The sequence below is a fragment of the Lemur catta genome, chromosome 1 (assembly GCF_020740605.2).
Source record: "Lemur catta isolate mLemCat1 chromosome 1, mLemCat1.pri, whole genome shotgun sequence".
In the NCBI taxonomy this organism is placed as follows: domain Eukaryota; kingdom Metazoa; phylum Chordata; class Mammalia; order Primates; family Lemuridae; genus Lemur; species Lemur catta.
In genome coordinates, this window is record NC_059128.1 from 70,375,442 (window position 1) to 70,663,799 (window position 288,358).

The 288,358-nt window shown below is 37.0% G+C and overlaps 2 protein-coding genes, 1 long non-coding RNA gene and 2 other non-coding genes across 9 annotated transcripts; all 5 read right to left on the reverse strand.

Annotated features, from left to right (window-relative positions):
* Positions 1 to 534: 534 nt before the first annotated feature.
* On the reverse strand, positions 535 to 641 carry LOC123631162. The gene has a single exon (XR_006733031.1). It is a non-coding gene; the product is annotated as a U6 spliceosomal RNA (small nuclear RNA).
* Positions 642 to 39,309: 38,668 nt separating this feature from the next.
* Positions 39,310 to 137,972, reverse strand: AQR (aquarius intron-binding spliceosomal factor). 2 transcript variants are annotated; one of them, XM_045527812.1, is made up of 36 exons: positions 137,674 to 137,873; positions 133,085 to 133,141; positions 130,224 to 130,264; positions 125,239 to 125,274; positions 121,508 to 121,628; positions 119,377 to 119,517; positions 117,240 to 117,308; positions 116,071 to 116,171; positions 114,917 to 114,993; positions 111,899 to 111,963; positions 110,618 to 110,734; positions 109,150 to 109,263; positions 107,321 to 107,424; positions 101,458 to 101,560; positions 98,597 to 98,717; positions 93,867 to 94,008; positions 88,709 to 88,887; positions 85,307 to 85,474; positions 82,458 to 82,627; positions 78,875 to 79,116; positions 76,859 to 77,005; positions 75,877 to 75,946; positions 73,405 to 73,515; positions 72,597 to 72,706; positions 69,708 to 69,843; positions 67,783 to 67,828; positions 67,619 to 67,695; positions 65,774 to 65,911; positions 60,744 to 60,815; positions 59,502 to 59,689; positions 58,460 to 58,631; positions 55,346 to 55,516; positions 51,092 to 51,177; positions 46,075 to 46,249; positions 42,859 to 42,972; positions 39,310 to 39,825 (listed from the first exon to the last, which is right to left on the reverse strand). In XM_045527812.1, exons 1-36 carry the CDS (start codon positions 137,746 to 137,748, stop codon positions 39,484 to 39,486), a joined length of 4,398 nt encoding a protein of 1,465 aa, XP_045383768.1. In that variant the 5' UTR covers positions 137,749 to 137,873; the 3' UTR covers positions 39,310 to 39,483. The 2 variants fall into 2 exon arrangements, with proteins under 2 accessions (XP_045383768.1, XP_045383762.1); XM_045527806.1 differs by having other exon boundaries at positions 67,619 to 67,828; positions 137,674 to 137,972.
* LOC123630875 lies at positions 59,085 to 59,213 on the reverse strand. Its single transcript, XR_006732815.1, has one exon. It is a non-coding gene; the product is annotated as a small nucleolar RNA SNORA30/SNORA37 family (small nucleolar RNA).
* An 8,187-nt stretch (positions 137,973 to 146,159) lies between the features above and the next one.
* On the reverse strand, positions 146,160 to 152,510 carry ZNF770 (zinc finger protein 770). Its single transcript, XM_045527826.1, has 2 exons — positions 152,424 to 152,510; positions 146,160 to 148,500 (listed from the first exon to the last, which is right to left on the reverse strand). The coding sequence occupies exon 2, from the start codon at positions 148,442 to 148,444 to the stop codon at positions 146,348 to 146,350; it is 2,097 nt and encodes a 698-aa protein (XP_045383782.1). The 5' UTR covers positions 148,445 to 148,500; positions 152,424 to 152,510; the 3' UTR covers positions 146,160 to 146,347.
* Positions 152,511 to 223,105: 70,595 nt separating this feature from the next.
* On the reverse strand, positions 223,106 to 286,697 carry LOC123621852. Of its 4 annotated transcripts, XR_006729286.1 has the most exons (7): positions 286,602 to 286,697; positions 264,585 to 265,178; positions 261,447 to 261,552; positions 234,426 to 234,556; positions 232,128 to 232,236; positions 229,936 to 230,118; positions 223,106 to 223,191 (listed from the first exon to the last, which is right to left on the reverse strand). It is a non-coding gene; the product is annotated as an uncharacterized LOC123621852 (long non-coding RNA). The 4 variants fall into 4 exon arrangements; XR_006729288.1 differs by lacking the exon at positions 223,106 to 223,191 and having other exon boundaries at positions 229,884 to 230,034; XR_006729287.1 differs by lacking the exon at positions 223,106 to 223,191 and having other exon boundaries at positions 229,884 to 230,068.
* Positions 286,698 to 288,358: the final 1,661 nt, after the last annotated feature.

The window sequence follows — 288,358 nt, forward strand, 5'->3', positions numbered from 1 at the left end:
AAACACTGGACAGAAAAGTACAAAGAAAACAACATGTCTGGGTCAGTTTGTAAAGCTGTATGTTACAATCTCCCTAAAATAAAACTAAATGAGACATAAAATTCATAAGGCCTTGGTTTCAATATCTACTTATAGCTGCTGGGCTGAGAAAAGACAAACAGCCTCCTATTCTGGTAGTTTGCAAGAATGTCCACTTGTTCTTCAAAGAGAGACACATGCAATGCAAGGGATTTGCATTAAAAGCATTTCTTGGTCCTACTGTTATAATCTAAATTATCTCTAGTCAACAGCTGGAACCAAAGAATGTCAAACTGGGAGCAGACTCTGCTCTTGGGATTATACCATCCATATATAACTCACTTATATATTTTAGAGGGCAAATTCTAGTTTCCAACTCAGCTGTTGACTGGTTCAAACTTGCAGTCTAAAAACCAGTCTATCACAAACATAAAACTAAACCACATAAATATATTGCTGAAGGCTTTGTCTTTATGTGAGGAGTCTAAAAGCAGTAGTTTTCTTTTTTTTTTTTAATTTTAAATTTTTTGATTCACGAATTTGTGTGTCATCCTTGCACAGGGGCCATGTTAATCTTCTCTGCATCAGTCCAATTTTAGTATATGTGCTGCCGAAGCCAGCACAGCAGTTGTTTTGGAAAAAAAAAATCTTTACACCTATCTTATTATCAATATTTCCAAACTCTATTTAGTTAGGACTACAAATAACCAATTCATCTTACCCTCACAGCCTCTAATTTAATTTCATAAATTAATAATAATAATAATAATAAAGGCTTTGCCTAAAGCCAGTGTTTTGTGTTAATCAAAAAACAGAGATTGTACTTCTAAAATAAAAACAACTGAAAAGCCTTCTCAAGCCATTACTTGAGTGTGAATGTTGGCACCGCACAAATAAGTAGGCCTAGGGCTTATTGTATTTCAGAGAGAAGTGCCAGCCTTTGAGGACTGAGAAAAGAATCAGACATTAAATTATGACATGGCATTGAAAAATGATCAGAATGACCTAGAAAATGACCCAAAGGATGGAACAGAGTAAAATACTACATCATCAAAGAAATACCTGCAATGATTGGATAGACCCTAAGGTGAGAACCTTCTTTTCAGATGAACAAGAAGAGTGCTATCTGTTCAGGTAACCCTTTTGCAAATTCTATTTAAATATGCAATTTTCAAAGGACAGATTCTGGTCACTGTTTAATATTAGAGCACAACATTTATAGCTGACACAGAAGACTCACATCGGGCTCATGGCCCAGCCAGTGTGTGGCCGTCTTTCTGTGTTCCCTGTCCAATAACAAGAGAGTCCAGAGCCCCTGTCCTGAGGGTGCAGAGGGAGAGCCCTGGAACTTTAAACCAAGCTGATCTCTTAGACTGACATAATTGGTCATTTCTAGTGTCCACTCAAGGATCACATCACCAAGCTGTGGGCTCAAGGGATGTATGGGGATGAGAAGAAAGGGATGAGGAGAGGGAGATGGTGATGGGGGAGAGACCTCCAACTCTCTCCGCTCTTCCCACTCATTCCTATCTGAATGGAAAACCGAAAATGCTAAATCAGAAGAACAGACAGATGCTGGCACAAGGGGCTGAGGCTTCGCTTTCATATCTTGCAGTAGAAAACTATACACTGTGCTCATTTTTTCCAAGTCAGGGGTATGGGCCTCGAAAATGGTAACAGAAAAGGCAAAACTGATCCCATGAGGAGGAAAGCTTTATGCATTAGAAAAGCTTCAGTGTTCTAGTTCCTTCTGGAAATGTACACACCTCAGGCCTAAATATCAAACTCTAAAATATTATTCCATCATTTGTATCTTTATGCAGTGAGATTTTTCTTGGACCCATCTGGAAACTAACCCTTATTTTGACTAAATGTGAAAGGTTAAATCTTAAATTTTCCTACTTTCTCACCTAGAACATGTTTGTATGAATCTGAGAGGATCAGTCATGAGTGAAACGTTTATTGCTTCTATGTCCTGTATTTCATCACAATGTCACAAGGACAGATCAAGTACATCTTTAAAAAACATCTGATTCGGTCACAATCACACAGACAGGGTTTAAAAAAACCTTAAGGCTGGTATTGGGCAGCAGCTAAGAATGAACAGATGTTCTTTGTTCTCTCAGATGTTTGTAGGTATAGGAGGTCAAGGTAACATTTCATAATCACCACACACACTGAGACTGTGAAATGAATATACCTTTACAAAGAAAGGTGGTATGTTAGGAACATATAATACTCCATTGTTAGAGCATGTGTCATTTCCAATGAAGTATCTTTTACCCTCATGGTCTCTCTGAACATGATTCTCCATATCAACCAAGAAGACATCCAGTTCTCAGTGACTGATTTTGAACAATGGGCTTTCAAATAACTTCTTTGGGAGTGTCAAGGCTTGCTTTCACTTACGTAGATACTCAAACACATCCCAAGTCTCTCATTTTGCAAACAACTTAGTCAACTATTTCAGATGAATAAACTCTTTGATTTGAAAGAATCATTCTTTCTAACTAAATAGAACTAAAATAATGGTGCGTATTGTGCAAATGTAGATATGAACAAGAGGAAAAATCCAACTTTGTGGCTAAATGGTGTTCCCTTGAAATCAAGATGTGGTTTATTCGATCTCTTCACTCAGTCATTATTTATTGAATACCTTCTCTGGGCAAGACATTCATTGCACCAGGTACAGTGGGGATTATTAGAATGAATGAGACAGCATATGTACACCAAGAGATTGTTTTCCCTATATTAGATAGTACACAGACTCAACCATCCACCACAAAAATCTGTGCTAAGTATCATAGAAGAGGAATTAAACAGAGGCTAAGAGGTTGGAAAAAGGGAGCAAATCCTTCTCATTGGGCAACAGGGCAGGGTTTCATGGTCTGGAATTTGAGCTGAGCCCACAGGAATAATTGATTCATAGGTTTCCTCCCACCCCCAACACTCACCAATCTGGCATAATTTTGCAAATGATTTAGAGAAGGAGACAAGACTGCTAAAGGCCCAAGAGGCTTCAAGGAGAAGAAAATACTGGGTTCATTCAATGTTTGGTTATAAAAAGAAAGAAAATACTGGGAGAAATAATTAGTTAATAAACTTTAGCATACTGTGCTATATTTGTGAAATTATTTTCTATCCAAATCATGTGTTTATGAGGAAAACCAAAACAGATATGTTGTTCCTTCTTAGAATAATTACAGTTTGTTCAGCAGATACTCACTGAGTACCCGCAGTGCACTACAGGCTGAACTTCTGTACTTGAAGATGACATCAAGGTTCCACGTGAAGTGGGAAATAAACACACTACCGAAGGTGCCACTGAAACAGTCTTTTCAAATGAAAAGTGTGTTGAATGTGTGTGTGCACCTGTGTGTATGTGTGTTAAAGAGTAGCCACACCTTATTCTTCATGAATTGAAAGCTGGAGCAGACCCCGAGAGAGAGGTCTTCCCCATGTGCCCTAAGTCATTTGCCATGACTGACTTTGAGAATCTTTAGGGAATGAATGATTGCAAGTTCATCTGTATATAGAAATCTTTGACTGTTAAAGGCTGTTTCTAAAATCCAACCAAACACACCAAAACTCTTAACAGTGGGGAGAGTACTGAAGGTCAAGGGAGGAAGGGATTATTACAACTTCCATTTTATACTTATACATTATTTGAATATTATTCCAGAAGCATATATTAATTTTATAAATTTAAGAAAGGAAGAAAAAAAATCTAATTTAACATCCTCTTGCTGAAAGGCAAGCATGTTTTTGTCTTGTTTACCCAGTGGAGATTTCTACATAATAACCTCCACATCCTTGAAGAAAGACACTGCATCTCTGAGTGCAGCTTAAAATCTTTTTCACCAGCACTGCTATTTTAAAAACTAATTGGTTTATAATCTAATTCTGTTCCAGGTTTTCCAGGCAATGAAATCTCTTTAGCCAAATTGGTTAGGAATTGGGTTTCCAGTTAAGTTGAAAACTACCATTGTTCAGAGAGTTAAGCTCATTAGATACACCCACACAAAACTACAGGGAAGATCATTTCATTTTCTTTGATACTTCTGAAGTTATTTCCAGAATATTCTCATTTTGAAAACTAATTTTTGTCACATACTATAATATAATGTGTATGACAGATGTATAATATTGGGTGAACTAAAATTATAACATCCTGAAAATGAATGTTTTGTTAATATCAACATAACTATTATCTATTTGTTTCTCTTAAAAATCAAGTATAGATAATACTTCTATTTCTGGTCAAGGTGGAACACTCCAGGTGCTCTCTCTTACAGCTGTGGACCTAATACAGCAAACATAGGAATACTCAAAGGAAGGAAGAGGAAGATGGACTGCCTAGGGATTTAGGGCTGGACAAACAACATGGTGGTGAGTTCTGTGGGTTTTCTTATTGCCTCTCTTGTACCCCACAGAGTGCTGCAGATGCCTCCAGCCAAAACCTGCCAACAGGCACAGACAAAACAAGCTCTAAGAACAGTCTGTTCCTCCTAGTCAAAGGACCAAGAAAAGGGAGCCCTCGCAATGGAAAGTGTTTTCGGTTACGCCTGTCCTAATCTTGCCAAACGCCAGTGGGAAAATTGCATTCCCATCTCCATAGTTTCAGTGGAGCAGAATGGGAGCTGATCTTCTCCCTCATCTTCTGTCCCCATGGAATCAGGTGCTGGTGCTTCAATTCCCCTGCCCAGTGGTGTTGGTGGGACTGATCAGGGAGCTGATCTTCCATTTCCTGCCTGGCAGAAGCAGGCAGTGCTTCTACTCTCCCACCAGGGCAGTGCCAGCATGGGTCCAACAGCAAACTGAACCTTCAACCCTGCACACCTTCCTGCCTCCCACCAGCCCCCGCATCAGCAAGACTGAGTTAGGCTGTGCAAGGCAGCACTAGTCAGCACTCCACCTGTGGTGTCAGTAGGCCCCAGTGGGGAGCTGAGCCCTCACACCCACCCAGCAGCAATGAGACTGAACGAGGATGCACAAGACATGGCTGGTCAGCACTCTGCTCCCCCGACCTTCCATCACCCAAAATCAACCAGGCAAAATGAGGGGAATGAGATGTGCATTCCAGTTGTCCCTTGACTTCTCTCTATCTGCTCCCCTGGTTTCAGCAGGCCCCAGTGGAGAGTGGAGTTTTCACCCCCATTTGCAGGCAATGAGACAGTAGTGTCAGTGCCTCAATTTCACTGGGAAGATGTCAGTGGGGCCCAGGGAGGTGCAGAACTTCCGCCCACCCACTGCAATGAGGCAGTGTGGGTCAACACTCCACCTTGGCCAGGGTGGCACCAGAAGCTAAACATACACACCCACCTAGCCTTCAACTTCTCAACAGGGGGACTGCCTGCTAATAAAAGAAGATTAAACATGATCCAGAGTATCAAAATATAATATCAAAACTTTCAGGATACAATTCAAAATCACAACATGGATGAGAAAAGACAATTGAGATACAAACATCAAGATGAATCAGATGTTGGCATTATCTGACAACAATTTTAAAGCAACCATCATAAAAATACTTCAACAAAACAGTTACAAATTCTATTGAAACAAATGAAAAAATAGAAAATCTCAGCTAAGAAATGGAGGTTATAAAAAAGAACCAAATGGAAATTATAGATATAAAAAATGCAATAAGCTAAATGAAAAACATACTGGATAGGCTCAATCGTACAGCAAAGATAACAGAGTATATAATCAGTGAACCCAAAGACAGATCAATAGAATTTACTCAAAAGAAAAAAATAGACTGAAAAAATAAAATAAACAGTCTCAGGGACACATGGGGAAATAAAAGAACTAACATTTGTATCTTTGGATCCTCAGGAGAGGGAAAGTGGGACTGAAAAAGTATTCAAAGAAATAATGGCTGAAATTTTCCCACATTTGGTGAAAGATATAAACTTACAGATTTTGGAAGTTTAAAGAATACCAAATACAATAAATCCAAAGAAATCCATGCTAAGGCACATCATTATTAAAATTCTGAAAACTAAAGACAAAAGTCTTGAGGGGAGACAGAGAGAAGTGATACAATGCTTACAGGGGAACACCAGTGAGAATGAGAGCAGGTTCTCATCTGAAACCCTGGAGGCCAGAGTAAAGTGGTATGACATTTTTCAAGTCCTGAAAGCATAGAACTGTTAACCTGAAATTCTGTATCCGGCAAAAATGTCTGTCAGGAATGAAGGAGAAATAAAGTCATTCTTAGATGAAAAAAAGCTAAGAAAAGTTGTTGCTAACAGACCTATCATTAAAAGAATGGCTAAAGGAAATAACAGAAGAAAGCTTGGGACTTCAAAAAGAAAGAACATTAGAACTGGTAAAAATAGGAGCAAATATAATTGACTTTCTCATGAGTTTTTTACATCACATATAGGTGAAACAAAAACTGTAACATGATGTGATGTGGTCCTAATCTTGATAGAGGAAATACTTAAGACGATCATATTTAAGGAACAGGGAGGGTAAAGGGACCTAAATAGAAGATTTCTATACATCAATAGATGTGGTAACATGTTGTTACCCATAGACTGTGATAAGTTATGAATGTATATTATAATACCTAGAGCAAACACAAAAAAACTACACAAAGCAACATACTGATGATTCCATTTGTATTATATGCTTGAAATGACAAAATTATAGAGCTGAAGAACAGATTAGTGGTTTCCCGGGTTTAAGGAAGGAAAGTAGTTGTGGCTATAAAAGGGTGGTGTGAGCAATCCTTATATAGGAACTGTACTGTATTCTAGTGACCATATGCATCTATGCATGTGACAAAATTGCCTAGCACCAACCACTCGCACAGACACAGAAATGAGGACATGTAAAACTGGTGATATCTGAATATAGTTGATGCATTATATCAACTATACAATCAAAATACAAACTATGCATTGTATCAACGATATTCAGGCACAAGAGTTATACCAGATGTTACACTGGGGGAAATTGGATGAAGGGTATATGAAGGGTGTATGGGATCTCTGGATTATTTTTCACAACAGCATGGGAATCTACAATTATCTCAAAATATAAAAAGTTTTGAAAATCAAGTATAAATTGTATTAAAAAATCCAGTAATTTCAGTTTTCCTATCAATTTGATTCTGAATGAATGAGTTCCCATGTTTTGGTGGCCACAGTTAACGAAATTTAAATAGCTGTACCAAAATATATCCTGTTCTCTATATTTAGAGCCAGCATACTGGCTGGCCCAGTAACACGTGTGGCATGTGGAGTCAGGTGCCACTGAGGCTGAGGAGGTTACAGTATACACAGGCCTGTCTGATGAATCAGGTGCTGATGTCGGTAGGCAAACTGCTGGGGGATGGAAGAGCCCCAGAAGGAGAATTTACACCTATTTCAAGTGGGACACAGCACAGTGAACAGACTCAGTGACAGGACCTGAAGATTGGAGGGAAGTGATTCTTCTGATTAATAGTATTTAAAACGCCCTGATTGAGCTACTGTGGGAGTGATAGTGAACACCTTGAAACAAAAGGCCTATTTTGGAAACAGAGCTGTCCCAGTAAATTCTTGGGGCCTGAGGGCTTCTACTGGGGGCCTTCAGAGAAAGAGTAGAACTCAGAGCCTGGGGGGTTAAATTTCCCCGCTCTGGTCCAGAGCTGCAGCTGAGCCGTGAACCATGCAGCACCAGGCAATGGCATCTGTAGGGCCTGGATGCTGGCAGCTGGGAGCAAGTGGCAAAGGCTGTGCCTGTGATGGCCAGAGTGCACTGGACATGGCAGTGGAAGCCAGAGTGGAAGACCACGCTTTACCCTGATCGTCTGTCAGATGCCCCCTGGGGACTCCTGGAGATGTGTAAGAGGCAGGAGTGTGTGAGAGACGAGGAAGGGACCAATGCTACTCAGTTTCACCGAGAGGGGTTACCAGGCAAAAAAAATCTAGGCCAGTTAGTCTGAATCTTGCACACATTGGAGTCACCTGGGATCTGATTCCTGGGTCTTGGCTCCATAGATTCTGATTTAATTAGTTGGGGTGCACCTGAGCATTTGGGGAAGTTTTAAAAGTTTCTCGGGTAATTCTAACGTTCGGTCAAAGTTGAGAACCCTTGATCTAAGCCTGTCTCAAACTTTGACTTACATCAGAATCACTTGGGTATCTTGGTAAACAGCAAATTGCTGGGCCCCACCCCTAGAGTTTCCGATTCAGTAGGTCTGAGGGAGGTGTGAGAATTCACATTTCCGTGAAGCTCCCAGATGATGCTGATGCTGAAGGTCTGTGGAACACACATACTCTGAGCCATACTGACCTAGGGTCAATGCTTACTAAGATGGCATTTGTACCACCTGGTGGTGTGGGCACTGAGGACGTTTGGATAGTGGGAATAGTATACAGTGGGAACCAATGGCTAGACTCATAAAGGCCCGAGTCTCATGCTGCCTCTGCCGCGTACCAAGTACGTGATCTTGAAAAATTTACTCAAACCTTCTAGGCTTAATTTCCTAGTGAGTAAAGCAAGAAAAATTACGGCCTCTACAGATAAGGTTGTTGCAATACTTAATATTTTAAAAGTACTTTTATCACAGGTAATCACATTACATACATTATAATAATTTAATCCCCAGTCACCCCTGTGAAGTATTATTTCTCCTGTTTTTCATATGAGGAAGCTGCAGTTCAGAGAAGGTAAATTCCTTGTCCCAAGTCACGCAGCTAGTTAGGATAGGCTAAGAATTTGAACCCAGGCAATCCGACTCCAAAACCCATATACTTAACCATTATACTATACTAGTGCAATAAACATTAGCTATTTGGGGTAGTAATCACATTAAGAATGAAATGTAATGGGCCGGGCACCACCACCTGTAATCCTAGCACTCTGTCAGGCCGAGGTGGGAGGATTGCTTGAGCTTAGGAGTTGGAGACCAGCCTGAGCAAGAGCAAGACCCCATCTCTACTAAAAATAGAAAAATTAGCCAGATGTCATGGCATGCACCTGTAGTCCCAGCTATTCAGGAGGCTGAGGCAGGAGGATTGCTTGACCGCAAGAGTGGTAGGTTGCTGTGAGCTAGGCTGACGCCACAGCACTCTACTCAGGGCAACAGAGACTCTCTCAAAAAAAAAAAAAAAAAAAAAAAAAAAAAAAAAAAAAAAAGAATAAAATGCAATGGAATTCTGCTGAAAACTTCAGATCAATTTCTTGTTTTTGTGAAACACAAATATAACACAGTAGACATTGGGAATTGCTAGAATTAAATCTAACCTCAACTCTATAAACCAGTGTTTCTCAAAGTACACCTTGAGATTACCCTCAAAGTAATCATCTGGAAATTCCCTACCTCAAACCTAAGGAACCACAATCTCTTGAGGGCAGGGCTACAGAATCTGAAATTCTAAACAAGCTCTTAAAGGGAGCTTGGTTCTGAGCTGTGGTCTGAGTCACCTGCCTGTAAATTGAATGTATTTTGTAATTATCCTTCTCCTATTTCTTAGGCTGATCTAGTGTTTCTCTTAATGTTATTTTTTATGAATTTATAATACACTATTTTTTTTTTATTTCAGCTCTTCATGGGGTACAAAAGCTCAGGTTATATACATTGAATAATACACTATTTTGAGTAGATCAAGTAGAATAGTCTATAGTTTTAAAAAATAAAATTTACAATAAAAATAAAATGAAATTTGAGCTTTCATAAGTATGCAAATAAAATAATATCTGAGATATCTGGCTTAAAATCTAAACCATTACAATATGTGGTAGCTCAAGAACCCAACCTGACAAATGAAATAAGCAAAGCATTTCATTTTAGAGAAGAAAATTAAATTATAGCTATATCTTTGACCTTCCTGTTGTACTTCCTCAATTTAAACAGATGCGTAACTAAGACTTTTTAATATAAAATTTATTGAAATCCATACCTATTTGAGGAATTCCTCTGATTCAGTGTTGTCAATGAGCACTTAAATGTGAATGACATGAATTTCTCCTCTGGCTATGATGGAGTAGCATGTTATCATCCAGAACAACTAGAAAAGTTGGATAAAACATTTTTAAAACATTTCTGTGAAAGCCACAGAAGAATTATCAAGGCAGGGAGAACTTCAGGGGCCAAGATATCTGAGAGGGGAAGCAAAGAGTGGAGCCCAATATTTGCTGCTGTTTTATCCCTTAAGGCATTTGGCAATTTGTAGAAGAGAGGTGGGATTAACTAGAGCAGAAGCTGGGAAGAAAGTGGCAGCCAAAAGCTAAGAAACTGGGCAGAAGTCGAAGCAGTCTCAGGTGGCTGGGGTTGGGGAGACAGACTTGGAGTTGACGGGTTGCCAAGGAAGAGCAGCCCTACTAAACAGGCCAGGCCTTCAGCTGCAGCCCATAAAGGGTTGCACTTTAGGCATAAAGGCAGGCTGATGGTAAACAGACTTTGAGTCAGCTCAATCCCAGGCTAGCTTGATGAACTGCCTATTGTATTATCCTGGATGGAGCTGGAGCTCGTTCTTCTAAGTATCACAAGAATGGAAAAACAAATACCACGTGTACTCAACATTACATTAGTACTGATTGATCAACACTAATGTGCACATATGGGAAGTAACATTCATAGGGTGTTGGGCAGGTGGGAGAGAAGGAAGCGGTCGGTAAATCCACACCTGACAGACTGGACATGGTGAGCACTGTCTGGGGTATGGGCATGCTTGTCGGGTGGTTCAAAGGCAATTTATGTAATCAAAGCATTTGTACCCCTGTAATACTCTGAAATTAAAAAAAAAATCAACTATTAGTAAAAAAGAATGATGATTTCCAGGGCCTAGGGGTAGGGAGGAATGGGGGGGTATTGTTTAATGGGCACAGAGTGTCAGTTTTAGAAGATGAAAAGAGTTATGGAGCTACATGGTGGTGATAGTTGCACAGCATTGTGGATGTATTTAGTTACACTGACTGTATACTTAAAAAGGGTTAGGATGGTAAATTTTACATTATATGTATTTTACAACAGTAAAAAAAAATTAACTGTTAATATAAAAAAAGGCTAACGACAGTATAAATTAATAAAACCATTTTGGAAAACAAAAAAAAAGTAAAATAAAATGATTTGCGTTATCCTGTCTGTCAAAATAAAAGTACATATCCTCTGGAGGAAGATAACATCATATGGAACTTTAAATTATCACTATAGTTTTTTATACATAATGTCTGGCAAATAAAAAAGTACTTGGCAAGATCAAGTGATTGAAAAACCACAAGGAAAAAATAGACAATGGAAAGAGACCATCAGGAGATCCAGATACTGAAGGTATGGGTTTTATTTTTTAAAGACTGAAAAATATGTGCAAGATAAATAAGTGGCAAATAGAGAATTTTATCAAAGAATTAGAATCTATTAAAAAGAATCACATGAAATTCTAGAACTAAAAATATAACAGAAATGAATAACTGAGTAGATGAATTTAAATGCATATTGACACAGTTGAAGAGAGGATTGTGGAGCTTTAAGGTAGTCAGCAGAATAGATCCAGACTGAAGCATATAGAGCAAAAGAATGAGAAATACAGCAAAAAGCTGAAAGACAAACCAAACATGTGCAAATGTTTAGTAGACACGTAATCAGAGTTCAAAAAGGAAAAGAGAAGGAGAATGTGGCAAAAGCAATATTTGAATAGATAATAGTTGAGACTTCTACAGAAGTGAAGAAAGATATTAATTCACATTCAAAACACCTACAAACTTTGAATAAGTGTAAAGCAAATCAGACTAGGCACATTGTATAAAACTGCTGAAAATGAAACAAAAAGAAAATCATATAAGCAAAGAGAAAGACATATTATCATCAAATAGGTGGAAATAAGAACTGACTTCTTAACAAAGTCGAAACCAAAAAGAAACAATTCATATTAGACTATGATAAGTCAAGAATAAAAATTATATTATCTAAGATAACCATTAAAAGATTAGTAAAATTTTTAAAAAATTAAAATACATAGACGCATAAAGGGCCAAGAATAGCTAAGATAACCTTAAAGAGCAACAAAACTGAAAGACTTATACTACTGAATATCAAGATTTATTATAAGCTATAATAATTAAGAGAGTGTTGTATTGGTGCAAAGTTAGACAAATAGAGAGTCCAGAAAATGACCCAGACATACATATATACTTGATTTTGCCAAATGTCAACCCCAAACATTGGGGAAATGATGACCTTTTTGATAAATTGTGCTGAGTCAATTGGCTAACCATATATGAAGAACAAATATTATCTCCATCTTGCATCATCTACAAAAATCAATTCTAAGTGAATCATAGATTTAAATGAGCAAGTTTGAATAATCATGTTCCTGGAATATAAGGTAGAATGATATATTGATTACTTTGAGATAAGCAAAGATTTCTTAAACAGAAAACACTAACCACAAAGAAAAATAATGATAAATTGGACAACAACTTTGCTTCCACAAAGTTTCTATTAAGAGAATGAAAAGATAAACAAGGCTGTGGAAGAAAATATTTGCGATACCTTCATCCAACAAAGGGCTCAGATTCAGGTTAGATAGGGAATTCTATAAATCAATGGGAAAAAGACAGGCCAATATAAAAATGGGCAAAAAATTTGAATAGCCACTACACAAACAGCATTATCCATGCAGCCAGCATACATACAAAAAGGCATTCAATCTCAACAGTAAGAGGGAGATGCAAATAAAATTACAATGAGCTGCCATTATAGTCCTAGTAGAATGGCTAAAATTTGTTTAGGTTCTCTCTCTCTCTCTTTCTCTCTCTCTCTCTTCCCACTCATACAGTTAGACCTCTTCCAAGAATATCATCTCTAATCTTTCTTGCCAAATCATGTTTCTCCTTCTCTTCTAATCTCTTTAGGCATTCCTTTTCAATAATAAAAAAATCCCTCTAGCACAATGCCATTTGATTCCCAGCACAAGAATAAACTCCTTCCTGGGCCATCACCCCCTAGCCAATCCCTGCTCTCCCCAGCTCCCATCTTCCAAATACACGCAGGCTGCTGGTTTCATGTATATTGGAGCTCATAAACACAAGAGTGTCAGCCAGGTGTCTTTAATAACTTCTTCATGCTTATCTTCTCTCTCCTTTTGAAACTTAGGCTTCCAAAGGCCAGGAATCGTAATGTTTATCTCCTTTACAGCCTATAAATGAGTTATAATTTTGATTGATTAAAGCTAAGAAAAATGATATGGTTTTTAAGAATTTTATTTTTATCTGTTTTTAACAGGGAAGGTTTATTTTATATTTTGATTATTGAGAGTGTTTGAATGAGGGGAAAAAAACTAAAATGAAGAGTTCAGTCGCCATTGCCATTGCTTATTTTCAATTTACTTCTTTGACAGTCTTGAAAAACAACCAAAGGGCTGTAAATCATCTGAGCAATGCACTGAGAACGAATTCTTATCCTGTGACAAATCATATCCAGATTCTGTTGAGTTACGCTGAAAAACAAATTAAGATATGTGTAAGTTAAGGGAAGGAGAGGAGATACACAGCTTCTACAATGGGCTTCAGGCGACTGCATATCACCTTGTGCCAATGCAACGGAAAACGACTTAACTTTGGCCAAAGGTGGGGAGAGTCGTGAGAGTATCAGAGACCTATGCTGGACTTGTCACTTTACCCTTCCTGCATAGTCAGGGCCAGATTTCTACCCTGTGCTAATTTATGGATTTTCTCTAGCAGAAAGTAGGATGTGAATCTCACCTCCAATGTGAATTTGAGATGTTTGATTTAGAGAATACATGGAAACAGAAATAAAAAGCAACCAACTCGCAACCAAAGTTCTTTCCATTAAAGTGTCAGCAAATCTTCAAAGCTGATGTCTCCTATTTCATATAAATGAAAATCAGATGACATGAGGCCAGGAAAATAATCACCATGTTTATAATTAGAAGTTCTTCCAGAGATCTGGTCACGTCTCCGTGTGATACGATGCAGTCTGAGCACTGCGTGAGGCACCTGGAGGCGAAAAGTCCTTTCTTCATGGAAAAAGACCCACACATGTAAGCAAAGTGTCCACATGATCTGGGCACCCTTCTACCAGCTGCGCTGCCCGGGGTGTCCTGGAACGGCAGGGAGGATCTCTGGGAATATTTGTCCTACTCCCTTTTCCCGGCTCTTAAAACTGTATCCCTTTCTGTTCTGCTAATTAGAGGCTCATTTAAAATTATCAAGATATTTACTTTTTCCCTTCATCCCAGTAAGGGTAAGCCTTTGTATTGTAAATACGCATTATTGTTTGTTATTTAAATTAGGTTTTATGCAATTTAATAATCTAAAAGCAAAGATTTTGATTGGAACCAGTATCAGTTGTTGGCCTGAGCTGGTGGGCATGACGAAAGCAGGGCCACAGGTGCCATTGCTGCTGCCACAATGTCTAGTTTTGGAACAACAAAGAGAGAGCAGAATGCTAACTGGCATAGAGGAGGCATACTTAGAAGACTGCTAAGGAACTTGACAGTGGAGAAAAGATTTGTGAGGAGGAAAAGTGTGTACTATTTTATCAAGTGCCTTTCTGCAGGAAACTGTTGACTGTCATAAGTCTCCATAGCTAGAATCCTGCAGTGGATAGACCATACCCCCAATATGTATTTGAAAAATGTATAGGACATAATCCCCCAAGAACTTTGGCCAGACAATCAGTGTTGCATGGAGAAAAAGGGTATGACAAGGCTGGAGTAATCAGGGAAGTCTTCCTGGAGGAGGTAGTATTTGGCCTTGAGGTCCTGGTAGAGTTGACCTGGAGGACAGGAAAGGGAATGGTGTCCCAAACGAGAGGCATCGAAAAGGCAAAGCCACAGGGTGGGAAAGTTCAAAATGTTTTCAATGAAAACTTAGAAAAGTGGCCTGGCTGAAGCAGAAAACTTGAGGGATATAGCTTATTATAATAAATGCATATAACAGCTTAATTTAAAGGGGGAGTGGTGGTGGGGAGAGAAAGAAGTGCTTTCCAATGACACACTTATCAAAAACTTGTTTTTTACCCAAAAGTAATGATAATATCAGAAGTACAAGGGTAAATCTAAGATATCAGAAAAGGCTGGTTTGGGTACAAATGTAGTAATAAGAAACACAATATCTGTGTGACTTACAAAAAGCTGCCATCCTAGGTGAAACCAGCACCCACCTTCTCCAGGCTTGTACCTCAGCAGCTGAGAACTGAGCAACGGTTGCCCAGTTATGTCCATATGTTTTTCTAGTCAGCCCATCATTAAATTCTCCACATTTTTAATACCTTTTCCATTCTTTTTGAACCTTCAGTGCACTTTCACTCCTGAGACAGGCCATGAAAAGGAGTTTTAGAAATGAGATTAGTGAATGAATCCTAGTCACTCCTGGGAGTTTGGAATGAGATATCTCTCATAGCATCTCTTCTAAGACTTCATTTGTCCCTTCCTTCCCTGAATTTTTTTCTACGCTTTATACACACTAACTTCTCCCCTCTGACTTGGCTAGTCTCCTCCAGTTGTGGGATGGTAAAGTGGATATCTGAAAAAATTAAGCCTTGATTTGTAGTGTTTGCTGATTTCTGTGGCATAAATGGCCCATTTCAAGCTACCACCAGCTTGAAATATTGAATCCACAAGTTTGGGAGTAGGCTCAAGCTCTCTGGGTTACCTACAATGCATCGCGCTATCATCTGATTTCTCAGACAACTGTTCCCCTGGGTCTCCCCTCTGGCCTTAACAGGAATTTTTTGTTTGATAATAGGGTCACAGCAACCAGGATCAGCTGGCTGAAGTATCCTTAAATCACTCATGTTAGGCCTGTACGATGCTAAACGTATTATGCTGTGGTTCCATGTGTTGGGGCTCACCTTCCATCTCTCGTGAAGTTCAGTATTCTAGCAGGACAATAATGTTAGGGAAGCACAACAAGACACACTAAAGAGCATCTTCCCACCTCAACACACTTCTAGTTCCTTAGCATTCTGGGCATATTTCTTGTGCACTCTTGACAAGAGGCAAGAACTCTTATTGCTGGTGCACTCTCCATTAGTGCCTAATAAATGTCAACGTGTGTAAAATTACCTGGGATCTGGATAAACTGCACATCCTAATTTAGGAGTGGGGTCAGGATGCTGAGGGTTAGCGTTTTTGACAAACTCCGAGATGATATGCATGCTGCTGGTCCGGGAGCTACACAAGCAGGATCTTCAAAACATTCCTCCTGCCAGCACCTTCTTTCTTTCCCACCAACCCACCTCTATTTCAACTCATACCCACTTTCCTGACTAACACCCCCGGGCTCAAGGTCCTCAATCCAGTTTTAGCAATGCCCTCAGCATTTGTGCATTTTTAATTGGGTCTATTTATATGGTGCCACTTTTTCAGTTGTGTTCTCATGCACATAATAGCTACTTACATCCTCCCTGGAGTCTTCAAGAACAGAAGTCGTGACTTTTCTCCCTTTTTCCCTTGCTATGAGCCAGGTATGGAGCTCTACATAGGTTACCTCAGGGACACAACATTCATAACTGTCAGCCAGGGCCTTCTGGGGTCTCATTTTCCTTGTTCTGTTCAAAGTCTTTCTGTAACTGAACTGAGCCTCCTTTATGCTACAAACTTCTTCCTCTATAGTGTGCACCATTGAAAAAGCCAGCAACTTTGGGTCATATAGACTGAACTCCATCTCAGCTTCAGTTTGTGAGGCAGAATAGTGTTAAAAAAACAAAACAAAACAGAATTTGGGTTCCTTGGGAAGGTCCTGCATGAGTTCAAATCCCACTTTCTCCTCTTCTTAGCTGTGCATGTTCAGGTTGGTTATTTTGTCTCTCCAAATCCTTGTAGAAAGGAGATAGTGGTGCCAAACTCAACATAATGTTTTGGAAATTCAAACACAATGTTGTGCATTTCAGTAATTCATTCTTATTTACTGCTGAGTAATATCCTCTTGTATAAATGAAATATTCATCCAGTGAATAGACATTTGGATTGCTTCTAGTTTGGGGCTATTATAAATAAAAGTGCTATACACATTCTTGCACAAGTCTTTTTGTTTTCATTTCTCTTGGGTAAAAGTTGAATTGCTGGGTAATAGAGTAGGTATATGTTTAACTCTTTAAGTGGTCTTGTAATAATCAGTGGGCTCACTACTTGAAATTTAACATCCCATTTTTCCTTCTATTTAGCATTACAGTAAAAAAGCTCCCATGTTTATGTATAAAGCAGTAAGGTCTGAAGTTATGTCATTTTAGCATATGGTCTTATTTTTGATATGCTAATTTTGGTAGATGTATTTTGGGCAGTTAGTGCTAAAAATTGAAATAAAAGCCACCACCTACATTCTACTACAGTTATATTTTCAACTTAGAGTTAGTGTTTTCAAATTGCCTGCACTTCGTTTTAATCAACTTTTATATTCTATTGTCCTATTGTCACTTACTGAGTCAAACGTATGAACTTGGTATCAAAAAAATGTGTGGGTCATGATCTCAGCATCTAAATAATCAGTCCTTTCTAATTAGAAAGCAAATGAATCTTGACACAAGAGGCCAAATTAGGTCTTCCAAATGCATCTCTCGGCATGTATGCATTTCCAAATTTTCAGCTATATCTGCACTTAAATGTAATGGCCAGAAGTATGAAGAGAAGATTTTAGGAAACACATCTCAGATCATATCTGCACCAGGAAAATTACCAGCATTGCAGACTGGTTTCCTTCATTGAAAGATTGAAACTGTTCTCTTCTTTTGACAGATAAATACACTTCACTAAATCAATATTTGCAATTATTAAATAAGTATTTGGATATCAACTATGTGCAAGATGCTGTGTATGGTACTTTAAAACAGGCTGAAAAAAAGACAGAAGAATTATTCTTCAAGTTTCCCAAGTTTTAAAACACATTTCCTCATTTCAACCTGACAATGTTTCTCTTAGGAACATTCAATCTATGAATCTTGGAATGCCATAAAAATGATTACATTTTTGTTTGTTTAGTGCAACTTTTTTGACACCAACTCAGCTGTATTCAAGGTATTTTTTTTTAATTAAAATAAATATTTCTCAAATTTGGGTTTTTTTTTTCTGGTCTTAGGATATCTGATAAGCATGTTTGAAGTAGTCCCCAGAAAATACAACCTGACAAACAGAAAATGTTGATTTTGTAAATAACTCCCCACTTGATAGTAGGTATGAACATGTGAGTGTCTGATGAAATGCACACCAAGATGCCACGCTTGCCCCCAAAAGTCCCAACTCTCTCTCTGTGAACATAGTACTTCCATGATTTGGAGGTTATCAATTGTGAAATACACCATTGAGTCAATAATAGATATTTGGAGAAAAAGAAGCCATTCTATAAAATATATGCAGTTATAAACGTTAAAAATAAAGAGAAAAATACATCTTAGAATCCAGGAAATATAAGTTTCTCATAAAATACATATACATGTATAATATTTTTTCTCATAAACTTAACTATATATATATATGTCAATGTATCTCCCTCACATCCCCTTCTCACACACACACACACACACACACACACACACACACACACAGACACACACACAGAAAATACACACACGTCATCTATGTGGGAAAACCTCAATCACAGTAAATATATTTCAGTCTCACATCTTGATTAACATAGGCCATCCGTGGAAGCACACTTCTCACATAAATGATGCAAGTTTCACAGTTTGGGTGCCATTTTCCCTTCTTTAAATATTTCAGTGCAAATGAGAGTTTCAGTGTGATGATATCATGGGAAGTTTAAATTTACTTCAGGAAATTCCCAGAGTAAATGAAGAACTTCTAAACACCACATTTGCACAAGATAGCTATGTGTAAATAGCAGTGGTGATCTTTGGTTTTCACTGTGCTGTGATTTTCATTGCCTTTAAATCATATCACAAATGAAACTAGATCCTTTTTATGTTGACTTACATAATTTTAATTATTTAGGACCAATCACTTTCTAAAACTCAATAAAGTAAACAGGTGAGACATGACATTTTGAGGAAAGTTAAACATGGCTCCTAACCACAGGAGAAAAATACAAGGCAGAAGATAAAAGATAAACAAGAATAGAAGATGACATAGCCATCTGTCAGCCTCCCATAGGATATGTTGGTTTTCATGACAGCATTTCCTGCTTTCTTTTTCAATGTTACCAGGCAGCATATTAGCAACATTCAGGTATAGGATTAAGAGAAACACAACTAATAATAGTTAACTGTCTTTAGGTATCCCTGATGTGTAGCCTGACTTGTCTACTAACAGATTTTGGATGATAGCTTTAAAGCATAGGTTTTTACCCAAGACAGGCGTCTCAAAGCTACTGAGGACTTTTTACATGTATGCATGTGTATATTTTCCAAGTGCAAGGCAAAGGGTGCCATAGACAAAATCATTAGAGAAGGTAGAGACTTCTGGTTCCAGCAGATAGTGTTCCAGGATAATCTTAAACTATCCCAGGACAAACTATTTAATAGAAATGCGAGATCAAATAAAGCAGTATATGCTTTTTTTAAAAAAATAAGTTTATGGAAGTCTCTGTAAGAAAAGGAAATCCACAGACACAAGAAATGAAGAGGGACTGAAAACTTGAGAGGTAAAAATGTGCTCTGATGAAGCAGCTATTCTAGAAAATACTTATCCTTAGCAATAACCGAAGGGCTTGAGTAATTTGTCTCCTTTTATGTTGACTTAAAATTCTATAAATTTTACCTTAGAATTACAAATCTGATGTGCACAGATTCTTAAGTATCTAACTTGATGAGTTTTGAAAACATATATACCCATGTAACCACGACCCCCAGTCATGACAAGGAACATCTACATCATCCCAGAAATTTCCCTCAGACCCCCTTCCAGTCAATCTCTACACTCACGAGCTATTTTTATTCCAGTTCCTATCTCTATATATTCCTATCATCATCTTCCTGAATTTTATACAAATGGAATTACAATGCACGTATTCTTTTGTATATTGCTTCCTTCATTCAACATAATGTTTTGGAAATTCAGACACGATGTTGTGTGTTTCAGTAATTCATTCTTATTTATTGCTGAGTAATATCCTCTTGTATAAATGAAATATTCATCCAGTGAATAGACATTTGGATTGCTTCTAGTTTGGGGCTATTATAAATAAAAGTACTATGCACATTTTTGCACAAGTCTTTTTGTTTTCATTTCTCTTGGGTAAAAGTAGAATTGCTGGGTAATAGAGTAGGTACATGTTTACCTCTTTAAGAAAGAACCAAAATCTTTTCCAAAGTTATTAGAATAATCTACAATCTCATCAGCAATGCATGAAGATTGTAGCTGATCCACAGCTTTGCCAATATTTGATGTTATTATATAACATATATATAATTTTAGCTATTTTGGGGGGTATAAAATTGTCTAATTTTTAATTACATTTTCTTCATGACTTATAATGCTAAGAACCTTTTTATGAATTCAATTGACTATTGTATATCTTCCTTTGGGAGGTGTGTATTCAAGGTGATTTTGCCCATTTTAAAAATTGGGATGTCCTTCTGTTATTGATTTGTGAGAATTCATTATACATTTCAGAAGTAAGCCCTTTGACAAACATAAGTATTACAAATGTTTACTCCATTCTTGGTTTGGCTTTTTATTTTATTAATGGTATCTTTTAGTAAGCAGAAGTTTTCAATTTGATGAAAGATAATTTATCATTTTTTTTCCATTTCATGCTTTTTATGTCTTGCCTAAGAAATCTTTGGTTATCTTAAGGTCACTATAATATTCTCCTTTATTTTCTTCTGAAAGCTTTATAGTTTTGGATTTTATGTTTAGATTTATAATTCATGTCAAATTAATTTTTGTGTAAGATGTGAGGTGGAGAATCAAGGTTTATGGATTTATCCAGTTTTTCCATTTGCTGAAAAGACTTACTTGCCTTTCTTCATTGAATCACCTTGGTCCTATTGTCAAGAATCACTTGGCCATTTATATGTGGGTCGATTCTAGACTCTATTCTGTTATATTAATATATTTTTCTGCCATTTTGTCAATACTACACTGTCTTGATTACTATAGTTTTGAAGAAAGTCTTGAAATCAGATAGTATAAGTCATCCAACTTTGTTTATTTCAAAATTATTTTGGGTATTCTAGGTTCTTTGAATCTCCATTTAGGTTTTAGACCACTTTGTCAATTTCTCAAAAAGAAAAAGTCTGATTGGATTTTGTTTGGAATTACATTGAATTATTGAATATATTGATAAATTTGAGGAGAACTGACATCTCAACAATATTAAGTCTTTCAATCCATATGCATGGTACAAATATGGTATATCACTTAATTTATTTAGGTATTTGTTCATTTCTCTCAGCAATGTTTTGTAGTATCACCCACCTTTTATCACATTTATACTTACATTTTTATATTTTTTGATGCTGTTATAAGTATAAAAATTTCACATAATTATTTTCTGCTAGTATATAGAAATAAATTTTAATTTTGTATATTGAAATTTTACCCTAAACACTTGCTAAGTTAATAATTTATTAGTTTGCATAGTCTTTTGTAGATTCTTTAGGATTTTCTGTGTAAATAATCATGTCATCTTCAAACAAAGACAGTGTGAACATTCTTGCCTTTTTCTCAATCTTAGGGGTAAAGCATTCAATATTTTATAATTATGCATGATGGTAGCTGTAATTTCTTTTGTAGATGCCCATTATTAGATTGAGAAAGTTCTTTTTTATTCCTAGTTTGCCGAGAGTTTTTACCATGAATAAATGCTGAAATTCATCAAATATTTTTCTGTATCTGTTGAGATAATGACATTTTGTTCTCCTTTTTTTTCTGTTAATATGGGGAACTACATTGATTATAATTACTTTATTTTTTGAATATTAAGCAAACCTTGCATTCCTGGTTTAAACCTCATTTAGTCATGGCCTATCCCAGAGTTTCAGTATGGGAAACACTACCAAGGGGCATGGAAAATCCAGGCCACTAATATGATCAATCATACCATAGGATTCATGAGAATTTTTGTGTCCTTTAAAAAGGATCTATGTGTTACACAGGGTAGAGAACACTGTTGTGCATGAGAGTTATACAGGAACAATATACACTGGTAGAAATAGGCCTTGTTAAGGTGGAATTCTGTAAGGGGATAAAAGAGGAAAGGGGATGGCTGTTTCCTGTGTTTTATCCACTCTGGGCACCAGAATCTTTAACAATGGGGTCTGTCTCAGTCCATTCAGGCAGCTATAACAAAATACTGTAAACTGGGTAATTTATAAATAATAGAAATTTATTTCTCACAGTTCTGGAGGCTGGGAAGTCCAAGATCAAGGCACCAGGATATTCAGCATCTGGTGAAGGCTCATATATAGATTTATAGATGGTGCCCTTGCTACATCCTTGGCAGAAGGGGCTAGGGCACTCCCTTCAACCTAATTTATAAGGGTACTAATCTCATTCATGAGAGCAGAGCCCTTATGATGTAATCAGCTCCCAAAGGCCCCATGTGTAAATACTGTAAACTAAAAATAAAATCTTACACACACCCCCACCAACTGAATGGACCCCTTTTTGGCCAAGGGGACCCCAGAAAAACCTTAAAACTGAGTTCTTGGCCAGGCCACCTTATACCCCCTCCTTTTGGGTGTTGAGACATAACAACTGACCAGCATTAATGTTAAAATAGAGATAAGACTGACAAAACAGACTCTTTATGGCAAAAAGAGACCAAATTATAAACAAGGCATAAGGCCATGCAATGCTAGGCTTAAGTCACACCTGCAAGCCACCAACCTTGCTAAACAGGTCATTTTGATCCACTCATCTCATCTCAACTTAAACATTCCTTTCTTCTGACTTCAAGTTTTTATACAAAGCTTTATTCCTTTAACCAACTGCAAATAAATAATTTCTAAATCCATCTATGACTTGTAAGCTCCCACTTCAAGGTATCTTGCCTTTTTGGATCTAACCAATGTATATCATCCATTTATTGCTGTATGTCTTTGCCTGTAACTCCTACTTCCCTGAAACGTATAAAACCAAACTGTAATCCAAACACTTTAGGACCACTTACTCAAGGCTTCTTGGGTTTCTGTTTTCCTGGGCTATGGGTCACTTGTATTGGCTTAGAATAACCTCTTTAAATTATTTTACAGAGTTTGGTTTTTTCTGCTAACAATACTATTGCATTGAGGATTAAGTTTCATGATATGAATTTTGGGGTAACACCAACATTCAAACCATAGCAGGGCAGGAAGATCCTGATGTCTACCTATAACTAAACCTAAATGGGTTGCATAACTCTGACAAACTTTAATGATAATGATGAAGAGATTTTCTGAGAATGTCAATCCACTGTACTTTAAAGGAAATATAGATGATTCAGGTCTTAGTTTTATGTTCTGCTTCTTTAAAAAGATATTGGTAACCCTTCACCATGGTGGATGGTGAATAGCCTATGTATTGGTTCCATCTTCATGGTGCAAATCATTACTGTCATGCAGGCCTGGATCTATGTGACTTTTTCCTCAAGGATCAAGGTTTAGTTTTACAGCATGCATTTATTTAAAGACTGCCTTCAAACACTGTATTTTTACTTGTTAACCTGAATACTCCTGTAGCTTTATCTTTCTAACATGGGCATGCTAGCTCTTCTCTTTCTTTGTAGCTGGGGATGAGGTAGCCTTCATTCTGTTTTCCTAGAAAAGATATGGAAAGGCCTTAATATCTTCTTAATGTTAAGAAGCTTTTGTGCCTTGATGCTTCCTCCAGTCAACAATAGCACAGAACTTCTATTTAATTAATTTACTTCCCAAACTCTTTGGATTACGTTGCAAGCATTATGGCCATGAGAAGGACCCTAAGTTGGTTTCCTCTTACCCTTTCTAGAGATGATGGTGATGACAGCAGTCTAGAAACGTTATTATATTTATTTGGCTCTCCAGATATGGTAATGAATGAATGAATTTTTTAAAATGCCTGAGAGAAGCTAAGATATCCAAGTGTAAATTTCCCATCTTTCACACTTTGTTACGCACATTGTTGCATTCCTGTGAGTTAGAGTCTGGATGTCGACCCTGAGCAGCATAGAGAGCCGCAGGGCGGCCAGGAGCCTTCAGATGTGCCCCCCACACAGGAACACGGTTGGTAAACTGCCCCAGCCGAGTTGTTAAGTGGGGCCATGCTCGCTGCCTAGGCTTGAAAAGAAAGGCAGATGCTAACATCCTGGGAAGCTTGGCCACCACACGAGCAGGTGACCTTAGCTCATGAGCTTTCTAACACCTCCTCTCTATTGGTAAACGTCTGTCAATATACGCACCATTTTTCTCCCAGCAGTCAAATTTTAGATGTTTTAGTTAGTCCATAATGGCGAAGTTCTTCTTTGTTCAAAGCGCCAAGCAGGACTTAGTCACAGCAGCCCAGGGCTGGAATGGCCCTTAAAGGTCTGGTCAGATCAAGGCTGCTGGGATTCAGACTTCGTGGCTTATGACTTCTCAAGTTAAAATGCCATTGGACACCTTCTCTATAATAGCAGATGAACATTTCATTTGGGCCTAGAGGAGAGTGGGAAGAAAACGGGGTGAGAATTGATTCCCTGCCCTGTTCAGGAATGAAGGTGTCCAGGCTTGAGTGGAGGAGAAAACAGGCCCGTGCAGACAAGGGGACTGGAACGGATCTAAGGAGGGCCGGGAGAGGCTCAAAACTGCAATGCCGGGAGGTTGCGGCAAGCGTTGATGAGAAGCAGAAAGGGACCCGTGCCAGGGTCTGGCCTTGAGTCAGAAGCAGGAGAGGCCTTTGAGCAGCCACAACCCAGCAAGCAGCACCTTAACGGGAGGCAGGAGGCAGCTACTGTGCAGATGCCTGCCCCAGCCTCCCTCTTGGCCCGAGGCAATCACAGCTGAGCGGTGGTGAGTCAGCACCAGGCAGTCATTCATCCTTTTTTGAAGCCAAGTATCTAGTCATTTCTGAAAAAATTAAAAATACAAAGAGATCAAGGAGGGACTGGTGTGTTTTTTCCCCTTCAGAACTGATCTGAATGAACCCACTATCTGTTGTACTAATGAAGCAGCCACATCTTACGGGCACCGAGGGTTTGGGGGATGAAGGCTACTTGAATAAATTGTATCCATCAGTGATGCTGCTGCCAATGGTGCCAAAGGATAGATGTAGTTTGCTCAGCAGTGACCTGTGAGGATGTGTCAGTGCACCACTGTCCACTAAAAACACATTTCCAAAAGCCAGGTGATGCTGTCACTCATTTAAGAGGCCAGAGTGAGCCAGCTCACCCACCACATGTATTTCAGTAATAAACAAAAATAAATTCTGTGTCAACAATTGTCTCAGCAGGCCCTCTCCACACCACCAGAGGCTCTGTCTTGTTCCCTGGTGGCACAGAATTGCACACACCAGCCACCCCCCTCCCCTTTCCCCAAACCCAGAGCCCACCCTTCTGGGCAGCACCTCTCTGCACGAACCTCCAGTCACTGTACAGGCCCTGTACTCAGATACCCCAGTTCAAATCCTGGTCCCACCTCTTATTGGCTGTGTAAAGCTTGGACATGTTGCTTAATCTCTTTAAGCTTCAATTTCCTCTTTTGCATAACAGGAAATATAGTACCATGGGGTTCCTGTGAGTATCAAATGTAACCATCTGTGTGAAACACATAGCACAGTATCTGATGCATAAGTGCTCAGTAAATATCATCACCCTCACCCTCACCATCACCTTTAGCGTCATTATGAGCAGCCACAGCAGAGCAGTGGCATCTCGGGTCTTTCCCCACTGAGGCTACACCTGCTCTATGTCTTCCTCCCTCGGGGTGCTTTTCTCCAGCACTGAGCTGCTAACCAAAGGTGTGCCGAAATCAGAGGATTTGCACAGTGCCAGGACTGAGAAGGAACATTCTTGACCAGATCTTTAGAACATTTCAAACCATGTGAAGTAGGTGAAAGGATGGTACACATTTATTATGCTCTTGTTCTGTTCAATGGAAGGGTGTGATACATGGAGAAGGCATCCTAAAAATTTCTGTCCAAATAAATGGCTCCTGGAACTTTTCTTTTTAGAAAACAAATTCATATACCTCTTCTTCATATCAGGTGGTTTTTAACCAACTACAAACAGGAAAGCTGCTCTGGAAGCCAGTCTAGCACGGGAGACAAAAACATCCACAAGCCACGAACTGTAGCATCATGTGGTAATGCTACCGTTCAGATGATGATAGTTACAATGGCAATGATAGCTACTATTTATTGAGTTCTTACTATGTGTCTGGCATTATGCTAGTCAATTCCCTTATCTCAATATATTTAACCTTTATAACAACTCTTCAAAGAAGCTACTATACCCCAGTTATCCAGATGAGGAAACTATAGCAATATGGTTAAAGATCACCTGGTTAGCAAGTGGCGGAGCTAGTTTAGCTACTTTAGCTACTTTTTATTTAGGTCTGTCTGACTCTAAAACTACTAATCCACACTTGGTAGCTGGGAGGCTTTGAGAGGTGGCTGTGGGACAGCACAGCTGAGGAGTGACTGGTTTCATAAGGAAAGGAGGTGGAGGAAGTGTCACAGAGGACAAGAACTTGACCTAGAGTGAGGAGTTTGCCAGGCCAGCAAGAAAGAGCTTTTTAGCAAAAGAAGCCATGGGAACAACCATACAGAAATGCGCTGTATCTGGGGACCAGTGATAGACTGGCACAGTGTGGCAGCAGCACAGAGCATGTGGAATGGGGCCCCTGTCATCCAGCTCCATTCATCTGGGTTGATGCATTTCATTCGTGGCCACTGTGGATGCTGCCTTGCCCCACTGGGTACGACACTTCCACTCTATTCTTGCCCTCCTCAACTCCTGATGCCGTGCCGCCTGACGCTGAATCCTGCCCTGCCTGGACCAACCCAGCTTCCTTTCCTGGTCATCATTGGTCCCTCCAATCAGTCTGCTTCCTACAGCTCAGGACGATTGTCTTGTCTAATCTAGCCTGAAACTGAGGACATTTCCTATGTGCTATCAGAGTTTCCCTATCCTAGAAAGGGGCTTGGACTTGAGCCTCTAGACTGAGGGTTCTTAATTAGGAATACATGGATGGGCTCCATAGAACCATAAACCATAGAATTCTAGCAAAATAGTGTAACTGAATGTTTAAAGGAAAATGAACCTTTCATTAAGTTCTCAAAGGAAACCTTTCCCAGAAGATTAAAAACTATAGAAATGCTGCACTGTTCAATACTGCATGTAGTCACTAGCTATACATAACTATTTAAATTATCTGAAATTAAATAAAATTTAAAATTCAATTTCTCAGTCTCACTAGCCATATTTCAAATGCACGTGAGGACACAGGACCACAGATTGTAGAACACTTCCAGCATTGCAGAACGTTTGACAGGCAGGTGCTCGCATAGGTAATGGGGGACCACGGAGCATGCCGAGAGGGGAATGACATGATCAGATGTGTGACATGAAAGGCTAACCCTAGCAGCAAAGTGGAGGGCAGATTTGGGGAGGGAAAAGCCATGAGTCAGGGAGACCAGCTGGGAGGAACCGACTGCAGTAGCAGTGGAAGCAGAGAAGACGTCGCAATTTTGAGAAGTGTTTCAGAGCACTTGGGGAAGGATTGCACCAGGGAACAGAGGCAGAAAAAGAAGTCAAAGGCAACTCTAAGCTTTCAAATTTGAACAGTGGAACATGCCAAAACCAGCTCCTCTCTGCTCCTCTCCTGCTGCCCCCTTTCTTTCGCCTCCAACGCCCTCATGCTGCTGTTCCCTCTCCTGGAATACTCTTCCTCTAGTATCCCCATGTCTTTCTCCCTTGCCAGTGTGAGTGACCGACCAGGAGATGGGGAGCCATGAGCGTGACAGAAGCAGGTGTGAGGGTGAGGAAGACAACGGATCTTTCTGCATGGGCTAAGTTTGAGGGGGTCCAATAAAATGCCGTTTAAGGATCAGCCGATCAAAGATCAGCAACGCGGATGCACTGAAGAAGGGCAGACTGTCTGCAACAGGCCTGGCCCCGAGCAGCCTTGCGAACTCCTCCAGCACTTCTTTCTTTTCAGCTCTTCTCTCAGGACAAGTCCTGATAAACTTGTTAATGCTACTAGTAAGTCCTAAAACACTAACATGTGCAATATGTTAGCCAAGCCAAGTGATTATCATTTTAATGTGGAAAAGGGTCCTAAGACATAAGACTGAATCTCTACTGGTGGATTTTTACGTATCAATGACAAATCTGTCAAGAACACACTTCCCCACTCCTTCCACCCTCAACGATACCTCATAGCTGCCTTTCTGATCTCCTTAGGAGCTGACTACAGCAATTTTTGAAAAGCATTCAGTAAAGAGTAGACAGAAAAATTCCTTGTGACTAACTCCCATTACTCAGAAAATGTAAGTGGATCAAACATCCCATCCCCTCACCCTCCGAGTATGTTGGTAATCACAACGTTACTGTATAATGTGAAAATTTCCAAATAGAACTAAACTCAGGTCTATAAATATACGTGATTAAGGCTTCAAATATAGCACTGCTTTATTTTCATGGGGGCTATTTCTGTGCGGTGATTGCCTGGCTGATCTGCAATTTCAGAATACAAATGGCTTTTCTTCATAACTAATGGGAAACTTGGCAGGGTGCTGCACACCCAGGCCCTCGCTGTGACAAAGTCTGTTAAACAGTGGTAAGTGCTCTTCTTCTGAATTATATAAGCAGCTGACAAGAGGCAACAGTACAACTCCACATCCTGCTAAGATGAAATAGTGTCTGTTTGGTTTCTCTTCTGGTGCTAGAGGGATACTGACTCTTCTTGCAATAAATAATAAAATGATCATGAGCATGTATCCCAAATTAGACACACTATGGTACAAATTAGGAATATATACATTCCAATGGAGAGTTCGTTGACCTTGAATTCACAACTAAAAAAGTTTTAAATAAGAATAATGTAAGTAAATTCATAACCACGGTGACTGAACCAAAGAGGAACTGCCTGAAACAAAACTTATGGCTTTAGAAGCAAAACACTGAAGAGTTTATCACCTCCATTTAATAGAGAGAAAAGTAGATTTATGATCTTACGGTACTCTCAGGATCATAAAGCAACTTCCCTAATGTCATTACAGACAATAAAAGCCAACTGTGAGCCAGGCCTTTCTAGGTCAATACAACAAAAGCGTTACATTTTGAAGCAGTTTAGAGAATGATAGATTTTAGAGTCAAAGTTCAAATCCCAGTTCTCTCACTTATTAATGTAGTGCCTTTGGACAAATAAGGCTTAGAGAAGTTTTCTCTTTGCCTTCAAGTCTGTCTTCGGTGTCTCTCGTTGACTTCTGAGCCACCTTCTCCCGGCTCTGTGGCTCCTCTCTCCGGAGGATTAGGATGCTCTTTCCTGCCAGCCACGTGCAAGGACACAGTCAAGCAAGTGTAGAAGTCAGTCAGCTGGTGTTAGAACACAAGTCCACACCAAGGCTCCAAACCTCTGGGAGAGAATCGGATCCAGAATAGTTGCTCATCAAGATAGAGGATTAGGGATGCGGAAACAAAGCTAGACACTAAAAATTCAAACCCAAGTCAGAGGCAGAGTTAGAATGAAGCTAGTGATGGTCAAGTGTCAAGACTCCTCTCTTACATGGCCCCTTCCAAGACCTTATACCTGTATCATATTTGTAATTTTACATTCTTTTTCTTAAGTATGGCCCCCCTTAAAATCATGCAAGCTTCAGGCCCACCAGAATCTGCAGCTGCCCTTGAGCTCTGAGCCCGAATGGCAGTGGGGTGGCCTGGAGCTGCAGACACACACAGGGCTGGCTGGGGGCGTCTTATTCTCACTGCCTCCTAATGAACCTCAGGATTGCTCAGAGATCAGGGATAAGGTCATGCCTGCAGATGCACTCTAGAGGCTCCCGTGGTAAACAAAGAAGAGCCAAGTGGTATCAAGAATGCCGTGCTTTTTCACCCACTTTCTGTTTGGCTTTTAAGTCTCTTGTCTTGCACAATCTAATCAGTAAATAACTTGAGGAAAACTGATGCCGATGTTGGGCTCACATTTTTACACCTCTCTTCTCTCTGGCATCTTGATTCCACAAGTCCTAATTTTTTATACATATATATTATATATATGAGATATATACACACACATACATTTAAATACTGCAGAATATACAATACCTTTTCAAATGCATTTGGAACATGTATTGTAAAAGTCATGATAAATTTCAAAGGATTATCATCATGCAGAGTAGATTTTCTGACCACAGTAGGATGAAGCTAGACATTAATAACAAGAAAAAGAAGAAAAATGCCCAACTGCATAGAAATTAAGTAATCCACTTCTTAAAAAGTGAAGTGTTTTTTGTTAAGGTGAAACTCATATAACATAAAAATGAACTACTTTAAAGTGAGCAATAACATAAAATTTAAAAATTTTCACTTTTAAATGAATAATTCAGTGGCATTTAGTGCTTTCACAATGTTGTACAACTACCACCTCCATCAAGTTACAAAACATTTTCAGTGAAAATTAAAAAAAAAAAAGATTAAAAAAGAAATCACAATGGAAATGAGAAAACATTTTAAACTGAATGTTATGAAAATATGATATGGAATGTGTGGGATATAGCTAAAGCTGTGCTATGAGGATGTTATATATTACTTTTGCCAACATAAATATGAAAATTCAGCTGAAATGGACAAATTCCTGAGAAAACACAACTTACCAAAACCAACACAACAAGAAATAGAGTAGTCCTACTATACTATTAAATAAATTGAACCTGAAATTAAAAGTTTTCCCACAAAGAAATCTCCAACCTTAGATTGCTTAAAGAAGTAATAATATCAATTTTACAAAAACTCTTCCAGTGAATAGAAAAAGAAAAAGCACTTCTCAATTCACTTTATGAGGTTGGTATAATCTTGATTTACAACTTGACAAGAATAGTAATAATAATAATTATTATAGACCCATCTCCCTCACAAACATAGATGTAAGAATCTTAAACAAAATATTAGCAAACTTAACATTGCACTTATAAAAAAAAGATTAGGAATGTAAGGTCAATTTAGTACTTGAAAAAAACAATCAATGTGAGGTCTTCTGCTTCTGCTCATGAAGTAGTAACTCATCGTCCCACTGTAATCAGCTAGATCTGGACGACACATATGGAGGAATTATTTTCAGACACTGAACAACAGACAACATAGGTATGTCATCCTTGAGAGGAAGAAAATGAGCAAGGTGAGTCCTAGTGATTGATTGCCCTGGTTTTTGCCCACAGACAGTTTCCAAACAGCAGCACAGTTTGCTGTTTGTGTATGGAGAACCGAAGTAGAAGCCCAGCACTCTCACTGAGTTGAGGAGACAGAAGCTTAGGGAGGCTGGGTTGGCTAGAATTTGTGGGGCAGAGTAACTGAAAGAAGGCAGTTACACAAAGGAAGAGTTCCAGGAATCTGAAGAGGGGTCCCCTCAAATCTTGTCTGAATAGTAATCTGCACACACATGGGGTGAAACTTCATAGGTCAAGCAAAGGACAACTGCCCGGGATCTACACTAAACAATTCCCAGAGCTCGCACAAAAATAGAAAATGTTCAAATTTTTACCAGCCCAGGTAGAAATACTTCACTGAAAACCTGGGGCATCTGATAGGGACTGCAGAAAGGTCACAGCTTAGCGATAGAGCTAAGCTAACCCTAGAGTAAAGGTACTCTACACACGCATAACAAAGCTTAAAAACAAACATCAAAAAGGTAGATCTAATCCACAAGTAACTGTCTCCCAAAACAAACCTCAACACTCTTTCAAGGAAGGCAACAAAATCCAAACATTCAATAATAGAGCATTTGTAACATTCAACATTCAATAAAAAATTACTAGGCATGGGAAGAGTAGCATCTTCTGGCCCCAGTAAGAAAAATAATCGATAGAAAAGTAAATAAATGTAATTCACACATTAACAAATAAAGGAGAAAAGTATATGCTCATCCTGATGGACATGGAAAAAGCATTTGCTAGAATTCAGCATACATTTGTGACTAAAAACAAACACTTAGCAAACCAGGAATGGGAAAATCTCTTAAATAAATCTGATACACAGTATGCACAAAAACCTACAGCAACTCTATACTTAATAGTGAAATATTGAAAGTTTTGCCCTTAAAATTGGGAAGAAACAAACTTGTTCTGACTACCTCTATTCAACATTTTCTGTAGGTCTTCTACAGGTCAATAAGGGAGAAGGAAACAAAATGAAAGACACATAGGTAGAAAAGGAAATAAAAAGTATAAAGACTAAAGAGGGAAGAAAACTTTCATGATTCACAGATGAGATAATTATGTATGTTGAGAATCCAAAAGAATCCATAGTCCATTCATAATAAGTAAGTGAATTCAACAAGATCACTACATACCAGTGCAACATACATACATATATTGCATTTCTATACACTAATAACAATTAGTAATGTAATTTTTAAAAGTATCATTTACAATAGCATAAATACATCAAATACCCAGGAATAAATTTAACAAAAGATGACCACGACTTTTACACAGAAAACTACAAAACATTATTGACATTAAAGACGATCTAAGCACATGGAAAGAATCACCATATTCCTGGATTGTAAAGATGCCAATTTCCCCCCAAATGACCTATAAATTCAATGTAACCCCAGTAAAAATCCTAGCAGGTTCTTTTGTGGAGTTGACAAGATGATTCTAAAATTTATGCAACAACTAAGAACGGTCAATAACCTTGAAAAAGAATATAGCTAAAGGATATACACAACCAGGTATCAAGATTTATTATAAAGTTACAGTACTTAAAACAGTGAGATGTTGGTATAAGGAAAAATATATACCAATAAAACAAAAAAGATTTCAGAATGGACCCACACATATCTGAGCACTTGGTTTATGACACAGAGGATACTACAGTGTAGTGTAGTGCACTGTAGGATGGTCTTTTGAATAAACAGTACTCAGTTAATCTACTGACCCCTACCTCACATCATATAGAGAAATTTATTTGAGAAGGCAGACACGAAAACTACATTATGTATGATTGCAATTATATAAAGATCAAAAAGAAACAAAACTGTGACAGGAGACAGGACGATCATGCAGTAATAATGATGGGTAGCAGGCCCGACAGGGAATTTCTGGGGAGCTGGCAATGTTCTATGTCTTGATTTGGGTGAGGATTACGTGATTGTGTTTGCTTTATGAAAGGTTACTGAATTGTTCACCTGTGTCTTGTCTACTTTTCTGTATGTGTAGTATACTTCAATAAAATTTTACTTAAACATAAAAAGATAGTCTATACATGGCTAGCATCAGAACCAAGGGGAATTTGCCTGTTAAAAAATACAGATTTTTAGGCTCTACCCCTCTACCCTTCACCTCAATTGCTGAAAGTGATGTGCAGAATCTATATTTTTGTCCCTAAAAATACTTTCCCTTATGTGCACTATCATTTGAAAACCACTATATTGAAAAGGAAAGGAAAGTTCCTAGAATTTTACTCTCATAGTCATTTTTAAATAAGTTGCTTTTGGCCACCTAATTTGAACACGGCATTTTAAAGTCAATATTTTATTCTTCTTTTCCTGGAAATCATCCAAAAAGCTATAGGAAGAACAGGAAATGAAAACACAAACATCATTTGCAGCAAACCCAGAAAACAGCTAACATCTCTAGACTCCAAAATAGGTGAAAAGAATTGTGCAAAGCTGAGATCAGGCACAAGTGAACAAGAGCATTGCAGAGGAAAACAGGTATGGGGCTGCCGGGGTGGGGGGCGGACATTAGGAAGACAAAAATCACAGGAGGAGGATTCGTGGCATCAGATGTCAGAAAGAGTCTGCAAATAAACACTTTTCCAAACTGTGGGATACGCCCGCAGTGCAAAAGCTACATCTCCTGTTAGCAATAGTTGGATCAGAGAAGCCCCCTCTAGGCAGTTTGCTTCCAAGCAGAGAGACCGTGGAATGACTGAATGGAGACGCACAGCTCCCAAGGGAGTTACAGGTTCAGGAAGCTGTGGCCGCAGAGGAGTCTTCCCAGTGCCTCCCGAAGGAGAACTTCGTACAGTGACCCTCCAGGATCTAGTCAGGACAATCCAACCTCCTTCAATGCTCAGTAATTAAAAAAAAAAAAAAAATTCATACTTAATCTATGAATCTAAACAAAGATAGTACTAGAACAAAAAAGTTTGGTGGGGTTGGGGGAAGGGAGACACCAAAACATAATAACAGAGGAGAAAAAAAGTAGGTGGGAGGCAGAGTAAGTAACCTCATTTCCTCATTTGCAGTGACTAGGAGTTAAAGAATATCATTTAAAGCTGGTAAATCATGCAACAGAATTTCAAGCATATTTATCAATACAAAGATAAACACTGAAAAACATAATATAATTGGCTAAAATTGAGAGTTGGAAAAGAAGAGGAGGGAAGAGAAAGAGAAAGAGGAATATACCAACTGAATCATTATCTATACTGTACTAGGGAACTAATGGATACGGTCTAAAGAAATAGAACACTAAGGTAATGGCTATGAAGATAACTACTAAAACAAAATTAAAAACCTTCCTAAATAGCAAAAATGCACACACCTATACACATATGCAAATACATAATATAGTGTAAAGACTTTTTTCAAAGGTATTAAAAAAGAAAACAAAATAATCAGTCAGGACTAAGAATGAACTCAACCGTCAATAAATATAAAGGAGCTAAATCCAAATATGTTTTTTTAAAGACTTTCCAACCTGATCATAAAGCAAAGCCAATTCTTTCTTGCATATAAGAAATATATCTAAACCAAAATGATTATCATAAAAACAAAAATAAAAGGATGGGCAAAAATAAATACAAATCATGTTAAACATATGGAAAGATTCTCAACCTCACTGTGACAAGAGAAACTCAAGTTAAAGCAACATTAAAATGCCATTTCTCACTAACAGTGACAAACATTCCAAAGTTTTATAATATAGTACTTGGCAAGGCTACTCTGGGCAAACAGCTAGTCTCATACTTTGCTGGTGGGAGCGTAGACTGATACACCTTTCTGAAGGATAATAAGGCAATATCTATCAAAATTACAAATGCACTTACCCTTTGGCCCAGCAATTCCACTTGTGGGATTTTATCTTTGAAATATACTCATACAGTGTAAAATGATTTTAGTACAAGGTTATTCTTCATGGTAGTTTGTTATTACAAAAATATCAGAAATAATTAAGTGCCCATTATTGGGAAATGGTTACAGTATGATACATAAAATACACCCCCCATTCATTCGTAATGTTATGTAGTTGTAAAAATTATGAAGAAGCCCTTTGTGTGTTGTCAGGAAAAATTCTTAAAGTTACATTAAGTGAAAAGATGTTAAAAAACAATTCTGCATGTTATGATGCCATTTATATAAAAATAGAAAAAACACAAATTTCTATTTGTTGTAATGTACAGAAAATATTTTTAGAAGAATATGCAAGAAAGCCTATTAGCTATGCTAAATAATTCTTTTTTTTTTATTTAAACTTTTTTAAGACAAAAATGTAAAGAACTGAGAAAACAAGACACATTGGAAATATGAACTCTTCTTTCATTGCATGGTAAGAAATGAGAAGCAAAGCTTAGTGTGAAATTCTGGAGCCTAAAATTAAAATGTAAACAGAGAATGCTCAGTGACCTTTTCTTAGGAGGCTCACATGAAGGAATGTCATGGCATGTTGACCAAACTTTTATCCATTTGCATTTTCGGAATGTTGCTATTAATACCACATGACACTCAATAAATTACACTACAATATGACATTTTGTACAGATCACTTTACCTCTAGTTTCTTCTTCAGCTATGTTACTTCAGCCTCTGGTTACATACAAAAGTTTCATTATTCTTAAACATCTATTAACATGATTGCTTAATAATTAGAAAAGCTAACTGTCAAGCATTTTTCACAGGAAGCAAGGCACTGATCTTCTGGCTCGTGCAAAAGGGTCAATGTTTTTTTTAAAAAAATCTTTTTTATCTTGTTTTAATTGAAGAAACATCTCTAAAAATATCATTTGAGTGAATGCAAGATAAAAAGAAAATAGTGCACTCAAGGCACAAAGCTAAGTAAATGCAAGAATGTAGATGATTTGGGGGTGGTACAGTAGAGAATTCAGAACTGATCAAAGTTACCAGCTCCATATTTCAGAAGCATGATGGGACCTGGTATCTTTCCTCTGGTTGTACTGTTCTGCCAGGATTTTAATTTCAGCAGAGACCACTCTCAATGTTACAATGTACTGATGCAGAGGTCCCCAATCAGTAGACTTGATCCTTGATAGGTCCCCAAAGGTCAACTGCCACCCAGTGTCCCCTTCTTGATCATCCTCTATGCTCCCTGGATAGGGGCACAGCTAAAACCTCAAAGCCTTAGTTGGCAGTATCATACACTGTCACAAAGCTTTGAAGAAAAACAGACGGTGACTCGCATTTATCAAGGCTAGGTGCTAGATATTCTCCTGAGTACTATCCCATAAAACAAACACCTACCCCCAAATTCAAAGAGATCTTTTCCCTGCTTTATAAATTGATAAAGAAAACTGGGGCTTAGAGAGATTATAAAATTTGTCTAAGGTCAAGCCAAATGCTGATAAGCAAATTGGGTAAAATTTGAGTTGGGTTAGATGAGTCTGAGTCTGTTTGACAATATCATGCTGTTTCCTGATCATAAAAAATTTCATTTTTTATTGGAGCACAAATGGCCCATTTATGCTGTTTCTCTCAACATCTAATAAAACATCTCAACTTTTATCATTATACCAACTTCAGGAGTCCTGATGTTTAGATCTTCTCATTCATTTGAGAATAAATGGAGCTATTTATTCTCAACTGCTGGTAATGAACTTTCTTAACTCAGCATTTTGAAGGGGGAAAAAAAAAACCTCTAAATACTTGAATTGCTTCATTTCATGCTCATTTTCTTGGCATGCATCTTTTTGGTTTCCTTTTAAAAATAGATTTCAAAATCATAACATATTCAGATACGAAAAACAGGATGGAGAGCAATGGGAACACTAATCTGAAATAGTCACATGGCTAGTACCTGTGTCTGGAGTAATCCCAAATTAAATAGAAAACTCCTGAATTTGTGAAGCAATCTCTCATGTATGCTTGATGGGAAAAATAAACAAAATACTGCCCTAGGATTGGACTTGGGTTCTACCTTACTCTCCCACAATTGCCACTCCGGTTAAGTCTCAATTATTCTGTTCCCTCATTATTTAAATAAGAGTAGACCTTACATTTCTTTAAAAATTCCATGATTCCATGCAACTCACTGGCCTTTCCAATGAATAAACAATTTAAAATAATGCTAATCCCTCTACCATCATCCCTTTTTTAATTCCTTTGACAACGGCAAAAAACTTACCCGTCTTCTACTTAAATTTACTTTTTAGTGTGATAGAAAATCAAGCAGCAAAGAAAAAAGTATAATCACCCAGCTAGACAAGAGTGATGTATAGTGTTTGGAAAATAGTTTACTTAATGAGAAAGCAGCTTAACAGTTTGCATACTTTGGCTGCAGGTATCATAATTCATTATCCTCTAAGGGCAGAGAGAAGAATCAATCTTTTCCAGGAAAAGACGGTAATACAGTAAAGCTTCTTTCCTTTGCTTAGCCTGATACCATATATTCACAAATGAAAATAATTCTATGAGTGCTATTCCCCATATAGATGCCCACGGCACCTGCTTTCTAAATCTTTTACCAGAGAAATTATGTAACAGACTACCTGGCTTGATCCTTACTCTGCTAACAAATAGACCTGGGTCTCCTAGCATTGTTTCCTTGACATTTCACTCCCCTCGTCGTGTCACTTTCATTTCCCCCTCCTCACCTAACGTTTACACAAGTGTCTGATACAGTAAGACAAGTAAGATGAGAGTCTGAACCACAGCCTAATAGACTTGAGCAAGCACTAGTCACTCAAAAATACAGATGACTTGACTTCCTGGCTTCAATTTCCTTATGAATTAATCATTCCTTCAAAATGTCACGACCATAAAGATTTCAGCGATAGCGTGAAGTTCTTGCTTATTTCTTCAAAGATTTCTTGGACACGGTCAAGCCCACCGGTAGATGCATTAGAGGGGATGATTTGGGGCATTGCTCCCCGTTAGCCACTCTAAAGGACGATCAAAATGGGGGAGAGAGAATTAGTGGGCCATTATTCCCTCCCCACATACACACATACCCATCTCTTTTTTTCAGCTCTGGGCACCATGCCCAGGGACCTTATAAACACAGGTCCCTTGTCAGAAAACATTAGTCACACTCAGTGTTAATTCTACCATTACAGCCTCATTCATGTGAGGACAGCACAGTAATCTCAGCGCAGTGCTCCTCAAACTACAAAGTGCATATGAATCACCCGGGGACTTTGCTGCCATGCAGATTTAAGATTTAATATGTCTGCAGTACATCCCAAACCTCCGCACTTCTAACAAACTTCCATACGACATTGATGTTGCTGGCTCACCAACCACACTTGAGTAGCAAGGTCCTAGTACCTCTGTCCTTTCATATTTGGAGCACACTTCCCCTGACGGTCTCATTGTGATTGGTTATCTACCAAGAAAACTAAACAGGGCAGAAGACTCAGACCCTCTGCAGTGGAAAAATTCTACCCTGTACACAGGAGTTGAGTTCACTGACTCTCATTGCCCAGCTGAATCCTGCTTCCTGCCCAGATCAACTTGTCAGATTCTTCCCATTTAGCTGAATGACAAATCCTGGCTCAGCCTCACCAGCCTTGTCTGATGCCACTCTGCCAACAACCAAAACACCACTGGTGTGGAGAACCTGTTAAAATACAGATTCCAGGGCCTTAACCCCAAGATTCTCATTCATTAGGTCTGAGGTGGGCCCCAAGTACAAACAGACATCCTAGGTGATTTTAATACATTCTGAGATTTTGGAAAGGAAACACATGTAACCTTTTTGACAGATTGGAGAAATCTAGATCTTATGGCTATTAATGTCTTTACATCAAGAAAGACGCAAATAAAAGTAAGAAAAGAAGGAAACAGAACTCGAGCATCTGACAGTATGATAGAAGAAATAATCTCCTCTTCAATTTAGACACTTGCTTAAGGGCATTTGTGGTTAATTCCAGTGTATTCTGTCTTCTTTAGAGAAAAGAACTAAAAATGTGAAGTATATTTTGTGTATTCTACAGAAAACTATGTTACTATAGGCAAGATTACAGATACATGCATTCCGTGATCAAATATCCGAGGAACCGGTATTTGTCCTTCAGACTAAACAAAGGAAACTGGAGTTGTTCATACACATACAATTTTTTTTAATATATCCAAGACACTGAAATCAGTTAACAAAAATAAGGATTGAACATTAATTAGTGCCATTAAAATAGCAGAAGCAAATATAAAATACAAAACATAACTTTACTTAGACTTTATGAACGCCATGTCCTCCCTAAGAGGCTACAGTTTGACTACTTGGTCTCCACTGGGGCAGATGTGGCACCTTGAGGTGTGTTAGCCTCTGCTGGTGCACTTACAGGTCCTGCCACAGTAGTGGTGATCTCAGGTAGAGCAGGGATGGTGTCTGGATTGGAACTGGCTCCTGTCTCACTGGTGATCATCTCAGTATGACTGGGGGTGGTGTCAGACTGAAAGTCTAGCGTTTCCTGACTGGAGCTGGAGCTGGCATCTGTTGGACTGGGTATGATGTCAGCTTGAACAGTCATGGCCTCTTCTTCTGTTTCCAATTCTGTTTCTTGATTTGGAACTTCTTCACCTTCTTCTACCATAGCAGGTGGTAGTTGTAATAAAGTCTAATAAAAAAAAAAAGAGATAACACCAATATGAACTCAAATGAAAAACACTGTGGCTTACAGGCCAGGCACGGCGGCTCATGCCTGTAATCCTAGCACTCTGGGAGGCCGAGGCGGAAGGATCGCGCGAGCTCAGGAGTTTGAGACCAGCCTGAGCAAGAGCGAGACCCTGTCTCTACTAAAAATAGAAAATTAGCTGGACAACTAAAAATATATACAAAAAATTAGCCGGGCATGGTGGCGCATGCCTGTAGTCCCAGCCACGTTGGAGGCTGAGGCAGAAGGATTGCTTTAAGCCCTAGAGTTTGAGGTTGCTGTGAGCTAGGCTGCTGCCACAGCATTCTAGCTTGGGCAACAGAGTGAGACTATGTCTCCAAACACTGCGGCTTATAAAGCTAAGCTCTCACATTAACATCATCTTCTTAAAAGATACTATTCATTCTAGGGTGCTCCAAAACACTGCTGGCCATTTTACAGATAACACCTCTGATGCCAATAGCCTACGTTCTGCTAACACCTACATAGATGTCACATATTAATAATCAAAAATCTGCTGCAACAATTCTGTGAAAATAAGTGGCTGATTAGGACTGACTACAACAACAGCTCAAGAAAGGGCCAACTTCAGTCAAGGAGCCCTGGGACGGGTAGAGAGGAAGCAAGCCTCAGGCAAGGCCATGGCAGGAAAGGAGCAGCAGGGCACAGGCTTCTGTCCCATTCAACCAGAAAACTGGAGCAGCTCTGTGTGCTTAGCCTTCCCTCTACTCCATGGCAGTCTAGGGGCTTTTCTCCTCAGGGATTCTGTTTATCTTGCTGGAAATTTAAAAAATTTTTAAAGTACCATTCACAACAGCAGCAAAAAATATAAAACACTTAGCAAAAAAGCTAACAAAATATGTGTAAGGTTTGCATGTTGAAAACTACAAAACACTGATGAGAGACTTCAATGAAGATCTAAATAAATGGAGGGAGATATTCATAAAAGGGAAGATAATACTGTTAAGATGTTAATCTTCCCAAATGGATCCTAAATAATCCTACTCCTCAAAACATCCTTTTAAAAATTGCAGCATGCTTTCTGGGGTAGAAACTGACCAGCTGATTCTGAAATGTCTATAGAAAAGCAAAGGAACTAGAATAGCTAAAACAATTTTGAAAAAGAAGAACAAAGCTAAAGGACTTACATTATCTAATTTCAAGACTTACATAAAGCTACTGTAATCACGGAGGTGTGATAATGGCAAAGAAATAGATACACAGAAAATGGAACAGAATAGAGAGCCCAGAAATAGACTCATGTATGTGGTCAACTGATTTCTTGACTCAGATGACAAGCAATCCAACAGAGAAAGAGCAGTCTACTCAGGAAATGGTACTGAAACAACTGGATATCTGCATACAAATAAATAAAACTCACCTCTTGTACCATATCAAAAAACTAACTCAAAATGTATCACACCTCTAACTATCAAACCTAAAACTATACAACTTCTAGGAAAAAAAATCTTTGTAACTGAGTTAGGCTAGGTATTTTTAGGACACAAAATATATAAATCACAAAAGAACAATTTGATACACTGAACTTCATCAAAATTTAAAACTTCTGCTGTCTGAAAGACACTTAAAAAATGGGGGAGAAAGTCACAGAATAAAAGAAAATATTTGTAAAACATATACCTGATTAAGGACTTGTAACAAGAATAAATAAAAACCTCTTAAAACTCAGTAAAACATGACTCAATTAAAAAAATGAAAAAGAGACCTGGGCAGACACATCCCCCCAAAAGATATGCAGATGGCAAATAACCACATGAAAAGATGTTCATCATTAGTCATTAGGGAAATGAAAATTAAAACCACATTGAAACCACTATATACCCATTAGAACAGCCAAAATATGGGCTGGGCGTGGTGGCTCACACCTGTAATCATCACTCTGGGAGACTGAGGCGGGAGGATTGCTTGAGCTCAAGAGTTCAAGACCAGCCTGATAAGAGTGAGATCCCATCTCTACTAAAAATAGAAAAATTAGCCGGGCATGGTGGCACGCACCTATAGTCTCAGCTATTCAGAAGGCTGAGGCAGGAGGATTTCTTGAGCCCAGGAGTTTGAGGTTGCTATGAGCTAGGCTGACACCACGGCACTCTACTCAGGGAAACAGAGTAAGACTCTGTCTCAGAAAACAACAACAACAAAAAGGAGCAGCCAAAAAAAAAAAAAAAAGACCTATTATATCAAGTGTGCGTGAAGATGTGGAGCCAACTAGGACTCTCACACTGCTCAAGTGGTACAATCACTTTGAAAAACAGGTTGGTAGTTTCTTAAAAAGTTAAACACATCCTTAACATACTATCCTACTTTTCTACTCCTGGGTATTTACCCAAGACAAAGTGTAAACACTTGTATGAGAATGCTCATAGCAACTTTATTTGTAATAGTCAAAACTGGAAACAACCCAATGTCCACCAACATGTGAATGGGTGAACCATGGTAGATCCATACAATGGACTACCACTCAGCAATAAAAAAGAGAGAACACAACAACATGAATGAATCTCAAAATAATGATGCTGAGTAAGAGCCTGGAAAAAAAAGAACATATTGCATCATCATTTCACTTATATAAATGTCTAGAAAATGAAGACCAATCTACAGTGAAAGAAAGCAGATCCCTGGTTGCCTGGGGAAGGTGAAAAGGGAACTACTGAAAGGCAAGGAGGGATTACCAGGGGCATGGGAAAAACTCTCTGGGATAACAGATGTGCTGTTTATCTTGACCGTGGTGATAGCTTCCCAGGTGTATACCTATGTCAGAACATATCAAATCGTATACTTTAAACATGTGAACTTTATTGTATGTTAAAGTCTATCTGTGTGAAGATGCTTAAAAAATATGAATGTTGCATAAATAATATCCACCTAACTTTAGTTAAATTGGTTTCCCATAAGGAATCAGGTACAATACAGATTTATTCTGCAAAAGAGATTATTTCAATAGCAAGGAAAATAACGGCCAATTTTAAGAAAACTCACCTGATGATAATGATGTGTAGTCTGTATTAAATGCATATACATGTTGTATACAAAGTTTGCCATCTGGGGCATATTCTTTATTATCTGTACTTCATGAGATGGTCTCTCTCCATTCTAAATGAAGGCAAAAAGAAAGTTAAGTATTTAGTGAAAAAATCCTAGAAGCTAACATTTCAATATAAGCCTATTAGATGCAAGTGTAAGAGTCTAATAAGGACTTCATGAAGAGTAGTAAGTCCACTGAAATTGAGAAAAGCTAGGCCGGGCACGGTGGCTCACACCTGTAATCCTAGCACTCTGGGAGGCCGAGGTGGGCAGATCCTTTGAGCTCAGGAGTTCGAGACCAGCCTGAGCAAGAGTGAGACCCTGTCTCTACTAAAAAGACAGAAAGAAATTAGCTGGACAACTAAAAATACATATAAAAAAAATTAGCCAAGCATGGTGGCACATGCCTGTAGTCCCAGCTACTCGGGAGGCTGAGGAAGGAGGATTGCTTGAGCCCAGGAGTTTGAGGTTGCTGTGAGCTAGGCTGACGCCACAGCACTCTAGCCCGGGCAACAGAGCGAGACTCTGTCTCAAAAAAAAAAATAATAATAAAAAATAAAAAAAAAAAAGAAAAGCTGGAATCTAGGACAACTAAGAGTTACAAGCTTTTAATACAATTTTGGGCTAGTAAGTAAAATATGGGTTTTAGTCTACTAACTAATGTGGAATTAATAAGAGATAAGTTAATCATTTAAATAGAAAAATCAACATGGTTCAAAGTAGTGGTTTCCAATACTGCATATGCTCCAAAGACAATTTACAAGATAATTCAGAAAGAAAATATTAAAACTATTCTTCCTATTTATGTGTTTTATGTATTTCTAAAGAATAAAAAGTTAACATTTATTATTATTTAATACATATACTATTAGTCATGGGGATGAATATTCAAACATTCTTTTTAAAAGTGTGGTGTCTACCAGAATCATCTGAGGGAGATTGTTAAATTGCAGATAAACGTGGCTCTAGTCCCCAGAGATTTAGACTCAGTAGGTCCGGGGTAGAATGAGGTGATTCTTGTGAGTAGTTTCTAACAACAATCTAAGAAACAGTGCTCTATTAGTGTAGGTAAAGTAGTAAAGTAAATGAAAATACAAAATTTATACTTCCTCCTAAACCACCTCAGAATAGAGATTAACAACTTTCCTATTTCTAGTCATTAATAAAATGTTTATAAAGTTTTACCCTCTCCTAATGTAGGAACAATTTAGGAAACCATAAAGGTAAAAAACATACACCAAGAAAAAGGATTCTACCCAAAAGTGACAAATTACTAAAAGCACACAAAGTTAGAAATATTTAGTACATTAAATAGCATTTCTCAGAATTAAGCAGGATGGCAGTATTGCACATAAGCAAGTATTCTTTTGATTAGTGGTCACTTTCTGCAATGGCCACAACTTCTGTGTGCAAAGATTGCCATGCTGTTCTTATGACTAGGAAATGCTGCCTTCAAAACATGGAAGAGTCATTGTTTGTTTGCTTATTTTCCTGGTAGCTTTGCTGGGAGCTGCCTTTCCTGAGAAGCAGCCCTCCCTGCCCCTCACACTGTCCCTTGAGCAGAAGATTAGGAGATGCTCTCAGTTCCCCTGGGGCTTAAACCCATGAGTGTTGTATAAAGCACCATTTTCCAAGCCTTCTGTTCAGCGGTATTGCCTGACCCAGGTTTCTCCAGGTGTGTCCCTGCCCTTACGTAGGAAGCACCTGGGGAACTTATTAACCATGGAGACAACTAGGCTCTGTCCCAGACCTCTCGTCAGGAATCTGCCTGTCTAATAATCAGCCCACAAAAGATTGAGAAGCTCAGATCTATAGGATTGGGCCCAGACTCCAGAGTCCGGCAACTAAGGCTTTATGTGACCCCACTCCATCATCTCTCCACCCCTTTCCTCCTATTCCTCCATAGCAGCATTTTCTAAAACAATAAAATTTAAAAAAATGCAGTTTAGGCCAGGTGCGGTGGCTCATGCCTGTAATCCTAGCACTCTGGGAGGCCGAGGTGGGTGGATCGCTCGAGGTCAGGAGTTTGAGACCAGCCTGAGCAAGAGCGAGACCCCATCTCTACTAAAAATAGAAAGAAATTATCTGGCCAACTAAAATATATATAGAAAAAAATTAGCCGGGCATGGTGGCGCATGCCTGTAGTCCCAGCTACTCGGGAGGCTGAGGCAGTAGGATCCCTTAAGTCCAGGAGTTTGAGGTTGCTGTGAGCTAGGCTGACGCCACGGCACTCACTCTAGCCTGGGCAACAAAGCGAGACTCTGTCTCAAAAAAAAAAAAAAAAAAAAGCAGTTTCTAAAAAGTACTTAAAATTATAAAACAAACACATTGAATTTAATCTTTTTTTATAGAGGGGTTAGGGGAAGAAGTATACTGTGAACATTTAAGAAAATTTTATTTAAAATCCAATGGACTTCTAGGACATTTCATTAAATGAAAAAAGCAAAGCCCAAAAGTGTATAGTATGCTAACCTTCATGTAAGAAAGGAAATAATTCTCTGCTCCTTTGTGTAAAAGGAATATAAGGATAAACTAGAAATTAAAGAGACTAGTTACCTATGGAAGGAGGGTGGTAAGAAAAGGGAAGAAAAAAGGGAGGATAAGAGGGAGGAGCCCTTCTTTCAGTCTTTTTGTTAAGTGTATATGCTCTCCCCTCCCCTATTTCCCCAAAACATTAAGCCTCTTAGAACTCTACTATTTTTCACTCTGTTATCAAATAAATAGTTAAGTTCTCCTTATAGAGCTAAAGAGAGGCAGTATAGTAATAATAATAACATGGACTCTGGAGTCAGGCTGCCTGGGTTTTCAAATTTTGGATCCTCTACCTACAAGATACATGGACCAAACTACTTAACTACTCTGACCCTCAGTTTCTCCATTTGTAAAATGAAGTTATAAGAAAACCTAAAAAACAAGGCTGTTACAGAGATAAAATGAGATGACACATGTAAAGAGCTAACTGCCTGATACATGGTAAGTACTCAATAAATGTTAACTGATATTATTTTTATATAGAAAATCTACTTCAGTTCCTTAGTGTAAGGAGCACTTTAAACCAGTGACTGGATTATCTAAATGATAACGTTCCTAGCTAATGTGGTCACCTAAAAGAGAATCCCAATATCCCACTCTGCAAAATGCTGTTCTATACGATGAGGAAAGAAGTCCTACCTTTCGAGTGGTCGGGAAAGGCTCTGTTGGAATTATATGCAAATGAAGTGGGCGGGCTGTGAGCTGACTGAAGGCTGGAGTTAGTTCAAAACAGTTTTGGAAGAGGGATACTCTGGCAAAGATATAAAGTCCAAGTCTGGCTCTAGACATGGCCACCACTAAGCGACGGACATCCCTTTGGGAAACAAAATAATTAGCATACTTTAAGATTAATCACATATTGATGCAGATTTTTACTTTTTTTTACATAGTCCACTAAATAGTTCTCTTCAGCCATGGCAAAAAAAAGTTAAGCTTCTTAAAAACTTAATAGAGTACACATAAAGCTAATCAATGTTATGTGACTAATAAACCAGGTAAAAGTTGATGCATTTATTACTAACCTCTTGTTGGTTTTTATTTGTAGGTGTGGGGGAGATCACAAAATAACCAATATACTGATTTGAAAAGGCTGAAGTAACTACATTGGTATTATGGTACAGTCACCAATTTACTGTCCCACTGCCACTGAGTCAGGCTGAACCAGCTCTTCATCCACTTCACCTACCAAACTCCCAGGCTCCATTAAGGTTAAATTTTACTTACTAGGTAACTCTGACCACATAGTTTTATACTTGCTTATAATAATAAGTACATATGGAAATATATGATATGATAAAAATGATATAAAAATATCATAATGATATAAAATAACAATACAGGTTGAGCAACTCTAATCTGAAAATCCAAAATGTGAAATGCTCCAAAATCTGAAACTTTTTGGACACCAACATGATGACACAAGTGGAAAATTCTACACCTGACCTCATGTGATGGGTCACAGTGAAAATGCAGGCATACAACACGGTTTACTCAGTTTTCCCAAGGGAAAAATACAATTATCTTCAGGCTATGTTTATAAGGTATGTATGAAACATAAATGAATTTTGTGTTTAGATTTGGGTCCCATCCCCAAGAAATCTCATTATGTATTATACATGCAAATATTCCAAAACCTGAAAAAAACTGGAAATCCAAAACACTTCTGGTTTCAAGCATTTCGAATAAGAGATATTCAACCTGTAATATCAAGTCTTATTCATGTATTATTCTAGTACTTAGATTCAGTGTCTGGCCTACAGTACTCAATGTTCAGATGAACAGTAATAAAAATGGTTAAATTCAATGACTCAAATATACATGTAGCTGGCTATATGATGAAAGATATCAGTTTTCTTTAATCTATTTTTTAAAAAGAATATAAGTTTTTTTTTAAAAAAGGTTTGAATCAAATAAATTTATAAAAGATGACTATACATTAAGTCTAATTTCACCTCACTATCAGAATGTGTTTTAGTGATAAAGATCATTTTGGCTTCAAATACAAAAGATGGTTTGCTTTCTTGAGATGCTTTTAGATGGCTATTTCAATTTTTTAGAGAAGACTTTCATGAAGAATAATAAAGTTTAATAAATCACCCCTAATCCCTGAAAGAAAATGTTGAAGACTGTTACAGAAATCTAATGTTACAGAGACCATATAATAACCAGAGAGAAAACCAGGAATTAGAATGTTTACCTAAGTTTTTTCTTTGTGTCTATGTAATGCAAGTTATTTTGGGAATACCTCTAATTCAGCCTCATTTTCTATGGTGTTTTATGGTCTTAACAAGTGTCTAGTTTCCCTTATCAGGAGGTACTGTGTAACACCAACACATAATTTATCAGTTATGTTCTTGTGTGATTGAAAGTCAAATTGTTTATTATGTTTTCCATATTTCCTTAGAACCCCAAGGATTCACAGTATAGGCTGGTGGTTCCAAAACTGGTAACTGAGTATACACTGCTAGAGATACTTAGCATGAGTTCTCACACAGGTATTATAAAGGAAATTATGGTTAAAACTTAATGTCAGGGAAAACAAAAAGCCGGTGGTGGTGGAGGGAAGTGTTGTTTCCATGGTAATCACTGTATTATGTTCAGTTCTCCCCCTCCCATCCGGAAGGCGGTATCTTTAGAGAGAGCACAGATACAGTGCTATTACAGTGACCACTGTATTGACCCCTCTGAGAAAACTTTTCCCTCCAGCCTTCAGTGCTGTAGTGCAGGACAGTGGCTTTTATACTTGTGATCTCCATCATACACAGGAGATTTGAACTAAAATCTTCTGCAGATTCAAATGTAGGTACCATAAACTTTACTGAATTCATTTATCAATTCCAGGAGTCAGGTGATCACACAGTACTAATATTCTTTGGGGGTAGGAGGGTTGGGGGTGGGTAAACTCACAACTAATGGATGCGGTGAGCGTTGTAGAGAGGGAAAGGGCACGTCTGAAATCATGGGTGGGATATGGCAAAGTCATAACATGTAACCAAAATATTTACACCCCCATAATTTCCTGAAATAAAACAACAACAACAACAACAACAAAACAAATGTAGGTACCTTCCAAGGATATATTTAATGTCCCCCCCACTGGACTCTAAAACTCTACCAGGGCAAAGATCATAACTGTTAGATTTATTACCACATATCAAGAACCTAGCACACTGTCACATAATAGATGGATCTGAAAATATTTGTTAAATGAATGAGCAAACACTATGATCATAATAAACTACCAGGCAAAAAAAGCAAAGGGTGGGAGGCAGGGTTCCTTGGAACTATATATTGAAAGTAGGGCAATGGGGACTACCATATTCTTTCTTAGTCTCCAGAAGATGGTTCAACAGAAAGAGTATTGTTAAACAACAAAGCCAACACTGTAATAGAACCCCTACATGGAAACAACAGGAAAGCTGCAGCCTCATTACTTCACTCTGAACAGGTCACAGGCACTTCTATTGGTACCTAAGCTGTGCAAATCAACTGGGGACAAAAAGAATGAATGCTAGAAAAGGGACTAGAAATGTCTCACTACTTTGGCTTCTGATCAGTTCTACACTGTCCTAAAACAGGTCTCTGGAACTGAAGCTGGCTCCTACCCAATCACCCAATTAGCCTACCCAGGATGAAAAAGGTATGAGTAAAAGGAATATGGCAGGCACCTGGAAGACAGCGTAACAGTTCCTTAAAAAGTTAAATATAGAGTTACCATATGACCCAGAAATTCCTCTCCTAGATCTGTACCCAAGAGAAAGGAAAATAAGTGTTCACATAAAAACTTGTATATACATGTTCAGAGTAGCATTATTCATAACAGTCATAAAGTGGAAAATCCAACATCCAACAATTGATGAATGGATAAATAGAATATATCTGCACAATGGAATATTATTCAGCAATAAAAAGGACTGAAGTACTGATACATCTTACATCAACATACCTTGAACACATTATGCTAAGTGAAAGAGGACAAAAGATCACATATCGTATGATTCCATTTATATTAAGTGTCAAGATTTAGCAAATCTACAGAAATAGCAAGTAGATGAATGGTTGCCAAGGGCTTGTGGGTGAGGGGAGGGGAATGATTGCTAATAAGTACAGGGTTTCTTGCTGGGGCGATGAAAATGTTCTAAAGTTGATTGTGGAGATAGTTATATAACTCTGTGAATATACTAAAAACTACTGAATTATACACTTAAAATAGGTGAACTGCATGGTATGTCAACTATATTTCAATACAGCTATTAATGAAAAATGAAATATGACAGGAAGTAGGTTTCCTTGGTCTCCTGAAACACAAATGTTTTCCTACTTATTATCCCCTCTATGCACTAATACCAACGCCACCACTCACTCCCCACCCCAATGAAGAAGTTGGACTTTCTAAAGGAACTTTTGGCCAATATAAAAAAGTTTATTTGGATAAAGGTATTTTTGCTCAGAAAATTTTGATATGCAAGATAACACCAAAATCAAGTTTTCTCTTAATCTTTCATTTATAAACATTTTACCATCAAAATGTTTTTTTTTTTTTTTAGGTTTCCAAAAATATTAGGCAAAGAACAGCACAGAACTAAAGTCACTGGAATTTGAAAAAGACACAGTAAAGTACCACAGGGTAAGAAAAAAGGCACAGTGGAGAGGAAGCAGTATCATATATTCTTACTGTAAGTTTTTGACACTTTAATTATGTAAACCATAATGATAGCCCATTCAGATGCCAGTTATAAATCTCAACAAGGAAAAGGAACTTGAACTTTTTAGAAAAGTTAAGTCTCCAAATTTTTGCTTGACACTTAAATAAACAAGTAAAAATAAACTATTTTAGGATGCTACTGTCTTGAATAAATTTCTTAAAACATTACATTTTTGCTTACTCTTAAAAAGTTATCAGTCTAATGGAATCTGATCACTGGGTAAAGCTCCAAATAGATCTTGACTTAATGACAACATTATGAGAGCCTGGAGAATTTTCTTTTTATATGCACCCAATAAAATAATAAAATAAACCCTCCTTATAGTTTTGCTAGTAAGTCATTTGAGATGAAGGTTTATATAAAAATAAATGGCTGCTTTGTATTAAGAAGATATTATTCCCATAAATCCCTAGCACATAAATACATCACAATAAATGATAAAAATAGATTACTGTTTGTTTTGACAATTCTTAATCCTAGGAAAACAAATGGCTTCTTTATCCTCTAACACTTAAGCTAAAAGATGTGTGTAGGAAAAAGAGTCAGAAATCTTATGCAATGAAATTTATTCTGAAGAGACTTTTTACCACTTTACCTCCTTTAATTTCTGATATCAAGTTTCCAACAAATATAAAATGGATTAAGATTTTATAATAAAATGCTCTGAATGTTACTGAAGAGTTAAAATGTTAAAATTACTAAAACATTTAAAAGCAAAAAAATTCTGTGGCAGTGGCAACAGTTAACTGTATAAGGAATCTGATAATGCTACATTCCAACAAAAACCACCACAAGTTGTCTTAACAATTAATTATAATTTATTTTTCTTATAATTTCAATTTTAATTATAATTTAAACTTAAAAGTATTTAGAACTACTTAGCCACAGAAGTTCAAAACTGAAATAGACAGTAAAGTTCAATAATATTATGAAAGTTTTTTCCTACATACCTTAGGTGGCCCACTGCCCTGGTTCGTACTAGAGAAAGAAGAATATAATCATTCTGTTGGCCTTGGAATCTATCAACAGTTGTCACCTAGGAAGAAAAAATGGGAATTGTGGTATATTTTCAAAAACACAATGAAAAGACTTTAGAGATCCTACAACTAATGTGCTAGCAGCAAACATCTTACCCTTAAAATAATCAATCCCAAAAGAAATACAATCATGGGATTGGAATTCCCAGAACAAGTTAATGAATACTATTAAATAAACCACAGTAACCAGATTAAGCTGTGTTTATATTATTCACACTTACAGCATTTGTTTTTACCTTTGCTGATAACTAAATAATTGTTTTTGGAATTAATAGTCTTCCCCCTCCCACCCCCCACTAGACTGCCAAACTCTGTGAAACCAGGGACTATGTCAAGCTTATTAACCAGTATCCCAGTTTGATGTCCAGCAATATAACTTAGTTTACTCATTTATTATTTAACATATCACTAGTATTTATCCACAGTATTCCTCTGTCAAATGAAAAAAAAATCTTCACAGTACTTTTTGTTCAATTTGAAAATATATGTACAAATAAGAAAGTTCAGAAAGGCTTCAGTCATTAATACTGGACTCAGGCATTTAGCTTTCTTTTTTTCTTTAATTTATTTTTTGTAGAGACAGGGTCTTGCTATGTTTCCCAGGCTAATCTCAAACTCCTGGCCTAAAGTGGTCTCCTGCCTCAGTCTCCCAAAGTGCTGGGATTACAGGCCTGAGCCATCATGCCCAGCTCCATTTATCTTTTTTCCATCAATTCAAGAAAAAATTTATTGCTTACCCTGCACAAACCATAATTTATGGTTCCTCTAGCTTTAGGAAATTTGCAACACACTTCTTTTTAAGTCAACTTCACAGAGGTATAATTTATATACAATAAAATGTGTTCATTTTAAGTATACAATTTCATGAATTTTGACAATATATATTCTGATTTAACTACCACCACAATAAAAATTTCCATCACCTCAGGCCCCACTGTAGTAAATCTGTACTCTCCAGACCCAGACAACCACTGATCTACTTTCTGTCACTATAGATTATTTTTTTACCAGTTCTAGAATTCCACAAAAATAAAATTGTAAAGTCTGCACTCTTTTGTGTCTGGTTTCTTTCACTTAGCATTATGTTTCTGAGATTTATACATGTGCTCTGTACACTAGAAGTTCATACCTTTTTACTTTGAGTATTTTTCCACTGAATGCATATACCACAATTTGTTAATCCATTTAGTTGTTCATGGACACTGGGGATGTTTCTAGTTTGGGGCTATTTTAAATAAAGCTGCAATGAATATTCAGGCACTAATATTTTTGTGGACATATGTTGTCACTGCTCTTGAACAAATACCTAGGAGTGAAATTGCTGAGCTGTATGGTAAGTGCTTAACTTTATAAGAAACTGTCCCAAAACAACACATGTTGGCGTGGATGCGGAGAGACAGGAACACTCATACACTGCTGGTGGGAATGCAAACTAGTGCAACCCCTATGGAAAGCAATATGGAGATACCTTAAACAGATTCAAGTAGACCTACCATTTGATCCAGCAATCCCATTATCGGGCATATACCCAGAAGAACAAAAGTCATTCTTTAACAAAGACACCTGTACCCGAATGTTTATAGCAGCACAATTCACAATCGCAAAGATGTGGAAACAACCCAAGTGCCCATCAATCCACGAATGGATTAGTAAACTGTGGTATATGTATACCATGGAGTACTACTCAGCTATAAGAAATAACGATGATAGGACATCTCTTTGGTTCTCCTGGAGAGAGCTGGAACCCATTATATTAAGTGAAGTATCCAAAGAATGGAAAAACAAGCATCACATGTACTCACCAGAAAATTGGTTTCCCTGATCATCACCTAAATGTACATCAGGGAAGGATACCAATTGGATATCAGACTGGGATGGGGGGTGGGGGGAGGGGATGGGTGTATGCCTACATGACAAGTGCGTTGCACACCCTCTGGGGAATGGTCATGCTTGAAGGTGCAGACCCGGGGAGGTGAGGGGGGGAGGGGATGGAGGTATGACTATATGATGAGTGCCAGGCGCACTGTCTGGAGAATGAGAACGGACGCGCTTGGGACTCTGACTCGGGGGGATGGGCGGGACATGGACAATGTATATGACCTGAACTTATGTACCCCCATGATGAGCTGAAATAAAAAAAAAAAAAAGAAAAGAAACTGTCAAACTGTCTTCCAAATTGCTATACCACTTTCCCCATTTGCCAGCGATGTTCCAGTTCCAGAGTTCCAGTGGCCCCACATCCTTGCCAACACGTATTATGTCAATCTTTGCCATTTTACCCATTCTTTCAGGGGTGTGTAGTGGTATATCACTGTAGTTTTAATTTATATATGTTTCCCTGACAAATAACAATGATAAGCATTTTTTAATGTCTTATTGGCCACTTGTAGATCTTGTGTGAAGTGTCTGTTCAATCTTTTGCCCATTTTGTATTGGGTTGTTTTATTTAATAATGACTTTTATAGGAGTTCATATATTCTAGATATAACTCCTTTGTTGTTACATGTGGGTGTTATACCTGGAAGTTCTATTGCCATTCTGACTACGTGGAGAACTTGTATGAGAACTTGGCCCACATACTGATACCAGCAGGGCAGAACGATGAAATAAACCCTGCCCCTTTGTATCACTGAGCCACCCTGTAATCCAACCTTGAAACTATCATCCACCTCCCTGTTATGAGAGATATTAACTTTCCTTATTATTTAAGTTTTTCTGTTACTTATAAATAAAAGGATTCAGATACTGAGGTCCTTCTGCTAAACTTTCTATGTTTCAAAGTGACTAGTTTCTCATTTTTACTCCCTATATTCCTTATGGCGTATTCTGCAGCGTCTATTCTTCCCTGTACTGTTCCTATGATTTTGTTTTATTTTCTTCTAACTCACTTTTTATATCTTTCTGAGTTCTTGCATTTCTCTGCTCTGTAGCTTTTCCTCATAGAAATGGCTACTTCATTAACTATTTTTAAATTTATAGCAAAATGTATATTTGAAATTTTCATTTGTTCTAAGCCAACATACTTTCTGAAGCATGTATCTTGTCTATATTTTGATGTTCTTTTCCTCATTTTTTCCTATAAATTGAAGCTGTGCTAGTTTCCTTTTTACTATTCATCACTGAATAAGTAAGTTTCTTAGATTAGCTGTAAGCAAAAGGTTGAGCTGGGGTAAGCAAGGCTATTCTCTAACGGCTAGATGGTTTTCACAACAAATGCCCTCTTCTTTTCTGCTACTGTTGAGATAGTCTACTTTTTGCAAATATAGCTCACCACTAGGCTCCTCTGAACCAATCTGGGAGCAGTGAGGCTTTTGCTCACCCCAATTCTTGCATCCATTGTAGAATAACAGGGATGTGGCTCTTGTACTCAGGGTTTGCCTCTCATCTTCAGAAAGTGTTTTTGCTGGCACTTTCAAGACTGGTCCCCTAAATTCTCTTTATCCCATATTTTCTTCCTGATCTTAGTTACCTGATCTGTATCATCTCACTAAAAATGGAGTTTGTCCCCTCTTTCTCACATTTTCCTCTGTTACTTTTAGATGATTTACAAAAAAAGGTCATAGAGCTTTTACACAGCCATGTTCACAACTAAAGTCCTAAATTTATCATTAGTAATATTATATTTGTTTCATTATTTTCTAATTTTATTCAACTCTTTATTAATAGAATCAAGTATCATTTTAATTTGATATGTACCATTTTTTATTACATAAAAAATATTTTTTTAAAATCCTCTAAGGTCTGAATACACTTTACAATCTTTCCTTGTCACCAAGACAGCCTCCTATCAGTATAATAAAAAGCAGTCCAAATTATACTTGTTTGGTATAAACATATTTCTACTGTAACAGTACATAATTATTATATAATTTTTTATCTATTATTTTAGCAACAAAAAGTTTCAGAAACTTTCATTTCTGATTACTATCAAAAAAATCTTTAATGTAGTAGTTGAGATATGAGATAGAAATTCACAGAAAACCAGTAAAATTAGCAGATAGGATTGCCAGAGAATTATTTATAGTTCCTCTTATTTCATTTTCTCAAATATCTTAAAAGGAGATACTAAAGACACAGTGGAACAATATAAATATCTCACAATAAATACAAACCTTTCCATCTTGCCAAAATGATGAATAACAGAACATACTACATTCACAAAATTACCTTATTTGGCCTTCCAATCAATGGATTGTTCCCACATCGTCTATTGATGATGTCACGAATAAGATGCTTTTGGCCATTATATGTTGTCAGAATACTGATCCTATCAGCTGGGTAACCAAGTAAACACATGTACATAAAAAGTGCTACTACATATTCTGCCTCTCCAAGATTCTGTAATGCAAACATAATCAGGTTGAACACTTATTTCCTTTTGTGTCAATTTTACAGAGAAAAATAGCTTATCTAGTATAATTTGTTCACTTAGCACACCACAAGAAGTATAGAGTTAATAACCTGGATAAGTGAACACTATTCACAAAACAGAGGTAACCTTATCTTAGGTTAATACTGATGAATAAAAACTTTAACATTTGTAGTATATTTACAATACATGAACAATCATAAAATAAAAGTTATCAACTTAAAGGCTTAATAATCCTGGGGCCATAACAATCACAATATAGATCAATATTCTACATGGTGTACTGCAACTCTAGTTATGAAAAAAGTTAACATAATGGAACAACATAACTGTCTAAGAAGCCTGTACAAAATCCAGTCTAACTGCACACAACTGGTAGTATTGTAGTTGATGCTCAATTTTTGCACAATGCTTTTCCTTCTTCCTCATGTTTCTTAATTTTTTTGTGTTTTGTTTTTGTTCTCTTACTGATAATTGCCACCTCTACTAGACCACATTAGGTGGGAAGAGGACGTGGACTCAAGTCAGTCTGGCTTACTGCTAAGTTAGAGACTGGCAAAAGACTGGTGGGAAGGAGCTTAAGACTAAGGCATAATTGAACATAAAAGTGAGGAATCATTGGCCTAGGCCCGGTAGGAAAAAGAATATCACAACGAAAGTGAGGAATCATATACAAAGATAAATTCAAAGTGCTAGATGAAAGAAAAAAGTAAAGTGAGACTATAAATAAAACACAAAAATCAAAAAACAAAAAATATGAAGCTGGATTGCATGCAAACGCAATAGAAAAATTACTGGAAGACCTTATGATGTATCATTTATATTCTGGTTCTCTGTGATACACAGCCTGAGTTAACTCTTTCATTTAAATTTTCTAGTTCTTCAGAAGATTGGAGGGAAAAGAAGCCTCATGACTATGTAAATCTTTTCATTTTCTATACTGGTAGCAAACTATATTTATCTAAGCATCAACTCTAATATAGATAAAAGAATGAACTGGAAATTGTGGAAATGGCCATAATAAAAACTAGGGCTAAAATTCAGTTTTCAACAGGTATATTTTTGGCAAGACTGATACAATAAACCCTCAACAAATAAAACCCATTTCTCTATTCCTGTAAAAAATGAATATTCCCCAATTTGGCACATTGGCCAAAGGTCACACATAAAGCATTAACAATAAAACAATGTGAGTTATATTGTCACAAACACTTTAGAACTCATTCCAAATAAGTCAAGTCCCCTTGAAATTAGTGACCTTTATTCATTCATTCATCCATCCATCCATCCATCCATCCTCCCCCTCTCAGACACTAAATCTTTACATGTTATCACTTAAATGTACAGTACTCTTATTTTGGGGGATGTTTTCAACTCTTCAGAAATATATTTAAAAGTGGCACATCATCATCTGAAAATTCATTTCTTGAAATATTGAAAACTTATCCAGAGTTAGGCTTAATGATAAGAAAACAGATAACCAATCTGCATAATAATGTTTCAGATCAGTACTATGGTACAGCTCAGGTAGTGAAATTACTCAAAAGAGAAATCCCAGAAACCATAATGTAATGAAAACATCAGTAGAATACTGATAGAATACTTAAGTCACTTTCTAAAGTGGCTATTAGGAAATACATCACTTATTCAAATTAGGTGCTAATAATTTTAAAGTTATAATTTAAAGGTCACATCTGTTCTCAGGCAATGAGTACAGCTACAAACAGAGTAACTTGATTTAATATAACCAAATACTTGGAAGGAAAATAAGATCTTCAGGATCTACACATATACATTGAAGCCAGTGATACAGGATGTTTTTTCATGAATAATTCCAGATTTCTAATTTAGTTAATAAAATATATTAGACATTTTGCTGTAAAGAAAAGGGGAAAAATTTTTAAATAACCCTAAATGCTACCACTCAAAGAATGCTATCTTTTGATGTTTGTGCTGCCAGATCTTTTTATATAGATTATCTGTACATATTTCTATATTCATGTTTTGCTGTTCCCTGTTAAAAATAAAATGAGACCCTACAGATATACTTTGCCACCTACTTTTTTAAATTTAATATAGCATAAACATTTTTCCTGTTAGGAAACACTTATAATGTTATCCTTCTTAGTAGCTATTCAGTATTTCTCTTATATGGAATAGCTAATAATATAATTGATCCCTACTGATAGATATTTAGGTTGTTTCTCATTTTAAAAATAATTTGCAGTCATGAACATTTAAGCATATATGTTTTTGCAAACTCGCCCAATTTTATTTTTTTAAGATAAAATCCTAGAAGTGAGAACACTGCTTTTGATACATACTAACAATTTGCCCCCTAGATTATTTTCCTACTAACATTGTATGAATACAGAATTTCCCCAAACCTACCATAACACTAAGTATTTTCAAAGAGGTGAAAATATGATCCAGTAATTTATACTTGTTATAAATCTTTTTGTGTGTGTGAACTGCATATTCTTATCCTTATTGCATTTTTGTGTTGGGGTATTGATTTTTCTAAAAAGTAATTTATAGGAGTTCTACATATATATATTCAGAATTGAACTTATTGTTTGTTAAGTATTGAAAATAAATTTTCTCTCAAATCAATCAATATTTTTCTTTATGATTTCTACTTTGGTAACAAATTTAGGAAGACCTTTCTCATCTCAACACTATATATTCATCAATATTTTCTTCTAGTAGTTTCTAGTATGTTTACAGTAAGTTCCTTTTCTTTAGTGTATGTATCTTCAATCCATCTGAAATTGATTTTTGTGTGTGTGTTGTGTATAAGTTGGGGTTCTAACTTTCCTTTTTTTCAAGGCTTAGAGAAATGGTTCAATATCATTAATTTAGGTATTACTTCAGTCAGACAAATGCAAAATAAACTTTATGTTTTCTCTTACCTGATAAAAGTAAGGATTAGGTTCAGACTCTCCTACTCCCTGAAAATCTTCAACATTGATGAGCTGGAAGTCATACAGCAAGCCAGCATTTGCTGTACTAAACTCTGGCAAGAGCTGCACGTGGGGCAAGTTTCCTAGATTCTTGTATCGCCAGTTGTAGAGATTGCACAAACTTTCCAAAGACAAATCCCCCCCAAACAGGAAATATTAGTGATGTGAAATCCTTTTTAATATACATCAGGAGGTTTCTAAGGAACTGTGCCTCCTTTTAACTTTCATGTTACTCATTTTTGTTCACATTTTAAGCCATAATGCTTTTTCAACCTTACCCTCCCTACTTCAATTAACCAACAGTCAGAAGACCGAGACATTATAAAAATGATAGCTCTACTATGCTTTCCGAGTAAATGCTATCTTTAATTCCTTAAATTAAAAAATTATTAGAAGACTGTAAATTGAAAACAATTTAGGAGTAACTATGAGATGGGGCCCGTACCCTATATTCTTTTTTTTTTTTTAATCTTTTCTTTTTTCTGTATGGCAAAAGATAACAAGGGAGAAAGAGAAACTAAGGTTAGAGTAACAGGAGAAAGGCAGAAAGTTGAGTAAGATGTCACAGAATGGTCTCTGTACCACTGAGTGACAGTTGCCACTGGTACAGTCCCAGGGCAAGGATGCAATCAAGGGTTTTCTCTCAGTACCAGCTACCAAATCCTGGCCCCGCTACCTTGGGGAGGATCTGTGAAAGTACCAGTATATTAACTATATCTTTTGGGGACATGAAGAAAGGGGAAAGGACAATGAAGAGAAGTCTTTTGATTATAAGTCACTTAAATTAACCTCAATGACTAAAATGAAGGAAATTATTTATTTGGTCAATTTATATCTCATGCAGAAAGCAATAAAGGTACTTTCAGATTTATAGATGGCAAGTTCCAGGACAGCAGGGAATGCTAAAGTCTACATATAAGATGTTTAAAAATACTTTGATCATGGAACTAATGTTCTTAAATAGGAGTGATTTTCTTTCTGTCTCCTTTACCTTGCTCTCGCTCTCCCTTGAGCATCAAGATCCACAGTAGGAACTCCAACACGGACAAAGCGAGTGAAGAGAGACTGCTCCATGTTTGAGTACTTCTGAAAGGCCATGTTCTTAATGACTGGAGGTAACTGGTGATGATCACCAATCATAATCCATCGTTTCAGTCGGCTAAATCCATCCTGAGGATTCTAGAAATGAAAAGTGAGGAAATGGCAAAATACTGTAATCAATATATTATACTGTTAGTCTCTAACTTACTATACAAAAGACTCACTCTTCATCAAATGGCCTCCTTAACTTACAGATTCTCAATCTTTACCACTTCCACACAGAAGAGTCTGCCAAATTTATAAAACAACTCATGCATCAAGCATGGATTTCACTGCTCTTGGTTGATAGTGGATGAGGGAGGGTGAAGGGATTGGGAAGTCGAGCATGGAATTACTCTACTCTAACAGGTAGAGTAATCCAAAGACATCTGGAAGGCTGAGGTCAGCATTAGGCAAACAGTACACAGAAGGAAACAGAAGCCCAAGAAGAGAAATAGAAAAATGCAAAGTAAACACCTTGTTTCACAATTATGCTGAGGACCAGTTCTGAACCCAAGGCAGTAAAAATTGTACCTTCTTTAATTTCCTACACTACTCTTGAATTTCCTATTCTATGTGACTCCTTGTTCCTTAAACTATATCTTGATAAAACACATTCCAAGTTGCAAATAATTTGGTTTATAAAAACAACTTTTGGAACTCAATTTATCTGTATATTAGAGCAGTCTTTATTCTTAAATTGGGAATTCCATTTTGTTTTTAATGCTTCAATAGTAAAGAATATTGTACAGTAAGAAACATTCTTAAATATCACCATTTAGCTAAAAACTTAGGCATAAAGAAAAGCAATGTACTCAGTGAACATAAAAAACAATTCTAGAAACAATTATAACAAAAGAAATGAAGAAACAGCTTATCTTTCCTCCAAACTGCATAACAATGTCATTTTATTGGTTAAAATGACTAAGTCTTTTCAAAACTACTTTATGGAAATAAACTATGAAGTTTTAAATAGTACTCCTAGAAACAATAAGTGAATAGATGAAAGGAAGTTTACAGGCTTAAAACAGAATACCAAACATAATGAAGTTAAGGAAAATATATAACTGTGGCAAATAGCAACCCCAAACGGTATAGCTTTCCCCCCAAATTCTTAAAACTCTATTTTTTTGTCTAGATTTTAATTTCTTACCTGTAGAAGAAGAGGTATAAAAGTTTCTATCTCCAGAATCTGAGCAGCCTCTTCCATTAAAATGTTGTCATACTGAGAAAAAGCAGGTTTTCAAAAACACAGCTTAAAAGCCAAACGACTACCACTACAACCACAACAACCATCCCCCAAACCCCCAAATAATTTCATATAAAAATAACAACATACAAATTGTTCAAACAGGAAGTTCATGATCTCATTTATCATTAAATGGATCTCCTATTCAAGTCTTTAATCCTCAGGAAAGCCCTCTGAATATACTACTCTACATTGAGGTGATCTCATGTATCATTTCTTGGATTGTAATAACGATTTAGTTCTTTAAATTAAGTAACAGCAACAATCAATTTATAATTATACATGAGGTCATTCCCATTGGTACTTTTACACTGGGTAGTATTTGGGGGTAATTTTTTTTCCTTATGGATCCTACCCATCACATCAGTCCACTTCTGTCTCACCCCTGGGCGTTCAATCCATCACCAAAACATGTCAAGTTTACCTTCAAAACTCTCTCAAGTCTACTCACTTTTCTCTATTTCTACCAGCACTACCACTTACCCCTCTAAAAGTCCAAGCCACCACTAAGACTACTGCCAGCAGTCTCCCTAGTAGTTCCTCCTTTTCCTGTCTTGATAACTCTAAGCCACAGATACAACAGTCATAGGGATCATGTCACCTGCTGGTTTCAAACCCTTCACTGGTATCCCATTGTCTTAGGGGAAAAAAAATCCCTTAACATGGCCTGTAGGGATGTTATTAACAAGGGTTTATATTCCAATTTGGTCCCTGACTTTCCTACTTTATCTGTCACTTTTTTCCTTTTGTAATTCTATCTTCATAATTACTTAATGCCTGTACCCTGTCCCCAGCCCAGTAACGTTAGGTACTACACAATGAAAAATGAAGTCTTTCTCAAACATAAAGGAATTTCATTCTTTCCTTGATAATTACTGCTCTTCTATCTGCCCAGTTCTCTTCTAGATCTGTTTTCAACATGCTTTATCCTTTCTTTTCACTTCTAATTCTGATTGCTACTTAGTATAATATTCTATTTCTTGTTTTATTGGTACAGTATCTTTTTCATGAATCTCACCAAGTGCACATTAAAGTTCCTTTGTTTTTTGTTTTTAAAGTTTTCTCCCCTTATTTTATTTTCTAGAGAAGCAGAGGGTAGGAGGAGCATATTTACTTTAAATGTTTAACTCTCCTCTTTTAAACTAATTGTTTATATATCCTGTAATTTCTCCCATCCAAGTACTAATCAGGCCCAACCCTGCTTAGCTTCTGAGATCAGACAAAATCGGGCACGTTGAGGGCGGTATGGCCGTAGACTATATCCTATAATTTCTATGCTACCTGTGTTTACCAAAAGATGCTTGTCCAGGACTGGTAGCTGGGCTGGATTCCACGGGACATTAACTACACTGTTTGGTATTGAAACTATCTGAAGGTTAGGCATGTGGTTGGGTCTCTGCTCTAGCTCTATATGATGTTCAATTTCTCTCTTACAATGATTAGGTCATTTTAGTGGGAGCTAAAGAGAAGGAGGAGTTCAAAGAGCCATATTTTCTAAGAAGTCCCTATATGGACTCAGGATAATGGATACTACATGCAAAACACAGTAGGAGCAGCTCAAAAGAAGACAGCTTAAAGGGTATGCTTTCTGAAAAACAACTCTGAAAATCCAATGCAATTTAACTTATAAAAATGCATTTATAGATTTTGCTTTTTAAAAAGGAGATTTTAATTCCAAAGCAAAATTATCAGCACTTTAGCTAGTTCTTCCAAGTACTGCATTGCTAGATCATTCATTCTTTTAACCCTTACTAATCCCTACTAAGATGCTAAATGCTGAGTTGGCACTTGATGCTTCATGCTAGGGACCAGGCTAGGAGCTGGTTCACTGTAAACTTTTAGAGATTCCTAAATTCTGTACCCTCTGTTACCACACCTCTATGATTCTTTAGTGGAATATAGCTACTGGGATAAGGTCAAGGTGGTTTAAGAGGAAGAGCACAACAGACTTTGGATTTTTAGAAAACAATGTTTTAATCCTAGTTCTATAACTGACTATCTGTGATTCTATCATCTCTCTTGAGTCATACTTTCTCAGCTATGAAATGGAGATGATATCGTATATGAAAATCTAGTTGCAAAGAAAAGAAATAAATTATTATAAAGAGCCTAGGGTACACAGGACTTGGTACACAGGTGATATCAACAAAGGATACCTATTAATGTTGTTTGGATTATTATTCTAATACATTTCTTTCTATAATTTCTACAACTCAAAATGGGCTTAAGATGATTAAAATCATATTTTCAATCCTGGAAAACAGATATGCAAATCAGAACTAATATTTAACTTTGTGTTAGAAATAAACTGGAATTTAACAACACAGAAATTCAAACAAAAGTGACAGACTTCTGCTAAAAGGTGATGAACTGAACACATAATGATTGCTACTACCTCTGGGAACGCCCTAAAATAACACTGGACATGATATAGGATTGGTTTAAAAAAGCAGTAAGACTTCCCCACTTCAGGGAACCAAATAAATGAATGTTCCTCTTCTCTCACTCCCCATAGAGGACAGAGTGTCTGGAGAGGATTTGGGGACTTGGAAGAAACAGGCAGAGTTAAGATGGTGGGATCAGAAGGGAGTACCTTACAGAAAATGGCAATTATGTCTATATACATGGGAGCCAGGAAATAAGAGTCAAAACAGATCTCACTTCCTCCTCTGCTTCCCCAAGACATACCACTGTGAAATTTCAGAACTCTAGGGACAAAGAGAGGATTGTAAAACTTCCCGAAAGAAGAAAAAAGTGAAATAAAACATAAAAAATCAGAATGGCTTTGGGCTTCTCAATAGCCACACTGGAAGCTAGAGAAAAGCGGAACAATTCCTCAAAATTCTGAAGGAAAATTATTTCCAATCCAGAAATCTATACTTAGCCATGCTGATCAAATGTGAGGGTTAACCAAAGATGTTCTTTAGACATGGAAAGTCTTAAATATATTACTTCCTATCCATCCTTTCACATGAAAGACACTGGAAGAGGTGCTCCACTAAAGTAAAGAAGAGAAAGACATGCGATGCAGGAAACAGAATCTGACTTATGAAAAAGGCAAAGGCTCAGAATGGATGCAATCTGAACTGAAATATTTAATAGGTCAGGAGAATCCAGGAGAGAGGTATCCAAGAACATGTATGTGATGTCTTCAAATGTACCAAGAAGAGATTTCAAACTAAGGAGAGTTTTGGCTTGAACTGGTGGTAAAACAGAAAACTAAGCAAACAAAAACAACAATAAAAATATGACAGTAATTCCACAGAAAACAAAAAATTATACATGAAAGGAAAAGTAACCACTGTATACATCCCTGCTTGAATGTGAAAGTGCTTACATGCTAATAATAATGTAAACAACCAATACTGATGCAATCCAAAATTATGATATAACTACATTGGGAGTATTAAGGAAGGCAAAGTATACACATGCAGGTGCATGTGCATGTGCATGTGTGTTTGTGTGCGTCCTTGAAAATGGCAGAGTCATTGCCTAAAAGACAATGCCTAAAATGGAAATTTAACATTCGTTACTGGTATAGAGGAAAAGGACAGAAGAAATACTAGAAAAGTTGAAGGACTGGATAACTGGGGAAGATCAGGGGAATAGAGACTGTCCTTTTGTATGTTAAGTAGATCTAGAAGGTTTTTAAAACTCTTAAGTTTGATAAAAATAAAACTTTAAAATCAAAAATACAAAAAAACCTATCAGCACTCATGCTAACTACCTTGGTATATAGCATGATTTCAGTATAGAAAATTATTAATGAAAATTTGATAAGCCTCAAGCAATATTTTTTAGAATACATGTGAAAAGCTACATAAAAGCAAAAATGCTAATTATGACTGTATTTCCCCTTGTTATTAGACTGATATAATTTAGTATCGAATTCAAAGTATGTTTTATATGTTAGTCCCAAGAACAAAATATTTAGGTGAAAAATTCTCACAATAATTTGCAAAAGGGTAAGTTCACACCACTTGGGTAAATTCACACTACCTTTTAATAAATTATCATACTTATCTTACCTTGCAGCTGAGGAACCTTTCATCCAAGATAACAACAATTCTATCACCTTGAATTTATTTAGCACCTTTCTGTGAGCTCATAACATTTTCAAATTATCAGTTACTTTCAACAACAAATGAAACTGCTAATTTTGAATTCAAGCCAGTACACAAACCTCATTTTAAACAACAGATAAACCAGTTGCAGAGGAGTTAAGTAATTTGTATTAAAATCAGAGTTTAGGTAAGTATCAATAGCAAAGTCACAAATGGTTTGCAAATTCAAACTTACTGCTCAATAATTACATTCCACTGCAAATGAGTCAAAGGCTAAGGGGCTATCATGCTTTCCCTCTGTATTTATCATATGATGAAGTCATTTTAATATCTCATTTTACAGTCTAAATAATAGTATTCCATAGCCTCATATGGAAGGCTTTTCATTTACTGAATGAACGAATAACTGGGACTGGTTGTATGACTAATATATAAACAATGCAAGCATACAGACGTCTGATAGGTGAAAACCATTGTGAAATGCTATTTTTATAGCTTTTAGTTCTGTTTGGGTATTTTTAAATATGTGATACTTAGTATACATAAAACCTTAATAAGTATGAGAATTTGGTCAGACAACTAAATTTATGATGGTAATAATGTTACTTAACGGACGTGTTACCAATAACTAGATTTAGAAAGATTAGATTTAGAGTTCACTAATCACATAAACATGTGATATTACCAACCACTTTTAAGAGAGATATTTTTAAATGATTATAAATGAGAGCTTCAATAAGAAGTGAGTCAATCTCCAAGGGAAACGGCCTAAGTAATCTTAAAAAAAAAAAAAAAAAAAGTAAGGAAGGGAAACAAAAAACTAACAGCCGAATACATAATGCATTAAGGAACTAAAATATAAATCTTTACCTTGAAACCTAACTTGACCAAATCATGTCGTTTTAAGGCAGCATGAGTACAGGTCATGGCAATAATTTTGGCTTCTTTCACCAAAAGGTATTTAGATCTGTCCAGTCCACTGCGAAGCAGTTCAGAGGCTCTGAATTCCTATAGGAATAAGGAGCAGTGAAAAATTATTTTATGAAAACAAACATAGTTTATGCATATAACCATACAATCCAGTTAATCAGACTTAATTCCTAAGAAATTAATAAATATATATCATAAACTAAGCCTAATGAATCATAATTCTATTCATTATTGTTCAAATAATAGTTGATATAAAGTTACAATTTAGACTGGATTTTACATAAGGTAAAATACTTACAATATAAACAAAGATATGAATAAAATCTCAATCACCACTATACCTGTATTACTCAAGGTTTCTCCGGGAAAGCAGAAACTGTTAAGTATTCATATCAAAGGGAACTGAAGAAAGGAACTGGTTACACAGGTGATAGAGGAGCTAAAAAGCCAACCAGGGAATGGTGAAGTAACCCAGAGATTAGTGAGGTAGGCAGTCACTACTGTTCTAGGCTAGAAGGATAAATGGAGGGAGTGGTGCTTTAGAGCCGAGGGACACAAAACAAGCTGGAACCACAACTGGCCAGTCCAGCAGATACTGGAGTCATGGAAGAGATGAAACCCAAGGCAGAGGGAACTGGTGGAGAAATACCCTGCATTCTCCCCTTCAACTTCTCCCAAATCCGTCATTGGCTAAACTCAGCCAGAAGTCAGCTGACATAGGAGGCTGGGAAATTAAACCTGCAAGCATCAGCCTGAACGTCAACCATGGCAGAGGATCCTCCACAGAGCAGAATAGGGGATGGGCGATAGATGGATGTGAGGGGCAAATAGGCCCAAGCAGAGTATCCAGTATCAAGTTTTATCAAATCCAAACATTATCCATACTTACTTTAAACCTTTTTAACATTTTTATTTTGTTTTTTAAATAACTAAACCAGTAGAGATACAAGTAAGGTATTTTGTATATCCTTCTCCCCACCCCCTCCCAAGGCAGCTACTATTATAAATTAAGTAAATTTTTATCCTTTTACTTTGTGTTTTTTACTATATATAATTATAAACATAATACTGTTTTGCAGGTTTTAGAATTTTGTTATTGTCAGACTTTATATTTATTATTCTGTACCTACCATCCACCCAGATACTGTTCTAGGAAGTGGGGATATAATCATATCTAAAAGATACAAAGACAAAAGAGACAAAGTCCCTGTGCTTTTTAACTGGAGTAATCTTAAACCTTCTTACTGAGGAATCTGCACTGAATGTGATCCTTTTATAGGACTGCTGTAGTTTTTCAATTATGTTTGCTATAAGATAGCAGACAAAAACTAGGAGACATCTCAGGGGGCCCCTGGGTTCCAGACACAGTCTCTATTTCCCTTATGTAGCTATGACTCTTATTTGACTTTAATAATCAGTATCAATCATCCTGGCTAGCGCAGCAACCTCACCTTTTGCTTACTGATCAATAGGCATGAGGAACTTAGAATGGCCATGTGGCAGTCTCAAAGTCCAATGCAAAGACCCATTTTTGAATTTCCTGGTGGAAACATTCCTTTCTTAAATACTAAGACCTTTACATCAGAAAAGCCAGAAAGATCCAATTCATACCTTAATTTATACTTATTTCTTGAATTAAAACTATTAATATAAATGTTTTCAGTAATCTTACTTAAAAGTAACAATCTAATTTAAAATTTGAAAATTCCATAATTACTTCTAAAAAAACCACAAACTAAACTAAAAACCATTAAAAAAAGGTTCAAAACACTTGAGAATCTTTACCTCAAGCTGAGTAAAGATTTTCTTAATATGCCTGAAACATCCTTCAGCAATTTCCATGTCTTCTTCATAAGATCTGCCTTTAAAAATGGGTTGAGGGGCATTTGCAAAGTATTCATGGAAAGGGAAGAAAGTGGAGACTTCCGTAACATCTGGCAATGTACTACCTTTATTTTTCACTTTGCTGATATACTCTTCCCAACGAGACATTACCTGTAGGAAAAAGGACTCAAGGTTAACTTTGCCAGCTAATCATTATGTTTGAAATGGTAAAATAAAAAAGAAATCTAATAAAAATAAGATTTGGTAGGTGAAAAAAAAAAAAGGAAAAGAAATCTTTTTTTGGGTCAAAGATTGCTTTGACCAAAATATAACTACTCCTCATCCAAGTCACTGACAAATTGTTCTTTAATAAAAATAACTTTGTGATCAAAGAAAAATGGCTCTTTAATAACAGATGTAGAAACTGGAAATAATCTCAAAGTCATTCCAAGAGACTCTGCCTCAGATATTTGAGATTTTCCATGCATATTCAAGATAGTTTATTAACAATGCTTTCTTTAAAAAGCAAAGAAAAGAAAGCTCTCCGGACAAAGAAATTTCTCATATTTTTTCATTATTTCAGTTTCTCTCTATATGGTAAGTTCAGCTTTAGCAGCTTTTTAATCAATTTGGCCCCTGTCAACCCTTCTCCCAGACCTTTATAATTTTTCCAATTCTCTTTAGAACATTTATAAAGAACTTCTAGTTAAGTAATATTTGAAAGCGCACCCTATGACTTTTGTGATATAGCTCAAAAATGTCTTTGTACGATGCTGGCTATGCCTCTACCAGCTAGTTCTTACTTACCATCAATTTCTGTAATTCTCTCAAATCTTTTCTATTATAATCTCAGTGTTTCCCAAAGAATAGTCCTTAGGCAGGGTATCTGAGGAACTACATTTTTGTCAACTCCTTGATCCCTCCCTATCGAACAGGGATGGATCAGGGAACAGGGCTGGGGAATTTGACCTTGTGAAAAACTTTCCCAATGTGATTCTTATATTTATTGTTGAAAAATGCTGATCTACACTGTGAAGACTCCAGTTAATTTTTCCCAAATTTATTATGTAAGCCTACACAATTTATAGATTATTTCTCCTACTTTTAGAAGTAGTTTTCATGAAGAGCCAAGTGATTTTTGTGTCGAATATGCATTTTAAACATGATGTTTACTCCATTATTCACAGTTCTAAACAGTCTGAATCTAATGTAGAACTACATTGTAAAATGATGCATGTCTTCCCTGCTTTACAAGAAACCATAATATCTGCTCATTTTGAATGGACTCACCTGGTTTGTGTATCCATTTATAAAGAGCATAAGCCCATTCTTTCACATACATTTAAAAATTTCAATCTTATGATTTATATCTAAAATACATAACTGGCATTAGAACAAAGTCATACAAAAATCTTTATTTTTTGATTATATCTTCATCCATATAAAATTATTAATAATCCAACTTACTATTAAAGTTTGTTTTTATTCACTTTATTTCATCTTTTATTTCTCATTGGTTTTCACACCTAAAAAAATTAACCCTAACAAAAGTGAAAGCACTCCTTTAAATTGAAGTCAAAAGAATTTTTAACTTAAAGTCCCACTGTGAAATTAGTTCTAAGACATGTTATTTCTGCAAATTTGAAAGAAGAATGTTTTCCTTCATTATTTAATTAATGTACATAATAAAAGTTAATTACTGTATTTTGTTACCACTGGGTGGCTAGAATATTTACTTACATTTCTATAGTACTCATAAAAAGAGAGACTGGAAACTTTGTCAACAGAAAGAACAGAAAAAATTTAAAAAGTAGCAACATTGGCCTATCACTGAATGAGTCATCAAGCAAAGTTATTTAGCAAAGAAAACTAAAGATAACAGAAAATACAAACTCTTAACAGTTATAAATATAGCTTTGGCAATACCACTTATTTTAATCTACTCAACAAAAAAAATAAGCTTTCAAGAAGAATCACAAGAACCCAACCAAGTTTCCAGCTGGGAATGATATTATAATAAAGTATGATTTAACAGCCTTTAATATCTTACCTGGTATAAGAAGAAATAGCCTGCAGTTTCACAAGTATATGAGGCATCTCCTGGAACCCCTAGACTCTTTTGCAATCGTTTGACTTCTTCTAAAAGTTCTATTCTTCGAGCCAGGACATAATTAACTCTTCCATACCTAGAAATTTCAATTAGACAAAAAGGCAAAACTGTGTAATGAAGAGACTTTGAAGGAAACTATCAGGAAAATTCAAGAAAATCATAATAGAAAATATAAATGTCCAAAGAGGAAAAAAAAAAAACAGTAGAAAACACAGTTTATATTTCACTGGAAGTCATAGTTCTTGGGTTACTTTACACCAAAGCTATTTGAAGTGTACCCTATGGACCAGTGCTAATCTGCAAATGTGTTACTGGTCTGTGAGGAGAGAAAACCAACTATGTCAGTGAACACACCATTTAATTCGGCTATCATTTTTTTTATTACAAGACTTTCATGAAGAAGGACATAGTACAGTGAATTCTGATGCTAGTTCATCTCATCACAGACCAAGAACATATAGCTTACAGATTGGCTGATTTATATAGCACTATTTTACACTACTGGCACCCAAACCTAGCCGGTTCATAAATATATGCTCAATGAGTAAGAAAATTGAAGTGTGGAGAATGCCTTGTCCAAAAATACATAGTTAGTTAGGAAAGAAAGTGGTAGAACCAGAATGAGATGCCAAAGTCTATACACACTCTTTCCACAATAACAAAGTGCATCTTATAACCCTTTAAAGCTTAAAACAAGACTAAACTGGTTTAATCACTGTTGTTCACATGCTTAAAGATTTGACAAGGCAGTAAATCTTGCTCCTAGATGTTTCATGCTTCAGAGATCCACCTTTGAGGCAGCAAGAAATGATCAAGAGTAAAAAAGAAACATAAGACACAGTGTGTTTTGAAGAATTTTTCAACTTGGATATAAACATTGTAGCAGGTAACATTTTTCATCTTGTTTATCTATAATCTAAAATTTTATCTACAATGAACACTTGCTGATGAGAAAAAAATTAAGAGTGCTTAAAAAGACTTTGCAATAAAATGCCAAAATTTTTGTGACATAACGCTAAATTTAAAAAGCAATGTACACTACAATAGAACTCTATGTACCATCTGTTAGTACATTATACTTAAAAAATAAAGTTTATTATTTTTAAAAAGGAATATATAAAACTACAAATAATAGCCTGATTAAAGAAAAAGACTAACAAAAAGTTTGGGAGTAGTGGAATTATGGATGATCCCTCCCTCTCTATGATTTCACTAGGTGCTGAAATTTTTTCTTTACAGGGAGTTATGTTACTTTTATTGTGAAACAATAGTCGTCATTTTTCTTTTTAATTATGACAGAGGGAAATGAAAGAATATGCCCATCGAATGAATATACACATACTAATAATACCAAAGGCTTGGCTTGTGTATCAGAAAGCAAAAAGTTTTTTTTTTTTTTTTCCCAGAAATTTGGTGGTACATGAAATCATTTTAAAAATTCTACTTCTGGCCTGGGTGTGGTGACTCATGCCTATAACCCTAGCACTTTGGGAGGCTGAGGCAGGAGGATTGCTTGATCCCAGGAGTTCAAGAAGACCAGCCTGGGCAATATAGTGAGACCTCATTTCTACAAAAAATAAAAAAAATTAGGCAAGTGTGGTGGTGCATGCCTATAGTCCTAGCTACATGGGAGGCTGAGGCAGGAGGATAGCTTGAGCCTAGGAGTTCAAGGTTGTAGTGGGCTATGATTATGCCACCGCCCTCCAGTGTAGGTAACAGAGCAAGACTCTATCTCTAAAACAAAAAAAAATTCTACTTGTGTTCTATTATAATATTCTTTAAATACTATAAATTCTACTGTAATATAATTTTAATTACAGTATTAAGTATTCCATTATCACATTTATAATCACTGAATTCCAAATTATTAGATTTTAGAATTTACCCCATCTTTGTAAGGTAGATTTAACATGAGGAAATATATGAAGAATTCAGAAGAATCACTGGCTGATCTAAAATTAAGAATCTAGAGCCCCAAATAACTATGGCATGTTGTACTTCGCCCTCTGCAGCATAATGACTTTTTTAGAAGCTAAGTGCTTGGTGAGCTCTATAATACAATAACTCAAAATAGATGCAACATAATAATTTAAAACTCGTTTAATGTCTATGATCAATTTAGTCAAAAGTCATGTTTAATAGCCAAAGGCTGCATTAAATATGTCTAGCTGCTAATTATGCTTATTGTCTGAAATTAGGCTTTAAAAATGGATTTAAATATAAATAAAATGATTATAAAGCAACTTTGAAAAAAAAATTAAAATACTAATGGCCAAAGAAATTTGATTTGTAAAATTTTGGTCAATTAACAATATGTAATATGAAACATAAAGTCCAGCTAAACTGGCAATAAGGATCAGGAATTACAATTCCAAAGCTTATACTATCATTAATTATTAATTTGCATTTCACTAAATAAACCTCTTAATTGGTACCCAAAATATATGTAAATTAAATGTCTGGATGAAATGTGAAAAAAGAATCATTTAAAGTCATACAGCTCTGAATTGGCCACATTAAAAATAACCTCAATAAATAGAAGGCAAATGGCAATCTGCAATTTTTAAAAAATGAACAAGATAATTCTCTTCATTGAAATAACTGAATACTTGAGGAAAAAATGGCATAATCACACAGAATTGAAACTGAGGGAGATCATGACCAGAATTTTAGGTCAATATATAGTCTAGTTACGTTACACTAGAACCTTTCAGAATTAAGTTTGGATACTCACTGCCCTCTTTCCCTGATGTTTCTTTAATAAAGAAAGGAAGAAAAAGTTAAAAATTCTTTTGTATGCTGTTTCAAAACTCACCCCCATCTGCTCACCTGCTGAAATCTTTCTCTGTCTCCAGCTCTTCTTCTCCATGACCAAGACGCAATAGGTGGCGTTCATCAATGTCTAAAGCCATAATTTTCTCAAACAACTGGTTCAGGGCCTGAAGAATACAGCAAAAAGGAAGATGGTGAGTTTCAAAGAATCAGCAGGCACCTTTATACATAACAAAAACTAACATTTAGAAGGATAGAAAAGATGAGCATCGTCCAGATAAGAACTGAACTTGAAACACGGAAGGAAACAGGTCTCATGTCAGTCACTTAGAATTTTGAAAAAATAGTATTTTTATTGTTTTCTGATAATGACATTTTATGTATACTTGACCAAATGAATAACTGAAAACCATAAAAACCACCTACCCATTAAATCTGTTTCTAATTAATGAAAAGAGAAACATATTGGCTCAGATGCTATTTCCCCCCAAGTGGTAAGAATTCCTAAAACAATCAGCAACCACACTGAGTTTCATCTCACTGAATAGCATTTCCATGGGTTGCAGAGAACTGCAAAAGTTTCTGCAGTTGAAGAAGGACAGTAAAGAAGGCAGAGAATGTGTAGGTAAATTACATTAACAGGACCAGAGGGTGGAAAGGTAAAGTGCATTATTCAAATCTTAGGCTAAAAAGTCTAATGTTCTCTATATAACAATGAACAGAGCACTCATTTATCACAAACTATTTTGATGAAAGCAATTTAGAAGTCATTCCTTTCTACCTATGAAATATTCATATTTACTATTCCCTTAAATCTTCATAGTTGTTATCATACATGCACACAAATACACACACAGCCATTTACCTGATTGGAATGAGTAACAATTAGAGTCCTCTGCTCTGGGAAATTGTGGTAGATGTTGGATATGATTTGGACTGCCACATCAGTTTTTCCTGTACCAGGTGGGCCCACAACCTAAAAAGAAGATGAACACATAGCAAACTACTAAGTTATCACATTGTCAAAAAGTAGAAAGTCTACAACTGAAAAATAAAATAACAAATTAAAAAAATTCACTGGATGGGCTCAATAAGAGAATGGACAGCATAGAGGAAGAATCAGTGAACTTGAAGACAGATCAGTAATTTCCCAACCCTAACAACAGGAAAAAAGACTGAAAAAAGTAAACAGAGACTCACGAATTTATGGGACAACTCTAAAAGGTCTAACATTGACATCACTAAATTCCAAGAAGGAGATGAAAAGAGTACAGGATAGATAAAAATATTTGAAAAATAATGGCTGAAAATTTCCCCAATATGGCAAAAGACATAAATCTTCAGATCTGAGCTCACTGAAACCCAAATAGAATAATCACAAAAAAATCTAAGCCCAGATACACCACAATTAAATGGCTGAAAACTAAAAACAAAGAAAAAAATCTTGACAGCAATCAGAGAAAAATAACATATTACATGTACTGAAAGGATATTTCAAGTGACTGCAGACTTCTCATCAGAAAACATGGAAGTTGAAGGAAGCAGAATAACATTTTAAAAGTGCTGAAAGGAAAAAAAAAAAACAAAACTATTAACTCAGAATTCTATGTCCAGGGAAAATATCTTCCAAGAATGAAGGTGAATTCGAGCTATTCTCATATAAGGGAAAGCAAAGATAACTCATTGCTAGCAGAACTGGTCTAAAAAGTGATTTAAAAAAAAAAAAGTTCTTCAGACAGAAAGGAAATGGTACCAGAGGAAACTTGGAACATTTAGAATGAAAGATATATGGAAAATATAAAGGACTATCCTCTTCCTCTTGTGTTCTTTAAAATATACTGACAGTTGAAAGTAAAAATTTTAACATCACCTGATGGTATCTTCAATGTACTTTGGTATGATGTATAAGACAACTACAACATAAAAGGGGAATGTAAAGGGATCTCTATGGGAGTAAGTACCCTCTGTTCAATTTGAAGTGACAAAATATTGAGTCTAAGTAGGCTGTGAAAAGTTAAGTATGTATATTGCAAATCCCTAGAACAATGACTAAGAAAACACTAAAAGCTATTCAAATAACCCAACAAAAGGCAGAAAAGAGGAAACAGAAGAATATACAAAAAGGGAACAAACAGGAAAGAAATAAAAAGTGGTGGGCCTATATCCAAACATATCAATATTTATGTTAAATATAAATGGTCTAAACACTGGAAAACAGACTGTCAGAATGGATAAAACAATATCCCCCAAATATATGTTGTTTATAAGAAACTCACTTCAAATATAATGATAGGTAGAAATAAAATGATGGAAAAAGAAATACTCAAATACTAATCAAAAGAAAGCTGCAGTGGCTATACTAATATCAGGCAAAGTAGACTTCAGAGCAAAAAAAAAAAAAACTGCCAATGACGGAGAGGCATTACATAATAATAAAAGTGTCAATGCACCAAGACAATACAAGAATCCTAAAGGTACAAGCACCCATCTACAAAGCTTTAAAATATATTAAGTGGGGGGGGTACAGTTCAGTGGTAGAGCATCTGACTGCAAAATACATTAAGCAAAAACTGACAGAAGGAGAAACAGACAAATTCATAAGTGTAGTTGAAGACTTCAATAGTTTTCCTTCAGTAATCAACAGAAATGATAGAAATCAGCAAGGACAAAGAAGAACTGAATAATAGCAGCAACCAAATGGATCTAATTGATATTTACAGGGCATTCCACCCGACAGTAACAGAATACACACTCTTTTAAGTGCACACGAAATATTCACCAGGATAGATCATATCCTGGGCCATAAAACAAATCTCAACAAATTAAAAAAGCAAAAAACAAAAAATTGAAATCATACAAAGTACATTCTCTGACCATAATGGACTTAGACCAGAAATCAGTAACTGGAAGGTAACAGGAAAATCTTCAATTACTTAGAAATTAAACACACTTCTAAATCAGCTGTCAGCAGACTTTTTCTGCAAAGAGCCAGAGAGTAAACATTTTAGGCTTTACAGGCTACACAATCTCTGTTACAAATACTTATCTCTGCTGTGGGTAGCACAAAATTAGCCACAGGAAACACAAAATAAAGCTTTTAAAAATTAGGAAAATAAAAACAAAACTACAAAAACAAATGGGCATGGCCATGTCCTAATAAAACTTTATGAATTTTGAAATGAGCAGCAAGATCTCCATATGCATAAGATGCTACAATTACCTATAAGTACTTAAATTCAGCTGGGTTTTTGTGCTTCAAATAGAACACACTCTAAAATCTGTTGCTTACTTCTAGTCTTAATCCCTGTAAGAACATGTGTAACAGTAATTCTCTTACCATAGTCAGCCCAGGCTGCATTCCAGCACGGATAGCCTCTATCTGTGTATGAGTGAACTGAATCGTATTACTGCAAATAAAAGGGTAAAAAAAAAGGTGGCTAAAAATACAGTTAATGAGATTTAGTATAAATTTAGACAACACAGACCAGAGGTCTAAACATCTGCCCTATATTTGGCCCTGTTATCTCAATCTTTTTTTCTTTTTTTTTTTGGTGGGGGCTGCTAGAGTGCCGAGGCGTCAGCCTAGCTCACAGCAACCTCAAACTCCTGGGCTCAAGCAATCCTCCTGCTTCAGCCTCCCGAGTAACTGGGACTACTACAGGCATGTGCCACCACGCCTAGCTAATTTTTTCAGTTGCCCAGCTAGTTTTTTCTATTTTTAGTAGAGACGGGGTCTCACTCTTGCTCAGGCTGGTCTCGAGCTCCTGACCTCAAGTGATCCTCCCACCTCAGCTTCCCAGAGTGCTAGATTACAGGTGTGAGCCACTATGTCCAGCCTCAATCTCTATTGAATGACTCTCTTCACTTCTGCCTGCCACACTGACAAGTAAAACTGAAAGAATCTTGTGGAAAGACTACAGTTATTTTTCAATACACTTAGCGAGTCCATCCCAGACCTTATTTGGAGTGCCAGAGTTCTACTTCCCAATCGAACACCAAATATAATGCCACTTTATTAGTTATGGCACACATGCATGAGGGCTACTGCTATGCATAACATGGAGTCATGAAGGAAGAACTCTATGCTTAAATTAAGCTAGCACTCTAAAATTTATTTCTCATAGCACCTAAAAATATTTCTTTTTGAAATACCATGAGTATAGAATGGCCTAAAATGTGACAGAATAGAAGGAAAGAGGGTTCAGAAAACAGAAGTTTCTTGGGGTTTTAAAAGCATCCAAAAATCTAAAAACATTACTAACCCATTTGAAATGGCAACTATTATTTATTATTATAATTAGAATAGGTAGTGAAATTACCGTTTGGGTTGATTATAAGGATAAGGACCCCTATTAGGAATAACATGAGGTTCAACAATTAAAGTTTTTGCCTCGTCAGTGCCTTCATCTTCTCCATCTGCATCTTTCCTTTTCTTCCCTTTTCCACTTCTTACTGGAAAGGTTATCCTACAAGAACAAAACTTTTGTTAATTTTCACACAAGGATTTACTGAGTAACTATCTTGTGCATGATACTGAATTCAGGATAACCAGATGAATAAGAAATTATTTCTAGCCTAAAGGAACTCCCTATCTGCACATAAACTCTGAAAAAAGCAAATTTACAAGCACTAAAATGTGTGTTAAGGGTGTTCGGATTGGAAAAAGTCATTCAATTAAGGGAGAATTTAAAGAAACATTAAATACTTCTGTCACATGCATTGTAAAGTGCTTTATTCATTGTCCTTCATCTAATCAGAAATGACTTCATGAGACAAGTGCCATCTGAGTCTTGAAGGAGTCAGACATTCAAAGATGGGAAGAGAAGACATTACCAGAAAAAAGAAGCAATAGCAGAGGCCAAGTACAAGCAGCCTAATTTTGCTTGAGTGTAGGGTACAACAGACACCTTGTTATGACGCCTATGGAATATCAAGCTTTTAAGGCAGAGGTTCTTAGTCTGGAGTTAGGAGGTGACTCCTCACAGATACCTGAAGGAAACCAATGAACTCCCTAAAATTAAACAAAACATTAATTCTCTATGTGTACTTTTTCTAGTCTTCCTTCACATTCTGAAAGGATATATAATACCAAAAATTGCTAAGAATCAAGGAGGCTAAGAGGCCAGCCTTTATACTGGTAAGCAACAGGAGCAATCAGCTTTTTAGCTAGGGAGTAAGTGGCTCAAACAGTAGGGTATGTAATGGACTCAAGTGAGGAAAGGAGGCGAGGAAAGGCACTGTCATAATAAGGACTGTTGAGGGCCTAGAGAGGTAGCAATAGGAATGGCACATGAAAAACTATGCTTAAGGCAGAATCTATGAGACATGGGAGCAAAAAGATTCAAAAATAATACTGAGATTTCAAGATGGGGGAATTAGAAAAATGATTTTGCCATAATAGTATTAGGAAAATATGGAAGAAGACTGAGTTTAAATGTTATAAAGGATATGTTTTTGGTTTTTTTTTTTTGAGACAGAGTCTTGTTCTGTTCCCTGGGCTAGAGTGCTGTGGCGTCAGCCTAGTTCACAGCAACCTCAAACTCCTGGGCTCAAGCAATCCTTCTGCCTCAGCCTCCCAAGTAGCTGGGACCATAGGCACGTACCACCATGCCCTGCTAATTTTTTTCTATTTTTAGTAGAGACGGGGTCTTGCTTTTGCTCAGGCTGATCTCAAACTCCTGAGCTCAAGCAATCCTCCCGCCTCGGCCTCCCAGAGTGCTAAGATTACAGGCGTGAGCCACTGCACCCAGCCTTGTGTCTTCTAATTTCTAGCAAAAAAAGTAAGCCCTGGGCTATCATCCATAGGTATACTGATGGTTTTACCTCTAATCCATATGAAGGAATTCAGGAAACAGCACTCAATTGCTTCAGCTACTTTGTTCTATTTCCACTCAAATTTTAAAAGCCGAGTTCATTTAACAATAAATGTAATTATACTGTGAGTATTTAAAATTTGTGAAAGCAAGCATGGTTAAAAGAAAAAAAAATTTGTTCCTTAAAACAAAAGAAAGTTCAATATCACATTGCTGTATTACTTAGGAAATATGCCAGACTATGCATATGTATTTCTTCAGTCAAATTCTATAAATATATTTATATAGTTCTCTTCAGATAATACGCATTTACTGATCCCTTAGAAGGTATGCAGCTACTTTTATTGTGGTCTTAGATTCAAAAATAATAAACTTATCCTAGTGATTATATGGCAAAGATAGGGAGTACCAAAATAAAATCCATATATAATACTCAAAACTCACTTTGGCTAACAGTCCTGATGGCCTAACCTTGTTGGACTACAGAATGTTTGAATGGAGTAAACTCAGTTCTGACTTTACCTGAAAGGGGGTATCTGTAGAGCTGGGTCATCCACAGTTACTTTAACATTATGACCAGGAAAGCTCGATTTTAAATGCTCAATAGAGAGAAACGTATCATTGAAATCAAGGGTAGCAATCTGATTGGGCATTTTTGAATAATGTGCACTGCTTGGGTCCCCATAACCTAAAATGATATCATGCAGCCAGTCAGGTACCACACAGTCAGTATTCATCAGGTTCCGAATAGTCTCCAGCACAGCCTGTTAGTGAAAGGACAGAAAAGCATTGTGTCAATAAGACATCTCAAACATTTGCACTTCACTGGAACGCAAAGCTGGCTGCACTAATCCAGAATTCCTGAGTGTTTCAGGGCAAGAAGCTATTTTCTGCTGACAGGTGCTTGGCTAGACTGAATCAACAGCTATATTTTCAGCTGATACCATACACTGAGTTAAACAAAAGACAAACTTAGTAAGAACAGTTTATCCTTTAAGAGTTCATTTAGACAGAATGACATTTACCACCTGACTCCTATTGAGTAGGATGAAAATCAGACTCTCATCAACAGCAATAAAATATTATAGAACAAACCCTTAAAGAAAATGCTTCCTCTTAGAAATTCCTGGAGTTTTGCCCTCTTTATGTTCCATAGTTCTTCAATGCTAAAAATCACACACAACCAGAAGCACATTAACGTATACCTCGACTATGAAACATATCACAATTTAGGAATAATAAAGTTAGTATTGTGAGAAAAAATTTAAAAAGTGAACAAAATGATAAAAATGAAGGAAATATCAAATAAAATTTCAGAATGAAAGAATCAGGACTACAATAAAAGGTCATTATACTAGTTAACACATACACAGTCAAAAGTAATTACCAAAAGCCAAGGCAAATTCTTAGACTTTCCACAAGTCATTTCAACAAAGTGATCTATCCTTCACAGAAATTAAGAGGCTAGGCTATTAATTTCAAAGAATAAAATAAAATAACCAACCATTTTTTAATCATGAAATAATAGGATACTATGTTAATTATATTCTTAATCACATTGACTTGTTTTATATTCTTGTACTTATCATTGCCTGAAATTCTCTTGTTCAGGTACTTGGTTACTTATTTATCATTTGTTTAGTCCCCACTAAAATTTCCACAAGAACAGGTATCTAGAACAGTTTAAATAAGGAATGTGTGAATGGACGGGTAGATAAATGAGTATGTTCACTTAACAATGATGAATAAGATGAAGGCTCCACCCTTTAAGGAAATTATAATTCTAGTAGGAAGATAAAATAAGTCCCTAACTATGATACAAAGCAGCAGAATGTGGCAAACAGTGAAGAATATTACAGAATACAATGGGAACACAGTTCTCAGTAGATGAGATGAATGCTGGGGAGACTTTTATCTTTAGGAAAGGTTTCATGGAGGAAAGTAGCATTTTAATTTGGCTCCAGTAAAGGATTTATAAAGGAGCTTTGATTTATTTCATCATGAATGGAAAGTCACAGAAATGTTTTGAGAAGCAGAGTAAAATGATCAATGTTATAAATTAGGAGGAAACATACAAAAAGCAGCTGGCTGACTGTGAGGAGCATAGGGTAGAGAAAGAGGAGGCTATTGCAACTGTCCAAGCAAAAAATAAAGTATCCAGATTAAGACGGGCTATACAAACTAGACAAGAGAGAAGGCAATACAAGAGGACTGCTGCCCAGTACATAATGAAACACCAATGATACCAAAAGAGCATTCTTCCTTTCCCAAACATAGGCAAGTTAATCATTCCCTCCCTTTCCTGGATCAGAGCCTCACTGCCTCCTTTGAACTTCCGTGACACTTTTACCTGCATCCTTATGGTTTTTGGCACCTTCTAATCAGTTCATGGTAGTCATTTGTTTCTATTTCTAATTTCTCTTATTAGTAGTCTAAGCTCCCTAAAGGTATAAACTGTGACTGATTAATCTTTAGACACGCCATCTTAGCAAAAATCAGCCACACAGTAGGCACTAAATAAAATGGTCAAATAAATGAACATAAGAAAGGAATTTTTTTTTAGTTTTTAGTGAAGTGACTGAGATTTATTGGCTGAAAACTGACCAAATGTGAGATAGTCTTAGGCATTGTAAAACTTGGAAACTCTCAGACTTCTCCATCCTTCATCCCCTCAGTAAATATTTATTAAGGCCATATTATATACCAGGCACAGTTCTAAATGCTAGGGATACAATGACAGACAAAACAAAGACCCTGTCCTCATAGACTTGCATTCCAATAAGGAATTCAGATAAATAACAAATAAATAATCATATAAATAGCTAGCTAGATAAAGATAGAAAGACACTAGGGTAGAGAACGATGAGGGAAGATGCTATTTTAGGTAAAGTTGCCAGGGAAAACTTCTGATACGAGATGACGTTTAAAAAGAGTTGCCCATGTCAGGTGAGGGAATGAACCATTTAAATACCTGGAGTATTTAAATACCATGTCTAAGCAGAAGGAACACCATGTGCAATGTTTTGGCTTATTAAAGAATAGCAAAAAGGTCAGTGTGGCTGGCATAGAGAAAATAACTGGCTTAGAAAATGATGTTGGAGAAGTAGCCAGACAACAGATAATGCCACGGCCTCTTAGATTATGGTAAGAACTTTCTAATGTGATGGGAAACCATTAAAGAATGTTGAAGGTATTTGGAGATAGTGTAAGGGGAGGAGTAGACAAGAATGTGAGGTGCCTTGGACATGGCATCTGTGGAAGTGGTGAGCTAATTAGACTTATTGATGCACTGGATGTAAAGTGTGAGACAAAAAGAAATCAAGGGTACCTCCTTTGTTTTGTGTTCAACAACAGGGGGAGATGAAGAACAAGTTCTTTTGAGAAGTTTTCTTTTGTACATCACAAAGATGAGGAAAAAAGGCAATAAAGTAATAGGAATGTGTAAGAAGCCTTGCACTTTGGAGGACGGAGAAAAGAAAGGCATTCTGGCATTCTTTCTGCAAAAGCTAGATGTTATCAAATGCTAGAAGTGTTCAATGTTTAAGTTTTATCATATAGTTTCAAATAATAGTTTTTAAAAACTGTCCTTTACTAAAACTGTTCTTCCCACAATTATTATAAAAGTAAAATTCTATATTCCCCAAACCTCCCTTTTCCACTTATGAGTAAAGTATAAATATATTAGATCATAGAGTCATTCAGGGCCTTGAGATTCCACATCTGCATACTTAAAAGTGAACTGAAGGTACATCTACTTTTGATTTAAGAAAGGCGTCCCAGTAAATAAGTAAACAAGTTTTCTTCACCTTATACTAGGGCATAACCTGAATACCTAATATACAGAAAGCAAGGAAGGAGGTTGACCTTTGGAATAACACCTGGATTTATTTATGTTATGCTTTTAAAGTCTTCAAAAGACAAAAAGGATTTAGCAAATGAATTTCCTTAAATTTTTATTTAATTCATATGTTAAGAATTTAAGAAGATTATTCAGAATGAAAATAAAAGCAGTGATTTTAACAAATCTTTTTCTTACTCAACATCTATGTACTTATGTCTTAAAAGTCACCAAATAGTACTTTTAATTACATAGCTCCCAAATTACCTTAAAGTTATTTTCCTTTGGTTTTCTCCTCATTATTATATTGAAGGTATCATAAACATCTTCTGCTCCATTTTGTATGGTATTGGTCATATCTTGTTGATACTGGTTTGGATCCAAAAACACTCTAAATGTCCTTGACTCTCCTCTAAGATTGGGTCTGGGTTCAGGTCCTAGACATTTTAAATAAGTTTGTTAAATATATATTTTTCCAATATCAAAATAAGTTAACAGTATTTCTTTTCTACAAATGATGGGTAAACTGTCCAGACTTAAATCCAATCATTCTCTCTCCTGACTAGAAGGCCCTCTACTCATCCATTTCAAATTTCAAGAAACTGAAAGTATTTTCTCCTTTCTCTAAATTCTTACTATTTCTTCCCACACAGTCATGTAATATTTATGATATAATACTATGAATTGCAAATATTTATACATACCCTCAACTAAAATAGGAGTTCTCAGAAGTCAAAGAACTTATCTTTCCTTTTGTCCATTACTTATAGCTCCTACTACTGCCTTACATATAGTAAGTACTCAATAAATATTTTCTGATTGAATAAATGTATGTATTTTAGGATTTCAGGCATAGTTTTCCTATTCCTTAATTTGACAGAGGTTGATCCCTCTTTTCATCCTTCCACATTCCATGATATCATCAGCATGAAATAAAATTTCACATATACAGAAATATGGGATACTAATGGCTGAAAGCCCAGAGCATTTTCTTTTCCCTTGGCCTTCTCTCTCCTCTTTTGGGGGTCTTAGACCTCCAACTTTGGTCCCATTATGTGGCCTTATGCTTATCCCACCCCTCCTCCATTCTTTTCTCCTATTTTCTTTTATTCCAGAGATGAATAGCTTAATCATGAGCAGTTTAGCAATGGCATAATCTCAAAATCACAGGTGGTAGAAACTGATTCAAATTTTGAGGGAAGGTTAGCAACCAAATTACAAAATAAGCACTAGATATGCATAGTTATAATTTAATAATAAATATTACTAGGTTATTAAGTATGAAATGTCTGATTTCCTTAAGTACTAAGTTTGATAGCTGATATCTCTGACATTTCACTTTGACACTTCTTGTTTTATTTTGATTGTGAAGGTACATCCTCAGTCTTTCAAACACACGGTTTCGCTTGTGATTATCTTTCAAATTTTTTTTAGAGCAGTTTTTGTAAAACCATAGATAAGTCAAAAATTCATGTTATTTTCAAATATGAGTACCATCATGGAACCAATGGAGTGCAAACAGCTCAAAATATCAAGGATGTGGCTAATGAATGCACAGTAAGTCGATGGTTTGAGAAGCTCTATTCTGGTCATTTTAATCTTGAAAATGAGCCCCGTTGGCAACCTGAGACCAAGATGAATAATGATGAGCTGAATGCTGTAGTGGAAGAGAATCCATTTCAACCTACCTATGAACTACCAGCAAGGTTTGACATTACTATTCCAACAATATTGGACCATTTGAAACAAATGGGAAAAGTAAAGAAGCTGTATATTAATAGATGGGTTCCACATCAATTCAATGAGTGTTGGAAGAAAAATCACCTCAAAGCTTACCCTTCTTTGCTGTCACTACATAAAGGCGAACTATTTCTACATCATATTGTTATGTGTGATGAAAAATGGATTCTTTATGACAATCTCAAGTGTTCGGCACAATGGTTGGATAAAGATGAAATGCCAAAGCAAAGTCCAAAACCAAATATCCATCAAAAAAACCTAATGGTCTGTTTGGTGGTCCAGCACTAGTATTATCCACTACAGCTTCATGAAACCTGGTCAATCAATTATAGCAGATGTCTGCTGCAACCAACTGGATGAAATGATGAGGATACTTGCAATAAAGCAACTGAGACTGGTCAATAGAGACAGGCCAATCCTCTTGCAAGACAATGCTTAACCACGCTGCACAAACGATGCTGCTCAAACTACAGAGGCTGGACTTGGAAACTCTCTGTCATCCACTGTATTGCACCAACTGACTATCACTTATTCCAGGCTTTGGAGCACTTCTTGCAAAGAAAAATATTCAATTCTCAACTAGCTGTGGAAAATGCCTTTCATGATTTCATTGCCACTTGCTCTCCAGGCTTCTCTGCTGCTGGCATAAACAAGCTATCGTTAAGATACCAAAACTGTGTTGATAGTTTAGGTGCACACTTTGATTAATTGACTGCTTTTTATTTAAGATATAATAAACTACACTTTTGATTCAAAAACCAGACATTTCATATTTAGTGACCTAATATAAAGGCAGTCAGGACAATAGAAGAAAAAATTTCAAAGAGATAATCAGTGAAAGCATAAGAAATCAAAGAGCTAACTAACCCTGGAAAGCAGTGTTTTAAATGGGGTAAAGCTGGCATCTTAGGCAAGGCAATTCCTTCTATAAGACAGTTCTATTTAGATGCTTAGCATCCTTGGCCCTTATCCACCAAATGCCAATAGCTTGCCACTGCCCACCCCTACACCACTTATATGACAACCTAAATATCACCCATGCATTTCCAAAGGCCGTACACTATTGTTCCCAGTTGAGAACTACTGCTATAATGAAGCAAAACAGTAAAACTTAAAAAGGAAAAATTAGACAAAGCTTTGAATAAAGATGATTTCAAAAGATCCTGTCCTTTCCAATATATAACAGAAATTTTAAAATCATATTACCTATTTCTAAAACTGCATGGTAAGTATGCTACACATATTTTACATAACATCCTGTGTTAATTTAGTATGTGAAACAACTAAAAAATATTTCCTAAGAAACCAAAAGGATAAAAGACAAAGAAAATTTTCATGCTATACACATGCTCATTTAAAACTAGAAATGACCATACCATCTTCAATGACACGCCCTTTATCATCCAGCATGCCCTGGATTTCACACCCTCTGACATAAACCAGGCCAACCTGCTCAATAAAAGGTCTCCTCCGGTCAAACTTAGTGCCATAAGGTTTTGTGGGGCGCACAGTAATTAAAAAGCATACATCGTGCTTACGAAGACCTGGTAAAACATAAAGACATTTTCATTTATGAGAATTTCATTGTTTTCATTCTTTTGTTGGCAAATTCTCAACATCTTATCTTTGGAAGAGAGATATAAAAAATATTTAAAATATCATGGGTGACCAATGATTATTACTGTATTGTAACACAATTACAGGTTTTCCTATAATCTTTAATACTCAATAGTGGATAGCAATAATTAAAATGAAATTATCATTATATTAAAATTAGAAATTTTTATGCCATGAATGAGCCCTCCAAGTCATGCTACAGCTCCAAAATTGGACGCTCGTCATCATTCTTATTTTTAACATTCTTAGTAAGTAACCAAAAATATGATTGGCCTATAATCCATCTATATCACATTTAGTAGGTTTCTAACATCAGTTTAAACTATCTATCAGTGTCATTCTACTGACAGCCTAATGCTATTTCACTAAAACAGATCAACTCAAGAATAATCTATCAAGGCACAAAAGTGCTGTTTGCAGATAATATCTTGAGAAGGAAGGTTGAATATATATAGTTTCAGTTGGTAAATTGTGAAAAATTTTTAAAAGTGAATGCCAAGAAACAGGAGACTTATGCCAACTCCATAGCTTCTCAATCATTAGACCAAACAGTGGACTCAAATGGCTTCCCCGCTCTATTAAAAGTATAGGTACTAGAAGACAAGGGACATTTAATTAGACCTCACAGCGTGTAACATCACACCATTTAATCTTCATTTCTTTTCTGATCTGTTTTTATTAGACAATAAACGACATTAATGTAAATGCAACAATTTGCTTGCTCATAACCTTGGTAACAAGGTAAAACTAAATCAAATCAGCAACGTGTATAGATAATAATATTGAAACCATTTTGTTTTACTTTGGAGTGGTTTTAGAGTGTGGGTAAAGGTAGAAGTGATAACTCTGATTCCTAACATTGACTTTATTATTTCCAAATACATTCTATGCAAAGAAGCAGAAGCAATGAAAACTAAGAGAAACTATTCCGCTGAGTTGTACTGCTTGTGTGACATCCAATCTGCACAACTCATTAAAACTCCTAGGTCTTAAAGCCAAAGAAATGGGGCTGAGAAGTCATTTAGTCCCTACCAATGTAGGAGTCATTTTTTGGCATCACTGAGAGATGACCTCTTGTTCCCTCCTAAAACACATCATTTTACTGTGGGACACTCTTAGATTTATATTTTTAAAAACCTATATTATAATGAGCTCAACTATCTCTCCTTCCAAGCATTTGTGTCCACCCTATCCTAGCAATACATACATAATCCTGCATTTCAGTTTCATTAATTCTGTTTCCTTAATTTTAAATGAGGATATTGGAGAAGACTGAAGGGGTAAGAGGAAATGTCTTATAGCTGCAGTCCCCAACCCCCAGGCCATGGCCCAGTAGTGGTCTGTGGCCTGTTAGGAAATGGGCCGAGCATCACTGCCTGAACTCTGCACCGCCCCCACCCCCGGTCCATGGAAAAATTGTCTGTCTTCCATAAAACCAGTCCCTGGTGCCAAAAAGCTTGGGGACCACTGTTTTATAGTATTTAGTTTAAAATCTTCAAAACTGTTCTCTGTTTTTATAAAACATTCATTACTGTTTACAGACTTCTCTTTCCTTTTTTGATACCATTTTCCATTTGGTTACCCTATATGTGATCAATCTAAGGACTGACATTGGCCCTGATCTCTAAGAAAACACTTTTTTCCCCGTCATACCCTGAATTATGAATCACTCATCCCATAAAACTCTATTGTTTCCTGTGTTGCCCATCAAAATTTAACCATTCTAGTTCTCACTCTACCAGAGATTGATGATTAAAAGGAAAAAAAATAAAAAGACTGTCTCATGTCTTTCTGAGAATAGTCAGTAAAGGGGCAAATGGGATGTTTAGGTAAAACACTCTTTTGTTTTCCTTAACTCCAAAATGCAGATCTGTCATCTATAAAGGGTACTTTTTTCTTTTTTTAAATTTCCAACTGTTACTACTTCTGGGGGTACCTAATAAGTTATTTCAGTTTATTACTTCATTGTGCAAAACACTATTGTCTTTCTCAAGGTTCGGCAATAAAGGTGCACATTATTCTAGATGTGTAATGTACCAGAACGGAACTCTTTTGAAGAATACAGGAATCACAAAAACAATCTGTCACAAACTATACCCATTACAGCAGTGATTTGTTAAACATTTGGCCTGCTTCATTGGATTGTTCAGAATTCTTTGATAAATATATCATATAGCTCCTATAGTTACAAACAGCTATACTGGGAGCAAAAATTTCTGAAAACTGATCCATTGAGGTACTATCTCTTTCCTTCTGGCATGCCAAGAAGGTAGGAGATGAAATCTACCAGCTACTGTTTCTCAAAACAGGGCAGTAAGTAAGACCTTTCACAGACAGCTGGGAGAAAAGTATAAAAGTGACAAAAATCAGTTCATGTGCTACTTTTGGCACAAGTGTTACTGATGTTTTAACTCTACTGGACTTAGTAACTTTGAACATATCTGCCTCTAAAAAAAAATTAATTTTGACACAGAATGTTCATCCCTAAGATCTTACCTGGTAAAAAACAGGAGAAATAACTCATTTAATTTCTCTGCAAAAGAGATTTAACTGATTCTTTATCTGACTTCCTCCGTTTGGTGCAAATAAACTATTATTTCTTTCTGAGTTGTTATACACCACCCCGCCAAATTCCTTTTGAGTTTGCCTAATTTTGATTTTGTATCTTTATTTTCCACAAACTGTATGTATTCCTATTCTTTTCACCTTGGCTTCTTTTATCTTTTGAAAATACCAATTTTCCTTACTTACTCTGCATATGTGTACAAGTTATAAGTAAGTTTTCTCCCTTTCTTTAGTGACACTAACGTTTTTATTCTTTTTATATTGATCCCACATATTGATAAATACTACCTTGCTAAATTTAAGACTTAAAATGCTATCCTCTCAGCTTTGCAAACTGCAATTTTTAAAACACTTTGATACACCTATAATCCTATGCTTTTTGTTAAAATATTAAGATACCTAAATATCCTTGTATGATCCTTGGTATTTTTACTAATAATAATTAGAAAGGCAATTGCCATTCTTTAAACCAAATTTCAAGGATAAACTTTAATAAAATGTTTTACTAAGATTTAGTAAAAGTACTTTCCTAATGCTCTAAGTGAAAGTCTACCAAAAGGCAACAGGGAGTTTCATTTTTTGAAATGCAAAACTACCTTCCCATTCATCTTTGATGTGATCTCTGACATTCAGATTGATGGTAACATCCGCACGAACTCGGGTTGGCCAGTTTTCACCTATGTTGGGTTTGGCAACCTCAACTACAGTAAAAGCCACAATGGGCTGGGCCATTCGTGCCCAACCTCCAAACACTACACCGCCATATTCAGATTGCCTGAAAACCAAAGAAATAGATGATGAGTCAAACAAAAAATAACTTTCCCCCAACTTTTAAACAAGTAAAACTAGTAAGATACGCATACATTATGAAATCATTACCAGAATCAACCTAATTAACATATCCATCACCACACATAGTTACCATTTCTTTGTGTGGTGAAAATACTTAATATCTATTATCCTGACAAATTTCAAGTACATAATACATTAGCTATAGTTACTGTGCTGTACCTTAGGTCTCCAGAACTTAGGCACCTTATAAATGAACGTCTGTACCCCTTCCAACATCTCCCCATTTCTCCTACCCTCAATCCCTGATAACACCCTTCTATTCTGTTTCTGAGTTCAACTATTTTAGATTCTGTATGTAAAGTGAGATTGTCAGTATTTATCTTTCTGTATCTGGCTGATTTCATTTAGAATAACGTACTCCAGGTTTATCCATGTTGTCAAAAAGCACAGGATTTCCTTCATTTTAAATGCTGAATAATGTTCCATTGTGTGTGTACAGATACACCACATTTTCACTATCTCATTTATCCCTCAATGGACTGTTCCATTGTGTCCGTATCTTGGTTACTCGGAATAATGCTGCAATGAACTTGAGCAGACAGGTATCTCTTTGGGATAGCGATTTTACTTCCTTTGGATAAATAAATACTCAGAAGTGGGATTGCTGGATCATATGGCAGTTCTAGTCTTAATTTTTTGAGGAATCTCCATACTATTTCCATAATGGCTGTACTAATTTATATTCACACCAACAAGATTCCCTTTTCTCCATATCCTTGCCAATATTTGTTATCTTATGACTTATTGATAATAGCCACTCCAATAGTGTGAACTAATATATCATTGTGGCTTGGATTTGCATTCCCCAATGATTAGTGATGTTGAATTCCTTTTCATCTACCTATTTGTCATTTATATGTCTTCTCTGAAAAAATGTTTTTCAAAGTCCTTTGCCCATTTTTAATTGGGCTATTTGGTTTTTTGCTATTACATTATTCAGTTTCAGTTTGAATATATATATATATACATACACACACACATACACAAATAAAAAATATCCTTATCAGATACATGGTTTGCAAATATTTTCATCCATTCCATACAGTTGCCTTTTCATTTTGTTGATTGTTTCATGTGCTGTGCAGAAGCTTTTTAGTTTGATGTACTCCCTACTTGTTTATTTTTGCTTTTGTTGCCTATGCTTTTGGTGTCATATTCAAAAAATCACTGCCAAGACCAATTTCCCGGAGCTTTTCTCCTATGCTTTCTTCTAGGAGTTTCATAGGTTCAGGTCTTATGTTAAGTCTTTAATCTACTTGCAGTTGATTTTTGTGTAAGGTGTAAGACAGAGATCCAATTTTACTTTTTTGCATGTGGATATCCAGTTTTTCCAACACAATTTATTGAAGTGACTCTTTTCCCCATTGTGTATTCTTGGCACATGCATCAAAGATTAGTTGATCAGACATGTATGAGTTTATTTCTGGGCTTTCTATTTCCTTCCATTGGTCTATGTGTCTGTTTTTATACCAATACCACACTGTTTTGATTATTATAGCTTTGTAAAATAATTTGAAATCTGGAAGCATGATGTCCCCAGCTTTGTTCTTTTTGATCAAGATTGCTGTAGCTATCCAGGGTCTTTTCATGTCATTAATTAGCATCCTTTCATTTTAGACTGAAGAACTCTCCTTAGCATTTCTTTTTCTTCTTTTTTTTTGAGACAGGGTCTCACTATGTTGCCTGGGCTAGAGTGCAGTGGTGTCATCATAGTTCACTGCAACCTCAAACTCCTGGGCTCAAGTAATCCTCCCGCCTCTAGTAGCTAAGACTTCAGGCATGTGCCACCATGCCTGGCTAGTTTTTCTAAAATTTTTTGTAGAGATGAGGTCTCCCTATGTTGCTCTAGCTGGTCTCAAACAGCTGGGTTCAAGCAATCCTCTCACCTTGGCCTTCCAAAGTGTTGGTATTATAAGCATGAGCCATCATGCCCAGCCCACTTAGCATTTCTTATAACATAGGTCTAGTGTGGTAACGAACTGTTTCAGCTTCTGTTCTGTTTTCTTTTTTTTCTGTTTGTCTTTATCTCTCCTCCATTTCTGAAGGATATCTTTACTTAGTTTTATTTTATATTCTTATCCTTTTACCCTTTTCATTAAGATGGTCTCAATTAACATTTTATCTTTTGTATTTTAAGTATTTCTATAAGCTGCTTCAAATACATTTTAGAGCAAGGTAGAATTTTAAAAATTAAAAACAAGCAAACAAATGATAATTTCTATGCAAATGCCTCCTTTAGAGCCTAATATTTAAATCATTTAAAAGATGCTGCAATGAATTGGAGGAAAAAAATAATCAAGCCAGTTGGAATAACTAGAACCACTAACACCCAAATATCCATTCTTTCTTCTTATTTTACTCTAACTAGTGCTTTAGTTTTTACATTAAATAGGGTATTTGCGAAATCTGTAACAAAAACTGTAGCAGCACTCCAAAATTGGAAAGTATTGCCAAAAAATGCCATGCTTACAAGGAAACTACATCCTATGTCAATTTTTTGTGTCACAATAAAAAATTATAGAACTTCATAACATCAAAGAGAGAAACCAATTAAAAATAAAGTTCTGCAATCCAGTGACTTGGTTAGTACTAGGACAATTTCTAAAAGGCATTACCTTGTATCTAATAAACCCTTGTGAAATAATTTTCTATTACCTCTTCCATTTTTTACAGCTTTATTGCAGTATAGTTTACATACCACGAAATTCATTCATTGTAAATGTACAGTTTACAGAGTTGTGCATCCATCACCACAATCCAATTGTAGAATATCTCTATCATCCTTAAGAAAAGATCCTTCTTATCCAATTGCAGTCAATCCCTGTTCCCACCCCCAGGCAACCACTAATCTATTCCCCTTACTCCTTTTTCTTCTTATAAAATCTACTTGAAATGTGAAGCATTAAAAAGTATAGACTTCTGCCCCTTATTTAAGCACATCCTTCCTTCCTTCCTGCTGCTTAGTGGTTTTAGCAAACTGAAAATATAATCATTAGAACCATGTAATGAGTAAAAGTGCGTCTGCCACATTTCTGCCTCCAGGATACATGGAAGAGTAAGAAGCCTGGCCTCTTTTAAGATCTCATCATTTTCAATAGTTTTCAATTACGGGCATTAGGAATGTAAATTCAGAAAAATTTATTATTGCAAATGTGACTAAATTCACTCCCCAAAGTGATATTTTCTTCGCCTACCAGAAAATGATGTAATTAAAAAAATTCTTTTATTAAGAGACCAAATTATTCTAAGTAATTGTGTGGTACTTGGCATTTAAATAAAAAATAAGTGAACTCTATTTGTTGAACCACTATTTAATAAATCCCTAGCTTGCAAAATGGCCAAAATTAGGCCCAGAATCTGAGCATATAAACTCAAGGTAACCATAAATTGTAAGGAAGTTTTCTGATCAAGCACGCCCCCAGGGTCCAAACAATGGGCAATAATTTCAGCAAAGCTGTGGGCAGGGACAAGCAGCCAGTGGGCATACAAATTTCACAGTGCTCGCCTGCCTACTGACTCAACCGATTATTAAGTCAAAAATTCTTTGTGTTGTGTTTTATAGTCTCACCCAGAATAACTTTTCCCATAATAATTAATTAAAAAAATAGAACTGTACACAAAATAAAACATAGAAGTGAAACAAAAAAATAGATCATAATCACAGTGTCCATGGTAGCTCTCTATAATTAGTAAGGAGAGAAGCCTGAAGGATACCTGAATCAGTTCACATTCAAAAACTATTAAACATCCTGGTACTCTGGGAGGCTGAGGCAGGAGGAGCACTTGAGGTCAGGAGTCTGAGACCAACTTGAGCAAGGACAATTCCTGTCTCTACAAAAAACAAAAAAAAGTCCAATTTTCCAAGGCACATGTCTATAGTCCCAGCTACTCGGGAGGCTGAGGCAGGAAGATCGCTTGAGCCCAGGAGTTTGAGGTTGCAGTGAGCTGTGACCATGCCACTGCATTCTAGCCGGGCAAGAAAGCGAGACTGGGTCTCAAAAAACAACAACAAAAAACACTATTAAGCTTTTCATACACAATATAATTATATATGTCAACATGGTGTGACTATAATACAATGAAAATTCATTTCACAGAATTTTACTCATTTATAATCACTTGTGATATATAACATATCCTTCAATTTCATACTTGGAATGAAATAGTGAATTAAAAGCATTCACCCAAAGTCAGTCATGTCTAAAAAACCAAAATTAACCTTTGCAAATCGTCTAACAGAGCCACTACAATAACTAGGACAGACTTTTCTTGGCTAAAGGAATTCCAGACATGAGCTAGCAAGCAGGGAGTTGAGTTTACACAGAAGCATTCCTCAAATAACTAGACCTAATGGTCTCTTTGAGGGAATCTATGGATGGAGGGCCAGAGAAGACTTTTCAATATACCACTTCATGCAGTGTCAGCAACAGCCCTCACCCCCTGCCAATTCCCTTAGAGAGGCTGGCTGTGACTACTGGCAACAGTCACATGAGCAGCTGGCTTAGCAGAATACCCCTTTACCACACGCTTCCTCCAGGACTGAAACTATCCTGCCCTAGCACAGGCCTGCTGGCCAACTCCTGCCCTTCCCTATTCACCTTCTTACTTATGTCCAACCTACTCTCCTCTACATCTCTCCCTTCTCTCCCTGAGCATGATGTCTTCTCCTCCCTTGTCCACAGTTTTTCAGCTCCCATACCCAAGTACACAGATACAGTTTATATTTTGGTACTTTTGATATATTTGAACTCACAGTTAAAAATTTCTCAGAGTAAATATCCCCTATTTTGGAGGGCATTTTTAGCCAGGTATATTATTTTTAAATATACTTAATGAGGTTTCTGACAGGTATCAGTCACTGTTTTTGCATCTCTTCATTACAAGTGGAACCAATTTACTAACCATGGCTTCATTCTGCTGACACTATCTTCGATGTCCTGTCTAATTTCATAAGTTGATTCTAAGCGGAAGAGATTAAAGTTCCTTAGGAGGTAGTCATGAAGAGTCAAAAACTGCAGATTCAACTTGGGAAGAGCCAGACAACCTGAAAAGGAAAAAAACAGCCACATTTGAAGTATTCTTTTAATCAGATGTTTTTGCTATATATTTAAGAAGGTACCACAAATTTGATAAGAATCTAATGATATCTAAATGCAGCATATGTGATAATGTCTTATTTTTATTTTCACACAGATATTGAAACCAGATTAAGAAATACTGTCTATTAAGAAATGGGGATGAAGAATGAGCCTTATTAATACATGTAACCTGCATATCAGTGGTTCATATGCAAATAGTACTTCTTAAAAGTATTTAAAGATACTTAACACTAATAATACTGTCTCAAGTACTTTAAAAATTCTTCCTTTATCACTTAATTTATATTTGGCAAATCTTGAAGTGAATAAAGCTACCATAAACTTAGCCCATGCCAAAATTTAGCATAAAAACAGAATTAGTATGTTATATTGTACAAATTCATTTCCAATGATCACTAACGTGTTCTGAATTTGCCTTTTAGCTGAACTTAAGGACAAGACATTGCTTATTGCTTTCTTTTATTCCAGATTCCCCCTTTTCTGACTTTTATTATTTATCAATAAACACTATTCTTTTTATTATCCTCACTTCACACTATTTCTCTTGGACAATAAGTGACCAAGCACTAAGTAGCAATATCAAAAAAGTTAAAAAAAAAAAAAAGAACCCCCAAACACATTTTACTGACAAATCATATTTTCATCGTCTTTATCCATATTATCAAAGCAATAATAAACTTTAGGCAAGAAACAATGATGTGTAAAAATTTCACATCATTTATCTTAGTAAACTCTGACTTGTAATTTAACTCAATTTCTTTCGGGCTAGATGCTGAGGGAAGGTATCTCTTTTGATAGCACATTTTTATTAAAAAAAAAAAATTCAAATGTCACCACTTTGCAGCCCTCAGTGAATTAGGTGTTAGGTACCAATGGCTACTAATACCACAAGAAGAAAGACAAGTAGATAGTATGTGCCTCCTGATGAAAGAATAAACCACCACCAAGAATCTTGCCAAAGGAGAACCTTAGCTTGATAAAGCCTCTTTAACCAGATGCCAATTTGCAAGAAAAATAAAGGCCAGAGAAATATGCTGCACCATGCCATGAATATTGAATCGGAAAAATCAAGACTGTGGGAAACTCTACAGATCAAACCAGGTTTTCTAACAGAAAAAAAAGAAAGGAATATATAGAGCGGGGGTGGGGAACCAGTGGCCTTCCCAGTCCTTAAATGCGGCCTTTCGAGTAAATCCAAATTTGACAGAACAAATCCTTTTATTTTTATTAATACATTTTTGTTCGTCTTTTATATATTTAAAATACCAAAGGAAAAATAAGTATCAATGAAAAAAATCCTCTCAGATTGACCACCACAACTAGAACATTAGTAAGCCAGAAAGGCTAAATTGATGGCTATTACGCTCATGATTTAGCTCTAACTCCCCCCCACCAACTGGTGCCACTACCGCATGAGGCTGATAGGCAAGAGTTTATGGGGGTCCAGTACGCCAGTCTGTTGTCAGCTTTTGAAAGCAGTACACTGTTTCTGTTTGAAGTAAAATTTGTGAATAGTTGCACAGCTCAACAGTGTTTTTAATTCTGTCTGCTTACCAGCCCATGATGTCAAAGAAAACCAGGAGAACACTGAAGAAAGCAAACAGATTTTTAAATGAGGATTGGGAATTGCGATACTATTTCTGCTCAAGATAAGATGATTTTCTTGCCTTGTGACACTGCAATATCAACATTAAAGAAATTCAATGCTCATCGGCATTATAACACTCATAAGGACCACAAATATTTTAAATTAGAAGGAGAGGTGAAAAAGGTTGTATTGCAGAAATTAAAAGATTTAAGCAGCAACAAGACCTGGAAATAATGCCACTGAAGCAACTTATAAAGTAGCTTATATATTCAGGGAGAAAAAAGGGAAGCCATTCAGTGATGTAGAAATTGTGAAGGAATGCATTGTCCAACTTGTAGGATGCTTAGACCCTGATAATGTTTCAAAACACAAACAACTGCCTCTTTCAAAGGAGAAACATAACTGATTGGCAGCATGAATTAGGCTTCAACTTAACAGAACATGCAATGTAATACTTCAACTTCATGCGATACTTCAAAAGGAAAATATATATTATTCAATTGCTTTGGATAAATTAACTGATACTACTGACTTGGTACAAGTTTTATACTTCATTCAGATCATAACAGATTTTCTTTGCTATGAGGAGTTACTCTCTTTGGGCACTCTTGAGAACAGAGCATGGGAATAGATATCTTCAACAACTTTCAAGGTAAATGTTGTGAAGCTAGACTGAATTTGGTAAATTTAGTGAGTGTATGTACACATGGTACACCTTCCATGACAAGAAAACATGAAGGGTTTATTGCACAGATAAAAAAAAGTATTAACAGATCCAGATGCTCTCATTTGTATCAGCAAAATCTCTGTGCTAAAGCTACCAATCTAAGTGACACTTTGAAACAAGTTATAAGTATTGTTAACTATATTCCATGCAAATGCAACACGGCATTGTCAGTATCGTAACAGTATTGTCAGTATCATAACATGCTAAAGTTGAATGATGAGGTATTTAGTTTAGATTTGCCATATCATTCTTAAGTGTGTTTTGCAGGAATAGGTGTTAGCCAAAATTTTATTTCTGTGAGAAGAGAGAATTAAATTTTATGAAGAACAGAATCAGCAATGTGAATTATTGAAAGAAGATTTCTGTGGGAATGTAGCATTTCTGTGTGATATGATGTCAAATCAAAATGACTTGAATATTTCTTTGCAAGGTAAAACTAAGTCTATTTATGGTATATGGCAAAAAAAAAAAAAATCCAAGCATTTTGGGAAAAAGCTATCTTTTTTTCAAAATACTTCTCCTTCAAAAGGAAATTTCAGATGAATATTTTCCCCAGTTAGCAAAGGTTACTGATGAGGATGATATATGCAAATCATTTGAAGAATGTGCAGCTATTATAGACCTCTGAGTTGGAGAATACAGTGAAAGTTTCACTGACTTTAAGAATCATGACATCACATTCAAATTAGCATTTCAGCCTCACCTAGTTGATATCACCAAGGCACCTAAAGAACTAACTACAGATGGAATTGATTGAGCTCTCCATAGATGATATTTTAAAGTTATTGTTTGATGCTAAGAAAGATCCAATTGAAAAATGGAAAAATGCCGTAGAATACCCACACCTTCGGCAACATGCCCGAAGAATGTTTTCTTGCTTTTCAGCTACTTATTGCTGCAAATCTACATTCTCCTACCTAACCCAAATCAAGATGCTCTTAAGGTCACAAATGACTGATACCCATCAGTTTCAGAGAATCAATTGAAACTGCAGAACTCCATGCTGCAATCAAATATTTGAATACTTTCCAACAAAAAGCAGACATAGCAAAGTCATTAAAAAGTTAGTTAACTTTAAAATTAAGAGTTATTTTTGAAATTATTAAGTACATAGTAGTTAGATTTTTACAAAATAATGTATATTTTTAAGTATATCTTATTGAAGTTTCTTGAATGTAGCCTTATTTGATCACAGCTAAATTAATGAGGCCTTTCAACATGATAAAGTTCCCCATCCCAGACATAGAGGGTACCAGTAAAGTAAAAGACATTTTAAAAATGAAACCTTATAACCACCTTGTCAGCTATCTACAAACCTCCCATGTGCTCCTTCTTCCTGGTTACAACTTTTTCCCTTTACCTGACAGTAACCATTTCCTGATTTTTATAGCAATCACTATCTTAAATTTTTTTATAGTTTTATCACCCAAGTGTGTATCCCTAGACACACATTAACCATGGTAAGAACATAAAAAGACATGAAAATCGCCTGTTCTGAAATCTAGCACAATTTTAGTGCACTGGGTTAATTGGAATTATGGCTCTAATTCTGAAGTAACCACCTTAAGTAACTACAACAATACTTCTGATGTCTTCTACTAATCAAGCCAATGTTCAAAAGATTTCCTGAAATTTCTTTTGAAATATGCTTTCAAAATATATCAGAATGCACATTTGAATATACTCAGTTGTGGCAAATTCTTATCCTCAGAGGATGAGTACAAAGCATTTTGAACCAAATCTGGGGAAATAGGTAGTTGAGGCAATACCATTTTGGATCAAAACTAAGGGTTTATTATCAGCTAATGATAATGTCTCTTTTTTTGGTTTTCATTAGCTAGCTTTACAAAGAATTCAAAAAAGCCTCTAAAAAATGCTTTGAAAAGTAAATCTCTACCAAACATAGCCTCTTATAGTGACAAAATGACAGCTACACTTCCTGCATTATTAGATCTCCCTGAAAGTACACTCTTCTTACTTTATGGTCATATTTTATACAAGGTGATATATATATCCTAGAATATAGCTATATCTAATAAAAATTCTTAGTGCTAAGCATTCAAAACACTAAATCTTTCTTAGCTTCTAAAGTTGAACTTTAGGGTACTAGAAAATTATCCTAATGTATACAGTAGACTGGAGTACATTTTCAATTATATACGATAACTTCTAAATTAAGTTTCATGTTACACCTTAATCCTGTATTTCTTTATCATACCTTCCCCAGAATAGTACTCAGTTGGAACAATATTTTCATCCCATATAATTTTCTCAGTTGGATACAAAGGCATCTGGTTCAATTGCTGAATCTGAGAAATTCTACGTTCATGACGAGATACCTAAAAGAAAGGAAATAGAAAGTTAGAAGTATCTTTCTTAATCAAAATAATTTATGGAATGGGAAGTTTCATACCTGTCAGTTATTGTAACACTTTAACAAGAGATTCTTTTTTTTCCTTTTCCTATTTTCTCAATAAATCAAAGCTAAAAGAGGTACTAATGGTGATGGGCTTATAATCAGATGAACTTGAGATTAAATCCCAGCTCCTCTACTTATGAGCAATGTAAAACTGGGCAAGTTACCGTAACCTTCCTGACCTTAGTTTCCTTTTCAGTAAAACAGATAAAGCACCACTTACATCTCAAGTTTCTTATGAAAATGAAATGAATATTGTAAAACAGTACCAAAGTCCCTGGCACATGCCAAGAGTTTAAAAAACCATAGCACTTAGTATTAACTAATGTAAAAAAAAAAAATAGGAGCTCTAAGTCCTGATTATAGTTTTCATTCTTATATATTAACTAGCTATGTAATCTGGGAAAGTGTATTAACCCCCTGGCCTCAGTCTTCTCCCTTGTAAAATAAGAGAAGGACTTGATGACCTCTATGTATCCTTAATATAGTAATCTATCTCAAATATAAAACTAAGTTTGTTACCTAATTAATAATGTTAAAATAATGACACATTTGAAAATGTCTCAAATTCTCTCCAGTTGAATATAGGAAAATCCTTTAGGAAAAGGAGGAAATGAAAGATAATGTTGCAACACTATAAATTTTAAGAATTGTTTTCTTTTGGCATAACTATTTAAATCTTAAGGATAAAATTCTACCTACAAAACCCTAAAAGGCATAGGATCAATTTTATACTCAATCTATTTTCCCTTAGAAGGATTCCTGGAAAAAAATCCTCATTTCTTTCTATAGTAAAAGTTTATTATTAATCCCCAAAATCTGACTGGAGAGATTTTCACATTGTCACAAAATACCACACGAATTTTTTAGGAAGCACTTCTAGTCAGAGACAATGAAAAGTGATTTGTAAGAAGGAAGGCAAAGATGGTGGCTCAAGACATAAGGCAAGTAAATATATCAATAAAAAAGTATTTTCCATACTTGAATTAAAACCCTTCTCAAGGATTTCTCCCCAAATGGCACTTAAACATCTGTCACTAGGCTTAAAACACCTGCTACAAATAGTTTCCTGTCACTGCTCCCAAAAACTAGCATACCATCTTCTTTCCTACAGTGAGAGATTGTATTTCACATCCTATATTAAAAGTATTAGTTTCAAAAATAAATTCCAATAGTGTGCCTAATATAGTTCCATATGTATAAGAAAAATATATATACACATCAACACAATATATGTTTGTTTAGGCACAAGTTTGAAACACGAAAAGCTACTCAACTTTATAGCAGGCAGTAAACAAAAAAAAAAAATCAAACAAGCTACCTTTTTTTTACCCATCAGATTGGCAAAAATGGGAAGACTGATAACACCCAATGCTGGTAAGACCTTGTGGAGACATACTTTAATACACTGTTGATGGGAATATACACCTTTTATAAGATAATGTGACAGCATCTTTTACATTTTAAATAAGCTCGTGCTTCAATCAAATAATTTCATTTCTACATATCTCTCCTAAATGTCCATACATGGCCATAACGAAGCATACACAAAAATTGCATCATTATTTGTAAAAGTGAAAACTGCCAACAACCTAAATATGGGGGTATGGTTAAATACTTATCTAATTTATGAAATATTATACCAAAGTTAAAAATAAAGTATATCTATACTATACAAATGAATTAAACCTCAAACATAATATTAGATTTAAAAAAAAAGCAAGCTGCAGAAGAATGCAGCATGACTCAATTCATATTTTAAAAACTACAAAACTAGATTCCTATCTGGTGTGTATATTTTTACATAAATGTATAAAGACGTTCTGGAAGGACTTGAGTGTTGATCTAGATATTTCTATATTATTATAACAAAATGTACTTGTGTATTACTTCTAAAATTTAACTAAATCAAATAAATTAAAACCACAATTTTTTAAAAATCTGGAAGGATATATATGAAAGTATTAACAGTGTTTACCTCTGGAGAATAGAATGGGAGTCCAAAGGGAATAAAATTCCTACTTTTTAACCTTAAATACTTCTCTAATGTGGTTTATTTATAAAATCATATATTAATTTAATTAAAAAATACAAAAAAGCTTTACAAAAAAAGTAAAGGCCCCTCATTTCCAAAAATGACTGAGAAATCCCTTAGAATTGTTAAGCCACTTAATGATAATTTACACTTTTTCTAAACACCCCTGAGATTTTCTACTGATAAATGTATGACTTAATATTCAATATACTATGTTTAAATGATCACTTTTAAAATAAATAGGAATATGTTTATTCAAATATATGTGGGGTGAGTGTGTGTGTAAGTAACTGTGACCTCCTCAAACGCAGGAATGGTGTCAGCTGTTATGTGTCATATGTAGCACTGATGCCAAAATATAGTATCTGACACAGAAGCTGCTCATAAATGCTTGCTAATAGAATGAATTCACGCCACAAAGCAGTTTTAAGAGATAAAAGACCTGAGAAAAGAAATTCAAATGATAAAAAATAACTTCTGACAAAATCAAAATATAATTCCAAAAACAGATGGGAATTATCTACATAATCCTTAGCCAACAAGAAACCTATATGAACCTCTATCTTGATGAATGATTCAAAAAGGCAGGGGAAATCACATGCAAAATTCAGAGCACACTAATACTTACCAGCAATTCTAGAAGAAATTTTTTATCCAAAGTTGTGTCTTCACTGTTAGGAAGGGTTGGCAACAAGCAGAGGTATGATGCCACCTGGTGGAGCGTGTTTGAACTGCAGAATAAAGAACGTTTAGAATATTTTATTCATAAGTTACTTTGCTTCACTTTTGAAACAGGTATTTCTACAGATAGCTTAAAAAGTAAATACAATCCTATGACACTGACAGCAAGTAACAACCAGCAATGAAAATTAAACCTTTGATATAGGGTTCTCAAAGTGTTTTCTGCAAACCCCTCATGGTCCACAAGGATGACATTTTTGAAACATTAATACTAAGACTTTTTTTTTTTCACTGCCTTTATATATATACTGACAGTGTAAAAGCAATGGTCTGTACAACTGCTGGCATGGATCCAGTGGCAGCTAACCTCTACTATATGTAGTCATAGTATTCCTCACTTACAGCGTAGTTTAAAAAAAAACCAGAAAAGCCAGTTTTATTTAAGAATGTCTTTGATGAAGCAGTAAATAATTATTAATGCTATTAAATTTGGGCTCTTGATATCTACTTTTTAAGAATTCTGTGTGACAAAAGGGGAAGTACATATTTTGTAGACAACTTTTACTTCAAAGAATGACTGACAAACTATGCTTATTCAGTCTTATATAAATGGCAATTTTTTTTTTCAAATTTGAGTGAAATAAGCCTGTGGCTTCAAGAAAAACAGCCACCAGTATTTGTTGCTATAGTGAATTTGAATTTGCATTCCCAAGCAAAAATCTGCAATCGCCACTGTGAGCTCCACAGCTTTCCATTACTTAAATAGTTTCATCATTCCCCAAAATTCTCTCATGCTACTTTAAGTTAAACCTTCCTCTCCATCCCAGCCCTAACAACCACTAATCTGTTTTCAATGTCTATAATTTTGCCTTTTCCAGAAGGTAAAATAAGTAGAATCATACATTAGGTAGCCTTTTGACAATGATTGCTTTTACTTAGCATAATGCATTTGACATTCACCCACACTGCAGTGTGTGTCTGTAGTTGATTTCTTTATATTGTACAGTAGTATTCAATTATAGATGTATCAGTGAGTTCATTCACTCATAAGCCAAAGGATATTTATGTATTCTAGTTTTTGACAATTATGAATAAAGCTATTAGTATATTTTTGTACAGATTCTTGTGTGAATATAAGTTTTCATCTCTCTTGGGTACTTCTGTAAGGGGAGAATGTTACATGCATATAGTAGTAAGTGCACGTTTAACTTTACAAGCAACTGTCAGATTTTTCCAAAGTGGCTATCCCATTTTGAATTCCCACCAGCAATGTATGAGAATTTCAGTTGTTCCACATCCTTGCCAAGAGTCATTATTTTCCGTTTTTTTTTAAACAATTCTAATAGGTATGTAATGGTATCTCATTATGATTTAAATTTGCATTTCTCCTATGACTAAGATGTTAAGCATCTTTCCATGGGCCTATTGGTGAAGTGGTTGTTCAAATCTTTTGCCAATTTTTTACTGTTTTCTTATTAAAGTAGTCCCTCCTTATCTGTAGTTTTGCTTTCCATAATTTTAGTCACCCAGGGTCTGAAGATAGGTGAGTAAAGTAAGATATTTTGAAAGAGAAAAAGAGCGAGATCACATTCACATAAATTACTGTTTATAGAGACAGGGTCTCGCTCTGTTGGCCAAGCTGGAGTACAGTGGCATGATCATAGCTCACTGCAGCCTCGAACTCCTGGCCTCAAGCAATCCTCCTGCCTCAGCCTCCCAAAGTGCTTTTTTCCCCACTGTTTAAGGTTTATTTGGTGGTTTCGTTGGTATGACATTTGAATAGTTGTTGCATTGTTTATATGTAGATCTTTCCTTTTACATTATATGGCAATGTACACTACTGATACATATGGTACACAAAATAGGATGCTTTAGAACACTTATGCACAAGATGTGCAATGTTGGATTTATGCATTGGATTCCAGGATATGACTGATTGGGAAAAAGCTGGAGTAGGCATGTTGGGTGAAGGAATCAGAAGTTATGTAACACATCTGGTTCGAAGAGCAACTGCAGCATGTGCAATTGGCAATGGTGCCTCAGCAGTGGTGGAACTATTTTACACTAACTAGTTTAGGACTACAAGAGTAAGGACCATCCAGTATCAGGATACAGCTGTAGGGTTTTACGAACCATACTCATTTCTAACCTGAGGATGTTGATGCTTTTCCCAGGCCATCTTAATATTATATTACTGCTTTAATCACAGATCAGATAAAAAGGACAACATGCACAACCTTCAGCTAAAATCCTGTTGTAACCTAGACAGTGAAGTGGTGTGGCATTAGAAGACTTTAAAATTGCAGCTCTTTTTGGATTCCCCTAAAGTGTATCGGTACTCTTCTTCAAACGGGCCTCTCTCTTCCTCTTACAAGCATGAGCCATTGCACCTAGCCACATAACTTTTAGTACAGGATATTATTATAATTGTTTTATTATATTATTGGTTATTGTTGTTAATCTCTTACTGTACCTAATTTATAAATTAAACTTTATCAGAGGTATCTACATGTAGACAAAAACATAGTATATCTAGGGTTTGGTACTATCTGCAGTTTCAGGCATCCACTGGTCTTGGAACATATTCACTGCAGATATGGACTGAGTTCCCAGACTTCTGGATTCTATTCCTTCATCAGATATCTGTTTAGCCAATATTGTCTCCCAGTTTGTGGCTTCACTTTTCAACCTCTTAACGATGTCTTTCAAAGAGAAGTTTTCTAATTTTGATAAATTTCAACTGATCAATTTTTTCCCAATATGGATTATGTTTTGGTTTCTATAGAAATCATTGCACAAACCACAACCCCAAACATTTTTTTCCTATATTTCCTAGAATCATAGACATTTAGGTCTATGATTCAATTTGAGTTTATATATATGATGTGAGGTAAGGGACAAGCTTCATACTTTGCACATAGATACTAAATTGTTCCAGCACCACTGCTGAAAAGACTATCTTTTCTCCATTGAGTAGCCTTGGGCCATTGGTCAAAACTCAACTAACTATATACGTATGGTCTGTTTCTGGACTCTCTATTTTACTCCAATGATCTATATGTCTATCCATTTTTCAATACCATAATATCTTGATTACTGCAGCTTTATATTATAGTAAGCCTTGAAATTAGGTAGTAGAAATCCTCCAACTTTATTCTGTTTCAAAATGGTTTGGGCCATTCTAGTTCCTTTGCCTTTCCATATATATCATCTTTAGATGAAGTCTGTCAATTTCCATAATATCTTGCTAGGATTTTGATTGGAATTAAATTATATCTATAGATCAACTTGAGGATTCATACCTTAACTAAGTCCTCTCATCAATGAGCAAGACAGATCTCTCCATTTCTTAAATTAAGTCATTTTAATTGCATAGACTTTTTTAACATGGTTTCAGATTCCACTCTGAATATAATTTTTAAAGAAACTACCACTTATCAAGTTTTGATATAGTATCAAAGAATATCCTCAATTATTTGAAAAGCTATCAAAATATGCTTCCCTCTGCGTAAGGCCAGATTTTCTTCATTTACTTCAACTAAAACATCTCACAACAAAATGAATCCAAAAGTACTAACAGATCTGCAAATCCAACTGTCTTCAAATTAAACCAGACATTACAGAGATTCAGAAAAACGTAAAACAATGATATTCTTCCCACCATGTATTTTTTTTTCATTTTGGAGAATATATTTTTCATTAACAATATATACACTAACATATAACGGATTTTAATTGATTTTTTAAATGAATTAATAAATATTTAAAACCTTTCCACTTTTTATTTCTAATGTAGTAAATATAATTAATATAATCCACATAAACAAAAGTTCTCTGGGAATCCTTGATAATTTTTAGGAGTATAAAGGAGTTCTGTGGGCAAAATAAATTCCCCAGATGGATTATGCAGCTAAATTGAATGTAAAAAACCAAATCTAAGAAAGTGTTTTAAAAATATAAGACAATATTTTATGGCTTTTTGGTGGAGAAGGCCTTCTACATAAAGCACTTGACGTTGCTATTAAAAAGAAGATTGACAGATGTAATTAAAAACTGAAAATATAAAAAAAAAAAACCTGAAAATATCTGTAATGACAAAAGACACCATAAACAAAGTTAAACCAAAAGAAAATATATTCAGCACAAACTAGACAAAGGATTACATAAAGATTCCTTAAAAATAAAATCAGTAAGACAACAAGCAATGGAATACAAAATAGCAAAGGATAATAAGAAGAAATTACAGGAGAAATGTAAATGGCCAAGAAAAAATAGAAAGATGCTCAGTTTCCCCAATATAATCAAGGAAATGCAAAGTAAACAATGAGGGGTTTTTTTTGTGTCCTTAGATGGGCAAAAATTAAAGACTAATGTACCTAGTGTTGGTAGGGAGAGAAATATATCCTTATACACTGTTGGTAAGTATAAATTGGTAGTCTTTTCTGAAGGAAACTTAGCAACATATAACAAATTTTAAACACATGACCTTTTGAGCCTGCCATTCTGCTTCTGGGAATCAGTACCAAAAATTTGTACATAAAAGTAAAAAAATGCTCATTGTAGAGAGTTATTTATGATAGCCAAAAATTTAAAAATTAAAGATCTATGAATAGAAAGAGTAATTAAAAAGTAGTATGGTAGTCCTATTTAATGGAACTCTGCAGTTATTTAAAAGAAATAGGCCAGGCGTGGTGGCTCACGCCTGTAATCCTAGCCCTCTGGGAGGCCGAGGCGGGTGGATCGCTCGAGGTCAGGAGTTCAAGACCAGCCTGAGCAAGACTCCGTCTCTACTAAAAATAGAAATAAAAATTATCTGGACAACTAAAAATATATATAGAAAAAATTAGCCGGGCATGGTGGCGCATGCCTGTAGTCCCAGCTACTTGGGAGGCTGAGGCAGTAGGATCGCTTAAGCCCAGGAGTTTGAGGTTGCTGTGAGCTAGGCTGACCCCACGGCACTCACTCTAGCCCAGGCAACAGAGTGAGACTCTGTCTCAAAAAAAAAAAAAAGAAATAGATCTATGTGTTATAATTTACATCCTCATATGAAAATGAACAACTAAACCAATCTCAGTTTGTTTCATTTTAAATAGTCAATGAACTAAACATAATTTCTCCCAAGAGCTAAGGACAATAGGGAGACAAGAGAGCACAGTGGTTAGGAGTTGGAAATCAGACTACCTAGGTTTACAACCTGTCTCTGCCATTTACTTGCTGTGTAACCTAGGCAAATTACTTAACTGGTTTATGCCTCGTATGTACATACATATATATAAAATGGTATGTACTATTAACATGAATGTTAAGAGAATTACTCACTTAAGAGAGTATGTATCACATAGTAAATAAATGTATGCCATTATTATTGCTATTTTCCACAAAGTATATTAGCAGATACTAAGTGCCAGAGAATATTACTAATTTTATAAATTTTAAATATGAAAACATTTCCCTAACTCACACCTCTAATATCATACATGATGAACCTTTATTGGTTTCTGTTGTATGTTGTTTATGACTGATGGGATTGAACAGTTCTATGTTTTACCCTAAGAAAAATTTAAGATCTAGGAAAATTGTATAAGTCATGAAGAATATAAATTTTATGAAAAAAATGGATAATTACAGTTAAGTAACTCGAAGTTATCAAACTACTAAAGAGAAGCACCAGTTCTAGATGTCAATAAAGAGTGAAATAACAAGCAATATTAACTAAAGTACTACAAAAATGATTAAGACAACAAAGAAAAGTAGAATTCAAGAAACATAACACCAACGGAGAATATAATTTTCCTTTTGTGTTGTTTTACCTAAGAGGTCCAAAAAACTTGACCAAGGATTCCCGTGTATCTACTTCTGCCACATTTGAGAGGGCAAAATCATAGAGTTCAGGAAAATGTGCAAAAGCAGCTCTCTACAAAAGAACAGCAAATATATCAATAATTAATATCTACATATTAATACATCTACAATTTATTTACTATATAATGAAAATATTAATTCACTTCTCCTTCTTTGCTTCTCATATGTGACCTCTGCCTTATTCAGCCAGAAGCAATACAATAGGAAAAAACTATAATTGCTCTAGCAGAAATGTAAAAGCAAACAAAAAAAATCAATGTTCTGTGTTCTGTTTTTTTTTTTTTTCTTTTTTTTTAAAGGGAGGAGCTGAAGCCAGGGCACAGAGATTGCTGGGGCCACCTGCTGCCAGTGTTGAGATTTTGATTTCTAAAACTGGATTTTGAATATAGTATACCTGAAAATAGCCACGAAGGCTAGCTTCATTGATAGGAAGAGAGGAAAAAACAAACACTTTATTATCAAGAACTGGTCCAATAAGACTAAAAGAAAGTCCCAAGGGAAATTGCCACTGGAGAAATAACTTGAAGGAGAGGTCAAAAAAATATTGTGCTTCTGTTTTGCTTTTGTTTGGTATGCTGGGAATACAGGACCTTGAAGCATAACACACTCAAACAACATAGGCTGCAAGAAAATAGAAATAGCAGCACTATGGTGATTTGATAACAGAGTGACTAAGATAATAACCCTAGTCTCCCTTGATGTCCATGTGGCACAGAAAAGATCCAGAAGTTTTCATGTGTTCCATGGTGGATGGCACAGAAGATTGCCAAGGTTAATGGTAAGCTTGTTGTGCAATTACTGCAGACAATGGCAACATGACCCTGCCACCCAAGCCCAAGAGTGAGCCATATAAGCCAGGAAACAAATGCGAGTCAGTTCTCAGGAGAATGCCAGCACCATCAAGAACAAAATTGGGGTCTCCCTGGCAGAGGACACAGCCAAGTTCCTTGGGAGCAAACATTATGTATTGCCTATGCCAACAGAACAGACTACATGCCACACCAGCTGTGGTAACTTCAAGGGCAGAGGCAGAAGAACAAAAACACTAATACTCTTAAAAAAAAAAAAAAACAGGAAAAGACATCTGTGCTCGTTCCTCTTCCAAAACAATAAGGCTATCTTAACGTCTCCATGTATCCAGAAGCTACCTTAGGAAAGAAGAAGATCACAGACTCCTTGACAGACAGCAAAACTGATCACAAAAGAGAATTTGAACTAACATTTGACTTAGTTTACCCTCCCCCCCAAAAAACCTCTTTAAAACAAAAAGAAACTGAATTACTTTAAATTCACAAATAAAAGTTTCCTTTTGCCATCAGAAAGTGGGGTTCAAGAGCAAGATGAGATCAGTCACAGAAAACAAATGAAGGTATTTTTTTGGCATATCTGAGCTGTATTGGTAAATTTTAGTTTCATTGTATGTGTTTATCTTAAAAATGTGCAAACTGTGCTTATGCATACATAGCTTGTCATATGTTGAAATACTTTTTCAGAAAATAATAATACAGAGCCAATATATAATATAAATGTGCCAAACTGCTCTATTAACTAATTCTTAGTCCCAAATATCAGTATATTGATTCACAGGACTTAGATGGACTGTGAAAAGAAGCCATCTTTTTCCATGAATTCATCAAAATTAGAAACATTAAATAAGCTAAAGATGAAAACACTATTAAATTAATACCTTTTTCTATTTGTACCTGTACAAAACCTAAATTTTAGTATGACCCAACCTTATGGAGCATATGTAAAGGTTATAATGCATTTCAATTACCTGTAGAGAAGTAATTCTATCATAGTGAATTGTAGTCATCTCATTCTCTGTCAGGGCATTTCCAGTCTGGTCATTAATTTCAAAACCAGTATAGAACTTGAGCATGTCCAAAAGCTGAAAAGATACACTTAAATTAATAAACTGTATGAACATATGATCAAGAAAGCATAACACTATTTATTAAAAATAATAAGTCCATATACCTTCTCAGGGGTGCCAAAAAACTTTGGAATGTAAACATTACAAAAAAGATTTTAGAACATACCCAACCAAATATGTTTTATTTATGTGAAAATAAAATATGTGAATAAATTGTTAAGTCTATTTCATATACATTGTCTATTTGTCCAAAGAAGAACTTAAACTGCAATCCCAATACTTAAGAGACAATAAGGAGGTAATAAAAGGAAGCCCAGCATTTTAATAAAAAAACAGAACAATAACAATCTCATCTATCTATATCACTGCAAATTTATAAAACTATACTACGGGGGGGGGAACTACTGAGGTCTCTTACTTAAAACTCTAAATGAGGATTTTGAAATTCATAATTGGAGATATTCTTTTTTATGTGCTGCTTCTGTTAGGGAAAAACAGTAAGGTGAGGAAAGCTAAGTTATTCATTCCTCTCATGAGTCTCCATGGTCATCAAGCCCCTGCTTTGATTTAGTTCCTGCAGCTAACGGGATCCTGCTTTCCCTGAGTGGCAGTAGCATCAACAGAACCCATTGGCTGCACTCAGCCCAAATCTTTTATTATTTTTGGTTCTAATCTATGGCGGATGCACTACTAATATCTTAACATATTTTAACATATGTGACAAATCACTAGGTAGAAATTTTAAAAAAGAGAGAAAAAGAGGAGTGGTTCAGATACAAGATAAAAAAATAAAAAGAATATATGTAAATCCACAAAACTGTATCTCCAATTACAACCTCATTGAAAGACAAGCAATAGAAGTTTGTTTGATGTTTTCTTCTGCATCACATCCAGGAAATGTGAAATACTAGTACTTTGCCTTCCTACCCAAGGTAGGATGTACACTCTATACTATCAATTGCCTGTCATCATCATCTTGTGGAAAGACAAAGTCATGATACTGGGGTATAATTCATTTGAAATTAATGTTCCTCATCTACTATATTCCACAGTAGTTACTGATAAAATTAAAATATATGAACATGTGAGACTATACCCACAATATCATAATTTAGTCCAATAACAAACCCACACATCGTTAACAAAAGGCTATAATACATAATTACTAAAGGCTACCTATACAAGAATACATTCTTTTCATATATTAAGGCTTGATTTTACTTTAAAATGAATAATTGGGAAATTACATCATTCAATTCAGTATTTAAAAATTTACTTTGTGCCATGCCCCACTCCCCCTTGCATGGCAAAGAAAGGATCAATTTAGAAATTAAAACAGTAACTTATGTTCAGATATAGCAGTGCTTACCTGGGAAAAAAGATGGCCATCCTCTTCCCTATGAACAAGATTGGAAAGGTAACAGTGAACCAAAAGGTGGGAGTCATCCAGGATGGTATTAAACCAACGCCTTGTGGGTAGTAGGGCCTAGGAAAAACAAACATCATAGCAATAAGTTCGCGTGTATTCTCAACATCTAGAAGAACAATCTACTGATATCTGAGTTTTTGTTTAATTACAAAGTACCCTCCAGCCTTCCAAAAGACACACTATACACAATGCAAGAGATCTGGTTCACACTGTAAATTAACTCAGTGCCAATGTTTCTAGTTTTAAAAACAATAACTGATAATAAAATAAATTTTATTTTTTAAGATAAAATTGACAATAAAATCTAGCACTAGAGGGATCTCACAGATCACCTTGGCCAGTAGTTTTCAAACAAAATCCCACCTAAAATCCCAATACATGCTGTGTGTAAATTTAAAAGTGGAGTATGGACCCCTAAGTGGAGATTCCTGTCTCTGTTTCCACTCCCCACATTCCCTTATGACAGTCAGATAGACAATGCCGAGAAACGGTACGAAAACTAGTCATCTAATCAAATATCCTCATTTATGGATGAGATTATTGAGATACTCAGAGGCTATAAAGTGATTACTGGCAGAGCTAGAATTTGAATGATGGTATCATGAGTGACTGCTAGTCCAATACTCTAACACTCATTTCAAGAAACCACACATCCTTATCTCCAGATAAGGAACAAATGGATTTTCTTTCAATTTTCCACGTTAAAGACAAAAAGGAAAGAAAATGGATTCAATCTGAATTATATCAACTCTTTATCTGAACTTGCCATCAAATTCTGCACCTAAGTATGAAATCTTCTTTTTTAAGAATTTTAATTTAAAAAATTGAAAATAGCAGTTATATTTTTCTTCACTGACATTAGACACCTTTAGAAAAGTGAGATTATCTAAAGAGATGGTCATAAACTCGTGACTTCAGCCATTAGCAAAAACTCCATATGAAGGGGTATTTAAATAAAGTATGATAGAAAATAAATTGCCATTACTGGACTCATGTTTAATAACTATACTGTCTTTTCCTAAAAATAGCAGCCCATGCCAGATGGGTCAGTCATTTGAAAACCTCAAGGGCCAATTACTTGTGATTTCCTTCTCTATGTGACACCTCGAAATAGGTAAAAATAAAGGCCAGTTTGGGAAAGAAATATTTCATACATAGTCATATGCTTAATCTTAGACCCTTAGTGATTATATAGCAGAAAAGTCACTATAGATTTCTTACCTCTAGATCAATCATAAGTTCAATGAATCTTTCACAGTAATGAACTTTGTCCATGGTGACAGGTTCTAGACATAAGAGAGAAAACATGTTAGGCAATTTGCATGCTATTTCTTAAAATTGGCAGTTATTTAATAATTGAAACAGTCATATGTCCCTTATTCATCAGGATTGGGCTACAGTTCAGAGTAAGAAGCACACATATAGTTTTTAAAAGGCAAAGGCAGACCTTACCCTGATATTTAGCTCTACAAACATGAGAAAATGAAAAATCTAGCTTGGGTCAGAAGTGTTAAAATTCAAGTTTGCAAAGATATTTTAAAAGTGTTAACTTCTAAAAATCTGTACTTAATGATTAGATTTAAAAAAACTTGGAAGATATAAAAAACAGAAGGCAGTTTTATATCAGTTTTTGCTCCACTTTCCTTATTGTCTTCACATACTAAACTTCTAAAAGTTCTCTCATATGTATAAACACAAATATGTATACATATATAAATATATGTATTACTTTTGATATTAAAATGCCAATGACAGAGCAATAAAATATTTCTTAAATCACTATCTTATTTTATGCTATTCATGAGCATAATGTACTATTTTTATAAACATTTATTGTTGTTTTTAAATAATTACAACCTTGTGACATGAAATAGTTTCAGAGTACAAGTTTTTTTTCTAATGTCAGGAAACGGTCTACAATTTAACCAGCTAAAACCATCCTGCCAAAATGGTTTCGATTAAATGGAGATAATTTTAGGGTCCCTGTTGCTGCTTAGTTTAAGGACTCCCAGCAGTGATGAACCCAGTGCCAGATCTATAGAAGGCATCCTCTAAATGCTTAAATAAAAATCTGTTTATTTAATTTATTTGTAATGTAGAGGAAAATGGAAGGCTTTATGTGAAGAAATAAATGTGAATACTTTTGTGACTAATATATAGAAATGTTAACTGGAAATTTTCCTGGAATTCTATGCGCATAATTCAGACCCTGAAATAACAGAATCATAGATTTTAATAGCTGCAAAAGACTTTAGGGAACATTTATTCTAGATCTTCACTTCCCAGGTGGGGAAACTAAGGATCAGAGAAAATCACCTGATGAAAGTGTAGAACTACTATGGCTGGTTAGGACTGGAACCTAGGTTTTCTGAGATATACATATAGTTGTTTAAACTAAAGCAATTTTTAAATTAAATCTAGTCGAACTAGCCTTTTGTTGCTATCTTGTGTTCTTCTAATTGTCCAAGGAAAATATTTTTGTCCAAAACTAAAAAAGTGAAGAAACTCTGTATCTTTATTTACAGCTTGAGAAAAATCACTGGCAATGGCTTATTTAAAATTAAGAAACAGTGCTTGGTGCTCAAGTTTCGTGCTCTGCTGAACAGAGTTGCACATTTTTATGTTAGTTGACTCTCCTGGGTATAATGCTCAGTATAGAAACCTTGTTATTTCCATTACAGACACAAATATATCCTTGTCATTTGTCTCTTAGATATACTGCAGTCTTTTTTTCCCCTTCCTCTGACAGCAGTCCTAACATTCAGGCCATCCTATACAGACTTCCAACAACTGTTATCGGTGTGTTGTTTTTATGACCCTATCAAATGAAACTATAATCCTTCTTAAACTCTTTTAAAAATTAGCTTTCTATTTCCAACCTATGTAATCCATACATCTTCATACCCTCTCAAAACTGGCCCATTTTCATCATTTGGCTGGTTCCTTTACCACCAAGTTGACAAATTGTGATTAAAGCTCAAGATTAAGAAATTTTGTTTTCTGACAATATATAAACAGCAGTGGCAACAGCTAGTGGTTTACAGGTTGTTACAATTGCTACAGGTCCTTCTTGTTTTTTAAACCTAGAAGACCTAGACAAATATTCCATAGTTAGAGACATTCAATTTGTATGATCCTAGTTATTACAGACATTAGTAGTTCAAAACACTCATTGTTACTATTTGTGCCTAGAAAACCCAATCTTACTCCTCTTTCCAGGTTTAAGGCACTTAATGGAAAGATTTAAATACACTAATATTAAGTAACTTAGATTATAAGCATATGACAGCTTTTTCTTTATACTGATGCTGGTGGTAGTATTATGCCCCAAATCAGATGTAATTGATTTATAGCATTAGTATCTACTCCTCACTAAATTGTAGCTATGATTTTCAGTTGTAAAACATTACATAGAGGGTCAGCATTTACAAGTAATTTCATTGTATTTAGTTTAAACAAAGCTACAATCTCTGATGCAAAAATATAAATATGGTACACTTACAGAACTGCTCTTAGATTATACTCCACTTAAAAAACAAAATATTAAATAATGTCATCTAACACAGCATATATACCTTTATTAAGTAAATAATATTCTATTTGCTTTCAGATATGCTTATAAAGCTCTTACAAACAGCATAATTTAATTAATCCGTCTTGGATTATTATATACACAGGTATATAATACACATCCACACGTGTATACGTATGGGTATGTATAGCATACTCATAGTATATTTTAATATAGTCTATACTCTATATAGCATACATTTATTTTTTTCATCAATAAATGGGGAACATGATGGAGGGAAATCCTTCCTAGTTTTGTACCTAATATCTCAAAAATAATTCTCCTGTTCCCCTCCAAACAGTATTTGGCATTGCTTAAAAACACCATTTAGCACCATATTATAAACAACATGCAGATAAGGTCTATGATCTTCTTGTTCACAATTACATCCCAGCACTTTGTACAGGACCTAGATCTAGTAATTAAATTCAAAAAATATTTGCTAAATAAATGAACATTTCAATAACCATGCTGGTACCTTTAAAATAACCCTTCAAGGCAGTCCCAATGCTTAGACTGGTAATATATTTGAAAAAGAGAGGACATACAATTTATCATTACAATTTAAAATTATTCCAAGGGCAGATTTTAGATTAGAGATGAGTGAATAGCATAGCAGCACCAATATGATAACTTTACAAATGTGCTGAGTAAAAGAAGACAGTTACCAGAAAGTGGTACTGATTTCAGCACAGAGATAAACTTCTGGATGAGTTGTGAAAGAAATCTTCTTTCTTGATAGGCCCTAAAATCAGAAAGAATATTGAACAATTATTTTTGAAAAATAGTTATTTAAAAGTGAAGTTTAAATGCTGACCTTTTTCTAAATTGTTCACATGTTCCATTTCTAAAATTGGGGCCATAATTTGAACACACTGCTGCTTCTTTGTATATAAATACAGTGTTGTATGAAGAAAAGGAGAGCCACATTACTGGCCTAATAAGCCAGCTAAGCGAGCACCACTTTCTCTCATTGTAGAAGTTTTCACTGTGATTTAAGGGTCAGAACTAGAAAGGAGTTTTCAAACTTTCATTTATAGTCTGCCCTTAACATTAAAAATCTAACATTTAATGTAGTTAAAATGAGATGAGCAATTTCATACTTTATTAATAATATGTTTAAAGTATTAAGTATAATAAAGTATTACAATGGCTAAAGATTAAATGTTAGTTTAAAAAACAATTTTCTACTCATCACTAACTTAAGATACACCAATTAATCAACAAACACTTATTAGGTGTTGGATAGCTGCAAATGACTGTAATCGTCCTGCTGGAAATACAAAAGGAGGAATGACTAAAATCTACTCGAAATGACAAGTCATATAATACAAAGGTAATTAGCAACACAAGACAGTATATAATTAATAAAACTGCTGTATCTCCAATGCCTGTAATAGTACATGGCAAAATGAACACTCGATATTTGTTGAATAAATGATGGTTGGAGTGTGTAAAAGTCATTGTTAAGAGTGAAGGTGTAAGAAAAAGAAAGAAAAGTTAGATTAACAGCCTGAAGATTACGAAGAAAACTGAGAACCATCCATGAGGAAAAGATTATGGACAACAAGAAGCAAGAAGAACAGTGAGAAACACTACATACTTATCACTGGCAAAGAGAAAAGGAAAAGAAGAAAAGCATGATGTTGTGGCTTCTCCTTTAGATCTTTGTGAAAAATATTCCTATGACAGTCTAAGTAAAAGCATTTACTAATAATTTATTTCGGCACTATATAAAAGGAAGCAATAAACCAGACAACATCATCTAAGACCCATAACCCAGTATAATAAGCTAATAAGGAAAGAAGCTTTGCCAACATACTGTTCTCTTGCTTCTGGATCCATCTTTTCATCATTCTTTTTAATCAAGTTCCAGAATTTTCTTAGCTTCGGTGTCTTTTTTAATTCTAATTCCAATCGTGCCTAAAAGAAAGATGTGACAATCAATCACCAGTAACCTCAAAGTTTACAAAGATAAGGATTAGATCAACTATTAGGTACTTTCCTAATATACGGATATGATATAGAGCAATATGATAAAACCTGAAAGCATCATGACAAATCCTGAAAACTAAGAAATAATATTTTTAAAAATCATTAACTCTAATGCCAGTTAATAAAAATATGACAAAAGAAAGTACCTTTCCTAGTCAAGATTCTTAAGCTCAATAATCAATAAAATTTCTTTTTTATTTCTAAAATTAAGGATTTAAGCCTGAAAAATATAAGCATTAACACTTATGAGCATAATCATTGAAGTTTGAAAAATGTAAGTCTGAAACACGGAACAAAAAACAGCTATCACAAGTAAACAAGGAAATGTCCACATCAGCACATTCTCTCTTGCAGCACTTGCCACTTTTTAACTTAGTATTAATTATCTATATATGATTCATGTTTTCATCCCCCGTGACTGGTGCCTATGAATGAGCCTGCATATCTGGGTATATACAGAAACACCCATCTGCAGGAAAATGGAATTCTGAATAAAGTATTACACTGAAATATGACAGTTTTAACTCCCTAAAATGTACTAGTTTGGCTTTGACACCTGCACATACTATCCAATAAAGATTTGATGAAAAAATGGAAGTCATTAATATTAAACATGATCCAGACCTATTCCTACAGTTGTATATACATTCCAGTCAAGGGAAATAAAAATTCAAGTCTACGTGTAGTCTCATCCAAAGTCATACATAAGGATAATAACCATACTTTGCTAAATTAACCCCCTTTCTCTACAAGCTCAACAGATACTACCTTATTTCACCTCACAATACTGAAATTAGGTGAAACACATATTAGGTTGCACATAAAAACTTTAAAACTGTAAAAACTGTATCTATGATAAGTTAACGCATAGCAACCTTTCTAAGCAGGAAAGGGGATGTTTAGCTACCACTTTTATATCCATGTTAAAGCTACATCGTCTAAAACTGCATTCCACTTAAAATGTACACACATAAGATTCTGAAGTTAGATACTTACAGGCTGTAAGCCCATCCACATTGGAAGGGAGATAAGCTGCTGTACTTGACTCCGTATCAAGTCTACTTCCTGTTTAATGGATGGAGAAAACAAGTTTAGAAATATAACAGCACTTCTACTTAAATCCTTACATAAAGAGTACATTGCCTTTTTAAGTCCTGGGGGGAAAACATGCCACGAATACTTAAAAATTGATGATATTTGAATATTAAGAAGTTCAATACTTTTTTTAAAAATCGATCCTCATTATTCACAGATTCTATATTTTCAAATTCACCTACAAACAAAAATGTATTTTAACTCCAAAATCAATACTCTCTGCACTTTAAGAGTCATTCATAGCACAGACTGTCAAAAAATTTGAGTTGCTTGATGCACACATTCCCAGATGAAGTTGAACTGACACTCTGCTTTTCTTTCAGCTTCTCATAATAAACAAGTATCCTTTTTGTGGTCTATTTAGTGCTATTTTTTTCCACATGTTTGTGCTTTTTGTTGGTGATTCACTGTTCAAAAGAGTCCTCAGCACAAGGCTAATGTGCCCTGTAATGTTCATGGGTACAAGAAGGTTGTGATGTGCCTTATGGAGAAAATATGTGTGTTAGATAAGCTTCGTTTAGGCATAAGTTATAGTGCTGCTGGCAGTGAGTTCAAGGTTAATGAATCAACAATATATATTAAATAAGTTGTCTTTAAACAGAAACACACATAAAATAAGGTTATGTATTGATAAGTTGACAAAAACACTATAACAAAAGTTTACAGGAACCTAACCTTGTATTTCTCCAAGGAGCAACGGTTCAGTATTAGCTAACTTAAAATGAACGTAACAAACTCAAATAACAAGAATTAACTGCACATTAATAAAGACAAAGAATTTCAACAATAAACTAGTTTTTAAGTTGTTTAAACCCAGCACCAAACTACTAATACTAATTAAATCTTGTTTTTGTTCAATTTCTGATAAGGAATCACTTTTATTTTTATTTCTATTTGCTCTGTTTACTTTTTTTTTTTTTGAGACAGAGTCTCACTTTGTTGCCCGGGCTAGAGTGAGTGCCGTGGCGTCAGCCTAGCTCACAGCAACCTCAAACTCCTGGGCTTCAGCGATCCTACTGCCTCAGCCTCCTGAGTAGCTGGGACTACAGGCATGCGCCACCATGCCCGGCTAATTTTTTCTATATATATTTTAGTTGGCCAGATAATTTCTTTCTATTTTTTTAGTAGAGATGGGGTCTCGCTCTTGCTCAGGCTGGTCTTGAACTCCTGACCTTGAGCGATCCACCTGCCTCTGCCTCCCAGAGTGCTAGGATTACAGGCGTGAGCCACTGCGCCCAGCCACTCTGTTTACTTTAATAAACGTTAATGAGGTAACAGTGGTATCCGCTGCAGACATCATAAATCTTTTTTTTTTGTTTAAATGGCTTTATGAGATCCAAGTAAGGCAATACATGCATACAGGTAATAACCATCCACCTATCAACATTCAGTCTTCGGGATAAGAAAGAACTCCATTCATTCTCATGCACAAGTCTAAGTGCATTATCAATTCTGAAGCACTTATCTTTGAATAAATATGCATATATCTTCAGATAACCACAGTAGGGAAGCTCAAATAAAATATTAATTACTGAAAATATTTTTTAGAAGATAATCCTATGAAGGATGAAAACGTATCACATACAACACATTTTCAAAGATCATCCACAATCGGCCTTGATCAGTCGACTAAAAATACAGCTCTCCTGCTGACTAGCCAGCCTATCCATGAAGCATAACTGAAAAGCAATGAAACTACATTTTTATACACAGCTTACAGCACAGATCTCCTTACTCAAACTTCCTATTAACCAGGCTCTTTACTGCTTCTCATTTTTGTGCTCTCCGTATGCAGTTTCAATTCTCATTATCATTTTTCTTAGAGTCGATAGAAAAAAGGAGAAATCAAGCCCAAATCTGTTAAAAAGTGAACATATCTTACAAAATGGTTTATTGTGACGAGGCTGAAATCAAGCTTTTAGCATTACCCTTATTCCCCGCTACTATGGATAAAGATTTGGCTACAGAGGTAACCTTATCTAAACTCAATCTAAAAAAACAAGAAAACTTGAAAATTCCCCCAAAACATAAAAATTACCAAACTGTTGAAGCAATGATCAAGAAAAAGTAGTAGAACTGTCTGTTCATGGAGTGAAAATTCACCATCAGTTTCAGCTAACCCCGCTTTCAAGATGTGCTTAAAAAAGAATGGGAAGTAGTCTGGCTTCTTCTTGAAAGTCTGAAAAGAAAAGAGTATAAATTCATTTTGAATTCGCTTGCTCACCTGTTTTTCTCCCTTAAAGAAGCACTGGTAGGCTGTTTAGGAGTCTATTAACAAAATCAAAAAATTACAAACAGATTTGTACGTGTATAAGAAGCATTACATGCTTACTTAGAATCAACAGTAGCAAGTTGAATATAGGTTTCCGACAGGACAATGAGAGAGTTGCATAAACCTTTAGCTAATAAGATAATGGCCTTAATTCCTTTAGTTTTTCTTCTGCAGATTAAGCTTATATTTAGCTTAGGTTTTGTTTTCTTACTAAAGATCTGAAGTATTTTAATTCTTCTCATTTAGGCAAAAGAAACTACATCTTTAGCAAAAATTACAGTTTCCACACTGTAATTAATCTCAAGACAGCTTCTCCTGCTTTATATTAGTTCTTTACTCTTAACATGTAAATATAATGTAAATATACAAGGTAAATATACTCAAGCCTCTTTGATCTACCTCCCCTTATATTTACTGCCCTGGACAAGTACTCCAACTGTGTAGTCTACACTAGTTGTTTCCATTCACTCCTCTAAAACAGGCATCCACCCACACCACTCCCCTGAAGCTGTTGTGGCTGTCAAGTCCAATGGACCCTTATTAACCCTCAACCCCTTTTCACTGTACCAAAGGCTCCTCTTCTTTTCTGTTACTTAAATGGCAGTGTTCCTTGGGTTCTAGCCTTATCTTCCCCCACCCCCATTACTTTAACTACCACATGCTAATGATTCCAAATACACATCTTCAGTCCAGATTTCTCTTTTTAGCTCTATAACCTTAGATTCCTTGGTTTACCAGACAATTTCATCTAGGTATTCCAAAAGCAGTTTAAACTAAATATGTCCAAAACTCAATTCAACAGTTTTGTATCCTTCAAAGTATTCCTTATCCTCTATTACCTATCTTGGTAAATGGTACCATCATCTATTATACACGGTTGCCTAAGCCTAGAAGTTTATTGAAAACAAAACCTTTTCTAATACTACTTCAATTAATTATCAAATCTAATCAATATCCTTTCTAAATCTGTGTTTATCTTCAAAATCTGTGTTGTTACTTCTGTATTTCAAGCCCCAATCACCAAAGTGGTCTTCAAAACATGTAAACTGATCAGGTTATTCTCTGGCTCAAAAAATTTTCCCTCTTCCTTTCTATAACAGCTTAAGGCAACTTGAAACAATATCTCGGATCTCTCAATAAGACATAAGACTCAAATGTGCCCCGAGATGGCAGTCAATTAATATTTGAGAGAACTGCCCATGGTTTTATCTTAAAGACTCTAACACCTTCTCACTTTGGAGACCATTCTCTCAAAAGAGATGAAAAGAATTCATGCCTTTTATTCATGTAAAAAGTCTGACTAGAAGAGAAGAAACTCTTTTGGTAAGGTAACCATTTTACAGTGGGCAAAGAAAACCTGGATTTTGGACTGCTGGTGACCAAGCCTCTGTTGTACTAGCACAAAAAGAAAACATCAGTTCATGAAAAATTTCAAAAAGGAAAAACATCCCAAATCAGGGATAAAAAGAAAATTGAAATTACAATGAAAACATCCGTCTTGACTGTGGAAACACTTCTTTATTCAAACAAGTTTATACCCCCTGTTGTGAAACAAGACACTGAAAAATATTATCTCATTTGAACATTATCTATTTGCACTTTATAAATACAACTTTCTCTTTGCCAGCTCCTGATGTAAGTCTTATAATACATGCCATTCTTTATTTTAAGCACAAAGCAGAAAAATAATTCCACATTTGTAATTTTTCAATTCATAGTAAATTAGTTTGAAGACAGTATTGAAACTGAAAGAAAACTGCTATCTTTCACATATCCATTCGTCTTCTCAATATTTACCTTAATATTGGGTAAAGTTCTACTCTAAAAAAGTTCTGTTCCTTTGTAATGACTTAAGTGGGCACAGTATGAAAGCTATAAAGTAATTTAAATCTGTTACCTCCCATGCAGGGACATTTTCTCTGAACTTCTCATTCACCATACAGCAGATTGACATTAAATAGGCCTTGCTGGACACCTCTGGAGAATAATTCATCCAGAGGTAATTTTCAAGATACTGGCTGTAAAGAGTAAAAAGTCACAGAATATTTCATTAGTTACCATGACTCATTGGAATATATCGCTCACCTGGAAAGCTGTATTATTTATGACTTTCTGAAAACATTTTCAAAATCTATATTTATGATTTGAGAATCCTTCACAAATTTATCAGTAATCTAGGTCACTGCTATAGAAAATTTGGCCTTGGAGAATGACAGTTTTATACTTTCAAGTAATAAGACATCCAAGGTTCCAACATGCATACTTATCACCATCAGACCACTGGATAGTCCCTTATCTAAGCCTCTTCATGAAGTAAAAAACAAAAATACCTGATAAATTATCAGCTCTAAAACAAAATTATATGATGGGCACTCTTACTGACAAAAGTATCTGAGACATTAACGCTTACTCATATCAAGACTTGAAATTGCTTTCAGAAAAAAAGAGAACTAACAATTAAAAAGAGGCTTTTAATATTTAATTTACGAGGTATTCGACATAAGTCAGTTTTCAAGGTAACTGAAAATTTCCCCTCTACATGCCATAATTCTTATTTTAAGACCTTGGAGGAAATATTCCTGCACAAATTTAAATATTTCTGATTTCTCACACAACACGTAGCCATTTGTTACCACTCAAGATAGTTATAAACATTAACTATGACACTGGGCTATAAAATACTCTCAGGCACTAATGGAAAAAAGCAGGACTTCTTGCTTCTGCTTTAAATCACTAAATGTGTACAATTTTTCACACACACACACACGCACACTGTTAAGTGTTTTAGATTCTTCTATAGCACTACAGGTTTTCTACTTTCTCTTATGCTTCAAGGATTCCATGAGTTTACCTTCAGCAATCCTTTTTGCTTAATTTGCAACAACCTAGAGAACTGGGTAAGATTTTACCAAAAATAATGATCAAAAGGATCCAAGTGAAAGATTAGAGTGCTATTTCACAAATAAAATAAGGGAAGCTTCATTTCATTCTCTTCCTTTTTTCTGAATTATACCCTTAAGAACTTCCATCAGCAATAGTTAATGTTTATCTTTGTCTAACATTTATTTCATGACAGTTTAACTGGGTGTATAATTCTAGGTTGAAAGTGATTCTTTTCTATTTAAGATAACGGAATGAAATGTCTCATTCCATTATCTTCTCTATTACTACAAGTGAAAAGTCTACAATCTATTTGTCCTTCCTCCTCTTTGAGTAATCTGTCTTTTCCCTTCAGTAGATTTTAAGATCTTGATTCTGTCTTTGCTGCTCTGTTCAGGATTTTAGAATCTAAAAAACTTGTGTTTTTCATCAACTCTAGAATAAAAAAATTCTTGACAATCATCTCATCTAAACTGCCACTCCCCCATTCTCTCTAAATCTTTTCTGAAACTTTTACAGTGCCTTCTCCTTCTAGCCTTCATGCCTCTTATTTTCCTTTCACATTTTTCCTCTTTACTTTTCTTTGCTACTTTCTAGTTAGTTTCCTCGATCTATCTTCCAGTTCACTATTTCCCTCTTTAGCTGTGTCTAACCTGTTATTTAATTTGCCCATTGAATTTTTAAGTATCAGTGATTTTTATTTCCATTTTTCCAAGTCTGTCCAAATTTGGTGTGTTTCTTGCTCACACATTCTGTTTCTTCTTTAATACCCTTAATAATTTTAAACATGATGATTTAACAGTGTGTATCAATTATTTAATTATCTGAAGTTCTTGGTGCGGGCAGTGAAATCTAATTCTGTTCTTTGTTATTTACTCTTACTTGTAGTGGATTATTACCCTAATATGCTCTGTATTTGGGAGTGTGAACTCACCTTTATCAGAGTATTATATATAGAAATTTTTTTGCAGTATAGTTGAAATACACATCCTTCCAGAGTATCTTTGTATTTGTTTCTGTCAGATGCCCTAGGATATCATTGGCTTGCTACAGCTTTTAATAGCAATGTCTTGTCTTGGGTGTTATCTGACTACACAGCAAACTCCAAATCCATACTTTCCTTTTTTTTAGATAAGGAAATTGAGGCAATGAGAGTCAATGATTTACCTATGATACAGGTATAGTTCTTACTTCAAAGTACATCTCTGTTCTCCATACTTAAGGATTAATTTAATAACTCCCTGATTCTATTTCAGCAATCACAGCAAATGTAATTGATATATAATAATATCTCATTCCAATGACTTTCACCAACAAAAACCCTTTTCTTTCTCAGTTCACTTTCCTGTACCCTAGCTACCTTCTCCATGACATCTCATTTTCCACTCTAGCAAAAGACAATCAGTTACTCTCTACTACAAACTTTAGGCTGTTTATGTCTGGAAGTTGACCCAGAGAAGATTACATTCTTGTATAAAAATTACATAAAAGTCCTGGAAAGTTAACAACCCACTTTCTGAGTTCTTAAAAATCTTTCACTGTCATTGATGCTTTCAATCTGTTTTGTGGCTTTCTACTTCAGCTCCTGCAATTCTCCTCATTTCTGGACTCTAAAATTCTGGTTAATTCTAATTGCATATTACTATCCTCTTGATTTTTATCTGGCTTCTTGAAAGGAGACATGATATGGTAGAAAAAGCATATTCATCTAATGGCTAGATGGGTCCAATTTCTAGCCTCAGTTTTCTCCTCTATAAAATAAGATCTTACTGGTGCTAGTCTAAGGATTAAATACTATAATAATATCGTCTTAGGATACAGGAGACACTCAATTTACTAGCTAATTCATAACTATAAATATCAATTTTGCTCTATAAAAAGGATAAGATCTCCTACTTCATCTACTTCATGCTTTTTTGGGGGGGAGGGGTGAGGATCAAATCAGTTTATGTAGGGAGAAACAGTTATTAATACTGAGGCTCTGACTTCTGATGCAGACCAGATCTCAAGGAAATATAGAGAAGTTAAAAAACCATGAGCTTTGGCATCAGACACTGGCATCCAGCTCTGCCAATTACTTAACTGCATTATCTTGAACAAATTACTTAACCTCCCTGATCTCAGCTTCTTTCTTCAGTAAATGGAGAGGATAATACTTACTTCACTGGATTGCTCTGAATGCTTTGTATGTAAAATGTTTAACACTGCGTAGCACAAGCAAATGTTCTGTTCAATAAACAGTAAATATTACTATCATCAACAACAATCCTGGCTTTTATTTTCATAATGGTCACACTTTGTAACATAATCTAATCTACCTTCATAATCTAAAAATGGTACACTCTCTTTAGTCTGAAATATTTATGTTACCAGTGGCTAGGTTGGAACAATGCTACCTTGATAGTAACATTTTAGCCCGGCAGGAAAAATAATTGGCTATCAAATGCACTCCAATTTATTCCCACTGATCACTATCTAAACCAGGTAAGAGTTCAGAAATAGTCAGCACATGCTATCTTAACTAGTAAGAAACAAATATAAATACAAGTTATTCTGACAATGGAGCTTCATCTTTGAAAACAAAGACTATCATACACATATTCCAAAATAAGCCAACCACAAAAATATAAATCTTCATGAATACAGAATTATTAAAATTTTCTTAACCACTCGCAGAAATATACAGAAAATTTAGCTAAAAATTAAATCACATTTTCACCTTCATCGAAGTAATGACTTTTAACTCACCTAAATTCCAACAGCATGATCTTTCTAATAGCAAACCTGAAACATAAAAAATTAAAATAGAGAATATAAACATTTCAGAGTTATTAATACAAATGTGTTTTGGAATCTTTTATTTTCATATTAACTTACATATCAGAATACACAATATCAGATCACAACTGCCAAAAGCTCGCCCCAGTCTCAACTTCTTAAGCAGTAACCAACGTGCATTTATTTAATGCTCAAATGGAAACATTCTGCTAAAAACTCATGTCTTTCTAAAAGCATACAGGATATAGTCCTATCTATATTGCAAATGTGGAAATCAGATGTCTCCTAAGCTTCTTAGTGTTCACAGTGAGCCCAAAATATCAGACTATTGTGGAGAAAATATCAGATATTTCTCTTTATTATACTCTTTTTTAACAGAAATATTTGTTTTATATGAATAAAAATGCTATAGTCATAGGGTATTTCTCCAAGGGCAGGTTCAAAAGGCCACTAATTTAGTTTTAGCATTTTGTAATACTGGAAATAAAGTAGACAGACCAGAATACTGCTAGATAATTTCTGGCTGTGCAAATCAAATGTGCATGTATTATGAATTTATACTACCACAAGAGACCATCATCCTGTCAAAATCCTATTTCACTGATTTCTGATCTCTTAAATAGTTTCAATGAGCAAGCAATGTCACAGAACTTCAGTGAGAATGGAATGAAGGTCTTTACTTTATGCAAAAGCACAAAAATAGAAGAACACTGCTAAAGTACTGGCTTCAACAGCCAGCCAGGCAGCTGATGGATATGACTTCCTGAGTGACACACTATAGATCTCCACCTGCAGACATTTCACTTGAATTGCATGTTAGACAACAGAATTCACCCAGCGTCCACTATGCACAGAACTGCACAATTAATTTCTTCAGCTACAAATAGGACCTCATGATAAAAGAGAGAAATTCCTGGCTCATGAGAAAACAGACCAATATTCTAGTCATGACTCAGTGTTACCTTGGCAGCGTCTTTCAAACATTCTGGGACTCAGTTTCCTTATATAGAAAAGAGGCAGAGCAGCCAACGTTTCTTTTAGATTACTAAACAAGTAAAAAGTCTTGATAGATCAAGATAAAGCCAAAGCACTCTAAAAAACACTCAATTCCTCTTCTAGCAATCTTGGCAGTATTCATTAAATTTGGAATTTTATACTTTGGCCAGTGAACTCTCTGAGACAGATAAAGTGAACATAACTAAAGGTGTACATATAAGATACCAAAATGGGTCAAAGAACTAGACATCATGTCAGAAGAACTTTAAAGTATGAAAAGGTATGATTAATAATCACAAATATAAACAATCTGAAGGATTTGTGAATAGCTATTTTTTTTAGTTACCAATATTTACCGAGAGCATGCATTGTGCCCGACACTGTAACAATGACTTAAAATGCATTTCATTAAATACTCCCAAAGTTGGATAATTTATGTACAACAAACTGGGTCTGTTAACTATATCATTCACTCTGATAAGGAAAAGAGGGGGAGTATGAAAAGGTGAGTTCCTCCACTGCTATAATTTCCCCCTGCTTCCTCTCTTGGGATATGACTGTGAAGGTCTGGAGCTGTGGCAGCCTTTTTGCAACCACATAGGAAAAGCCAAACAAAAAAAAATTTTTTTAAGAGACTGACAAGAGCCTTGACATTATGAACTTCTGAACTACCTACTTCCAGATTTGTCAAACAGATGATTAAAAAAATAAATAATAGTGAACAAAAGAAGTCAGCCACAAAAGAGTATATACTATGTGTCTCCATTTATTTAAAGTTCAAAAGGAAGCAAAATTATAGTGTTTGTGTTTGCATGCTTACATATAATAATGTTAAAGAAAAGGAATAAGCAGAGAGTTTCTGAGGCACTGACAATGTTCTGTTTTGTTTTTATTTTTACCTAGGTGGTGGTTATGAATTATTATTATAATTAATAAGGCTATATATGTCTGTTTTATGCTCTTTTTTGTGTTGTATTTCATAATAAAAGGGTTTACACATTTCAAACAAAAATAAATACACTTGAGCAAAATTAAATTGCTCTGTAAGTCACCTCCTTTTTTTTTTTAAGCACAAAAACCACTTAGATGGATTCATAACAGGATTAATAGTCACACAAAGTGTACAGGCTAAGAGATTTCTAGAGGGCAATGGACTCTGTCTTATTTAAGAATAGAGTATTGATTAAGAGCCAGAGAACCAGGATTTAATACTTGGCTGTGCTTCTAACTACTGGGAAACATCTTAGGCAAGTTACTTAACCTCTCTATTCGCTGGTTTCCTCACCATAAAATAAGGATAATAATAGTGTCACAGGGCTGTGGAATAAATGAGCTCCTATATGCAAGGGGCTTAGAACAGACTCTGGCACATAGTAAGCACTTAACAAATAACAATTATTATTTTTAAAATATTTTAAAATGAAACTTGGATGAAAATATATTAAGACAAGCTTGCCAAATCTGACAATGGCAAGAACAGCAAAAATGAATCAATTGTGTAATATATCATACACTACATAGTGACTGGGTAATAGGACCTTTTCAGAGCTAATTTTGAGATATGAGAAATGATTATTTATTTATACATAAGAATATTAAGAACTGATTATTTCTCAGATACCTCCTGGAAAAACAAGGTTGATGTACAAAAAATGAATATTATGAGTACCTTAATATATAACATTAAGAGTATCTTATGGCTATAAACTACTTTGATAACCTAAAAAAACCAATTAATAAATATTACACCAAACCATTCCTCTAATACTGAGGATACCATGAGCATACAGCTCAGCAAAATGACACTAGTCTAGATAGCTGGTCTTTTAAATTTTTAAATACATACTACAGTTTATGTGTTATAGAAGTGCTTTTAGTATTCAAAAATGTGTACAAGATGATAAAATAGCTATTAAAAGTGCCATGATAAATCTTAGCAAACCCTGCCAATGACACTTACTTCTTTCAGCAATTAAATATAACGCAGCCAAGTCTACATGGCTTAAAAATCACTGGAAGCTTTTAGTTATTTTGTTAAAAAAATTATCTTTGAAGAAAAATTTTAACAGCAAGTGTTTAAATGAAAAACAAACAAAACCCAAACAATTTCTATCCACTGGAATGAAAGCCTCTTCTGAAGATTCAAACTAATTTTCAGATTGGTATATCCTCATACCAATGGAACACGGTAAAAAAAAAAAAAAAAAAAAAAAGGATCCTAGAGTTCATCTACTCATTCATCTTTAGTTAAGTTTTCTCAGGCAATTTCACCCACACCCACTCACAAACTAAAAAGTCACATGTATCTGCTTCAATGTCATATCTTCAGAGATTTGCCTAATTATCCTATCTAAAATAGCAGCCCTTGTCACTATCCCCTACCCACACTTTAATTCATTGCACTATTGCCTGACATTACATCACATCTGTATGTTTCTTGCCTGTCTGCCTCACTAGAATGTAAGCTCCACGAAAGTAGGAACTCTATCTCCCTGTTCCCTGTTGTAACTTTAGCATCAAAATGGTGGTTGATACAAAGTAGGCTTAACCCAGTCTCTTCTGAACTAAATACCTACATACCCAACTACTTATTCTACATCTCCAACTCCATGGCTCTTAAGTACCTAGCATTCAAGACATCCAAAAGTGAACAAATGATCCACCCAGCCCTACCCCTAACAATAGCAAAAGTCAGTAATAGCACTGTTAACACCCAGCAACTTAAGCAAAAAATTCTGGGGTCATCTTTGATTCTTCCCTTTCCCTCATCTACCATATCCAAACATCAAGTCTCTTCATTTCTTTCTCAAATTGACAATTCCTCTCCTTCCCAATTTTTTAAACAAGTCCAAGCCATCACTATCCTGAAGCTGACTACTTCAATACTCACTTACTTAATTTCCTGCCTCTTGTCCCTCCAAATCCAAATTCTCTTTTCCTAATGTCACCATTGTGCTTACAACTCTTCATTGAAAAGCTTCCTATTGCTTTTCAGATAAAGAACAAAATCCTCAACATGGCCTTTAACTCTGCCTACCTCTACAGGCTCATGAATCAATCATTATAACAAAAAATTCAAAATAACCAGCCTCCTAGTTTGACACTGCCATAGGTTTTTCTTCACAATATTTAGCAAAATTTACTTCCTAAGGTTCAAACACATGAAAAATATCAAATATTTTATAAAATCTGTAGCATTCATAATATAAATGTTTCTATTTCATATTAAAACATTTCATCAAATATCCTTTTAAAATACTCACTGGTCATACATGTCTATAGATACACACATGGAAAGATGTTCAAGATATATTGTTAAATTAAAAAAAATAGCATGATGGAGAATCATGTAGAGTATAAAACCTTTGCTGTTTGAAAAAATGTGTGTGGAGGGCTGGGAAACAGAACAGACATATACATAGGAAATAAATCAGGGGTTAAAAGGCAGGGAAAAATATTTATTGAAATATCCCTTCCCTTCCTATATACTGTTCAAAAATAATTTTTTTCAAATTTTATTATATATTTTATATATTATGTAAATGTATGTTATATATTCATAAATATATAAAATATATTATTTTGAATTTATTAGTATATATGTTTTACTTTTAATTTTTTAAGAATATTTTTTAAAAGACTAGTCAGAAATGATAAGAAAATTAGTATTAGTTGAACGGAAATAAAATCTTCAGGTTTACTTTCTCTCACACTCCTTCTAAAGACAAATAAACTCTCTAGGATTTAATTCCTCCAATCTGAGCCAAAAATTAGAAGGCAAAGAAATAATTTATCACTTGTCAGCACCAAGATACAAAGTTTTTCTAGCCACCATCTCCCTGATGACCAATTCAAAAAAGAAATAAAAGTTCCAAGTTACGATCACAATTAGAAGCTCAGACAATATCCAACCTGGTCCACCCCTAATGCCAATGTATAAAATTTAAACTCATTCCTACCTTGATTTGACAATTTCTTTCTCATATATATCTTCAATCACCTGTTATCAAAAACATAAAATGTTTAATATCTCAAATAACTTTTTTAAAGATCCTAAATTGATAGTTTTCAATTGGTGAGATTATACGAAATAAATTGGTTTAGGAAAGCTACCAAATATTACTGCTACTGGCCTGGTGTGGTGGCTGGCTCACACCTATAATCCCCCAGCACTTTGAGAGGCCAAAGCAGGAGGATCTCTTCAGGCCAGGAGTTTGAGATCAGCCTGGCAATGTACTGAGACTCCGTTTCAACAAAAAATAAAAAAATTAGGCAGGTATGGTGCACACCTGAAGTCCTTCCTAGCTACTCAGGCGGCTGAGGCAGGAGGATCATTTGAGCCCAGGAGTTCAAGGTGCAGTGAACGAACTATGATTGCACCACTGCACTCCAGCCTGGGCAACAAAACAAGACCCTGTCTCTTAAAAAAAAAAAAAAAAAAAGAAAAACCCTACTGCTATTGAAATAACACTTAATAAATTTTTTAAATAATGATATTACATTTCTCAAAATGTAAAATAACAGAAAGCAAAGTACAAAAAGATAAATAATAAAATATATCTAGCCCAGAAGGATTCATTAAGATGATTTATATCAATAACATTTCTAGAGAAAATAAAAATTTACAAGGTCAGGATATTTTTAAAAACTCAATTTTAAAGTTTTAATTGTGACCAGACTCCATTTAAGAGTCCTAACAATGTGTTTTACAGAAAGTAAAAGTGTGAAGACATAATAGAAACAAATGTTAATCGTTACATCCTGTTATCCAAATGACCATGACAAAGGCTCGGAATTTCCATTCATTTGAATTAGACTGGGCAGAATGGTGAAATACTTAAGAATTCAGGCTCTGGAGTTAGAAGCCTGGTTCAAAACATCCACCTTCACTGCTGATGGCTGGGACCCTTGGGCAAGTGGCTCCTGACCTATCTACGGCTCAGTTTCCTTACCCACAAAATGGATCTAATAATACAAACTACTATACAAGGTTGCTGTAAATAAAATAAGACAGGGCATATAAAGAATTAGTACAGGCCGGGCGCGGTGGCTCACGCCTGTAATCCTAGCACTCTGGGAGGCCGAGGCGGGCGGATCGCTGGATCTCAGGAGTTCGAGACCAGCCTGAGCAAGAGCCAGACCCCGTCTCTACTAAAAATAGAAAGAAATTTTCTGGCCAACTAAAAATATATATAGAAAAAATTAGCCAGGCATGATGGCACATGCCTGTAGTCCCAGTTACTCGGGAGGCTGAGCCAGTAGGATCGCTTAAGCCCAGGAGTTTGAGGTTGCAGTGAGCTAGGCTGATGCCACAACACTCACTCTAGCCTGGGCAACAGAGTGAGACTCTGTCTCAAAAAAAAAAAAAAAAAAGAATTAGTACAAATCTTGGCACATAGTGAGCCTTCAATAATAGTTATTGGTAGCAACAGAAGTTAATAGTAGTGCTAGTGTTAAAAGTAGTGAAAAAAAAATCCTGTACAATTATGAAGTTCTTCAATATGGTATGATATTATTATATGGTAAATATAATATCTTTTAACTGCTCTAAGGACATTTGTGCAATAAATGCTTGTGGGTGGAGGAGGGAGGGAGATGATGAGGAAAGCAAGCCTTGTTCAATCTAGAAGAAATTCTGTTATTGCTTTTCTTTTAATAAAAGTTAAATTAAATAATAAAATGAAGGACATCATTATCTTTAAATACTAACCTGTAATAAAGTTCTTCTGAAGAGGCATACCTAATTTCATCTACAATTATCTAGTAAAAACTAAAATGATCTGGATATGAGTTTAATTTCTAAAAAACCTTAACCTAATTAGATTCAACTCAATGTAGTAGTGCCATCAGAATATTTTTATTAATGAAAAATTATCCTAGAGACCCCCAGCTCCAAAACATACAAACACAAAAATAAAGAGCATATAGTACAATAAAGCAACACTGCTGATAATTAAGAGTAATTAATGAATGCCATGTTTATGAATATCCTCCTAAAGAATAAAGTAGGATTACTGACAAAACAAAAATATATAAGGATTTAAGCTCAAGTAATGTATGAAATTTTGGGTTAAAAAATTCATTTTTAGCAAGGGTACTTAAAGTATTACCATTCAATTTATAAGAGCAGAATTAAACTGAGTCTTCATTACTTGTTGAATGATGTGTAATATGTCACATCTATTTCATTTAAAGATCTCTCTTTAAGAACTTATTCCAATGAGAATTAACTCTACATTTAGGAATTTTTCCTTTCATTTTTTCTAAATTGGCTCAATTGAACCATAAGTCCATTCCTTATTGACTATTACTGGTCCCTAGTCATCTAACCCCTATGCTATACAACCCCCACTTCTTCCATCATTATTACAGACCTTTATCTCATTCACCAATCTAAAAGCAAAAGAGAACACAATAGATTTTATCCTAAATGAACTGTCAAAAACTTACACAAATATTTATATATATTTACAAAGACATTATATGATCATTTATAATGATAAATTAAAAACAAGCTAAGAATCTACAAACAGAAAAATGGTTAAATAAATTATATACACACACATTTTTTCAAAAGCTTAAAGGAAATACAACAAAATGATAAGAGAATTTATCTCTGGGTAGTGATTTTTATTTTCTTACATGTAATTTCTGTATTATCCAAAGTTTCTAGCAGAGTAATTACTAGTTTGATAATCAAAAAACTGTATTTTTAACTTTTAAAAAAATTCTGGAAAGCTTTTGTTCAATTAACCCTTAAAAAAGAGATACAAAGAGCACAATATTTTTTAAAAGTATCTTGCAAACCAAAAATACTTACCTTTATATCAAAAGGTGATTTTTTCTTGATGTGGGGAGCCCAGTATTTACATGCTAACTGCAAAAGTAAACAGTATAAGCAGTAAGTCATATATTCATGCCATTGTGAGCTAGAAGACTGACAGCATTCAGTGAGAAGCTATTTTTTAATAATGCACTACTGGCATGGGGGGACAGAGTAATTCTGAAGTGACTATACAGGCATGCAGGCCAGTTAGCATCCTTGGCCCCAGTCCACTAAGTGGATTTTGCACCTGCAACCTGCCACTGTAATTTCAAAAAACCAAAACATACTTCTCTAACCACCCCTAAGGAAACAATACAGCCCAGTTAATAACCACACAGTCAAACACCTTTAGCACTGTGATAAGGAAACCCTGGTCTAGAAAAAAATAAGTGATCTGACCAAGATTACAGTTAACTAATAGCTGAGCAACTATTAAAAACTAGATTAAAAATCTTAATGAATGTCAATTTGTAAAATAATAAACCTTTAAATGATTAGTACATACCCAGACCTAAAAAAACTACAGTCTATTATTAGTTGGTTATTACAGAGAATAAAAACCAGTTGGTATGTTACATTTCAGTAGATTAGGCTTCTCCTGGAAATTATGAAATTTAAATACATATATACAATCTCTCCAGATACTTAGACGGATTGTATAATATTCAAGAAACAACATGGTCTTATTGATTTTTTAAACTAAACTACAATCTCTTAAAAATCTGACAAGCACAAAGACACAATATTATTTATTAAAAAGTAACTCTGCACAGTGTCTGGCATCTTAGAGGCACTCAAATAATGTTTGGTGGATGAATAAATGGACAAATGAAGTAAAATTTGAAATGTTACTTCTCTGACGCTTTCCTCAACACTACTGATGGTGGTAATTCCTTTTTCCTTCTCTTTATTTTGTGAATAACTCTATTATAGTCTTATTTTCCTATATAGTAATTATTTGATTGCTAATCCACCTTCCCTCCTTGCTTAATCTGAACATTTAAAGAGATGAGACCTACATCTTTGCTTTTATATAATAGCTCAGCACTTAATACAGTTGAGACACTTGACTCCCAAGCAGTTAGGACACTGGCTCTAAGGGAAAGCCTCTAAAAACAGTACAGTACCTGCCTACTTAAATGACACTTTTCTCAAATTACCAATCACTCTCCAGCCCGACAGAAAATCCTCTCCTCACGCCCAATTATTCTGTGGTGTTCTCACTTCCTCGTTCTGCTCCCAGTGAGCATCACACAAACTCAGTTATCTTCTTACATCACACCCTTCAGAGAACGGAGTCTAATCTGTTGTGATGGATTCAGAGAATTACAAATAAAAACATTAAGTCCTACCTTCTGATCTAAACTGCTTACTGTACATCTGTACTTTAAAGATCCAGAAAACATTAAGCACCTATCATGTTTCTTTTCTCTCCCCGAGTTTCTCCTTTTCCTTGGGGTCCAACTTGTCATCTTTAAGACATCACTACCTCCAAGTATATACTGCCCTCCCCCAAACTCTCTAGTCTCACATAAAATAAAAACTTTCTATTTCCCACTTAGTACAGCTATGACGCATAAATTGTTCAAAATAAACCTTACTGAAAGACAAAAAGGAAATAAAAACATAGTAGCATTAAAAAAGTGAGGTCATAAAGTTCGGCTCTCTGATCTTCTCAAAACTAAATTTTAACCTCTTGATCTCATTCAAGAAATAATTTAAAAGCACCTTCTCTGGCCAGATGTGCCAGATGCTCAGAAATTAAATTTTTTAAAAAAAGAACACCTAATCCCAGATGTCCCCACTACCTAGAAAACCCATTCTTCTACTTTCCTCTCTACATCTCAAAGTCCATCTCAAATGGCACTTTCTCAATGAGAAAATTCTGTCCTTAGACAAATGCAATCATTTTAAACTGTTCTCAAAGCACTTTCCTCATATGTCTATTCTGGTATTTCTCACATTAAACTATGCTGAGATTTTTAAGTCTCTAAAGTCTCCTTCCACAGACCGTGAACTCCTTGAAGACGAGGATCACCATTCTTTGCAGCCTAGAAGCGTTCAAACAGTATTTGGCAAATATTAGACATTAATATTTGCTATCATGGCCCAAAATTGCCGAGAATCTTCATTTCTCCCACTACATCTTGATGCCCTGGAACATTTGTTCATTAATTCATTCATTTATTCACCCAACGAATACTTACTCATCACACAATGTGTGCCTAGTACGATGCTAGGTGCTGGGAATACATGTGAAATAAAACAAACATGTTCCCTAGTCTTAGTTCTCACAATGTAACGCAGGATACAATAAATGTTATATGTTTACAAACAACATTCTCTAAGACATCTCATTCAGTCCTACAGTTTTAAATATTATCTTGGGTCAATAACTCCCAAATTTATATTCAAGATCCTGCCGATGTGCTCTGGGTACACAGCTTTTCAACTGAATGTTGAAACTGGGCATTTCACAATGTGGCCAAATTAGAATCTTGACATTCCCCACTAAACCTTATCCTTTCCTAGTCTTCTCCATCTCAGTAAATGTCCAAACCATTCACCTAATTGTTCAAACTATTCTCAATTTGTCTCTTTCTTCCACCTCTCCACAAGCTATCATCAAGTTCTACTGCCTCTAGCTTCAGAATATATTCAGTCTACTTCAATCTTTAATAGTAGAAGCTACCCTCATCTCTTACCTAGAATAACTGTTATCCCTATTACTACTTTTGCTCTTTTATCCCCAACCAATTTCCACACTTCAGCTAGAGAGATCTTTCTAAAATAGTATTCACCAAACTGCAATTAAAATCCACTGTATTTAGAATAAAATTCAAACTTCTTACCTCAGCTTCTACAACCACATATAATCTGGTCCCTGTCATATTGCTCTGTCCTCATCTCATACCATTCTCATGTTCCAGCCACTCTGGCCGTTTTTACATTCATATCTTAAAGCATTTGCACTTGCTATTCCCTGTGTTGTTTCCTTGCTCTTCCCAAAACTGGCTTCTTGTTTGCATTCACTGATAGCTCAAATATCACTTTAGAAAGGACTTTCTTGACTGCCTTTTCTATACCCCACACCTGTCACTGTCCCAAAACCATGTTTCATTTTCCTCATGGCATTTATCAATGTCTGAAACTATACTGTTCATCTGTTTGGCTCTTCCCTCTAAAATGTAAGCTCCAGGACACCAGGAAACTAATAAATGACTTTTACTGCAAAAATGCAGGTTTAAGGGGAAAGAGTGCTCTCTCTAGGTTGTCAGGAAAAGCCTCTCTAAAGTAGTACAGTAGGATAAGAATGAAAATGGGAGGGTGGGAAAAAAATGATTTTAAGCAGAGGGAACAATATTGAAAGGCCAGGAGGTGAAAGACAACATGGCACATTCAGATAGTTCAGTATGGCTAAGGCACAGAGTTAGAAATGGGGAGGAAAGCGATGTAAGCACAGGCCACTGGCCAGGCATGGTGGCTCACACCTGCAATCCTAGAACTATCGGAGGCCGAGATGACAGGATCACTTGAGGCCAGGAGTTTGAGACCAGCCTGCGCAACACGGCACACGATACTTTGAAAGATTCCAGTCATTATCCTAAGGGCAATTACAACTCTTTAAAAATTTTAAGAAGGCAAGTGATAGGATCAGATTTGCAAATGTACAAAACCACTCTGACAGCAACATGAAGAATGGCTGGATGAGCAAGAGGGAAGACAAGATGACAGATTAGGATACTTTGGTCCAGGCAGAAAACAATGGCAGTCTGACTTAGGGTGACAGAGGTGTAGAAAAGCAGACAGATTTAAAAGATATTTAGAATATACAGATTAAGGGAAAGGGAGGGCTCAAAATGACTCCTAGGCTTCTGCCTTGGCAAATGTGGTGAGACAAGGAACAGAGAATAAAGAAGCAGATGGGCATAACAACTTCACTGAGACACTTACACTCGTATCCAATTCCCAAGTAACTAATGAAGAATAGAAATGTTACTGAAAGCTACAGAATTGTGTTTTCCTATCCAAAGCCAAAAGTGACTCACCATGCAAGACAGTAAACAGGTTCTAAATGAATGTTCTCAAACGACAGGATTACTCTCTTCATAGACGGTGTACTTGGACAGTCTTGTCAGATTCTCATCACTCCGCTCAAAAACCTAGGTTACTACTCTATGGCCAGGAAAAAGCCTATCCCCCTCTCAAGGGTCAGTCCGGCATCACTCTGCTGAGAAGCCTTCTTGCCAGTCTCAGATAAATCGGGGCATTTCTTCCTCTCTGAATCCATTGCTCCTGCCACAAAGTCCAATACAGCAAAACTCACACAGTAGTTTTCTTTTTACGTATGTCTTCCCTGGGCCGTGAACTCCTCTGGGAAGGGCAGCTTCTTTCGCCACGGTATCTCCAGCACCTAACATAGTGGCCGGCACATACCAGATACTCAGTAAAAAGACTTCAGTGAAAGAACTGGGGAACGAACGCCTCCTGGGTGCTCCCAGTCCCAAAGAAAATCCCACCCCCAGGTCTCGGGGCCTCAACGTCCTCACCCACTCACACACACCAAACTCGCCTGAGCTCACCTGGGTCACGAACTCCGCGTTGATCTGGGACACCGTAGGGGCTACAATTTTCTTGGGCTGTGCAGGGGCCGCCATGGCAGCACGCTCCCTCCACTCAGGTGGAAACGGAAGGACCGCCCCGGGCAGCAGAAAGCCTGGTCCACTTCTCCTAAGCAACTGCTGCAGCGCCTAACCCCGCGATGAAAAACGCGCCGGCCCGGAAGTCCACAGCGCTGCAGTGCCACGGGGAAGCTGTATAGCGCAGGCCCTGCGTTCCCGGAAAGCGCAACAGAGCAGGGCCGGAAGTTCATGCAGTCGTTGGATCTGAGCTAGAGAGCCGAGGGCTTCGACCTCCTCCGTACGCGCCCCCTAACGGGCAACAGAGAGAAAACACCCAGCAGGGATTGGGATCGCAGGGAGGGGCCAGGTGGATGGGGTTGTGGGCGGGGTTCTCGTGGCTAGTGAGGGCTGCAGGGTGGGAGGACTGGGAACTTTGGTTTTTTTTCAATCTTAAAGAAAGCGGTAGTGAAAAAAAAAGGACTGGGAATTTGGGACTTTGTTTTAACAGCTTTATGGAGGTATAAATTGACATAAACTGCACCTATTTAGAGTATAAAATTGATACATTTTGACATAGTCATACATCTGTGAAACCATCACCAAAATCATGACAATGCGCATATCTAAAGTCCCTAAAACCGTCGTGCGCTTTTGCAATCCATCCTTTTCACCACTCCCACCCACCCATTTTCAGGCAACCACTGATCTGCTTCCTGTCACTAGTTTGCTTTTAATGGAATTTTATATAAATGAAATAATACAGTATGTACCTTTTTTTTCTTCTTGCACTCAGTAAAATGATTTTGAGATTCATCCATGTTGTTTCATATATCAGTTCATTCTTTTTCATTGCTTAGCAGTACAGATTCCATCTTAAGGATTGTTAATCTAGTCATCTGTTGATGGACATTTGAGTTGTTCCAAATTCTTGGTTATTACAAATAAGGCTGATATGAGCATTTTTGTATACAGCTTTATGTGGACAAATAGTATTTTCTTTTCTCTTAATTATCTAGGAGCGGAATGATTGGGTCATATAGTAGGTGTATTTTTAACTTTTTAAGAAACTGCCAGCTTTCCAAAGTAGTTGTACCATTTTACATTCACACAAGTAACGTATGATAGTTCCAGTTTCTCCTCAACCTCACCAACACTTAATATGATCAATCTTTTTAATTTTAGCTGTTTTAATAAGTGATGTATCTCATTGTGGCTTTAATTTGCCTTTCCCTAATGACTAATCATGTTGGCCATCTTTTCATGTGCTTATTTTCTATGCATGTATCTTCTTTGGGGAAGCCTCTGTTCAGATTTTTTGCCCATTTTTTAAATAGGATTGCTGTTTTCTTATATTTTAAGCACTTTAAAAAATTTTATAGTTTTTTTATTCCAAAATATTAATTAAGGAGGTACAGGTGTTTTTATTAGATAGATATCTTGTATAATGCTTAAGTCAGAGTTTTTGGTGTGCCCATCACCAGAATAGTGTTCATTGTACCCAACAGGTAAATTTTTATCCCACACCCACCCACTCGCCCTCCCCCCTCCCTGGTTTCTCATGGGCTTTGTACCCATGTGTACCCATCCATTAGCTCCCACTTATTAGTGAGAACATATGGTGTTTGTTTTTCCATTCCTGAGCCACTTCACTTAGGATAATGGTCTCCAGTTTTGTTTTCTTATTACTGAGTTTGACTGTATATCCCTACCATTCTCAAATCCATACATAAATTAAACATGTATCTCTAGTAAACTCTCCCTGAATAAACACAAGCAAGAAATTGATAACATGGTTGCCTCCAGAAAGGAGGAATTGTGTGTGGTGAAAGAAACAGGAGTGGGAGATGGCTTATTTTACATTATGTGCCCTTTTGTAACTTTTGAATTTTATAACATATTTGACCTGTCAAAAACAAACAGTTTGAAGGAAAAAACAAGAGTCTGCAGGCATGGAGATTAAATGTGAAGTCCTTTTTTCCCTCTACATATTATTGTATAAAGTTTGTTCATAGATCTAAAGATGAAAATTTGCATGATCACAATTTTAAAGGCAACAGATTTTGAATATACATCTATTGACATTTTATTTCCAAACAGAGTCTATAAAACAGTAAATAAGATTTTCTGATGGCTTCTATAATGAATCTTGACACATAACATTTTGATAAGCAAAAACTGTAAGGACTATATTTCTAGACTGTGCTATATTTACAGCATATCCAGATGAAGTCATAGAGGCAGGTAATGCTGAGGTAACGTTAAGAGTGAGCAAAGGCTTGATATGTTGAAACCCTTAAATGCTAGGGAAAGGAGGCTGTCTTTATCGTGGAAAACAATAGGAAACCATTGACTGGAAAACTATTTTTGGAAGATCACTCTTCATGGTGCGTTAAATGAGTTAGAGCAGGTATTATTAGGATGGGAATACCAGCTGGGAGACTATTACAAACCTAAGGCTAAAGTAAAAAGAACTAAATTTGGGTACTAGCAGTGAAGTGAAAGGAAGGAATAAATGTGGAAGACACTGGAGAGAGAATAAAGAGAAATTCACCCTAAGTAGTTGAAAGAATAGTGGAACCACAAAGCACAGTAGAGAAGACAGAGGGTAGAGCAGGTTTTAAAAGGAAAAATGATTCCATTATATAGAAAGACAGTCTAAGGTAGTAGAAAAAGATAAAGTGGTAATAAAGTTTGTTTTCCAATTTACATATTTATTAAATTCATAACTTGTCTCACGATTTTGTGGCCAAAAGGATATTAAACCAATAAGCTCCAGATCATATGTAGCTTTCAAGTGATCTGTGTGAATGATTGTAATTGGTAATACCAACCAGATTTATGACACAATGCAGTATCGTAGTATCTCTCCTCTCTCATCTCTACTTTATCACTTCTCTAAGCTGTTTTTGACTGATGAGTTTGAATACTCTAAAATCTCAGTTTTGCCTTTGTTTTACAACTTTCTATAATGTGTTTTGTACATAAAGGAGAAAGCAAAGGAACCAGTAAGTCAAGAAAGGGTTTCAAATGGTAAGATTGTCAATAGTGTCAAGTGCTTCAAAAAAATCTAAAAGGACAAGAATTTCAAAAAGACCATGAGTTTGACAATTAGAAGACCACTGGTGACAATTATTAATTGGGATATGTTGTTGTAAGAAAATTTAATTCAAATTGGCTTAAAAATAATCTATAGGTGTAAATAAAAAGTCTACTGATGTTAGTTAGGCTTCAGGCAGTTTGATCAGGTTTCCAGCTCCATTTCTCTGATTCTTTTGTCTTTGCTCCCCGCCCCATCCCCTCTGTGTTTTGACTTCCTCAACAGACTAATGTCCATCATGGTACAGAAAAGGAGAGAACTTCTATACACTAACTTCTCCTTCCTCAATCACTAAGTACAAGCTTTCACTCTAATCCAATCAGCTTAGGTCAGTGCTCACCCCCAACCCAATTACTCTGGCTTACATTGGGTTACCTATTCCCAGACTACCTGGCTGGTGAAGGAGAGGAAGAGGTGTTGTGGTTGCAGCCAACATTGATCACTACAATAACCACTGAGAGCAACTAACTCAGAAGTGATGGTGAGGAAAACAACATGTAATAAAGGACTAAGAAGTAGATGTAAGATGAATTTGCAACAATTCTGACCATAAAAGGAAAACAGTAATCTATAATAGTAGCCAGAGTAACAAGTAAAACTAAAGTTGTTTGTCCCCACCCCTTTTTAAGTTAGGTATAGGGGACAACACTGATTGCCTATCCATTCTTCTCCTCCCAAACAGAACTTCAAATTTGACCAGTACGCTTATCACTCCCAGGCAACTATGTGTTTAAAGGGAAGCTGAGTGCCAGCCCCAGCTCAAGATAATCTTTGTCAATGATTTGGTTCAGGAATGTGCTTGTGAACCAATTCTGGCAGATGAGAGAGGTGCGGGTTGCTGTAGGTTTTTAGCAAAGTTGTTCCTTGCTCTTGTGAGAGTTTCTGGATCTCTCACTCACTCACTGCCGCATTCTATCTCCCATAAAGGAAGCATGAGGTATTGGTTACAAAAAAAAAAAGCATCATAAAACCACAGGAAAATGGCCTTGTCACTGTGAAAGGCAGAGCAGACTTAAGTAAATGGAATCAGCTCAACTATGCAATTCAACAACCCTAAAACTTATCTAGTCACTGGACTTCAAGTCATGTAAGCTGACAAAGGTCCTAATTGCTAAAGCAGTTATTGCTAAAGCAGTTTGAGTCAGGTGTTCTATCACTTGCAGCCAAAAGCATCACAACTGAACAGAGAACATACGGAATTTTTAGGCAACAGAGAAGGAATCACGAAGACTGAAAAACCAGATACCAGAAAAAAGAAGGGACTGTCAATGAAGTTCCCAGAAGGGGGCAAGGAAAAGTTAGTCTCAGAACATTATTTTGAGACAATGAGAAAGAGAGAAGGGGTAAAGATAAACAAGATATTTTTAAGGGAAGAGGAGGGAAGCTTAGAGAGGACATGTTGGATTGGCTTTGATCTCAACACAGTAGAAGGCAAACTCTTCCTCTGAGAGTGAATGAAAGGGTCTAAGTGGAATTATAGATTTAAGGAAAATGTAATATTGGTAATATTTGTGTCTTTCATTTCTTCCTTCATACACTCAATAAACATTTGAGGACCTAATCTTTGCCAGACACTGTATTCAGCCCTCTGTATACAACATAAAAAGATGCATTCTGTTGCTTTCCAGAAGCATGTAGTTCAGCTCAGTGGTTCTCAAAGTATAGTCTGATGACAACAGCTAATCTGTTAGTTACTAAATGCCAATTCTTGGGCCCAAACCCAGACACTGAATCAGAAACTCTTGAGGGTAAAGCCCAGCAATCTATGCTTTTAACAAGCCCAACATACACTAAAGTTTGAAAAACACTAGTTTCTAGTGGAAGATCAACAGTAACAATAGTTATGAACAAAAAGTAGCAGGAACACAGGGAGTGGAGTCCTTGGGTGGTAAATCATAAGGCTTTCAGAGGAAATAGTACATAAATTCAAACTTCAATGACTGACTATAAGATTGCCAGTGTAGATGCAAAATACTTGATGTTCTATATTCCATCTAATAATACCATTGTACCACTTTTCTTTCCAGTTACATTTGCTTTTTTCTCTTAATGCAAACAGAATTCCAGCACCTAGCCCTTAAATTCTAAGCCCTTCTAACTGGCAACAGAAGTCTCAATAAGACAGGGATTAAATGTTCCTTCCTTTCCTACAGCTTCTAAAAAGCAGATAGCATTCTGCATCATAAAACAATCTTTGCAAATGGTATTTTTAACAAAGGATTCTTGTAAAATACTCAAAGACTGCTGCTATGTCCTAAAGATGTCTGTAATTCTAATTGGCTGTCTTACATAACATGTACATTGAAATCTGTGCTCTCTGCAAGTCAGTTTTCAGCACTTCTGTTTTCCCCCATCATCATGGAAGAACAGAAAAAGGAATAAAATCTGACTCAGCTAAATTTCTTCTTTGAACAGATTTTAAGAGTCTGTGTCTAATTTAAATTAATATAAGGTAAACATGATAGATGGCAAAAATAACTAGAATAATATGTATTGAAGAAACTGATATTTATTTTAATACAAATCTGGAGAAGAAGGCCAAAGAGGATAAACAGATAAATAAGTAGATAGTATGACATGCAATGGAGTTAACATATTCTTTTGTAGGTGATAAGGAGCTCTCAAAGAAATGTAAGTGAACAAGGAAGCAAATGATTAAATATCCAAGTAAATTCATTGTAGAAGGTAGATTGAAATGGGCCCACGAAAGTATCTGGCAATCAATCAGTACTTTGTTCCAATACTATGTGACACTTCTTTAAAAAAAAAAAAAAAGTCCAAACTATGTAACTTGAAACTTTATTTTAAAAATATTCTGAAATTTGAGTTTTTCAATAATTTTAACCACCATCTACTTCCCTTAAACACACATCCATTTTTTTCTTAAAATTATAGGCCTTATTGCAGTACAAAACAAAAAACAGTAATTCTACTAACTCAACCAGCCAATCAAACTACTTCAGTACATAATCATGCTACAGTCTGGAGTCACTCAAACAAAAAATTCTTCTAGTTGTCTTTAAAGAGATTTATAAAGTTTATTTTTTCAGAAAACTAAAGTAATTGATTCAACAATACTAACAGTTCTAGCATGCAGCAAACCATCATTTAACATCTAATGTTTAATCTTCTTAACATAGATGTATACATTATTTTCATTCCTATAAAATTTCCAGAAGAAGCTTGCAATGACAATAAAGGTAAACAAGTACAGTTGTCCCTCAGTATTCACAAGGGATTGGTTTCAGGACCTCTGCAGACACCAAAATCCAAGGATTCTCAAGTTCCTTACACAAAATAGTGTAATATTTGCATATAACCAACACAATTCCTCCTGTATACTTTAAATTATCTCTAGGTTACTTATAATACCTAATACAACATTAATGCTATGTAAATAGCTGTTATACTATATTTTTTATTTGTATTATTATTGTGTTCTTTTTCCCCCCAATATTTTCAATTTGTAGTAGGTAAATCTGAGGATGCAGAACCTGTGGATACAGAGGGCTGACTGTATTTTGTTACAGGTACTTCAAATAGCACTACAGTACATCTTTGACAAAATTTTTACAATATCCCAACTTTCAATATGAAACAGCTTAAAAAGGCATGGGCCAAAAAAAATATAGTATTACCACTTAAGCAAATAAAATCTCATAATCATACAAGCACAACACTCTTGTCAAGATTTTCCCTGTTTAGGTTGGGAAAGGAGTATTTAAGACACTTCCTTCCAACAAAATAAAATTACATAAATTGCCTAGGAAAATGCCAAAATCCGTAATTTCAGACATGGGAAAAACTCTTGAACATTTATTCTTAGAAAATATGAACTATTAATAGTTATTCCTTGTTCTTATGTAACAGATGTGTTCTTGGAAAGTTCCGTGTAAAGCAAATTCTGTAAACCATTACTATCTTGCTTATACTGGAGGAACTTATCTCAAGGAAACCTAAGAGAAATTATTCTTTAAAGAATGTGATTCTTCTCTGCTTTAGTTGGATGTCTCCATCTACTTAAAACACAGGCACATGTGTACATCACTGGGTATTTTACTCATACTGCCATGTTTCATCTCTGTATATTAAACCCAAGTTACTTAAAATTCACTCATCCCTCCTCTCTAAAAACAGTTCTTAGAATATGATGCAAAACTTCTTTATCCACATTCTCAATAGAGGGCTTTTCACAATATTTAAGTGTGCACTTAACTACCTACTTGTTCTTTTCACCTTAGAAACAAAATGGCTAGTTTATTGCTAGAAAATATCATTTTTAAAGATTTTATAAACAACGGCAAATATGAAGGACAATTTGTGATTATGAATAAGTCTTCCATAGTTTAGAAAAAAATATTTCCCAAACTGTGACAGTTCTGTTTAGAAGAGTGATACCCTTAACTCTGTAAGCATCTTATTCCTATACAGGAATGACTACCTTACTAATTAAATAAAAATTTAATAAGGAACAAAATAACATTCTTTAGCATTAGAGTCTGGCAAAAACATAGAGGAATAAAAACTAAAACTAGACCTAGTCACTGCCATTTGATAAAACTTAGTAGAACAGGCTTAGTTACATCTAAGGACCACTCAAAGAGGCATAAAAAGAAAGTTCTACTAAAATGTAGTTTTTACGGAGATACAGATCTCTAGGTGAGAGTATTAAGTCTATGACTACTGTTGTCAACCACTAACAAGGAAATAGATGAATTGCATTTATTCTTCTGAAAAGATAAAACTGCATATATATTATCAAAAAGACTATGGCACTTGGAAAATATTCCTGGTAAGCAAATATGGTAAATGTATAAGGGTGTGTTCTAGCCTCTCTCCTTTTAAATTCTTTTGGGAAGGACAACTGCAGCCTGGGCAAAAAAAGAATCTTCATTGCCTGAGGAAAAGGAGGTGATATGACCACATAGTTCTAAGAATAGCTTTGAAAAGACCAGTGAAAATAATGCTATAATTTTCTCATCCATTTTCACTTTTTATTGCCCCTACAGTTTTTTAAACTTACAAGAAAAAACATTTTGCAATGCAATTTGAGCTGTATGTGGACAAAATTATGCTTTCACGTGAAAGGTAAAATAAATGAAATATAGTGGCTATTTGCTGGAACTCAAAGCCAATTTTTGCCTCTCAGTCTTTTGAGTATACCTCAAAACGGTAAGAGGCAAAAGGAGATGGCATGTCTCCTTAAAGGAAATAATTCCTTTAAAAAGTGAATGAGGCTGAATTATTTGTACAGCATCATAGATTTATAACTTTCAATACAGCCAAAGCATATGTTTATAATATTAAAATAAAATAAACACTTACTTCATGACTTCAAATCAAATCATACTCTTCCTTCTAAAAATTAATTTGGCTGTTCCTAAAACATTAATCTTCTATGTATTTTACCTCCTTACTATGTGGGACAAGCAACTGCCTATGAAATCAATCTAATGCAGACCTTTTGATAAAAATGCATTTTAAATAATAGAGGCTTTAAGATCATCAGAGACCACATATTATTAGCAGTAGTTTCAGTTATTCAACCGAATCTAAAACCACTTTCTCTTGTGGTCGTTCTTTAAAGTGAGTAAGCTGATGTCTCTTCCAGTGGGGAGCCTGTCTGAATGTTTTGCCACAAACTGAACATTCAAATGGTTTCTGCCCTGCATGAATTAGATAGTGTCTTTCCAGTTTAGATGGAGATCGGAAACTTTTAGAACAAACACTGCAATAGTAAAGCAGGCCATGCTCATTTCTCTCCTGATGCCCTGCATAACTGTAATAATGATGGCCCTGCTCTGATTCTAAAAGTGAATTAGAATGATAGGACTGCCTACAGTGAACTAAGTCTTTTGATTCTGCCTTACTGTCTATTTCTGATATTTGATCTGACTCTGAGACCTCATGTTTTTGAAAACCAAGAGCCTGACATTGCTGGGAAGCATTACAGTTAACATTATCACCCGGATGAATGAAAAGTTTGTTCAAATTTCCAAATTCTGCTGGGTAAAGAGATCTATAAGGATTCTTTTCAATATGAGTTTGTGTATGTCTTTTTAAGTGAGCTGCCTGTCTAAAAGATTTCCCACAAACATTACAGCCAAAAGGCCTTTGTCCAGTATGAATTAAATAGTGCCTTTGTAGTTTGGAGACAGAAGGAAATACTTTCTCACATTTGTCACAAGGACACATCTTATGTCCAGTATGTATGTTTTCACTTGGAACTGATAACCCACACTGAAGTACCTCACAGTTACTGAAGAATTCCTCACCTGGTGAACCATAGATTGCCAAGTCTTTATTATTCACTGAATTATCCATGGTTATTATGTTTTCTGTTGTAAGGATACCTTTTAAATTTTTTCCCATATTTTGGCTCTGGAATTGCTTTTGCCAAGAAAATGGTAAAGTCAGTGTTTTCTTCTTTTTATTGCCAACTGCCTTGTATGTTCCATTTTTGCCAAGAGAACCCATAAATGTCCTCTGGGTTTGTTCGGAGTTCTGCTCACCAGAAAGATGATCACGATTTTTCAAGAAACTGCTTTTAAATACTTTTTTCTCAGATTGAAAGTTATCTAATTTTTTACCCCCAGCACGTTTAAGCTTTGCCAGGATTTTTTTAACAATGGTTTTATAGTTGTAGCTTCTTTTGAGCCTGTTTGGAATTTTGCCACCTCTTGCAGGAAAACACTTGTGCTCATTGAGAATCTGCTCTGATTCAAAACACTCTTCACACTCTGAACATTGAAAAGGAACAATATAAATAGAGTGGACATCAAGTGGATTATTCTCCTCAGATTCATCCATATCACCATTTTCAAAACCATCTTGATTTGCATTTAATTTATTAGGCAGAGGGCATGATTCTGGACTCTTCGCCTTTAATGAAAGAGTCTGAAAAGTCTTACTCCTCGTATGGATTTGTTTATGCTTCAGAAGTTTGCTTTGAATCTTAAATCCTTTTTGACAAAAACAACATTGAAACGGTCTTTCTTCTGAATGTGTGAGTTGGTGGATTTTTAAATGAGTTGACTGTCGGAAAGATTTACTACACAGGACACATTTAAAAGGCCTCTGACCAGTATGAGTGAGAACATGCCTATCAAGTTTTGATTGTGACGGAAACATCTTGCCACAGATTGTACATGCATGAACATTCTTTCCTCTCTTCGTAGTACTATATGTGGGATCAGACTTAGAGCAGGGGTGTAATGCCCATCTCTCCTCTGTGGTAAAAGTATTATACACTCCATACGCTGGCTTTTCTTGCTTGGCCTCCAGCAATCTTCTGACCTGTTTAACATCATTCTGATAGGTTTCATTGTGAAGTTGTTGGTGCTTCACAAATGTCTTCAAATTTTTAAAGTGGCGCTGACAAATATTACATTTAAAAGGCATATTGTGAGTTAGTTGATGTCTCTCCAGATGAACTAGTTGTCTAAAGGTTTTATGACACACGTCACACTCAAATGGCTTTTGACCAGTGTGAATGAGATAATGCCTAGCTAACTTTGATGGTGTTTCAAAGTGCTTGAAGCAAATATTGCAAATATATGGCCTGTTTCTAGGTAGTTTGTTGGCTACTACACGCTGTTGAATCTTTTGCACTTCAAAATTGTTTTCAGCCATCATATTCTTCAGTGATACACTCTGATGAGCTCCATAGTGTTCTTAAATTCCACAGATGTCTAAAAATTAAAAATAAAAATGAATTAATTTTAAAATTCTTTATTCATATGAAAAGAAATAATTTAAGATGTTCTTTAGCTGAAGAAGAATCAGCTAAAGAGAATCAGCTAAATGAGAATCTGGACTTTTCATATGTTTACAAGTTAATCATTTTAGATGAATACTTTAGAACCATAAAATTAACTTCACACATATACAGATATGAGGAAAAGAAATATCTAAAAATCTATATAATTTTTAAGCTATTTTTCTGAGATGGTAAATAAGATTGAGTTGAATTTTTTAACATTAAATAGACCTTTTAATTCCAATTTTCCTACCTCAAAATTAAGATTTGTTAATATTTTGTTGCTTTGTCATTTTTTTTTAAATGGGGGATAGAAAGGTAAAGTGTGTAAGAATTAAAATACTAAAAATAAGGTATAGTTGCATTCAGTCACAGCACATTGTAGACATTTTCTGAGAACAGAACATTTCACTTTATCACTGTTGGAGTTCTTAGCCACAACATTAATACTACTTACTCTCAATTCCTTCTTTAGATCAACAAGGACAATGTGGACTAGGAGAAAATTCTCAAAAGACCTAGGTTCTAGTCCTGGATTTGCCACTATATAATTGGTGATGAGAAGAAGAAAATAGATTCCTCATCTGTAAAATGGGGAAAATGTCTCCTGGACTGTTTACCACACCAAGTTGTGAGAATGCATGCAGATAATGGATGTGAATTTGTTGGAAAACTATGAAGCAATATATAAATGTAAGTTATTATTTAGCTCAACACTAATCAAATTTTAAAATTATCCCTATCTCCTTAATGATAATTTTAGGGTTTCTAAGACATAAACATACTGACTATAGTTCTTTCTATTGCTCCTTTCCACTTTGTTATGTAATTCCTAAAAGACAAATACAGAGGCAATAAGATTGACAAATTGGTTACTTATATACTTATCTATTACTAAGTAATTGAAAGTTGAGTGTGGTTTACTTGTCAGGAAACATAATAAAAGGATCATTTTAGTCTTAGAATTAATATAAAGATAAAAATGCCTTCCCTATATACCTCTGTAAGACACATACAAAAAGTTTAACAGGTACTTTCACAACCACCTTACACCCTATCTTCTCTTTCATCTGAGAGCCAATTTTCTTCTCATTAGTCTTCTACCACTGCATTGCCCTTAAATAAGGGGGTCAAAGAGTAAAAAAAAAAAAACCACACTAGCCCTCTCATTCCATTGTGTCCTGTGGTTGAGATCACAGAGTTGATAAGCCTATCAGATAAGTCTATCAGAAACTCAAGAGTTCTTTGGTTAGCTGATTTGGCAAACATTCAACATATTTGTGTTATGATGAAGACACCTTAAATACAAAATCACAAACACACCCACTGTGGTTCTCTTCAGCAATCTGAATCAGAAACAGAAAAAAAAAATTATTGAGCAAATATCTTCTACTAGTTGCTTTATTACAGTGTTTCTCAAACTGCAGGTCACTACTCATTAATGGACTGTGAAGTCAACTTAGTGGATCATGATCAGAATTTTGTTTAATAAAATAGCAAGTATCAGATTGCATGCCATATAGCAAAGATAAATACTGTTTTGTGCAACTTCTGTAGGAAGAGGCAAAAGCATTTATGAAAGCTATTCCTAACACATCTCTTCACATAAGACTAGACAGAGGAACCTACAATAAATCAATCACTTTATTCAAATTGGCCAAGTAATCTATTAAGGTTATAAAGATCTGGGCCCATAGGATGAGACAAGATTAGTAAAGAAAGCAACAGTGTTCAGTTTTCTTCACTTGACCCTATAATTCTAAAATATTTATCAAAAAGAATCATCTAATTAGAGGCCAAATGGAAAAACGCCACACAAATCAAAGCAAAACAAAATAATATGACTGCAAACCACTATATTAATTTATAAAAGATAACATATAATCCAGATTTCCATCATAGCAACAATCAGCTGTTGGTCCTATGGATATGCATTTTCACCACATTAAGAGAGAAATTACAGATGAACAACCTCCAAAATCCCTAAACAGGCTGACAACAGAGCAAAAGTCATGAGGATTAAAATCAAATCATGAATCCAGTGAACTGCCAAGAACTTGGCAATTTATTTAATTCCCATAGGACAATTAGGTATCAAGGTAGTCAATCAGAACAATGAGCCAAACTGAAAGTAATAAGCCTTTATTCACTTACTGCAATGGTGCAAGCAAGGGGCAAAAAAGGCACTGGTTACCCAGTGGTCCATTAAACAGGACACTAGGTGAGGGTCACATGGATGCAGTGCACTTGAAGAAATCCACTCACTGCAGAGGGGCCCCTAACAAAAGGCTCCTGCCATATGAACCATTGGGATAGGAGAGGAGGAGGGGAGGTCTATGAGTGGAAAGGACCTGAATCAAAAATAGAGAAAAAAGTACCTCACCAGGGTCGGATACGAGGGCCTCCAAATGGAGGTACCTGGACCAAGGTAAGAAGTCATAGTATGAGCATGGCTAGCAGGAGGGGAAGGGTGAGTCTCTGACTGAAACTCCCTCCAGAAAACTGCAGTGCCCTGGCCATGTACCAAGTCCAGTGTGGGCCCCCATGAGGCCAGCCAAGCAAAGTCTAGTAATTTTCTAAGGTCAGGACTGAATGATCACACATAGGATTTAGATCTTGACCCAGACCCCTTAATTCTTTTAGTATGCTTCTCCTTCCCTTTAAAAAAATGCTTATGTGTAACATGCCTTAAAAAGTCACACACTAGACAACTATCTCTGATTATAACAGGGATTGGCTACCTACATCTCCTGTGCCAAAACAGGACTATGCTGGATCAACCATCACTTCCACTAAGACTGGATACTATTGTCACTTGCCTTCTACCACATGGGAAAGCACTTACTGGGAGCCTTATGTTGTTAGAACCATTGATGCAAGTGGATGATCTCATCTCCTATTTGTAAGTGTCAGGTTAGGGATCCTCACCGCTCCAAGTACAGTCCCCCACGTACTTATTATACAAGAGTGCTCATAAGAGTTCCACAACCCATTTCAACTGACTGTCCTCTCCACTGACTGGTTTTTTTTTCTTTTTTTGCCGATAACATTTTAAAAAACCAATCCCTCACAACTGTGTAATTTTTTTAATGTTAAACTGAAATTTTAAAAAATAGTAGATCTGCTCAATGGTTCAACCCGGAAGTTATTCTGACAAGAGCAAGCCACATTCCGCTGGAAGACTGTAAGAACTGACCTCAATAAAACCCAATGTTGTCTCAAGGCTGAAAGACGTTGATTTTCTTAACTAATACCATTAAAATGAAGTGAGAATATCACAAAAGTAAATGTACAAGGAATGAAAGACCTGACAGAAACAAACAACTTTCAGTTGGGGAATAATCTCTGTCGGCATTTGTCACAGCCTTTCCCTCTTAACTTCTTATGCCCCGTTCCCCCCGGACCACTCTCTTGGCCTAGAACATTCACCTCTCCCTCCCAGTGGGACTACACAGGACAAAGGACACGGATATCTAGTTCTCACCCTAATCGCCCACAACCAATAAGCATTTAGTGCTCGAGCCGCGTCCAAAAACTGCAAAATCCCACGCCAGGAAAAGAAGGGCAAGAGTGAAAACTGCTTTGGCCGCGGCCAGGAAAAAAAAAAAAAATGCCACATGTGATACGAGCCACAGTAAGAAAAAGCATCCCTTCCGCGCGTTCCTCAGGGATTTCTGCTCCCGGTCAGACGCGCTCAAAAGGCGGGGAAGTGTGAAAGGAAATGGAGCTCAGGAGCTGAGGTCGCGGAGCCCCCGTTCTGGGTCCCCAGGCACCTTAGCAGTATCGAACCATGCCCGACCCTCCCCGGGGGTCGTTCCACCTCACCCCCGGGTTTCTGAAGTCCTTCTCACGCACCTGGAGCTGGAAAGGGCCCGCGAACGGCACATCTCAGGGCTCAGGCGCCGCGAAGGCAGCCAGCGCACGTCCACAGAGGCCGGCGCGGCGACGGGCTGAGCGCGCAGGCGCGGCGTTCGGGAGCGCCCAGGAACGCGGTCCGACTGGAAACAGATTCCCCAGATTTCAGGGCCGTTGTCGCCTCCGCGTGGCCAGCCGGTCCCAGGGGACAGGACTCCAGAGGCGCACCCCCAACTTCAACGCCACTCTTCCGGTAACTTCCGGGGAGAGAGAATAGAAGAATGAAAAAGCGTGCGTTTTCCATTTCACCCCTAAGCCTTGCTTAAGGAAACGCCATGTCCCTGGCCAGTAGGCTCCGACTGGAAACTGGCAAGTCAGCGTTCAAAGGCCACTGGGCAGTCCTCTCTAATGCAGAGAGCCGGTGATAAACAAAACGCCTTGTTTTAGGGGCTCTCCGTGCCAGGACTGTATTCAGCGTTTTGTACGTTGCCCAAGGAAATATAGTGTAGAGGTCAGCGTCATGGGCTTTGTGGTGAAACATAACTGGACCCCACTCCGTCCTCTACAAACGGCCTGCCAGCTGCGGACCACGGTAGCCTCTCTCTGCCTCATTCATTCGATATATGTTGGTTGTCTACAATGTACAAAGGTCTGTGCTTAGCGTCTTAAGTTTCTTCAGAGTGTTCTGACAATCAGATAAAATGCACGTGAAGTGCTCCACGTAATTCCTAATGGAATACACCCTCAAAGAGCTATTATCATTATTTATTAATTAGTATTTGTATGTTAAACACAATTACTTTATGAAGTGATAGGATCCTATTTTAAAATGAAGCAAACAAGACTCCGAGACTTTAAGGAATTTAATGTCACACAGCTGATAAATGATAAAGGTGGGATTTGAACACAGGTAGTCTAATCACCAAACCTGCACTTTTAGTTCATTACTAGTTCCCAAATTATAGAGATTTCAATATTTTATGTAGACACAATTTAGTACCAAATGTAGTACAGTTAAAGACTAAGGGGGCACATTATTAGTGAATAAGGTATCTAATACAGCTAAGGTGTCTACTAAGGATGTTAAGTATAACAGGCATTAGAGAAGAATTTATTGTGGATTTTTACAGGTTCTGATTGTAATTGTCTCACCCTGAGAGATGAGGAAATGAGAGCAAGTATAAAACATACTTTTTCAACTCTAAGCAACGTTTTTCATTGCTTTCCAAGGACCGTTGACAACAAAAATTACCACTTTCTAACATTGGTATATTTTCCTGTACCAAAAAAGAAGCAACTGGGCTAATGAAAAGTAAGTTTCTATTTTGAATGTGTTAATATGAAGAAATAAGTACTAGGAAATAAGTGTTTGCTTCTCATGTAGGAACCCTGGAGGACTCAGATTTGGGAAGGGTTAAAGTCCTTGCTTCCAACAGAAGCAGAGATGGAGAAGAAAGGAGAAAAGCTTTAGGTGTCCTGAGTGCTAATCCCAAGGTAGGGATGCTGTTTGTCCAGATAATCCATAAAAACATGCCCCATTCTGCAGCTTTTCCTGGGGAACTCAGCTCAACCAAATCATACAGACAATTGCATCTATCACCAGGCTTGGTGTGGTGGTGGCTCACGCCTATAATCCTAGCACTCTGGGAGGCCAAGGCGGGAGGATTGCCTGAGTTCAGGAGTTCCAGACCAGCCTGAGCAAAGAGTGAGACCCGATCTCTACTAAAAATAGAAAAAATTAGCCAAGCTTGGTGGTGTATGCTTGTAGTCCCAGCTACTTGGGAGGCTGAGTCTGGAGGATCACTTGAGCTCAGGAGTTTGAGGTTGCTGTGAGTTAGGCTGATGCCACGGCACTCTAGCCTGGGCAACAGAGTGAGACTCTGTCTCAAATAAAAAAAAAAAACGCAATTGCATCCATCATCAGCCACATAAATCCTTAGGAGAGATATCTATATCATGAGAGAACACTACCTGAAATTGGGGACCAATGGAGGGTGAGATTAGTTCTTTGTCCATTATCTGCAAAACAAATAAGCCTTTGCCCAACAGCCTGAATATGGAGTGTAAAATGCAGTTAGGATTTGGATAAGCTCTTGCCCTAAGCCACATACTCCACTTCATAACCTCCCCCATTTACCCTGAGAGTTATCTCAGAAGCCTTTTGGAGAAAAGGGAGAAATTAATGTGAATAAGAGTCATCAGGGAATATTTCATTGAATAGTAAGATTTGAACTAGCACTTAGTAGTAGGTAGAATATGGATAAATAGAAAATGTAGGGGCAGGACAGAACATGGTAAGCAGAGGTGGTAGGATGAAAAAAAAAAGTAGTGTGACAAGGAGTAATAAAGGGACATACGACGTATGTTTGGGTTAGTGTCTTGCCTCTCCAAGTTACTAGTTATATCCTTAGAAGTTATCTTTTTTGAACCTCAATTTCCTCATCTGTAAAATGGGGTAATAATCATTCATTTGTTCAATGACACATCATATACCAAGCACTAAGGATTCACTTCTAAGTAGGTAAAGATGAATCAGTGAGGCCCTGGACTTTAAATTAGTTTTTAGGTCAGAGGAGAGAGCAACACACACAGAAAAACAAGTACAATATGATAAGAAAATACATGTACAGAGAAGAGGAACATTTAAATCTGCCTGGGGGCTTCAGGTGCAAATTGTTCCTGAGCTGAGGCCTCAATCAGCTATCCATCCATCCTTCCATCCATCCATCCTACATATTAAGCACTTGCTGTGTGTCAAATCCTATTCTAGGCACTGTGGATAGAGTAGCAGACAAAAAGTCAAAAATCCCCGTCTCCATAGATTTTATATTTTATGGAGGAAGGCAGACAACAAATTAAATAAGTAAAATATATAATATGTTGAATATTACTAAGAACTGAGAGGAAAAATAAAGCACAGAAGGAGGCTATGAAAATTTGATGGAGAGGTTGCTCACATTTTAGTATATGGCCAGAGATGGCCTTAATGAGAAGTTATGTGATTTTGAGTTGAAACCTCAAAAATGGGATGAGAAAGCCAGCCATGCCCATGGAAGGTAGTAGGAGGCAGGGAGAAAAATGAGTAGGAACTTGTTTAGTGGACGAAAGAGTGTGCTTTGGGGATGGGAGTGGGGAAGGGAGAATACTCCAAACATAGAAGACACACAGTGAGAGAGGACATGGCAAATGGGAAATACAGGTAGTTCAGTGTCGCTGGAGTGTGAGGTACAGATTGGGAGGGTGGGGAATGACAGGAGAGTCACTCATTCAGCAAATAATTTGGAGCACCAGGTTTTTTTTCAAGAAGCTGGGAAAGCCTTATATGCAAAGGTTTTTTGTTTAAAAAATTTTTTTTCTTTTTTTCTTTTTCTACCTTTTGTCCAAGATAATGGTACTTGAAAGGAAATCACACTTTTAGCATCCTTTATATGCTTCTTGGAATATTTTAAAGGCAGAAATTTTGAAACAGTTTTAATGCTGCTAAAGCCACCTCCTGCCCTCAAGTGACAGGCTGGCAGTGGGGTCACATCTCCTGATTGCATTCCACCTCTTTTATCTTTTCTCTCTCCTCTTCCGTCTCCCTCTATGGAGCAAACAACAAAACGATTCACTTGTCTGCTGCAGATAGTACACCAAAATCTGGACCCCTCAGGTGTCGGTTTCTTCCCCCAAGCAATTATCAAAGAACTTTTCCAACAGACAGCTCTCTTTTTCCAAAAGGATTTTTGGTGAGTAAAACCCTCTCCTTCCCATCACACAGTATACTTCCTTGAGAACAATATTTGCAGCTTCTTGTAGATCTCACCACACAACTTCTAAAAGCATTGTGGCATGGAGGTGGGAAGGGTAGGAGGGGTTATGGGGTGGGGAATGGGTTGAAACCACAAGATAAAGCATGGGACAGCTGTGCTGTATTTTACTTAGGGCAATTGGACCACCTCCAACTCACAGGCTATTCCCAGTCTCCTAAAGGATTGTTGGAAATCTCTAAAGCTCTATTGGTGATAATACCTGTTGGATTTCCTGGTCTACTTAGGTAGTTGCATTGTCCCACCCCACCCCACTCCCAATGTGTTGTTTCACATTCAGTAGCACTGGGGTTCCAGAGTTACCTAGAAAGCAGGCAGGATTCCCAGCATAAGGATTTGACCATATTTGTTCACCCTTAGAGTTAGGGCCAACCTCATGACCCCCATTGAAAAGCTCTCTGGCTCCTTTAAGACCAGGGTCAGGGCCAACCACAGAGGGAGGGAGGAACTATAGTATCTACCAAGCCTTTTTGTTTATGGGGTCAGGTGAGCTTGACAGTGTGACTGTCTCCTGTTTCTGGACCTTGATTTCTGGAGGATGATGATAGAATTTTCACAAGGACAATGGACCAAAAAACACCTTTCCTCACAAGAGCCAGAAGAGACCAGGCATTTCTCTTCTCAGTCCCCAGCCCCAAGCAGTACTCTGGGTTTTTAATCTATCTCTGGTGGCTGCTAGATTCCAGGGGTAAATATGTCAGATGTTATGGATCTTCTTTTTAAGGCCTGGCATCCCAATTAGGTAAATACTTAGAAGTTATTGTTTCTTTTAAGGTCCCAGAATTTTTGTTGTTTTTGTTGTTGTACTCTCTGACCCAAAGCAAGGAACCTACTTATCCCATGGTCAGGGGGCTTTGGTAGTTAGAAATCTGAACTCAGGTGGCTGAGCTTTATATTCCTTACTTCCAGCTCTTCATGCTGGACTGGTGCCTTCACTTCTAACACTGAACAGTTCTCTTAATGATCAAAGTCTTCTCTCTTCTTCCCCTTGAATGGATTCTTTAAGAGCAAGGGGTGGAGAGGATATCTCAAGTTTTCACAGGAAGTTCTGAGCTTCTCCTGTAATGTTTTGCTTCAAATTCCTTCCAAAGCAACTAGCTCCAACAAAACAGTTTTTCAGATAACTTCCCAACAGCAATGTGGAATGGTTTGTTGTTAAAGCCTCTTAAATTTTAACACAAATGCAAAGGTCATTTCTCCTTCCAGCTGTTACATTATCAAAACCATGATTTACAAATCCAAGCAATTTACCACATTGCTAAGTATTGTTAAGCATTGAGCTACCCAGTGTACCCCAGGGATGCATTGACAGCTTTGTGATCAAATAAGTTTCTAATTCTAGACCCTGCAAACATTCAATTAATTATCATCCACACCCTGACTGTCACGTCTCTAATATTTCAGGAGAATGTAAAAACCCTTCTTTCTGCATTACCTACAAATGTTTGTATTTCTTGCAGTATGAAGTGTTCACTGGTAATCCTAATAGTCCCAAGTTCAGAGTCTAATCTATAAGGGACCCCATCTCAGTTGAAGAAACAAGCATGATAGAAATATTTAATCAGAAACAAGTATGATAGAAATATTTAATCAGTCCTGTAATGAACTGAATTGTGTCCCCCAAAAAGATATGTTCAAGTCCTAATCCTGGGCAGCTATGAATGTGACTTTATTTAAGAAATATAATCTTTGAAGATATAATTAAGGATTTCAATAGGAAATCATCCCAGGTTTAGAGTGAACCCTAAATTCAATGACTGGTGTCCTTTTAAGAATAGGAAAGGGCACAGAGACACAGAGAAGAAGGCCACGTCAATACACAGGCAGAGATTGGAGTTACGCTGCCACAAGCCAAGGAATTCCTGGGGCCACCAGAAGCTGAAAAAGCAAGGAAGAATTCTTCCTTAGAGACTTCAGAGGAAGCATGGCCCGATTAACACCTAATTCTGGACTTTTAGCCTCCAGAACATGAGAAAAAAAATTCTGTTATTTTAAACAGCTCTTATTGTAGTACTTTGTTATGGCAGCCCTAAAAATCTAATATAATTGCAAGTATTTTTGTTTATTCCATCAACAAACATTTACTGAGCACTATCATGTGCCAGGCAGAGAAACAAGAAAATCCTTTTTCTTATGGAGGTTACATTCTGATAGTGATGGTGGCGGGAAAGAGAAAATAAACAGGCAAATGATAAATAAACAAGATAATTTCTGATGGTGATAAGGACTATTCAGACAGAGTGATGTGAGAGAGAATATCAAGGTGTGTGGAGTCTTCTTTAGATTCAGTGGGCAGGGAGGAAGTTCTCTGGGGAAGTGACTTTGAGCTGAAACTGAATAAAAAGAAAGAGCTAGAGATGTGACGATCAGTCAGTGGAAGCGTGTTGCAGGCAGATGTTACAGCTGGTACAAAGGAGGAAGTGGTACAGAATTCAAGGAACTCCAAGAAGTGGGATCAGATTCTGTGCAGCCTTGTAAAGCACATTCAAGAGTTTGAATCTTATTCTAGATGCAATGGGAAGCCTTTGGAAAGCTTTAAGAAGGAGTGATGGTCTGATTTCTATTTTTAGATGAAGTCTACTGCTGCCATGTTGAAGTTAATTGAGAGTGTAGAGGATCTGTGTCAGTTTAGCTAACCTGGAATTATTTTTCTCAGAATTTTTTCCCCTACGTGACTGAGAGTTAGCGAGCCTCACAGGAGAGATTTTGCACAGTATTTGAAAGGCGAGAATGAAGCAGTAGCCTATTGTTCCACTTAGAAGGTTGGAGCAGGACCCAGGCAACTTTGCAGCTCATGTTGTAAGCTGCTGGCTCACCTTGCTGGCCTGGGGCAACATCCAGCCCACAGGTCCTTCAACTCTTGCCAAATGCTCTACTTCAGCTTCTCCAAGTCCTCAGCCAGGAGCATATTTAGCTCCATGACTAAGGGCATCAGCTTCTGTGGGATTCATACCCTCATCAAAGTTGGAGGCTTGGGTGTGGTGAAAGGTCCGTCCTCTTACATTCAAGTTTATCCTCACAGGTTCTAGTTGATCCTGTGTCCCCTCTTCATATCCATCATTCTTTCTAGGTGACAACCCCAGGCGCTGGCACCAGACCCACACACACTGTTTAATCAGCTCCCACAGCTGCCTAAATGAAACTTTTATTATTTACATATTAATTATTTATATAGTTAACAACTGCACGAATATTTCTATCTTAAAATATAGTTACATAAAATGTTATATATAATCTATTACATATTTAAATATTTTTATATGAAATGATTTTTTGTTTTATTTATTTTTGTTTAAATTTTTATATATAAAATATGTGATATTTTATATATTTGTTATGTATGTATGTATATATGTATCTGTGTATGTGCATATGTGTGTATGTGTGTGTATGTGTATGTGTGTTATGTAGGTATATTTCCATCCATATGGTTCTGCTTCTCTGGTTGAACACCACTGAAGAAGAGGCAAAAGTGAAAACAGGTTTACCTTACTTAATAAAGAGGCCATTATCATTTAGTCGAGAACCAGAGACCATAGACATTGTCATGAAGCTGGAGAGAAGTATACCGATACTATCTTATTTAAGACACCACTATTTTGGATTTCTGTCACATACAGCCAATGTTAATCCTAAATGACATGATATCCATATAATTAACATATTTTCTTTTTCTTTTTTTTTTTCTTTAGCCATTTCTTACAGACATCTCGCATAACACCTTTTCTTAAGGAGGCCTAAATGAATATCTGCTTGCTACAACCAAGAGTCTAATTAGAACAATTTTTTTTTCTTATTCAGGCCATGCACAATTTAGTTTTCATATACACCAAAAAAAACATTACTCAACCTATATTTTCCTTTGTTTCTTTTTTAAGGCCTAAAAGAAATATAGATACTTTATTAAGATCTATTATTAAAAGCACCACTACTTCCTCTAGGGAAGCAACAATTGATCTGTATTTTCCTGACACCAGCTCACATTTCATAAATCCTTGTTTAAAATTAACCCAGATCATTAAACAACATAAAATATTCTTTTTAAATTACACAATAAGAGCTGCCTTCTGAGAGACTAAAAAAAGTGACTTTACATGTAATCTCAGATAAGGTGACCAAATATCCAAAATTGGCTATGACAGCCCCAACTCCCAGATTGCTGGCTGCTCTGGTTTCTGTCTCAGCACACATTGTATGGTTCCAGCCAGATGTCATCCAACTTTAGGACAGGAATTCCTGCCCCTGCTCAGGAGAGCAAGTCACTGAAAATGGGAAGAAACAATAGTGAAAGTGTAAATGGCAGAAAACTAAGCTGGATTTAAAATTTTAGTTAACCATTTAGTTCTTTGTTTGACAAAGTTTGGGAGCATTTGTCAATGAATAATGCTTGGTTTGGTGTTTTCCACACTCTGCATGGCATGACTATTCCTAGGATGTGATCAATATTTTTAAAAAGTGATATAGAAAATGCCTACATGTACTGCACATAGTAAGAGTATTTTTCAAAAATTTCTGTGTATGTTTTGTCCGTGAGTCTTTGGTGTGGGCAGTGATTGGAAGAAGTTTAAAAACCACTGAATTTTACTCATTTATGGGTATATTTACACATTGTTTTCTTGAATCATACAGCAATATTAAGAAATTTTAAACCTTTTATTCAATATGTATTTAACATATGTAGCAGTAGTAGTACTTGTGAGCCATCACTTTCCTGGGTGGGGTTTATTCCTGCAAGCCCCATGCTCACACAAGTTTTCCAAAGCTGTTCTGGACTCAGGCCTGTTGGATGGTGGGTTGTCTACAGAGGATTGGTCAGTGGTAGTTTACCCTTTAAGTTCTCTGGACATATGATGTTTAAAGTCTAAATGGAAGTTAGCCAGGTGGACAAGAAGAGGAAGGGCATTCCAAATAGAGAGAACCGTGTGTGTTAAACAGAAGAAAGAAGGTGGGCCTCATGGTGGCAATCCCCAGCTACGCAGGAGGCTCAAGCAGGAGGATCACTGGAGTCCAAGAGTTTGAGGCTGCAGTGAGCTATGATTGCACCACTGCATTCCAGCCTGGGAAATAGAGCAAGACCCTGTCTCTTAAATATATGTGTGTGTGTGTATATATACACACAGACATATGTGTGTGTGTATATATAAAACAGAAGAAACAGTATAAGTTCACAATATATTATCTGTCATTCCAAAATCCAAAAAGTTCTAAAAACTGAAGACTTTTTCTTAACCTATTAAGCAATAAAACTATACCTGATATAATCTGAACTCATTGGTGTGCTGCATTTGTCAAGGACCCATCAGGAGGAAACAGATGGCATTCTCAAACTGGGATCGTTTGAAGAGACTTTAATAAAGAGACTACATATAAAGGTGTGGGTGGAGTGCAGAGAAACTGTGGGGCTAGTGCTGGCACAGGGGATAGTAGTGTGATATGGGACAGTACCCTGGCACTAGAAACAGCAGAGCTGTTATACACTCTAGACCCAAGGAGATGTGAAGAGGGAGTGGTTCTTAGAACTCAGAAAAAAAGAGTTGGAGAAAGATGACTGCCTAAGAGCTACATTAAGTGTCGAAGTCCTTTAGGCAAGGGAAACACCCCAACCTTCCTACAGAGCTTGATGGGCTCTGCATTGGCTGTACTCCATCAGAAGCCTGGAGGCAATGGAGTATGGAGCTGAAGGCCAGATAGTTCTGTTTCCAGGGCACAGAGCAGGTGGAGAAGGGTGAATAATATGTCTGGAGGAGGCCAAGGGAAGATACCTGCCTCAGTGGAAAACCAGATCTGAACTGACCTCAGGTCATTTGCAAACTTGTCACACTTAATGTGAATATTCTAAGTTTCCAGCAGAAATACTTATGTGTTTGATGATGAGTTGATGCCTTAGATCCTGCTGGGTGTTGTGTAATAAGTATGAGGTTACTTGTCAAAAACCTAAAAAAAATATTAATTCTGAAATATCTCTGGCCTCTGGGAATTTTGCTAAGAGAATATAGGCCTGCGTATAGTAGACTGGAGACATTTTCCTATATCTAATTTTGCATGTGGGAATGGGGTGGGAATCGGCAGCAACATAATATGGAAGGCAGGAGGAGGCAGAAATGTACACTGGGGCAATGGCTCAAGGAGCCTTTTATGCCAAGCAATGGGGATGGACTTGGTTGTAAATTGTGGGGAACCACAGTAAGGAAATTTACACTGGGGTGACATTGTTAGACATATGTCTTAGGAAGATCATGCTGGCTACAATGTGAAGGTTGGGTTGGACTCTCCTGAGCAGCAGAACACAGGAGGGCCTGGGTTTGGGATTTCTCTCATACCTGAGAGTGGAGAAAGAGCAGACAATGGGAGGCAGAGAGGCATGAAAAGCTGGCCCTAGTGCCCCTCATACCTGCACAGTGTGATACTTGAACAAAACTTGGAGGAAGCAGAGGAAACATACCAAAGGCAAAGACAGGAGACAGGACACTGATAACTCTTTCAGTGTCCTTTCAGATGTCATCTTTAGCGCTGCTTAGTAGGCTGTTTAACAAAGCTTTTGACAGCTTTGGAGACACATATCCACCAAGAGAGATACCATTCTCTTCCTTTTTGAGTCATGGATTTTGTTTTTAAGGGGATTAAACCGGATCCCATAGGTATTAAGCAGCAGTAGTTACCCAGTGAGTCAGCGATAGAACCTGCACCGGTTGTCTAACTCTGTGTCATGTTGTTTTTATTGTACTACGCCGCCATTTAATCAGCGTTGTTAAATAAGCAGAATGTCATTGGCTTGAGGCTGTCTCCACGCTTTTAGTTTCTGTACAAAAACAAACAGAAAACCTAACTTAGGAGTACATTTCATAACAGCCAAGCTTCAGTCAATCACAGGCAGCCAACTGATCAAACCATGCCCAAATAAGACCATGCCACCTAACTGCAGCCAACCAGGTGGTTTTTCTGCTTTGCTTCCATGTTTGGCCTATAAAAACTTCTCCTCATACTGCTGGGGGGAGCTCTCTCAACCTCTTCTGGTTCAGAGTGTTTCCCAATTCATGAATCATTTTTTGCTCAAATAAAATCTAATAAATTTAATTTGTCTACAGTTTTTCTTTTAATAGTGTGAAATATGGTGATGGTTCACATAAATGTGTGTATGAGTTTCTAAAAGAAAAATATAGAAATAAAAGACCAGTGCATTAACTATTGACTTACCAGTCTTTGGAAAGCATTTTTTCTCCCTCTTTAAGTTTTAATGAAAATAAAACTCCAAAATCCATAGCATTAGCAAAATGGAAGTCTGGTAAAGCTAGCACAATAATTTATGCATAATTATGGAAGAACTGGTACATAAGTGGTTATGTGATACATCTCATGAGTAGTTTGTCAAATTTATACATAGCTTATTTATAACTGATTATTTCTTATTCTGTCTCCAATTTTTTAATGGTTTCCATATGCTTGCTTGTGCTTTAACTTGTATGCATTTGGTGAATCTTACCTACCACAAGCAAGTGGAAATCTAGAAAGCAAAAATATATCTTCTTTTCACCACCACCACCCCTGCAGCTAGTCCTCCAGAGGTAACCACTCTTAAGAAGTTTGTACGTATTCTTTCAGACTTCTTCTATTTGTAGCCGGCATGCCTGTATGTTATAGACATACAAAAACAAATGTTTTTGTGTGGTTCTCCCAAAAAACAGCATAATACTATGAGAGTGTTCTTCTGACAGATATCGAGTGTCTATTTCCCAGACCATTGTTAGCACATTCTTTGTGTTCAACAAAATATTCTAACAAAAAGAGATTTGCAAAAATACATCATAGAAGAAATTGAGTCAGATTTCAGAAACATAAATACAGTGAAAATTGTCTAGATTCTCAAGAAATCTGTGACTTTCTGAACATAAGGAAATTCATTGACAATAAGTATTTACATCCTACATTTTCAAATTTTAATATTATAACTATCAGAAATACAAACAAATTTTGTTTATTCAAGAGCTGAGTAGCTAGATCTGAGATTTTATAAGTCTTTTATTACTATTTCCTTCCTACCCCATCCCTGTAATTTTCTGTATTTTGATCAATTATGAAGCATGTGGAGTCAGCTGTGAATTTGTTTTCTCTTAATGTGGTTGAACTTCCAAGGTAAACTGTATAGTTCCTCACCTCCTCTTTAGCAGGCAGATACAGGACTAAGGGGCCATTCCTTCTGGAGACATCCATATTTTCTGGAAAAGTTTGTAGCCTTGGGATGAATAAGTAGTTTGGTTGGCTCTATCATGATTTAGTTTAACCAGAAAGGTGAATCTCTCACTGTCTTAGGTCATTAAATATGAAATGTCTGATTTCAAATCAAAAGTGTAGTTTATTGTATCTCCAACAAAAAGCAGTACAGTTAATCAAAGTATAAGCCAAACTATGACACAGTTTTGCCATCTTAATGGTAGCTTGTTTATGCCAGCAGCAAAGAAGCCTGGAGAGCGAGTGGCGATGAAATTGCAAAAGGCATTTTCCACAGCTTGGGGAGAATTGAATATTTTTCCTTGCAAGATGTGGTCCAAAGCCTGGAAGCACTAGTAGTCAGTTGGTGCAAGGTCTGGTGAATATGGTGGATGACAGAGAGTTTCCAAATCCAGCCTCTGTAGTTTGAGCAGGGTTGTTTGTGTGACATGTGGTCGAGCGTTGTCTTGCAAGAGGATTGGCCTGTCTCTGTTGATCAATCTCGTCTGCTTAATCACAAGCATCCTCATCATTTCATCCAATTGGTTGCAGTAGACATCTGCTGTAACGATTAATTGACCAGGTTTCATGAAGCTGTAGTGGATAATACCAGCACTGGACCACCTGACACCATTAGCTTTTTTTTGATGAATATTCGGTTTTGGACTGTGTGTCGGCACTTCATCTTTATCCAACCATTGTGCCGAATGCTTACAATTGTCAAAAAGTATCTCTTTTTCATCACATGTAATAATATGGTGTAGAAATGGTTCACCTTTATGTCGTGACAATAAAGAAGGGCAGGCTTTGAGATGATTTCTCTTCTGACACCCATGTAATTCATGCGGAACCCATCTATCCAGCTTCTTTACCTTCCCCATTTGTTTCAAATGTCCCAATAATGTCAAAATAGTAACATCATACCTTGCTGCTAATTCATGTGTAGGTTGAGATGGATTCACTTCCACTACAGCTTTCAGCTCATCATTATCCACCTTGGTCTCAGGTCGCCCACGTGGCTCATTTTCAAGATTAAAATCACCAGAATGGAACTTCTCAAACCATCGATGTGCTGTGCATTCATTAGCCACAACTTTCCTAAACTTCGTTGATATTTTGAGCTGTCTGTGCTGCATTCGTTCCACAACAGAACTCATATTCAAAAATAACATGAATTTTTGACTTATCCATGGTTTCACAAAAACTGCTCTAAAAAAAATTTGAAAGATAATCCCAAGCCAAACCATGTGTTTGAAAGACTGAGGATGTACCTTCACAACAAAAATAAAACAAGAAGTGTCAAAGTGAAATGTCAGAGATATCAACTGTCAAATTTAGTACTTAAGGAAATTGAACATTTCATACTTAATAACAAATAATATCACTAACAGGATTTGGGGGCTTGACACCAGCTTTCAACCTCAGCTTTAGCACAGAATCATACTTGTGGGATATGGAGGACATGTTATGGTCTGAGTGTTTGCTTCCTCTCTCCCCCCACCACCCCCCAATTCATGTGTTAAAATCCTAACTGCCAAGGTGATGGTATTAAGAGGTGTGGCCTTTGGGAGATGATTAGGTCATGGGGGCAGATCCCTCACAAATGAGATTAGTGTCCTTATAAAAGAAAAGCTGGGGGTGGGACACCCCTTGCCCCTTGTACCATATGAAGACACAGGGAGGTAGCAACCTCTGTGAACCAGAAAGCGGGTCCTCACCAGAAACTGAATCTGCTGATGACTTGATCTTGGACTTCTCAGCCTCTAGGACTGTGAGAAGTGAATTTCTGTTGTTTATAAGCCACGCTGTTTATGGTATTTTGTTATAGTAGCCCATAAGGACTAAGCCAGGGATTTCTGATGCTGAAACAGGGAGGGAAAATGAGCCTGCTGTGGGCAGCCACCAAAGGACCCAGGGACAGTTGGCTTTCAGACTTTGAGACTTTGATTAAAACTCTAAGGAAAAATGCTATAGCAGATACAACTCTAGCCAGCTTATAATTGGGTATTTTATGTGTTTATTTCTTTTATATTTCACCTTGTTCCAGAAAGTTAAGCAGAGCTATCTTATGATTCCTCTTCCAGGGCAGCGACAAGAAAATATGCAGTTCCTGTTTCTTTCCTTTCTCCTTGGCCTGCAAAGGCCTGTGCTTAACTCTGTAATAATTTCTTTTCAAACATGAGTTGCTCAGGCAACTATACTCTTTGCTCTCTAACTTGACCCCATTTCCTGATGAATGGTCTTTTCATTTCTTTGCTAAGTCCTAAAGGTTTTTACATTCTGCAATTTTCTCTGCTAAACAGCTCTAGGCATAACTACTTATAAAATCATAGACAATCATAACACCTTAGATTTGGAAGAAACCTTAGAGACCATCTAATCCAACCCCCTCATTTTACAGTTAAAGAAACTTAGTCCCTCAGAGGGCAAATAACATGTTCAATGTCATCCAGCTAATTTATAGACTAGGTAGAATTTTCCCAAGCTAATTTTTTGACTTGGGTAGAACTACAACTCAAAACCATTTTAAAGGGCACATACTTTTCCATCTTGAATCTTTTGAAATATCATAATAATATAATTTACAGATCTTGCAAAATCACTACTTCTAATCTTGAAAAACACTGTGATGTGAGAAGTAGTTAAATGAAGTCTGTGATTTACATGCTTTTTAATAGACCATTTATTACAACTCTGGTCTCAGATGTACTAGTTAATTGAGGGTTGGCTAGGTCAGCCCAAAGAGATTGCTTTGCTTTAACTAATGATCTTTATGGGGGTGGGGTGGACTGAAGGAAAATGGACCAACACAAATAGAGAGAAATAATGTCAACAGGGGAATCAGGTTAGGCTCAGTAATCTATTGTCATTATTATTACTGCTAATATATTATTACACTTTGTGCTCACAAGATCGTAATTCTAGTCTGGCAGGATGAAGTCCAGACAAGAAATCGTAAATTACCTTTGTGTCCAGAACTTTAATCTAGCTAGAGCCAAGATGAAAAATCTGTGGCTTCCCATCCTCTTTTTACTGCCCACTCACTCCAGATAGAGGGTCGTCCTTTGTGACCACAGGTAACTCATACAGTCTAAGAGCCAATTTTCTTCACTGCTCTATGCCTCTCTTTGCAAGATAGTGTAGCTCACAGGCAGACCCATCCCCAAAATTTGTAAGCTTAATGTGAATGTGCAAATGGGTGTTTCCAACCCCCATTCAACAGACCACCTACCCTTCTGTCCATACTGACCTGAAAGAGACTTGTGTATAAGTGTGTAGACTCCTCCCCACATATCTAAGCTCTATCCACAACTCCACACACATGCTCCACAAACAGCCACCCCTTGGCCACACTTTGGGCAGTATAATCTACCCTAAAAAGACAGGGAGGAGTAGAAGCCCAAGCAGGCCCTGGAAGCAGGTTCAGATTTCACAAGAAGGGAACCCTGGGTTTCCTGAGTAAGGGGAACTTGATTTAGAAGAGGGAAGGGGGATCCAGGTGGGCAAATCTCACCATACAGACCTAGCACCCTGTGGGGAGGAAGAGGACCAGAGGGGATCTGCAGGAGGTTCCTCTAAGGGAAAGAAGTCCTGGTTGACTGGATCAAGAGCAGTAGTGTGAACAAGAGAACTCTGGGACAGGGCCCTCCTATAGGTGTCATACCTTGGGTTGGACCTGTATAACGAATGGAAGCAAACATGTTTGATATCCAGAAAGAAGCCACCTTAAACAAGTTATTTTTTAAACAGAAGAGGTTTAAGAGATGTGCTAAAAGAGCATTTAAAAGAACAAGTCTGTTTAGAAGTATGTAATGCCAGAACTGGAAAGAATCATTAAAATCATCCAGTAAAGATGGAATGTGGTCATAGAGATAAACAACTTGTCCAAGGTCAGACTGCAAGTTAGTAACAGAGCTCAGCCCAAAAACTTGGAATTTGGGCTTCCAGGTTCTCAAACCTGGGTTCTTTCCAGGACCTGGTACTGATTCATTTCAAGTATAACTTTAAGCAACATGGAAAAAGGATTGTCACAGGGTAGCTCTTACACTGTAAGTATATCTTTTCACCTATGTGACAGAGCAGCACTACAAATACCAGTAGTTTCTACTGAAAATCAATTGCCAGTCAGACTTTGTACTTGGGTATGCATGCATGTGTGCACGTGTGTGTGTGTGTGTGTGTGTGTGTGTGTGTGTGAGAGAGAGAGAGAGAGAGAAAGAGAGAGAGAGAGAGAGAAAGAAAATCAAGTCAAGAAAGGGGGAAAACACCAACATGTAAAATGCGAGGGCCAGTGTCTTGGTGGGTACGCTGAGCACCAGAGAAGCTGTATTTTCTCTTACAAATCACACCAGGAAGGGATGTCGTCAGTACTAGGTGTTTCCGTTGGGGAAGTTGGTGCAATGACAAGAGGCAGAAATGAAGGAGGGAGTTCTAGGGTCTCGAAATTGCCCCCTCACTCCCATTTACCCACCCTTTGGGACCACATATCAACTGCATTCATGTATTCCTGCACTGTTGGTAACATTTGCTTTTAAAGTGAAAGCCAGGAAATAAAATATATTGAAGTGGCAAATATGCTGTAAGCATTGATTGATGGTGTTATAACAAATTAATGTTTGTGATCTATGCAAAAGGGAATTTGACTGGAGTACAGAGCTTGTATTCCAGTTCCAGCCCCGTGGCAAGCCATTTCACCTCTCTAAGTCAATTTTCCCAAGGGTAAAATGTAAATAAGAAAATTTTCTCTTAATATTTATGAAAGCAAAAAATGGGGGAAACAACCCAAAAGTCCAACAGGGAAATAAATTATAGAATATTTATATGCTAGAATACTGTCAACATTAAAAATTACAATTTTGAAAATTGTTAGCAGCATACTAAAAATTCACAACATAATGTTAAATGAAAAATCACAATGTAGAAACAATCCATTGAATTATGCCAGTTTTATTAAATGCACTTACATGCACATAAACTTGAAAGAAATACATCAAAATTTTAATTTTATCATCTCATGGTGGCAATTAGAGATGGTTTTAATTTTCTTCTTCATATAGCATTTTCACTATTTTCTGAACTGTGTTTAATAAACATATTAATTTTACCATCACAAAAAGATGTTGGGTTTTTTTGTTTGTTTTGTCTTTTGAAACAATGTCTCCCTATGTAGCCCAGGTTACAGTGCAGTGGCATTATCATAGCTCATTGCAACTTCAAACTCCTGGGCTCAAGTGATCCTCTTGCCCCACCTCCCAAATAGCTGAGACTTTAGGAATGCACTACCACTCCCAGCAAATTTTTAAATTTTTTTGTAGACACAGGGTCTTGCTATTGCCTGGCTTGTCTCAAACTCCTCCATGGAAGCTACTGCTAAAATGGAAGAGGGTTAAAGCACAGGTTCTTGGGAAATAAAAGCAGACAGCAAGTAGGGCTGCAAGTGGCACTAGTACCAGAATTGACCCTGGCATCCCTGGAAGGGGAGGGGAGGGGAGGGGAGGGGAGGGAAGAGAAGGGAGATGACTACTACCACTATGGACTATACTAAATCAAGTATTTGCTATTCATGTTCGCATTTAACCCTCTAATAATATGAGGTTAGTCATGTTATTTCTTTCCTCCTCCTCCTTCTCCTCCTCTTTCATGTCTTTTATAGGAGAAACTGAATCTCGGAGAGGCAAAACAAACAAACAAACAAACAAACAAAAAGCACTCGTCCAAGATCACAATTAAAGGCTGGAGCCAGAGTTTGAATTCAGGTTTGACTGGCTCTGAAATGCCCATTTTTACAATGGAGTCCAATGAGTCCCAGAGTGGTTTGACACCTGATTCACAAAAGGAGAACTTTGAAAATACAAATTCCTAAGTCCCACCCCTAGAAATTCTGATTTTAGTAAGTCAGGAATGGGACCAAGGAATCTTTATTTTTAAAAGCCCCCTTGACTGGCTGGTCAAGGAGGTCCTAGGCCTGCTGCTCCATCCCACATTGCTGCTTCCATGCCATCAGTGGGCCTGAAGACACAGCCCAGCCAGTGAGCTAACTGTGAACTTCACCCTCTCCGCCTCCTGTCAATTCTGCAGCCTCATTGCTGCCTCTGACAAGGTCAGCATTTGGGAAAGCCAGCCCATCAGGAAGGATGCTAAAACAAAAGTTGTAAATGTAACTAGATAAAACTGAAGAAGCCTCTTGGGGTAGTGGGTGGGAGGAGGGGACAAGGCCCCCAAAAAGTCTGCTGCAGTAACAATTGATGGTCATCAAACTGCTTCTAAGGAGGGCAGGCGCTGTCAGGCACAGGCCTTTCCTTTGGCTGGGAGGGCTGTGCAGGATTCCGGCCAAAGAGTGCCCTTGTTGGGGCCACAGGGGAGTAGCTGAGGAGCCACCACCATTCTCCCAACTGCTTTTTCTCCAGGTTTAATCAACTTTTCCTTTAAATAAGTATTTTAAAAATATGTTTGAAATATTGGTTTGAAGAGGCACAAAATCATTGGCCTGGCTCATGCGGCCCCATGTTTTGGTCCTGCCCTCTCACTCCATCCCCACATCACCTCTCCTCCAGGCCTTTGCGCGTCTGTTCCCACTGCCTGGAACACTCTTCTGTCTCTCTCACTCTCTTTCTCTTCACCTATCTTGTTTTTATTTGTCTCTCAGGTCTAAGCTCATGCATCCTTTTTTCAGGGAGGCTTCCCCAACATAGAGGCGAGAGCCTTAGTGTATGTTCTGACGACTGTCTATCGGAGCATGCTTCACATTTCATTGTTATTACATACCTCATTGCCTACTCCCCCCGAAACTGTGAACGCTCTGAAAGCAAACTTTTTTGTCTTATCCACACTGTTTCGCAATAGCTAGTTCAACGCTTATTAAATCTGTGCTGAGTGATTGAGCTGAGAGTTCTGAGTAGCAACTGTAGGAAAGTACAGTACTTTGAAAACAATTCAAATATGAGTCCACTTTAGTGGTGGCACAGAAGAGATGTGGTCATCTTTAAAGGACTGTGGTCGGGACTAAGGGGCTGCATTCTGGTTTCCATTTTTCCCACCTCTAGCCATGCATCTGGGAGAGGAAGCACAGTCAGTCCAGTGCAGCCCTCATCACTCCCACTCATCACCATCATCATCTGGCTGATTCACACCGTTTGTGTGTTATTGCAAGGCAAAGGGGAGGAGAGGAGGGACCAAAGTGGCAGTGTTCCGGGTGGAAGAATGTGGTAGATCTGTCAAAAACACTTTCCAGGTTCCTCATTCTCTGGGGAATAATTTTTCTGCTGGTATTTTGAGATCTCAAAATTAAATACCTGTACCAAAACTGCCATCTCTAAGGTGACAATGCTAGAAATCTCTCTCGGCTTCCTCAAATGAGAGGTTTTAAATATTAGCTGTCTTAATGAAGTACCATACAGAGCATTTTAGGACAGACAAAAGAAAAAATGGTCAGCTAAAAAAACAAGTTAAAAAACTAGAAGTAGGGTTGCCGGATTTAGCCAATAAAAATATTTGAGAAATACTTACTCTAAAAAATTATTCATTGTTTATCTAAAATTCAAATTTAACTGGGTGTCCTGTATTTATTTTACCTGGCAACCATTATTGGAAGGCCTTTCTTTTTCCGTTAGTTCTGTCCTTATTATTCCATAGTAAAAAAGTAAAATATTTGTTCTATAAAAATATGCATTCTGTAGTATCATTTCTTTTTTTTTTTTTTTTTTGAGACAGAGTCTCACTTTGTTGCCTGGGCTAGAGTGAGTGCCCATGGGGTCAGCCTAGCTCACAGCAACCTCAAACTCCTGGGCTTAAGCGGTCCTACTGCCTCAGCCTCCCAAGTAGCTGGGACTACAGGCATGTGCCACCATGCCTGGCTAATTTTATATATTTTTAGTTGTTCAGATAATTTATTTCTATTTTTAGTAGAGATGGGGTCTCGCTCAGGCTGGTCTCGAACTCCTGACCTCGAGCAATCCACCCGCCTCAGCCTCCCAGAGGGCTAGGATTACAGGCGTGAGCCACCACGCCCGGCCTGTAGTATCATTTCTTAAATGAGTTGAATATTATTGCTTAGTTTCTTTAAAATTACATTTCTCTTCAAAATAGCTATTCTTTTTCACTCATCTTTTTATATAGGTGATTAGGATTTAATTTGCCTTTTCAATTATTTTTTGTATTTCTTGGGATCTTCTGTGTTTTAACCTTAAATTGATAAGGAATTTTATCATTATGGTCATTTATTGCATTATAGTCAATACCATGTATTATCATATATTATTTGAAGACAAATAAAGAAATCACCACTTTATACAGTGAAAAATCTTAGGTACTGCATTTAATTTATTCTGCACAGCACTCCATGGAGTTGTTTTTATTTTATTTTTTATTGAAAATTTCAAATGTATACAAAAGTAGAATAAATATTATTATGAATGTCCCTGTGTTATCAGCCAGCTTCAACGATTATTACTTTATGGTCAATATTGTTTTATCTTTACCTCCACCCATTCCTCCTCCCCACTACCACCTTGATTTTAGAACAAATCCCAGACATGAAATCATTGCATTGGTAAATATTTCAGTATATATCTCTAAAAAGATAAAGATCTTTTAAAGTTATCCATAATATTATAATCATGCTTAAAATTAACCGTATTTCTTTAATATTATCAAATATCTAATGAAGGCTCAAATTTGTCTGATTGTGTCATAATTTTTAATAGGTTTTTTAAAATCAGAAACCAAATAAGATTGCTTTGTTGTAATTTGTTGAACTCCCACCCCACCCCACCCCACAAACTATTTGTTGGAGAAACTTGGTTGTCCAGTTGGGTCTCCTACATTCTGGATTTTTTTGATTGTATCCCCTGTGTTTCTGTATTTCTTATAAACTGGTAGTTGGATCTAGAGATTTAGTCTGATTCAGGTTAAATTTTTTTGCAAGAATATCTCATAGGTAGTGGTGTGCACTCCCATCAAGAGGTGCATAATAGCCAGTTGTCTCTCTTTTTGGGATATTAGCAGCCATTGATGACCATTACCTAGATCTATTATTTAGAAATTTGAAAAATGGTTTTGTTCTTATCATATCATTCTTTTTCCATTTATTTTTGAGAGAACTTTTCCCTCATCAACTATTTTGTTACCTTGAGGTATATTTCATATGGGAAGTATCGTAGGTCAGTTCCCTGAGGAACAGATTCTGTGATGAAGATTGCATGTTAGAGGCTTAAAGGGGAGAGCTCAGGGTAACAATACCAATACCGTAAGGGAGTAGGGAAAATGGGGATGGGGTGAGGGAGAAGTTGGACTGTGATAGAATTGCAAAGGAGGATTCAGCCAATCCCATAGGGAGCTTAGAAGCTGGGATAGCCCTTCAAAGTAGAGGCTCTGCCTTTATACCTCCCACCTATCCTCTCATGGACGAATCACTGTGGGCAGGCAGCCTCTGGCTTGAGGATTTAATCTTGGGTAAGACAGCACCCCTTACCCAAAAACAATTTCTGGGAGGTGCTCAACTGAGAATCTTTAACAGTGGACATTCCCTGTGGCTGAATGAACTTCTCAGTTCTGAAGGGAGCAATCTGGGTAGTGCACTGAAGTATCAAATACAAAAAGACAGGTTAAATGTTTAATTATTTCTCTTTATGTACCAGATTTCAGAATCATGAGTTGATTCTGAAGGGGATCAGAACATGCCAAAGTGGCATGAGGATAATTTTGAACTGAAGACAATTGAGAAACAGCAGACACGGGAATAGCTCTCTACCCTTCTCCTTTCTGTCTGAAAGCAGGGAGTACCTTTTCCTCCTTGTAATGGTGTACCCCAACCCCTCTCCCATACCAGGAATAGGAGATGACTCTTATCACCGGAGATGGCATCAGCTTGAACCTTCATAAACAAACCTTACTGAAATAACCCTTATCTTCCATTAATTTTCCTCCATATATTTACCTTCCCACAATATACCATCCCTAGAAATCCAAACTCTTTCTTTGTTTTGTCACTTCTCCATAAATTTATTTTTCATTGTTAAATGGTATAGATGCTCTCAGGCCTAACTGCTTCTTTGGGTTTTTACTTCCCTTTCCATGAGACCCTCATGTGCATGTAGACATTAGAATATTAACATCAAATAAAATCTGTATTCTTTTCTCCTGTTAATCTGTCTTTTGTCAGTTTAATTTGAACATAAGAGGGTAAAAGAAAAAATGTCTTTCTCTCCTACAGTTTCTTAGCATCCTCCAAAGGTAACCAATGAGATATGTTTTTTTGAGTATCATAGACTCATGAATTTTAAAACATTGATGTGTTTGCAATCCATTGCAGGAATTATTTTTATTGATATCATCTTTAGTCAAGGGAAAACTCTTCAAGTTGGGCTTGAACACTTTGATATTACCCCAATACTCTTTGATGCCTTCCTCACTTTCTTGATGACAAGGTGTGTATCATGAGCTTGTACAATCCCTGTCCCAGACCTATAAATCACCATTTCCCCAAGGAGACCTGGCTCCCTCAAAGAGAGAAATGATATTTAGAGGCCACAGCCTGGTTGCGAGGGGTGCTCAAACTTGGTTGGTTAGTACTCAGCCTTTCCAGCACAGAGAGCTAGGAAATACACACATTCCTAAAAAGAGAAACACATAATGAATTTCCATACTGTTTCTAGCTCAAATTTAGGATTATACGGGTTTACTAAACTTCTTTGTGTTTATGTTAGCATCTATTTCTCTTCCTCTGGAAATCCTGGTTTTACAGACTTTAATATGATTACTTATTTATTTTGTCCTTCTCTCTGTAGAAGAGTTCCTGAATAGTCATGCTAATAATAAGATTACTGAGAAAAGCTTAGGACTTTTGCATGTACCCCTCCAACCACCACCACAGGTAGATCTTACTAGTGAGGTACAGTGAAATTACTGCGTACTGTGTTTAAAGTCATTTGAAATATTTCTTCTTTGCATGGTTAGGCCACCAACCTGCTGTATAGTTAGGTTCATTTCTCTTGTTTTGCTTTTGAGTGTCAGGAATTTCGTTTAAGTTTTGATATGACTTTGTTTTCCTACAGTAAACTTTATAAAGTTTACTATGTTAAACTTTTTCATGTTCTAAAATCAAATCGATTAAACAAGGTATATTCAGAGAAATCTAGTTTCTATTCATGTGTTTGTTTATCCATTTCCCTCCTTCCCCCATAAATAAACATCCATTTATTTATGGTTTATTTTTTCATAGTTTGTTTTTAGTTAAGCAAATGCAAAATATGTATTTGTATTCCCCCTTCTTTATTAAACACAAGCATATTTTTCTTTACTTTGTTTTTTTCCAATTAACATTATAATGTGAAGATCTCTTCATAACAATACATAAAGTTTTCATTCCTTTCTTTAGCTGCATAGAACTCCACTGTGTGGATATTTCCCTGGTTTAATCCATTGGTGGACATTTGAATTGTTTCTACTCTTTTGCTATTACAAATAATGGTGCAAGGAATAACCTTGTGCGTATATTAATTTTTTCATCTTTTTGAGAGTGTATATCTGGGATAGATTCAGAGAAATGATATTGCTGAGTCAAAGTGTAAATGAATATGTGTTTTTGCTAGACAGTGCCAAATTCCTCTCCATTTTTGTATTTAAACCAACAATATATGAGTTTTCCCATAACTTCTCCAAAATGTGTTGTCAGACATTTAGATTTTTGCCAAAGGTAAAGGTAAGAAATGATATCACACTGTAGCTTTAATTGGCATTTATTTTATAGTAAATAAAGTTAAATATCTTTTTATATAGTTAAAAGCAATTTACTTTTTTTCCTATAAAATATCTGCTCATGTTACTTGACCTTTTCTTTTCTTTTAATATGATAGTTGGTCTGTATCCTTTCAAAACACTTTTAGAAGCTCTCTCTTTATATATTAGGAATGTTTTTTAAGTGATGGGTCTATGTTGCCCAGCTTGGATTTGAACTCTTGGGCTCAAAGAATCCTCCCGGCTCAGCCTTCCAAGTAAACTGGGACTACAGGCTACCACGCCCACCTTATATTAGGAATTTTAACCCTGTGTAATATAAGTTGTGGAATTTTAACCCTTTGTAATATAAGTTGTAGGTTTTTTTCCCTCTAATACACCCTTTACTTTATTTACAAAATAAACACATTAAATTAGTGTGTAATCAAATTTCTCTATCTTTTCTTTTCCTGCTGTTGAATTTTTAATTACACGTAAGAAAATTTTTCTTTACTACTTGGTTATAAAGGTATTTATCCACATTTTCATCTAGTACTTGTAAGTTTTCGTTTTTTACATTTAAATCTCTGATCAATTTGTATTTTATCTTTATGCAAAAAGTGGATCAAATTTTTTTTCCTCATGTTTATCCAGTTATCTCAGTAGGTCTTTTTAGCCTAAAAACTCATATTTTTCTGAGCTCAGAGGAATTTTTTTCACCTTCTCCTCTTCTTCCTTTCCTCCTCTTCCTTCGTCTGTTATTCCCCCTTTATTATTTCTGACCCAAAAGATGAAATTCCTGAGTCCTTTCCCACTATCCCATTGTCTCTCAATTTTGCCTCATATTTTCTATTTCTTGGCTTTCTACTTTATGTAATAGAAAATTTTCTTCCTGATTACCAGCTTGATCTTTAGTTTATTGTCATTTTAGAATGTCATTTCACTCCTGTCCAATTTATTTTAATTTTGAGTGTAAGCTATTTTTAGTACTTGTTGAATTATTAAATTTCAAAATCATATTTCTGATTTCCTAACACTCCATGTTATTGTTCTGTAATTACTCTTTCTTCAAAGGAGCTTGTTCTTGTTTAATAGATTCAATGATTTCTTAACTCTCTCTGGTCATAGTAATTAGATTTCTTTTTAACTTTTAATTTTGAAATCATTAGAGATTCACAGAAGATTGCAAAGAAATGAACCCTCCCCTGAGTCTCCTCCAATGTTAATATCTTATGCATTATAGTATAATACTGAGATCAAGAAACTGACATCATCTTGTCAAAGGCTTGAGAAAAAGAATAAATAAAATAAAAATAAAATAAAATAAAATAAAAAAATAAAAGAAACTGACATCAGCGCAATCCAAAGAGTGTATTTAGATTTCACCAGATATACTTGCACTCATATATGTATTTGTGTGAGTGTGTGTATCTCTGTGCTGTTTTGTCACTTGTGTATCCTTGCATTACCACCACCTAATTAAAATTTCAAAAGATATTATTTGTTGCCTGAATTACCTTTCTACTTTTGAAAGCGTTTTAGGGGTTTCTTTTGGGACAAAAACCAGATGCCAACTCTATATACTCTGCTGTCATGGAAGTGGGGAAGGAGGACAAGGAGAGATCCAACCTGCCCTGTTGTTCTGAATGAAGTTTTTTAATTAATGGCCGTGATTAGTATCTCAGGACTCAATTTGGGTTTCCAAATTGGGTCTTCTCCAGGGCTTCATAAGGAAGAATTTTTCTTACGTTTTGGTGATTTGGGCTACAGATTTTCCTACCCTGTTTTCTCTATTACTCTCATCCTTTTTCTTCTAATGTTTCCTTCAACTCTCTGGTCAGATACTGTCTCCCTTTCTTGTTTTCAAGCACAATGTACATTAATAAATATGAATTTTAGTGACATCGGAAGAAATGGAGGTAGTACTGTGCCCAGTCTGCCGGTTTGAAACAGGTCCTTCCTAATGCCTTCTTAATACCATCAAAAACCAAAATCTGGTTTCTTACATGAGACATCAGGTTGCTTCCAATTGTTTTATGCCAGAATTCCTTAAGAAATAGATTTAGAAACCTAAGAGTTTGTGTTTAAATGTATCTAATTCATACTTCTACTTGTTTTTAATTCTGCATTTACTTAGTTACAATGTGCTATGAACTGTGGTTCTGTGATCTGTTGGTGGTCTTCCAGTTCAAATTCTGATTCTCGGCTAGATAGCTTAACCTACCAGTGGCAGTAACAATAGAGCAGTGTCTGACCTTTTTCCTTATTCTTTTTCCTTAACCCATATTTGACTGATGGGTATTTCAGAAGTTTAGAGAAAGCATATCTGGACTGCAAAGCTCAAGTTATGATTCCTGTATTTTCGGAGTCCGGAGGCATAGGATATTCCTAATTTAATTTTATATGAGAAGACAGGTTATGGGATAAGTGGATGACATTCAGATATAAATGTCCTATTAGTACTGGGAAATACAGGTCTGGACCAAGGAGAGAATTCAAGGAAATGCTACATGGAGCACAAGGGTCACCAGCTGTTTCCATTCTGTCAAATGATAGAACCAATGCACATGTACTTAAGCCGAAGCCAGAATACCTTAAAAAGAATTTCCTGGAAGAGTGAAGAGCTTAATGTAGAAGATAGTTTAATAGCTTTCTTTAGAATTTGGAAAGGTTTGCACCTATACGGGCCATAGATTCTTATCCAGGGATGGGTTCAATAGCTAACAGCTTCTAGGTGTACTTTTCAGCCCCAGGAGTCAGTAATTTAGTACACTTAAGTAGGGATCTCTCTGACATTTTTGCATTGAATATCAGAATAATAGGTAATAGCATATCCATATAACTTGCTAACATGTCATTTAGGCTGCCTGAGGGCTGCAGTAAATTGCTCTGCCACATTTTTAAGTGAATATACAAATGCTAAGCATCAGTGAGAAGATGATCTTCTGTTTTATTTTATTATTACTCCTCCCTTCTGATGCTAAGAAATGAATTGCTTATGAGAGGGAAGGGGGAGTTGGCTTAACAACTTGTAACCAGATATGCCACGCAGCAAATGTGAACTTCCCATTTCCCTATTTTAACCATCTTTTTTCCCAGGAACAATAGAATCTCATAATGTGGGAAGGGGTGGCAGTAACCCTTGAATGCAAAATGCCTGTGGGAATTAGGTACAAGTGAGAATAAAACAATGTAATCAACTTGTGATTGGTGACTATCTTATTCTTTCTAAAAATAGTATCAAGAGACAAATAATAATAATGACATTAACACAGGGTTTATTACAGGGCGGTCACTGTTCTAAACGCCTTACTAATATTTACTTAGTGCTTACAGTAACTCTGTGAGGTAGTTACGGTTATTATCTCTGGTTTATGGATGAGAGAACCGAAACACAGAGGTTAAGCGGCTCACCCATGGTCACACAGAGAGTACTAGGCATGATGCTAAACTGCCTGTAATGAAACACTGATTTCCTGGCTGTATTTGAGTTTGTTCAATAATGTGTTTCTAGGGAAGACTTAATCAGTTTTTGAGAAAACATGGTATTCAGGCCAATTTCAAATTAGGAAGAATCTTTGGCTCAATTCCTTTAGTCTCTAAAAGTCCCTCAGAGCCCTTACTTGGATAATTAGTTGTGAACAATATCAATTATATCTAAGTGGACAAATTTAATTACTACAGAAGACCAATTGATTTTTTTAATTATCATTGATTGCTCGATGGTTATCTCAGTGTAAAGATTTGTACATTCTGAATCTTTAATTTAATTGGTTTATTAAGTAGTTCAAAGGTTGACACCAAAGTAAGAGAGGTGAATTTTCCACCTACTCCTTTTTTTGCTCAACAAAGGTAGACACCTTGGAAGCCTAAGACAGTCGACAACGAAAACAACAATGACAAAACAATAGCAATTAATATTAAATTATGCATAGGTTTTGGGGGATTTTATCTTTTTTTATTTTAGGGGATTTATTGGAGGCAATGATACTCTAGTTCTCCTAATGCTGGGGATAGAACTTGCCCTATTAGCTATCTCAGTGAGTACCTGGATGCTGACATTTTTAATCCTTTAGTCAAATTCACAATGAAGCCAGTTAAGATCAGAAAGATAATTGGAAATTGACATGGATGTAGAGAGATGAGAACTGGATTTTACTCTTTGAATCTATCCTTACCTTTACTCCTTTCCTCAACAATAGCTGGGTGTGTGATTTAATTTTTTTTTTTTTTTGGTGTTTCAATTTTCTCATCTTTAAAATGAGAATAATCATATCTGTCTTGCCTACAGGCCAAGTCTGTGACAGTGCATTAAAAAAATATTAAATGTATGTAAATTCAAGGATCATTAATATTTAGAGAAAACCATGATATTTTCATTATTTTGCTATAAAAATACTGTCTGACACTAACTGTATCAGTAATCTATTGCTGTATAAGAAACTATCCCAAAATTTGTTGGTTTAAAACAACCATTTATTATTTCTCTCCTAAGCCCAAAAGCTGGTGGGTTCTCCGGTCTGTGCCTGGCTCAGCTGTTCTCGCTGGGCATACTTACGCAGCTGTGGTCAGCTGGTGGGTCAGCTGGGGGCCGGCTGGTTGGGTGGCTCCAGCTGGGACAGCTTGGCTCTCTTTCAAGCGGTCTCTCCTCCAGCAGATAGCCCAGAGTTGTTCTTATGGCAAAGGAACAGAAACAAGCCTCTTGAGGCCTTGGCTATGAATAGCACCCTATCATGTCCACCACATTCTAGTGACCAAAGCAAGCTACCAGACAGCCTGATTCAAGGGACTAGTGTGCAGAACAAATAAATTCCACATCTTCATATGAGGAGCTGTATAGACACATGGTAAGGAGGAGGAAAAGTTGAAGCCATTTTTGCCGTGGATCTACTACATGCATTGAGTCACTTCTTTTTTTTTTTTTTTTTTTTTTTTTTTGAGACAGAGTCTGACTCTGTTGCCCAAGCTAAAGTGCCATGGTGTCAGCCTAGCTCACAGCGACCCCAAACTCCTGGGCTCAAGCAATCCTCCTGCCTCAGCCTCCCAAGTAGCTGGGACTATAGGCACGCACCACCACACCTGGCTAATTTTTTCTATTTTTAGTTGTCCAGCTAATTTCTTTCTATTTTTAGTAGGGACAGGGTCTTGCTCTTGCTGAGGCTGGTCTCAAACTCCTGACCTCGAGCGATCCTCCCCACTCAGCCTCCCAGAGATCTATGATTACAGACAGGCATGAGCCACCACGCCTGCCTTGAGTCACTTATGTTCAATATAAACCTCTGACTTTTTAAAAATCTGTTTCACTATGCAGTGACTTTTGAAATTTGCAATTTTTAGGTCACTGTGTTATCTTTTAATATATATGCACATATTCATATTCATGGCTGCTGCCTACATATAAACCTCAAATAAACATTTGAATATATTTGCAATTATTGTACCCAGTTCTTAACTGGAAAATCTATTCCATATATTCTTATCTATTCATTAACTCTTATTTGCTATATTAGCATTTTCATAGGGAAATAAGCAGAAGATCTGACAAAAATAATTGTTGGAGTTCTGAAGGCAGATGTGTTTTGCACCACTGACTTCTCTGGTAAACTGAAATGATTAGTGCACTTCATTACATTATCCTATGAGCACTCAGATTCAATAAAGAACTGAGACAATATAAACGGAAAATCCAGGTCTTCAGCTCTGCCATTGAAAAGGAAGAGAGGAGTTTTGGCTTTGTTTTATTTTGTTTCAGCTAGAATGAGCACAAATGGATAATTACATTGATTAAATTCCCTGACTGTGTGTTCAACTCATGATTTCACTTGGATTTAGGCATTTGGTTGTATAATGCCAAACATCTGGATGTTTTTTCTCAACAATGCCAAATATATAACTGTGTGGAGGAATGTTCCAATTTTGGCATTTAATTGACATCCTTCTATATACTCTTTAACTAGACGTACCATACTGCCTGGGCAACTCCAGAAGTTTGGGTCAAAAGAATGTGTTTTTGATTAGATTTAATTATAAAAACTAAATATAAGCTATCTGAATTACACATAAGCACTTGGCACTATCCTGTAGATTCTAACATCTCCTTTCTCTACGTTGGCATCATGTTCAGGAACATTTAAAATATATTGCCATAACATTCTCTAAATGACTGTATTGTAATTTAATGTTATATTTGACACACACAACCTAGAATACAGTAGCTAATAGTGCAAGCTCATTTTGTTTGCATACCATTGTTAACCACTTTGATGTTGTACTTACCAAAAGTGTCAGATTATTACAATCCATTTAATGACTTAATGGGTGAGATGCATTGTTCTTAAATACAATTATACCCTTTGCACCTCTGGAATTAAGGTCACGTTAGCATTTCTACTAAGTGCTTGGGTTTTGCAGTTTTTAACTGAGCTATAAAAGTTGGCTTCCAAATCAAGTCTTAGTAATAAAGGTCACTACCTGAGGGAATCCCCTCCCCCAAATTTAGTACATATAATTTTTTGGTACATCTCTGCTTTTTAAAATAATCTTTTAGAAAAAATTCTGCTATAGTCTTCATATGGCAGAAGAAAAGCCCTTTATTTCCTGCTTGTTTTTCTTCCTTGTTGAGTGACAGTCATCTCTCAGACAATCTGGCTTTGAATATACTCTCCACTCTTTATTGGTTGTGTAACCTTGAGCTGTCACTTGGGCACTTTGTGCCTCAATCTACTCATCTGTAAAATGAGCTACTAACAGTACCTACGTCATAGAGTTGTAGTGAGGGTTAAATGAGATACGATGTGCATGTGTTTGGGACGACACATATCAATTGCTCAATGAGAGTTAGGTCTTATTATTATTAGATAAAGGATTCATTATGAGTCCATTCAACATTAGAGAAATGTCTGAAAAGAACAGGCTACTAAAGTGGAATTTGGCATTTACTGAGAGGTACAGAAGAGGCTATGGCTATGAGACAATCATTACCCTAATGTCAATAAATACTTTTTTTCTTTTAGAAATTAATATTTTCATTGTTCATCTTCAGATTTGTTTAGGAGGAGAACAAGATTTCCTTGAAGCAATTGTATTAGTTATTAGCCCTGCAGTGTTCACACATTACTGTCTGTGTTGCTAATGAGACACTCTACACAACTTCATGCAGTTACATGTTAACCTCAAGAAGACGGACACATTTTCCTTGGTACAGAAAAAAGCCACTCTTTTACTGGCTCTTTTCAAAAAATAATTCACTGATAGATTTGGCTTTGCATTGACCAAGCACTTAATTTTTTCCTGAATAAACTGCAGAGAAATTCTCTAAAAATTGGAAAGAGATTTTTTTCATTGATAGAAAAATTTGTTTTCCTCTGTGTGTCCTAACAGCAGAATCACTGGTGTCTTAGTTGTCACAACCTCTGCAGGATCACCGTGTGAGGGGCCCCCACAGGGGCAGTGCAGTGGTGTGACCACACAGGACCGCACAGACGCTCCGGCACTGGTGATGTGCCACACTGCAAAAGAGTCCAAAGATAACATAAATGTGGAGGAATTCAAAGGCCCTTGGAAGGATTTTAATCAATATTTTTTAGAAACTTTCATTTCAATATATGCTGTCTAACCACTGAAAATTATAATTCCCACTTCAATTAATTGACTTTTTCACCTCCATTAAAATTCTTTGGACTGTTCTGTTTGATCTGATTCTGGACGAATGTGATGTTTTTCCCCTGCCATAGTACAAATGACATCCATACAACTGAAATCTGTTGTTTCCACCATGCCATTATACAAATAGAATCCTAGAGCTGGAAAGTCCTGCAAAACTCATTTTTACAAGTGAATATTGAATGTTTTAACTACTCTGTTCACATGATTTCCTTTCTTTAGAAAAAGTCCACAGCCTTTGATAAGTGAAAGTCTAAAAGCAAGGGGAAATGACATTGTTTAAAGCCCTTGCTAGGCAGACACATCAAAGTTAAAGGAACCTAATGGCATAGAGAAGATTCAGAATAAAACTTGGTGAAAGGGAGAAAGGCTATACAGAAGAACCATCTGAGTATTGGTCTATTTTTTATTTTATTCAAATATGTTAGAAAATTCAAGCACAGCTTAATATAACCTGAAATATTTACTAGCAAAGAATCAAGTCAAGTAGATGCCATTCAGGATTCTAGACCATAGGTCATTCATAACCTGCTTGACTACCAAAAAAGAAGTTAGAGAAATATCAAGTTCCTTTTCAAAATTCAATTAATAGTTAATAGAAAACACACAACATAGTTGACCGGGAACCTCAAAGTTAGTATGGTTTCTGCATAAATCTGGCATATATTAGTTGACCAGAAGCCACCACTATCAACTATAAAATGGAGATTACATTGTTCAGTGATCCATGTTGCATCAATACCAAGCAGAGAGTAAGACAGGGTGATGATACAGTATCTTAGAAAGTCATTACTACAGTTTCAGAAATTCCATTTAAACAAATTAACAGGGGAAGTGGCCAGCGCAGATAATAGGCAGTAGTTTTTTCCCCCCTTAAAATTCTACTGTGGTATAACTTAACTGGAAAAGAATATACAGTAGTTAAAATAGAATTTTGTTCAATGGAGTTGGAGATAAATGCTTCAAATCAAACAGATTTGCAGAAGATGGCCCAGGGTCCCAGTGAATAGTTCCATGAGAATGGTTTCTCATGGAGCTGAGTATCCTGACACTATCAATGCATTGGTAAATTTATCAAGGAGCTTAATAATTAAGCTTAATGTTTACTGATCAACAGTGCACTGGTATCAATCCATTCAATGGTAGGTACCGTGGAAGAAGATAGACAGTTTGGTCAATTTAAAGAGAATACAGATTTTATGAAAGGATGATGAACTGACTATGAAATCTAACAGGGTTTTTAATGTTATAGTCCAAGCATCTGATATTGTGTGGCTCCCTGATATTAATTGAAGAAAAATATTCCAGCCTGAGCAAGAGTGAGACCTCATCTCTACTAAAAATAAGAAGAAATTATCTAGCCAACTAAAAATATATAGAGAAAAAATTAGCTGGGCATGGTGGCGCATGCCTGTAGTCCCAGCTACTTGGGAGGCTGAGGCAGTAGGATCCGCTTAATCCCAGGAGTTTGAGGTTGCTGTGAGCTAGGCTGAAGCCACGGCACTCACTCTAGCCTGGGCAACAAAGTGAGACTCTGTCTCAAAAAAAAAAAAAAAAAAGAAAAAGAAAAAGAAAAATGTAGAATCTTCAAGCAAGGGACAAAGTAATATATATGGATAAACCTTCCTATCTCTTTCCCTGTGAAGTATTTTCATCCTTTTACTCCCAACTTAGATGATTCTTCCCCTGTGAAGCTTTCTCTTACTCACAGAGGCAAAAATAACAAATTTTGTGACTTCAGGTTTTGTGCACATACTTCCAGTATTGTACTCATGCCATTGCATTATAATTGCGTATGTGTTAACTTCTTTCTTTATTAGTGTAATGGGAGTTCCTTGGAAGAGTGTCTTATTTATTTTTGTAGTACTGGGCACATAGCAGATCCATAATAATATGTATTGAATATATGTGGTTATATATGAGAACAAGAAATGTTCATGATGATTATAATGCCTGTAATTCCAAAAATAAATGGGATGACAGGCAAAACAAATCTCACAGACCAGATTTCTCTTTACCAAAACCACCTGCCTGTCAGATCAAATTATTTGAGTATCATCCAAAGACAAAACTCCAAGAGCTCTTGAAAAGTTGGAGAAATCAGCTATTGCAACTCAAGATGATATTTAATATTATAGAAATAATAGGCAATAACTTTTTAAAATCTTTGATCAGATCCTATGTCCAAAAATAATTAGGCAAAGCAAACTTGGGGGACAAGGGAAAAATCAACATTAAAAAAAATCCACTTTTATTCTAATATGTAATCTGGGAATATGTAGCATTTTTCTTTGTATCTTAATGAGATAAGTGGTTGTGAAGAGGGTGACTGGTGACTCTAAATTATTAGAAGTTTTCTCAGTTCCCCACCCTACGACCTTGCCTGGCTGCTCTGGTAATAGATCATGGCACGTTTCCCACTTTAGGACAATAAATATGTTATAGAGGGAAATTTTTAAAAATTAAATCAATATCTGAAAGTGCAAAAAACACAGAAATAAGGATGCAAACAGTGGGGCATTATTTGTAATTACTATTGGTAATATTAATATTTGTTATTAAATAAATAGTAAATTAATATTACATTAAACTATTTATCTGAAACTGTTACCAAAAGAAGTTGTTTTTCTAAGCTAAATATTTTCTATAAGCACAGTTTAAATATATTTGCCCTTGTCAATTTCTACGTGAAACATTTGATTTTTCAAGTGAAAGCATTTGATGGTTTTGCTAGTAAATGAGCCTCACAGCCAACTTGGTTGTACATTCAAAGGAGACAGCTTGGGCAAGAAGTTGGGGAGTTGTCTTTTGTTTTGTTTTTATTTTTTTATTTCAAAATATTAAGGGGATACAAATGTTTTTGTTACATGCATAGCTTTTGTCATGCTTGAGTCAGGGCTGTGTGTCCATCACCTGAATAGTGTTCATTGTACCCCTTAGGTAGATTTCTGCGCATCCCCTCCTCCCCCCTCCTCCCTACTTGATTTTCAATGACATTTACTTCCCTCTGTGAACATGTGTGCCCCTCCGTTAATTCCAATTTCTCAGAGAGTACATGTGGTGTTTGTTTTTCCATTCTTGAGATACTTTACTTTGGATAATGACCTCCAGTTTCATCCAAATTGCGGCAAAAGACATTAACTCACCCTTTTTATGGCTGAGTCATACTCCCTTTGCCAGCTGAATCACCTTGAGAAGTTACTTGACCTTAGTCTCAGAGTTCTCACGTACAACATTCAAATAATCAACTATTCCACAAGGTTGTTAGGCCAATGAAATTATGTGCACAAAAGCACTTGTAAACTGTAAAGTACTGTGTAAATATTAGTTATGATTATGGCTTCACCTACCATAACATCACAGAAACATCATGGAATAGGGGGAGCCTGTTTCTTTTTCCCAAATGTGCTCCTCTGTAACATAAGTAGTGGAGACATTTTCCGTTTGCTTTCTTATTTTTATTTTTCATCATTCTTTTTATTGTGGTCCGTAACATAAATTTTACTATTTTAACTATTTTTAGGCATTCAATTCAGTGGTATTAAGCACATTCATACTGCAGTACAACTATCACCACCAACCATCTTTTCATCTTGCAAAACCAAAATGCTCTGATAAAACAGGAGCTTCCCATTCTCCCTCCCGGCTGCCTTGTATCTTAAGGTAACTTAGAATTTGAATGCTGCTCCCACCTTATCCCTAACACAAAAATCATTGCCAACTAGAAATGTAATAGTGGTAATCTCAATTCCACTTGCTACCTCCATTGCTTTTGGTCCTGGCAAGACAAACAGAAGATATGGTGAAGAAATACTGTAATGTAGAATTTGCATAAGAGAAATTCGCAATTCAGTTACATGTAGAAAGTCTTACTATTTTGCAAACTTTTGGACATAATGATTCTTCTGGTAATATATCCTACGAAATAACTAGGGATGTTTACAAAGAGTTATCTGCTAATAGCTAAAAATTGTAAGTAGGTCTCCTAAATTCCCATCAATTGCAGATTAGTTTCAAAATTGATGATACGTGCATACAATGAATAGTATATAACCACTAAATATTTCATTATAAGATAATTCTTAAAAATATGGGACATGGTTATGCTGTAGTATTAAGATAAAAAATTACAAAGCAGTATATGTACTGTTTTGATATTATTAATATTTTTCTGATATTACCTAATTGATATTATACCTACTAAGTAATAAAAATAACACAGCTATGTGTGTATGTGTGTGTATATATATGTATATACCTATGTATGTGTGTGTGTATATGTACATATATACACACACATATATATGAAAAGGCTAGAAGGTGTACAGTAAAATGTTAATGACAATTAACAATCTGAGTGGCAGAATTATTAGTGATTTTAATTTCTTCTTTGCAATTTTTTATGTTTTGCAATTTTTTCAATGACTATACATTACATTTATAATCAGGAACAAAATTTAATTAAATGAAAACTCAGGCATAGGCCACCTCTAAAGCAAACCCAGCAATGAACTCTGAAGTATTTCAGCTATGAACACTTAAGTAATTGGAAATTGGGAGGACTGTAAAAAGTAGTCACTGGGGGCTAGTATTTGAATGAAAAACCCAAAGAGCTTGTTTCGGATCATGTCGACTTTCACATTACTAATATAATTAAAGCAAGTAAATCAGTGGGGCAACATGCCACTCACCCTTCAGACACACGTCACAGCTGTCTGCATGCTCACTATCTCCACCTTGCTCAATTTTTACAGTTTTTAATATGAATATCAATTCCCTTTTTCATAAACCTAACCTATAAATGCCACAACCCCTCTGAGGGATTTCCCCAGGCTTCATTTTAGGCTCCACAAGAAAGGATGTAAAAGAGACTTTTCTTTTGTAAAGTGATTCTATAATTCTGTCCAATATCCATCATTTTCAAGGCCAAGTAATCATATTTAATAGATCCTAAATTACATTCTGTCAGGCAAGGATTCCCTTGATGATATTAACCAGAGCAGAGGACTGACAGTCAGAGGCCTGAAAGTAAGATATTGTTCTACAAAGGGCTTACAAGCTGCGCTTTGCAGGGGTCGACCCCACTACGTCTGGAGTGGTGTAGGATCTGTGCCTTCATCACAATCCTCAGCCTTCCCCAAGTTACCCACAAACCACCCCCCGATTTCCTGTGCTAAAATCACTTTCAAAATTAAATTACTTGGCACACTTTCGACCTTTTCCTTTGAGGAAATTGCCATCGTGAATTTATTTTTACAACACTGCTCTAGCAAGACAGTGAGGTGTGTAAGAATCTGCCTACACTGTCTCCAGTCTAGTCCCTTGCAGGAAAACCGAAAAACTGAATGAGAGGAGAAAACTGGAGCGATGCCATTACAGCCTGTGCTGTTTACTTGAGTGTTACAAAGTATCAGGGTGAAGAGCTTTTCCTGAGAGGAAAGAGTGTAAGGTCATAATGCTAGAAAATGAGGCAACAGGTTTTCCTTTGAAAGAGGAGGACATCTTGGACCAGATTTTGATTAGGAGGAAAGTTCTTGTTGCTCCTTCTTTGAGCATCTCTATTAGAGTGGCTTTATTTGTGGATCTGACATCTCAAAGGCATTAAAGAATATGAAGATATCAAAAATAAATATTTTTCCCAAATTAAACAAAGTTAAAGTTTTTGATGTTTTAGTTATTAAAACAATTCAAGCACAGCTCCTTGTTTTAAACTGAATCTTCATTCAAAACCCAACTATTGAGCTCTTGCTACATGCCTAACACTTATTGATGCTTTATATACATGAATTCATTTCCTTCCTAGAAAGGCTCTGTAAACTACAGATATACTTATCCCAGTGTTAGAGGTAATACTTACAAGACAGCCACTTCCTTCTCATTTGTAAAGTTTTAAGACAGCTTGGGCTCCAACAATTTGGGCCACTCTCAATTTTATGATAATAGTCTCACCACAGAGAATTGATTGTCATTGTTCTGGAAAAAAATAATCCCACCCAGTTGCTCCAAACTTCAAGATATACGCATCTCGAAATTCTTACCTACAGAAATGTTAAAATACTGAAGGGTAGAGTAAGGAGGGGATAATGGTCGTTGACTTTTAAAATTTTGGAACAAGTAGTAGGATGCTGAGCCTACAGCAGCAACAGCAGCACAAAAAAAAATATTAAACCATTGTCAAGATATCTGTTTTATAATTTGGGGCAAACATACTTTGCACAAAGTGACAAATTTTGTCTGCTTTCTGACCTTTTTTTTAAATTCTCTTCCCCCTATTTTAAGTTCTGGGGTTTCTGTGTCTTTCTTTTGCTCTTCTTTGCCAATTCTTTTATTTTTACTCAACTTCTATTTTACCATCACTCTTTCTCTGATCCCTTAATATTTTTCCTATACCTAAAAAAGAGGAAAAGTGAAATAAAATGAATCCAGCCTTCATACTTTCCCTTTAAATGTAATAAAACACAGGTGCAAAAACTGAAGGATGGAATTGGCTGGTTTCATGATGGTTTCTTCATCTTTCATCATCATTAACTCCTCCCGCTACTTTCCTCTTCTTTACTTCCTCCTTTCCAATAAGTCACTTCCTTCTTTTCAATAAATCACCAAGGCTAAGATTTAAAAGCACTTTGCCATATTCTGATACACTACAGTAGTTTAATTTTTATATCAGTCTAACCCAAATTGGTTTCTCATTGACAGAGCTCAGCTGACACCTCCTTGCCCGCTGAGCCCGCCAAATGGAAAATCTCAGTGAAACCTGTATTATCATTTATTTCCACTATGGAAATACTAAGCAAGCTGGAATGTGGCGATTTCTTTAAATATTTTTTATTATAGCACAATTATTAGAATAACAAAAAATTCACAATTTCCCTGGGAACGAGCTCAGGTTTCAAGGAGAGTGATTATTTAAAATCTGACTGTCAGGTCTCCAGTGAACTTTTGTAATTTATTTTGCCTGGACATGTTAATATACTACAATACTTACTTTCTTCTCAGTACTGTTATTATTTTTTGGAAAAGAGTTGGCACTCTTTTATCTTTTAATGGGATTATTTTTAAATGGGTTTTTCCATTTTTAACTCCATTGAATAAACAATGACGGCCACTTGTATTTGTGTCACATTTTATATTTCTTGGAGAACTTTCATAGCATTATCTATTTAATCCTCATTAAAACACCAGACACTTGCCAGGCACTGTGATAGGCACTGTGGTTTAGATGAAGACATCGCACGGCCCCTTCCTGAGAGGCTGGGGAGAGACTGTGGGAACATGTGGAATAATTCCAGACAGAATAACATATTATGAGCTTCAACAATTATAGTGCTACATGGAAACTGGGTACCAAATTATTAATTATATTGTCCTTTGATAGCATTTATCACATTATATTTTAATTTGATATATTGAATCAGCTTCTCCCACTAGGTTTAAGGGAAGGATGATGTCTTATTGGTGTCTGTCTTCCCAGCACCAAACACAGGGCCTTAAACATTACAGCCAATTGCTCTTCAATGAATTAACGAATGAAATGAATATATACATACCTACATATACACACACACATACATATTTAATTGAGAATTCCAGAAAATCAGGATCTTCTATATAATAAAAGAAAATAAATGAATTGGCCTTTGTCAACAGAATTATTGTCTTAGTGTTAATACAAAGCCAGTATACATTAGGTTGCCACATTAGTTTCCAACTCTTTATGAAGATGAAACTGTAATGGGCAAGTTCAGACTCCTAAGAAGGATCAAATTCCCACATTCGCTATCATTTTGAGGATGAGATCCTTCAGATATTTGCCAACCACCATCCTAGCTATATTTGATTGCCTATTTTGGGGGACAAAGGAAAAAGCTATTTGAAATAAGGAAGAAAATATGAACTTAAAACTTTGCTTTCTCACATGTATATAGCATAGAAAGCACCTGGTCAAATTTCTAACCTGGTTTAATTTTTAAAATTCCTTCCTTTTCTCTGCTCTTTGATATATCACAGTTGGAGAAGTGCTGGACTTTGTATAGGTTTGATTAGGCAAACTGAAAGCACGATGCCAGTACAGTTCCTTTTTGTGAAGACTTCCTAAAAAAACTCTTCCGTCTGATAGCCTTTTTTCCAGGCAGGTTAGAAGAAAACCTTTCAAGGCCGATGCCAATGCCTTTATCCATGACTCATCCATTTAGACACAATGTTTATTTCTATTCCTCTGGTTTTGGCAGCTGGGCTCCCTACACCCAGCTCTTGGCTTTCTTTGTTCAGGAGTGAGAATCAATGTGGCCCTTCACTGGGGAGTTGATGAGGAGCCCCCTGCCATCTCTGAGTTCACCTTGGTGACTCTACTAGGATGAGCTTTAGTCATTTTTCTCTTGTTTTCAGGGGGCTGGGCTTTCTGTGGGGAAACTGACTTTGCTGTTGGTCCTCCCAGCTGCTGACCGTGCGCCTACACTGATCCACAGTTTCCCCTAGCAGAGCCCTCTGCCAGCTGCCTGCTCTGAGCCTGCCCGGACAGACACCTGCTCTGTCGTTCTCAGCAGTCTGCCCCATGTCTTCCTTGTCCTTTCCCCTTTGGCTGATGTTTTGTTTTAGCCCCACTCCTTAGACTGACATCTCCTGTCTTAAAACAACCATCCTCTGGCTATGATTTCCCATGTGGATCTCTGACTCTTCCCACACTCTGAAAAGCTTAATTTTTCCCAGATGGTTCCAGCCTTCTTAGTTTTTCTGGCTGCCCCATTCAGTTCTGCATAAGATAGCCAGAGAAACCTAGATGCTCTCCTCTGTTGGAAAGAGAGGGTTAACCTGCTTTTTCAGTGTCAGCGAAATGAAGATTTATATAAGAACCTTTTAATTGTATTCTGGTTTTTTGTTTGTTTGTTTGTTTTTTGAGACAGAGTCTCATTTTGTTGCCTGTGCTAGAGTGAGTGCCGTGGCGTCAGCCTAGCTCACAGTAACCTCAAACTCCTGGGCTCAAGTGATCCTCCTGCCTCAGCCTCTCAAGTAGCTGGGACTACAGGCATGCACCACCACACCCAGCTAATTTTTTATTTCTATTTTTAGTTGACTGGTTAATTTTTTTTTCTGTTTTTAGTGGAAACAGGGTCTTGCTCTTACTTAGGCTGGTCTCGAACTCCTGACCTCAAGTGATCCTCCTGCCTCAGCCTTCCAGAGTGCTAGGATTACAGGCATGAGCCACCACGCCCAGCCTGTATTCTGAAACGTATGAAGAAGCCCCCTCTGGTTCATTCCACCCAGAAGCCATAAAGGCCAGACACTTGAGATCCCGTGATATAATTGTAGAAGGATTCCCTACAGCCCTTGTTTCTCTCCCCCTGTAACATACATATTCCTTGGCTGGAAGGAGAAAGTAGGAAAGGAGAGGAGGCAGTCGCAGCTTACCTCTGTTGTCTCTTGCTTGCCCATCATTGGCTGTTGTACTGCACTGCATTTTCCCATGCACATGAGCACCACCCTTCATACACTGAGGGCATCAGTCACGGTCCCAACAGAAAACAGAAGTCATGGTCAAAGGACGGTTGTTCAGGAGAGCTTCCCAAAGAGGCTGTTTATCAGAGTGTAGATAAGTTTAAGGGAAACCAACAAAGGATGCCAAAGTGCCCCAGGGCTAGCAACAGCTGGGAGTCTTCACCAGCCCTAGGTTGGAAGGGGCAGAGGGAGGGAAGAGCTACCAGAAACCTGACAGATGCTGTAGCTGTTGGAGAACCCTGCATTGTGTGGGCTGTGGCCTTTTCCAGAGGCAGAGACCCACTGTTAGCCCTTGGTCACGCAGGCAGGGACCTCTAACCTCACTCTGCCTCCACCTCCCACCCTCACATTTCCTGTCTATCTCTTGCAAGTGCCTCCCATCTTCTGAATCCAAGCAGAAGGCAGAGGGGAAGGAAGCTGGGAGACACAGTGAGCAGGGGTCAGCCTCCCCGGGCACAGAGCAGGCTGAGGAGGGTGCGTCTGGAGGGGTGATGCTGACGATATTTGGTGCCCTGGGAATGGTCCTCAGCTGAGGTTGCCTCTTTACACAATAAGAGGGTTCACTGCAATGAGTGGAATAATGTCAATGAAGTTTCTTAGGAGCCTATATAGCCATTTCCCCCCTGTGAATAGCCATTTTTTTCTAAAATAATATGGTAGGCAGAAGGTTCCCTATAGTCTTAGGGTCTTCCAGATCTTTGGCTTGCAGATTTGTCCCAAAGCCCTTCAGCCTGCAGCATCTTGATATTACAGAAGTTTCTCCTGTGATAGATGCATTGTTGACAAAACTCTAGTTTTCTTTGATGCATTTTTTGGTTATAAGCCTTTCAGCAATTGATATCAAACCACAAACCAACTTCCTCTCCTCTCCTCTCTTTTGCTCTTTTTTATGAGACTTGTCTAGTAATTATTGGAAGCCTTAGGAAGATTTTCCCGAATCTCCCATTCCGACACACACACACACTCATACACCCCTTGTAGAGAATTTGAAAACAGGGCCTTTTGATCTTGGGAGACAGAAACAGCTTCCCCAAATGGGAAACTGAGATATTGCTGAGTTGAGTGGCAGGAGATTAACCTGGATGTGGTTTCTTCTAAGCTCACACTTTTGTGGTGATTCAGCATTTCTTCTGGAGATAATTCTGTGAACTCCATATACACCAGCTTTAAAACGGGCAGAGAAATGTACTCTAAGCTCCAGACACAGGCTCTCAAACTAATATGCGGGGTAGCATTGAAGGCAAAGGATGTCACTCTGTTTTATGCACGAAGTTCTTTAATTCTTTGTCAAATGTGCTTTTGGATTTCTTTAAAGGAGAGGCCTTTACGCTGTGACACAGTTTCTGGTCACAGCTGTTCTAAAGGAGCTGTAGCAGGGCTGCCAGCCCTCCTGCAGACATCTGCTTCTGTGAGGGGAAACCTGAGCGGGGACACACATGCTGAGCCTGAGAAAGAGCAGGAAGAAACCATGGAGGGAGATTAACACCAACACTGACCCCCTGACAGAGGCACGGTGAGAAGTGCTTTGCAACCTGCTCCTGCCCTTCCTTGGAGAGTTGAGAGCTTTGAAGGGCCACCTGGCCAGGCTGAGCCTCACGTAAGATTCTCACTGTGAAACCACGGAGCTCTACACTGTGTGCTAAGCGGCATGTTTCCTGTGGCTCTGAAGGCTAATGTTTTTTGCATTCTTGGTTTATGGGGTTTGGTATCCATTTCTCTTGGAATTAGATTGACCGTCTCATCCTGGTTTGCCTGGGACTTCTCTGGTTTTAGCACTGGAAGTCTTGTGTCCTGGGATTCCCTCCCTTGGTCACCTAACTTAGAATCTTTTTTTTTGTTTTGGAGACAGAGTCTCAGTCTGTTGCTCCGTTGCTGGGGCTAGAGTGCCGTGGCATCAGCCCAGCTCACAGCAACCTCAAACTCCTGGGCTCAAGCGATCCTACAGTCTCAGCCTCTTGAGTGGCTGGGACTACAGGCATGCGCCACCATGCCTGGCTAATTTTTTTTTTATTTTTAGTAGAGACAGGGTCTCACTCTTGCTCAGGCTGTTCTTGAACTCCTGAGCTACAGTGATCCTCCCGTCTTGGCCTCCCAGAGTGCTAGGATTACAACATGCCCCGCCACCCTAACTTAGACTCTAGTGACACTGTGAGATGTGGGGGAAGGCCTGGAGTGTGGGCGTGACACATCTGAGAGTCAGAACCCACAAAGGCCAGATCTCCACTTGGAGTGTGGATGTGATAAGGATCCACAAACCGGGTTTACTTACCTCTGTCCCACTGAGCACTTTCGGTGTTTGTGGGCCAGCTGAGTTTAAGTGCAAGAAAGCATGATAAAACTTTTTGTAGATTATAAAGCACTACACAAACAATTATTTTGGTTGCATCTGGCTTTCATCGACAACCCCTGGCCTCGAGCATGTGTAGATCTCTTGACTTTGGGAAAGAGAAGGGTCTTATAAATATCATTAATTTAATATGTTAAATAATTTAATATATCAAAAATAATATATTAAGTTTCTCATGCATCTACCGAACATTGAACTAAGTGCTTTATATATCACTTTTAATTGTTCAAAAAACATCCTGTAAAATAGTATTAGTCCCTGTTGCCCCTAGATTATATTTCCTTAATTTGAGAGTCCTGTTCTTTTTTGGTGTAAACTCAGGGCTAATGCAAACAGGTGACCCAGCATACATTACTTGAGCTGGCCCTCCAGAATGGGCCTGCTGTTTTGCATGTCAGCAGAAATCCTGTGTGAAGATTTTTAGCTGGCTAACCCTTTGGGTAGGGTAAGGGGATCAAAATTATTTAGTCAGGGCTAGAAATTGCTCATGGTGGCCCTGCTCAGACCTGGAGGTCTGCAGGTCTGGCTTAGAGCCATCTCAAGCCATATGGAGCAATTGAACATCCCAAAAGGCCATAGGTGCATAGGCTCAACTCCATTGTATTAATAATATACACATTAAAAAGCTCATGTATTTTTTTCTTAGTAACTAAAGGAGTTTCCAGATAATGCCAACAAAATTATTATACAGACGTGATAAAAAATAATTTCCTAAACTGCATATTTATATATATAACCTATCCCTTTATTATATTTTCATTGAAATTTTAATCTAAAATTTAATTTTCATTTAATTTCATTTCTGATCAAGTTTAAGATTTTTTCCAAGCATTCATCTTCTACTTCCCATTGAGTTAAATGTATTTTTTTAAAATGCAGATGTGAAGTTTGCTTCTTACCAACTCAAACTTCACCTATTAGATTCATTAAAGTCCATAGATTATCCATGATGTATTTGATACAACAATTAAATCATATTAAACCAGTTTCCATTTATCAAGATATGTTGTTCCCTGAAAGCATTTGAAGCCCATGTCCAAGGCACAATTTGCTCATAGAAAGAAGCTAAAGGAAGATCTTTTACTCCACAATAGCAGCTAAGTTTGAATTACATTATCTAAAGAAGAAATCCCCCCCCCATTAGATAAATTAAAGTGCTCGGAGCTTTAAAAGAAACCAATTTTCCATATATTTAAGAGCTCGTGTATAAACATTTAATATCTTTCTATGATATTTCTTAGCCACACGAAGTAGTAAAAAAAAAATACAGTCTTTCTTTCTAAATGTTGTTCAGACAACTTCTTAAACAAATAGGTGATAAACCTGGGTCAAAGCTTTATTTCAAACTAGCCACAAGGGATGAGACCTTTAAGTGTGCCAATTCAAGATTCCCTTTAGGAATTTTATAGGAAAAGTGAATGGTTAATCATTGTTAAACTGGATACAGGAAAAAATAATGTGTGGTTAAAAATTGCTAAGCTGGCCAGTCAGCTGGGTGGTTAGCCCTGGCTTCCCAGAAGCCCTTAATCTCATTTAGGTCTATCAGAAAAGTGCTCAAGCATTTTAACACCAATGCCAATTCCTTCCCATAGGAGGTTGTGAATTATATCACATAGTTCTGCCCCCAGACAAGGTTTAGGACAATTTTTGTTCTCCATGTGAATATAACTTTTGTGCCAAAAAGTTATCATCAGTTTTTTATTCTAAAATAATTTTTTCCTAATATTTGCTTTAAGGTGTCTAGCCCCTTTGGAATAAAGCTATCAAATATTTCTTAGGTTAGAAGAATGTTGCAAGATTTAAGAAACATGATAATTAGTCATATGCAACACTTCAGAGAAATAGTAAGATTGCGTTATGGAAATAGTACTAAAGTAGCTGCAAATGTGATTTTAAAACAAGCCAGCAGTATCTAGATCTATCTATCAATTTGTAGGGAATACATGGCAAACTATACCACAGATTGGCAGTGAGGACTATCCAGACTATGGGAAGTTCTACAGGACCCCAAACACCTGGTGTCTTTAACAAATTGTAAGGAGAGACACACACACCCACACACAGAGGAAGAGATAGAGAAGAAAGGAAATCTATTTTTAAAAAAAAACACTTAAAAGATTTACCAATCATGTGGATTTTTTTGGATCCCTATTCAAAGACATTATAAAATAAAATTATACCATTCATGAAACAGTTGAAAATTTGAACTCTTACTGGATATTTAACATGACAGATTACTGTTGATTTTTAAATTGTGATAATGGTATTGAGTTTATATGTAAAAAAAATCAACTGTATCCTTTAGAGGTATGCAGTGAAAAACTTGTGGATGAAATTATATGATGTCTGGGATTTACTTCAAAATAATACAAGAGGAAGAGAAGTGGATAGGGATATAGGTGAAATATGACCAGCCTGAATTGATAATGGCTGAAGCTGGGCAATGGGCTTTTGGAAGTTCTTTGCACAAGTCTGCCTACTTTTTGCATATGTTGGAAACTCTAATAGAAGGTTTAAACAAAATGACATCAGCAGGATTAGATCTCTGAGCTGTTGGTGCTTTTGAGGCTGTCCTGGCCAAATCCCTATTATAGAGCCCATAGCTAGTGGAGCCCTGTGCACAAAAAGCAGGATGGCGGGCAGGAATGCCAGCTACAGTACATGTGCAGAAGTCAGACCACAGTACGATGTAAGGGAAGACTTTCTGTTAGAGCATAACACGAAGGAGGAAAAAAATCCTAGCTAGGCACAAAGAAATGGCTGTCACTCTGGACCATTGTAGTGAAGGGGCAATATTCATCTTTCTTTTGGAAAATATAAAACATGATGGAGTTCATTGGTTTCTGGGTAGAGAGGAGGGAAACAAGCAAGAGTGAATATAGTCCCAAATCTGGGAAAGAACAGAACAGTTCTCACATAGTTTAAACTTTTCAAAAGAAGATAGACTAATGGCCAAAAAACATGAAAAAATGCTCAACATCTCAAATCGTCGGGGAAATGCAGATCAAAACTACAGTAAGATATCACTTAACTCAAGTGAGAATGGCTTTTATCAAAAAGTCCCAAAGCAACAAATGTTGGTGTGGATGCAGAGAGATAGGAACACTCCTACACTGCTGGTGGGACTGCAAACTAGTGCAACCTCTGTGGAAAGTAATATGCAGATACCTCGAAGAACTAAAAGTAGAACTACCATTTGATCCAGCAATCTCACTACTGGGCATGTGTCCAAAGGAAAAAAGTCATTTTATAATAAAGACATCTGCACTTGAATGTTTATAGCAGCACAATTCACAATTGCAATGATGTGGAAACAACCCAAGTGCCCATCAATACATGAGTGGATTAATAAAATGTGGTATATGGCCGGGCGCGGTGGCTCATGCCTGTAATCCTAGCACTCTGGGAGGCTGATGCTGGTGGATCGCTCGAGCTCAGGAGTTCGAGACCAGCCTGAGCAAGAGTGAGACCCCGTCTCTACTAAAAAATAGAAAGAGATGATCTGGCCAACTAAAAATATATATAGAAAAAATTAGCTGGGCATGGTGGTGCATGCCTGTAGTCCCAGCTACTTGGGAGGCTGAGGCAGCAGGATCGCTTAAGCTCAGGAGTTTGAGGTTGCTGTGAGCTAGGCTGACGCCACGGCACTCACTCTAGCCAGGGCAACAGAGCGAGACTCTGTCTCAAAAAAAAAAAAGTGGTATATGTATACTGTGGAGTACTACTCAGGCATAAAAAATGACAAATTACATATTGTATTATCCTAGATGGAACTGGAGCCCATTCTTCTAAGTGAAGTATCACAAGAATGGAAAAACAAAGACCGCATGTACTCACCATTAAATTGGTACTAATTTTAATGGTACTAATTGATCAACACTTATATGCACATATGGAAGTAACATTCCTAGGGTGTTGGGCAGGTGGGAGGGGGAAGGAGAAAAGGGTAAATTCACACCTTATGGGCGTGTGCGTGATGTCTGGGGGTTGGGTACGCTTGTAGCTCCAATTTGGGCAGTGCAAAGGCAATATGTGTAACCAAAGTGTTTGTACTCCCATAATATTCTGAAATAAAAATAAATAAATAAAAGGTACTAAGCCTCTTCTGGAAGTAATTAGCATCCCTAATCAAACCCCTGATAGATGTGACTGAGACGAAGACCTTTTCTTCTGGGAAGTTAGCCACAATCTGCATCCAGGCTTTCGTTTACTGATCTTCCTCCTTGTTTTCTTTCTTGTAACATATCCTCCTTCATCCTCCTTTGTGTTCTCTTCTTCCTCTTGTCTTCCTTTTTCCTTTTCTTTTTCTTCTTCTTCATAGATGTTTCTCCCAAGGGAGAATCCTTTGGTTTGACTTGGTCAGAGGTCTCTGTCCTTGCAGCAAGCTCAAAATTAGACTCTGGACATTTCTTGTTATCAATTTGTCTGAGAACTTGCTTTCTTCAGATTTTTCATCACATAGAAAGAACTAGATTGTTCATTGGCATACGATAAATATCAGGAATCTTGGAGTTTCTAGATTAGCAGCTCAAGGTAGGCAGCTGGAAGCCTGGAAGAGGTGATAGAGAAAAAAGAATACGGAGAGAGGAGGCCAACAGTAAGGGACCCAGCACAGAGAAATTGCCCTGGCTGACATCCAACTTGACTTTCTTCCCTGACCTGTGGTGTTATTATTCGTTTCCTCTCCCATCGTAGTAAACCACAGTGCCATCTTTCTAGCTGCACAGCTCAAAAGCCTGGGTCTCATCCTTGCTTCCTCTCGTTTTTTTACATCCACATTTGCTTCTTTTGCTGATCCTGTCAGTAGACCTTTAACATATATCCTAAGCCAACCACTCCCCACCACGGCCATCGCTGGGATGCTGGTTCCCGCCACCAGCTCTAACCTGGGTTATTGTAATAGCTTCCAAATTTATCTTCCAGCTTCCACCTTTGCCCCTTTCATTCTCCTCTCAACTCGGGAGCCAGATGATTCTTCCAAAATATAAGTTAGACTATGTCACTCCTTTGCTCCAGAGCCTGCAATAACTTCCCAGTTTACTCTAAATAAAAGTGAGCGTCTTGCTGGGCTACTGGCCTGCACAATACGCTTCCAACCTGACCCTTGCCCAATACCTCTCTGATCACAGCTTCTCTCATTCATCTCACTGCAGTCACACCGGCCTCCTGCTGCTGTCCCTGGGTGCTGTACACTTGCTGCTCCCTCTGCCTGGGTCGCTCTTCCCCTAGACCTGGGTAACGCTCCCTCTAATGTCTTCTTCATGACTTAACTCAATGTCAAGGCTTGCAGGGAAGCCTTCTCCAGGCTTCAATTTAAACAATCAGACTCTCCCCCCAGCACTCTGCAACCCCTTCTCTGCTTCGTTTTTCTTTGTGTACTCATTATTACCTGACATACTGTACAGTCTTTTATTTGTTATATTCATTGTCTGAGTGTTTCCCTGGGAATGCAACTCCATGAGGGCAGAGATTTGTGTCTCTTTTGTTTGCTGCTGAATCTTCAAGGCCTAAATAGGGCCTACTCTGTAATAAGTGCTCAATAAATATTTCTTCAATGAACAAATGAGTTCCCAAAACTAATATAACCTGGCACTTACGATATTCTTGGGTGAGTAGTGCTTTGGGTAAATGAAGCAAAGCAACCAAGTGCAGGGGAGACAGATGCTGGTTGCAAGCAAGGAGATCGTGAGCTAATAATACCAAGAATTTAGTGGGAATAGACATTTCTAGTGGGAGAGACGATGGAACCTGAGCCCCTGTGAAGCCTCAGGGGAACTTTTTGACCTTTCCACACTAGCCTGGGCCATTTTACTTGGGTATTAAAATAAGGGCAGTCATAGAAGATTGGAAATACTTGGGAACATCTAGTTACTTTAAAATTTACTTTACTGTAAAGTAAATTTATTTCACTTTAAGTTACTTTAAATTTTAAGTCACATTTTGAGAAAAGACATATTTTCTAATTCTGGACATTTATGCATCTGGTACTTTGCCATTTGTTTCTCAGAAAAAGGTTTAAATATTTGAAATTCAACATCTGGCAACTCTAGTAACTAGCTTGAACAGGGCAGAGATGATCAACACTCTATTCCAGATCTGCCCAACATAAAACACAACCTGTGGGGGTGAAGGTGAGAGTGGGTAGCGCAGGGCATGCCCTGCACACTGGCCACTTCTTCAGGGTTCTGAGAGTGGGTGGAGCGGGCGAGGAGGTGGAGGAGGCTGTGGCAGGAGGTGCAGGGTATCCCGAGACTAAGGCTCATTTCTATGTTGGTCCAGCTGGTCCACAGTGACCAGACTACAGCAGCCCCATAGAAGGAAGCAGTTATTTTTGTTGGTGCTAAGAAAAGGATAAAAACTTAAGTGGAAAGAAAAGCAGCTCTAGCACATAAGTAGAAACATGTCCCTGCCTGCCTGCCAGCCCCTGTTGTTAATCTCCCTGTGGTCAAGGCAAAATCAGGCAGGCCCCTGCCCTGTCTCCCCTTTCAGTAATCTTCCAACCCACAGATTGTCATGTCTGAGGCTGTTCCCCACTCCCACTGCCCCCCACCCCACACCTTTTAAGGCTTTTCTTGATGTTCATTTTTGTCTTGTATGAAAATATTGAAGCCCACATTTGCAGGGCTAGAGCTGTGCTGCTGAATAAACCCAAGAGTGGGTGCAGAAGACCAAAGAGTTGTGTGAATACTCTCTGCCGAAGTTGGAGAAGCAGCAGCCACATCAATGTAAAGCAACAGCACAGCTTAAGTGGGCGGAGGGTTCAGTCCTCCAGGGGTCTTGTCCAGCTTCCATGACACACTGAAGGTATCCAGAAGGGCCTGTGTATCCACTGACAGTTCTGAGCCTGTTGGTGGGCCAGCTTGCCAGGGCTAACTGAGACACATGGCCATGGAAGGCCAGATGGGCAAAGAAGAAAAAATTGTACTTTAGTTGAGGGTAGTGCTGGCCTGGAGCCCCAGGTGAGATTTGCAGGTAGACCTCCTGCAGGCTCCAGTAAGAGCATGGTAAGAATGGAGGTGAGGCCTTGAGGTAGCCAGGAGGTACCACTGGGCTCCGGCTAAGCTTAAAGAAAAACCAGAGGACAAGGTGCAGGCAGCAGAAGCAGCAGACCTTAGCAGGACAACAGCACCCGGGTAGACAGACGACAAGGACCTGCAGACCAGGGAGCTAGAGGACATCATGCTTGAGGCCCCAACCCTACCCACTGTGAGGTTGTGTAGTTTCAGGACAAACAACCCAATCTTACATGTATTCATGTGTTCAGATGCCATCTTGGAGAAGAGCCAGGAAGGAGGATTAGAAGTCTGAGAGATCACCAAATACTTTTATCTAGAGAGATGGAACATTCAACAAAATTATAAATGGTTGTGTTGGACCATGGTTTCAACCAGATTGCACCTTTAGTTGTTTTTCTCCTTGCTACTCAGTAGTTAAGAGTTCACAAGGATAGTTGTCCTAATTTGTCCAAAACTACCAATTTTTTATTTTTACCTATCTGATAAGAAGAGTGAGTAAACTGCAACCTCATCATGTGCACATGATTATGTACAATTTGCCCCTGAGTATATGGCACCCCTGGGTGTAATCAGCTCAGACGTTTTTAAGATTCTGGCCATTTTGGTGCAGTGGAAAGAGGATGGGCTCTAGCCTCAGATAGATCTCAGTTTGAACCTGGCTCTTCTGCTCTGCTTCCTCCCTGTGGGAGCTTGGGCGAGTTACCCAACACCTCTGAGTCATGGCTGTCTGTAAATGGATTTAATACTGCCTACCTCAGAGGGCTGTTCTGAAATTAAATGGCGTAGAGTGCCCAGTGCACCGTCATGCAGTAAATGCTCAACAACTGTCAATTTTCTTTTCTTCCCACGCCGAAGAAATGTACAAATTGTTTCTTAGTTAATTTAGTCCAAACAGCTTCCAATAAATTGACTTTTAGTGTTTGTTGGGATGATCCCAATTAAAGTACTGATATGTTAAGAAGGCATACTATTTTTTATTTTAATCCAATTCCCACCATGACCTACAGATGTCTTTGGAAATCTTCCTCTGTCCCTGGTTACAGCTAAAGGTACAGAAAACAGCTCAGTCATTGGTGTTAATGATCATTCATGAAGGGGTCTGTGAGTGTGAGAGGGACTCTGGGTGGAGGAGCAAGTCCGCAGGGTGCTTCCAACGCGCCCGGGGCCTCCACCATGATGGGAGCTCGGGTGAAACTCCTGCTTGGAGCTGCCGTGTGGGTACGTTCCACAGGAAGCTGTGCTCTTCCGTGGGACATGATTTGACTTGCATGATTGACCTGGGTAACAGCCAGCTGAGTAAGCTGCTCCATATCTTATTATCTGGGACAAAACAGTTAGCACCAGTTTCAACTGACCCAAGCAAGTCAAAGCAGAAGAAACGAACACTGAAAAGGTGAGAGGAAAAGATGTAATAAATCGTGTGTGATATTTTTAAATGACATTTTCTACTCCATGAAAATAGGATTCCTTAGCACCCCATAAAATGGATACAAACATATGTTCATGAACTGATGGGCCTGGCCTCTCCCAGGCTGTATTTTACGTGGCATAAAAGGCTTGTTTATGGTGAGTAGTGTGATACGGGAGGCAGCAGGTGAACAAGGAGAGAGAGGACAAATCTCCCGTCTGCATCTGTTTCATTGTGAAGAGGATAAAATGAGGATTTGCTTTATTTGGGGACCAGGGCTCTGTGCTTTCTCTCTGACAAATGATTGCGACAATTTGAGTGGAATGTAATTTGACTATATTCCACTCTAACTTTCTGGATTTCCTCGGCCGCTTTTTGTCTATTCTTCACTCCACTTGAGCTTGGGATTGCCTGGTCTCCAGGAGCAACCCCGCCCGAGTAGGCTGTAAGCGAGCGTTCCCCTCGTGGGGTCACCGTGCACCTGTTTTGCTCTGCCCCGCTGCTGGGCTGTGGCAGAAGGCAGTGATCATGCATGATTCATAGAGGCTGAGAGCCGGGCAGTGTCTGTGTGTTCCGTCATCCTCGGCAGAGGATGATCTCATTCCCTTGGAGACATGAGTGGAAGCTATTAACCTCAGGGAGTTTGCTGGGGCAGAGGTACCCGAAGTCAGTCAGGGGATGAGGAGGAAACAGACATGACACTTGAAAACATAGATGAAATAATAGGGTGTGAAATTAGGAAGGAGCCCGGGAGCCAAGGGAGGGCAGACCCTGGCTCGGCTGTAGTTGGGATGGTCCGGGGCTGGCTCTCTGTAGGGTCCCCTGTTGATAGGCCACCACATGTCCTGGTCTGCTCAGGATACTGCTGCTTTATGCCCGTTGCCCAGGGCCATTGGCAGTAGCACCCCCATTCATTCTTAAAAGGGTCCTGGTTTGGTTGATAAATTATATTGTCACCCCACCTTCCTACCTCATAGGCATTCCATCAATGTCCCAAGAGGATGCTATATTTGACAGTGCAGTAAACCATATATGTAAAGCTGCTTCAGGACCAAGAAACACATCCAGAATTGGGCAAGAATTTTCTTTGAGAAGCAGTGGGTTTCCTCGTTCCTACTTGTGTTCAATTTTAATAATATCGAACTTTCTTTTGATCCTTTTCTTCTTTCCTTCTAGCTAGAAAAGGGTTTTTTTAAACAAAATAAATATGCTATAAATTTCATTTTTACTAACAAATGTATTTAAGTATTCCTCTATTAACGGACAGTTGGGTTGTTTCCAGTTTATGGCCACTACGAACAGTGCATATACAGATATACTTCTGAGTTACTGCATGTATTTCTGTTTCCTTATTTGCAAATGAAGAAATAATAGGGGGGCAAAAAAGAAAAAAGAGAAATCATAGGATTGGTGTGAGGATTGAATGAGATAATGCTTAATAAAAGCACTTAATATAGTACCTGATACAGTGTAAATGTTCAATAAAATTAGCTCTTATTATGACTTAAATATTATTGATTCCATAAATTACTCTGGGCCTTCTAACTGGAAATGGAGCCCTCATGTCACTTCAAGGTCACACGCAGGGGCACGGGATGTCTACCCAAAATGCCTTCCTAGTCAGGATCTCACTGAGGCTTCCAAGTGAGGTTCCCAAAGTTCACATGGTCTACAATCCCCCTTAGCTCCCAATTTTAAAGGGACTGATAATTTATTCATTTCTGCAGAGGACAGAATGCTGTTTGAATGCTGTCACTGAGACATCAGATTTTTTTTCTTATCAATAACATGTAAGGTTCAAAACACCCACAGAAGTGGGGTTGTGAGAGACGGGAGGATGAGAGTTGGCCTTCAAAAGGCTGCAAAGCAGAACGAGATGGAAGAGGTCGAACTGTCACTCTGGTGACAGGAGTTTGTTTGGGGGAACTCCTGTAGAGACCAGAGTGGGAAGTTCCAGGGTAGAGAGCTCAACTTTTATGTTTGATAATACATTCTCAGCTGTTTCCTCCCAGCCAGAAATTGTCAGTATGATAAAGAATCAGCTGTCTGACCTCAAAAGAAAGTGACCACCTGCCCCCTAAATATCTCTCTGCAGTCTAGGTCTTCTCAAAAAAGCCATCTGGATGAAAACCAATTTTTCTCTTTGAGGTTTTTGTTTTTGGTATTTTTTTCTTAAAGACTTTGAACAACATAGCAAAAGATAAGAAAGGAAAGAGGGCTTTGCTCTAGATGTGCAAGATTTCTTAGACGAAAAGAGATCTAAAAAGCTTCTTCACCACTTGTCCTGTGAGGCAAAGAGAGGACTTGACCTCACACGAAAAAGCTCACCAAATCAAAAACTCCACTCGTCAGAATCTTCTCCTAAGTTCCCATCCTACAGAGGCACGTCCTGACAAGCTCTATGGTCCCATAATTGACCAAGAGCAAAAAAGCAGCAAGACAAAGTAACTCAAAATACGGGGGTAGGACTGAGAGTTTAAAGTGCTATTAAAGACGCAGGGAAGGTGCCAGTTCTACCCAACAGGGAAACAAGAAACATGTCAGGAGATAAGCAGGGGGAGTGGGGGAAGAAAAAATAATTTAAGACCTACCACATATGTTTAATCTTTGTCTACTTTCAGAAGACTCACAAAATTTAAAACAATTAAAAATGAAAATACAGAACACTAACAAAAACAGATCAGTAGGTGGTTACTGGATGCCTCCTTAGCGAAGTCGCTATTTTTCAGGGCCATAGGAGTGACGGCACAGATGAATTAAACCCACAGACACCCGCAACAAATTTTCATTTTGGTGTTTAGTCTTATTCTCTTCTCAACCAGAGAAGAACAAAAGTAAGCCCGATCCCTTTGAGTCCCAGCAGCTTTCTCTCCTGTCTCTGTATGTTATGAAAATGGCTATTGGCGAAAATGAGGAGCACTTTGGGAGGGAAAGGCAGGAGGATCACTCGAGGTCAGGAGTTCAAGACCAGCCTGAGTGAGAGCGAGACCCTGTTTCTACTAAAAAAAAAAAAAAAAAAAAAAAAGAAAGAAATTAGCCAGACAACTCAAAATATATAGAAAAAATTAGCTGGGCGTGGTGGCGCATGCCTGTAGTCCCAGCTACCTGGGAGGCTGAGGCAGGAGGATCCCTTGAGCCCAGGAGTTTGAGGTTGCTGTGAGCTAGGCTGACGCCACGGCACTCTAGCCAGGGCAACAGAGTGAGACCCTGTCTCAGAAAAAAAAAAAAAAGAAAAAGAAAAAAAAGGGAAAATGAGGAAAGGGAGAAGCAACAAGATTCAATTGGCCACATGATGGATGTCTGTGGAAAGACCCTTCATGGGTGAGTATAACTCATGTCGATGTGGGAGAGAAACACAAACAGGGCTCTTAGCCTCGCCACTTTGTTTGAAAGGCTATGGAATCTAATGTGGTAGGTGCCAGGCACTGTAGTAGTTACGATGTATAAATTTGCATTTAATCCTCACAACAGCTTTCTACTTTCTACCACAGCTCATTGCCTTTTCCAAGCATAGAAATATGGCAATTAATTCAGGAAAAAAGGACATAAAGAGGAGGAAAATGCAAAGAAGGCATCTGATCCGATGCCTTCTCCTCCTCCCAGACCAGCTAATGGACATTTTGCGGTTATTTTCATTCAACACTATCAGAGTTTGCCGAAGAAATGCAGAATCTCATTTCCTGGATATTTGCAGAGGACATATAGCCGCCTACCAGAATGATTCAAGTGCCAATCCTTCTGCCTAAAAATCAATGAGTGTGTTTTTCAAGTCCTAGTCCAAGGACGTTATTTGTCAAATGCCACACCAAGTTCCCTGCTGCGTGTGCATGTTCTGCTTCCTGGATCCAATAAAAGGGGACATGCCTTGCTTATTCTAAAAGATACTAATTCCATACATAACCAGAAGAAAGTTATTTGCGATGGGGAAACTACTTTTCCCCTTACCTATAAACCTTCTGAGGAGGATGAATCTAAATGAGAAATCTTGCTTTTCTGAGCAGGGTAAACAGGAAGAGGATATTTTGGAGCAAGAAGAGAGCTCAGTTGTTTTGCATAAGAAAAAAAGACAAGGGAGAGAGAAGAGACTGCAGTGCTTTTCACCTTGATTTCACATGAGAATCACCTGTGGAATTTTAAAAACCAGGACACCTGAGCCTCACTTCCAGCCATTCAGATTCAATTAGTCTGAGTGGGCTCCAGCTGGGTATTTTTGTCAACCACTGGTAAACAGAGGGGAAGACCTGGTGGTTGGTGGGTTTTGGTGAAATTTTGCTATGCCATGTAACATCTGTCTTCCTGAAACATTCCTCAGAAAATCTAGACTCACCATTAACACTTTGGAAATTTGATTTTTTTTAAATGCAGTGAATTGTCATGTCTGGTTTCAAATCTGGTGTGGAGGGCAGAGAATGTGTTCATGGTCTTGGTAGCATTGGGACAAAACACATTAAACATCTGCAAAGAAACAGAGAAGAGGGTTAAGAAGGCCACAAGTGAACATATTAGTGGTTTTGTCCCTTTTACTGTCAAGTAAAAAATCGTTTGAGGTACAGAAGGTTTTTTTTCTTGGTAGGATACAAGTACAGCACCCACATTCCAAACAAGGCATTCTAAAGATAAGTTAAAATTTAAAAAAATAAATAAAATGAAAACAGCAAACCCAAAACCAACAGAAAATCACCTTTTCTTCTTGACTCATATTTTGTCTTAGACATTTTATGATTCAAGGGATGCATACGTGGTTTGTAAATTTCCCAGACCTTCGTTTCTCTGGCCCTTAGACATGTCCCTACTCTTCTGCAGAAAGTGAAGATGCAGTGACAAGCTGTGGAACAGAAAAGGGTCACTACACCAGTGCAAGACAGCCCTGCCCTGGTCCCACTGCTCTTACAGGTGAAGGATCTTTCAGCTTTTAAAGATGAGAGAGAGGTTGGACCATAGAAGAGTCATGTCAGTTCATTTTGCCATCCATTTGGAAGACTGGTAAAATATTCATTAGTAAGGGAAAGTTGAAAACTTTGAATAAAGTGGTGATTTCAATTTTTGATGTTTTGTTAGATGCTTGATAAATATATTAATAGAGAATATTAGCACATCCACTCATTAAAAATATTATTTGTAGAACATTTTCTTCATGCCAGACACTGTGCTAACCCCTGAAGATTAAATCTCCCTTAACCCTTGTGGTCTGTTTTATCTTTCCCAGGCTTCATTCCTTAGGGGAATATTCAGTTGCATTTTTCAGAACAAGCATTTACAACTGAGTTTGTTCTAACACTTAAGGCCCGATGCAGAGACACTGATCTGGAGGAATGGGTGTGTTGCAGGTCTCCCTCCCTAATCGCATCTCTCCGACTATCCAGGAATACATCCCTCCACCAAGTATCCAAACTAGAGCTGATGTTCCCATTTGGAGTACTGAATCTAGGGCTCATGATAGAATTTTTTTTTTTATCTTGAATAAGAGCTTAAATCATAATCAGTTCTCCTCAGTAGTCAAAACAAAATAAAAAACACCCCATAGAGTTATCAAAGGTCATACTACTGATAATGATAGAATATAAACTTTACATTAGTCACATTACTCTTCTCACTTGTGGCCTATGATGATATATGTAAATTTCAAAAGAAAAGCAGATTCTACAACTTAAAGAAAAGGAATAGTAAGAAAACGAACAAAGGCATATCTAGATAAGTTGATTTGCTAACTCAGGCTCCGCAACTAACACTGACCCCAAGAGGCCAATGAGAGAGTCACGTCGATCCCTAGGAAGGGCGAATGCATGCGGGTGGGGGAGTGGAGGGGCTGCAAGTTAGGGAGAACAACAACTACAGCTCTTTATCAAACTGCACAGAATCCGGGTCCATTTTTCCAGCTTTAGCCTATCAACTTAAAGCAGATTTGCCCTGTCATTTTCCCAAGAACATTGTCTAAGATGGTGGCTTGTTTATGTCTTAGATTTATGAATCGACTTTCTTCCAGAAGGCCTCTCTGCTAAAATTTAAACACGGTTAGATCTCTTCTTCCTGTCATTGTCACCTAGCTCACAAGAGAGAGAGGGTGTGAGAGCTGTTCCGTCCTGGTGTGCAGTAGTAATTGAGTGTTTGCGACCAATCCCATTCGACACACGCATTTATTCTTGCATATTAAAACGTCTTTTTTGGAGAGAAGAGATTGACAACAATTTTCAGTTAGACCTGACATTGTCTTTCTGATTCTGTGTTGTCTTTCTCTATTTGCTCCCTACTCAGCCTCTGGGGGTAGGTGATTTTCCTTTCTCATCACCTGTGTTTCTTCTTCAGCCTTTCCAGCTTCATCTGGGCTGCTTCCCACTCTCCAAGCCTTTAAACAACTCCCAAATGCAGACTTCTCTGATCCCAATTTTGAAATCACAAATTAAATTCTTTTGCCAGCTCAATAAGGTCTCTTCACTTAAAACAATAAAGCAAAATAAAAGAGGAGAATAACAGGCACCTGGAAGAGAGCTCTATATGTTGGCAAGAAAAATCAGGCTTTTCTCAAAGGTATCCTAGGATCCAGAAAGGAAAAGACACTACAAAACTGGCCAATATTTTTGCCTCACATGTCTTAAATATTGATAATAAGATGCCCACTGTTGTGCTAATTATTTGTGTGTGTTTAATCATAGCTGTGGACCCAGAGAAAGTCATTGGTGCAGGGACCTGTACTGGAGTTACAGGATTCTTTCCTGTTCTGTGGAAATGGCAGCCAGTAAGACTCCTCCTCTGTCGTGACTTCCTAGAGGTCAATCTTCTAGACTTCTAGAACGTTGTTTCGGGGACACCCAGCCACAGATGAAACAGTGTGTGTGCTCACACCTGGAAGAGCATTGGCCACTATACTGCCTGATGATTAACTTTCACTGTCATTGCTGGAATAGTTCCGCATGAGACTCTCAGGGTGGTGGGAAACTCCAGTGGGCAGCCATCCACCTTGTGAAAATGTTACTTTTTACTTCTTCTAGATTGGAAGCCTGGGCCATGCAAACTCTGCAAGCCTTTTGGCACAGAGCCTTTATGATTCTCTTGGCAGGAGATACATTCAGGGTGAATCTGAAAGTGGGCAGAATTGGAAGAAGATAGAACAAGTAGAGTCAACAGAAGCTGATTATTCTTCAATAAAAGTGCTATTGGGCATCTGGGATACATTTTGTCTTTATATCCCCGGTGCCTAACACAGTACGTGGCATGTAACAGGTACTTGAGAGCTGCTGTCTGAATGATTGAATGAATGCGAATGAATGCATAAAATGGCATTGCTCATGAAGACAGGTGGCTTGACTGCCTCACTGCACAAAGATGTTCTTTTGAGAGGATGCTAAGCCTCACTTTTCCATCCGTCCAGTTAACAAATATGACTGAGCACCTATGTGTCACTTAGCACACTACATGACATTATCTGGTTTATTTATGTTCCCTACGCCTAGAGCGGGGCCCTAGAATGCAAACTCCTGAAAGCCTTGAGCTCGTAACTGAAATTGCAAGGGGGTTCCAGCCGAGGTCCACTCGCCGCACAGAAAGCCAGTTACTGAGACAACCAGGATTGTCAAGGAAGAAAGGAATTTTTACTGTGAATGACACCAGCCAGGCGAACAGGGAAAGCAGCCTCAAATCCATCTCCCCAACTAAAGGAGAGGAGGGGCTTTTAATGAGGGGCTCTGTGCGTTGGACATATTAGTTAGGGGTGGCGAGTCTTGCCATCAGGAAGTCTGCCTAGGAGCCTTCAGAATCTCAACTCCTTTGTCTTGCAGAAATTCCACCATTTCTGGGAAACAACTCAAAAGGTCAAGTAGTTGGTTAAAAGTTACAGGGTTGTGGTCCTCAAGACCTACTGCCTGAGAATCTAAGGCACGAGAGGAAGAGGGTTACAAAACACATGTAGGAGTCATTGAAATTTGTTTACAGAGTTGGTTACAAGCTCATCTGTCCTTATTGCCATATCTTTAACACCTAGGACAGAGCTTAAGGGATGGGGAAGAGTCCTCAAAATGTGACAGATTGAATTTTCTGCCAGCTCACATTGCCTGAATTGCAAATGACTCTAAATTGTTCTTTGTACTGAAACCCATTGGTGGCTGGGGAGATGGCTCTTGTGTTGGGCTTGAGAGCTTCTCCTGTCACATGCCACTTGTTCATCTGCTGTCAGTCTCTGCTCCTGCGCCAGTTCATGTCCCGTGTCCACCCTGCATCCCACCCCAGCTCATTTGGTTGGAGCTGATATACAAACGCCAGAGATTTTCAGCATTTTCTCAAAGTTCAGTTTTTAAGATATGGAGTTTGTCATTCCTTTGTTTTAGTCATTTTTGTTCTAATGGTATTTTGTAAAATCCATAAAATGCTGAAGGTTAAAGGTGCAACTTTCCTCTAGTAGAGAGATGTTTGACCAGTGCCTTTGGCAAAAGTGTTTTCTCTGTGCTCCTGAAATGGGATGGGTCTTATAAACCTCCCAGACTTCAGGCTAGAAAAGAATAACTCCCAGGCTAAAGACTGCCTGCAAGGATCTCCCAGGTTTCTGGAACATCCTTTATTCCACGTTTGCTTCCTAAGTCCTTATTCTGAAACTTACTTTCTGTTACAGAGGAGGAGAAGCCAAGTGGGAGAAAGATATTTGCATATAACTCCACAGTTTACAAGGCTTTTTCACATGTTATCTCTTTTAAATCCTTGCCATTAAACTGTGAAATGTGTATTAGCTCAGTTTAGAGATGAGGAAATAGAGGCATAGAGAGGTTAGATAACACATTAACAAGGAGTGAAATTGTCATTCCAACCCAGTTCTCCTCAAAATGAACATTACATGGTTTTCCACTCCTATGCTATGTCACAAATGAGTCTCTTAAGTTTGCTAGATTTTTTGTTTCCTGGTTACTTCCCTGTGGACATTGTGGTTCCTCAAACTTGCCCTTTCCCTTACTTGTTTAACTCATATTCATCACTCACATCTGAGCTCATGGAATATATTCATAGTAGAAGATAGTGGTAGGAGCTGACTCTGGGGTCACATGGTTGGGTCCAACTCTTGGTGCTGCCATTTTCCCTCTGTCAGACCTTGGATGGTTGCTTCATCTCTCAGTCGTCAGTTATCCCATCTGTATGATGGGACAGTTATAAGGTTTATCTTCAAGGGCTGGCAAAGAAGGCCCGTAAACATCAAATTGCTTACAGAGTGTCAGTTTGCTGCAGCTCCCTCCCGATTTAGAACATTACCAGTCTCCCCTGGCTCTCAAAAATTGCCTTTTGATCATCCTGGGGTTTCCAAGCAACCACCCCTCCCCAGAGAGAGGAAAATGAAAGGGGGAAAAGAGAGAAGAGCAAAAAGATCATGGAGAAAATGGAGAAAAGTATGAGATGCAGAGAAAACTTAGCCAGCTGAAGAGAAAGAAGAGAGAATATCAAAATAAATGTACAAATGCTATTCTGAGGAAGGTTGGGGAGAAGAGGAGAGAGAAGAAGCTAAAAACGGCACTGCCTGTCCTGGCAGACATGTCCTGGCTCAGGAGGACCTGCTCTGGATCCAGGAAGCAGCCGAGGAGTGTGGGACCCGACTCAGCAGCTCTGAGGGAGGAGAAGGAAAATAGGAGAAGAGCTGGCTTGGGAAGGAAGAAGGAAGGATGACAGGATTGTCTCTGTATAAATCCAAGTTTCAGTGGGATGTATTTACATTTTAAGGAATTATTTTTTTTTTTTTAAAAGGACAACAAGCTTTTTATACACTTTTTTTCGCTTAGCAACAAGAGCTACCAAAGGCATGTGTTCAGTCAAGATGTCAGTCGCTCAGCTCATTAAAACATTAAGTGAAACACGGATGACAATTACATAGCACTGAGCCTTGTTGTCTGCCACAGTGTGCCTTTCAAAGCACAACAAAGTGGGTCAAAAGTTTGTTTTGTTATTTTATCATTTCTTTTAATCTTAGACTTTTGGTGAGTTTCTTTTCAGCAGGTAAAATGGCTGCCAAGTTTGATAGGGATAATTTGAGGACGAGGACACTTCAATAACTCAGACATCTTCTGGATGGACAAGAAAAAGAAAGGTTCCCTTGAATTTCTCTCTAGGATAGAAATTCATTCACTGGACAAATATTTTATGAGCCTCTGTTATATACTAGACTTTGTCCTAGATGTTGGGAGTAAAGTTCTGAGCAAGACAGATACAGATCCTGCCCTTGTGATGGGACCTTTAGCTCCTATTCAAGTCTGTTTACCTGGACAACGCCTTGTATTTAAAATCTCTCTTTCAATCTCAAAAAATGTACACCTCCTAAGACCGCCCTTGCTAGGCTCTGTTATGAGAAATGAATATTGATTATCAATGAACATTGACAGACACTGAGGTGTCAATGGCAAAGAATAGTTATATAAGTTACCTCCCTGTGGGCACTTGTACCTGGAATATATAGAAGTATACACACTTGGAAATATAAAGCCTTAACCCACAGGATTGAATTTCTGCTTGTGGGATTTCAAGCACATATACACTTTTATTTATGTGGCATTCCCATGGACATACTCATCTTTTGATCATTTTAATATTATTAGAATGAGCACTTATTGAATGTTTACCATGTACCAAGAATTGTGCTAAGCATTTTAAATAAACAAACTCATTTAACCTTTAAATCCTATAAAGTATCAAGAACCGTGAAGGATCTGAAGTTTTGCTCTACTTCCAAGCTACCGGATCCTGGGTCAGAAGCAAAGGACATTGTCACTCGTGACCCAGCCAGCAACATGAACATCAGCACATTTGCATAGTTTCTCTGGCCTGAATTTCCAAGGCGATACAAGCATACATGGTGGATTGCGTTACGGGAGAAGAACCCTAAGCTTAGTAAACCTGAATCTTTTATAACAGGCAGTAAGCCTGCCTGCCCTTTGTTCTGGAGGGAGACACTTTACAAGGCTATTGGCTATATAAAATCTTTGAGAAAATAGTCTGGAACAAGGGCTAGTCAGTGTTTTTTTTTTAATTTTATTTTTTTTTTTTGAGACAGAGTCTTACTCTTTTGCCCTGGCTAGAGTGCCGTGGCGTCAGCCTAGCTCACAGCAACCTCAAACTCCTGGGCTTAAGTGATCCTTCTGCCTCAGCCTCCCAAGTAGCTGTGACTACAGACATGTGCCACTGTGCCCAGCTAATTTTTTTTTCTATATATATTTTTAGCTGTCCATATAATTTCTTTCTATTTTTAGTAGAGACAGGGTCTCGCTCTTGCTCAGGCTGGTCTCGAACTCCTGACATCGAGCGATCCTCCCGCCTTGGCCTCCCAGAGTGCTAGGATTACAGGCGTGAGCCACCGCGCCCGGCCCTCGTCAGTGTTTTATAGGAGACGTAGAAACACGAGAGACTCCTGGAAAACTTATCTCCCCAAATATATACTGTGAATGTCCCCCTTTTACAATAAGTAAACTGACACTCAGGGAGGTTAAGTGACTTATCTAAGGTCACAAAATCAGTAAATGTGCAATTAGAATTTGAACTAAGCAATCTGATTCTGTCTGATAAGGGTGCTCTCGTGCTTAGCGTTTTAGTTTGGATCACCGGAAAGCTGAATCCAAGACAAGAACAGGTGTAGGCAGGTTGTTTAGGAGGCACTTGGGTGGGCACTAAGGGCGTAAACTGTCCGGATCACACCCCCTTGCCTACTTACGAATTTCCACGTTCCAAACCATTACGTGGCTGAACTGAATCTGACAGAGGCACAGCCTGAAGAGCTCTGTGTTCCCCAAAGGCTGAGTGACCACCCCGACCGCACAATTTCGTATACAATCATTTGCTATTTTAGTATGGTTTTACAGCTCCTATTTTCAAAACTTCCCTTAATTATACAATCTGTACTTACTTAATTTTCAGGCAAACCATACAAGAAATGCAAAAAAGATATATTCATTTCCCTGAGGAAAACGTTGGCAATAATTGTTCATTTTTTTAACGAGGTATATAACACCAACTGAGACTGAGCTGAGAAAACGCCCGTTTTGGTAATGTTTACTAGAAGTATAATACGTGGGAGGTTTGGTCTATACCTTTGGAATTCTGGTTGTTTACATATAAGCACGCTGAACAGTTTTCAGACCGCTTGGGCCTCTCACAGAGTGACACAGATATTTATATGGCAAATCTAAATAGCGTAACTCAATCAGTTGTCATGTCAAGACACTTTACACTTTATTCTCCAACTCCAGATCTGCTTCTACAACAAGTGGAAATGCTGTGGAATGTGGCACGTGAGAACACAAAGCACTGAGCTCCTCTAGACTCGAGATTTGCCTAGTGAGCTGCATGAGCCTCAGCCAGACACGTGCTCTTAGGCTTAGATCCCTGGTCTGTTTGACAGGGCTGAGTACATGATACACGGGTTTTGTTTCCTTAGTAACAGCTGGACTATGATTCTGATCTAGTGAATTCTGTGGGGAAGCAAGTATGTAGAACTGAGTTGTGTCCTCTTTGTACTTACTTTGGAGCCAGACAAACCTGGGTTTGAATCCTAGCTCTGCTGGGTGACTTTGGGCACGTTGCTTAACCTCTTCGAGTTTTTATAAAATGGGAATGATAATACTTCCCTTTCCATAAACATTCCTGCATGCTTAAGTCTCCTTCATTAAAAATAAACAATACCCTGCTTCAACGTCACATTTCTATTCCATTATTGCCATCTCTCTTGCTTTCCTTTCACAGTAAATTCCTAAGGGTTGTCTGCACTATCTCTCTATTTGCCCTTCTTCATCTCTATAGCAACGTGACATCTCTCACTGCGTCCACTGATATTATTTTCATCGAGCTCACTGATGACTGCCTTCTTGCTAAATCCAAAGAACATTTTTCTACTGTCTCTCAGCAAAATTCAACATAGTCAACTACTGTCTCCTTGAAACATTCTCTTCCTCTGGGTTCCAAGATTTACCCTCTGTCTCTTTATCTATTTCTTCTCTGTTTTCCTTCGGGCCTGTCTTCTTCCATTTGCCTCTTACATGTGTTGTTGTGCTGTAAGGTTCTATTCTAGATCTCTCTTTCTTCCTCTACAAAATCTTCTGGGTATCAAGTACCAGCTACCCTGTATGCCTATGACTCCTGAATCTTTCTCTTTAGCCCATACTTTTTCTCTGCTTCAAATCCACATACATAACTGTATTTTTAATTAATTTTTTTTTTTTGAGACAGAGTCTCACTCTGTTACACAGACTAGAGTGCCATGGCATCAGCCTAGCTCACAGCAACCTCAAACTCCTGGGCTCAAGCAATCCTCCTGCCTCAGCCTCCCAAGTAGCTGGGACTACAAGCATGCGCCACCATGCCCGGCTAATTTTTTTTCTATATATTTTTAGTTGGCCAGATAATTTCTTTCTATTTTTAGTAGAGACAAGGTCTTGCTCTTGCTCAGGCTAGTCTCGAACTCCTGACCTTGAGCGATCCACCTGCCTCGGCCTTCCAGAGTGCTAGGATTACAGGAGTGATCCACCGCGCCCAGCCCATAACTGCATTTTGATTATTTCCACTTTATTGTCCCACAAACATACCCCATACGTGTCCAAAACAAAACTCATTATGTTTCTGCCCATCTTAACGCCCTTATATTGGTGAAGGAACTACCATCTACTCAGCAGCTCATGCCAGAAACCTGGGCATCATTCCTACCTTTCCTCTACCCTCATTCCCCATATTCAATCAAGCAAGTCTCACCGACTCTACCTCTTGAGTATCTCTTAAATCCATCCATCTTCTCCATCTCAGTGGCCATTTTCTGACCACCATTGTCTCTCATCTCGATGACTATAGCATTCTCCTCATCAATCCCATTGATCAGACCTGCTGCCATTCTTCACACCACAGCTGCATTGATGACATCATTTCCCTGGTCACACTCTTGCAACAGCTTTACGTTGCCCCAGCTAGAGTTCAGACTCTTTGCAATGACTGATAAGACCCTTTGCGAGGTGGACTCTGCTCATCTCTTCAGCCTTCTCCCTCCCTCCTCTCTCTGTTGTGTCCCCAAACACACCGTGCTCTACGGACATGGGGAGTCTTCCGGTCCCTGGGATCAGCCATGCTGCCTCCCACCCTGGGCCTGTGAGACTGCTCTCTAAGCTCTTCACTCATCTTTATCTCTATCAACCACCTCCAAAAAGCCTTCCCTGATCCACTGAGCTCCTGCTAGGTGTGTTTCCTATATGATCCCTTCTATGGTTGCCCTGTCAATACATTCAGTATCTCCCACTGCACTGACCTCTGTGAAGGTGGGGGTCCTGTCCCTTTCATGGGCATTCCCTGTACTTAGCAGAGCCCGACACGTGGTGAGAACATAATCCACAAATGTTTACAGATTGAGCACATGTATAGAAGTCACACGTTACCTTGTTTAATAAGATAATTTCTGCTCTTTAGCCAAAATTAATAATAGGACAATAGACTATTTAAAATATTAGGATTGCTATGGGTATGACGTAGGCCAGTTGGTTACTGTACTCAGGAGCCCTGTAGCCCCGCAGAGGGAACTCGGTGGCTTTCACGAAAAGAAGAGGGTAGACAGGGAGGGCAGACGGTGGAGGAGGCTCATTGGGCAGGATTCTGGGTCCCTAACATGCTTTTGTCCAGAACAGCTCAATTTTTTTTTTTGTCTTATGCACTGGGGTGCCATATTATATTTTATATGGGGGAAAAGAGGAAGAAAAAAAAGAAACAAAAGAAAAAAAAAGCTCTGCTCTAAGTAGGCTATCAAAATAGGTCTAAAATGGCCAAGAACACTACACATTGGAGGCAGATCTTGTGGTCACTACAACATAGTCTATACTGGTATTATTCCAGAAAAGTATGGTAATCTTAAAAAAACTGTCTTAGTACTATGATATGTATCCATAAGTTTGTGTGTTTTATTAAGTCAATTGTGTTAAATGAAACTACTAATTGACATGTGATTACTAAAAAATTGTGACAATTTTTTAATCTTTTGTTTTTTACTTCTTTTCTGAGTATGTCTGTTGTTTTAGAAGACTGTATTTGCATACAGTAGGACTTTTTGCTGAGTAGATGAGGAGAAACATATATAATCAAACTTAAGAAAATTAAATTAAGCCTGGCACTGGGAATTTATAATCCTAATCTGTTACCTCCACTAATGCATGGGCAGAGATTTTATACCTTACAGTAGTCTAGTGAAATTCTATCCATAGCCCTGTGTTTTCCACTTTCCTGACATTGGAGATGGTAAAATGTTAGCAAGATCGCTGTTAGAAGAGAAGGCTTAGGAATTAAATATTCTTTATTAGTCATTCATTCAAAAATATTTATTTAGAGCCCACTGTGTGCCAAGCACCTGCAACATTTCTAGTGTTTCGAGATATGTCAGGGAAAAAAATAGAAAGTCCCTGCTGTTACAAAGCTCAGTTGTGATTGGGGATGGGGGGGGAGGTGACAGAGAGGGAAAGAGAGACAGAATAAGTGAATAAACAAACAAGATAATTTTTAGGAGTGATGAGCTCTATGGAGCCAGCAGAATGACGACGTGCTGTGGATTGATGCGGTGGGAGCGTGGAGGTGAAGCGGCCCCGCTCTAGCCAGGCGGCCTCTGGGCTGAGCTACATGCTGGGGAAGGACCAGCCGCGAGGAGGGAAGAGCCTCCCCGGGGGGAGCAGCGAGGGCCACTCTCCGCCGAGCCCTTCCCAGCGCGCCCCCCGGCGGCCAGGGCCTGCGGCGCGGGGGATGCGCTCAGCTTCCCGGGCCGGGCCCCAACAGCCTGCCTGAGCCTAAGGGGACATCACGGAAAAATCAGTGAGGAAGGGAAGAGGGGAAGAGTCACAACCGTTCTTTTAATAAGAAGTTATGCTTTGCACCTTAAGATTTTTTTTTCATCTTAAGATTTTTTTTTTTTTTTCATCGTAAGATTTAAAAGAGGGTAATCTTAAAACTGGGTAAGACATCCAAAATAACGCAAAATGGCCCTAAGACTTAAGGGGGTTTGATGGAAGCGTGCGCTCACGCCGCGTGGCCACGAGAGGGCAGTGTTGCCCATCAAATGTGAGCGAGGCCGTCAGTCCCGCGAGCAAATCACCTCCCGCCTCCGCTTCGCGTCCCTCCCTTCTCCCCATAATTCCACCCTTAACCCCCTACTGTTTACCTATCCACGAGCACAATCTCAGTGTTCTGGATGAGCTATACGTTTAGAGGGACATCTCTGATTCTTTAGGGAAAAATAAAATCAGCACATTTACCCTTGTTGCAGGTAGTCTGACTGGTCCCCTAGCCGCGGACTCTTTGAGTGGACGTGGGCCTGCCGGGCAGCGGTTGGTGCGCTCCGCCTCGTTCTCTGCATCAGACCCATCCTTGCGGGAACAGGTTAACAGTTTTAGCCTAGAGCGCCAGGAGCTTTGTTCCTTCCAGGTGTTGTGAACTGTCAGCGGGTAGGCTTGGTGGCAGCAGGGGACCCCTCTGGCCGACCTGGCCGCGGTGGATGCCAGGGCCTTGCTCGCTTCTTTCTGTGCAGCCCAAGCTCCAGACTCCTGCATCCAAGCTTTGGGTTCTCTTTCGTTTTATTTCTTAATTGGGACCTTTATGAAAAAGCATGCAGGGGAATGGGTTCACCAAGAGAAAAAAGGAGAAAGAGGTGGCAGAATTTTAGCTACAGCCACACCGGCAGAGTAAATATAAGAATTTCAAATATGATGTAAGAATTAAGTGCAAAAAAGGGTAAAGATTTATAATATGGACACTGCTTCCTTCCTTAGAAGGATTCCAGGCATCATAAAACAGAAACTCACATCGCTTGGAACATAGGCAATTTATTCATCCAAATACATTTACTGCCCTCCCTTTATGTGCTAGGAACTGGGTGTACATCCGAACAAGACAGATATGTACCCTGCTGCCATGCAGCTTATAGTGTAATTAAATAAGAATGCAAACGTGATCAGAAATCACACAAGAAGGTGTGTGTGTTGGGGGCGGTTCAAGGCTGGAAGGAACCTTAAAGATCATCGTCTCCATTTTGAAGGTGATGAAATGGTGGCTAAGAAATATCATCATTGATCCAGGGATGAAACAATTGTTTCATTTAAGCACTAAAATTTGCTCTGAGCAAATAGGAAAACACCTATTACCAGGATTACTTAGCTTCCAGTGCTTGATAAAAGAAAAGAGATTAGTTAGGAGACGGTAACTTCTTTTGGGGGCCACTAACTTATTGAAAAATGATCATATGGGTCCTTATATTATGGACAAGGATGGACAATGAGACAATCTTCATATGACTACTTAAATATCATTAGCCCTTCATGAGGTGAAGCTACATAGTATTAATTTGCATTTCAGTGAAGGGATTTCTGTGTGGCCCAAGAAGATAACTTTGTTTAATCTAACTTAACGTAAGGATAGAACCAAAAGAATCTGGAAAAATGTTCAACTCTTTTAAAGTCTAGCATTGAATAGCCACTCAGCCAATATGATGGCTGACTCTTCAGATGGAACCCCTGCCCCTACCCACCTGCTTGGTCCATTCAGCTCTTTTTAGTAGCATGTTCTGAGTCCTACATTGACTGCCCAGTTGTCTCAATATCCACTTTTTGCTTATGTGGACATGTCTTAAAGGAGAGAAACAGAAGAGAATATTGCTAAGAAAAAGCAGCCAGGAGGTTTGAATATGTTGTGTCTTACTTTTCATTAGAACATACACTCCTAGAGCTGGAACTGGCTCTTGGATTTTTGGTTCTGCCGGTAGCACACTGTGCTCAAGAAAAACTAATCCATCATCACCAGGACAGAAACGCCTATCCTGCCAGAAGCAATACTTCCTGTTCGTCCCATACAAATCCAGTTAGAGTGTTAGGGTGTTGTAATGGACACAGAAACTAAAGAAAGTGGCAAAAACATAAAATCCCCCCAAATATCAAATAAGAAAGGGACCTGGGAAAAAATAGGTAAGAATGGAAAGCTACTACTCATTTTGGTTTTTCCTCTTGACAGGAGAAACTCTTTCAACTTACCCTCAATGTACAAAACTTTGACCACAAGGGTGGCATCTTGGACTGCCCACATTTCCTGGTCAGGCTGGGTCAGGGCCGGTCAGGAGGCACCAACCCTCTTCTTAACAGCTCTCCCAGAGGTCACTAGGAGCAGTGCTCTCGGCAGTCTTGCCATCCGCCTGCCGCCACCACCAGGGCACCAGCTCCTGAGTTCTCTTTGCTCAGCTTTGCTTGGTCAGAAAACAAAAATAACATTTCATCTGGGAAGAGATAAATAGGAAGCTGGCAAGAGAGAGCAAACTAATGACTACAGAGAAGCAAGGGAGGGTCGTTGTGGGAAGGAAAGCGAGACAGGCCAATTGGGAATTCTTTCTATGAGGAACCCTCTTGAGAACTGATTAAAAGCTACTAAGCCTTTCTCCAGACCACAAACATGTGCATATGGACACGCAATTCTGCATATAATTTCATCAATCCCCATCTCACTTATACGTGAGCATACCTCTTTTTCTAAAAACTTAAACTCCAGCAGCTATAAGATTCCAAACCTTAGTACTAGCCAAAAAATTCTGGAAAACTCTTTAATCATGGCAACTTTTATATTAAAGAGTCATAGTAATCTTGTATGTTTCAAATACAATCAGTTTTAGAAGCAATTCCTAGAACACTAAGAATGGTCAAAATGGACAATGAGGGTAGAAACACTCGTTATCGATGTTCCTTTTCATGTTGCAAAGCCCACCTTGTTTAAGGTTTCTACATATTCAGTTGCCTAAAAGTAATTTTGTTTCAAAGAAAAAAGGCTTCATTTTATTACCAAATTTAACGGGGCTCAAATCACTTGATGTTTGACTATTCAGGGCTCTTTCAGGAAAATAAAAACCACAGAAGAAAACGACACAGTCCTGTCCATCTACCAGGCTCACACATGCTGTGTCTTGAATGGAGGGCACATCTCCAAGTTCAATTAAAACTATGCTAACTGCAAATTACACATTCTGCATCAGGTTCATAGTAGGAACGTGAGGCTCCTTCTGATCTCTTCCTGAAGGTAGGTCTAGGGCCTTTGGCTTATGTTCTTTAGAAGACTGTGCACAGAAGAGGTTTCAATCAAGGATGGAACAAGCCGGCAACAGTGCCTGGATCACCTGCAGCCAAAGACACAGGAGAAATGCTTGTTCCCTGCCCCATAGCGTGTGCAGGGGCAGAGATAACAGCTGGCAAAGAGAAAATGTGGGAGGAAGTAAGGGGAAATCAATAAAACAGAGATGAAAAAATAATGTGTGCTTCATGCCATGAAGGAAAATCATGATGAAGGCCTAAGTTAACTCCCATAATGCTTTCAGGGATCAGAGAAATGACACTGTCAAAACACAACATTAGTTTTCTGAAGCCTACAGGCTAGATTTTATTTATTTAAAGTTAACTCCCATTTTAATACAAAAAAAGATAGCATTTTCTACATCAAAGGGAAAAAAACTTTTCCTAACGTATCCATTTCTCTTCTGAAGCACATGAGCTGTTGCTACATAATGTTTTGTGGTGTTTTCTCAACTGTGCCAGCTTTTCTGTGTATCAGGAAATGCACAGTAAACAGACTCAAGCCTGGGTCTGCTGCTTCTCAGTGCCAAACTGGCCATTGTTTGATTGTGTGTGTGTGTGTGTGTGTGTGTGTGTGTGTGTGTGTGTGTGTGTAAATGCATTGTTAGTTTTAACTAAGATCTACATACGTTCCATGAATGATGTTTCAGAGCAGGAATGAGAGAAATAAGGATCAGACATAGCTATGGAATCAGTCCCTGGTAAATTGTACAAAAGTGCAATTTAAGCTTTTAGGAGGGTAAGGCTGGAGTAGCCTTTGGGGAATGGTTCAGTTTTCCATGGTGACCATTTTGTACTCCCTGGAAGTTCAACTGGTGGTTGCCTGGCTCTGATCAGAACTTGACCTTCTGTTGAAGATAAGCACTACCTGTCTACCAGTTTTCTGGGTATGGTTTCCATTGAGAATAGACTAAAATTACCATCTTTCTGAATTTCTGGCTTTCCACTATTCTCCAGATATACTTTGCTCATTTCTTGCGAAACAGAGTTTGTCCTTTGTATTGGGGTGGTTGAAGGAGTAGGATACAAGCCTGGAGCTGCCAGGGGCTACCATTTGGAGTCAGTCTGAGACTGAAGCCAGTGCAGAGGAAAGCAGAGCCAAGCGATGGAGAGAGGAAGGGAAACCAATTGAAACTGTAGAGCCCATGGTTCCAGCCATGCCTGAAGCCCCAGGACCACCTCCCTCAGTCAGTTTGCGCTGGGCTTCTCTCCTTGGCAGTTGAAAGAACCGTCACTGACTCAGGCTCCCACATGACACAACCTGTCTCCTCTACCCATTTAAATATGACCCATCCCTCAAGGCACAGTGCAAAGCTCACCCCTTCTGGAAGCGATGCCTACTTTTCTAAGTTCCCATGGCACCTACCATCTATGCCAGCTACTTAGTACTTATTACTCACATTAGAAAGTATACCTTTGCCAATGCAGTTACGGATCTCTTCAGTGCTCTGGTTGACTCCAAGTTTTACTCTTTGGGGATCTCCATAACTTCTTGTACATCTGGTATTTTGCAGCAGCCTTACCAGTATTTATTATTTGAATTCCTTCTATCCTCTTATGTCCATCAGAAGGGATTTATATACCTCAGTACTATGGTCCCTAACCCGTGGGCTGCAGACTGGTACCATTCAGTGGCCTGTAAGGGACTAGGCCACAAGGTTTGGCCACCCCACCCCCACCCTGTCCGTGGAAAAATCGTCTTCCAGGAAACTTAGAAAACTGTGGGGTGGGGGGGGGGGCCCTAGGGGAAACAGCAGGAGGTGAGCAATGGACAAACCCGTGAAGCTTCATCTCTACAGCCGCTCCCCATTGCTCGCATTACCGCTTGAACTCCGCCTCCCCCCTCAACTCCCTGTCTGTGGAAAAATGGTCTTTGGTGAAACTGGTCTCTGGTGCCAAAAAGGTTGTGGACTGTTGCAGTATACACAGACATGTAAGCATAGGAGAACATGAAGGAAACTGACATTGGGGCAGACTGGGGTTCATGTTCATGTAGGAAACTTTCAAGAGAAGGGTCCAGTCCCTTAGCAACAGTATGAGGTAGACTTGTTCATATGTATCTCATCAGGCTGTATGCTTCATAAGAGCAAGGACTGGCTCTGTTTTTTAAACATTGTTTCCAGTGCTTGGCTCAGTGTCTGACACAATGTATGTGCTCAATAAATACTTGTTGAATGAATGCTACATGTTACAGTGCACGGGGCTCCAATCAATTAACTAACCCTTACCAACATGTAAAGCAAACAAAATAATCAAGGAATGGCTGGTTCTATGAAGCCAACACCTTCTTTCCATTATTCTGAGCTCTTTCTACCATCACCTCATTTCTCCAAATTACAAGAATAAATAAAGCCATTCCCCAGGATGACAGATGAGGTGTAACAACAACAGCATGTTTGGAATTTCCAGGTCTGCATGAAAAGTGGTATGAATTCCAGATCCGACAAGGAAAGGCTTCCCATCAACAGAATGAGTGAATGAAGGAATACGAAATTTCCAATCAGAGATTTATAGAAAACAACTGCATTGGAATGTTCAATATACACACAAAGAATTCTGGGTTTAGATCACTCTTATTTTCTTAGGTAATATTATGTAGCATTAGTTCTATAGAAGGTCTATGTATCATAAATTGAAGAAAACACAAGACGCTTTTCCTTTAAACTAGTTGATTCTCTTCCACAGAAAGTGTGAATACATATCCCTCTCCCAACATAATACTTTCCATTCATTCATTCATTCATCACATGTTAAAATTATCACCCTAAAAATTTATATTTATTTTGTCATTGCTCTTAAAAACATTCAGTTGCTCCTACAGCATAAAATCCAAGCTAAATCAGGAAGCCACCAAGGCCATCAATAATTTGACCCCAATCCACCCTTTCATATGTGAACTTTTCCCCTGTTCCCCCATACAAGCCTGAATCTATTCACCTTTGTGTATTTACTGTCTCGCTTGTCACCTTTGTACTTCTGAGTCTTCTGCCCATTCAAATGTGTGTTTTCTTTTATGTAACATTCTTTAATCACGCCAGCTGGAGATACGCTGTCCTTCCTCAATTCCTAGAGCATTTATGGCCTACACCACTTGTTCCTTGTGTTTTCTCAGCATTTCATGTGAGTGTATTTTATGTCCTTTACTATAAACTCTTTAAGGGCAGAGATCACATCTTGGACTTCTTTGCATTTTGCTTCACATATAATGTGGGTTATTTCAATGATTATTATGGTAATAATTCAGGTTAATACATAGCTAGGGATTTTCACTGTTCATGCCTGGGGAGGTTTTGCCCTTTTCCAGCTAGTAATGCCAAGTGCCATAAATTTTTCAAATTTGTAAATATCCCTCATGACTGAAATTAATCAGAATGGCTTTCCAGATTTTCTGTTTTTACAAAGATTTTAATATACTGAGAGCTTTATAAACCAATAAGCAAAAGACCAAATACCAAAAAGAAAATTGGTAATGGGATATTATAAGTTAATGAATAGCTACTAAAATATGAAAAGATGTCCATGTTTACAGAAATAAAAGACGAGCAAACTAAAATGAGACTCCATCTCTTACTTCCGAGACTAAGATTTTAAAAGAATGAAAATTGCCAGTGAAAGTGTGGAGAAAAGAGTGGAGAATAGGAAGCTATATACAATGGTGGTGGAGTATAAATTTAACCTGAGGGCTATTTAGCAATATACATAAAAATTTAAAATTTGCCTAATCTTAGATAGAAGAAGTGCACTTTTAGAAATTCTCCCAACAGATATACTCATTTAAATGCACAAACATACCTATACATTAAAAGATGTTCATTGCAGTGTTATATATAATAGCAAAAGACTACCTAATGCTCTTCAGTAGGGGATTAACCCAAGGTTAAGTTGCAAGCTATGGGGGGGGGTAGGATGAATCCACGCATGCTAACTCCACGTTTATAAACATAAGGTTTTACTGCTGCCAATGGAACTTACTTAAGGCTATTTTCTTAGAAGTTAAAAATCCTTTATAGACATTGTTCTGGTTTGGGGCCAGAAGAAAGAGCAGTTAAAAATAAGTCATAAACATTACTACAGTCATTAAGCCAGTCAACAATAGAGACAAGAGTAGAAGTCCTGTCTTCCTGACTCTCAATCATAAAGCACTCTGCCATTTCTCATTTTAGTTTTGAGTTGACATACATTTATTTAACTTGGTTACATCTCTGCAAAAAAAAAAAAAAAATATATATATATATGTTCTAGTGAATCTTTCAGGGTGTTCTGATAGCTGTTCTGTTTTAAAGTATGTCTGATAATGATTTATACATTAGATTTATTAAGAACACATTCATTACTTTGGGGCCTTTGGTGGGTCTTTAAAGGAAGAATATGGCATTTTCATCCCAGAAGTTAAGATTCCCCATAAATAGCTAAGAGATGGCCCACCTTTTGATGTCAGATCAAAAAATAAAAATAAAAAATGCTGGGAGAAGATGAGCGGACCTGGCTTCTCTAACTCCAGGTGCAGAAGTAGAACCACCACAGAAGATAGTCTCATCTCTATTCCTTGTGCATCAAAATTTCAAACTTCTTCTGCAAAGGCAAGCAACTGATTCTTCTCCTGCCTGGTTTGACTTATCAAACTCCCATTACATATGGACAAAATGTAATTCTCAAAATAAGATATAAACACAAATGCCAGTGTGCCTGATGTACTTAAGGAAGAAAGCATGACTGACAGTACAAAGCTCTTTCAAAATCAGCATTGGGTGCAACAGATTCATAATTCCGTCTAGGAAGTCAGCTCTAGACGGGGCACTAGACGGACAGAACATAAGGGATCAATTCTCTCCCCCTGTCTCTGTTTTCTAATTAAATTTTAGTACATACCAAAAATAGTCTAGGGTTTGGAAGAGAAAAAGGTAAAAAGGTTGCAAGAGTGCAAGACTTTAAGATTCATCTCTGAAAGCTAGGCTAATATATCAACCTGGATTAGTCTGCCAAAAACATGAAAATATAAAAACATCATAAATTAGTCAGATGTCCATGGCTGTAATCCATTTGCCTGATGCCAGATGTACTTATGATAGGAAAAACAGGTGGCTTTAAAATAGCTGGAAAATGTTAAGTACGCATATAACAGATTTTTTTATTTTAAGTATCAAATGGGTTGGTATCTTATTAGGGTTTGCAGTTTAAAGAAGTGGCTGTGATTTAACTTGGACCAATGATAAGTTTTCCCATTTTAGGATTTCAGTGTTCATTTAGGGAACTATAATACCATGTAGTACAAATCCTTTATTAAATCAATGTATACATTATCTGAAATAAAGGTTTTATTCAATCACTGTATTTTGATAGACTAGAATATTGCACACGGGTAGGAGATAATGGATTGAAGAGTGTCCTTGAAGCAGAGGAGCTCAGACCTTCTTTCTTACACATCCCCAGGAGACGATCCGTTTCCGACGCCGTCAAGACTTCAGAAGGCTGGCAAGGACTACGAGCCAGCCCTATGTGGTATAACAAATCAGCACATGAACCAGCTAACCATGTAACTGGTGAGAGGGAAAAATGCAATCATTTCTACTTAAAATCTCTCAATGTCATCTTTTAACCTATTTAGGGTGATCGGCTCAGCTGGCTTTATGGCGACCCAGCCACGTGTGTCAGAAGGACTCACTAGAAGCCATCACCATAGTTAGTAAATCTGTTTCAGCTCTCTGCAAGCTCTACTTGCTTAGCTTGATCTGTGCATCTCTCTGAGGGCCCCCAAATTAGGGAAAGAGCAGGAAGAGCTCTTAGGAGAGATAGGAGAAGGAGTGTGAGACCTACTAGGCAGAAATGCACAAACACTACATAGCCAGAAAAAAAATATGCTAATAGATATTTTCACAGCCTGATACACTTAAGCAAGAGGGAAATCAAGACTCATTAAAAAAAAAATGCTCACTTTCCCATAACTGCCTATAACTTTCTTTGTGCACTGATAGAGTCTTCTTACATTCCTTTGTGTTTTGGAGGCTGGAATAGTCATCAACATAGGCTAATTTTGATACTTATGATCACTAAATCCTAAATTCTTCTGGCAAGAGGGCATGGCTAACAAAATCAAAGAAAATAGAATAAAGTTGACTCATGTGTGTGTGTGTGTGTGTGTGTGTAGAGAGAGAGAGAGAGAGAGAGAGAGAAGTTTAGAACCAAAAAGCAAATATACATTTGTGTACCCCAAGAGCAAAACCTTACTAGTTAACTATTGATGTGAGGATCTGTCACCTAATGACAAAAATTCCTTAAATTTTGAATCTTAAAAATGTCTCCTTCGATCATTGTGGATTCCTTGCAGCCATGTGCTGGATGCATGCCCTGCTACAAGATCTCTGGGAAATGCTCTTTGGCTGCAGATCTGGGAAATGATGATGAAAAAACATACAGTAGCACAAGTTGTGTAAAAAGATGGTTATGCTACTTCTAGAACATTTAATAGTTATTTGCATTTATTTACACACATAAATGGCATCACCATATTGACATAAACTGTTTCTGTTAAAAGCCTGAGGAAGTGAAAGGGGGAAGCAGGAGAGAAAGGAACCAGGGAGAAAGAAACGAGAAGGGCAAAGTCGGTAGCCCCTCACACCCCACAACATTTCAAAAACTATCTCTTCTACCAGGAGGATTTCAAATTTTCCCATCTCATAAAAGGAAGGGAAATAATTCTTGTTTGGAGAGGACTTACTTTATGATCATGTCTTTTCATTATTTCCCCACTTTTTAGCACATGAGTAAAAAAAGGACAAGGGTTGGCTACCCACCTTGGGAAGCAAGGCGGGCCTGAGGTTGGGCCGCTCCACATCCAGGTCACAGTCAATGTTGCCTCCACTGCATCTTCCACCTGGAGCTCCGAAGTGATGCTGAAATGCATCGCACTGCATGTGATGGCTTTTTCTGGCCATAGTATGAGTGATTTATGAGAGAGGAGCAGAAATAGGTGAGTCCTGCAATACAGAGTGTCTTCACACTGCCTGTCCCTGACTACAACAGAAACCAGGGGAATGTGCAGCACTCTGAAAAGGCTCTCAGTCATGCTGTAGCACACACAATGCTCCCTGCTTTGGCCATAGATTAAGGTCCTTTTGAAAGGCTAGCAAATCGCTGTTTTCTTCATATGAAAGGAGCCATTCACTCAGTGGGTGTTTGGTGGGCCCTGGGGCCAGAAAGTAGGCTGATACACTAGGCAGCAAGTTCCTGTTTCCATTCTTAAGGAGGCTAGCTAGCACTTGTCCAGTGGAAGTGCCTGATACATGCACCTTTAAATCCCTTGCTCAGGCTTTTAATGATTACAAAACCCAAAAAAATTTATTTACAAATTTATATTGTTTTCCTTTCCTCTCAGTACTGGGACAGGGGCAGCTTTTCCACTTTCCTCCCCTTGTACTGACAGTGGGGCTCGGCTGTGGACAATTTCAACTCTGTAAGAAACCCCAGAATTTTGAAAGCACTATTTTATTCACTCACTGAGGAACAAATCTCCCATTTCCAAAATGAATAGACTTGAGGTCTAGACCGTAAAGGCCTGCAGAAGTAAAACTAGGTGCGGAAGAGTTGCCCTCTGAAGAAGCTCACCAAAAAATAGTGCGGGGGGGGGGGGGGGGGGGTGCGGCAAGAGTGGCTGTTTGCTTGCAAGGATGAATGCGATGAAGGATGTTATTATGGGCTCAATTGTGTCTCCCGCCCCCCAATTCACATGTTAAAGTCCTAACCCCCAGGGCCTCAGAATGTGACTGTATTTGGAGACAGGGCCTTGAAAGAAGTGATTAAGATAAAGTGAGGTCATATGAGTGGACCCCAATTCAATATGGTTGATGTCCTTATAAGACGAGGAGATTAGGACACAGACACACACAGACACATGGGGTGACCATGTGAAGACACGATGAGAAGACAGCCAACTACATGCCAAGGAAAGAGGCCTCAGAAGAATCCAAACCTGTCCACAACTTGATCTTGGACTTCTAGTCTCCAGAACTGTGGGAAAACAAATTTCTACTGTTTAAGGCACCCAGATTGTGGCATTTTGTTACAGCAGCCCTAGAAACTAATATAGATTTGAAAGTTTTGGTAATTTATGAAGTAGTATACAAATGCTAGCTATCACCATTATTATTATATTACTGTGTTATCTTAGAATAATATTGTTATTCTAAAAAGAAGAGTGAAGGAGAAGAGCTACCATGAAGGAGGTGGGCAGCAGAAGCCAGGCTGGACATTCAGAAACAACAGGGTTCAGTAAAATGTCAGCGTTAGGGTTACGGTTAGTCCACATGATAAGGAAGATGCTGAGAGAACTAGAGAAGCTCGAGGGGAAGAAGAGCAATTACTCCTTGTTCCGTGTGGTGAGTGGAGGTGGGAGAGAGGGGAGTGTGCAAAGTTTTCATAAAAAGAAAGTGAGATTTAAGCTTCAAAAATGGATACTTTGCCAAGTAGATGAGGTGAGGACAGAGGAGGAAACAAGTTCAGGGACACTGATACACGAAAGTGGGCCAGGTAGCTGGGAAGAGCACACACCGCCATGGCAGGACTGGAGCCCGTGGGAGCTGCTGGGAGGAGGGGTTGGTGCTGTTCTGTGAAAGCCCGGAGTGCTGTGTGGAGGGACTGGGACTTGACCAGACAGGCAGCAAAGAAAGAGAGTATATTATTTTTTATTGTCTCAGTAGATCTTTATTTTCTCCTTTTTATCTGTTTTTCTCACTTTCACCTCCACACCTTTACCCAGGCTTCAGATGCCTTCTCTCTCCCAGCCTACCAAGTTCCATCAGCCAAACAGCCCCATAAAGGAAACCTTTTCTGAAGATTTAACTGATTTTCCGTTGCCCCCCAACCCCGCCAAAGGTAATCAGTAGCCTGTATGTCCTAGACTCTGGACAAGATTTGTCACCAATTTGATGGATCTTTTAGGGAAAGTCACTTTTGCAATTTGTTAAGACTGATAATAATGGTCACTCACAGAGGTCTTGTCAGTCAAAGTGTGTCGATTGCGTGAGTCAAATGTGTCTAAAAGTTGTTCTCTGGTCTGGGCATTCTCTCTCTCTCTCTCTCTCTCTCTCTCACTGCATCTGAATTAAAAAAACATCCATCAATTATGGAACACAGCCAACAGTTAAATACAAGTTGTGAGATTAATTGGAAATGTATGCCATTCCTTGGAGAAGTTTCAAGAGGAAACTTTATTTATTTATTTATGTATGTTTATTTTTATTTGTATAAATTTATATAAATAAAATAATTTATTTATACAAATTGTATTTGTATAAATTGTATAAATGTATGGGGTACAAGTGCAATTTTGTTACATGCTTAGATTGTATAGTCTCACGTCCCTAATCCCCCAGCCGCAGACAAGTACCGGTCTGTGGCCTGTTAGGAACCGGGCCCCACAGCTGGCGGTGAGCGGTCGGCAAGAGAGCAAAGTTTCATTTGTATTTATAGCTGCTTCCCATCACTTGCATCATCACATAAATTCTGTCTCCTGTCAGATAAGCTGCAGCATTAGATTCCCATAGGAGCATGAACCCTGCTGTAAACTGTGTGTACGAGGGATCTAGGTTGTGTGCTCCATATGAGAATTTAACGCCTGATGATCTGAGGTGGAGCTGAGGCGGTGATTCTAGCACTGGAGAGCAGCTGCAAATACAGATTATCATTAGCAGAGAGGTTTGTTTTGCACAATAAATGTAATGTGCTTGAATCATCCTGAAACCATCCCCCTGACCATGGTCCAAGGAAAAATTGTCTTCCATGAAATTGATCCCTGGTGCCAAAAAGGTTGGGGACTGCTGGTATAGTGGTGAAGTCTGGGATTTTAGAGTACCCATCACTCAAATAACATATTGTAGACATTAACTGATTACTCATCACCCATCTCCTCCTAAACCCTCACCGTGCCGAATGTCCGTGTCTATCATTTTGCTCTCTGCGTACATGTGTCACATTATTTAGCTCCCACTTATGAATGGGAACATGTGGTATTTGACTTTCAGTTTCTGAGTTGTTTCACTTAAGATGATGGCCTCTAGTTCCATCCATGTTGCTACAAAAAACATGATTTCATTCTTTTTTATGGGTAGATAGTATTCCATTGTGTATATATACTACATACTATTTATCCAATGAGGAATCTTTATTGATTCATGTTTATTTATCACAAGGAATAATGAAAGTCACCTTCATCCTTTATGCAAAATAAACCCTCATCACATCTACTCAAATGGCTCCACAGGGCCTTGTGACTATGGTGGGGAAGCGGAAGGACACTGAGGAATATGCATCTGAACAGTCATATGGTTGAGTAATGGGCTAAATGTCTAAAAAGGCAGAAATAGTCTCATTGCCACATTTTCTGCTCCTGTGTACCAACTTGTAAATTAGAAGTAAATGTAAATGCCTCTGATTTCTAGCTCTATTTTCAGTACACTAATAAAAGCTTCCATTTTGGCTAAGAGTTTCTATGTTCTCAGAATTCATTCTTCTAACAAATCTAAAAATAACCATTTTATAATTTTAGTTACAGAGGGCAATTCTTGGAGAAGCAGTATAAATGAAGTGGTTAGGAATAGAGCTCTGGTGTCAGGTTACACAGGTTCAAGTCCTGGTTCTATGGTTTATAATGAGCTTGCCTATATCATTTTAATCTCCTTGTGCTTTAGAGAATCACCATGAAGATTAAATGAGATAATACAGGCAAAATGCATGCATGGCACAATAGTGGGTGAAAATAACAATGTACTATATAGAAAAAAAATTTGTACTAAATTCTGGGCCTCAAATAGATTTTGAAAGCTTTAGTATACATCTGGCTCTTTCCACATGGATGACGTGAGTTGACAGGGAAGCCATACAGAATGCTGGATGTGACTTTCATTTATAATACAACTACAGCTCCTCTGGTCAGTGGGAAAGAAATGATGCTCATGTAATTGACCAACCACAATACCAGAAAAATCAGTCTATTTGCAAGTTTCAACAAGTGGCTCAGAAGAAGCTGACTTTATACAGCTTTAGCAGGGAGCTAAAAGGTCAGGGAGTTTGTGTTGACAGAGAATATTTTTGAACCTTTCAAGTAAAACAGATGTTTATGCCTAGGTAGAAAGGTTGATTTGGGGTGTTATTATTTAACAAAAGGGCTGCAAAATACAGTATTAAAATCCTTAGTGCAGCTTTGCACCAGTGAGACAAAGACGTTTCAGAATGGTGCCGAGAACAGTTAGGAAGAAGAGCTCACTCCTCAAACAGAGTGGTAGAGTACCTTCTTGTTGATCTAGGTGCCAAGCCAGCATGCCACATGGATGATTTCTCCCCTGAGTAAATGGGCCACGGGTACCAGAACCAGCACACATGCCACCTTCTTCATCTGTGCTTCTAGCAATGTCTGGAACTCTAAGATGGAAAAACAGAAAAATGATGAGTATTCACTGCTGACCTTGCATAGAGCAGGTACACAATCAATAGTTGTTGAATAAATTATGTACCACTGCAAAGTTGATTTCTTTGGGGCTGAGATGGGAATAAAGACTCTTGTATTTTGTAGGGGTTCTGACAACTAGCACCCATTGTGTCTGGTCCTGTGGTATGTTTTGCCTGAGGAGTTTTTCATGATCACATCAAATGGAACTAATGTTAAAATATTTGTGAGATCCCCCATGTTTCTAGTTTTTCATCTTAGCATAAATTCTACTTGTAACATGATTGAGATAAAAATGTCTTTCCCTAGATCTGGGAATGATATTCAGGTTAAGGTTATTTAAAATAAAACAAAGGAACACAACTCTAAAGAAACATTTAGGACAAAATCTAATGATGATTAAAAGCAACAATATCAGAAAGCACTTGCCTTAATTCGATGATGTTAATAAGAGAGGTGAAGCATGAGATACTATACATTATAAACATGGGGCTAGGGAAAATATTAAGTATACAATTTTATTAATAGGTAATAAAAGCACAAGAAGAAAACAAAATTCTTTTCACAATATAATTCAACTTCAATAAACATTTCTCATATGGAAGAATTTCCTCTCTAAACTGAGAAATTCTCTTATAACTAAAGCTGTCACAAAGTTGCCACATTAGACTAACAACCTTTATTTATCATTGGATAATTTAAATTTAAATTGTCAAGAAATGGAACTGATATTCATAAAATTTGCCAAGACAATAACTGTTTGATACACATTTGACAATCTGAAAAATACCACAGCTTTAAGAAAAAAAGGAAGAAAACATTTTTATTGCATTGTCCAAAGGGAAAGCAAACATTTGAATATTCTTTTTCAAAGAATTCCCCACCCCATGATTTCCAGATTAAACAAACAGCTCAGCCACTTTTGTTGAATTTATAATACATTTGCTTTAAATATCTTTTAGAGTAATTTTATCAGAGTTCTTTTTACATGAATCCTGCCCCAACAAAGGGTTAATGTATAGTTAATGTCTTATTGTAATGACATCTAGTTATATACTCACAATGATGCCCAATGTCCAATCATTAATTAAGAGTGTGGAAGAAACAATTCTTTAACTGGGTAAAAATTATAATGATAGGAATTAAATATTTTGAATATATGTGGATTAATAAGACTATCCATCTCTAAATTTATTCCACATTGAATTATTGACACTAGAGGCAAATATTGACAGAGTTAGGGCTGATCAATATTGAACCCTAAGGGTCAAAGGACTTCATGTTTGGCGCAATAAGCAACTTAGTTTAGGTATTACAGTGTTTCGGTAAAGTAACAATTATTAAGGGTCAGGCAAGGTTTCTATTATAAACTCTGATTTGCAGAGGCTTGTATAGTTCTGGAGTCTCCAAAGGCATGAGATAGTATGATCAAGCAAGATGATAGCTTGGAAATAAATAAAGAGAATGTGGGTCATTAAACTCAGATTTGAGAAATTAAATTATTTTTATTCTCCAAATTCAAAACCTATCTCTTCTTACCATCTCCACAGACCTTTTACGAAATCTCTAAACCCAGGAAGATTTAGATGAGAGGTAAATCTCATTTAAACTTTTAAATAGCTTGAAATCTTTTCTTTTGAATATTATCTAGCACATTCACATAGGCTATAAATTATAAACACTACCAAAAGGAGTCTGTATAATTCAACGAGATATGGTTCAATGAAACACCCTCTATACTTCCACTTAGTCCTATGCAGAGTATTAGTACCACATGGAAATCATGTTCTTCACTCGAACATACTTGATCATGTTGTCCTACTGAATTGCTTAAAGTTGGTTTTTTCAGCAAATCTTACTGTTTATTTAACTAAGAAATAGTGTTTTAATTATTTACTTAAATTTATTTGGGCACATTGTGATTTGAGCTTCAAAAAAAAAAAGCCTAAACAATAAAGTAAATGTAATATATACCACATATCTTATAATAAAGTAATAATGAAATAATAATAGGTAATTACATAGAAGTATATGTTGCCTGGCTTAGAACTCAACAATATATTTCATTTCCTTATCATTTTTTGAAAAATTAACAAGAAAAAGTTTAAGATTATAGACTTTGGACTTAAGGAAAGGATGGTACACTTGAGCACAGAAGAGAGGCCCTAAACTATTAACTTGGTATTTCTACCTATACTGGGCCCAAATAAATAAAACTTCTGAGTCTTCAAGTCTTTCCTTGGGCAGACACTAAGTGCTTTGTCCTCTTGTGACCTTTCTTCTTGAATTTAGAATGTATAGATACATTCAAACAAGAGAAGTGGGCATTGATCAGCCAGGGAAGAAGCCATGCATTTTCAGTTTCCATTACATCAAACAAAATACTCATTAGTGCTTGGCATTTTCCCAAGCAGACACGATCTAGGTGTCCGCTGAGGCCTCATTGTACAGTTAAGAAGTTTAAAAAGACTTTCTAGACATCAGCTAGGGACAATTAAGGGATGGGTAAAACTACTCCAGGGTAAGAAAGCTAGAATTACTGGAAACAAACACACATTGAAAATCAACTGCAAACTAGATAAACTATCTTTACCTTTAAGATCAGTTAGATAGTCCAGGAGAAAAAGACTAAAGATCCCTCTGCTTAATAATCATTACCCACTGTGATGAAATCACAGTACACTTTACTGTGGGAGTATTCAGTCATATTAAAAACAAATCATGTCCAGATATACGGTAGAAAAAAATAATTTCATAGAAATCTGTCATCACAATATTCTTGTTCCCGTCATTTACCCAAAAAGGTAAGTAAGTGCTACTAACAGGTCATAATAATGTAAGTTAGCTCTGAAATCCATATCCATTAAAAACTGTTGAAACATGTTGCATTGCTAAACATCCACCCCAGAATCATCTAGACCAGCTTTTAGAAAATATTACTGACAGCAACTACTGCATGCAGATCAGACTTATTACAAACTCTTTTTTCCAAGTGTTTCCTTTCTTCTTCATTCTTTCTCTTTTTCTCCATCCCCCTCTTTCTCCCATCCATCCATCTTATCCACCCAGATAGACATTAGCTATCTGCCAGGCACTGTGCCAAGTGCAGGGGCTATGAGAGTGAGCAACATAGGCAGGGCTTAGGTGTATAAGAGGTTACGGGCTAGCACATGAGGCAAAAGCTTCTATATAATCTTTGTTGCTGCCAGTATTAAAACAACTACATTTGAGAAGTCTTAATTCAAGACCAGTACCATGAGTTAAACTTCAAAAATAATTCATGTTACCTGTTCCTCACCCTCTGGGTAGGAGAATGGAAAGCAAAGCTTTTCATGTCAAAATTTCTCTTATTCTAAGGAGACATTTGTCTTTCAACTTTGGCTGGTATCTAATTTGCCATGAAGTTCAAGAAGCAAATGTTAAATATAAATTCTTTCTCAAAAGGATGCTGTATAATCTACTCACAAGGAATGTATGAAAGAATAGGTAAAAGGAAGGAACATATGCTTATCATGAAAACCTCCTTGAGGTTGCCACAATATACTTTCCCTGCTTTTCAACTCAAAGACACCATTCTATCAGTATGTAACACGGATCTTTAAATCCCAGAGCTAATAATGCTTCCCAGCTACAGCTGGATGCATCTGACAAGCAGCATGTACTAGGAAACCTCACAGGGGATAAGGTTCCTAACAGTCAACTAAGAGTTCAAATCCCAAAAGAGGTGCCCCTGGTGTGCAGAGCACTTAACCCTTCGACCAGTACCAACATGACTATTCACAAATTATTGATGTCCCTAAATCCCTGGCAGATTGCAGACAGTTTTTGTATCCATTGAAGCTCAAGCATATGGCCACTAATGGGATAGATTTTTTAAAATACATATATACACATTCAGTCTTTGCTACATGAATGTGAAGCCACTGAAATGCTAGAAGGTGATTGAACTGGATGGAACACTGTTAAATACATGCTTAGTCTCATGTTATGGATCAGTTCCATTGACATCTATCTGCATCCTCAGTACAGTTTAATTAAAGCTGTCTGGAACAAATCTGCCTCTAAATGATCGGCAGTGCAATGAAAAGGTGAAAGCTGAGGAGGCTCCAGGCCTTTTTTTTGTAAAGCATTCAACTGATTGTCTCTGTGGTTAATAACAGCAGCAGGGAAGAAATTCATAAAAAAAAAAAAAAAAAGACAAAGCTTCCTCTGATGTCATCTTGAAATACCAGAAGCTGAATTAGATAATAACCAGATCTTAAGAACTCAAACTGGACTATGTTCTGGTCCAAAATAGACATATTTTTTGGGTTCCAAAACAGTAAATAATATAGTAAGCTTTCTTATTAGTGATTTGTTCTGCAAAATATAACTCCCAAATTGAACTATTCTGCCTAAAATAGTTCCTTAAGACAATTTTGCAACTAGGTGGCAGCTACATCATCTATTTAATTTGATTTTATAGCATATAGAATAATAGCATGGCAAGGGGATAGTTTCAAACAATTAAAATATTTATTGAATACCTTGATGTTTCAATACTTGTAAGGTGCTAGGCAAACAAAATAAACAAAATATGGATTCAGGGCATAAGAAATGTGGGACATAGTTAAGAGATTGAATCTTAAATAATTATACCTAGTACTTTTCTATGGCATTTTCTCCCCTTTATTATGATTTTTTATTTAAGAGATGTAAATTAAATTACGTTTGTTCTTTAATATTAGAATTAATTGTACTTTTTAAAAGTATCCAAAGGACTGTGTCATGTTTAAATATTTCATTCATTGGCTTCTCCACACAAATCCATCAGTCATGGTATAAGCTTTTCCTCTTCATTTAACATCCATTTGATATCTACCTCATAGGACATTGAGTTATACTTTGTGCCTAATACTCGTCTGCCTCAAAACAAAGACTGTCTCTCTCTGTCCATTATAACATGTTCATCCAAGTTGGTGAAAAGTTAATAGTAGTACTAAACCAAAAAAGCATCTCTAAATTCACTTAGGATGCTATTCAGAAGTGCAGATTATTTTAGTTCTGATGTCAAATAGAGTCAGACCTAGAAGATATTAAATTGAAGCAAATAAGTCCTAAGTTAAAGCCTATTAATCAGGGCATTATTATTGAGTGCTTAGAGCTCACTGACACTGTGGTGGGAGCTCTGGGGAACAGGAAATCAGCACAAGCTTCTTCAATGAACTTACAAACTGGGAAAATATACACATTGAAAGTCACCAAGGAATGACAGAGTTAGATGAGCAAAAACCAGAATGATGTTGAGAAGCTTTCTGAGGAAGATGACACTTGAAACAGGCTTTGAAGAATGAAGCCAGATGTCCAGGCCAAAAATATCATAGCAAGCTAGGTACAAAATTGCCCTGCTTTAAGTGGATGCTTTGTGTTGAGGACTGTGTCAGTTGGGGTCTAATCAGAAGAACAGAAACCACTTTAGCTTATTTTAAACAAAAGAAATTTAACACAGGGAATTGACTTTACAGGTGATGAAGGGCTTGGGTGACAAATAGAAGATACTGTAGCAATTCAGAGATTAGCTACTTCAGGGAGCTGCCAGCAACCCTTGGATTGGAGTGACAAGGGAGAAGATGGCTTCTGGAGCTCAAAGACTAGCACCATTCAGTAGAAGATGGAACTAGAGAAGGCCTAACCAGTTGGAGCTGGAATAATGGAGGAATAAAAATGCAATCATTGCCAGAGATCTGCATGAAGCAGAGAGAAAAAGTATTCTAATATAAAATAAGGTAAGATTGTTACAGCACAACCCATTATATATAGTGACTTTTTAATATCAAGCATGGAAGTTTAAACCAAATAGGCAAGAGGAAGCCATTTTAGGTTTTTGGGGAGGAGACAGACAGAATGAAGTTGCTATTTTAGAAATACATGGCCAGAGTGTAGAAAAAGATTTGAGGCACGGTGGCTGGTTAGGAGGTAGTAAATAGATTTAAGATTGCCACAAACTCTTTGACATTCCTCCCCTTGAAATGTGGGGTATATTTCCTTTTCCCTTGAGTATAGGTTGGCATATGGAAGAAGTGACGAAACCAGCCTTTAAGAGAGGACTGGCAGATTCCAACTTGGTATCTTGGAGCCCTGAATTACCATACAAGAAGTCCAACCATCCTGCTGAAGAGATCATGTGGAGAGGCCCTGAGACTATAGGGCAGGCAAAAGGGCCCAGCTGAATCCAGTTGTTCAGTTGTCCCTCACCAAGGCACCAGGTATGTGAATAAAGCTGTCTTAAACCCTCAAGACAAACCCAGCTGCAAGATGAATTCCAATGAGTGATTTTTGTTGATGTCACATGGAGCAGAAGAATCACTTGGCTGAGCCTTGCCCAAATTTCTGATTGACCAAATCATAAGATATAATACAATCATTGTTTTTTTAACTCTCTAAGTTTTGGGGTAGTCTCTTATGCAGCAACATATAACTAGAATGGAGGCTATGCAATAATATGAACATACCATGATAAGTCCCCAAATTAGAGTTATAGCAGTAGGAATGGAGAGGAGGCACATATTTTTAGGAAGAGATCCTGAGCTTATCTTTGTATTTATAATGGGTTGACAATTTTTTTTCTGTAAAGGGGCTCATAGTAAATACTTTTGGCTTTGTGGGCCATATGGTCTCTGCTGTTACTATTTCACTCTGTCATAAGGCAAAAGAAGCTATAGCCAATAGGTAAATGAATATGTGTAGCTGAGATTCGGTAAAACTTTATTTACAAAAACAGCCATCTGACTAGAATTGGCTGTAGGGCATAAATTGATGACTCTTGGTTTATAACATTTGAGGTACTGAGGAAAACTCAACAGGAGATATGCTATATCTACATGGCACACAGGAATGGAGCTTTGTGACATGTCAGGGCTGAAGATATAGATTAAAGCATAGATAAATATTCTGGAAGGGGGACTAGGACACTGGTGTTGTATCTTTTTAAAGTTACTTCTGCTTCGTTATTTATTTTAAATGAAATAATTATCCAATAATGGATAATTGGTAAACACATTAGTGGGCTGAGGGATTACTTGATCTTTAAGGTGGCTCCATTGAACCAGGGAACTTATAATACAGAGACAATCAGAGAACACAATCAAATGTATTTTCAGATATATTAACAGTAGCCCTGGGTCCGCTGTCAATGGTTTTCAGATTTGTACAATTTCAACCCAATGTATTTTATGAGTAAACTGAACTATTCTAGAACCATTTTTTTTAACAGTGTGGCTAATACTATTCTAATTTTTAATTTATATCACATTCATGATTTCTTTGAACAATTATGAGTCTGGGAATATTTCTTGCTCATAGTTGAAGAGCATCCACAACATTAATCTCAAAGTATATCTTAAACTACCCTGAGAAGTCAATGGTTATTTTCCGTAATTTATGATATATTGAAGGCATTTTATCATACTATTTACTGTTATGTCATGGGAAAAAAAGTGTGACCTTTGAAGAAATAAAACAAGCAGGTTTTTAGTTTTCCTGCATATCTGTTAAGTTTATGGATATTTATTTTAGGCTTTATAAAAATTCTATCAGGCAGCTAAACAATTTAGACTCACACAGCGTGTAAATTCTATTAAACAAGGGCTTTTTGCCCTTTCCCCTAATGCCCTACATGTGCTTGGCATAGTGGTGCAACTATTCAGAACAAACACTAATAGTCTGCTTTAAATCTTTAATATAAGTAATGCAAGCATGCTAGAGGATTCTAGTGAATATTCAAAGGGATTTTTATCCATTAAAGGCAGAGAATGGTTTGAACAGTTCTGTTTTTGGCCTCAAAAAGAGCAACCTGGTTCAGAGGTGAAGCCTTCTTACAGTTCCTGCATTTGATAAAATACAGACCTTGTAGCATTCCCTCATAGACCTGTGACCTCAAGCTCTGGCCTTTAGACTTTTTCCCTCCTTGAGAACGAGATGATTAGTGAGGTCCTTCTATTAGATATGCTAGCAGTTTCTGCTAAAGAGAGGATTTTAATAATATTAAATTGCAAAGAATTATGAGGCAAGGCTTACTCCCAGGTACTAAGACAAACCAAGTTTAAGCTGACTACATAAGCTCCTATGTAGGGCCATCTGTTTAGCTCTAATAGTATTTTCTTTTCTTTTCTTTCTTTTTTTTTTTTTTTAAATCTTTGTAGCATGGTTTCAAACCCTGTCTGGGACACCTGCTCAATGTGAAATGAGATTGGCGGGTCTCAGTCCATTTGTGGCTGGCTGAAATTTTCCATCTTCCTTTCCAGAAAAATGGTCCATAAGGAAATTAAGTGAAAAGAGTTAGATGTCACACATGGATTCACGTGTAGGTGTACTGAAGGCCTAGATAATCTTCCTGTGTGAAAAGTACAATATATAAATTCAACACTGGTTCATTGGTTCATCCACTTTGCCTCTCAGCAGCTCTCTAACACCTGAGGTCTCCTGTATCCTGAAGATGATGCAACTTAAGGGACATCTTTTTACTATTCTACCACTGCATAATTTGAGCTGAGATTGTAACATGGCTTGAAATTGGCTGTATTTGCTGCTTCATTTAAACAGGGATGGTGTATGAAAATAGTATAAGAGGGACATGTTCTGTGCTTTTTTGCATTATGTAAATAGATCTAAAGTCTCTGTAAATAATAAAGAATATTCATAGCTTAAGAGTAAACAGATTAGATGCCTTCAGATTATATATTACCCAAGAAAGAAAGCAGATCACTATAATTTATTATAACCCTAGGCAACATTACCCTAAAGTAGTATGAATTCTGACTTCAAAAGTCAATAGCATCTTTTCCATATAAATTTAAAGCCACCAAAATTTTCACTGAACTTACTAAGTACACAATTAGTTTCTTGTTATAGATAATTTCTATTGATCCAAATCTGGTTTGTCAGCATGGATTAATCAAATTCGTCAGGCATTGAGATCTGGATGGCTCAAGGGATCAGTTCCTGGGCTAGGAGCCTTTCACCCCCAGGTCACTGTTTCCAATACTTAAAGGAGTTTTGAGAGGCCTATTTGACAGCTGGTTTAAAACAAACCAGTACTTTGAACTAAGTCCCTTCCATAGAATCATTGTCCCTTATATTCAAAGACATTACCAGCTACTGTCTGAGGGTATATGTAAGGTGAAAATTTATTGCATTGTCAGCAGTCCTAGTTATTATTCATAGATATGCCCATATTTATAATCTCCTATCGTAAGCAGTTACCATCGTCAAGTTGCTATCTTCAAGTCCTGCTGTATCAAGTTATAGAATATTTATCTCTGTATGCCATTTTCCAGAGATCCAAATCCAGTTGATCTCTGATTGGTTGCCCCAGGCTATTGTATATTCTTTCCTTTGTAGAATAACCTGTGGAAACATTTCTTTTCTGGATAATGTGTGTGTGTGTGCATCTCCTGTCTTTGTTTGCCTTCAAATCTTTTCTAAAGTGTAGGCTATAATCTTTTAATCTTGTCTCATTACATAAAAACTCCAGGTCCAGGTTGTTATCAGTTATTTGGCTTCTATAAAGAAATATTGTGCCTGGCAGTTCCTGGGTTAGATGATTATCCTTAACTTGCTCTTTAGGAGGCTTTTAACCGAATGCAGGCATCTCTAGTGATTTTTTGGGTAGTTCATATGCCCTGCTCTATGGCTATATGATCTCATCACTCTAGGTCAAAGGAACCCTCTGAAGATCCCCTTCCCTTCAGTCCTCAACCTGTTGAAGCTCCTAATTACCTTATTTATTCAAGATGTGTCAGGCAACCTTGTTTTCAAGATCTTTTTAGCTCTAGTCCCATTGATTTTGTTGTCAGAGGCCAAACAATCCGTTTCTTTCCTGTCTTGGTAGAAAAATTAATAGGCTTTTACTACAAAGATACTAGTGATTCTTAGTAAAGGAAGAAAAAAACTCTGGTTACGCTGAATTAAAGAAAAGAGACTCTAGCCATCCTGGATCATTTATTAAGTTTTGCTACCTTTTCTTTACTAAGGTGTTTTCAATTTCTGGTTCTTCTATGAAACTATATATCCAGAAAGCTCAACATAGTGTCAGCTACCTATAGTGACTGTTGCGCTGTGAATGCAAGTTCATGATTCTTATTCATATAGAAAACTCAAGTCTCTAGTGCTTTCGGACCTATTCTCAGAAGGAGACCATGGTGATCTTTGAATGTTGTATAGGAGACAGTATAGTTCTCTCTCACTGGGCCATGCAGAGAATGAAGCCAGCTTGGTAGAATGTCTTGATGGTAGAGGTCATATGTTAGGGGTGGCCCAGGGAATTGGTACCTTTGTTAATAGTTATCCATATGTTTGTGACCACTTAATTTCAAGTCCCATTGCTGTGGGATAGAAGGGAGGGTGTAGGAAGTTCTAATTAAACCAAGGAATTTGCCTTCCTGGATTCCAGATGTCAGGGAAGTAGCCCAAGAGAATTATCTTCCAATTCCAAATTGTTGACCAAAATTGCTCCAAACTGATCTGCATGCTCCTGGCCATAAAGCTAGAGGTATGGGAGGAAGGAGGAAGACCCTTTGGTTTCAGGTAGTGAGTGGAGTTTACCAAGCTAAGGGGTTTCCTTCTCAGTCTAGGGAAGGGAGAAAGACAGTTATATTCACAGAACATCTTAATTGAGGATGAAGCTCTGCTGGATTCCCCCCTAAGGATTTTCTGTTCTCCTGGAGAAGGCTATTACTAAAAGTAAAAGCACTAAATTCTTTGGACTTTAATTTCTTCCCAGTGTTCCCATACCACCTTGTATACATTTCAATTACAACATCACAGTGACCTTCAATCATTGATCAGTTTTTCTTCTCAATAAATAATAAAGGCAGTAACTGTGTGCTATTCATTGTTAGATCTTCAGACCAAGGATATAATCTGGTATATTACCTGCATTTAACAACTGTATGACAGATGGGTGAATAGGAGAAACCAGAGAGGAATAGGAAGTGTTACACACTTCTTTCTTAATCTATTCTTTCACTTTGGTGATGTCGACTTAGAGATTGAATCATTACATATTAGTAAAGTATAGTATAGCTGGTAAACACTCAAATGCCATGTGCTTAATTTGAATTCTGATTCTAATAATTTTTAGTTCTGTGATTTTGAATAAGACTTAAATGTCTTCCTCTGTAAAATCAGAATAATACTTATTTCATGTGGATGTTGTGAGGATTAAATAACTTAAATATGGTTCCCGGCACATATAAGTTCCATTATATAGCATCATTGCCGTCTAAATGAGAATATGGCCATCTTGATGCTGTTGAGTCTAGGTGAGAGGGAGAAAACATCTCTAGCTGCAAGTAAGAGTGCTAGAATTATTGTTTTGGACAACACCAAAAAATTGACTAACACCAGCTATTGTGCATTCTGTGGTGATTTGATTTACCAGGTAGAAATATGTGCCTTCCCTATTCTAATTTCCTTTGGAGAAATAAAATCTAATTGTTTAATCAAGAGCATTCGTTTTTTCTTCTAGGTGGCTAACGGTGTGTGTGTGTGTAGCTGCTTTGAGCCATGTTTTGGTATCCAGCTATCACGGAGGCTCAGAGGGAGTACGGCAGTGCATGAATATGGAATGCTGGTATTCTGACCAAGCCAGAGGATAGACCTAGATTTTTAGGTGGGGACTAGAAGTGCAAGGGGAAGTAGGCACTGATGAACAAAAAGTTCTGGAAGAAGCCTGGCATTGGAAGGGTGGACCTCTTAATGGAATCATAATGGAATAATCCCAGAGGAAAGCCTAAAATCTTTTGCAAACAGCAGGAAATAGCAGTCTGCTAAAGTATAGGTAATGAGTGCCCATAAAATCAATATAAGGTAAGGGAAAATTTTCTAGAAAGATTAGAATCTCTAGAGTCTAAATTTCTCTGGAGAAATGTAGTCACTTCATATTTACTAGGCTTCTTTAAGTTAAAAAGAAACTTTTACTTAAGTCTATATTGCTTTTTTCTTACTTTATTTGCACTCACAACTCTGCTAAAAATAAATTGGTAATCTAGAAATACATAGGTTCTATTTTTCTCTTGCCATTGGTCAGTTCTAAATAATCAATAAATAAAAGAACCTCACATACCCAGACCTTGACTTGAAAGATGTCCTGAAGATTTACAATATGCTAAACCAGGAAAAAACTTGGGAGTAATCAGCACAATACATTTTGCTTTCCATCATAATCAGTTTTCAGCCTCCTTGTCGATAAAACTTTTTCTCCTTTTTCACAATGGTTTACAACTTAAATAATTTAATACAACAGTTGTTATATTTTTATTGCAAGCTTATAAAACTGGTACCATAAGTCTTTTCTATGCAATATATTACCAAAAAGTGACACTAGAGAAGGGGAACGGATGATTACTAAAACTGTAATTCAATCTTCAAGTTCTGAGGATGTCATAAAAACGTCTTCTGCTTTACTTGCATATGGAAGATACTATCAGGATGCCTCAAATGAACTCTCTCTGGGTATTCAATCTCTCCTTAGGTATTATTTGATATACAATAAAATGGGACTTCACAATGCAAATGCAACTGTGATTCAGCCCAATAGTTCTTCTGTCAAATAGGATTTTCTTTTATGAAGTTTCATCTTAGAATTAATTTTGATATCAATGCCTGTCAAGCTGTGGAAATTGAGCTGAACCAAGTGAGTCTATCCCTCTTTGCGCTGACTTTTAAGAAGTGGTAATTAGAAAAGATGCAGAGATTTTGTACTGTGCTAAAGAAAGTTTAACTCATTACACTACATATCATCCATCTCATCAGTACAGAAGTGGTAAATAGCAACATTCTATAAATGCCTATTTTTTCATATATTTTAAAATCCACTATTTACTACTTTTCATCCTGCCGTATTAGTTGTAAGGAAATAATTTTCTAATTCTGACTAGTTGCTGCTATTATCTGAAAGGTCTATGAAATTAAATAACAGATTTCTGTAGCGTTTATGATTAACAATGTTCCATAAAACTTAGGACACTAGCATGGAAGCAATTATATTCCTTCAGATAAAGAGGATGATTAGTCATTTGTACATTCTTGCCAGTTGTCATTCAGGGGTCTTGTCACATCTGTACTGACTTCAGTCTAAGTCAAAGAAGCATCAGATTCCCCAAACCTCTTCTTTATATGTCCAATACGCAGTTAATCTACTGATGATGTTGCAGATAAAATTTAAGACCTGTTATCTTTATATTAGCAGTGTTACTTCACCTGCTGCATTAATGCACTACGGCAACACTTTACGCAATCCTTTTAAAATTTTCCCAGGATGAGAATAAATTAGTTTTTTGAGGGAGGTGGAGGAATTGAACTTTCATAATACAGCTGCTAGGAGATCAACACATACAGCTGGAAAGTGAAATTTTCCATTTGTCCTTCAGCCTGAGAGAATGCAGGTGGCACCATGTGGGTTTCTGCATTTTGTCTCTCAGCCAATGCAGCCCTGGCCGCTTCCACAAGGGGTGAAAGGTCACAGACAAAATGTGAGTGGTGTTTAATTCTCACAACAGAGGGTGCTAATCACATAACATTAGGGTGAATTACGGTAATAATAGCAGTCTGGACACAGAGAGATTCCACAATAACAACTGCACAACCACAGCTGTGATAGCAGTGATGAAAAAGTGTTGCTTTCACGGCTTGTGGTAATGGGTTTGATTGGGATTCTGGAAACCTTTGGTGAAAGACACTTTGCCCCTTCCAGGTTAGCTTTTTCTAAACCACTTCTATAATAAGTAGAGTAAAAATAACCCATTTTAATAATTTCTAGTAATAGAAGGAGCTCAAAATATCTTCCAGCATGCGGAAGCCCTATTAGTCTACAGAGTAAGAATTCATTCCAGAGTCACTGTTTTCTAGCAGGTCTCAACTTTTGCAACTGTTAGCTTCTGAGCCCTACATGAAATTTTGATTTGTAATCCTACTTTACTTTTACATATGTAATCCCTGCAATGGATTTCATTTTCCCTAGGAAAATTTGAAGAACAATAAAGGAGAAGAGCCTATTCCTTGGTGTTTTTAAATTCAAGAAAAATTGATTACACATTTTAGAACAGGAAGTCAGGCACTGGGTTTGAAGTGCAATGAAGAGCAGCCAACTGGTTTAGAGACATTTTGGGACAAAAACAAAAAACAAAAAACAAAAAACAAAAAACCTCCTCATAGTCTGTCTGTTGTCCACCAAGTTGAAATGCCTTGCAACATGAGTTGTTTTCCTGAATCAAAAGTGGCAGAGGTATCTAGAAGCCATGAATTACAAGGGGAAATTGAACCACCATCAGCCTCAACTTTAGCTTTAGAGTTGGCTTTTGAGGAGCACTTACTAACCGAACTCCTTGAATATACAGAGGAAGCTGTAGCATGTTTTTTTTTTTTTTAAATAAATGTAGGGCTTCAGCCATATTTATAAACTAAAGGTAGCATACTGAATCTTACTGGGAAGTCAAAAAGTAGTCTTGGTTGACAAAATAAATAAAATGATACATATATTCTGTGCAAATAATGCCATAAAGCAAATAGCTTCATATACTCCAGCTAAGACATCTGGGTAGTTTTCAAAGATTTTTTTTCTTCTTAAAATATGATGCAATGATCCAATGTGGTGGTAATGAAGGTGATAAAATCTACAACAAAATCTGAATCATGACGAAAAGTTCAAAACTCTTCAGTACAGTTCAATAGAAGAAGCATCAAGTGCTTTTTAAAATACTATGTTGTCAAGTCCTGCCACTATGAAGTTGCAAGAATTCCAATCTAGGGTCTAGGCGATTTATCTTGCATACTAGTAGCCCACCTATTCTCACTGGTTTGATGTTAGCTTGGAGAGCTGGTTTGATGTTACTTTGAGCTAAAAACTATTGAGACAGTAAGTTCATTTTAAACTTTCAGCTGATATGAAAATATTTATATTGAGAAGTTGTATACTACCTAGGAAAATGGCTAATTAAATGCATGTGTATTTATTTGATTCCTGAACCACAAGAGGTAATGATGATGGTAATAGCCACAATAATAACCCACACTAACATTATTTAATATATAGGGGTATTGTATTAGGTGTATTACATGCATTATCTCATTTAATCCTCACAACATCCAGAGGTTGCCTTTTGTTATTACCCCTATTTTACAGAGAAATAAATTGAGGCTTAGAGAAGTTAAATAACTGGGCTTTTGGAATTGGGTGAAAATTTGGGCTCTACTGAGTTTCAGAAACATTCTAGGATAACAAATTGAATCATCCTGCTCTTCTGTGATTATTGGCTCTTAGCAGCAGTGCAGCTTTAGGAATCAATATAGTGCATGAATTCTATAAATGTGCCTCTTAATAAGTTAATAAAACAGAGATATTCTCATTGCCTCTCCATCAAAGTTTCAGGGGGAAAATGAGAATATTAAATGCAGTAGGATAGGGAAGATCTGCTCCATTTGCTCTGCAATGATAATCTTTTACAAAAGAGGATTTTTATTATTAATTCTTTGCCTTCTGGGGATATTATAATTTTCTAGAATGTAGAACTGCCTTAAGCACAGTAATTTGCTGAGCTAGACTGAATCTCAAAATGTTTCAAATGAGCTGATAAACAACTGCATAATTAGCCATTATTAGATCAAGTCTGTATGTTACTGATATCCAGATGAACAAACCAATGGATAAGCAAATTGTAGATATAGTTTTGAAAACTAAGAGCCTGTGTTATATTTTTACATGCTTTGTAACTTGTCCTTTAAAGAATTAAAAACCACATTTCATTTGCCCCTTTTAAAAAAGAAATTTAGATTATTCTATCAAATAAATCCTTAGAGACTTAATCATTAAATACATATTGCCATGTATGCATAATGATGGATTTGTGTGTTGAATGCAACTCATGCTCTAAAAATGACTAGATGGTGGGATTTTTCTTTTCAATTAAAACTTGCCTCAAATCTATTTCTTGGATGGGTAATACTCTTTCACCCCCTTTTTGAGTTTTGGTTTACATCCAGAGTATGAAATATATTTGGTACTAATTATGAAAATAAAAGGTTTTGCATGCTCAAATAAGGAAAATACAGTCGGTTTTTTATGCTTAAACACACACACACACACACACACACACACACACACACACACACACACACACTCCTTATTCAAGTGGTTAGCATCCAGTCCAAAATAACTGGATATATTTTGGACTTTTCTCTCATTTTTTTAAAGAATTTGGCACTGGATCATAAAATGCTGCCTAGGTTGGAATTGATCACAGAGGGTTACAACCTAGTTGTAAGGTTTTGTTTTGTTTTGTTTAAAGTATTAAAATTAACTCAGCAATTTTGAGGACCAAATAAAGAAAATAGAACGAAACAATTTCTAAACTGGTTTAATATTAACAAAATTATAGTTTATGCTCTGAAGTCAGGTCACAAAGCAAAACAGATAAACATACTAAATCACCTTTGAACAGAAAGAAGAACTGAGCAACAATTTTTCTGAAGATTTCTAAAATTAAAGAATTGATATTTTGTCTTACCTGGTTTAGATGTCCTCCTGGTTAGGGGATGGAACAGATAATTTCCTGAGATTCTTTGCCGATCAATTATTCTGATTTTTGTCTATCAGTGTTTCAGATGCCAGAGCACAGTAAATGGCCAATTTAACATAGTGCAGTGGGCATAATGCCATATGTGAGCCTAGCTGGAGAAATGATTTGTCACTAAATTTAAAAAAGTGTTTTGACCTTTGGCAGTTTTAAGAGCCTCCAAAATTGTATACCCTTCTTACGCATCCTGTTATCACTGATCCTCCATTTGATGCCAATTATTAGCCTTAGGTAAAATTTTATTGTTGGGCTCAAGTTCTCCTTTCATTACACTGATTATTTATCCACAGTCTGATGTCTATTGTAGTCTCAGTCTTAATTTATTACAGATCTTGGATCCCTGTTATTGTTCTTATATTTACATTTATTCAACTAGTCCTTTCATTTTATAAATTGCCATTCATTTTATTTGCATATTTGTCATGTTGCAGAAATAGACCATTTATATCCTCAACATTAAAGGAGTAAGGGCATCTAGGCACCTACTTCAACAAGGAGTGCCAATTTCTTTCTGAAAGTGTGTCAGCTGAACCTAGGCTGTGAGGAGAAAATAAGACCTTTGGTTCATAAGGTATCAACAGTAATTGCTTTTGTGTTTTTCAAAGGCATTAGAAATGTTTTCAACTATTTTAAGACATTCTGACTCTGTCAGGAACATTTTGTCCTTGTGTGTTTGCTAGGAAATCTGATCTGTATATTTTGTATCTTTTTGTATTAAACTCATAAAAATGATATGAGTGTTCCCCAAAGTCCAAGATACCTCATTAGGATTTTATCAATGAGTCTTTTAGAGGCATTCCTTCCCTAAAAGAGAAATTAAATTTGGTTCAGAGTAAATGAACTTATACAATTAAAGATCTGAATTGATTTAAAGTTCTTCAGTTCAAAACTGAAGCAGATTTCAAATTTGGAGCAATATACTGTCATGGCCCCAGAATAAGAATATTATTCCTAATTTGATTATATTATCACAATGTGTAATGTTCTATTTTCAGAATTAGGTAAATATTATTATAGAAATATGGGTCATTACTGGGCTTCAGTTTTATGCATAAATAAAATAAATTAGGGAAATAGTTTCACTAAATTTTATTTTAATTTCTTGTTCCCCCACCCCCATTTTTCCATCACTGACATTATTGTAAAAGAAACCACAGTTTTAATGTTAATGAGACATGCAGAGCAGCTTGTCTGGCATTTGATTTGTATACAAAATTTGAGGTCAAAAGTTATTTCTCACAAATATACAACTTTAATGGATATCAAATAATTCAGCTAGGCTTTTGATCTGCAAGGGTTTTGAAAAATATAATAGACAACGTTTGTATTTTTACATTAAAATACACAGAAAACCACTGAAAATACAATTGACAGTATCATAATCAAAGAAGGAAAAAAGACCTCCCAACCATTTAAGTAAGTTGTTTCCTTACAAATGTGGATAGAAAATCACTACAAAATAAACTACTAAAATAAAAAGTTAACAGACCATGGTCATAACTGTCATTTATTTCTGACTTGTATGAGGAAATATGTAAAAACTACAGGCAAAGAAAAATGTGAACCTAAATTGTGATGAACAAATTTCACAGTAGATTATTCTTCTGATTTTGGGTTTTTGCCATTAAAATAGAGTTAATAATTAAGAATCAGAGGCCATAAATCACCAAGAAAAATCAATGGACAACTTCCAGAGAGAGAAGAGCACATACAGCTAGAGACATCCTGGATTGGAAACAATGGAACTTGTGCAAGATGTTTGCACTGGCAAATAAGAGCTAGTAAAGGGTGGGTACAAATTTTGTTTTAATTATTTTACTACCCAGTAGTGAGGATAATGAGTATTTGCATGTAAGCTTTGTTACTATTATACTAACTTCATTAATCCTATAAAAATATTTATGTTGAAGAATAGTGACTCCTCAAAAAATTAAACATAGAATTACCACATGATCCAGCAGTTCCACTTCCGGGCATATAACCAAAAGAACTGAAAGCAGGGACTTGAACAGATATTTGTACATTAATGTTCCTAGCAAGATTATTCACAATAGCCAAAAGATGGAAATAACCCAAACGTCCACTGGCAGATGAATGCATAATCACAATGTGGTATGTACACACAACGGAATATTATTCAGCCTGAAAAAGGAATGATGCTCTGACACATGCTATAATAATTTGGAAGACATTATGCTAAATTAAATAAGCCACACACAAAATGACAAATATTGTATGACCCTATAATATTTACATGAGGTATATAGAATTGTCAAATTCATAAAGACAGAAAGTAGAATAGTGGTTATCCGAGTCTGGGGGAAGGAGGCAATGTGGAGTTATTGTTTAATGGATACAGAGTTGCAGTTTGGGATGATACAGAAGTTCTGGAGATGGATAGAAGCCATGGCTGCCCAACAACGTGAGTGCACTTAATGTCACTGAACTGTGCATTTAAAAATGGCTAAAATAGTAAATTTTATTATGTTTTACCACAATAAAAATAATTTAAAAGTCCACATTGAATAACAAAAATTATGTAATATTCAAGCATCTTAAACAGTGTAGCAGAACTCTGCTATTTACAAAGATAGATTTGGAGATCTTTGTAAATTTCCAATTTTATATGTATGAGAATGTTTGTTCTGACTTTACTCTGACTTCTGGCTTTCTCCCCAGTTACTTTTCCATTGATGGTTCTTTTTTGTACATATCCTCCTAATGCCAAAAAAATAAATTCAATGTTCACTGACTTTTCTTCCCCATGGAGTGCAGTTAGGGCATGGGTTGGGACATGAAATTTCTCCCTAAAATGGTTTTCTCTTGCTGTGCAAAGAAAGTTCTGCGAATTCTTTCATGGTACACATCTGATCCACTGTCAATTTCAATGTGCCACTATTTAATCTATTGAAAACTTACATTTTCTGGCTAGAAAATATTACTTCCCCAAATTACTTTGCTTTCTCTTTACTTCTATCAACAGCTGTAGCGGTTGGCTTTCTTTTTTGGGTCTTTTTTTTTTTTTTTCTTAAATCTTCACGACCGTTACTATTGAAAACAAGTAAAAAACAAAGATGAAAGTGCTAGAGGGTGAGATGAATGCTGGGCAGTCAGCTAGGTTCATTCATTGGTTAAATGATGCCTCTTGAAAGTATCTGGCATTCTAACACTTGCTTCAGAAAAAGCACAAATCACTACTTATATGGATTCATGTTTACGAAATTCTAAGAATAGTGTCTGACACATAATAAATATTATATAAGTTTAAATTAAAAATACATATTATGAGCCTTTGGCATGTCAGAATCCACACACAAAGATCATCAGAACTGAGAAATACTGAAGCTGAGTCTATTGCTGGACATGCAAGGAAGAGCTACATTACTAAGATGCAAGTTAGGAGGTCTTCCTGACCAGAAATTAAAAGGTGAAAGGAGGAAGTACAGTGCACACGGCAAGATTTTGAGTTCAGATTTCTGATTGACCCATGAGGTGGATTGTTAACTCTTCTTATGATTAATATTTTCAGGTTCTATGGTACCCATACTGAGAAACCTGGTTCCAAAGAAGTCTAGTTGAGCTGCCTAAGATTCTAATGGGCCTAGGTTCATTTAATGTATGTCTTAAGCATTACATGCATGCTTGAAATTTTGTGGGTTTCTTATGACAGAAGTGACCTGACAATAGTAAAAATCACTAATATTTTAGGTATGATTGCTGAGAATCTATGTTTTTCAGTAAAAATACTGATAGGATAACGGTAGGAAATCAGGTAGAGGTTTACAAAAATGATATGAGGGGTTCTTTTTAGACGCTTTCCATGGCAGTTTCTGAAGTCGGCTTTATCTTTTGACAGACTTGTATAATTAAGAAATTCTTTCTTAAGAGAAGCCATGAAAACTTGGGAAGAGTAGAATCTACTCAGTGGGCCAACACTATATAATTGAAATTACCACAGTGTCGTAAGGGCTCAGTGATATTCCCTGTGTTCCTAGAGCACCACATATAAAGGCCTAGTGTTTCTTCCTGCATTGCACAGCAATTTTCTTTGTGTGTCCACATCGCCCAGCTTTACTTCATCTCCCTGAGCTAGTGTCTATCTAGAGTAGATGCTCAGTAAATACTAGTTGAATGAACAAATGAAGAAATGAAAAAACTGACAAGCAAGATGGCATTTCTCTCCCCTTTATTCAACTCCAAATAGTAGGAGAGGACCTATTTGTTCCTCTTGGACTGGCACCAAAAAACTGGTTTCTTTCTGGGTGCTATGACCAGTTTCTTAGGAGGAGGTTCCACAATCAGACAAGCCACAAAATATAAACTGATTTAAACTGGAGATTTAGGGTAGAAAACACCAAAAGTTGAAATGATGGCATTAAAGAAATAACTTTATCAGAAAAGGTAAGATATGTCTTGGAGCCTTCCATGGAAACAAAAAAGGAATCTACTGTTTTGTCAGATTTTTCTGCATGAAAAATAGATTTTTAAAAATTAACCTTAGGAAAACAATGAGTAAAACTGTAGAGATGAAAACATTGCATTTCATTAATTTAATTTAAAAATTTTAAGAGAATGAATTAAGGCATTATTTTCCCATTAAAGAATGTTTCCATTTTAAGCTTGGGGAAATATCAGGTTTGTCTTGTGACATGGTAAGTGATTCTGATAGCTATAGCCATTAGAAATTCCCCCATCATCCCTGAGTGGATAATTATTACTTGACATAGCTCTCTCAGAGTGATTATTATAAAATATACCTATCTTCTGTTGATCTACTGCTTTATTTATCTCATGTTAAAAGATCTTTAGAAACCTTTTTATCATTAATGGACAAATTCCATTTTACAGATACATCTGTTAGTTGCCAAGAATAATTCTCATCTGATTAAAGGATAACCATTTAAGACCACTAATTCACATATTAAATGCTTAGGACTGTACATTGTTAAAGACCTTATATCTCCAGATCCATTATCTTTTTTTTTTCTTGGTGGAAGACAATAAATGAGACCTCAAATAGTGGATGATCTTCTCTCGTCTAGATTAGAGGGGAAAAGGGCTAAAAAAATAAGCATATTGTTTGAGAAATCCTTCCGGGGGGTATTCAAGGATAAGTGTAGATGTTATGAAGTAACAAACTATTATAAACCTCTTTGAGATGGAGGGAAGCTCATTAAAAAGGAAATTATTGGAAAAATAGATCTCAAATGAGTATTTAAGAAAACGAACAAATGTTTCTCAGAAGGATCAAGTTAATTTGTTATTGTCATCATAACTATTTTCTATGTAATTAAGATCATAAATAGAATTTATCCGTTTTCACAAAGGGCAATCCTAGAGAGACAGAAAGAGAAACCTGTCAATTTTTAGCAAAATTTACTTGTAGATTACAATATGAACCTCTTGAAGGTAGGGACCTAATTTATCTCACTCCCCACCCTCAGAGCCTGAAGTTGATCCTGAGAAATGTTGTTACGCAATAAATGCTAGCTGAATGAATAACTTAAATTAGTACATAACAGGTTTCCTAATCTCAGTGGAGAATGTACAACCTACAAATGTTCCAAAAAGTTCCACAAGGATTTTAAGCCAGATTGTAACTTAAAATACATTTCTCCACAGAAACAGCTATTATGGATGGTGCTGAGGTTGGCAGGCCAGCCCATGAAAGTCATTTAATCTACAACGTAGCAGAAACATTACATATTTGAAATGAACAAGTAGCAGGAAAAAAAAATACTGCAGCAATAAAACCAAAAGAGAGAAATCATAAAACTGAATAAAAAGTCAAAATTTTCTTGTCTCTCTGTGCTTGAAGAGAAGTAGATTTAAGTATAAGAAGATGAAGAGATTGTCATGGAAAGGTTTATATTCTCAAAGAATTTTGGAAGCTGATGGCTTTTTAAAAATTATGTAGAATTTCCCTTCAAAACATAATTCTACTTATTCATGATAAAAGTCTTTGAAAACACTATTTTCATCAGTCAAGATTAAAGTGATTTTTAAAATTCAGAAGTGCAATGGTAAGGAGAAAGAAAACAAGCAAAGAAAAATCAAGTAAAAGGAACCACGACAAAGATGACAACATTGTAAAACATGTTAATCTAGTACTCTCTGTGCTCCAGACACTGAGGCTCGATACAAAAGTGGATAAAAACACAGTTCCTCCTCTTAAGAAACTTCAAGCATAGTGAGGGGAGTTACATTCATAAACAACCAAGCACAACAGTGTTATAAAGACTATGAAAGGGGTAACTTGGGTACAGTGGGGCCAAAAAGAAGGTGGCCAGAGCCTCCTGAGAGAGTTAGCGAAGGCTCGTGGTGAATCTTGCAAGAGGAGCAGGTACTCGGCAGGCAGATGAGAGTAAGCAAAGCAGGCTCAGGGAACAGGGTGAGTGGAGGAAGGTGTACACAGTGCAGAGGCTGAGTGGGAGGAGAAATGCACTGGAATGAGAACGGAGGGGCCAGCCAGGGCTGGAACAAGAAAGGCTCTGTCGTCTCCACATGAAGACTGAATGAATAACTTAAATTAGTACATAATAGGTTTCGTAATCTCAGTGGAGAATCTACAACCTACAATCTGTTCCCAAAGTTCCAAAAGGATTTTAAGGCAGATTGCAATTTAAAATACATTTCTCCACAGAAAAAAAGCTATTATGGATTAGCCTACAGACCCCTGGAAACCTGGGGAGGGGGTGTTAATCAGAGGAATAACATAACCAAATGGGAATTTTAGAAAGATAACTCTAGCAGCATTATGGAGGACGGAGTGTAGGTGTGAAATACTGGTAGCAGAGAAACCTGTTAGAACACTGCAAGGGAGTGAAAGCTGGGAGTAAATAGCAGGGCTAATTATAGAGAGAGCCAGGAGTGCCATTTGGTCTGTACTCATCTTCAAGAAGAGCCTCAGATTTAGATTCTTGATGCTGTCTCCTAAAGAGGCTATCCGCACTGCCACTGAGGTTCACTACTAAGACTGAACTTTTAAAAAATGCTAGAAATTTTATAATCTTGTTTTAACGTTTCTTTAATTTTTAATAAATACACTGGGAAGAGATCTAATAATGGAGAAGGGATCTCCATTAGAGATGCCTGTTAACTTTCAGTGACTGGCTTGTGCATGATCTTCTTGAAGATACAGAATGACAGTGATAGAGAAGAGATGACAGGAACTTTCCATAACTGGCACCAATTTAGGTTTTTGCAGCTGGGTGACGAGAATGTGTATCCTTTTACTCACAAATTTTTGATGTTTGCAAGATGGGTGTTCATAGCTTGGGAGTGCCTCAACTGTAATTAAAGAATTCTTTCTTTATCTACTTATACTAATAGATGAAGGTCCTGGATTTGAAATATTTAGTAAAATGTATTACACTTCTCTAAATTACTCTCAATTTTCCTGACATAGAAGATTAACTGTAAGAAATGACCCAAGGTTAATTGTTTTTAAACTAAATTACTGAAAGTGGCTTGTTTCTCTCATATTTATGTCTCTGGTACTATATTTTTTAATGCCTTATAAAAAGCATTATAACCTTCTGCCAAAAAAGCATTTTGTGATGGTTGACTATAAAGAATGAATTTGATTTTTGCTTTTTAAACATATTTGATTAGCTATTGTTGAAAGGAAGACTAGACATGTAGCAAAGTTAGTTAGGGGCTATTTATTTCCAGGTAATCATAGCACAATCACCCTGAAGAATAAAGGTAAATAATAACACAATAGATTTAAAGAGAGTTGAGTTTTGAAGTTTTCTTTTAAAAAAATTCATTAAATGTAATTGGTTATTAGCACTTTTCTAAATGATTAAAATATGCCTGAAAATTAATATAATCTACCACTTACAAAAAGTCTATAAATCTTGTATTTATAAAAATAAAAATATTCCTTTAGGACAAGGTAGCATGATTTTAAGACCATACTTGATTGAAATAAAATATCACAATTTAGTCTTCTATAAATTCAGACTCTAAATAAATCTAATTTATGCTTCTGAGTTCAGTTGTCCTTGACATGTAGAAAACCACAAAACTATATCTCTTTTTAGAAAGAAAATGCTTTTTCCTTCTAGTGTGTATGACTAGATCTTTATCCCTGTGAAAGAAAGCGATAAAAATGATAGAAGTATTACAGTATGAAGATGAAGGAAGAGGGGCTTCATAATTTTAAATTTAGCCATTTCACATAAGCCAAGGACACAGAAAAGCTCTTTCTCTTTTGGAGTATTTGACTTGACATTTACGTCCAACGCTCTGGGCCTTTGGTAGGGACCACTTATTTCCCCTTCCTCTGCCTCTGCACTGGACATCCCCTAAGCAGCTTGGGCACTGAAGGGACCAAGAAAAAGAAGCCACTGGTTTTGTGCTAATTAGTGCTCTGAGGCCTGGGAAAATCTGAGGATCTTTGCTGGATCAAGTTTAGCATGGTTCCAATAGCTGGCACTGGCACTGAACATGATTGTATCACACAGATACAAAGTTGTACACAGGTACATTACTGACTGAATGCATAAATAACCTCAAGATTCTTCTTCTAATATTTGAATTGGGATATGTTCAGTAGTAATTATTAGCATGCTTTAGAGATTTCAAACTGTTTCCCTCATCAGGTGTCAGTTTCTTGACCTAGAATTCCCGCAAGGAAGATGCCCTAGGTAATGGTCATCTATGAAGCAAATTCTGGTCCTCTTTTATGTTGAAATATGTTGTTGTCACTGATGTGCTGATTTCACCAGACATTTTTTTTGGAGGGAGGGGCAGGGGTAATGGTGAAGAAATTGTTGCTGTGAACCATGCTGCTTTACTTAGCTTTTGGATTTTTTTTTTGGCAAGACATAGGATTCTATATTCTAAAGCCTAAGAATTATTAATACAAATAATATCTGAACTATAGAAAACTGAACAACTTTCCGAAATGTTTACCAGAGATATTTGCATTCAGATCTTTTCTCAAATTCTTCTTTGATAGGAACAGTGAACTAATTGGTTATTGTCTGCCATACCTAACTAACGTGTGACCCAAATTTTGTGGCATAGATTTCCAAGCAGTAGTTTTATTTATTTATTTTTGCTCTTTTTAAAAATGGGGGTCAACATTACTTCTTGTTCCACTTGGAGAGAAAACAGAAAGACCCTGTCTGCAGAACAATTCACATAAAATCGCTTAATAAATTGCCTTTAACTTTGCATCAGACTCAAAAAATCAGAGCCTCCACAATGGTTGTAGTGAAGCAAGGAGTCTCATGAGTGTAGCTGTAGGCATGTTCTAATACTTGCTTCTACCAGCTGGTGTCTCTTCTTTCATTTCTTTTCTCATATGACAGGGATTAATTGAAAACTAACAAGAAGAATTTGGGGTTTTCTGATGAACATTTTATAAGTATATATTAAATATCTATTCATCATGGTGGGAAGAGATCATTCACTTTTGGGTATTCAACTCTCTAGGTATTCTAAATGTGAGGCTTTCCATAACACAAAAGCACAGAGGCTAATATGTGCCAAAAGTAGTGCCATGTTTAAAGATTTCTTCTCATGAGTAGCATTTACTGGCCTCAGCCCATCTTAACATTAAAAAAAAAATCTGATTCTAAGTATAGATTCTATATTCTAAAGCCTAAGAATTATAAATAAAATCTGAACTATGGAAAACTGAATAACTTTCTAAAATGTTTACCAAAGACATTTGCATTCAGCTCTTTCCTCAAATTAGATCTCTGGCACTCCTTTCTTGCTTTCTAGCATTTTTATCTGTTTCATGGCTAGGAGGAAGCCAATTTCAAGGATTTATTGCACAAAGAACTATTTACTGAGACATATGCAATGCTTTCACTACAAAATAAACAGGAGTAACATGTCTTTAATATAGATTTTGACAATAAGAAATGAGACTAATTTGTCTTTAGCACCTTCATGCTATGGAATGCAGTGGCAATACCTTTCATATTTATTACAGCACAGGATCTTACATGGTTTTGGAAGCATATGATTTTCTAAGCTTAGTCTCACATTTCACCTTTACATACAGCTTTGCATTGTCTTCCAAAAGGTGAAAATCTGTTACCCCATGAGTTTTTCAAATGAGAAGTCCTTTTCATACTAATGCACAAATTTCCTAAGTTTTACCATCATCATTGTCTCTGCCTGCCAGGTTGGAAATTGGTCATCTTGACTCTTTTCTCTACTTCATAAAATTCTGGCAAGTTCTCTAAGCCCCTCAGGTACAGATCCCACTTTAGGACTATCATCATCTTACCTCTTCCAGGGCAGCCATTCTCAAACTGTAGCGTGCACAGAGGGACATAGGAAACTCATTATGTTCAGATTCTTGGTCCCAGTCTTAGGTGATTCAGTAGATAGGTCTTAGGAAAGGCACAGGAAACTGAATTTTAGTAAATCACTTAAATATTATATAATCCATGGTCTGTGTTTTGAAAAAGTCTATTCTACAGTCTTCTTATCTCTATTGGTCTTATAAACTACTTCCAAACAATGCATCCTAGAGATAATATCACAGTCATTCATACATTCATTCATACCCTCCTCTATTAATTGAGCACCCACTGTGTTTCAGTACTGCTCTAGGTATGGGGTTCAAGGTAATGACCAAAACAAACTTTCCTGACCTCATAGACTTCCTAGTGTATGTTTCCCCAGGTTTAAGAAGGGGTTCCTATAACTTATCAAATTTGATCCAAACTTCCTCAGTCTCATGTTGAAGATCTTATTCTTGTGTCTTGTACTATAATACCAATTAACAAGGATGCTTCCCTCTAGTCAGGTCATTTTCTCTTAGTGTTCCTTAGCCTTTCTGATTCCATGCCAAGTCCATCTACCTCTGGTCTTTGTTCTTATTATTCTCCTTCAGAATACTGTCTGTTGTTGTGGATAGGACATAGAGGTCAGAAAGCAAGATTCACTCATTCATATTTATTGAGAGCCAAACACTGTTTTAGATATAGGTGAATTCAGTAGTGAACAAGACAGAAAACAATCATAAAAAAAAAAAACAAAAAACTAAGCAGAAATATCAGATACATGCTATGCAGGGTGTGGTGACAGTGACCTTTCACCTACTTTATATTCATAGGGAACACAGGGACGTTTAGGCTGGGAGCTGAATAACAGTGATAGTGGTCATTCAAAGTTCAGCGGGAAGAACATTATAGGCAGAAGGAACAACTAGTGCTAAGGCTTTCAGGTGAAAGTGTGTGTAAGAGGAATACAAAGAAAGCCAGTGTAGCTGGTGCACAGTGAGAGATGTTGGAGCAGTAAAAGCTAGAATCAAAGAAGTCCACGTTGGTCAGATGACACAAGAGCAGGAGTATGGACTTTATTCTAAGAACAAAATGCCACTAGAGGGTTTTAACCAGGGGAATGATGTGATCTGATTTATGTTTTTAACAAAGCTTTCTTTGGCTTCTATGTGGAAACTATACTGTAGAGAGACAAGAAAAGATCAAATGGGAGCTATTGTAGTTGCCCAGTTGAATGGTAATGGTGGCTTTGATGGGTAGCAGTACAAGTGGCCAGAAATGGACAGACTGGGCAGATAATATAGAAGTGTCAAGGGACTTGGTGATGGAATGGATGTGCAGGGTGAAAGAGAGGATTCAGAGGTAATTCATAAATTTTTTATTTAAGTAACTGGCCAGTCATATCCTCTACTGATCTAGGGAAGACTAAAGAAGGAGCAGATTTGGGTGAGGGGGAGGTAATTAAAAGTCCAAATGGTAGGTGATGTGGATGGCCACTGTGGCCATACAGTAAAAGGCTTACAATGCAATTAAGAAATTTGGGCTGGGCACAGTGGCTCATGCCTGTAATCCTAGCACTCGAGGAGGCCGAGGCAGGAGGATCACTTGAGCTCAGGAGTTTGAGACCAGCCTGAGCAAGAGTGAGACCCATTCTCTACTAAAAATAGAAAAATTAGCATCATGGCATGCGCCTATAGTCCCAGCTACTCAGGAGGCTGAGGTAGGAGGATAGCTTGAGCCTAGGAGGTATTTGTTTTTTATTTCAGCATATTATGGGGGCACAAATGTTTAGGTTATATATATTGCCTTTGCCCCACTCGAGTTAGAGCTTCAAGTGTGTCCATCCCCTAGACGGTACGCACTGCACCCATTAAGTATGAACATACCCATCCCCTCCTCCCCCTCCCACCTGCCTGACACCCAATGAATGTTACTACTATTTGTGCACATAAGTGTTTATCAAGTAATATCAATTTGATGGTGAGTACATGTGGTCCTTGTTTTTCCATTCTTGTGATACTTCACTTAGTAGAATGGGCTCCAGCTCTATCCAGGATAATATAAGAGGTCCTAGATCACCATTGTTTTTTGTGGCTGAGTAGAACTCCATGCTATACATATACCACATTTTATTAATCCACTCATGGATTAATGAGCACTTGGAGCCTAGGAGTTTAAGGTTACAGTGAGCTATGATGATGCCACTGTACTCTACCTGGGGCAACAGAGAGAGAGACTCTGTCTTAAAAAAAAAAAGAAAGAAAGAAAACAAAAAAGAAATAAAAAAATTTGAATTCTTTTCATACTATGGCATTAGTGTGTATGATGAGCTGGAAGGAGGTAAGGAATTGCATACCTGTGGTAGGATTGTGGCAGTGAGAATGAGGAGGGCATTGCATATGAGAAAAAGTGAATCAAAAGGCACAAGAATAGTGATAAAGGAGTCCAAAAGAGCTAGAAAAAAATGTCACACAAAATACAAATAGAAAACATAAGTGTTTATTTGACTTTATGAAGAGAATAACAGTAGAGTAGGGTTAATTGTAGAGAAGTCTTTTTGGTTGGAAAAGTAGCAATTAATCACCTATGGTTGGATCTCACAAACAAAAAAAGAACCTGGGTTGAAAGAGAACACACTTTTTGATCTACATCTGATCATTCCCTCCTCTGGTGGCAAGAGAACTGGGGAGGAGGATGGGTGAATAGCAACCTTATCTACATGTTAGTTATCACTTATCTTTTCATTACAGAAAAAAATTTGGCAACCCCTGTTACTATTAAGATTGTCTAACAAGGTATGTGATAAATATCATACATTGTAGCATTTTCAGAGCTTGAAATACTGGTTCACAAAAGTAGGAAAATTTTACTCACCCTTGTGACTTCTATTGCCAGTGTACAATATCTCAAAAACAGGATGTTTGTAAAGAGGATCTTTGTTGTGACAAGGGAGAAAAATTGTTGCTCTTTATGAGAAAATGTTTCCAGTTTACAATTAATTTTATTTTTCTGACTGAATTTCTTTCTCCAAAATAACAGGCTAGATCAATAAGAAACCTCCATCTATAACTTAGAAAATCTAGACAGGGAAAATCATCAAACAGAAAGCAAGGGATAACGAAAATCAATGTGCTTACCTATTCTGTGTTCCCTTATCCTTCATTTCCACTTTCCTTGTCTTCACCAAAACCTGACCACTGAGCCAAATGAATCATCAAAATTAATCTTTTTCTAGAGAATCAAATTTTAGCTCATCTGTGTCAATTTCAAAAGCAGCTGCTTCTTTCCTAGATGAGCCATTTTCTGAATAAGTGATTTTGTTTTTTTGGTTGGCAAGCTGAGTAATTTTGCCTTAGTCAATAGTTGGCATTATCATCAAATAGGAGGCAAATTAGTCACTGTGAATGAATTAATATCTTGCAGAACCACAGTAATTTATGCCCTGAGTGATAAACTTGGGAACTGTTACTCAGCGCACTGACAGAATTTGTAAATGAGATCAATGCATCACTGTTGGGCATCTTCCAGGAATGATGGAGGACAGGAAAGCTGCCAGAAGATTGGATTCATTCGTTTGCTTGCTCCTTCCTTCCTTTTTTTCCTTCTTTCCTTCCCTTCCCTTCTTCCTTCCCTTCCCTTCTTCCTTCTCTTCCTTCTTTAACATTTATTGATGATCTCTTCTGTGCTGTGTCAGAGATATCCTTAAGAACATGTCCCCCAACTTTCACAATCTAGTAGGGAAAATAAACACATGAAGACATCAGACATCATTAGAATACAATGTATTAAGTACAATGATAAAGGTCTATAAAATGTTTTAAAGTACTGAGAAGAAAGACTTATTTTCCCTATAGGGGTCAGGAAGGGCCTCAGTGAGAAAAATAAATACAAATTTGCTAGGTGGACCAGGCACTATTTTAGGAAGAAGAAAATATATGTGCAAAGCCATGGATTTGTGAAAAATATGACCACCATTACCACAACCACCACAATAACAACTGATATTTACTGTGTACTTGCTATCTGCCAGGTGCCATGTTAGGAGCTTTTCGTCAATGAATACATTTAATCATTATGACCACTCTAAAGGACTGATAAAAAACTGAGTCCCAAATGGTTAAGATATTTGTCTTGAAGAACTTGAGGGAGTTTCTTAGGGAGTTGTGACTGCTTCGCTATGCTGGTGTGTGATGGGTGTGGTGGAAAATGTATACAGGTGTAGCTGGAAAGACCACCATAAGCTTAAGAAACACTAAAGAGTATTACACAGTAGGGTTCAGGTCCATTCTTAAGCAGCACAAATTTGACTCTCTGTCTGCCTACTAGTTTATTGAATATCTGTTACATAAAAGATTTTAAATAGCACACAAAAATCATACATAGAATGAGTAAAATTAAGGGCAAAAGAAGAGAAAAGATGAGAGAATGTGATGGAGTTAGGAATAAGGCCAGCTGAGTATACATCGTGAATCTTGGCAGACACTGGAGCTGTTTTACATCTTTGCGTGGAAGTGAAAGAACCAAATGAGGAGGGAAGGCCAACCCACCCCCCTGAGTGAGCTGAAATTGTACCTACTGGAAAGGCCAGGATTTAACAAAATAATAATTTCTGAAGTCATTTAATCAGATGAACAGATGGGTAATAAAGGTCCTGACATCTTATTTCTTACAGCATAGTTAATACGATTTTAGCTTGAAAAAAATTTTAAAGGAGACATAACCAGATACCCACCTTAAGCCAAAACACAATCTTAATAATTAAGTACTCATGAAATATCTATCTTTGATAGTTCTACTACCTGAATTTTTGTGAAGATAACTTATGACATTTATACCAGTCCAACTAAATAAGGTAACTTGCTGGCTGACTTGTTATTTTAAAACCAATTAAAATATTCAGCCACCTAACAAATATACTAACTTCGGTTTTAAGAATGTTTGACACGTAGCCCTTCTTTCTGACAATGATGAGCTAGCAGGGTGGAGTTGTCTGTTCAGGCTACTCTTAGGTTTGCAAGACTTGAATTGCATCAGCCAAATACTCTCTATTATAAGGGAGTTTTAATTAAGTATACCCAGACATGCTTATAAGATTGTTTAGAAGCTAGCTCAAAAGAAGAGAGCCAAAGCACAAACTATGAAAAAGTTAATTGCTCTGTTAAAAGATTGTCTCAACCAACACTAATTTTTGTGTCAGTAATCTGACTCTATTTTTGTATATACATTAACAGGGATAGGGTGACAAGAGTAGTCTATGCTGAATTTGTGTTTCTTGGCCAATAACCAATTCCTGTCTGCAGGGGCAACAGTTAATAAAAGCTGCACATAATCTGAAAATGCTCCCGGTAGATACTTCCATAAAGTGGTAAAGAGCATGACAGTGTGGTGAGAGTCTGTAGCACAATACCTGGGTCTAAAGGCTACTGGTTCTTTATGAGAAAATTGTCCTGAGTAACAAAGGCTAATGATTAGTTAGGCATATGGGCTGTATATGATTCAGGTAAACTGTCAAGAGGTCTAGTAAGTCTATGATTTGGGGGAACAGAAGGTGAGCCTTTCTGAAAAGGGAATAAACGATATTCTCCTACCAGGAGGTTCTGTGCCCAAAGTCAGTAAAAGTTTACAACAAGCCATTAAAGAGGAGGGAGCTCAGTTCAGAAAAGTCACGGTACAGATCTCAGGGCAAAATGTTTTAACCAGGGACTTTATTGGTTTATATTTTCGTCAGCTGTGCAGGATGAGGCCCTGATTGACGGAAGTGGAGGCAGTTATTACAACTATGCTGTAAGGTGATGAGAACTGAGTCTCCTACTGATTAATTGAGTCCCCACAACTTTTTCCCCCACTCATTTCATACCCATGTTAACTCTGTCTGGAATCTATCCTTATTGTCTCATGAAATCTAATGGTATGGCTCTGGTCCTCCTACAGATCTTATTAGAACCAAGGTTTTTATGAGATAATCAAATGTTAAATAAGCTGTAAAAGCTTTAATTTATAAGGCCATAGCCTCTTGTTTGGTTAGTTTTTTTTTAAAGCTACTCAGCTAATCTCATCAAGGTACTAGGTACTAGGAAAGCAAAAAGTGGGACCTGCATTTGCTGTGAGATTTGTTTTAAATTCAAATAATTTTTTCAAGTAAAATTGGTTTTAAATTCTGCTAATCTGTGGAAAGGAATCAACTTCAGCCTCAAGGTACAGAGGCTAGTGATTTATCTGGTGCTTCCTGAACTGAAGGAGATTCAGCTGGTCTTCAGTGGAGGTTGAAAGCCAGCCAGTTAGTCACACAACTTTGAGCCCCCCTCACATCCCCAATCCACTCATCTATGCTCATTGCTCAGATGTGTGCAGGACAATTATGTCTATGACTAACCCAGGACAAAAGTGGTCACTTCCCACCTGGTTAAAATATCCTTTGTGGTCCTTTTGTTAGGACAGAGGGGTCCGTTTGCCATTCTGTGGTGAATGTATCTTGCTCTTACTCTGTTAACCTGTATCTTGCTCTTGCTCTGTAAATCTCTCTTGTCCTTCCTCAATAAACTTCATTTCACGCTTGCCAAATATGAGTGGTAAGAATCCCAGGGAGTCTGTGGGGCTGGCTTCTGGAGTAGAGCCATGGGTAAAATCTTCTCTAGATTTTTCTAATGTACTATGATTCAATTTATCAGATAAATGAATCTGTTGGAGAAATTTCATTTAAATAGAATGATTTATCTCCAATAAAATGTTCCACAGTTATTCTGTGGGAGACGCAGTCTTCATTCTTCACCAACTTCAGGTTGCCACCAATGTCTAGAGGAACTATTCAGCCTCAGGGTAACATATGAGCTACTTTCAAATATTTTGTAGACTGCTATGTAGAAGTGGTGCTACACTTATTCACCAAAGCCACATAGGTGGAATAAAATCTTAACAGTCATAGGTATCCAAAGATAAAAGAGACACTTCAGAGGGCATGAACCCCAATCCCACTCCAACAGATGTTGAATAAGAGTGTGGATGAGCATTTGGCAGGAAAGTCCTGTGTCAGAGAGTACTTGGATTACATGATATGGAGCTCTCCAAACCTAGAAGTTCTAAGAATCTGTAATGAGTATTTTAAAAAATTGTTTAAATCTTTCTTTTGGCATAAAATCTGAGGAAGGGATTTTTGTTGGAGGCAAGATGTATGCTAATGTTTTTATACATTTAAGTTTTAAAATTGTTGCATTATTTTATCTTTCTTTCAGAGAGCTTCCTAGAAATAAACATGGAAATTTCCCAAGAGGCCCAGTACTAATAAGGTCATAAGTGAATTTGGAATGCTAACTTTTGTCTTCTAGACACAATTCTTTGGTTGATATAAGACCCCAAATTTATTTATGTTTTACCTATTTATTAGAAGAGTTAATATGCATAAAAATTGATAGATCAGTACAATGAACCCTTATGTACCCATCACCTAGTTTCAAGAGTCCTTAATTTACAGGGCAGAATTATTGTCTCCACAAAGATATACATGTCCTAAATGCTGGAACTTGTAACTATATTAGGTTACATAGTAAATAGGAATTAAGGTTGCAGGTGGAATTCAGGTTGTTAATCAATTGACCTTGAAATGGGGAGATTATCCTGATTCTCCAGGTCAAATCAATCAAATCACATAAATTCTTATAAATGCAAGAGGGAGGCAGAAGAGAGACAATCAGAAAGACAGTAACATGAGAAGAACTCAGCCTGATGTTGCTGGCTGAAGATGGAGATATGGGACCCTAAGCCAAGGAATGTGGGTGGCTTATAGAAGCTGGAAAAGGCAGGGATACAGGTGAGCCTCTTGAAGGAATGCAAGCCTGCCAACAACCTGATTTCAGCTTAATGAGACCCCTTTCAGACTTTTGACCTACAGAACTGTAAGATAATAAATTTTTGTTGTTTTAATCTACTCTGTGGTAATGTTTTAGAGCAGCTATGGAGAAAATGAATTGCTAAAAAAATGTCAAAATATGAATAAAATGAAATAATACTTAAGGATATGGATAGAAATTTCTTTGTATTTGTTTTCAAGTAAAACATGTATACAGACTTAGCAAAGAAAGAGAATGCTTTCATTTGTAGGACTTTAACTACAATAGAGATGTAAGTCTGAATACCTATAAAATAGATTTGAATATATGCTACCAAATGTTAAATAGTTATTTAAATTGCTACTATGATTAGTTTTATTAATCATTTAAATGATTTAAACCCATTACTCTGATCTTTTGGCATCATTCTTGTTAAATTATTTATCTCCATTTCTTAAATTGAAAATTAGATAGTCTGGCTCACTCATATATTGTGATTGCTCTTGATGGCTTTCCTTTATATGTTATTTATCATCCAATTTCAGCAAAAAGGCCAATATTGGTGAGAGAAAAACAAATTATTTTATAAAACCTAGTGAAATTGTTTATACTTATTAAGATACTTATTAAGTACTTTCAATAAAACAAATTAAAATCTACATTTTTTCAAAATCATTCGCTCAATTTCCATTTATATTCATAGGTTCTTTTTTTCTAGTCTTGATAAAGTATTTCAGTCCAAAAACCCACCAACCACTCAACCAATGCAATGACCCACTCTGCAAACCTACACATGAGCAAAAAAAGAAAGTGAAACAAAAACAAAATAATTAAAATGTATAAAACTTGAAAATCAGTGCAACTGGCTTGAATAAAAATTTTCATATACTATTTTAATCCTGATAGTGTTAAAACAAAGGACAAAAAAAATCAATGTGTAGATTACTGAGGTCATATATACTAATGGACCATTTATTTTTTTTATGTTTAAAGCCTTCCCCTCACCCCCAAGATATTAGCCACATGATTCAGAATCTGGCGTGAAATTTTATTAAATGTTATCATTGGAGGGAAATTAAACTACACTGTTTGAAATGTACAGATTATATTCATTGGAAAGTTGCAAGAGAAATGCTGTGGCCGCATATACTTGCTTTAAAAGTGTAAGTTAGAAACACACACCAATGATACTGAGCATATGGCACAAACTTTAACACAGAGACATACGTTAAGTGACAAAATCTCAGAGATACATATAAAATTTGACGTTCTACTTAATACAATTATTTTCAGAAACTCATCTCATTCTTCCCAGATACTATGAGAAACTAAAATGTACAAAAGTGAGGGTAGTCTCTAAAGCTATTATGATGGTGAATTTTATGTGTGGTAGTGAATTATGTGTGACTTGGCTAGGCTGTGGTGTCCAATTGTTTGGTCAAACACAAGTCTAGATATTGACGTGAAGAAAGTTTTTAGATACAATTAACATTCACAAACAGACTTTGAGCAGAACAAAGAATGAGTTTTCTCAAAACTGCAACATAGAAACACTGCTGAAGTTTCCCACCTACTGGCCTGCACTGTAGATTCCAGCCCCAAGCCTGCAACATCAACTCTTACCTGAATTTCCAGCCTCATGGCCTGCCCTACAGATTTTAGGCTTCCCATCCTCCACGATCATCTGAACCAATACCTTATAATAAATCTTTCTCTCCGTCTGCCTCTGTCTCTCTCTGTATGTGTGTATAGATACATCTGTATATCCTATTGGTTCTGTTTTTCAGGAGACCCCTGACTAGTACCGCTGTTATTGTCCAACCACCTTTCAAATAAGACATTAACCTTGATTACTTCTGAAATAAGGTAACCTCTTATTCTTATTTTAGGGACCTTGCAATTCCTTTGCTTAAATTGATCCAACATACTTTATTTCTTTTAACCCAAATTAATAGTGAAAACTTTTAAAACTCAAAAGGATTTATTCTTCTACCTAATATTCCTCTTCCCTGGGTTTCTTTTTCTACTTCCATCCATCCGCCACCACTTTCCTTTTAGAAGGAAAGGATTTCCTATCCAGCCCAAGAGTCATCTCTAACATAGATTTCATTTTTTAAAAACATAAGATCAGTGAAGAGCTTTATAGACATTCTAACATAGCTTTTTTTTAAAAAAATTTCTTTCCGTGACCATCACTACTGTGTTCTGGTTTGTAAATGTTCCTCTTGATGACTATTTTCTATCATGTTAACAGTTTATCTTTAGCTAATAGCTTAAAAATGTGTGCTGGAATAATTACTGAAATAGGTTTAAGGACTCTGGATCAATTACCACAAGGCTGTTTTAAGAAAACTTGATTGCCTACCTTAAAAGAAGACCCTTTATTAGGGTTTAAGATAAAGCTGTGTCCTCATTTCCTTCTTTAGGCTCAGAGTAACCAATTCTGACAAAAACTCTAAAAGGAATTGGAATAGCCAGTAATTAAAAACAATGCAGTCCATGGTCAGGGGGTGTAAGTTCCTTTCTAAGTTGACAAATATGCTTTAAAATGCATACTAATATGGGATTTTTTTGAAGCAAAGTTGCAAAATTCAAAACTATGAAATTACTTTGCTATTGCTTAAGAGGGATTTACCTTTATGCAATTTATGACAGATTATTTTCCTAAATAATTTTACCCAAATAAACCTTACTTGCAATCAGTGGTACTGGTACTCAAACATGTTCCTTTATATGGAGTTAACCGTGTCCTCTATCATCTGACTGAACCAGCTAAAGTCATTTCTCTTAAAGACATCAACAGCTCAAGGAAAAAAAAGTTTTCTCCCTAGGGCTGGGGGAGGACTTTTACTTTGCACTTTAAAATGTTTGCTCTGTTCCAAGAAGATATTAGGATCAGTTGACTGACAACAGGAAAAATTTTCCTGGCAGAGAAGGAAGCCAGAGGAGATTCATATGCAGACAAAATTTTAACTATCAGGCTGTTTGTATCCCCCATGTCTATTCTAATATGCCAAGCTGGGATAAATCAAATGGGCTCTAAAAATGGTAGATAAAAATGTGATTTCACAATAATTCTGGAGTTTTGCAGAATATCCATCTTAAAGCATTTCTTTTTTCCAGAGTTATTTATTACTGGGCAAAGCTAAACAGTTATGTCAATACAGGCACTACTCAAAGAAAAAAAAATCTTTGAAAACTCTGCATTTTAAAAGTGTTATAAAGATACAACAGTTTTGCTGAAGTGCTAGTGTTGGTTTAAAAAGACTGGGACCCAGACAGAGATGTCTGAAATCTGTTTGAGACAAGGAGGGAAACCAGGTCAGATGATATAGTGTGGTGCTTGGTGGATGTGTCCACTTTCCAGCTGGCCACTCCTCCACAGGAGAGGTTGAGACTGACGTGTCCTGGCTTAGGGTGTGAGGCAGATGTCTATACAGCTTGGCTCTGTTATGCCTTCAGATCTTTAGGGCTGGTAATCTCTTAACAGATGTGGGAACTGTACTCCAGGCATAAATGCAGAGGACTAAACACGCACGAAAGCACCACTGGGTGCTTGGAAGTGAATGCTGCAGAGCCCTCAGGACATACTCTAGTCCGCATTTTATAACAACTTTATAATTGTTCAGTTTTCCTTGCTTTCTCAAAGAAAATGTGATCCTTGGGAGAATTAGTACAATAACTACTTGTAGACACCATCTTAAATCCTTATTATAATTTATATTATAAAAATCCCTCAAAAGAGTACAGGCAGTTCTGATTTCTCAAACTTTTTTTTCTTTCCTTTTTCTTTTTTGAGACCATCTCTCTCTGTCTCCTGAGCTAGAGTTCAGTGGTGTCATCGTAGCTCACTGCAACCTCAAAATCTTGGGCTCAAGCAATCCTCCTGTCTCAGCCTCCTGAGTAGCTGGGACTACAGCTGCATACCACCATGCCCAGCTAATTTTTTCTATTTTTGTAGAGATGGGACTTTCTCTTGCTCTTGCTCAGGCTGGTCTTGAACTCCTGACCTCATGCGATCCTTCCACCTTGGCCCCCGAGAGTGCTAGGATTACAGGTGTGAACCACCAAGCCTGGCCAGAAATTCTGACTTCTGAGAGTAAGGGGAACAGATACTGGACAAACTCTTCTCTCATACTGCTAGACCATTCTTACCACCTCCTTTATGGCCTTCAGAAACCTCACCTACTCTCTCAGCTAAGACTCCCAGATTGGACCTTCTAACCTAGTTGTCCTCCCTTTGTTGGTATGAGCCCTGGGCTTTTTTGTTACTAAGACATTTCACAGGCAAAATGAAGGATGTAAGTGAAAGTTCAAAATGAAGTCACCCAGGGGTGATTCATGCTTGCTAAACCATCTACATTCAACTTTAAATAAAATTAGATTTAAAATATACTTGGTCTAAATATAAATCTTATCACAGCAATACAAGAATAACATGATTAGGTTTTACCTTCGTTCTTCCCTGAGGGAGGCTCGTTTTGAGAAACATTGAAGAATTTAACTTAAATTTGATATAGACTGGACCAAAAAACTAAAGATAACAACCATACAACAAAGCAACATAAAAAAGAAAAGCTGCCAAACACTGATAACTCTAAGATATTTAATATAGTTATAAATTACTTACAGCATACAGTCTATAAGATTCTATTAAAAATAGTGTGTAAACAATTCAAAAAAACTGGAACCTACTTTAGTAGTGAAAACTTTATCAAACTGTTAAATTCCTAATGATTTTTTTCTGGTTAGAAATTACCTTAGGGTTCTTGAATATAATTTATTTTCATTTAAAATTTTATTGAATTATTTTTTTCTTATTTGGGGGGCCATTCCCCAAAAAGCATTATTTACTATCACCTCCAATAAATGCATAGTATTTTATGGGAAAGCTATCTTTTGTTAGATATCTTTTTCACTGCTTGGAAGGTGTTTCCTCTCTGTGTCTCTTCTCTCAAAAATCCAAATCGATTTATTTCAAACTAGTGGCAATAAATAGGAATTTTCCACAATTGTTAATCTGGCCTAGGTGGACCATGCTAATAAATCAAGAGCTTTAAGAATTGAGTTATTGGCCTAGTTAGAACCTGTCTAAAATGGTTTACATTTTTAAAAAGCACTGAAAAAAGCCTTTTCTATAATCATGATATATTCTTTTTAGTAAATTTTCATTTGTCTTTTCCCTTTTGTTTTTCTTGGTATGCGCTTTTAGTTTTAAGGATTCTGAGGCTGAGATTTTAGTTGCTCTCTAAGTATAGGCAGATGACACTAACCTTAGAATTAATTATATCTTAATCTCCTTTCTTCTCTAGGTTAGTCATTAAAATAATTATTATTCTGTTTTTTTGCAATATGTTCTTTCTAAGCTATTCAGAAGTATTTTTGTGCCTCAAAAAAAGGGGATAGATGGATGGAGAGAGAGATGGATTGGATAGATATATAGATAGAAATTTCTCTAGCCATACTTTTCACATGCATAAATAAAATTGTACTTTGATTGCTGGCTAAGGTCACTGCTTTAGAACTTGAAGCTATTTTCATCTCTTTGAGTTCCGGTGAAGTATAAAGGAATGTATAAAGAAGAAAACCAAAATCATCTGTAATCTCATCATCTAGAGATAACCTCTTTTAACAATTTTGGTGAATTTCCTTTTAGTCCTTTATATGCATACATGCATTTCCAGGTGACTCATTTTATTAATAGATTTCATAACATAGAGGTGCTATCTTTTATGTTTGGCACTCACAGTGAGTTTTGTTTTTTACTTTCCTAGTATCCTTTAACTAAACTTCCTCTACACGTAAAACACACTGGCCTGGAATTCGAAGACCAACGACTGAAAATTACTCTCCATTGGAGGAGTCAGAATGTGCAAATACTGCTTAAGCTGGTTAGATAATACAAACAGTGTGGACGTTCTGGGGAGCCAGCTCCAGCTGTGTTCTTTCAGCTGGCGGCCTCTGCTGGAAGGCTCAGAATGCACTTGCTCAGTCAAGTGTTCACTGTTCCTGTCTACGTGAGTCAGATCCCTTCAGTTTGTCAAACTTCTTCTGCCTTTTCTCCCTTTGCTGAAATCTAATCCTGGATACTTAATGAACAATTTAGTTATTGACTTCATTGAAACTCACAGAGGTGAAAATAGCTTCAAGTTCTAAAGCAGTGACCTTAGCCAGCAATCAAAGTGCAATTTTATTTATGCATTGTGAAAATTATGGCTAGAGAAATTTCTATCTATATATCTAGACATCTCTCTCTACATCTATCTATCCCCTTTTTTTAAGGCACAAAAATACTTCCAACTACCTTCATTTTTAAAAATAAAGAGTGGTTAAAAACAAATAGCAAAATGAAACATTTAAATCTCCTCTGCAATAGCATTTGTGTAATATTTCATAGATGCATACCAAAATAAATAAACAAAAACTCAACACACTGAAAGGCAACTACAAATTGCATATAAAGTTTAGATGAATGTAACGAGCTTATGGTTTTGTGTGTGCATGTGTATAAACATGTGTGTACACATATACAGGAGCACTCTATTCAGAGTTTCACTTGTTGAGTATATATTACTTTTATGGCAGCTAAAACAAAGGAAGTTCATGAAGAAGAATTTTTAAAGTTCCCATTGCAATAATCTTCCATTTTTGGTTCTTAGAAATATATTTGACCACAAAACGTTTCCAAAAATGTTATATCTAAACCTAAGACTGTAAAGACTATTTATTTGCTTAAATATTATGAGTGCCTCATGTTTATTTTAATATTTTCTTTTCTCATTTATAATTTCTTCTTACTTCCTCTTTTTCCCCCTTCTTGTAAAGACTCTCAAATTCATACCTCTAAACTGTATCTTTTCTTTTGGATGTTATAGTGAGTGGGAGAAGAAAATTGATATTTCTTTCTACTTCTGCATTATTTCAGAATAATCTCTTACAGTTCTTTTTAACATTCTTTGCCCTATATATTTTCTGTTCCTTTCTTTCTCTCCCTCTTTCCTTTTCTTTCCTAGAATAATCATGTTGATCTGCCATATTGTGGAAGTATCACTGATGGTGCTACTAAGGGTGAAATTGAAAAACTTAAAAAATATTTGTTACCATAGTGTCTTGGCATTGACTTGGCCTGTACATTAGTGGTATATGGAGCCTCTAAAACTTTTAGGCTTCTTTGTTTAAAATGGTACTCATACAATGAATGTCTACTATTACCTTATCACTCAACATGTTACCAAGCAGCTAATCAGACTGTCCTGATGTTCCACTGTTAATGTTAGTCTGTTTGTAGAAGTCTTAGGACAACTTTAGAAAAATCAAAGTAAAGATGACACTCTTGATTATTTTTCTAGAGGAAATACTGCCTAATATACATTACATATAGATAGTGGTGTCACATTTATTGAATAAATTAAGCTCTAAAGTGCTAAATAGAGATTACTATCACCATTAAGCAAACACTTATACGGTGCTTTCTATATGGCAAGCATTTTATCTAAATGCTTGATATTTATTAACCCATTTATTTCTCTCACAATCCTATGAATAGGTACAATATTATTCCTGCATTACAGATGAGGAAATTGAGGAGCATGGTGGTTATAGAACTTGTCCAGAGTCATGTAGCTCCTAAGTGGCATGAGATTCAAAACCACACAGTTTACTTCTGGAGGTCCTTTTCTTAACTACAATTCTGTCCTACTTTATTATATTATCAGTATATATTTGATTATTTTTTTAATATACAGAACATTATCCTATGCACAAGGAATGTAAAAAAAAAAGTATGAGACACTTTCTACCCTCAGGGTTCTGCAATCTAGTTAGAAAGACAGGGTAAATAATAAAAAATTGGAAACAATACTAGGTAGCAGAAGCTGTGGTAAACAAATCATTCAGATGAGTTCTCTGGGATTTTTAAGGCAGCCAGGTCACTAATAGCAGGGGAAATCTGGAAAGACTTCGTATGTCTGGACTTTTGAAAGGTTTGGCCCAAAGATCACAATGCTTTTTATGCTCTTTCAAAAAGTCATCTGAAATATGGAAAGCTTGAAGATGCATCTCAAATTCACTAAGACAGACGGTCTGAAATAATTTGAATCATCTGTAGGTAAAGTGAGGACTTGATTAAACCCCAGCAGGTGAGTAAGAATTACTAATATAAAACAATGCAATTTAAAACACCATTATTGTGCCATTAATATAGAGGAATTAGAGTGATCAGATAATTCAGAAAATGCTTGGCTTGATGGCTTTAAAAGTGGGACATGCAATGCCTTGGGCTGCAAACAATTAGTCCTGCATGTCACAGAAGCTTGGGAGTGACAAGACCCTTTGACAGCTCTGAACGATGAACCAGTGCCCAGGAGAACAGCAATCTAGAAACTGACTTGATTTGATACTTCTTTTTGCTTGAAGCAACCAACATTTCAGTGATCTATAGTACTCCAGGGTTATATTCATCTACTATTACTGTAATGCAATTGTTTCAGAAGAAATAATGGGAAAGTTAAATAACAAGACCAATGGCACCCCAGGATAAATAAGAATACAGGAAAATTTAAATTGTTAAAAATTCTGTGTATCTATTTCTGCTATCTCTTTAAGTTAACAGTGAAATTATTTAATTATTTTCTTCCACTTACCTCACATGCTTTAAGACTGTACTATAGTTTGGCTCCTCATTAGCTAATTATACTTTATTCCATAAATTCCATATTTAAAGGAAACATTATATATCAGTTTCTGAGCATTGTCTTTTACCAAATGTTTTTAATTTACATATAGATTGAATATATACATTGTATCAATGGATTCTAATAATATGGTATTATTATTTTCTCTCTAGTATTTCTACCATCCACTCAGTTATTCAAAATTAGAAACCTAGGAGTCCTTTTTGATTCTTTCCTTTCTTTTCCCACCTCATAGCTAATCAACATGTATTCTTGATTATACCTCTTAAATATCTTATAAATGTGTACAATTTATAAAAGCTATTTCTATGGACCCAAAGGCATATGTGTTCCTGCTGAGACTAGAACCCAGGTTTTTGATTCCAGGTTCAGCCTCTTTCTGATCTATGATATTCTCAGAGTAGGGCCTTTCTCTTAATTCTTTATCAATAAGTAACTATATAATAAAAATAATAAACTCCTTGCAAACATTAGAAAAAAGCACAAAAATACCAACTAGTATTCATGTACATAAAAAACTATTAATATTACCTATGACACTTAACCTTTAATTTATCATTCTTACACTTAACTGAAGAACTTTTTACTGAATGTCCACCAGGTCAACCTTTCTACCTGTGCTATGGCTCTTAACTGCTTTTGCCTCTTCATGCGTCCTGCTCTGGCAATCCTACCTTCTCTTGTATTTAACGTCTCCCTCTTTCCCTCCCTTGCTCCTTGCCTTCAGCCTATGAATATCCTTAGGTTTCTTCCAACTTAAGAAACAGAGAAAAACAAAAACACACAAAAAAACAACAAAGACTAAACTAAGAAAATGTCTTTCTCTCCCCACCCCCAACTACTGCTGAATCTCTCTTCTTTAGTCAAACTACTAGCAGAGCAGACCACTGTGTGGGCCGTCCTCCCTGCCTGACCACGTTGCACTTCTCTATCCACTGCAGCTTCTGCCCTGGCTGTCACCATGACTACCACCACTTTTGTTCTGACAAAGCCAATGAACATTTTTCTATGATTTCGCTGAGCCTTTTATAGAATTGGACACAACTGACCACTCATTTATTTAATGAGAAGTTACTCAGTTCTTTCTATGAGCTGGGCACTGTGCTAAGTGTGTAGCAGACACAACTGTGGAAAAAACGCAAAGAAATTGGTTTCAGTAACACTATGCTTTACTGGTTTTCTTTCTACCTCTTTGATCTTTCTTCACCATTCTCTTTGTGGGCTCCTCTTCTGCTTGCCCTTTCAATGTTGTCATAACATGTAATAAATGTTGACTCAACACTATGCACTGTTCCTGGTGGCCTCATGCGCATGACTAAACATCTACATGTGTAGTGAATAAGGGGTTCTTCACCCAGATTCTCCATATAAGAAGGACTGACCCAGGTGTGTTGAATGCAGGGAGCACAGAGTTTCCAGCTTTGAGTTCTGCTGGATGAGCCTCAGCTGACCTGCCTCGCCCAAGGTCAAGCCTGTTTTGTAGGGCCAGATCTAATTACTGAGGAAGGGGAGGCAGGGTGTGAAAATTGGCTTTTTTGCCTAAGGGAGAAGTTGTGCACGATGAATCTGGAAACCTTGTCACATAAGAAAGCAGGGACATCATTAAAGACTCTGGAGCCAAATTACCGCTGGCCAAACACAGGACAATTTGAGTATTAATCATAATACATACCAATGATTAAGACACATGGAGTACATTAAAAAAATTCATGCACTCATAGAAGTACTGAAAGAAATCCGCAAAACCTCATAGGTTGTCATTGAAGAATACTGAGAAACCAACTCATTATTCTCAAAAACGGTAAATGAAGCATTTAACTTTCCCTTTCAGTACAAGCTGGACCTCAGTGTAACCAAATAGGTGACGAAGTAAAGATTCTCCATACAGAAATATTTTATCTAATAGTGAATAAAATTAATGATGGATAAATCAACAAATAGAATTATAATATCATTGTTTTGCTGACTCTATGAAATAATGAATCAAGGCAAAGATTGTGCCAAAAAATCACTATAGAACAAGCTCACTTATAAATACTACTGCAAAAAAAATCATAAAATAGTAGCAAACAGAATCTGACTATTTATTAAAGAATCATAGAAGTCCATATGCGATTTATTCCAGAAATGCAAGAATTGTTAAATAATAGGACATAGATTAATTAGGATGTAGGTTAATATAATTTATCATATTATAAATCTAAGGAGAAAAATCAAAGGATCATTTCCATAGACTCTGAAAAGGCACTTGACAAAACTGAACAGCTATTCTTTAAAAAACACTCAATACAAGGCCGGGCGCGGTGGCTCACGCCTGTAATCCTAGCTCTCTGGGAGGCCGAGGCGGGTGGATCACTCAAGGTCAGGAGTTCGAGACCAGCCTGAGCGAGACCCCATCTCTACTAAAAATAGAAATAAATTATCTGGACAACTAAAAATATATATAGAAAAAATTAGCCAGGCATGGTGGTGCATGCCTGTAGTCCCAGGTACTCGGGAGGCTGAGGCAGTAGGATCGCTTAAGCCCAGGAGTTTGAGGTTGCTGTGAGCTGGGCTGACGCCACGGCACTCACTCTAGCCTGGGCAACAAAGTGAGACTCTGTCTCAAAAAACAAACAAACAAACAAACAAACACTCAATACAAATAGAATCAATAGATATTTCATTAATAAAATAAATATATATCAGCCCAAAAGCCAATATTTAACTTCATAGGGAAGCACAGGAGACATTCTCTAAAGTTGCAATCAAGACAAAGATGCTCACCATCATACTAGCATTGAACATTGATTTGGAATATTATGCAACCCAACTATGTAAGAGAAAGTGATTAGAGCTATAAAAATTGGAAAGGAAAATGCAGAGCTAAACTATTTGAGGATGATATAAGCTGAAAATCAGCTGAAAACCCACCATATACAATAAGATAGTTTAGGAAGATAATTGATATTAAATTAATGTACTGAAAAAAAAGCCTTCATGCATACAGACACCATGTTAGAAGATACAATTGAAGAAAAGACATTAAAATACTAACAAAAAAGGTAAAATATTTAGGAATAAACTCTACAAAAAAATGTGAGAGATCCACATGAGGAACACTCCTGGTACACACAAAAATAGACTTGGAACAAATGTAAAGACAAAAGCATGCACCTAGGTATGAAAGCTCAACAATACAAAGATGTTAGTTTATAAATTTAACACTATATCCACCTCGCCACAAAAATACTACCAGGTTTTGTTTTTCTTTCCTTCACCCTCAACCTATGAAAGCTAATTCTAAAGTTGATATTGCGAAAACAAACAAGCAACGGTCACCAGAAAAAGACCAATGAGGGGGAGACTATACCTATCAGATACTGAAACAAATTCAAGGCTTTAAGATTTGTATCATTCTAGCATATGAAAGAGACTCAAAATACCTGCAGGAATTTTATCATATGATAAAAGGGGGATCTAAAATCAGTGAGAAGAAATGGAAGACTTAATAAATGGTAGTGAGATTACATAGTAGCCATGTGGAAAAATATAAAATTGTGTACTTTACCCCATTTATCAGAATAAAACACTAAATGGATCAAATGTTTAAATGTAAAAAATGGTGTAGTATCATTGCTAAGACCATTGTCAAGAAGCTTTTTTCATTTATGTTTTATTCTAGGATTTTTACAGTTTCAGATATTCTGTTTAACTCCTTAAGACATTTTGGGTTAATTTTTGAATACAGTATAAGACAAGAGTCTAATTTCATTCTTTTGCATGTGGGCATCTGGTTTTCCCAACACCATTTATCGAAGAGACTATCCTTTCCCCGTTGGGTGTTGTTGGTGCCCTTGTCAAAGATTAGTTGACTATGTGTGGGTTTATTACTGTGCCCTCTATTCTGTTCCATTGGTCCATGTGTTGTTTGTTTGTTTATTTTATTACTATAGTTTTATAATATAGTTTAAAATCAAGGAGTGTGATGCCTTCAGCTTTGTTCCTTTTGCTTAAGACTGCTTTGGCTATTTGGGGTCTTTTGTGGTTATGTATTAATTTTATGATTTTTTTTATTTCTGTGAAAAGTGCCATTAGAATTTTGATAGGGATTGCACTGAACCTGTACATTGCTTTGGGTAGTATGAACATCTCAATAATATTAATTCTTCCAATCCATGAACATGAGATATCTTTCCATTTACTTGTGTCTTCAACTTTTTTATCAATGTCTTGGCAATGCTTTTTTGGTATGGCAGCAAAAGCACAGGCAACAAAAGCAAAAATAAACAAAGGGGACTACATGAAACTGAAAAGCTTCTCTCCAGCAAAGGAAACAATCAACAAAATGAAAAGAATGGCAGAAAATATTTGCAAACCATATAGCTGATAATGGGTTAATATCCAAAACATATAAGGATATCCTACAACTAAATAGTAGAAAAGCAAATAATCCAGTTAATCAATGGGCAGAAGACCTGAATAGACATTTTTCAGAAGAAGACATACAAGTGGTCAATAGGTATATGAAAAGATGTTCAACATCATTAATCATCAGGGAAATGCAAATTAAACCTACAAAGAGGTAACACCTCACACCTGTCAGGATGGTTATTGTCAAAAAGACAAGAGATAACAAGTATTGGTGAGGGTGTGGAGAAAAGAGAACCCTGTACACTCTTGGTGAGAATATAAATTGGTACATCCATTATGGAAAACAGTATGGAGGTTCCTCAAAAAATTAAAAATACATCTATAATATGATCCGGAAATTCTCTTGGGTACATATCTGAAGGAAATGAAATCATTATCTCAAAGAGATATGTGTCCCCTATGTTCATCACGGCATAATTCACAATAGCTAAGATGGAAACAACCTGTGTCCACCAAAACATGGATAGATAAAGAAAATGTGGTATATATCTACACAAACAATGGAATATTATTCAGCCACAAAAATGAAGGAAATCCTAACATTTGTTACAACATGAATGAACCCAGAAGACATCATGCTAAGTGAAATAAGCCAGACACAGAAAGACAAATACTGCTTGATTTGACTTGCATGTGGAATCTAAAAAAGTCGAACTCATAGAAGCAGGGAGTCGAACAGTGGTTTCTATAGGCTAGAAGATGAGGGAAATTGGGAGATGTCAAAGGGTACAAACTTATAAGTTCTGGGGATCTAATGTATGCATGGTGACTATAGTTAATAATACTATATTGTTTACTTGGAATGTGATAAGAGAGCAGATTTCAAGTGTCTTCCCCTGCCACACACACACAAATAGAAACCAGGGTGGGTGATGGATGTGTGGTAATGAGTACACAATACATATGAATATCAAATCATCACATTTTACACCTTGAAATGATGCAATTTTTTTATTTGTCCATTAAATATTTTTAAATTTAAAAAGTAAAAAGAATAAAAAGTAAAAAATGAACCATGAAAGTTCTAGAAGGAAAACCAGGCAAATTCCTATATAAAGTGGAAAAGGCCTTCTAATAGCACAAATAATGATGATGTTAGTAGCTGACACTTCCACAGTATGTTCATGTATTATGTGCCAGACACTGACCTAAGAGCCTCACATAATTTTACATATTTAATCCTCATAACAATTATATGAAATGGATACTATAATTACCTCCATGTTAACATAAACATAGCACAAGGCAGAGTAGCAGTACATGTGGCATGAGAGAGATAGAACATAGTTTAGAGATTTAAGAGAGGAACAGCTATCAGATTGGGGAAATCAAAAATGGCTTAACGTAAGGAGCAGAATCTGAGGTGGGTCCAGAAAGATGAAAGTTGAGCAGTAATAGGGCAAAAATATTGTATAATCCTAATTCAATGAACATGGATTACATGTTAGCCTGCTAAGAACTTGAGATCTAATTCATATTTATTACCTTATACTTTAGATGCGTGAATAAAATAACTAGTTATTGACTATTTTGGAATGGTCAACTATCATCCAAAAGTCTCAGTTTTATAGGAAACTTAGGCTGAAATATTCGAGCAGGTGAGTTTTATAACAATGGAAAGCCTTGAACATCAGGGGAATGTACACAAGAACAAGCCTCACTTTAGTATTGTGCGATAGACCGCAACTAGGGTCAACTGTTCACAGACTATCATTGCGCCGGAGTTGCATAAAAGAATTATCGCTGGAGTTAGGGTCTTCTCAGTGCCGATACTGCGCGGGGAGTGCAGAAATATTTTTATTATATGTATCCATCCATGTTAACTATATATGTGGCCCAGATGCTTGTTCTGCTCCACAGCCCACACATCTCTTTAATGCAGGATACTCGCACTGGCTTTCTCTGAGGAGAATGAGGATCTGGTCCGCTGGGAGTCTTACGACTTTTTAATCTTATATCCTCAACCATTTTACAAAAAGGACCAGCAAATTGGGAATTGGAAAGATTTTGGCAAATAGAGACAATGTGAATGTTATTTTCAATTGTGCCTCATGTCCACCTTTTAAAATCTGATTACTATTTCTGAGATGTCAGAGGCAGAGGATGATAGATCAGAGTTATAGCCGGAGAATAAAATCAGTAACATATTTCTTATCATACAGTGAAATTTAATAACAGTTACAACAACAGGGGGGCTTGAGAATAACAATAGAGAAGTTTCTTAGCCATGTGACCTGGTGGTACACAATAAAAATTTATATGAACCCATTTAAGAATCTCATTTGGTTTCCAAACAGTATCTGCCAATAGTGACGTACAGAACAACTCCATGGCTGTTATTCATAACAAGCACTTACAAATGTAAGAAAACTATTTGGCCATGGATCATGAGAGCTTTAAACAAATATATGTCTGGAAGGCAGAGCTTGTGTTGTAAATTTTATGCAAGGCCCTCAGAAATATACTTACAGTAAACAGCATTCAAATTTAGCCATTACTCCTACCTAACTTCACAAACTTGTGTTGAAGAACATGTGCTTGGGCTTTTACTTGGGAAATCACCATATTCGTGCAAAGTAATAAAAATAATAACAAAGCTTCAGATGATCCTTGGGAGAATAACATATATTAAAAAATGATGATAATGATTAGCATTTCTATTAAGAATTGGAAATAAAAACAGGGGCTTTTTCCTGGTTTATATTTCTGGCTCCAAAATGATGATTTTTTTTAAGGTTTTGTAGACATTTAGAAGGTGAAGTCAATTACTGTATCTTTCATACATTTATTTTTCAACTGTCTTGTCTCTCTCCTGCTCTCCCAGCCCATAAAAATGAAAGAGAAATAAAAGCAAACATTTGAATGTAATGACAAAGGAAGAAGTAAAAAATGTAGGTAACTTGATTGAGTTACTCAACTGTAATCATGGAAGTACGTTTTACTTTCATAATAACCAAAATCCCTAGTAATTCATGTCATGATTTATTTTAGCTTCTGGATCTATGTTTTCCTTTTAGCTTAAATTAAAGCATTGTTTGTAAAACTATGGTCTATAGTATTGCCTTTAAAATTTAATACGTGGGGATCATATTGAAATGAAGATTTTGATTCAGTAGGTCTGGGCTGTGGCCTGAGAGTCTATTTTTTTATTTAGAGATGGGACCTTGCTATGTTGCCCAGGCTGGTCTTGAACTCCTGGATTCAAGCAATCCTCCCATGTAGCTGGGACTACAGGCACAAGCCACCATGCCTGGCTTTAGTAAGTTCTCAGGTGATGGTGCTGCCTCTGATCCATGGACTACATTTTGAGTAGCAGCCATCTGGATTTGAGAATACAGTAGGTCTGCAAATAATGTTGTTTTTGTTCAATGTCATTTCACTATAACATTGATAAGAAAAAAAATCTATTCCTGGCTAGGGGCACTGTCAGTGTAGAATTTTCACATTCTCCCCGTGTCTGAGTGGGTTTCCTCTGCGTACTTTTCTTTCCTCCCACATCCCAAAGATATGCCCGACAGGTTAACTGGCATGTTTAAATGGTCCTAGTCTGAGTGCGTATGGGTGTGAGTGTAACCAGTGGTAGAATGGTGTCCTGTTCAGGGTTGGTTCACAGCTTGCACCCTGAGCTCCCAGGATAGGCTCCAGCCACCCTCCACCCTGGACTGGAATAAGTGGGTTGGAAAATGAATGAATGAATATAAATTATTATAAAATAAAAATTCATAAAGTAGAATTATAAATTCTATAAATTATTATATAAATATAATAAATTATTATAAAATAAAAATTCATAATCATACAGATTCATGACAATAAATGACGCAGTACAGCAATGCTCACTGAACATACCACATTTGTTATTGTTTGTTTTTGAACTGCATGGTGGGAGGAGGTGCTCCTTAAAAGTTTTGCTTTGTAAACATTTATTTCTTGATTTAACCCACCACCACTATGACCATTGTCACTCACTGGTTCACCAAAAATTGGAGGTAAGTATCTTTCTTAAATGTATGTATACCTCACTGTTATTTCAATGTTTAATATTTAACATGTTTTGGCTCTTTATTTAGAAGTTTGGTGACGTTTTTGTGACCAGAAATATGATGGAAGAACTTAGCTCTTGTTTATCTCTATGAGCCTATGGTAAAATTGGTTTCCTTATACATCATTTCACTTAAAGTCACAGTTTCCAAGAACCTACTAATGATGTTAAGTAAGAACTTACTGTATCAGTTCCTTAAGATGCTTCAAGAAAGAAGAGTTCTGTGGCCAGTAAGTTAGGAATCACTGCATATAGTATCTTCCTCTTGGAGAGTTATGATTGACATCAGCATATTTAAAAAGCTCTGAAAAATATAAGGTTCTGAAAACATGTTTAGTTTTGATCTGATGCACATCTACCTAATTTAAATGGTAAATTCCATAGAATTTCCCCTCTACTTTTTTAAAATAACATTAAAATTTAGGGGAGTTTGAGTTCTATGATACACACTTTGAGAGACACTGGCCCAAAGAAGAATACACCCTAATTAGCCCATTACTACAAAATCTATTTTCTCAGAAAAATATATTGCACTTTTGAGATGTGAGGAAGAAGTAAGAAATAATGGACTTTGTTGTACTTAGCGGGAAGAATATTCATTTTCCTCTAGGACCTATATTAACTCTTGTGAGATTTAGCTACGGCAGGGCAGAAAAATGTAACAACAGTTAGTATGTTTCTTTCACAACTATAAAAGATATCATGATATAGGGGTTGGCAAACTATAGCCCTTGTGGCCAGTTCTTGTATGGAGCTAAGAATGTGTTTTATATTTTTAAACGGTTGAAAAAATCAAACGAAGAATCTAATTTCATGACATGTGAATATTACGTGAAATTCAAATTTCAGTGGTTATAAGTAAAGTTTTATGGAAACACAGCCCCACTCAGTCATTTATGCTGCTGTCATTGAACAAAAGAAAACTGAGCAATTGCAACTAAGACACTGTATGTCCCATAAAGTAAAGAATATTTCCATTTGGCCCTCCAGAAAAAATCTGCCAACTTCTACCATAATGGACCCAAAGAATATAAGTTTTAAAAGAGTGAAGCATATAGTATTTTATGTATCATTTCCCCCTCCTCTTAATTTTTAAAATTAGACACAGTTTGTTGCCCAAGAATCAGAATTAGGCCCTATCTGTTGTTTAGTGAGGCTATTAGACTGAAAATTAGATGCATTGCTGGTACTTGTAGTTAACTACTTCTCCAAAGCTTAACACCCAATAGGTCTTTAGGAACTTAGGACTCTACATTGTTTGTGTAATTACACTGTCCTTCTAAGAAGCATGGAGTCTGTGAAATGGAAGATCTCTGGTTCTGCGGAGCATCATAATGAATTTCATATGTAAGTTCGACTCTAGGAGAGCAGAAGAGCTATGTAAAAGAAAGGAACAAAAATCTGTGCAGTCCTAGAGGAAGGTGCTGGAAATGAATGAATTGAAGACTAAGTAGCATAATGTCAGCCCCTTCAAGGGGGCCTCTCAAAAGGTTCCAAAAGTCTGCAAATGACATTAATACTTGATGCAGGGGATTTTTTCATGGAAACCCAGAAAGGGTGGAGTTTCACATTCTGAGTGAGTCATAGGTGAAACCCAAGAGACAGAGAAAGCTGTGGAAATTAGCAGAAAAATTTGGGAAGGCAGTGGAATTTTAAAAGCTGCATAATTGAGTGGTTCAAGACCATCTTAACTAGATTTCCAGAGAGAGGAAGGAAGCAGCTGATATCCGACTTACATAATCAATAAATATTTGTTGAAAGTTACAATAAGAGAGGAGGAATGAGTTCTAGTGTTCTATTGCACAGTAGAGTGACTATGGTTAGCAGTAAGGTACTGTATATTACAAAACAGCCAGAAGAATTATAAACATTCTCATCATCAAGAAATCACCATAAAGTGATGGATATACAAACTACCCTGATTTGATCATTATCCAACA

Bases quoted from the DNA above. Each gene is read 5' to 3' on its own strand.
- ZNF770 (XM_045527826.1), bottom strand. From the start codon at position 148,444: ATGATGGCTGAAAACAATTTTGAAGTGCAAAAGATTCAACAGCGTGTA.
- AQR (XM_045527806.1), bottom strand. From the start codon at position 137,748: ATGGCGGCCCCTGCACAGCCCAAGAAAATTGTAGCCCCTACGGTGTCC. The intron at 79,117-82,457 runs GTAATTTGGGAG...TTTCACTAACAG, and splicing joins CAAAGGAAAATAACTTTAAG to GCTGTGCTGGAGACTATTCG. The intron at 46,250-51,091 runs GTATGTAGGAAA...TGTTTCCCAAAG, and splicing joins AGGGCAGTGGGCCACCTAAG to GGATGTCCGTCGCTTAGTGG.